This window comes from Saccoglossus kowalevskii, chromosome 13, assembly GCF_978046115.1.
Source record: "Saccoglossus kowalevskii chromosome 13, keSacKowa6.1, whole genome shotgun sequence".
NCBI classification, from domain to species: Eukaryota; Metazoa; Hemichordata; class Enteropneusta; family Harrimaniidae; genus Saccoglossus; species Saccoglossus kowalevskii.
In genome coordinates, this window is record NC_140653.1 from 26,311,059 (window position 1) to 26,554,851 (window position 243,793).

The 243,793-nt window shown below is 36.7% G+C and overlaps 4 protein-coding genes, 1 non-coding gene and 1 pseudogene across 12 annotated transcripts; 3 read left to right on the plus strand and 3 right to left on the minus strand.

The window, feature by feature from the left end:
* The first annotated feature begins 40,309 nt into the window (after positions 1-40,309).
* On the plus strand, positions 40,310-42,004 carry foxB1 (forkhead box B1). Its single transcript, NM_001164963.1, has one exon. The coding sequence runs from the start codon at positions 40,677-40,679 to the stop codon at positions 41,649-41,651; it is 975 nt and encodes a 324-aa protein (NP_001158435.1). The 5' UTR covers positions 40,310-40,676; the 3' UTR covers positions 41,652-42,004.
* A 31,889-nt stretch (positions 42,005-73,893) lies between these two features.
* LOC144362810 (small nucleolar RNA U3) lies at positions 73,894-74,026 on the minus strand (annotated as a pseudogene).
* Positions 74,027-105,332: 31,306 nt separating this feature from the next.
* LOC100374344 (small ribosomal subunit protein uS11m-like) lies at positions 105,333-122,692 on the minus strand. Its single transcript, XM_002740138.3, has 7 exons — positions 122,620-122,692; positions 121,759-121,948; positions 121,174-121,301; positions 120,160-120,185; positions 119,305-119,379; positions 106,876-106,941; positions 105,333-105,579 (listed from the first exon to the last, which is right to left on the minus strand). Exons 1-7 carry the CDS (start codon positions 122,633-122,635, stop codon positions 105,472-105,474), a joined length of 609 nt encoding a protein of 202 aa, XP_002740184.2. The 5' UTR covers positions 122,636-122,692; the 3' UTR covers positions 105,333-105,471.
* A 5,825-nt stretch (positions 122,693-128,517) lies between these two features.
* On the plus strand, positions 128,518-140,333 carry LOC100374196 (protein disulfide-isomerase A3-like). Its single transcript, XM_002740137.4, has 12 exons — positions 128,518-128,761; positions 130,212-130,299; positions 132,580-132,694; positions 133,400-133,631; positions 134,222-134,338; positions 135,282-135,382; positions 135,648-135,669; positions 136,940-137,116; positions 137,571-137,679; positions 138,773-138,901; positions 139,346-139,425; positions 139,716-140,333. The coding sequence occupies exons 1-12, from the start codon at positions 128,628-128,630 to the stop codon at positions 139,867-139,869; spliced, it is 1,458 nt and encodes a 485-aa protein (XP_002740183.1). The 5' UTR covers positions 128,518-128,627; the 3' UTR covers positions 139,870-140,333.
* A 6,249-nt stretch (positions 140,334-146,582) lies between these two features.
* On the plus strand, positions 146,583-235,854 carry LOC100374044 (repulsive guidance molecule A). Of its 8 annotated transcripts, XM_085507145.1 has the most exons (8): positions 146,583-146,619; positions 175,647-175,764; positions 188,402-188,511; positions 189,761-189,958; positions 221,680-221,796; positions 233,217-233,362; positions 233,592-234,070; positions 234,556-235,854. In XM_085507145.1, exons 5-8 carry the CDS (start codon positions 221,780-221,782, stop codon positions 235,243-235,245), a joined length of 1,332 nt encoding a protein of 443 aa, XP_085363271.1. In that variant the 5' UTR covers positions 146,583-146,619; positions 175,647-175,764; positions 188,402-188,511; positions 189,761-189,958; positions 221,680-221,779; the 3' UTR covers positions 235,246-235,854. The 8 variants fall into 8 exon arrangements, with proteins under 8 accessions (XP_085363271.1, XP_077869984.1, XP_085363277.1 ...); XM_078013858.2 differs by lacking the exon at positions 175,647-175,764 and having other exon boundaries at positions 146,595-146,619; XM_085507151.1 differs by lacking the exons at positions 146,583-146,619; positions 175,647-175,764; positions 188,402-188,511; positions 189,761-189,958 and adding an exon at positions 211,602-211,720.
* A 6,344-nt stretch (positions 235,855-242,198) lies between these two features.
* On the minus strand, positions 242,199-242,280 carry TRNAS-AGA (transfer RNA serine (anticodon AGA)). The gene has a single exon. It is a non-coding gene; the product is annotated as a tRNA-Ser (tRNA).
* Between the last annotated feature and the right edge of the window lie 1,513 nt (positions 242,281-243,793).

A 243,793-nucleotide genomic window follows, 5' to 3' on the forward strand; every position in this document is an offset into this window, starting at 1 on the left:
TTTTCTTGATGTATTTCTATGGGCTCTGCGCGCGCTGTTGTGGAACGCCGCCGGGCGAAGGGCTGGTAAAAATAGCTGAATTCGAAAAAAACAACACAAACTCAACTTTGAAGTAATCCTGAACAAGCAAATTTATATATGTTACATTATCATACGCAGGGGCAATCTTGTTACGCTGTTCAGGGGTGTCTCAACAACCACTTCGCAAGTTCTCATTTGTGTATTATGTACACACTCCACAAAAGTATTCTCAGGCGGACATCCGGGCATTTTCACCGCCTGGCAACCACCACTGTGAAAACAAAGGCCGAAAACTCACAGAAAATAGTACGTTAGGATAGTTGTTCAGACTCGCCTGAAAAGCGTAAAAAGATTACCCCTGCATGTGCAACATATTTAAATCTAGTTATTTGGGATTGCTTCAAAGTTGATTTTGCGTGGAACGTCTTGTGGCGTAGCTCCGCCCCCGATAATAACACGTTTAACATGCCCGCCCTCTAGCGGAGAACTTCTGTGACGTCAAAATGACGTATGGTATGAGTAATGTCCTTCAAACGACAACTATGTTTGGTTGTCATTTAGAATATAGCGACGAAAATGTTGTTTTTTACGAGCGACTACAGAAAACCAAATCTGTGCTATGAACGGTGCCGTGCGTTTTACATTCATTATGTCACGCACGCACTGTGACGCTAGAGGGCGTGACATATAGTTTCGGCTAGCATGATGAATACTTGCCGTAAAACCGAACAACTAAATAATAATTCGCTCTAAAATATTTACAGAAGCATCCAACTGGAAACACCCTCTTCCATCACTCCCAAGACGGTTGAGAAACGTTGGAAAAAAATTAAATTGGGGGACGTTTTGTCGTGATACCGATGACGCCCTCTATCAGCAATTACAGAACGATGGTGATGGTGGCCAAGTGAGAGGATTCGAGAACATAACCCTATCGTTGGCAACTTTGCATAAAGGTCTCATGCCAGGTCTCAATTTAAATGCCTTGCAAAAACCAATGAAATTTTTTAAATATTTTTTCCCAAGGTGCTCCCTGTTTGAGGGCGTGATCACCTGGGTCAAAGGTGAGACCAACATGTGGTCTTTTGTTTACTACTTAGCGGCTGTGTACCTGTGAATTTATTCTGTGTGTATTTGGATGTTCTAATCTTGGTGTTTTTCCAGTGATTTCTCTAGGTGCAATCCAAATACAGTAGGTGTGTCTTGTTTACCTGAGATTTGCAAGAGTTTGAGCTGACCAACATGTTAGTTTTTTTCAAGTGGTTGATTACTGGCATGTTGATTTCCCATTTTTGAACCATGTTCTCAACTTTGTTCACCATTTTCATATAGCAATCCCGTCATATGTTAACATTGTCGTCTATGGAAATTTAATTAGTGGTATGAGCCCTGAAGACGCATCTTTGTATACATCAAACCAAAGTACCGTTGTCGCCATATGTTAGCTGCGCCCTCATGCGACGATATATTATTTTGCCTTTGATGGGGGCGCTACATGAATACAGGGTTTTTTTGTTTTTTGAATAATGTTGAAGAAAATGGTGGATATTATGAACGGAGGTTCCGATCAAACCAGGGTCACTTCCCGGGGAAACATGTATATTCAAAGAGGCAATGTGGATAACTTTGAGTATTTTTTGAGCGTATTTAAATAATATTACTTGATATTTGTAGTACTTTCATATTTTATCTAGTGACAATATATGATTTATTTCAAATACAAAAACGCTGTTTTCGCTTCAAACATACCAGTAATCATTCAATACCAAATAAAAATAGTAAATGCACAGTATTAAACCCTTTTGGGCAATTGCCGGGGTATCATGACTAGCAAAGCTCTGATGTCGTGAGCAGTAGAACCCAAATGTGAAGAGCAGTGAAACCAAATGACGAGAGTAATAGATCCCAGAAAGTAGTAGGGCCCGGATGTCTGGAGTAGTTTGGCCTGGATGTCGAGAGCAGTGGGCCCGGATGTCGAGAGCACCAGAGGCGGGAGAACAGTAAAACCAAATAACGAAGGCAGTAGTGCCCTGATGTCGACAGCAGTAGAGCCCAGATGTCGAGAATACTCAATCTATTAGTGGGTCTAAGTCCAGTAACGTCATGATCTATTTGTGTCTGAATATAATGACAGTAGCAACAATCATATAAAGTTATCCCAAAACGATTTATTTAAGACATCAATTCAAATTTATGTAGTAGATGACTATTTTACCACTAATTGTGTTCGTCAGGTATCTTTAAAATCTCTTCCAGAAGACGTAATATAGAGAATAAATGTCGCTATGCCGTGAAACCAGCTTTAAATCTGAGCCTGAACATGATGCGGGTTCAAATAAAATAACGTTTTTTGCGCAGAAAAGAGTGTTTGAAATGCGCATACTAGTATTATATATTTATTTTAAGCTTGAAGGAACTTTCGTAACTCGTCACTTGAAGGGCACTGTACATATACTGTTACCCCGTTGATCCAATGTTGGAAAGTTATACTTCGTGTAAGCTGCCATGTCCACGGCATATTTATGTTGAGGCGACCTCGTAGTATCATGCGATGACACAGATTATCTCGTGACATCGCGATTATATTTTAATGCAACAGATTTGCTACGATTTGAAATGAAAAAGAATTCCATCTTATCATTGCATATAGTAATTTGAGATTGATAGGTTTTAAAAAAAAAGTAGTACCATCAATTTGTCTATGCGGCATATCAATTGGATTGTATCTTTATAAATAGACTCGGGAGTAGTTTGTTGTCGAATTTAAACTGATCTCTATTTTAGCTGGTAAATATTGTAACCTCCCGGGGACAATTTCGTGCGAGCTTTAGATCGTTTAAACATCAAAGTACTGTATAGGCGCCAATATTCCTCGCTATTCGTGTTCTATTTTAGTATTTGTTTGCGTGTAAATGTAATACAAACAATGCATTCGTAAAAAACACTGGTTTCCGATTTTAAACGTCAATATTGTGTGTCTCTCAGAGTTGCTGGGTGCTTTCCCGATAATCATTGCCCAGGTTGAAGGAAATGCGCCCTCGGTGTTTTCCGACGCCGACGTGGGTTCATTTTACTTATTGCTTATATATGCATCAAGTTATTCACAACGTCACATTTTCCCTATTTTCTCCGATAAGTAAAATACGTCAAATTGAATTCACATGTAAATGTCGAATTGCAATGGAACGCGATGTTTCTGAGACAAATTCGTAAACTTGAAACCCAGTGAATGTGCTCAAAATATAAAAAAATAGTGAAATTAAATGTCAATGAAAATGAACAAGTACATGAACAACACTTTTTATTATAATGTTGACAAATTCGTAAAAATTTATTTAAATTATTATTCGCGGTAAACAATAACGAACTTTGCGCTATACTGATTATAACTGGACACTGTATGTTTCGTTATTGTCAGTAGTACGCCCTCTATGTCTATTTCCTACCTGCCTTTTCATCGACCACTGTTGGATTTGTTGTGCCTTTACCAGGGGTCTAAAATAACACACAGCTAATGTTATTTCTTTCTGAATAGTCGATGTTTATAAATATATTCAGATTATAGTTAATGTCGCATGGTTTCCATGATGTTGTATTAATTACGTCTTTGCCTGACAATACTCTATCTTTAGAGTGATCTGAACCCCAGTGTTCATATTCGAGTCCCCTCCCCTTCCACGTTAAATTGGAGCTCCTCAATACAAATACGCGCTATCTCACAACCTTTAATTCCACCCGCACCTCTTCCAACACTTTTTTTGTGTTATTTTCGACACGATATTTTTTTACAATCGAGAAATTACTAATAACGTTCACTCACCGAGCAGTGTATAATAGCAGCTGCCGTCCAACCCATACCTAAGTGTGGGAGAAAGCATCGCACGAGAACTTGGAAGCACAGAATATTCATCACGCATTGAAAAGTGATATGACAATCAATAACACTAACTCGTAAGTAAACATTGATCAACACTTAGCCAGTAATTAAGAATTTAATTAATCTTCGGATCGAGCTGTGTTTACAAGTGAAATCAATTAAATGTGATCTGGCGACGGACATGCATCACACGCCGACAGCGAAGATGTTGTCAGCGGTAGATTGCTCCGATCGTTACCCGTGTACGCTAATATTTGACTTTTCAGCTCGGCAATCTATAAACAACATGTCATTAGCAGAGTGTATTTATCGAAGTATATTTTCTTCATAATTTGTGATAATTTCCCGTCAAAATTAAGCCGATCGGGAGAAACGGCAACTTTCGATGGACACTGACTACAACTTTGCAGCGATTGTATCTTCACAGTGAAATAGTTTCTTCCGTATCGTTACTTTATTTTCGCTTGACGATACACACTGATCAACTCCATATATATAAAAGATAACGTGTGAAATCTGATTATGCGGGCGATATTCTCTCTACTGAGCAGATTTTGCATTGGATTGATGTAACTAAAGTCGTGATAGGAACAACAACAACAACAATAACAACCCCCTATTTACGCGATTTTCGACTTTTTTTTCGTTTAAGTTTTAATCCCAATAATAAATAAAAGACACTTGCATTTCAGTCGATATAAAAGCTTGATAAAACTACGATAAATGTTCACTTTCAAACGTTGAGACCCGAAAACGAGGACAATTAACTAGAAAAAAAAATCATGTACTTAACTTTTAACTATTAAAGTTTCTGAACTTGGACAGACAATGACCCTTTATTCTGTAGAAGTATTGACTTAATTGACTTTCCTAGTTCTTTGATTGAAACATGCACATGAAGTTGTACATGGCTTGTAAGAGGATACCCCCCCGACAACCACTTGTTGAAATGCATTTATGTGTATATATAATCCCTCAGGCCAGTGGCGACAACACCGTGAAATAGCCAAAATAAGTTTTTTGAAACTTCCATTGAGAATGAATTGCACACTTGAAAAAGAGACATCACGACATGCCATGGTTAATGCGTGCTTCGGTGTAGTTTCCCACAATTGCATGTCTTAGGTGTGGTCTACGATTGATTCCGTTAAGCGGGACTGACGTTTAAACCGACTAAAAGGGAGGGGACGTAACATAAATAGAACCACACGGATAGTTGATTTTCGTCAGAACACACATTTGTTTTGACCATAATAAAAGTTATTACAAATGCAAATAGTGTAGTTTGACGGCGTGAAAGTGCCAATGGATTCTTTTATCCCACCGGTTCTTTCTAAACTGCGGCAAGGCTTATGTCATCACAGGCACTGTGGGTAGATAAACAATCGGGTCGTAGAGAGAGAAATCCGACATTAAGTTGCCCGGTCACGATCGGAAGATAATAGAGAAACCTGACAAGCTCAAATTGATTGGCTTGACACGCCCCCGGTGTATGAGTTCCGTTTCTGTCTTTTTTGAAAATACACATCCACGTGGTTGCCGCTTGCGTTTGGTTTATGCCGCTGCAGTCTTCTCACCTTTCACACATTCGAGCCCAATAATTCTCAAAACTAGAAACAATCTCGAATTACGCACTACGATTTGGTTAGCGTGTTTTTTTGTTTTTGTTTTTTGTTTTTTTTGAGATGCTGACTTTCATGAATTAAATAGTAGCCTTGCTCTGACCCTTTTTATAGGCGCTGAATGGCAGCTTTGATTCGACTGATAGAGTGGTGGGTAATAACAGCGCCCCCATTGTGGAATAGATCTATTAATGACAGGTGTATGCTTTGGGGATAATGGCAACAGTTGCAAGAATAACACGACTGCCGCGCGCAAATACCCCCCTCATTGTCAGTTTAACGACTTTATCTTTTTTTAAAAAAAAGTTCAATTTATTGCGCGTCTGACACGAAGTTTGGTCTTGGTGAAATTGAATTGCTGCTTGGGTGGTCCCCACGAAATCATGAGTGTAAAAATTAACACGTTTATGTGGGTAATGCTCGCAAAGATGTGAGTTTCCTTGGCTGAAAGGAATCCGCGGCTACGAATGTCAAACTAAAACCAGCTGCTCTATCTAAGTTTTTTTTATAAACTGGGGAAAAATCGTAGATTTAACGACATTTTATTATTAAATGTTCCCACGTCGTTAAAGTGCTTAGCAACTGCCTATGAGTCTTTGAAAGTTTGCTGTTCGCGTCCCGTCGTCACAGAAAGCCAGCTGTGTCAAAATGCAGCCAGCGTTGATAAAAAAAGGGACATTTTGAAAAAGAAAAAAATCCTGTGCTTTTTTCTCTCATTCTCTCGAATGAGAGACTGTCACAATGAGGCAAATTTCTCTCCTCAGTCGTGTTGTTGAAAAACTACGGGCGGAGCTGACATATGGTACGGACGCAATTGGAAAATGCTATCCATTCGATTGAAAGGCTCGCTTGTTGAACAGTATCATTATAATTGTGTTTTCCACTTTTCGAACCGAATCATTAACCAACCCGTTTTGGTGTGAAAATCGTCCTTTTGACGGGGAAAAATCAATCTGCGTTTCGAATACAAAATAAACCCAGTGGAAGAGAGTGTTCAATGTACAATCATATGAACTTTCTCTATAATATTTGTATGACCCCCCATTGTTGTCATCCGACTCATGATGCGATTATTTGGACGGTGCCAGAAGCCGATGATTCCGTCTCACGGGTGAATCATTCCATTGCTTACAGGCGTCAGAGCGACGAATTTCTGCCTCCGTCAGCACGCATTCCCCGTATGGGGGTGTCCACGTGTAAATGAAAGGTGATAGAGCAACAGCAATGGAGTTTCCGTTTGCACGAAATGTCTCACGCGACCCTTATGACAGAAATTGAATGAGTTGTGTTTTTTTTTTTTTCAATTAGTTTTTTTTTTATTTCATATGTATCGATATGGTTGCAAAGGGGTATCCAGAGAAACATCTGAAAAGTGAATCACTAAAGTTTCTGAAGAAAAACAGTGTTTCTCGCAGGTCGAACTTAGGATAAAGAATAATTACTGACAATACAGATTCTCAGGGGAACGACTTTGTCGCAAACTAACGTTTAATGCGTTTATCAATATACGGATTCTGTCAGCAGACAAACAAAAACGAATGTTCTAAGCCGCAAGATAGACGTCTGCACGTCGAAGGTTGATGGATACGTTGATATAGTCACTCTCAACGTTAATCAAAGAGCAGACCCGTGAGCTTTCGTTTTGAAAATCGGAAAAGTCTCATTCCGAATGACCTCGATCGGGGGGATAAAATCGGTTTCTGTTATTCCCAATCCCTCACTGAATCGTTCCGATTTATCACTTCCACGACGTAACACTTTTCTCCTCAGGATTTCGTGAATTCGAGTTGTCCTCGCTCCTTCGTCTCCACGGAGTCGTTGTGGGATCGTGCCTCGGCGAAGCGTGGTTGATTACTTTCTTAAGAAAAAACCAAAGGAAATCGTCCGTGATGGTCTATTTAATCCACCAAGCTAGGATTATCGCATCTGTGTTTTTATTAATCAGGAAGTTGAAATGAAGGTGTCGTCAATATCTTGTCCCCTAAATAGCACATACTGTCCAATCAACAAGTAATTTACCGTAATTAAAAACGCACGCTAATGTTAAACACTAATGTTAACCAAGAAACTAATATCTCGTGGAAAGGTGCTCATGAGGTCACGCGATATGCCGACAATTTGAGTAAAAATATAATTCTTTTGTTGACGTCTTTCTTCTCAGTTGTATGTATTTCGACCTCATCATTTTCTTTTTCAATTTTCTAGTAAGATGAGAATAGTAAGGAACTTTGTGTGTGTGAGTTTTTTTTAATATGGCGTGTGTGTCATCGCGCGATTGGATAATCTACGGCTGCTAATTTAATGTTTACCTGGCTCTATTGCCGGCCTTAGATGTAATTAATGAGATCACTTGATCATACATTTTGTCTGGTATAGTACTTTGGATAGAATGATGAACAGCAGTCCACCTTGACGACGAGTCGTTGTCACGAGGATCCACAACTGTAAGGGCAATCGTCACTGCTCCGCGTATCATTTTGGCTCGCTGTCCACGGTGGCGATCACTTCTCAGTGCCACGCTAGCACGTGTAATATAGGTTACGTAAACCTTGCCGATGACGCCCGCGCTAGACTGATTGTTGTCAATGTCGAACCATTTGCCCCACGCCGAGAATCTGTTGTCAGTATAAATATCGATTTTATTCACGTGTATATTTTCCCAAGTGTTTATTAATATACGTAAGAAAGTTTTGGAAGACTTTTGAAACTTTTCATCTATTTGTATTAAAACTTTCGTTTTTCATGTAAGTGTGTGTCCATGTGCTGTTAACTATAATTTAAGAGCAAGCACTAGGTCAGTTACCATGGTAACCCATATCATAGGCATCACTTAAAGCTAAATTCTAACTTTTCACCTACCCCGGAGTCACGATGGGGGAGCATGGTTCGGCACTGTATCAAAGGGAAAACAAGAAAGTTAACTGACTAATCGTGATTCTCTAAGCATAGAGATGTTGAAGAATTCATCCTATTGAACCGGCCCCCTAGTGACTTCCACTCCCATCCGACTATTTTCGATCCCCACCACTGATGGAAAATCGCTATGGGAAATTCGTCTCGTTGCGGGCTCATGTAATTCAGGTCACGCAGTCATCAGTCAATATGTCTAATCAGTGAAGACCAACAAAGTCATCATCGTCACCGCTAATTGCAGGCGGATGGCATTACCCAAACGCATAGCTAATGGGAAAAGAATTGTGCGGGGGGGGGGGGCGCAGCCTTTCTCGTTTTTTTTCTCTCTCAAAATTTAAAGACCTGTCGAGTCGCCGTAATCCACGTTGTTGTAATCAGGTAACATTAATGTCAAATCCGTGTTCCCAAGTTGTCCATTTTATTAGGGATTAGAGATTAACTTTGGCAGATATTCAACAATATTGATCATTCGACTAACATCAATCGGGACTCCTATGCTATACGAGTTTCTCGCCAAAGTTAACTGTAATGGACCCGCCCGTGAGCACCGACGCGTTCGAAAGTAAACGCGAGTCGCACCCAGCAACACTTCATTTCACCGGCATTTATATAAAGCACCGTTACACGGCCGGTGTTCGATTCACAATCGTCTGAAATTTACCAGTTTCAGCAAATGTAAAAAAAAAAAAAAAAAAAAAACGAGCTGCTAAAGTGTAATATATACATCGATCTCGGCACAAAAAGATGTATTCCCGCTTTATAATTACGCTTCGTAAAATTTGAATTGTGTCAATATGGTACCAGCTTTTTATTAACAACTAAAATTGGTATTCCGCTATCATACAGCACTCGGATCGAATGGGAGTACAATAAATCACACGCCAAGCGAAATCGTGCGAAACGTTCTGCCGGTCTTGCGTTCTGTTCAAAAATAACAATTTTTTTAAGGTTTATTTATTTTTACTTGAATAGAAATCAGCATATTGTCAGTCCATGTGGCATCAATTTTAAAATTTCGTTTTTTTCAGAAGGATAGAATAAATGTGTAACAATTTACGCATAAGCATCATCGTATTGAACCAAACGATAAAGAAAAAGAGACAACATTATTTTTTTAAATAATTTTCGTGTAGTTGTCCCAGTTGTCATGTAGTATGTTTATATACTAGTATTACGTTAACACAGAAAACGAATGTTATTCTGAGCTTACGGAACTTGTGGAATACCAACATGATTTTTTTTTTTTTAATTTGCAAAACAATGAATTTGTCCGTTTTGTTAGATTGTTCTTGTAAATTGAAAAGTGTTTTGTCTGCAATATTAGATGTCTACTATATCAGACCGGGACCCTGGATGTTCCCCCTAAAGCTATCAATGCATGGGCGACGTGATGATGGCGGTGTAGACGTCGCTGTTTCACCGCAGTTATTCTTTCAAGTCCGTACTTTGTTACCTGTTTTGTAGATGTACACCTTCCGGGGATCTTTTCCGCCAGAATACACGTCTTGGATTTATTGGGAGTGGAATGACAGCGTTCGGCTTTGCAACATGAGATAAATTACGCAAGTTCAACCAGCCCCCATACATTTCGGCGCTGTCATCTGCCCGGTCCTAATACATGCATACCTTTCCGTGTGAATCACTTAGCTAGAACGTTGCCACGGCATTGCAACATAATAAGACTGTTTATTAAGACAGACAGACATACAGACAGACGGACGGACGGACAGTAAATGGGTTGAGTAAACAACAATCCGATATGCCAAACATTGCATGCAAATAAACAGTCATCGATAACGACAAAGTGTGTAATATCTGGCATTTTTATTCCTTTAGCCTCGTTATCAAATTTATATCAACATTTTTTTTATCGAGACACGGCTACTAAGCGTTAGTAATTGGCGTGTGTTTGTATTTTACTAAGAACACCTCGGCGCATAATAGTAACTTTTAATAGTCTCGATCAATGCCAGACAATTAGACCCTTGTTTCGTTGGAATAGTTTGTCGTTAAATTTCCGATAAAAATTATACCCATATGTTTGGCACTGATCGAAACGATTTCTATTTTACCTGTTTTGACGTAATGAATATCCGTGTTCTCGGACCTCTGCCGGCGGCGATCACGAGACAGTACAATAGTAGAAATTACCTTCCACGGCCGGGTGTAATTATGTCTACTTTCTGAATATTCAACCAAGTATCGGTCAAAATTTCAAAATTTAAATTTACAGGACAATTCGGTTTAAAATAGGATTGTAACATGTCAAACGACGTTTCGTAATTTTATCTCGTTTCACTTTTCAAAAAGTAATGTATTATTTCATTTTATTTTTCCCTGGTACGTATCTCCATATTACATCTTTTTTATTAACGAAAATAATGTTGTATGCAGCTTACACGATGGACTTGTTTAGTGGGGAAACAGATGTCTGCTGACGTCATGGATCACACTGACAGGCTCGAACAAGGCCCCTTAAACGAAAGTAAATTTTCGAAAATTTTGGCGAAAGAGATATCAATTTTATTGTTTTATCGGTTCACCTGAGAGCTCTCTTGATGTGTAATATAGCGATTCATACTCGGCCATCGGTCGTCGTGACAAAAGTCAATTTAGTTACACAATTGCCGCAGATCGATTTGAAAGAAGCTCGGAAACTGATTAAGCGCTCAGGAAAAGAGTCTCGTTTGAACCGTAAACGTTATGCGCATTCTATTTCGCTGCACGTGGGTAATTTCATTTTTATTGCCCTCTCCTCAACTAATTTGAACTTAAAACAAAGTATTACATGTATACCGGTCATTATAGCAGAATTTCAATCAAGCGCACCTCTAATCACAAATTGAAAGGACGATAAAAGTAACGGCAACCAAATGAAGTATTGCCGGGTAAAAACCAAATAAACTAAGTGGGTCTTGAAGTGCATAAATTGAAGAAAGTTGCGGTGATTATACAGTCAGTATTCTGGCTAATGTCGCGGCGTTGGATTTTGCTTCTCTTCTATTTGCAGACTGAGTCGGCGAGCGGTTGCCGCTAAGCGGAGATGGTCAAAGGGCGGTGTGAAAACCAAACCAAGCCATTTATTGCGCGTATAGCATCAATGTCGACGGAGTGATGCATTTTTGTTCAGAGTTATGCATCGCTGAAATAGTGTGTGGTTGTATTTACTGTACACGAAGCGATTTTAATTGTATAAATATTACATGTTTCTAGTTATTCAAACAAGTCTTCTTTATACAGTATATTAGTGTATACTACACGAGCGTACAGCTATCACTAAAACATTTCCCATTTTGGGTTATATTCGCACTGCAATTTCCAATATGATATATGTTTGTAGAACTTGGAGGTAAATTAACTAATATTATAATGTATCATTGAAATGCTAGCAGTGCATGTGGCTAGTTACACACGGTAGTACAGAAAAACGGGAAAACATCGTGATGACAACGCGGCATGAGTCTGTGTGGAATTAAAAGTTTGCCAGATAAACTCAAAACCACACACTCTCGCTAACTGCCCAATTCCTAAATAGGAATGAGGACTTAGCACATGCAATCCACCGAGTCGTCCGTAAACTCTGTGTATCAATATTTCTTAATACCGATATATATTACTTCAAGACATGTTACTCAGCCTTCTTCCTGTTACCAAACTACGCCACCAGCTCCACGAAACCCTGTCTCTTTGTTTTCAAAGCGGGCATTTGTTTTGAAACATGAATTCTCTGAAGTTTTGTTTTTCTCCTGCAACAAAGTGCGACCCTTTTATTTGTATCTTCGGCTATTCAACTAAAATAGCTGTCAGTGTGAGATATCTCACACGATGAGAGAGAAATCTGTGCTTGCGTCATTATGGTTAAAACAAGCATGGGCACGCCCACATTTTCAAAATTAATAAATATATATCATGCAACTCTGAGCTCATCAGAACAGGTATAACACAAACACAGTAATCTCGTTAATTATTGTCTGTTCTATTTTAGTTAATAACGTCTATTATTCAACTCCGGTCGTTGTCGTAAAATGTTCGATCGATATTCTCCTTTGTGTAAACCAATGGCCGAGCCGGGATTCTACCAGCTAGCTTCATGGTTTGCCAAATTGAATCGATCGATGGTCGATATCAACTTCTTATTTATTCGTCACACAATAACCACATTCCATCAGTTCGGGGCTATTTGATTTATTTTATAAAGTGAATGATGTAGAAGCAACAATCTTTTCACAACTTAACCGCTCACAAACCAGGACAATGGAGTTTTGTTTATACGCCCTTTCGGAAAATTGATGTTTAGTTCACGTTAAACAAGAAATGCGATTTAATCACACCCACTTCTCGCGCGGTTTTGTGTACGCTTTTACATCAATCTCAAAGTCGTGTGCCCTCCAGGGTAGAGACACGTGCCTAAGCATTTCTAATTCTTAATTGGTTTGGAGTCTTGTAAGAGTTTTAGTCGATAACCATTGTGCTAAACACCATCAATTCAGTCTCCAATAATCTCTGTATAATTATTCGCTTGTTGGTTCTCGTGTGTGCAAATCTCAAACAAGAGTCGCTCACAGGCTGGGGAGACCTTTAGACGCAAAGTGGCCGACAAGATCTCGTTGAGAGCGAGAGAACCACGAGACTTGTATTTACCCCTCAAAAAAGTAATAATAACTTCATCACACTACTGAAACCTCTACGGATACGGTATGACGGTATGGTGAATACAAATACCATGGTTACATAGGTGATAGAAACAATGGACGCGATGATTGAATAGAATGGAACTCTATTTTAGGGGCAAAAACCAAGTCTCGCGACTCACTTGTTCTCAACGAGATCTCAACGACCATTTGCATATATATGTCCAACATGCAAGATACAACATGGTGAGGCTGCTCAGACCAGGCAGACACCTCGGTACACTTCGGAGCATAATTATTAGTTGATTTGCATAATTAAATCGCTTTCCGAACCGTGCATATGTATCTTCACACTGGTTGCTGAAATGTCGTTGGATGTCTCTTAGACCCTAAAAAATCTGCATATTAATTATCTAATTTGAATGTGTAATAATATTATCAAATTTAGAATCATAAAGTTGCATTCTCACTTTGACCAAAATATTACTGCGCACCAACGAATGTTGAGACTGTGAATAAAAAAAATAGCTGTCGAATTTGAATTTGAGCTGTCCTCCTTAATTAAGCTGGATTTGCAAACTCTCGTAACTCACTGGGTTCAAGTTAGGAGGCTGTGTTTGAACTTGAAAGTAGGTTACATCATTGTAGCTAGTCTGTCTAAGGGATAAGACGATGTAGTACTCTCCGAATAAAATGAAGGGAAAGTTAGGGTATTTTTTTATTTTTAATATATAAGATATATGATTTTTTTTAGCTAAAATAGCATCATTAGAACACATTTCATGTTGCTTGTTCTGGGAGTGTTGTTTCACATATTTTCAAAGTAGCAATGAACATTTCATCATGAATCATGTTACAAAAATGGTGAAATCATGTTTTGAGCTAGAAATGCCATATTTATTATCAATTGGTTTTTACTGCCAACGTACTAATTATTCATTTGGATTCTAATAAGTAAAATCCATCTGAACATGTAGAATTGTACTATAATTAATTGTTATACTGGAAAATTTAAAACGCGATGAATATGTTATCAATATCAATGTAGGGAAATTACATACTTAAAAGAAGTTCTTTTTTTACAGTATACTTTTATCTGTTTTATTGCTTGTTGTTGATATGTATAAGACAAATGATTCAATATATGATATTTATGTCCATATGTCCGTTCAACTGGCTCGTAACTCGATAATATTCAAGTTGTTACTGTGTTGTCAGATCAGCTTAATTTACATCATAATTTCAGATGACTTCTAATACAATACATTACTGGAAATTGCATACATAATATACAAAGCAATATGCAAACACTACTGCTGGCTCAGTGTGTTTTCATTCGTCACGGTCCATTCTATGAATTGTCCGGGTTTTTTGTCTGTTCCGTGTATGAGATTTAGACAGCCCAGAGAAAATGTGTTTTAACTCAGTTTATCATTTTCTAAAATCACTAAGTTTTCATTTTGCAGATGTTTAAATTTAAACGGATAAAATGAGATTCAAGTCATACTATCATATCAACTTGAATACCGCTTAATGAGTTTAAATATATGAAGCATGAACAGTCTCCAACATTACCCATAATTCTGTGTTCTTCTCAATCATTACATGCATATCTGTAGATATACTTGACATTTTTATAAAATGGCAAATTAAATTAGACCACGTTACACGCGCATTTTATTCGTTCGGCTACGGCGTTATGACCCTTGAATGACGGCCATGTTGTGAACAACTTGGTAAACTTCGAACTTTACTGGGATTCGTATATAAAATCAAAGCCGGTTACCCCTAATTTAGGTTTTTAGAAATATATTGGAATGAATGACTGTCAAAGGTCAAACCTCACATATGCATTCCACAAATATTTATTATTTAGCTTCGATATTGTATGTTTTGTAATTGCCCCCATATATACATATATTTATTTATATATTTCGAAAAAGTGATGCTGTTTTTCTTGTAAAATATCCACTGCACTATAAAGGTTAGGCTTTGAAAAAAACATACTGTAATTACAGGGACATATGTACTAGTGCATCGTCGTAAATTAAACTATCCCATGCCAATGTGAAACGAAATATATGTATTCAAAGCGAGTACCATATATTCCATTGCGCAGTCGCAGTGTAAGTTTGCCAACATTCATTAACTTCTATGACTGGCAATGTTATGCCTGTCATTTTTTTAAAAAAAAGTCTGAATTGTGGTAAGGAACTGATAGATATTGATGTTTTCGTTCTTCCTCGTAGTTTTCGAAATGCGCAAGAGATTATCCCCAAATAAGGAAATCTCCTGATTATTCAGCAATTTTCAAATACTCGATGCGAAAAATTCACCGCGCGGAACGTGTATTTTGCTCTCCCATGTAATGATACCATTATGCCCAGATGGACACGCCATTAATGCGCACTTCTCGTTAATAAAAAAAACATAACTCAATAGATATAATAAGGGATCTCGCAATAAGGTTGCATGGCTGACGATTATTTGAAAAACCTTTACAGATTCATTGCATTTTTATAGCGCTCTGACAAAAGACATAAAATACGGTACAATTTTATCTGTAGTTTTAATTTCAGATCTCTTCAATATGATATATTTACATGTATCATAAGTTATATTCCTCTCCTAAAACTCTTCGCAGAGAAAGACATGAGTTACTGTCCCCCTGAATACCTTTCTACATCTTCATCTTGCCATATTTGGAATGGATGGCATTTAATTGCTGTATTTGGTTATGTCTAGTCCTTTGAAGTCGTTAAGCGTCTCTAAACTTTAAAGCTTGTTTATAATGTCGTAACGTAACAATAGCGATTGAAATAAAATTTCATTTTTATGTAAAGTTCGGTCCTTTCTGACTATGTCTTGGAACAAAAGGTTTCCGAATACTAAAAAACATAAAATGGGGAGGCTTTCGCGGAGTTACCCTTGGAAACATATGGCAGAATAATCTTTCCTTTTACACACGTGTCATCGAAAATCCAGTTTAAATTTATGATTTAATGATGAGAGAATTTGTTTTCAGTGTTAGAGAAATCGTAATTTTTCAAAATCTTTTTATAAGGTAATGTATTCTTGTAAGTGATAGAGGAGTTTTTGTCACGACGTAGAACGCGTAGAAAAAGGGCAAGATGGTTACAGTTTCCCAACATAGAACTGAAAATAGTATTAATTAATTTTAATAATTAGTACAAATAATTGACACCCCATTTATTACACCTACATTTAATTAATTACATCCGGGTTGTTTGTGCTCTCTGGTTCGTGGGGCTATTTATAATCGGTGGCAAGTCCGGAGATTTTATTCAAGCAACCATTCGCGAAAAAGCGTCCCTTTGAGAAACGCGGAAACACAGGAAATTGAAACTTCAGCGGTAACGAATGGTGTAATATTTTCTAACGGTGTAAGTGGGTTAGTAAACTTCCACAGTGGGGTAACCCGATCAGATCCATAAATCTTTCGCGGGTTGGATTTTATCTTCATTGCAGGGCGTCCAGTTTGTTTTCTTCGGTGCTATCAATGTCGATATCCATGCACTGGAAAATGAGACGTGACGTAGACGATGACGTCAACGCTTTGGGGATGTCTGAGGAGTTTTAACCTTTGTAATAAGCAAATCAACGATCAGTGGCGAAAAAACAGATTAAATAAAATATAAAACGAAACAAAAGCAAAAAATTGCTTTGCAGTCGCACCGCTAAGTCTGAAATCACTCGTGTGTGTTTTACTAAATTATGTTGTGTATTCAACTCGAGCACATAATTTCTATACACCACTACTCCTCATGAGAGTTGCTAGGTTACCAGTGGGCGTGGAACAGTATTGTTGAAACTGAACTTGGTAGACTGATATTTTACGTGGATTTTTTCATCCATCTCGTGCCGTACATGTGGCCTTGCACGCAAATTGCATCCCCACCATTTCAAGTTTTACGACTTCGAGCAAACTGCTGAAGTACCCGAGGGTGAAACACATCAGAGCAATGAAATATAACAGTAAATCACCCTCATTTTAGAGGTGTGTTTGTGAATGCTGCTTTTATTGCTGGTGATTCGCATGCACAATTGTTTAACTTATTCGAGTTTTAGATGCCCTTAATGAGGGTGAGATGTCTACTTCGAAAAATACACAAAATAAAAAACAATCTACGCAATTAAGTTCCTTATTACTTGCACCCATGAATGTAGTGTATTTTTCAAGTTGTTTGCGGTAAAGTAGTCGATAGTTGAAGATTGAGAAGATGCATTGGAAACGCATTGAGTGTTGGGATATTCTTCAACACGCATTTGCAAGGGTCTTTAAAACGTTGAATAACATTGTAGTGAGTGTGTGTGAATACGTGGTCTGTTGGCCACCAGCGGTGATATTATGACCAGCCCGGCCTGTCGGGTACGAAGAAGGGTCATCGGGTGTTTGTTTTCATGTTTGTTGCGCTCTATTCACGGGCGGTGTTTTCGAATCGTAAATCAGAGGGGATAACCCTTTGATGGTCCACCATGCAGAACGCTGTCCTCACAACTTAGCCAAGCAATCACGTTTCAACACCTGCACAAAGGGTATAATATACGAGAAATTTGGGATTGATAAAGAATACGAATCGGTCTAAGTAACCTTTATTGTAAAGGTCTGACCCCATTAACTATTGTATATGCAAACCCAGCTTAACAAAGGAAATAAAGGCCAAATACGTCACGGTTTACTTTTAAATTTGGGAAAAAAAACACGTTTCGAATCAATTCATCAGTCACATAATGCAGTTCTATCGGAATGGAACGAAATGGATTGGTACGTCTGCGTCTTGGAAAGGGTGGGGCACCAGGGTGCTGGTCGAACGTTAACATGTACTGCCTTGTTCTAGTATTTTGCACAGTATTATAAGAACGCCATTAATATCACACAATTGCGACACAGTTTTTTTTTCTGGCTCTGAATGTCCAGCGTTGAAAGCTGAAGGTGCACGGTTATCAAAAATGTTAAGGGGTCCCCCAACATTGGAGGTATTTGCCAAGTGCTGGACTATATTTCTGTTACCACAATAATACATGCATAGTGTACGACGTAGCATGTGCCCATAAATTATCAACATTAATAATTCAGGACGAAACTCGAGTAAAATTCATCTGTTTCACCCCCATTCCGCCAAAATGCGTCATGAATAGTATAATGTGAGTCGTGAAGGAGATTAGCTGTATCCTGGGATATTTATCATGGAGCGAAAATGACGGAAATTTTGGCAATATCTATTTTTAAGCCATTGTTATTGGCAACTCCCAGCATCCGCACGATTTATGGGGATCTGATAATGGCGTCACACCTTGTGTTCCTGCCTCGTCCCAAAGTACTAAAAAGTCCGACGCTGGTAAATAGAGATAACACCCCTTTATAATTAGAAAACCTTCTAATTATTTGTATCAGAATGTATGCTACTTTTTTTTTGGTTTTATAATTTCGGTAATAGTGGGACAAACCACCATGCGTGTGGGCTGGAGTCACACGAAGTAAAAAATTGCAGTTAAAAGAGGGCGAGTGCTTTTAGCAATATATCACGTACAAAAGTGTTAATTTATGGTCATTGCTTCTCGTGGCAGCGCACAATCCATTTGTTGTGCTTACATTTTTACCAACAAGAACATAACTGGCACAATTCTTCTCTCATGCATTGTTTTTTTTTCAGTTAAAAATGTGTCAATGTTCAGAGCTCATCAAGCAGCATTCAATTACTGTGTTTAGTTGAAGTTCACGACCATAATAAAATAAAATACGCTAAAAGTAATCACTTAGAATTGAACGAACTTTGACCTCAAATAGTGACGGCGCCGTCTTCGTTAATATTTACTTTATTCAATATTCCTTTGTTCTATAACTTTTTTGCGTATTACTACGACAAATAATTAGTACTAAGTCTTGGCAAGCTCGGGAGTAAATCGTTGAGGAAAAATTCGCTCATCGCAACGCAGTTTGTGCAACATGAAACTAACGTGAGAAGAATGAATCACGGAATAACTTATATAAGCCTGCATTACAGCTGATTAGAAAACGAATAGCTTGGATGAAATAGTTGGGATTCCAAATGACTTGGTGATTAGTCGTGTTGATATATGATTAGATGGGATGAGAAATGAATTTGAAAAGAACAACCGTCGTACGTGGATAAATGAATGAAATATACAAGGGTTAAAGAACAGCAATTGATTTTCTCATCTTTCAGTTCTTCTTGACGTTAACTATTTTAACCACTAGTGTCGTCTGCGTCAGATTTCCCGCCAAAATTAACTCGATTTCGTCTTTTTTGTTTTTGTTGTTTGCAAGTATTTGTTTAATGATAAAAATATAAACAATTGATATTCTCATTTTTCAGTTCTTCTTGACATTAACTAGTTTAACTACCAGTGTCGTTTGCCTCGGATTCCCGCCAAAATTAACTTGTTTCCCTCTTCTTTGTTTTTGTTTTTGCAATTATGCTTTTTAATAAAAATATATATAAACAATTGATATTCTCAATTTCAGTTCTTCTTGACGTTAACCATTTTAACTACTAGTGTCGTCTGCGTCGGATTCCTGCAAAAATTAACTTGTTTCCTTCTTCTTTGTTTTTGTTGTTTGTAAATATGTTTTTTAATGATAAAAATATAAACTGATATTCTAATCGTTCGGTTCTTCCTGACGTTAATTGTCGTCGGCAGCGTCCTGTCTGACAAAATTGACGTGACTGCATTCGTCTTTGATTTCGTTGTTTGCGAGTTTGTGGTATTATATTCAAAATAATAATATAAACAATCGATTTCCTAATTTTTCTGTTGTCCCTGTGTCGTCTGCACCGTATTCCCGCCAAAAATAAAGTTCGTGCATTGTTTATACTTTTCTCGTCACCTTTTTCAAATACTAGTAAGCAATTCGTTTTTGTTTGTCATTATTTTTCTTCCTCCAAAAAATTAAATAGGAATGAGTATTTTTTTTAATATATTCATTTTGTTGAACCAGTATGAATACAAAATATATGAGAGCATTATGAAATAATCACAATATTCTATTTTTACTCATAGTTCTCCATATATCTTCCATCATAGATACGACTCATCATACTTATTAAATGGAATTTGCAATGTCGCGTTTTGTATTTTTTATTTGACAAAAAAATATATTATAAACACGCACATAAGACGTGAAAGAGCTCTGAACTAAACTAAAATGAGAATGGTTATTACAGAGTTAGCTAAATCGGGCTTTAATAAAATCTGGGTGTGAGACTTCCGTTACCTAAATATGATTCGATCGCAGGTGCGATAACGATTGGTATTAATATTTTATTCTTTTACATTAATATTAACAAATTAATATTTTTCTTTCACAAAATATAATAAGAGGGTTATAAACTACAACATGACGTGTTCCCAAACGTAATTTTTTTTTTGATAGCGGGGGTTGGGTATGTGAACGACTGACGTTCTGTGGTGGCTGGAAAAAAAACACGCAAATTAAAGGCACCTTGTGGAAATTTGATTTCGTGTCTACAGCTCGTTATAACCTAGGAAAAGGTTTTGCTTAGAAATTACTTCCTACTAGGTCTCCAGTGTACACTGGAAACAAAATCGATTTGTTTTGTAATAGAATACAGGACGCGTATTACGTTGGTGGCTTCTCACAAGGGGGCGAATACGAATTCACTTGCATAGTTTAAATTACTGATTTAGCTCTGCGTCTTCGTCGAAGTTTCTTAATGCTAGTTGACACATACATACCCAGCCGCCTGCGAAGAGGAAAATCACGCGTCGTTTTCCGGGTGAAATGTAAATCAAGTCCGCGAGCATTTGTTTTCTGTTTGATTCTCTTGTCCGATTTCATCGACTACACACTCGTCAAAAGCGACATTAAAATGCAAGTCAATTTTGTGATGACATTGAAACCAAAAACTAACGAATTCTTTGTAAGCCTGTAGTGTGTGTCTTTCGAATGTCAATGTCAATATTTTCGTGCTTCTGATGTTAACTATAGAAATCAGATGAGAATGTGTTTTCTTAAAGAATACTTGGCATGACTCAAATGCAAAAAAAAAAACATGATTCTCGGCCATCTTGACATCTCGATTCCGCTAGATTTAAGAAGCAGCGAAATACACTCATTCGTAGCGATTTTTCAGACATTAAAAAAGTAACTGGCATTGAATGATACCATTCAAACCGTGAATAAAAGACGTTTAATATTATGAACGTTATTGAATGAATACCTGTGTAAGAAGTCCCTGGTGCTGATGGTCATACGTTGTAAGTACATATAGGGTAATACTCCACGATGTGATGGGGCGTGAATGAGTTCAATATAAACGACATTATATAGGAGAATCATTCGCTTTTTATTCCACCGTTATCTGACTACGATGAGGTGTAACATTACCGATAAACACAAGAGCAATGCGATAAATTCACAAACAATGAACACAGAAATCACCGGGAGAGACAAATCCGACTCCGAGCTTATAATGGCCACGTCGTATTGTTTTAACAGTTGTAGCACATTAACTTAACCGTTATAGCTCCGTTTAACATGTATATGTGTCCGATGACGATTCTAGGGCTGGTGATAGCATTCCTTACAGATACATCTAGCGATGTACTCGCACGGTAGTGATAATGCCGACTCCATGCAGTACCGCGGCAATCACGATCGGCCGAGCCGCGTGATCGTTATTTTTGTTAGCTGACTTAATAATATACTGGACTAAATAAGCAAAATTGTGGACACAAATTGCGGACTGAACGCGTGTGTTATAATATAGTATAATTGCCATTGTATTTTATCTACTCTTTGTGTGTGGGCACCTTTTCTCCTCCCGGCGTGTCGTCAGCGCCAAGGCAAGTGGAAAAGCATCTAAGTCCGAGTCTATCAGACGAGACTGTGTGGCGATAGAGTGAACGACAAGTGGAAAATAAGTCAACCGAAACCAAATAATTTAATCTTAAAAATACTACTCGGTATACAGCGCTATAGTGATGCACAATAAGGCACGATATACACATTGTACGATTAAAAATAAACAGTTCCAATATGCTGCATAGTTTTTTGTTAGAACTCGCCAAAATGTCTGGCACGCAACAATGATAATACTTTTAAAAATAATATAATAATAACAACGTTCGCCATAAATATACCTCTAGTGTAATCAGTACAATGATGTGGTCACGGCTTTTCCCGCATCGACCCGCCTGTCTCTGTTATCCTTCTTCTGCCTCGGCGTCCTCCTACTATAATACGGCTTCTTAACTACTGGCGATGCGCGCAAAATTTAGATAAGCAGGAATAAAAGAGACAACGCTTTTAGTTTGTACTATGGTAATTGGGGAGGGCGGCGGAATCAACATTTGGGTCATAATACTTGGATAATGTAAAACCTATTTTGAAAGGTGTAAGAAAACAGAAAAATGATTCAGTATTTTTTATTGCTAGTTAACAGTCAAGGATAAATATATTTCCATATTCAGATTTGAAACCGCAAAGCAAATGGTATGGACAATAGTTTCGGGAAGTGTAGGGATTGATCTTGGGACACCATAATGTAACAGCAGTGTGGACAGCGTGGCTTCCCAGTCATTCTTCTTCGTGGTGTTATTCAAATGAACACTCGGCCCTTGGGGTGATCGTGTGTGTGTCCTCCTCATCTCCCGAGAAAGCTGTTTCCTTATGCAGCTACTCCAGCCCCTCCAGGCACCGGGAAACCCCAGCCCAACATGCACAACTTTATTCCGTACCCTGTGGTGAGATTTTGGAAGAAATTTAGCGATCAGAATGTAGAGTTTGACGAAACAGCTGCGCTTATTTTGGTATCTTGACCACCTTGGCGGCGGTAGCCATTCATGTGAATCGACTTAGTGATTCTACGCTGTCACTTGGGTACTTATGCCAGATATTAACTGATACTTAGAAACACCCTTCTTCTTGACTCGCTCAACTTGTAATAAACTTTTTACTGCATGCTTGTAATCCAATTTCAAGTTTGTGTGGCTGGAATGTGGATAGGGGTGAGACAGAGTTGGACTCAGAAAGCTAAAAAGTAACCACTCATAGCAAGCTGCTCTCAAGGACTTTTTTTTTGTTAAACGTTTCTGGTCGTTTTCATGTTGGGTCGAGACATAATAGCCCACTTAACCTTTTCAAGTGAAAAAAAAATGTAACCCCTTAAAAATGGACCCTAACAAGTAGGTGGTAAACTGGGCGAAGCGCGTGGAAATGCATTCTTAGACTGGAAACAGACGTCCAACTGCTGCGTACTATTTTTTCAAGAAGGAGCATCATCATACCATCGATTCTCAGGCGTCCTCTTTCTTCAAAGGTCGTATTTTTCAACTTTCCTTGTCGATCAGAATTTACATGTTCTTCGCTCAATTACATGCGCCTGGCAGCCAATTTGTCATGCTCTTTTGTTTAAAGTGTGAAAAGTGGTAATAGGCGAGGAATATGCGTCTCTCTTGTATAGCCCCCAGTTATACACGGCTTATGGAGCGAGCCACGGTCTTACAAAAGTTTCCAGAACTAACACACACACAAAAATGCCTGGAAGCTCGGTAAGACAAAGATCCTTGGGTGAGAAAAACGCTATTTTAAATTCCAGTTGAAGATAGTTTCATTATTTTACTCGCGGGTGGATTTTCCATTTTACAGACACGGCAAAGGACGTAATGGAAAAATGATGGGCGAAGACATCCGCGAGATCTGGTTATAGGCGCCTTTAAGTAGAAAACAACGGGTAATGAAACAATCCCGCTTAATATCCTACTTGCGAATTCCCTGTGTTCCCATGTGTATTGCATCCTACCGGGTCGATTTCCATCGTGTGTTTAAAAATCGATATAACACCCGCTCCTTTAAGAATCGGCGATTACGCCGTGCATCTCACCTCAAATTTACTTTGTTTAATGTATATCAACTTGTATTTCTATCTTTTATTACCCGAATCGCGAGGTTTGGGAAAGTGTGTTATTTGTTTTTATTTAATTAGAAAAATGGTGTGAATATTGCAAATTTGGCCAACACTGATACTACGGAAGAATGACACTAATATTTTGGAACTGAGCTCAACATTATTTGACAGTGAGAACGAATAAAATGTAATTTACTAGTATAAAATTACATTTTAATACAACATAGGGATGACTTATCGGCTCTGAGTATGTTACATATTTGTTTGCTTTCTGCATTTTTCAGTTCCGTGTTCACATGTACAGTCAAACATTAATTTCTCACAAATGTGAAAATTAATAATTACTTGTTCCAGACATTAATTAGCTATTTTGTCTGTTATTCTGGTATTATATATTATAATGTTTAACCAAGAGGAAATTAACTGACCTTACCGCGGAATTGGGCATCAAAATACAGGGAACTAAGTTGTTACAATGATTGTGTGCACAATTGTGAATCCATTGTTTACATTCACTGTGGCGTTGAACTTCTGTTGCATAAACCACTGCTAAATCGCGTGTTTTTCTTGAACGCACATGCTGATTTGACGCCAAATGTTTTATAGTAGTTTTCAAATCCGTTGCTCGGTCTTATTGAATGTGGCATTTTGGGGGTACTATTATTTACTTTGCTATTTAGCCGGCAACGTGGTGCAATGACAACTATATAGGCGCTGTCTCGTCCGTATACAACGGTGCTTTCGGTTAAAAGATGTTCTGGCAACAATACAATGCTGATTGATTGCTTTTCTTTTAGTTACTATTTTAAGAAACAAAAAATAAATAAACATGGTTTTCATTTATTTTTAATACAAGTCAGACTGGATTCGTATTAAAAATGGCGTACATGAAAACAATGCATTGAGCGAGCACCATGTGTGGTCGAAGTCAATGTTGTTGTACTATGTATCTCTCAAATGAAAAAAAATATATACCATATAATCCAAAACGGTACTTTTTTTCAAAATCAAGACACGGCTTGAACTTGACACTTTAGTGTGGCGAGTGTTTATGGGAATGAATCAGGACTGACTGGCAAACAAATGAAACAGTCAAATTGAAGTCGGTTTTCTACGTAGTTTTGATTATAGAAAAAGATCATCGGATTGTTTTTAAATTTTAATTAGACTTTTAATATAATTAATTGATCTTCTATTTCCACTTCAGACTACCCCTCCCCCCCCACTCTAACAGGAAATGTATCCTTTCACGAGAACGCAATGCATCATGGATGTCCGGTGAGCACGACATACCATTTTAGTAACCATGGTCTTTAGTTAGTTAGTTAGTTTGTTTGTTTTTTATTTGATGCAATGACAATGGCTTTGAACAGGCTATGAACCTCATGTGTACGCATTTACGAGAAAGAGTTCACGCCAACTATTACAAATTTATATATACAAATACATAGTAAAAAATACATTACTCGTAGATGTGTGTGTTCCTAACTCGGAACATCGCGGGGTACCACTGGAATACGTCTCGCACGTACAGCCATAATCGCTGCGTAGTTTTCAGAGTGCCGGCGATGAAATGGCTACGACATACTGTGATCTGTGTAAAAAATAATATATATCCAGTAGTTTCGTTTTAGAAGTCTTCACTAGTATACACATAGCGCGATATTGAATTCACCGGACAATTTGACAACCAAATAAAACATGCAATATAATTTCTTTGGCAACATCCACTATACGAGGTGCCATTGGCACTAACTCTTGCAATTCGCGCATACACAAAGTCGTGGGAGACAACAGTGACATTCAATGTCGAAAACTGTCGCCCAGCACAATAGAGTTATTAAAACACGTAGAAAATATGTTCCTATATGCATAGATGAAAAATACACACTTATTCATTCGTATAGTATCCACTGAGCGATAAAATTGCAAAAAAACAACAAGGAATATTACTTTCGCCATTTCTTTATGTAAATAGTAGACAATAGACGTTGTAAAAGTTCTTGGCAATTAAAACTAATTTAAGATAATACCGTATTATCAAAGATAATATGTGTAAATAAAATCAGGTGTTAATACTAGAACTTATTCTCACTAACTATCCGATGCTGAGGAGATTCTTCGTATTGATATTTTCTTGATGGTATTTAAATGTTTCCCAGTCATCACAGTTGATCATAATGTTCATGTTTAATCGTTACCAATATTGCATGTTGATACCATAAGGCAGAAACACATCTTTTGAATATTATGTTACAGTTTTTTTTTGCATTTTGTTTTGTATATAGCATTTACCATGCATTTGCCAAAACCATGGCAACAAATCTGTGTTTATCTAAAAAATACTTGCCGCCGTAAATCTGTATATCGAAGTATTTATCGGTGATCATAAGAGGAACGTGCGAGGAATCAAAGTCGTGTGTATTCCCCGGGCGTAGTGAATTGGTTCCTCGAAACGATTGTTAATATTGGTCTTTCTGCCTAATTTGACATTTTAAACAAATTTGAAAAGTAAACCCCTGGACCGAAATGCGTCAGCCACACCACGTGATTTAAATGACAATAACGCCAAATGTCGGAGACATCTCTTTATTTTATAAGACACGAAAACGCAAACAAAATGTAGACATAATCTGTTTTGCGAGTTTGGAAACAAACACAAATACGTCATATTGTAGCGCATCTTTTCTGGTTCGCCCATTATGACGTCATGATCGTGTAACTCTCGCGCAAGCCCAGGAGTGAATGACAACTTTTTGTTCGAAATCTTGATATTGTTTTCTAATAGTAATGTATTGAATGTTTATTTAGTATATTTATCAGTGTATATATATATATATATATATGATATATATTGTTGTAGTGTTGTGTTTGTGCCACGAGTGTTAACAGTAAAAAAACACAAAGCTTACCCACTACACTGAAGCATCCACCGCTGCATCCAATCGCATCACCATGACAACAAGAAGAAACGCAGTAAATATGTTTATAGAAATAGAGTGTTTATTTAATAAAAAAAAATATACCATCGATAAAATTTTCAAAATGGCACATCAATAAAACGCAAAACCTGTTCCGCAGAGTAAAGCAGGAGCGCTAGTATATGCGCACGTTCGTTTTGAAATCGTGTTCCGCAATGCCGGCTTAAGCTTAGGCAAAATACACTCTTTGTTTTGCCATCAAATCCGATCGTTCGAATGTTTTTCGAATATGCCCGGTGATTTTGTCTTATATTTTGCAAATGTTGATGACTGAATGCCATTCGACTAATTCTGTTTTGTTATCCAAGTCCAAAAATATGAAAATACATGAGCCGGTACCAGGAATCTACTAAATTCGCACGTCCGCTATTGAGAGCGATTACAAAGGAAGACAGGACAACATCTGGCCCGATATGAACTTACATGATTACGCCGAGGCATTATTCATAGCTTGATAACCCAGGCCATGTTCAACACCAGAAGTAGCGAGAAGAGTTAATGCTATCAGCGCAACACAAATTTAAATTCTAAATAAAATGTGAAAATTAGTAATTCTGTGTTGATTTTTGTTCTCGCTAAAGATGACAAGCACCGCTCGCGACGGCTGGACATTATTGGAATGGCTAGCCGTTACGCGGAGCTCTACAAAGCGGAAGGCTGACAACGGACACCAGTCGGGAGGGTGGGGTACACTTAGCATATCATATAGGCAGCCCGATTTGTGGGGTTAATTTTTGCGCAAAGTCCTGGTGGGTGGTCCACTTTAGTTTCAAACACGTTACGATTTTTAGGTGCAATCAACATTTCTCTTTTCAAGATTTTAGTATTTTTACAGATGTGATTGAATAGTAACCATAAGCCATGATACCCTTTTAAACTGAAGAAAGTGAGTGAACGAACATTAACCGAACCTCGTGCATGCTTACAGATATAATCATACGCTTATACAAAATCGTATGTCGGCAACGAATTATACTTTTTTATTTCATGTTTCGTTTTAACTGAACTCTCGGCGTGATGACACATTCCATCTACATTTTGAGTCATGGGACGTCGCTTGAACAAAATCGATCCCAGTCGCATAAATATCTTATGGAAAATGAGAAATGACTAGAAGTCGTAAATTCTTATATAATGGCGCTTATCTGCCTGTTTTTTTTTTTTGTTTTTTTTTTTTTGACTAGTGTTTTTCACTACTGTTCCAGTTAATTGGTAATAAATTATTCAATCCAGATATTGCTAAGAACGTGGATTTTAGAGACGGTGTATGTTTACATTAAAAATTTCTCTGTAAAGGCTGTGTAATAACTGTCACATTGGCTAGTGTTCGCGAGACATGTCAGGTAGCTCGTGGGGGTGACGGCGCTGACGCCATCTAGATGTTGTTGATGAATTAGGTACATTCGAGCGTGAGCTATCAGTATGGCCGCAATGTCAAAATGATTCCTACTATTCTTGTTTCTACTGTTACTGTCTAAAGCGACTCAATAAAGTTGAGAGATATTTAAATTATATAAATGATAAATATAAATAACAAAATCGAATTATACCAACAGTAAACGAATCTTGTTAAAAGACAATCCACCTCTTTGATCATTGAACATCACGAAAGATTTTAATTTAGCGGTTACATTAATCAAGACTAGTTTTGTTTTCGTACTAATATAGATGCTCTGTCGCATCACTACTCAGAAGCTGCCATGACTACGCTAATGATACCGGCTATTGCCGATCGGTTGTACTGATGTCCATCATGAATATTGCGCTTTCCCCCTGACAGGTGGTTCGTCTGAGAATGGGTCTGGCGATTGAGTACTTTGTTTCCGTTGCCACTTGCGACATAAGTGCATGTATAGTGTAAGATTACCGAAAAGAAGATATATACGATTATATGTAGAATTTGTTTCATATCGAAGCTACACATGGATATATCGAAAACATTATCCGGATTACGACATTTAATATATGAATATTCAATGGCTGTTGACGTTTTTGTTTTGTTTTTATCGTGTAGAAGACTGAACATACTGAGATTGTTTGAGACGGGCGCTTTATACATTCTTTGACGAAAGATTTTCAATTTCTGTTGAATAGACTCAAGTTGTTAATTGTCCGGCTACTTATGCGATTACTTTGTTAACCTTTCGCATACTACCGTAACTGTTTTCATTATATTATTAGGAACACTCAATCACGTAGACAAAAATCTATTATTTATCGAGCAACTTAGATTTTTTAAGGGAACATCATAATGAATGGAATTGTCACCTTTTCCAATAACCATGTTTATTTATTTTCCTCAATTCAGACAATTTTATTACAATCGTTGTCAGTTTTATTTTCCGCGTGGAAAAGCAATAAATTTTCTCAGTAAATTTACGTGAACACTCCATGGCGAACTTTCACTCGCCAGGTTACCATGATAACGCATTATCACGCCAAATTAAAATGGTTGGCTCTCTAATATTGTTTTATAGATATGTCCTTAGCTTTTGTAATCGAACCACGTGAAACATTCGTTTTCAATAGTACAAACCTGTGTGTACTGAACACGGAGAAGAAAACGGCACATCTCAGATTCGGTATAGTTGCTTAGTTCGAGGCGACTTGAGATTCGGAGTTAATAATATATTTCATGGTTTGTTCATTCGTCAAAGAAACTTCGGAATGTGTATGTTTCTGTCCTTACCAAGCGATGGCAACTGCAAATATACTAATAATTATCTAGTTTGAAGATATCTCTATAGTTTAATTAGACAATGTGTTGAGAGATAAAAGAAATTTCAGAAATGAAAGAGAGCCAAGAGCTTGTACTGCGTTGTAGAATGAAAATGGCGCCAAAGTAGAATGGCTTACCAATACATATGTAAATAATCGCTCGACCAATAATCTGACCAACGCTTCCGAAAATTTGGGTTATTTTAGTTTTTTTTTAAATCGTGGAAAACAAGCGCTTCAAAAAATGGCGACTGTTTCTTTGCACGATTTGGACTTGCCTGCGTAGCCAAAGCTTAGCAACCTCTGCGATCTGGCAGATGAACAGGAAAATTCGGAAAATCAGTCGACGAAAAATGAAAAATCATCATTACGAACGAATCTCACGATTTGTGTTCAAACGCTGCCTCGTCATTTAGTTAAACATAGAAATTTAAAACTGAATGCACCTGCCCAGGAGACAAGTCGCAAAGGCCCTAGGGAATGTCTTTACTTCTTGCGTTTCACCAACTTTGACGTGGTGAAAATTGCCGTTTCTGGTATACATATTACGTGTCACCGCGCTTGAATTGATGTCTTGTTTTTCGTAGAATAAATTAGACCCATATGATGAGAGGTGTGGCTAAATTATTATTTATGATTTTTTTTTACAAAAATTCTTCGCTCCGCATCTTTTTCTCCCTGTCATCAAATGAAAACGTTTTTCTCCTAGCTGGCTGGAGTTTCGTTGGAAACCAGAAAACGGGAGAATAAGAATGCCCTGTAGATGAAATCATCCACGGAAAAGGTCAACTTTTTTACTGGCTTTCTAATTGTATTTCTGATGGGGAAGGAAAAAAAGTTTGCGTTGAATCATGGCCGGGGCTGTGATCCTGCCATTCGGGTTCCCGTACTGATCAGCATACCAATCATGGTAATCACTCATGATCAGCCACCCAAGCCGACGACAGGGCTCCGATAGTACGGTAATGGGTGTTTTTTTTTCTTACATGCAGACACGATCGGAAAAGAGAAGAAAATGACAAGAAATCGAGCATAAACAGCAACAGTAATAACAATTGGTTGAAAAAACCGCAGTCACAGTGACAGAGGGATAACAACTGTATTCATCCACTTCTTCAGTTTCACGTGACCCACACAGACTCAGGCTCAATTCGGGTAAATGAGTAGCCCCAAGCAGAATGTTCAATTTAAACAGAACAGTACGTACAACTCTCATTAAACTTGTGAGTTGAGGGAATAATCACTCTGCGAACTGAACCATCAAAAATAATAATATCAATGTTTGCTGTATGAACTTTACGAGTATGATATTTGACCGTTGCCAATAATAACGGCCGCTATTTTGAAGACTCTCAAAGGATATCTTAACACATCAATATTCGCACGTTTCTCGTTCTAGTAAAGCGCTTTACACAATATTTACGGTTTATTGCCTGGACAAAATTATTGTTGTTAGAAATCATATAAAATTTAATGTTTGTTAGGCTACGCTCTCCATTCTTCCAGCATTGTAATCATCGCGACTCAACTTCTTTCCCTAACTTGCGGCTTTTATCGATGCGTTAAACCCGATACGCATTTAATGTTCCCTTATAATGCGCAGTATGAAATGAGTGTTCCTGATTAAATACTCATCATATCTAGCTTCCAGATGGTTACACGTTCTTACACGCGAAAGCAATTCACATAAAAATCAGTCATTTTGAAACAATAAAAATCTTTCAAAAAAAAAAAAAAAAAAAAAACAGAAAAAAAAAACAGAAATCAAACTGTCATTTGATTATTACGGCAGATTTATAAACAAATTATTTTTGGAAAGAATTACGAGTGCTATGTGTATTAACAGAAGCTTGATGGTGTAGAATGTTATTCCATACAAGTTAATAAGAGGGTTTGGTTACACCGTGAACTATTATTAAACTAATGTCTCTATATAAAACCATATATGGGGGAAATGCTCATTGCATTACCCCCCCCCCCCGACGATGATGATGATGCGGCCTCTCGTTACAGCCAATCGGCTGTTCTTATGAACATGCACTATGTGTAGCATTTCAATTTCAGAAAGATTCGACACAATAGTGTTTATTAAACATGCAGTCACCACCTACCCCACGTGTTATGGGTTCTTTTAATGTGAAACCGTCTTTACGGGTATATGCATATCATTTTGGACGTATCTCAAACAATGCCCTACCCAAGTTCGCTGGGTATCACGTGATTATAATTGGATCACAGCTTCCGAACCATTATCTTTCTTTTTGATTTATACAAAAGACGCGATGATATCATGATGTCATTCGACTCAAACTGACGCATGGTTGTGAACAGAATAAACCGACACAGTGAAATATTAAAGCGTGCAATATCTGATGTGGCAAAAAAACCGCAATAAATTCAAAATCCGGATGCCCCTCGTCAGGTGAAATGTACTGAAGTCGTAAAAAGCCGTGAAAACACAGTTTTTTACCGCCACCTGCGTACTTAACAAAGACTAGAGGTTCAACGAGATTCCGTTTCATGCCCAGCTAGTGTCAACATACAGAGAAAGAGAGAGAGAGAAAGAGAGAGAGAAAGCGAGATAGACACGGATAGAAAACATTCACAAAAATTCATGAGACAAGAACCAGTGTCTGGCAGAGATGAAAGCCGTGAAGTGCGAAAATACATCAAAGTTATAGAAAACCATCAGGCAATGCCTATGGTTGAGTGATGGATGTGTGGCAATACTGTGCCGAAGTGGCGTTTGCATGACGGATTAGAAAAAGAAAAAAAAGGTAGAGATAGCAAGCACGCACACGAATCATACAATCGGGGGCTTTTACACCTGTCATCCTCACAATAGATAGATACATGGAGTAACCTGAACATTCTCCTCACGCGCACGAAATCCGCTTTTCCTGCTTCCTCCCTTTTTTTTATCCCTCTACAGGTTCTATGATTCGATGTTGTAAAAGGCGGTCTCTGTGAACGTCTCTTGTGCTCAACCGCGCGCACGAAATGAAATTACTACGTCGGACTGCCCTTAGATTGCCAGTAACGACTTTGGCGTCAGAGAAACGGTTTCACAGTATTGAAATTTCCACTTCGAATGTCGACATACAGCTCTTTAATTAACGTAAATTGTTAGAAGATGAATTGGTTTAGGAGAGCAAACTGTATTTGCAGAGGTGGAATTATTTCGTTTTTCTTGGAATGTATAATGTATTGCTTAGGCTTTTTACACGCCGTCCCTGGTCACGTGATTTGCATAATGAGGTTTACGTCAAAGCGAGATTTAATAAAATAATTACCAAAAAAAATTTCAAAACTGATTATCTTCGAATTAAACGTATAAAAAGTCGTTGTGTGCCTATGGTATGTGAACAAGGCGAGTAAGCGCAGGCGTGCCTAGCTATGCGGCGGAGGAACAGCATGAGGGGTGTGGGTCTGTTCAACATTTCTCTGTCGACAGTTTATCGCATCGCTTTAAATAAGACAAAATATTAACATAGTGAAATTCATCCAGAGAGTGAAAGTCAATTTATGTACTTTAGGGGTACTATATATATAGCTCTTCAATTACACACAAGAGCGAATTGAGTACTGACTGGGCTGACGGTGTAGATATTTCAAGATCTATTTCCGACAGAAAATATTAAGTTCAAACACATTTGCAAGCCTCTTTACAGAACGTGTAAACAGTATTAATGGAAGACGAAAACATCCGTGTCAGCAAGCAGACTTCACACCTTGTCGAGTAGCGATGTGGCGTTTACACGTAGGAACGCCAGTCCCGGTGGGGGGACCTATCCATTTCGCTTTAATTGAGAGATTTACACAGGGCGTGCAATTATTTGTTGTAAGTGGTCGGCTCCTTTTAATAAGGGGATTAAGATATGGTATTCTGTCGAAAGACTTGGCAGTGGCATGTTGCTTCACGTATTTGTGTTGTCACCCCGAGCTCTTACAAGTGTGAAAACCCCTTTGCTGTAATCTACACATGTCAGTTTCACATGCTATGTGTATGCGTCTATACTCGTGTGTGTCGCGATTGTATAAGGCCTCTACTGTGTAGCTAAGATGAGATTTTTAAACAAAAAAATTAATATATCAAAATGCCACACTTTCGATTGCTAGAGTTCCCTCGTATAGGATGCCTGCCGGGCCGGGTGTGTCTTTACCAAGGCAATCACAGGGAAACGCCGCAGCGGAGTGGTCGGCTTCTGTTTGGGAACGAACATAATTCCACACTCGCAAGCTAGTGTAATCAATCAATCTGTCTATACAATCAATCACAAACGAGAACTCATGACAAACGACAAAGAAAACCAAACCCCAATTAGACCCATCCATCTATTTTATGAATTTATAATCAGCGTCATTCAAAGTCCAATTTTCCTCTTGTCATTTGTGCTTCCGTCACGACTTTCCTGACGTCACTCGGAGAAGGCGAGCTGTCACATAGGAGAAATTTAACAACGATTTTATCCCTGCTTCTTAGGGTGTTCCGTGGGGCGGACATTGTTATCGGTGTTGATCCAGGGTCGCATAAGACCGGGAACATGAATTGTCGTTTCACCTATTTAATAGAATATTACACTCCAGTAATTAGTTTCAACTGCTTATTTATTGCTCTCTGATAAATTGATATATATCCTTGTGCACCAAGGCTTTTCCACAACGGCGTTTAAAAACTCGCCCTGCAAGCCGCCAGTCCCCCAGGCTCCTCTCCCCTTCCTCCTCCCACCTCTCCGAAAATGCCGACCGTTTCATAAGATTTATACGCACTTTAGTTGGCACCATAATTCATATAATAACATACATTTTAATATTTCATTTTGTAAAACACAATAGAATTAATACACACGGGCTTGCACAAATAGCATAAATCGAATGATGGTGATCATGGCAACCGATAGTTGCAATATACCATTTTCCTCCTCCCGGGCTGTTTGATAATATACCCCCTTAGCAATCGCGAAGAATAACCTCTTACCTACCAACTATTTGTCGTCACTTTCGTAAAAGAATTGACGTCTAAATGCCCGTTTTATCCAGTCAATTTATTTCTGGATTGACAAATGTTCCTGTACTTTTATTCGACGTATATTTCATTGTTTACAGTGGGTAAATGTTAACACGCCGTCTATCAAAATGACTGTTCAATACATAGATGAATGTACCCCGAAAGGCATTTGCCTGGACCATCAATAGTCACGGGGAAACGCCATATTTATTAACATACATATAATTTATTCCATGATGAATAATCAATAACTTTTTATTTTTATTTTTGACTTGTTTGTTGTCAGGAACAAAACTTTCAAATGTAAAATGGGACATATTTTGCGTATTGGTTATTGAAGCGGGGAATACCTGTTTTGTTTATTTTTGTAAAAAATGAACTATAAAGTATTATTGGTTCCGTTGAATCAATTATATTCATATGTGTGTCGTCAGAATGAAAGATATATGTATATCGACCCCATTAATTCCTTTATTCAACCCCCTCCCCACACATGCACGAGACACGTCATCATTTTGATGTTTCAGGTTTCCAACCTTTTGCTCCTCAAATTACGAAACGATCGTTAATTAATTGGACAAAATGTCGTAAATTAACGACGATGTTCAGAATTACTTTCACTGGCCAATTATATCCCCTCCATATCTAATTACACGTGTCAAACTACTATTGCTTCATACTCTGAAATAACAGTATAACTGTTGTAGGGGTGAAAAATGCCACCGATTTATCTTACGCGTAATCAATCTTGTTGGCGTTATTTTCTAAATTGTCAGACGAATTGTGTCATGTTATTAAAGTCCCCCTCTCTCGGTTACGGTGCAGGAATGCAGCGGAACGTCGCTATTTGGAATTTGGCTACACCGGAGACCAAACGTTTTTTGCAGTTCATCTTTTCATAAACTTATATTCTAATTGGCGGTGACGCTTCAATAGATACATTAACTTGTTTAATTCGAGTTGTCGTAGATTTACCTCGCTGGATAAAATGGTTTTCTGTGAGATCTTAGAATACATGGATATGAGCAGGTCACCGATTCTTTACGCACTGCATAGACACGTACACGGAATATCACAACCTTCATTGGTTTATGCCTCGCAGCTCAAATTAATCCTTTTCTAGCGAGCCTGTTAAATCCAATATATCCCCGACTTTTAATAATATCGACCAAGCTAATTTATGTGTAGATTGTGAATCACATCTCATTGACACTTATGAGGAGAATTGTGACTGTTGTCACGATGTTGTTTTTTTTTTAAAAAAAACTATTTTTATTAAGTTTCCAATCTCGATGAACAGGCACGTATAACTTCACGCATGTTTCACTGCGTCTTGAGATTATTACCGTGACGTAGTCGGGGAAAATACACCTATACGTGTAGTTGGGTTTTTGGCATTTCTCAACTTTTTTTTTTTGGATCGGCGGCTCGTGATAAACTTCTGATGCACCAGGGCAAACAAACAGAAGGGCGCACAATGGGCCCCTCCTGATAATAAGAGGGTCGGTTCATTATCTGTCGACGCTCGGGAATAGCACGTATGATCTGGTTGCCTGGAGACCATTGGAATACCGGGGCAGGGTGTCAAGTGAGCTACACTGCTTCATCCACACCTGGTCGTGAAAGGAGTACTTCAGTTATGTTTACTATGTCAATGTATATACTGTACTGTGTATTCAGTGGACAGCGTTCGCACCTGATTGTCAAAAAGTCGTAGAGACTACAATCACCTAATGAAAATATTGACATGATCGGAGACGGACGTGTAACACAGAAGTCGTGTCAGAGTCCCCATGCTCTTGCTTGCCCCCTATTCAAAAAGAACACATCCCCCGAAAGGAAAATACTAATTTCAGGGACGGATTTATTAGTTGGAGCGGGGGTCTAATGATAGGGACGCGGGAAACGGGTGCATATATCCAAACTCACGGCAATTGAAAACGGAATAAGAGAACGGAATCAAAAGTTAGCGCCGTTTTGAAGTACTAATAAGCACAGTGGATCGATGCATTTTATTTGTGCGGCAAACATTGCACCATTCTTCCAAGCTATTACACAGGGGCATGTACGGAAGTAGACTTCCTAATGCCGCCGCTGTACTAAGTTGTGCATGCAGTAAAAACGCGGCCGGATAAATTGATTCCCTAATTTGCCTTAATGTAATGTCTATATAAGTCTTATTACTTATCTCTAGAAACAAATATTCACAGTCCATCAGTGCGTCTGCGTAAGCTTCCGAACTGCAAATAATGACTTCTTGAAATTGCAGTTGATAATACGGGCATGTTCGGGCACTTAGTCGATCTGGGGCACCTTGTTAGTCAATATAATGCGGGAACAGTGTGCTTTTATCGCCGTTGTGAAAGAAGGAGAATATGGTTATTGCTCTTTAGATTATATGAAAAAAAGCTGGGCAGCAATTTAGATTCCTATATCCCTTCTCGAAACTAGATTGTCATTTCATTACACGGATTTAAATCTGCAGTTTTCAGTATGTCACAAAACACGCGGAAGACACGGCATGGCCCCGATAGATGTATATTTATGCTACCTGAAATGCAATCTATAAAAAGTAATTTTACTATTCTTCCCGTTGACTTCCGCGATATGGCGAATATCATGCTTTCAGTAAATGAGCTTAACACGGTGCAATTGGCAAAGTGGAACGGCTGTTCATCATATCATTCCACAGGTGCATTATGGGACCTGTTGGCAGGAACTTATGGCGAAATCAAATCAATTATCCGACAAGAACAGCGGATAAAAGCGTCTCTCTGTATTTCAATTAGCGATTTTTCTTTCTTCTTTTTTTCATTGAATAAGAAACACATCCATATTTTCTTTCTTTTCACAATACCTGAAGATATTTCGCTTGCCGTAAACTGAAATATTGAGTGGATCTCGTGTAAATATTGAATTTAGATAACTCCTTGTGAATTGGCATGTATATTATTAAAAATCGGCTGTGTACACATAGGTTGTGTAAATTTACAGAGTCAGTGCTATGCAGGTGTACACAGTGTCGTTAAAGTGGAATGCTGTGCGACATTGGGGTCAAACGTGCGAAAGTTGGTCTCTAGCGTATGATTCTTGTTGCCTAAAAATCGATAGTTTTTTTTTTTTGTATATCTCCATTACGGAGGGAGTGACATGTTATTTAGCAAAGCCCGACTCGGTCCATTCATTCGCATACCGTCGGAATGATTCAACAGTAAACCAGTGCAGTAAGCTCGCAATAAAACTGTTTAACGTGCACATTATTATATCAAATAAACGTTCGTTTTATTTTTTTTATTTTTTTTTGCGCTGGCAAGAAACTATCAGAGGAGAGAAAGAAGATCTGCGTTCATGTTTTTTACATAAACAAGCTTAGACCCTCTTTTATTCAGTGATAATTCAATTTGTGGAACTCAAAACGAAGTCTGAAAACGTCGATTCATTCGGCTTTATCGAGCGACGATTCCGATATCATCGAGTCGGTGCACTTAAGAGGCTTCACACAAGTCCACATCGATCCTCTACCGGCGCTGGCGAGCTAACAGTTTCATTCTCAGTCACGTCTCCGTCAAATCTTTTGATGAAATGTTCAATAGTGAACGAATGGGTCTAGTTCTAACACGAAGCCTCGTTCTCAATTTCGACTAAATGATTGAGGATGAAAGTGATGGTGATAAAAACTTATTCAAAATTTGTGTGTCTAATCATGAATAAGAAATATCCTCCATCGCTTTTAATAAATTAATTAATATTGATATTGCAACATACCGATTAAAATACACGTTTTATTACATTAACGGCCCGTGTCACGGTGTCAAAGGTGGTATCATGGTTTCCAGCCAGGCTCATCATTTGACACCAATATAGTGAACGAATTCGTTAGGTCGTTAAGTTAGGTGACACAAATCACCGCAGAACTGACACGACGATTTGGTTACTGCCTTCGGGGTGCAAAATAAAACAACAACATAACTTTCAAGCAAGTTCGTCGACTGCCGACTCAACTCGGGTAGTTAGCATTCATAGGGTGGGTGCTCTGTGGTTCGGGCACCAGTAGCCAGTGGGCCGAACGTCTCTCGCACGCCCCTACACCCAGTGCCATATAGCTGTATATGCTATCCGTCTGCTTCATTTCATCAAATAACCCGAAGAGCAATTTAAAGAAAATCAGATGGTTTGTAATAATATTTGAGCGTAAGCGTTCACCCAGTCATTAACTTATTTGTGTTCGCAAAAGAGGGCCGTCCATTTCTCCGAGTAAATGCATGACTCTGCTTGTCATCTATTTCATGCTCAATTGAGGGTCGTAACAAGCGCCAATACAATGCGCATACCGAACGGTGTGCTCGTATCAGTCGTGTACTTAACCCCCTGTTCACCCTAAACATCCGGACAAAATCCCGGTCAATCAACACCTTCATTGGTGCTCGTATACATGAATTGTTTTTGTTAATCAGTTGTTATCATCGAAACGATACCGTTTTATTTACACGGACTGGCGGAGTGTACACGCCTGATTCTGACAAATCAGCTGACTACTGTGAAGGGAGCAGTAATAGTAGCAGCGCTGTTACTGCGGCCCTGGCGTACTTCAAGGAATGTATGTGGGGGTAATGATGCATATAAGCAACGCTAGCTGACATATATGTACACAAATATAAACCATCAGTTAAAGATCGGCTTGGAGTTGTAATAATCTGCATATCTAAAGAAACGGGAGGTGCCTATTACATTAGAAAACAGCAAGCAAGGGGGGGGGCTTTTAAAAATCTAAACTGTTCCTTGGAGGACGCTTCAGACAACGGGCATGTAGACGAAATCACCGGCATTTACACAAAGCGTACTAATACAAAGACTCCTCGCTTCGTCTCCTCTTCTGTGTAAAATGTCGTGCTTTATCATATAATCCACAGAAAGTACCGATCGATTGAAAGGGCCTTGTAAAGTCAACACCACTCAATGAAATTGTCACTTTTCTGCTGCGTACAAAAAAAAATCCGTCTTTATTCGACGTGGATACATTAAATAGTTGGTACACTCGGGCAAATAAAATTCAATAACGCCGGAGTTGTTCTGCGGCGTTTGCGAGCCACCATCTGAAAACGCGTACCGATTATAAAATGCAATTTGGCTTCAGAACAATGGGATAAAAAAACACACAAAGAAGGCGACTTTTTTATAAAAATATTTAAAAAAAATTGTCATTAGACTCCCCGACATGGGAAATACAAGAAGCCGGGACAATGTTGTGTAAAAAAAAAAAAAAAAAGCCTCGTTCCGTGTTACCATATTACAAGAGTGCGTCTAATACAGTTAGTATGCCTAACCCTCGGCAATGTAAATCGATAGAATAAGTTCGTGCGAGAAGAGACAGCCCCCTCCGTTCGTCCTCCCTCACCCAAGCCTGTGTCGGTCTCAATAAATATTCCCGTCTCATTTGTGTGCAAACTATTTGAATTGCATATCTTTTATTTATTTTTTACCTCGTCCAGTGAAAAGGTGCGAATCAACGCCGATTAACGCCTCCCCGCGTGATTGGCATTCGGTAATGAGGCCCATTCGCATTAATAAAACTCACTATAGGGGGCCGTACATATGTCAACACAACCAGTGTCTGTTTCCACACACAGAGTTCCCACTTTACCTAACAATAGCAAACGCGAACGGAGCCTCGCATTCAATCGAGCAGTTATCTCGATAGCCCCGACCTGAGCTGAAGTGGTCATAAACCAACAGTCCTGAGAACAGTCGTATTCGCCGCCTAACTACAGCGAAACGAAACGGCAGCTATTTGTGAATTGTGCAGCCCAAAAGAACCGACCGGTGCGTAATCGGACATACGGCTATCAGCAGCAGCAGCTATCAGCCTACAGTACGCGAGGCAGCACCAGCAGTAGGTATTTTACTATATCTAGTATACATATCGTGAACACATGACTGTACTACGTGATTTGAACTGAAGTAAGGAATCAATTGATAGCGAAAACAATTGACCATGCCGCGACCAGGACGTAATAGCTACAGCGAGGCAAAGCCACCGTATTCCTACATCGCGTTGACTGCCATGGCAATTCAGAGCTCGACGGAGAAAATGCTACCTCTGAGCGATATATACAAGTTTATAATGGACCGTTTTCCATTCTACCGTAAGAACACCCAGAGATGGCAGAACTCACTCAGACACAATTTGTCGTTCAATGACTGTTTCATTAAGATACCTCGACGGCCTGATCGACCTGGGAAAGGTAGCTATTGGGCACTGCATCCTTTTTGTGGTGACATGTTTGAGAACGGTAGCTTTCTGAGGCGACGGAAGCGATTCAAATCGCCCCACCTTGCACAGCAGTTTGCGCAGATACAGTCAGCTCTTGCTGCCGAACAGATACCGATGAAACCCGCCGACCCATCACTATTTTTCCAAGAACAAGCCAAAATACGATTGTCGGCGTTGGCGCCGGGATCCCACATACAGGGCTACCCAAATATTAACGCCACCGCGTTTAAGCAGCCGTTCACGATCGAGAATATTATGGCTCCAGATTATAAGGGACCTACGATGCTTTCGAACCAGCCGCTCGTGCCACCAATCACGATGGGCGGATTCCCAGCGCTTCCGAACGGCACATCGTGGCCCGGTTCTGCCTATAGTAACTGCAGCAACATCGATACATGCCAAATCAGTCACACCAACAGCGACTACCCTAGCCAGTTTAATTCTGCGTGTTCTGCACTGAAGCCACCATTCGGACAGACGCCGACGTTGTCATTACCCATGAAACCAACGCTTCAAAACGTGGGACCGCTACCTACGCAACACCCCGTCCCCGCGCACTCACACACTGGAACTCTAGTGCAAGCCGCACCACAAGCACACCACCACCATCACCATCACGCAGTGCACCACGGACACGTGAGTAGCCAAAATCGAACTCTTACCAGCACGTTGATGTCAACGCTGAATCATCATTGACGTTCCCCCAGTTAGCTAAAAAAAAACGTCAACGATCACCTGAGAATGGTATCTTTGTATACAGATATGTATATTTCTTTTTCGTGGTTGTTTATCTATACATACCACGTTAACAAATAAACATTTTATTATAATTACCGTCAAGTTAAACTATTATAAAACAAACATTTAGCATTGAGTTGCCTATTCGACTGTAACAAGTAAGTTACATGGGAAAAATCCTTTGCGTGGCGAAAGAGGACCGGTACTGAACGTATAGCGACGAAGTTTTAGCTAAACGTAGCTTTTAGCGGAGAAAAAAAACTGATCCAAAATACTGCGGGATAAATTAAAGACATTGTACATATTTCTCATTTGTAGTTTTAGTATGTTTCCTGAGAAGACGAATGGGTTTATTATGATTCGACTAGCACCCGGTCGAACTGAATCAGGAAGCGACTGGCACTATTAAATACAATGTTTAGTATTTGTTTACAAAGAAACGTACAAGCTGACGCAAACAAGTTAGTGCAGATAGTAGTTCGCAACTATACGGCTTGTCTGGTACTTTTACTGTTCTGGTATTCACACCTAAAACCGTTTTTTTTTTTGTCTTTTTTTTTTGTTTTAAAAAACGGGAACTAAAACGACGCAATATGTTGGTTGGTGCATGACGTTAGAGGGTGAGGTTTGGATGAATGAATGGCGGTTGTAGGAATTACGGAACATATCCACTCAGACTCTTGTGACATTATTAAACTTCAATTTACGTCCCACGGTACAACGCGTGGACTGAAGATATTCAGCAATAAGCCTACGTGAACTACTCCGTAAACTAAGTCATGTTTAATCTTGTTTTGTTTGTTTCGTTTTCTCTTCGAAAAAAAAGAAAGAAAAGTGTTTGATTTCCTTTCTTTTGAATTTGATGACGAGAATTTGGTCATAGACACATTTATGATATGTGAGCTATTATAGTGATGATAACAATATTAATTTCAATTTCAAATTTTGTTGTTATTCCGAAATCGTTGTTTGACACTGTCATCAATGTATACATACACACATCATGGACGTCTCACACACTAAACTGTCATTGATGAAACTTCACCAATAAAACATGCCATGATCATGCTATTGAAATTCGACATTATGCTGTTTTGAGTTAATTATTAGTATTATTTTATTTATTCCCGAAGACTACCGTCGTGCCATATGCCCCTGGGTTTATTCAGTTTTGCGGGATATCTCTGGTTCTTGAAGAGCCGGAGATATTGACATTTGGATTCATGGATAAATTAAGTTGTGGTTACTGCCTACCATTTCAAATCAACATAACACGAAAGGTTAACAAAAATAGTGATATGTCTGTATTTAGGAAAGAGATGGGTCGAAATAGTTGGTGTCATTATAAGCTCACAATTACACTACTAGTATCGCGATTACATTTCAAAATACACACGATTTCATCGGATTTTCATTTTAGGATTTTATAAACAATTATTTATTGACCCAAGTTTGTTTTCGCCATTTTTTTTCTGTAAAAAGATTTTCTGTAAGTAAATATAACAATTTTAATTTATTGTGGAGCCATCATACCAAGTTAAGCTGCGGAAATGTGACCCCGGTATTGGTTTGCGTGCATCGTTATTGGGGACTAAAAAATATATTTATTGAAGGTATTTGCTGGGAATTAAAAATCTGAGAAAGATTTTTTTTATAATTGTTCATTTAAAAACAAACGGGTATCATATAGCCACGATACATACGGCTTAACACTGTATGCACTACACGTGTTAGTAAGAATATTATTTGGAAAACACTGCAGTCAGAGGATTTGTATGACACGAACACGTATTAGAAAATCGATTCTATTAGATTCAGTTGTAGAAAATTCCACACCAATTACTAAACAGAGAACTGAAATTACGAATTATGCAACACCGTTTGAATAAACTAACTGGTTTCCTAGGTGATCTGATATTCCAATCATAAAAAAAAAAAACAAAAAAAAAACTAGTAGAGTAGTTATAGTAAAACAGGTGATGAAATCCGTACGTACGTATGCAAGGTCAGGTTCAATGTTCTGATATTTTGTATAAAATATCAACTACAGCAATCCTCTACACGGCTTTCAAAATCTAAAAAAAAATATTGCTATTGTTGTTGGTGTTTCCATAATTGTTGTGGGCTATCTCTTCTTCAAATCGATTATAAAGCATCTCAATCAAATTGCTATCTACTTGGCCCCCGGACTTGGTACCCACAAAACTCTCCAAACATGGCCCCATAATAGCAAGCCTGCTAAATCAGATAATGTTTAAAGAATTTTTAAACGAACTGCAAATTACGTTTTAGGGATTATTTAATTTTTTTAAACGGTCAGTAAGACAGGTGAATTTGGGACAGATTCCCACTACGAGTAATTGGCCGGTAATTTTTCTGTCATTACATTTTACGTGCGAATTCGCTCAATTACGCCCCGGTTTTTTTATCACTGCAATTAGAAAAGGACGTTGTGCTCACAGGTAAATCGTCAGAATTAAAAGAAAAGCTGTCTTTGCTACACTGCAATAAGTTGTTGGGGTTGCATTGGGGCATTTCTCGGCGACCCTTGCGCCAGTGGCGATTTCGTAATAGCGATCTAGTGTATCACGTTCATGCTGTAGTTCAATTTCCATTGAAAGGTAAACGCACAGCCATATTTGTTGTGACGTAGATCGGGCGATACCGAAACAAATTTGGACACTGCGGGAACCTCGACCAAAGAAAAAAAATCAATTGTATCTGTGGTTTTCTTGGTCGATATTGGCTAACAGTCAACTGTACAAATCGTTTTAAGGCGATCTATAGGCACGGAGCCGATGTAATGGTTTCTGGGTGTCCGGCTACGTCACAACGCAATGAACAGGGAACGTTAAAGACGACCGTTGTATTCGAATGTAAAACCAAGGCCGAGCGACAGCCCCCCGTTCATCTGTTCAATTTTCTGGCGAAACAGAGCCATAAAACCCGTTTCTGACACTGTCATAGTGGTCTATATGATGTGCCATATGACCGATTTCACAACTGTGCCGTTTGTTTGCAGCTCATGCGAGCGGGAGAGCCCGAAAAACGAGGATATCCCGTTTACCTGAGCTCCCAGACAGCTCGGCGCCAGTGCTTTGTCTGTTGTTTATATAGCGTATGGTATAGGCAGAGCCGCCGCCATAGCGCACAGTGTAGAGTCATTGCCAGCACTACTCTAATCCGGAAAACGCAAATTCTCGTTCTGTGTTTTGATTTTTTTCGTGACAGAGACAGTGTTACAATCGTATAAACCTAATATCGTGCTAGTTATGAGTCTCTGTTATGAAAATATAACGTATTTGTTCATTAAATTATGGTGAAAAAAATGTGTTTTTTTATATTGAAGAGAAATTGTACTCGACTCTTATTGTTTTTTTCTTTTTTTCCCCTTTTTAATCTGAAACTCTGTAGCCAGTAAATTGTATTTGTTTTGAGAACACGATTTTTTAACAGCATTGTTTTATTATTTCCATGTTTACCCGTACTTTGCATGATAACTAAGCACACCACGGAGAAGATGTTGTCATATTGAAAGCCGTAACACCGTACTAGTGTTTGACGGCTTAATTAAAAACACTCTATTATATTCATTCTAATTTTCACACCTAGCTTTTTGTTTCTCTAAAAACAATCAACATTCCGTTTCGGTGGGGTGTGAAACGAGTTGTATACACGCATAGAAAAAATGCCGATTTTCACACGTTTTTTATTCTGGTATCAAATCGTATTTAAAATGCAAATACACCGTACTTTAACGTGCTATAGCAAGGTTCGGCCCAATAGAAACGAAACCAATCTTGCAGTTAACAAGGTTCTGGCTAATTATCCTTTCGTGTTACACTTTTAATTAAATATATTTTGAGGGGGTTAAAATTAAAAACAATAGAATCTAAGTATTAATTAATTTATAAAACACACGTACACCTATGAAGCGCGAAGGGAACACTTCCGAAAAATGTGCCTAATAGTCAAACACAGCTATTTGACGATTCACCAAAAAAAAAAAAAAAATAATAATCGTGTAATCTTATTTGGATGGTTTTCACAAAAACTGTGAGGTATAATGGATGAGAAACCCCGTTCTCGTAAACCCGGGATTTATTAAAAATGAGGGGCATTTTGTTCATTTTTATCCCTAGTACGTGTCTCTCACAGCGACGATATAACAAAACTTGATTATTTTCGTGTCTCAATTTTTGCATGAAAATAAAACAAAATCCTCTTCAGTTTTCCAAGCTTAACGTCCTGTCTTAATGAAATTATACTCACCTATTGGTCAAATTTACCGTAAATGGCTGTTTTCCTTTCAATCTAAACGTAAGCTGCTATTTTGTTATTGTGGGGTCATTTTTTTTAAAATAGCAATGGCTGGTGTGCTTTGTTACATTGGCCTGTACACCTCTGCGTACGTGACAACATTTTTTATCGCAATGTCACTCGATACGAATTGTATACAAGTTTGTTTCCCATCTTTCTTTCTCGTTTTCTCTCTCGCTCGTTCTATCTCCTTAGGGTCCTAGTTGGATTTCTCTCCGTCATATTCATAACGACACGGGAATCGTACCCACATTAATCAAGCTTAAATGGAAGCCATGTCATCGCTTGGAACATTTCTCACACTAAAACGACTTCATCGCATTCTGTCACCACTTCCATCAGGATTGAAACTATATATATTCCTGTATACCCGGACTGTGAAAAAAGGTGTTTTTGCAGACTTTATTTCATTTTTCTATTAGCGCACAGAAAGAAAACGTGCGTCTTGGTTCTTTCAGTTGATTGGTTGAAATGTGTAGTTTGCTATAGGAAATGTCAAGTTCATCATGTAATTGTTAAGAAATACAATATGGTTGGTAACCATGGCCCTTCTAACGATAATTTGAAGTGGAACACATAAGAATCCATTGTAACGGGCAACAGTTGAACTTTATTGTTCCTTGCCCTGTGTCCATTTCGCCAGGTGTGGGGCGATTTTCGATTAGGAGGCTGTTTGTGTTCATTCTGCCGAGCACCCCAAATATTAGTTTTCCCTTCGCATTCGGCATACATAGTTCATTGCGGAGGGCAAGGGGCAATGTATGACGAATTCAGATATCGTAATTTAGAACTTTGGTGGTTTTTAATGAAAATAAATAATAAATAAATACCACACATTTTCGGTTTAGTGCATTCATTCGCCACTGAAAATTCCTACGCGGTTGCCCTGAGCGACAGCTCTCCCAGCTCTCTTACGTCGGCGCAGTTTATTGTATAAAAGAGTCGAGACTAAATTGTAGTAAACGTTATTAACAACTATACCTTCAATTCGCGATTCGTTGTCATCCGTTTGCTTCCTCGTGGAACGGCAAACATGTATTAGACCTTTAAACTGTTTGTGTGGTCATGGTCTCGCTCGTTTTTTATGAGTATGTGTTGCTCTAGAAGCGATCTGCACAATTTAAAACATCGGCGAGTATTGGTGCGTTGCATGCCTTCCACTTCAATAAGCTGGCACCTGTAATGAGGATCACACCTGACTATTTCTCACACATCATGTGAAATTAACTGTTCGTATTTTTTGTCGATATCGTCATCGTAATTGTTGTTGTTGTTGTGTAGTAGTAGTATTAGTAGCAGTATATAATGATTACTACAGTAAACAACTTGAAATCGGAAAATTACAAAGGCAATGTGAAGGGTTCAACTGCAATTTTGGATTGAATTCCCTTTTTTTTATGAAATTGTCATAGTCACCATCACGTGAGAAGGCGTTACCGATTTGGAATTTCGCACACACTCAGCTAGTATCCGAGTCGCTATGGTCCTAAGAAAGCATCATCGTGCAATGAACAACAAAAAAAAGTATATCATACTGTCGAGCTGCTACCACATTGACTCCCAGCTGTACCCCTCTCCTTCAAAATATGTTCCTTTCAGAGCCCAACCCCTTTTTTGTTGTTGATTGATGCAAGGTGATTTTTTTTGGAGGGGGGAGTAGGATCATGCGCAGTTAACGGCACCGTGACTGAAACGAACAATCTTGATAGATGATTTTGTTATCAGCTATATGCACCTAGTATACCGCACCATTTCCATCTTGTTGCGACTTCGCTCGGCGAAGATACCAAAATTAGAAAAGTTTACAATTCAAGTGGCGAATATCAATTACATATAAATGTATGAAAACAACAAATACTCTAAGCTAATTATGGATAATATGACGCCCATGATAGGAACTTGGTTTATTGGATTATTTTCACGCCACAAGACTGGGAATCACGATGCAGTGAAAAACAAAACTGAAACAAAATAAAACATTCAGTGACTTATTGGAGTAAACGTTTAACTATTTCACAAACAACTAAACGATTTTCAAAATATTTTAAATAGATTCGTGTCTGTAACGTTGTTGTGTGCATTTTTTGTTATTTTTGGAAATATGAAAGGGATTTAAAATGTGCGCCCAACACTGGAATCCAACGACGTATCGTGTGATTATTTGGGTGTGTCTCGCCAGTTCACGAGAACGGGACTGATATATCAAATGACACCGTGACAACCAGGGCTGGGGGTAAACTAAAAGACGTCTCAGTGTAGAGCTGTTAAAATAAATGAGGTGACAGAACCACCCTGTAATTCAATGATGCAAAACGAAGTGACACATTTTAAACAATAACCAACCGTTTTCATCGGATCTTGCAGTGGCAATTGTTAAAACGTGTGGTTCATAACCTAATCAAGCGATTCGTTTGACGGTCGCGTTCACGGTGATTTGTACACGACTTTGGCCCGATATTAGCATGGACGCCACAATTATTCCTATCGTAGTTACGTCTTCGAACAGTGTTGTCCGGGAGCGCATGAGCATTACGACACCACGCTATGTGAACCCACGGCCATGAACTGACTGGATTTTTTTGCCGCCTCATTGTTTCCGAGAGGAGCTTCCAAGCTGCCAAGCAATACCGAAAGAGGTTATGTCAACGCCGAGACTTTTGGTGGAATTTAGTTGACTTGTCCAATGTATACGGCGGTCAATAAAAACGCCATCAATGGTACTCGGAAATCGGCATTTGTCGACTACGCCCTCAGGCAAGTCCAATAATAATAGTCACAAACAAATCACGATCGTTCTACATGAATTGACAAGGCTTTATAAAGTCAATGTGTCGCTTCACACATCACATACCCCCTTCATTGGCAATTTATAACGCAAAGCCCCAGGTTTTATGAGCGTTTTTTTTATGACGGTGTCAAAAATTATTGAACTTCAAGTTCTCACCATCGTTAAATGTGAGCACCTGCATTCGTCCCGAATCCATTAATCATATCTCGAGGTTAACAAAAAAATTCAATTTCGTCCATTGAAGGCTTTGTGACGTGTTTTACACGAGATGTTCTTTTCGCATCACGTGAGTGGATACTATGTCGATTTCGGGTCGTGTCTGAGTGGAAATAAATGATGTCCCGATTTCAGCTCTAAGCTGGTTTAGGTTTGTTGCGAAGTTACCAAAGGGTGATAAAATTTTGCTAGTACGATATTTCGTTGGCGCGAATCCAGTTTTCGATGATTGACGTTTATTGTAAATGTCCCACTCCACACGTTATGACGTATGTTAACGAGATAAGGGCCCCGTCATATTAAGGCGTGTAATTATTGTTTGTCTGTGTAAAAGCCACATTCATTGGTTAATAGACTTTATAATAAATATGAAGCATTTAACAAGCGTGTGATGATAGGATTCGAAGCTGCCGCTACGTCACGCGTGTTTTGTACAGTTTCAACGTTATCGACGGAACGGCCGGTCGATCTTCACGCATTTATGGGATTTTTTTTTTGAATTCCGTAGACAGTTAAATCGACTCCTGTGTCAATGATGTTTTCATTTTTTATTGATTATTATACGTTTGTGTGTTATTTCAATTTGAAGTTCGAGTTATCGGATATGCAAATAATCGAAAACGTCCTACGTCGTCTGACGTTACCAACCGCGAACATGCTCGCATAGAAGCTTACTTCGAATAATACGGAAAGTGTCTAGTATTTCACCTATTGTGATTCCGATAGGTGGAATTCATTCATTCGTAAACATTTCTGGTTCGCGAGAGAACTATTTATAAACATTTTTATAGTTTACAATTGAATTGCGCAATGTGTTACTGTCATTGTTATTGTCGAAAAGTGTACGAGCCGCAGTGGGATAATTTTAACTTTAAAAAAGCAAGTAATCTAAACAATTGTTTCCTTGTGGATAGCGTCTTCGGTAATATAGCTAAATATACAATATACCTGCTTGCCCGAGGACTCCATTAAAAAGGAGAAACGAGATTATTTCGGATTGGTTTTGTGTAATACCCAAATGTTTGGAGTTAGGAAAACAAACAAGTCCGCTATTCTGACGCACTGGGGTGCCTCTGGTTCACATTGGAGTTCTGTCTAGCTTTCTTTTGTGCTCTCTTTTCATCTATGTTTGCATTACCGCTACTTCAGATGAAAGGAAACCTGTTTGTGTGTAGATTTTCTAAGAGTTATCAAAAGGGGTGTTCTCGCCATTGATAATCCACATTATTCCTATTACAAACACACCAAGTCAAGCAGAAGTCGACTTGGCCCAGCGTATCGAACATATCCGTTGATTCCCGCGATTTTGATGAGATCGACGGAGCTTTTCCACTAATGAGGCAAAACTTATCATCGCATTTCAGCATACGATTGGTTCAAATATAAAAAAAACATATCAGGAGATAAGATAGTCTCAATGAATTTCAAATATATGTGTACATTTGTATTACTTTGTCAGTGAAAATACATGGATCGTTGTTATTACCCACTCGCACCCCTCGCCCCATTTTTGTTTTACCGATTCGAGATAATTTTTGAAATACACATGTTGTCACGTGACCTCGCGGACAAACGCCACGCCCAATGTAATTTCAACGTGGGATTATGGTTGTCGTATGTTAATATAAGTTTTTTTTTTGGCATAACTTAAATGCTCAATTCCTTTGGTGGTGTGATGATGATGCCAATAGTAACTGGAAATACGATATAAAGTACACATTGCTGTAGAAGTGTGTTTATTCACAATCACAATGCCGTTATAAATGACGCAATATTGTCGGTTTCCGTAGCAACGGACGGCTAGCAACAAGGAGCAGCATTACATTCCGATCCCAACGCCGTGTATCATTTATTCATGGTACCGGTCCTCCTCCGGGCTGTGATGGGCGTTATGGCGATTTTGGCAATTAGAGCTACTTCGCTTGCTGCCTCGTCCGCGCTTCTTAACGCAACGAAATTTGTACTGACAACAAATTATTTAATCGCTATTGGTACGTTTTTTACGCATATAGCGTTAACGGGGATGACGAGGAAACGCCATAGCAATGGAACTGTGCTTAAGCGTTGACCTCTTTGGGGATGATGATGAATAGATCAAAATTGGCAGTTATGGGTATACATCTGTTCTCTCGTTTGGAGTCGCCTGGATCCCCACGGTGACCATTCCAACCCAATGACACGGTCCTGACTATTCCCACCGTCCGTGTTCAGTCAGATTGTAGGTAGACCGACGGACATACACGCGCGACGCCACAGAATCGCCAGTTACGAAAACAAATACACTGTAATTCTCACCATGCTTGTGACGACTATCACTTCCGCACTACAAACAAGGGCGCTTTTTCAGTTGCCGACACCTTGGAGAACAAGAGGGCAGAAGAAAAGAATGGACCGATTGGGTCGTAAAGTCTATTGACACCATAGTGTTAGTTTTTTCCATGATTTGTCGTGAATGGGCTAGAAAGTCAAAACCAGGGTGATAACGTTTGTCAGTAGTGGCAGTACCCTATGGCATTGTATTCCTGATTCGTTTGTAATAAAGGTGGGGGACTTTATCAGATCTGTTACTTAAACACATATTCGCATACTGTTTAACTAAACTGTGAGGCAGTTTTGATTAATGAGTGACCTGTCATCACAGCATGTTTAACAGATGATTGTGTCTACACATTCAGATTCTGTCATCACAGTAAACCATTTTTTATTCGCAATTGCCACCTTCGAGAGTGCTCGACATGCTTGCTTGAAAAAGTTGAATACAATTTGACATGCACTGGTCGCTTCACACTCACTATTGACTATGAGAATGCAATTCAATGTATTTTTTGCTGGAGGTCCCAGGTGTGGATATTTGTAGGAGAATTTTGTTGTTGTTGCCATTTCATTAGAATATGGGGGCGGTTTATGGAAATAGAAAACACGTTTTATTTTTTTAACTACCAGATCACATTTCGTATCAATTCAAAGTCGCACATCGTTGTGGTCATACTGATGCAATAGGCACACATTTCAAAAGTTGAGCTGGAAGCGGCAGACATTCTATTAAATCATATCAATTATACCCTAATTATCGGTAAGCCCAGTCACAATATTTCCTGCAGCACCAATTTTACTACGTGGGCGTATCTGGTAAGTAATAATAATATACCATATTTTTGAATAAACACACAACCAATAAAACAATTATTCCACCCCTCCCCTTCTCAACGATCACAAAAACACAATTTTAAGTTTCCATCAAACTCAGCGCCAACATATTTCCAATCCTTTTTATTTATGATTCGATTGGTTGCTATCTTTTTTTTTAATTATGGCCGGAATATGTTGTTGGCGATAGGTCACCTCTAAGCTACTTATACGTTGCCAAGTTGCCGAGTTACCGCCTCCCCCTAAAACTTTGTACACACAGCTGTGTATTAGCGCTCTACCGATCCATTGAATGCAACTTTTTCTCGAGCATCATCTGCGCTAAGTCCCCTGTCTGGATGCCACATGTGGACTGTGGAGCAACTAGCGCTTTTGATCCGTTAAATCTCTTAGTAAACACCGGAAGAAACCGTTGTTGACGCGACCGTGTCTGGAATATTATTCGAACAACGTTGGCGTCTCTAAAAAAATCTTCAGAATTGGAACGATCGCGTCATACTAACATATACATGACATTATATTAGACAACCCTACCGTCAACGAAAAAAAAAATAGGGCCGTTTAGTATATTTGCGTGAAATATTAAACAATTAGTACTAAAACCGCCAGATTAACAGTGGTTCTCAGTTATGTTTTTCGCGCCTCATTGAGATGTATTTGTATTGCGAACGCCGAAAGGTGCGAAAACTGGGCGGGGAGATTGATAAGTCAGCCGTGACCTTTGCACTCTGAATACAGCGTTGCGAACACGTTGAGTGATGGTGCTGACTACACTCCGACATACGCGTTGAATGGCGCAGAAAGAAGTGAACCATCACGCTGTAGGCAAACACCTGAAGATATTCCGTCTGGGTTCCTGTTACAGGATTCGGCGTTTTATTTTGTTTCTGAAAGTATTGTTTTAGAGGCCGACTCGTACATCCATCATCTATTGTCTATGTCCCGTCTCCCAATGTTCTCGTCTTTTCAACTTTCTAACTTAGACTTTCGGAGACTGAAAGCATTTGCCTATTTTTAAAACATGATTCAATAAAAAAAAAAAGACTATGTCGTTGTATAGTAGAATTGTCACTTAGTTAAAATACTAGTACGTCGACTGCATTGGCATTGGTGGCGGTTTAATCTTCCAAACGAAACTATTGTAGCATAAATCGTGTATCAAAACGAATTCGAATGTGAAAGCATGTTGTTGGATGTTTTTTGTACTTCATCATAACATTGTAGCCAATTCTACGGCTGTTACGGTATCAAAACTGACAACCATACGTAAAGAAGCAAGGTTACGCTGCGCAGCTGCAACAAGCAAATTTGAACTTCCACTGCGCCCGACCAGTCTTAAAGTACTCCCGGTATTCGCATTTAGTAACGAGAGAGAGAAAATTACACACTGGCACGAGAACGAGGCCGATGCACGTATCACCGACCCACTCCACTCCATTATATCAATATATGCAATTTATTACGGCAAATCCACACGTTTAAAAGTTTAACTAGAAATTGGGAATTGAAAAGTGTACACATAGAGATAGGAATCACACCTTATGGCGGAGAAACCAATTACGATATACCATCTAAGCAGCCTGGATCAGTATGATGCCCCACCTAATCAAAGATAGACCGAAGTCTGATTAAAATTGGTCGCGCTGCACGTCTGTTTCAAATGATTTCATCTTTCAAACTAATCTTCTAACGAGGTCCATTGATGCCATTCATTTATCCTACACCGTGTTGGACTAACGCGTAATCGCCGCGAATAATTTCAATATTAGTACTGTACGGTTGGGCAGTGCACATAGAAGATTTGATCTCCCATAAAGCCTCTTGAAGTTTTGATGTCGGGTCTTGTTTGTTGTTATTTATTACTTTGTGGCTATTGATTGAATCGATTTTTTCAGGATGCCGTGGATAAGATGTTTGCGGAATTTTATAAGTGGTTTTATCAGAGGACGATTTGCGCCATCGGCCGTGTTTTGTAGACATCGGGAAAGCGAGAGTGAGAGAGAAAGAGAGAGGTGAGGTGGTGTTTAGTAAAGTTTTAAAAGGAGTGATTTCGTTAATAGAGTTTCGACCTCGTCAGAAAGATGCAGTGCGGCAAATAGATGACGGGATATTACAATTGCCTCACAAGTACACAATGTAGTGATTTATGCTTCACTATAAAACACAACCGCAATTGTCCTAGGATGTTAAGATAAAGGAGATTTTTTTCTCTTTCCTAACACAAAAGTTTATTTAGTAGGTTGGAATAAAATCGATTTCCTATTTGCAATTAATATGCGTCGACTCATGGTCTTATGATTGCGTCACTGCGTTCACGTGACCTTGCTTCTATCCCTTTATCGCGACTTCAAAGATCATACACAAGCTACTAGTATTCTCATAGTTTTACCCTGAAGAGCTACGCGATGCCAATTCAGGCGCTAGATAGATATCCCATTTGCTTTTTGTCGAATAATTATGCCAGGTTTGGACGAACATAATAGTAGCAAGAACAGTTGTAAACCATGTCCCGGGCCGTCTTTCTTCATGGATAGCGTTCAAAAAAGTTCAAAAATCGTCGGCGATATTTTATTTTGTCACAGCTAATAAGATGTCATGTCATGTCGAAGCTTGCTGTCACGATCATGGAATCTACCGGTGAATCAGTGAAGAACGATTATTCTTGTATAGAATATGTTCACATATCAACATTGCTTGTTTACTATTTTTTATCTTGTTTGTTTTATTTTCTACTGAATTTATTTGTTTGGTTTACCTTGTTCCGGATTAAATGGGTATTGTCAACTGGCGTTCTAAATATGGAATGGAATTTGCAAAGCAGTTTGACGAAGAGCCCCTTCATGTGATACTGTCCGGATACCATGAATTTAAAAGACACTTTTTGTCTATATTCGCTAGTTATTTTTAGCAATTATCCCTGTTTTTTGTAGTACGCCAATCTGAATTGTTCGCTTTTGTCGCTTTTATTTTTTTTTCGATTCAGATTATCAATAGATTAGCTTGACCGCTGTTTTATGTTTATCGATGACTACCAATATAAGAAACAGCTACTAGTACTAGTGTGTACTACTAGTATATACGGCCGCGTGCTTCCCGTACTTGATTTGTTTTTTTTCTTTTGTTTTTATTACTTTTACGGATTCAAACAGTTGTGTACTTACTGGATGTGTTGATTTATGCAATTTCTTCTTTTTTTTTATTCGCAAATTGAAAAATAAATCGATTAGTTATTTAATAGTCTCGTCGTGAGGAGATGGGGGTCGATCTCCTCTTCATTGTCGCTGTGAAACCGAATCTTGCCAGTGGCTATGTGTGATCTCGTCTATATTAAGAGGCCGTAGTGTAAAGCGAGCTTCTGTGACATGTACAAACATCATACTAGTACACAATTATCCCGGCCATGCAAAACCATTATGATATACTGGTACGTCATGTTCACTTACAAGTAGATAAACAAACAAACACGCTCCTGTCAGCCAAATGAGCTGTTGTTCAACTACTCGCCAACCCAAACACGCAATGAACATGCTTAGCTGACTCCAGCAAAACAACCTATCAGAAGATGATGGTGACCCTACTGTTTCGCGGTGTATACAAATAAATGAAGGAGACATAACGTGTAAGTAATTCAATTAGCACTCTGGGTATATCTGTCAAGTCGCCAGAAACTTCTATATGCGGGGTGCGGGGATATACCCGTCAATGCTTTCCTTGCTAGAAATAGTGTGCCTTACAGCAGCCAATTACCATATCCACCACAAACTTACAGTACATTTATTAAATTTCAAAAACGACTTGAAATCGAAACCCTCCCCCCTCTCGGGTTGTAACCATGCAATTTATAGTCTCCCCATGGCGGTAATAAGCTTTCAACCCACAAACAACAGAACCCATCATATACTGATTATTCCGAGTGATGTTAAACATATTTTTACATTCATGCAGCATTTAAAAAAAAAACGTGCAGTGTAGAGTCCTCTGAACGCCTAGAATAAAAAGCTTTTGAAAAATGTAATTTCATTTGATCGGCACTACCAGAGATTGAAAGTGATATCACGATCACAAACCCTCTATTACGATTTCGCTGCGATCAATGGTTTGCAATTCAGGAACGTTATGCATTCATGACACGTATTGACGCAAAAGCCCAAACTCCTCAAAACGAGAAAACAATTTCCAACTTATCAATTTGGTCATGTAATCCCCTTTCGTCTCTAATTAGAAAAGGCAACACAATTCGAGAACGTAAAAAAAATAACTTCGCATTCTCGTGATGTAAAATCACATTTCTCCGATGTGTCCGGGCATTTATCATCATAATCTTCTTCATCTTCATTATCATTTCTATTACCTCCGACGCGAAAAGAACACACATTCCAGTGAAAGTGTTGTTTCGTTGCCGCTGCCATGTCCCCCAGGAAATGTGCTAAGTTAGAAGACTGATTGTTCCTTGTTAGTTTATTTTCGTGCTCGTGCAATGCGTTTACTGGACAGAGTATCTGAACTGGTACTGTTTACATGTTGATTCTCATTGTTGACCCAGTAGATTTGATGAAATAAATACATTGTGAAGACGTTCGTGTCGGAGTGAATACGACACACACGTTGTATGTATTTCTTCTATAGAAGCCGGCTAGGAGGTTACTGCTGGTAAATATGTACTTTTTAAAGAAATCAACAAAACAGCTGTGGTTGAGTACGTAAAAGTAGCCGGGGACACGGAGTTCCTACACACCTGAGACTGGGTCGGCGGCTCATCGTTGCTTGCGACTTTTGAAATACCGTGAAAATACGCCACAGGTCAATACTTTGGTCAAATTCCTCAACAAAATTGCGGTAACGTTAGAAATGGTAGTGTGAAGTGACGTGATGCGATCGATTCAGGCGGGGTGACTTTGTGAAATAGGCACTACTCACTGAACACAAAGATATTGACCCCAGTAGAGACATTTTCTTCAGTTTGTTTTTATTCTCCAGTGTTATCATGTCAACAAATCTTTCAGAGGTATAATTTAAATCACAGAATTGTAACCACGTGTTCTTAACCAGCATATCAGGACCGAGTGTCCATACTTACAGTTTAGTTAGAGCATTATATAAGTTATATACACGATAATGTCATATTAAACAACTTTGCTGGATTTAAACCTGAAAAAAAAACATATCGTGGAGTATTCTTTACAATGAATTCAATAATAAATATTTCTCCAACAGATTTTCACTGAAAATGGTCAACAGAGTATGGCTCGTTTCAAAATAGACTTTTGCAGTATGATACGAACGGGTGGAGCTGAACAGTGAACCGAAAAAAATGTTCTGTATACATATCTATATTTAATAAGACTTAATCTTAATTAATAAGTTTACTTAATCAAAATATACCATGGATTTCTTCAAGATATGTTTTTGAAATGCGGGCCGCAAATCTATAAAAAAAGGGGTCCAGGGTGAATGGTAACAATATCACAATAGAAAGAAGTCATGGACCATGGAAACAGACAAAAAAGACGAGACGCGAGAAATGTAACAAGCTGTAATTAATGTACAATTTCATATGAGTTGAGATATGTGTTGTAAAAGCCCAGCCCTGCAAAGTCACAGTGAAAATGAGTGGTGCATTAACAAATACAAATCCTCTCAGGGTTTTCATACCGTTATTCATACCGACACACTTATAATTGCATTTATTGTATCCTGTATTTTAATTAAAAACTTGGACAAACTTGAGAAGTACTTTTCTTGGATTCCTGAGACATACTCGAATATTGCTCTAGTGCCCAATTTACATTATAACAGTTTTTCTTAATTTCTGTTTTAGCGATGGCGGTATTATTTTCCTGAAAATACTGGTTCATAATTTTAGATGGAAGGGTGTATGACTTTTAATCTGTGCCCTTGTCTGGGGCTTTTTGACTACGTATTTTTTTGCTGGGACCTTCAAGAAAACACACATGCAGTCCGTTTATACGGCAGTCGGCGTGCAACAGGTTGCAAGTATACTTTCACTGCTTATGGCCAAATTAATAAACCATTTTAAGGTGAAGGTTGGGACATTTGTTATCTAACTCATTTGTCGGGAAACTACAAGTTGAAACGAGTTTTTACTTGCAGTGGAACAGACATATTGAATTGTAATACCGGGCACAGACATAACGTTTATGGCATATATGGCTATCGAATGAATGTTGAAATAATAGACTGGATGATGTTCCTCGGACTGGCAGACAAGAGCATGCATGTTGACGAAACACTCCTATGTACTATGTGGTGTACGCTTATACACCATCAGTGACCGATGCTGGCACGTAACGAATGCCATAATGCTAAATCTCCGAAAACAACAACAACAACATGTTTTTTTTTTAAAGTTGGCTTCACTTTCAACAAAGAATAACTGATATAAAAAAAATTGTATTTCATTTGAAAGCTTCGTAATTCTTTGCTCATCTACCGACTTTTAAATATTCAGACATTTTGCGGTTCATGGTGGTTGCAATAATAGCAACAAATTGATGAATTTAGAATTGACTGAAAAACTAGCATCTTTGGTAAAAAAAAAAAAAAAGTCAGTACTGCCATAGCATTGTCAGCACTGCTTCCAAGATGGCTGCACCCAAATCGGAATATTGGCATAAATAGGATACTAATGCTAAGACCATGTGATCCCAGTACATCGGTTGGCCTGTTCTCGTGTAATTCGTCTACTAGCAAAATATTGGGAAAGGATAAAAGATTTATTTTTGTAAATGTGGAGATTAGCCCCATCATTTATGCCTATAGCAAATCGCCCGAATCGGATCATGAGCACACCAAATAGATCCATCATTTGGTTGCTTGCAATCTTTGACGGGCGTCGCCATATTGGAACATACACCTAACAATGAACACTTGTATACGTTCGTCTGCTTTATTTTTTTTCTGTTCAAATTTTACCTTTCTGTCTGTGCTGGTGCTGGCCTCCATGATACAAGCAATATCCCTCATATTTCACCCGCATACGCATACGTATACACCTATAAATCACTGACACTGTTTTGTTTTTTTTTTGCAGGAAGAGGAAACTACCTGATTGTTTCTCATCTAAATGTGATCATGCAAGAAACATGTTCGGGCGATATAATTCCATGTTTTATTTTTTTTAAATGTGACAATTTTTGCGCGAGATAATCTGAACACTATAAGGATAAGCCCGAATGGTCGTGGGTGGAAAAATACTTTTTGCTGGGTGGTCAATGCTCTCGCGGGACTGTATGCTCCTTTTTTGCAAATTTCGTGTCAAACTACTTTAAATTAGCTGTATTTTGGATGGAAATGCTGTGTGGTAGATTATCTTTACCGTAACAACGAGAGAGAGAACCGGGTACGCATGCAAATATAACGTCACAAGCAGAAAGGACCAATTTAGGAGAACGCGTTATTTAAAACCGCTTCAGTGTTACATGTAGCAGCTCCGTAAAAGATAAAATAAAACGAAAACAACGTCCAAGACAAGATGTTGGATGCCGTTAGGTGTAAGCACTGCAATGTAATACGCCATGACTCTGCGATGATTGTGACTCACGTTTATGATGTGTGTTATTGATAATCACATTTTCTTTTCCAGTGCTGATATTTGTTTTCAAAAGCCACCACCCCGGGTCAACCCCTCAACTCAGCCATATGGCCTGCCTAGCCTACCCTTGAATCATGGTAACATAACTGCTTTCACGTCCCAGGCAACCAATCACATGCGGGCACACTGAGACTACGTGGCGCGGTTTTAAAGTTGTTTTCAGGACCCCGGATTTTACCAGAGTATTGAGAATTATAAATAAAGTTGGCACAGGATGTACCATTTTGTAGCGTTAAATAGACGATATTTCATCTGTGGTTTTTTTTTATCAACACGCCATGCCCATTGCATTAAATCATCCGTAATTATTATAATTAAAACGACTCGTTTTGTTTTCTACACGCGGTAGTACGCTCGTCTGAACACATGGATGATGAATACGCATATTTTAGTACAGCAACACGACTAAGTAGGAAAAATGCGGGCCATATCGTGTGTCCGAGCTTTCGATTTCCACCAAATCCTGGCCTAAGGGTTCTACGCGCAAGCAGTTTAGTGTACATTACCAAGTTGTACACGATGAACAAATAAATCCGCCATCTAGTCGTGTTAAAAAGCGGATACAACAGAGGTTTCCCGATTAGTAGCATGATATGATAACAATTACTAACATTGGGAAAAAAACATATGCTGAGGTTAAATCGTATTGTGTCTTTTTAAATTTCCTCTGGTGCAGGAACAAAATCAGTCGAACTCAGTACTGTCGATGTCAAAATAGCGCCATCTACAGCTCGTGTTTATTATGCCTCGAAGTAATGTTTGTCTATGCTTGTGTGTGTAGAGAAAACGGCAACGTTTAGTGAGAGGGTCCCGTTGTGCCGTTATATATATTTTGTTGGTGCACGATCACAAAAAAGAAAAGAAAAAAAAAACATAGAAAATTCTCTGCATGACAAACGAAATGTCACCGGGTATAAAACTCAAGAGGCAGAAAAAATCGGGACTTTGTCGTTCGTGCCTAATTATAGTGTACTACAGTGTTTTAGTGACGAGCCGTATGATGCGTTTGTATCTATGGTGAATACGAAGCTAGAAATAGCTTTTGTGCGTAATATGCTGGTCGCTCTCTCCGTGACGTATGTATGCTGGCCATACATGCACTATTGAATGATAAAGTGTGTCTGAGAGATGCTGAAATCAACTTGAACAGGTCCCGCTGCTGAGAATAAATTCCCGGAATACGGTGATATATCTGTGAAGTGAAATAAAGAACAGCGAGGCGATGAGAAATCAACAACTGATCGACCCGCGGACATTCGTGACCTGTAGTAGCCAAAGTACCCGGAACACGACGTATTTAAGCTGGTCCCTCTTACTGCTGTCAATTATTCTTCCCTTTATACTATAACGTTCATAATAAATATACTGTGTAATCTTTTTGTCAATTACACTAACAGAAAAAAAACGTACATCCACACGCGCGGATGCATAAAATCCGTTATATAAAATCACAATAATAATGTATATAAACTATCTTCTCTCGCTGACTGTACCACCCCCTCCACACCCACATATACCATCACCACCACCTCCATAAGACATATTACTGATGTACGTTATTTTTTGAACATCACAATTATTCTTTCCAAAAGAATCATTTGTTTACATCATCACGTGGGCACACCCAGAATACGATATCGAAGTTCCGCGAAATGTTGTTTTCATTTGCATAACTATCCCCCCCCCCGGCCAATACACATGTTTGAAGTCGATCATCGAAATATAGTCGCGTACGAGTTAAGTAAAAAAAATGACAGGTTGTTTTGGTGCATAATAGTATTGTCTCCATTTATAGGGTACTGAAAAGATCGCACAGAGGTTGAAACTGATATCACCCTGGCACAATATGCGATTTATGACGTTCGCTGAGCTGAACAATAATTGTAATTAATAAATTGATCTTAAAGAGAGATTAGTAAATTAGTTCCCTTTGCATTATCGGCTTTCTCGACCAAATTTACGACAATTGTAAAATGTCATGGTCCCGAGACGAGACTATAAGATATTACTGGAATCACATGACGTGAAGCAAAATGTCTTTGCTTGATTAGTTCATCTACGGGATATAAGCTCAATGACTGAATTGACATAATCTCATTGTTCGTTTGTTCGTTATTTATTTAGGGGTTACATTAGAGAACAGTGTAGAATTCATCTTGTCATTGTTAGTAGTACAACAATGTATTCAAATATATCCACACTATGGGTCTTGTTTGGTAATTTTTTAAGTACACTGGCCAGTTCGGCCTCCAACGACCTCTATTACAAAACCACTACCGACCTCGATAAAAAATTATTTAGTCGAGGCTGAGGTTCGAGAATCTGCATCACCAACCTGGTAAAGAACCCGTGTTCTGACAAAACCGTATCGTGAAACAGGAAACACGTGGAGCCAATGAAGTGAAGTGATGGTGATAGGACGGGTGTACTGCAGATAGAAGATACCATGTCAGTATTAACATGTCGTATATGATAGAAACCAGTAGAACACACATAGAAGCAGCCTCTAAATTCGTACGTGGATTTCGGCGCGGATACTAGCGTACATATTTTGTTAAACAGTGGAAATGTTACCTCTAATTTAGCGTGTATGGTCAAAATTATTTTCAAAATTAGTAAAATTGTAAATCTTGAAAAAATTCATTATTTCATCAACTCTTTTTTAAATTGGGTTTAACAAAATCCCGCTTTCAATTTCAATCTAAACATACTCGTTCACATCACATATAATGGCGTCCCACAATACCACGGTAGAATACCAGGTATACGTCTATAAAGTAATCTTTGGGCACAACACATAAAATGGCGTGAGGTAATCCCTTGAATTGATAGGTACCTTTTTGCACCACAATGCCATGGTACAACCCAGGGATTGACAAGTACCCATTTGAATCTCAATCTGGAAAGCAATCTTTTCCACAACACAGATAATGGTGTCCCACAATGCCATGGTGCAGTCCCAGGGATTGACAGGTACACCTTTGAATTGACGTAATCTTTTCATTTGTTTGTTCGTTATTTTTTTTAGGAGTTATACAAATTATATACATAATTCAAACCATAATTATTTTACATTAGAGAATTCATTGTAGAATTCATCTTGCCATTTTTTAGTGATATTCAAATATAATATCCAGACAATGGATTTCGGTTGTTATTTTTGTAATCGAGGTTGTTGTTTTTTTTGTTTGTTTATTTTTCCCCATGAAGTCACTGGTCAGTTCAATCCCCGACGACCCCTCTTTCAACAACACTACCAACCACAATAGAAATCGATTAGGCTGAGGTTGCGATTCCAAGAGCGTGCGTCTCTACGTACCAGCCTGGGACAGAGCACGTATTCTGACAACACGTGAAATATGACACGTGAAACGTGACGTGATGGTGGTAGGACGGGTGTACTACACATAAAAGCTGCCAGGCCAGTAATAAAATATCCGCCATAAAACTATGTATAGAATAAAAACCAGTAAAAAACATAGAAGCAGACTCTGAATTGGTACATAAACTTTGGCCCGGGCACTAGCGTACATTTTAAACAAAATTATTGGAAATTTATTGTCTTTCCAGAGAGACTTTGAAGGTTTACCTATAATTGAGCGTGTATGGTCTAAATTATTTTCAAAATTAGTAAAATTGTAAATCTTGAAATTCATCATAGAAAGTAGTTTCATCAACTCTTTTTTGTATTTGCTTTAATAAAATTCCGCTTCGAATTACAATCTTGAAACATCCTCGTTCACAACACATATAATAGCGTCCCACAATTCCACGGTAGAATACTAGGGATACGTCTATAAAGCAATCTTTGGGTACAACACATATAATCATTTTATGGCGATCAACAATGACGTGAGGTAATCCCTTGAATTTAGTATAGGTAGCAGTGTTTTTCACGACACATACAGTTGTGTCCCACAATGCCATGGTGCAATCTAATGGATTGATAGGCACCCATTTCAGTCACTGCACACAGATAGTTTTACCACAAAATGACACTGTACAATCACGGAAAGTTTTCTAGTTATACTGTTTTTGGTCGAACAATAGTAAGATCAATACCAAAACGTGGTCGATTTGTGTCAGATGTTTATGAATTAAGGACTGCATATATGAATACGTAATATCTATACTTGTTACAATAATGTGATTTTATTATTATTATAAGAGTGGCTGTTCAATATAGAGAATGTTGTCCTCCTTTGTAGTGCCTATATACCGCCACAAACGTCCACAGTTTACCACACTTTGAACTTAAGCAATGCTATTAATTCTCTGCATGACAAATATGTGATTGTCCCAGCTGATAAAGTGACCACTAATATTGTGTTGTTTGTATGAGATATTGTTATGAATGTTTAATAAAAGACCTGGTTCATCTGATCCATCTGGTAATTCTGTCTACAAGCACTCTACATTTAACAAGAACGAAATCCTTAGCTAACCACCAGTTATTTCTGACAACATTATACATTTCAATTTTTTTCCAAAACATGAAAGCAAGACCTTTTTCTAATATTTCTACTATCAACACTATTGACTTTATACTACCACACCACGGGACATATGATAAAAGATATCGTCCATCAAGTTTTTTAAAACAAATACAAGTATATTTTATCAAGGTACAATATAACCTATTTACAAACAAACCTTTTTCAGAAAATTAAATGTTTGTACAGCAAAAGAGCTAATTTAATTTCACCCCAAACTACTAATAACTCTAAGCTGTTTTGGTTAACTATTAGACGCAATAGTACAACCAATAATAGTATCCCGATATTTTTACAAAAAAAATCAAAATTATTATTTTAAAACCTTTTGCTTATGCAATAAATTTGCATATCAGAACTATTCGTTAATTTACTTGAACTCAGGAAATAAATTTTGGCAAATGAGATTGCCCGAGAGATACCAAATGGCATAATTACTGAAATGGAATTATTGACAACATTAAACGTTGATCCGGGTAGCTGTAGGGCAATTTCCTTACTTGACATTTTTTGGGAAATTTAATTTACGTTTAACTTTTTGAGCAGATGCTCTAGCAAAAAACATATAAAGAGCAGGATGGTTTTCGGCATGATTTACTAGGTAATTGTCCAAAAATATATCACCAAAGAAAGATGGACATTTTTTCTGCGGCTTTGTAGGTTTTTTCTAATGCATTTGATAATGTAGAAAGAGTGAATGAAAAGAATATTTTTCTGTTATTGATGCATTTCTTTAGACTTTTTAATGTCCATCTCTTATAAATGAATTATGCAATGAGCTAAGCATAATTCAGAGCAACATGGTTTTATTTGCCGATGTCATTGCAATATTCTCGGATTCAGTTATTGTGCTTCGCGGATGACTTGGTAAGCTTGAATTGCATTTTCCCGCTGGGTATATCTGTTAACCTGGATAAGACCAAAGTTATTGTTTTATAAGGAACATTTATCAATATGGATCCGTCTATAAAGCAATCTTTGTCATTAAACATATAATTGTGTCTCATAATGTCATGCTGCAACCCAGGGATTGACAGGTACGCCTATGAATCTCAATCTGGAATGCAATACTTTTTTTCAACACAGATAATGGTATCCCACAATGCCATGGTGCAGTCTCAAGAATTGACAGGTACGCCGTTGAATCTTAATCTGAAAAGCAATACTTTTCTCAACACAGATAATGGTGTCCCACAATGCCATGGTGCAGTCCCATGGATTTACAGGTATCCCTTTGAATCTCAATCTGGAAAGCGATCCTTTCCTCAACATAGATAATGGTGTCCCACAATGCTATGGTGCAGTCCCATGGATTGACATGTATCCCTTTGAATCTCAATCTGGAAAGCAATCTTCTTCTCAACACAGATAATGGTGTCCCACAATGCCATGGTGCAGTCCCAGGGATTGACAGGTACCCCTTTGAATCACAATTTGGAAAGCAATCTTTTTCTCAACACAGATAATGGTCTCCCACAATGCCATGGTGCAGTCCCAGGGATTGACAGGTACCCCCTTGAATTTCAATCTGGAAAGCAATCTTCTTCTCAACACAGATAATTGTCTCTCACAATGCCATGCTGCAACCCAGGGATTGACAGGTACGCCCATTTGAATCTTAATCTGCAATGCAATACTTTTTCCAACACAGATAATGGTCTCCCACAATGCCATGGTGCAGTCCCATGGATTTACAGGTATCCCTTTGAATCTCAATCTGGAAAGCGATCCTTTCCTCAACATAGATAATGGTCTCCCACAATGCCATGGTGCAGTCCCATGGATTGACAGGTACCCCCTTGAATTTCAATCTGGAAAGCAATCTTCTTCTCAACACATATAATTGTCTCTCACAATGCCATGCTGCAACCCAGGGATTGACAGGTACGCCCATTTGAATCTTAATCTGCAATGCAATACTTTTTCCAACACAGATACTAGAGTCCCACAATGCCATGGTGCAGTCTCAAGGATTGACAGGTACACCTTTGAATTTCAATCTGGAAAGCGATCCTTTTCTCAACACAGATAATGGTCTCCCACAATACCATTATACAGTCCCAGGGATTGACAGGTACCCCCTTGAATTTCAATCTGGAAAGCAATCTTCTTCTCAACACAGATAATGGTGTCCCACAATACCATTATACAGTCCCAGGGATTTACAGGTACCCCTTTGAATTTCAATCTGGAAAGCGATCCTTTTCTCAACACAGATAATGGTGTCCCACAATGCCATGGTGCAGTATCAGGGTTTGACAGGTACCCCTTTGAATTTTAATCTGGAAAGCACACTTGCGCACCCCTTATAATAAAAATTAAAATAGCGACTCAGATTTTCAAAATCGAGTTTTTTTAGTTTATTTTAGTTTGTTGCGGCAGTCGGGAGAGTGTGAAGTAATGTGATTGAATACTAATATCCGGGACTAATATCAACAGTTTTTCTTTGTTAGAAAGCGGTATAAAACACAATCCACGATGAATGGTTGGTTGAACACGTCCTCTCACTGCATTTGATTCACGCGCTGTATTACTATAATGATTACATAAACACGACTTCCATTGTTCGTATTCTGTCGATTCCGCTGAACCGTTGTGGTGTGCACATCCCGAGTACAAATGAAAGGCCATGAAGACCATATGGAAGGAAACTTAAAACTCTTGATCTAAATTACGTTCATGTTGTTTGAATCTACTTCGAAATGTGGTTGGCTCGAAATTTTATTTTGAAAGCAAAGCAAATAATTGCATGGTCATACGAATGTAACCATGTATTTGTAGTATTTGCATTGTCATAAAGTGTTCGGAAATTATCCGAAATTGTCTTTACATTTGATTTGGTTTTGTTATTTATTATGAAAACTAGCCTAGATAATCGTGAAACTAAAGTATGGATACAGTATGGAACAGTACATGTCTTTCCTTCATTTCGACGTACGTAATTTTTTTAAGTTATAAGAATATGGGAACTTGAATAAAAATATTGGGGTCACCGTATTCATGTCAAATATATTGGGGTGTTTTAGAGCTTTTTACCATGAAAGGGGGCTCAATAACTCAAAATTTTGCTCGGACTTTCATGAATAAAATGCTCTCAATACCCGACACAACATTACAAGAAGGTTGGAACTTTTATGTTTCCCGAGGTTGACACAAAACAACGCGAGAATGTAAAACAAATAAAATTGTAAATTTGCTCATGTCTCATTCGTACTCATTTTAGGACGCTTTAAAAATAAAAAGTGAATAATACCCCAAATAAATCAAAGTCAACACAATTGTTCACGTGGGAGTCCCTGGCTGTGAACTTTTGACCCTGAAATTTGACACAGATAACTATGGAAAGATGTATATAGTTGTCTGGAACTAAACTGACTTGTATACTGATATTATTTGTGTTGCCTTCAGTTCGATTATTAATGTTGGCCCGGGACTACGGAGTTCGATTCATCGACCGCGCGTAGATGCAATGTATGGTAGTGACCCAACCCTTATCACACCACTACCATCACCCCATACTCATCTGTATCTCATATATACTTATGCTTTCGTCTAAAGCAGAGTTGTTACCTCTTCGTCTGCCATACAACCGGGCAAAAGCTGCAACAGTAAGTCAAATTTAGTGGCAAAACATAAACGAACATGTCCACAACCACTGGTCACGGCAGCGAACAGATTCACAAATAATTGAATTTTTCATTTTAGAACATTAATATATGTAACATTTTGTATAAATAAATTTCAGTTCTGACGGGTAGCTATATTTGTTTCAAGGAAAATATTCGGACTTTAGTTTGTGTAAAATATGCTACTAAACGGCGGACATTTTGTTGAAAACTTTAGACTTTTTAAAAGTGATATCTAAATTCGACAAAATGCGCCTTGTTGTTAGTGTGGTATTTTTTGTCTACCCAAGCATCATAATCAAGGGATTACGGGGTGACCATACTCTATTTGTTAAAATATACGTATATATAATAAATTACATTTCTTATTTTTGTAAGAGATTCAGTAGATTCAGAAAGTTGCGTTGGCGAGTAAAATTGGAAACTTATTACAAAAACTAAAGTGAAGTGAACATGTCAAATGAATGACCCTGAATGTCCGTTTACCGTTAACGCGTGTTTATTTGCGAAAAATTAGAAATATAATTTCACGAAAGGGGGTTTCGATCTTACGCATCGAGTGTGATACAAGAGTCAATCAATTGTCCAACGAAAAACGTTAATTCACTTATCAGGTCATTGAATCCGTTCAAATATGTTACCGATGACCCGACGTTTCACCTTTCAAAATGGCGGCCATGCTACCTGAAGGTTTTATTAATCTTACGCACTTTCTCGTATTAACATATGCAAGGTTACGATCAAAGCATTATACCTAAAAGCAATAAAATAATTAGTATTATTACTGCCACACATCTGTAGTTGCGTTCATGCCGTGGGTAAATTAAAATGTTTTAGTGAAATCGTTTGGAGTCTAATGCATTTATGTACTTGCAAGGTGGTACCTGTGATCAAGTGAAAGTAACCAGACAATTCATACTGTCGAACATGAATTAAACTATCATTTGTACGCCACTCCTTTTATTTCCTTTATTTATCTTGCCACAGATGATTTCCACGTTTATTTATATGTAACAAAGAGAGAGTAAACTCAAAATATTCCATTGTAAGTCATGGCGACAGGTCATGAAATTATTATATTAAAAATGGGTGCGAAATCCCGCAAATGAATCAAGTTGTTACTGTACTAATAATATAGTGTCTTAGACTTATTTAACAAAATTATTCTAGATTATATAAATTTCGATAGACGGTAAATTAGAACCTGGAGCTTCAAAAGTTTCATTTTATAATTCAGTAGATATAAAGTGGCAATAAACCATAATGATAGCAAACGTCTTGCATGAAATTTGTCCTTTGACATAGTTTGAGCAGTCTCTAAATCCGATGTCAGATAACTCTTTAAGATAGAAGCCTACTCGTATATGTTGAATTATCATGTTTTGTCGTCCAGAATTATTTTTAAAAAATCCGGGTTTTAAGAGTGTCAAAAATGCCCTGTTTTCTTCTTCAATGTGTTCTATTGAATTGTTCTAAAAATATCGATTTTTGAGAAATATTAGGGCAAAATTCTCAAAATACATCACTGTAACAAACAAAAGACTGTTATTTCATTGTGTCATGGTATAATAGCTCAATGATTATACACAATAAACCAATGAACATTGCCATGCGCTTTATGTACAACTTTCTCAAAAATTATGGGTAGAGGCCCATACCGACATCAATTCTGAAGTGAATATGCGCATGCGCTAATTTCCATGCTCCACGTCACCATATGTTGCTATACAATGTATATGCAATTTCTTGATGGAGACATGTCACAGATACCTCACGTTGATATTGCCTAGAGAGGGAGCACGAGTAATCTTTTAGTCTCTTACGGTGAAAATGAGTTTCTATTAAACACACACTATTTTGAGAAGAAAATTCGTGACACTTTCTTTTTACTTTTTCCGGTAGGATAATTACATAGTTCGCCGATTGATTGATTACACTTTTTTTACGGTTGTATACCAAAGCTTTACTCGCGTGTCTTTCCCTCTCGGCGTGTGTGGGCTTGTTGTCTGCGCACGTGCGCATATTTAATGACTTACACTAATCGACGCTCCTGTCTCGCCTTTAAAGAAAGGATTAGTCAGGACTAGGAAAGGATTAGTCAGTGTTATCTTGGGAGGTAGAAGTGATGATATTTACACAAATGTTCAGAAAACAACGCAGTATCTTGATGCTCAATACACCTCCGAAACCAAACAACCCACAGTATCATATAAAATAATGGCTAAACCTAAATGCGCTCAAAACGCCATTGTACTCAATGTTCCTTTGGAAGATTTACTATTTTATTTATAACTATTCATTCCGGTATGCCATTTTGGACAACCAACGCGAGTACATCTAGGGACGTTTTCCACGAGAAAATAAAATGCACTGACAATGGGACTTACTTCTTGTTATTCTGCAATCTGCACTTTCTGTATTTGTTTTGGTATTGTTTTATAACCATAGAACTAACATTTACACTTTTCTGTTTACTGTACTGAGTGATCGTAGTTAAAAAAAAACTGCAGAAAGGTATTATTATGTGCGTGCATGTAACCATCTGCCACTCCCGTCCACTTTTACAAAGTATGATCAAAATAAACGGAATATCATATGAATATTAATGATATCAAACACGGCGTCTGTGTCTGACAAATCTACAACTAAAAGAAGCATTTACGAATATACCCGCAACTTTTTATGGTTACGTTATTGTTTGGGCGTTTTAATTAGTATTCATCTTGTGTAATTAAACAATTAATACATTGTTACGGACGTGCGCATACCAGCGTGTTGAATCGTTTGCAACACACATTAGCAGTCTATTGCCACATGTTCTTTGGCTTTATTTTTAACTATAAGATGTCTAATCGTCGAATGTACTACACAATAAATCGACAATTCTAGTAGGTCAACATGGCTGTCATTCTATACAATAGATAAATGGGAAAGGTGACATTCATATAAACACGGCGCCTGGGATATTAAGTAGCTGGTGTTAGAATGCATATTTGTAGACCTCTTTTTAGGGTCTGTGGTATATTGGAAATACCGTAACACGTCGGTTTAGACACGGTGTTGTGTATTTTTTAGAGTTGCATACAGTCTCTTGTTTATTTATTGGTGTTTTCTTCAATAAAATGAATTAGGGGAGTGTATAAATGGCGAATATGGGAGTGTATAAATGGCGAATATGGGAGTGTATAAATGGCGAATATGGGAGTGTATAAATGGCGAATATGGGAGTGTATAAATGGCGAATATGGGAGTGTATAAATGGCGAATATGGGAGTGTATAAATGGCGAATATGGGAGTGTATAAATGGCGAATATGGGAGTGTATAAATGGCGAATATGGGAGTGTATAAATGGCGAATATGGGAGTGTATAAATGGCGAATATGGGAGTGTATAAATGGCGAATATGGGAGTGTATAAATGGCGAATATGGGAGTGTATAAATGGCGAATATGGGAGTGTAAAAATGGCGAATATGGGAGTGTATAAATGGCGAATATGGGAGTGTATAAATGGCGAATATGGGAGTGTATAAATGGCGAATATGGGAGTGTATAAATGGCGAATATGGGAGTGTATAAATGGCGAAAGTCAGAATATCGCGATAACATATATATATAACATTTTATTTTATTGACAACAAAAACCAAACAAACAAACAAACAAAAAATAACATTGTGGCGGAAGACAGAAACTCTGCAAACGATTATTGACTCGTTCGCCACAGGACATCCACCTTTCAGTCTTTGCTGCCCCTTTGCATACAATCATAAAAAGTAGTTCAGGCTGTCAATTACCTGTCTAGGAATCATAAAAAAGTAGTTCAGGCTGTCAATTACCTGTCTAGGAATCATAAAAAAGTAGTTCAGGCTGTCAAGTACCTGTCTAGGAACCAAGTTAAATGCGCTATAACTAACGCACCAATATATAATCTGCCATACATTGAGTATTGACGCGAATATCATAAGGCGGTATTCGAATTTCGTTATAAACAATATATTCACACTCTTGGTATACTTTGCGTTATGGTGGGACCGAGATAGTGACGTGACGACCCCATCCTTTAAAGACAAACTATCCTCGGGGGCGGAGCTACGTCACAGACGTTCCACGTTGCTAAGACGCGCACCACTGTACCACGTATTTCTATGGGCTTTGTGCGCGCTGCTGTGGAACGCCGGTCGAGCCGGTGAAAATTCGAGAAAACAACACAAACTCAACTTTGAAGTAATCCCGAACAATCAAATTTATATATGTTACACACGTAGGGCTAATCTTGTTACACTGTTCAGAGGAGTTTCAACAATCATCCCAAAGTACCGTTTTCTGCGAGTTTTGGGCCTTTGTTTTCACCGCCGCTGGTTGCTAGGCGGTGAAAATACCCGGATGTCCGCCCCGAGGATAGCAATAGAATTACATTTGTAACACCATTTATTACAAAATGGGAGGCCGTTCGGTGATAGGTCGGCAAGAAGATATATAATAATATAATTCTAGGGATGATGGTGAATTTCGTAAAATTTTGCACAGAGAAAATTTTGAAAAAAAAATCACAAGAAAAATCACAGAGTAAAATATTAGATTTGCAAAAAAGAAAACAATTTCCACACATACCTGAAAGAGAGAGCAAAAAACAATGTACAGCGAAAGTATCGAGAAAAAAAGTGTATCTAAACTAAGTGAAGCGGGGAAACATAATTTGTATCTCCTGACTGCAATAAGGACTTTCCGTTTTCTACATTGTGAAATTCTTTTGTTTTTATGTAGAAAAATGTAGTATTTTTACCAAGTAAAATCATATTTAAAAAAATATTGTTCATTCATGAGTTGTTGAACACACTACTTAGTTTGTAATTTCATTCAGCTTCTTTCAAGGCAAATAAAATAAAAGGCAAAAATGTAAAGAATATAGCATATTATCTTTTTTCTGTATTATTCTTTTGTAATCGGTAATTATGAAAATTATTTATCGGTGCATAGGGAGCACATTTCGTTATCAGTTATTCATAATATAAATTTCTGAATTATCTTGTCAAAATCATTTTTTCAGGGTTTTTTCTCGCAAAAACCAAATGAATTTCACAATATCAAAAACGGAAAATCTTTATCGTAGTGTTCCCCGAGTATCGAGTGATCAACTACCTATATTCAATGGTATTAGTTCGCCATTGATGTATATACACAGTGCGACACAATCGATAAAAAAAGTAATGAAAAGCTCAAAATTTCGCAAGAAAAGGGGCCACGAACGACGAAGATTGCCACGAGCCTAGTAGGACTGTTGACCCAGAGCCCTGTGTGGTGCCGCATGGGAAATTGGCTTAGACTAAAAATGGTGACTACATGACTACCAAGCCGTTCTGTGTAGGAAACACTTATATTGTGGAAATGCTACGTAAATGACTGGCCATACTCACACCCTAGAACGACAAAGTTGGCAATCCAATTATGATGTATGTCAATTGCATTTCAAGTCGACACTTAAATTTCACAAAAATGTATACCCTACAGTCAGTTGGCGTAAAAGCGATAACGAAATAAATGTGACTAAATTACCGATATTTACTATATTGATACAACAAACTTGAATCCGTTCGGTTATCTGATAGGGTTTCTTGTTTTCACAATTCAAGTTTATTGAATATTAGGTATACAACATAGTCCTCTAAATATCATGCTTTCGTGAAATTCCGGAATGAACTCGCAAACAACGAATCGGACCGAATTCGCCCGTCTATAAGGCGATAATCCCTATAGATTTGACTCTTGTTTTACCGAAGGCGAGTATAGTATTTTAGTGCTGGTATCAATCAGAAGTCAGGTTTCCTTTTTCTTCTTTCCATTTAGAGTCTGCGGTGGCAACAATGACGGTGCCCTTAAAATGAACTCTGACTATAGGTATCACTTCACAATTATTTACTTTCCGTGTCATCACATTTAAGCGCAACAATAAGTCCATTTGAGTCCCGTTGCAGGGTGTAGACCTAGGGTATACTTTTTCCGAAATGAAAATATAAACACAAATAGGGTTATTTTTTCAATCTCCAAGTCTTAATTTCTTTTGTTTCTTTGACTTTTCAATGATGGAATCGTGATACATACTATAGCAATGGTCCCTAAAAGTATGATCTCTGCACAGAGACGATATTGTATATCGACTGAGTTCCAACTGAGGCGCGATTATTGCTAGTTGAAAACTTTTACCAATTTCTTTTGTGAATCTCCCGACGAACAAATAGGCGAATCTCCGGATTCCCAATTAATCTGTATTCCATCCTAAAAAATGTTTTTATGCATTTAGAAGCTTTTATCAAAAGCTCGAACATGGTTACCCATGATCCAATTCAAGTTCCCCTCCCCGGATATAAAGTGCAGTGGACAACAAGTTTTATCCGACATTTGTATTATTACATGCTGGTCGTCCAAAAATGTAAACATATGACGTCACAGTACGACGTTTATACAATGATTTCAAAAATAGTGCACAACGGATTGTGGTGCTTTAAAAACATGCACAGATTAATTACATTTTCAGAATCGCGAATATTGAGTACTGATTCCGTGTCGGCGTTGGGCAGTTCAGGTAAGATGGTGCTAAATCCCCGACGTCACGGTGGTTAATGTGCTAAACAATATCGCCGTCAAGATTAAGCGATTGAAAATAGCGCAAATACTTGTGTTCCCCTACACCGACAGAAAGCATGTCTAACCTTGTTTTAATGAGTTTCTAGAATCAACAAGTCCATTCAAAAACACACACCCGAGGGCAATATATTCCCCCATTTTTATATGTGCGTTGGACTTAGAGGAACAGAGAATACTAGAGGACAATAAAACTTGTTTTCGGGTGACAATAACAGTCTTGACCTACATGTCAAGAAAAGGAAATAATTAAAAGGAAACTCAAACATTTATAAATTATCCCACCTGGTGGAATAGAATATAAAAAAAATTACAGAGACAAGAAAACAAAATAACTTCTTTCATTGTTTGTGAGAAACCCGAAATAATAGGGAGACGTTCCACATATGAGCTCTATCCAATGTCAATTGTAGAATTTGAACGTAGAGAGGGGCTAGGGGATTTGTCCGAAGAAAACTGTTAACCAATCAGGAGGGAACTATAGTGACGATAAAAGATACGGTAGCACGATTTCTCCTCGATTATTGGTTCTACCTGTTTTACGTAAGCCACAACATTTTGGGAAAAAAGAGAGAGAAAAAGTCTAAATAGGATTGCAAAAATTAATTGAAATTTATTATTCATTTAACCCCAGATAAACCAAAGAATGTTTTCATTTTCATGCTCTGGGTTACGTTTTGATTGAGACAAATCTACAAGATTTCTACCTCGCTGGAACTATTTTGTTTTTACGCTATATGAAATAAGGTAACATGTGACTGTTATTTATTTACACGACCAGCACAATGATCGATCGTTTTCAAACTAACTTGACAACCACCCGTCGCGTGACGTACCCTGGGGCTATATTTGTCAAATGGATTGGTTGAAAATAAACAATCGTGTTTATCATGATTTTGAGGGTTGCTTTATGTCTCCTGGCCATATTTCCATGATTAATTTATTTTAAATGTGGCGCCGAGATGTTATTAATACGTCACTGACAGACGGTGTACTACCAGTCGTGCTGTCTACGATAACAGGCGGAGTTGTCGCTATCTAACAGCTTTTGCACCATGTCCCCCTCCCCGCATGTTGGATTTGCTTAATAATTTCCATTCAGATTTGTAACTCTCTACATATAAATTGCATGTATTAATAACAATAGCGGGCCACATGTTCGGCTGCCGGAAGCTTCACTCTTTGGATCTGTGATCGCCGTCCAGTGTACCGTTTTGTTGAGCACCTTCAAGATTTAGATGAGGTGCCCTCGATTTCATCTCCTTAAATGCATTGGGTAGACACACATGGCAAACATCGCTATCTCACACATGGATCCGATATGTGTTTATGCAGTAGTTATATTGAACAGCGTTGCTCTGTGTTCTCCTCGGGTGGAAGGGGCACTGTATGGGCGTATCACCGGGCATGTTGATTTCGTTTCAGACATGGTAACAGACTGTAAATATCTCGCATCATTAGCGTTTTGTAAAAAAAAGTATCATATGAACTATTATGATAAAACACACTTAATCATTGTCCACTTTAGTATACAATCAAAGATCTTTCACTAACAGCTGGAACATCATGTTCTGTCATTTTAAAGTTTGTTTTAATGTAATGCGCGAGTGGAGTGCAAACGTTCAGATATTGACCAAAACTTTTGAAATGCTTTTAAACAGTCATATTCTACTGGAAGTATCGGTTTCAACAAATTACTGTTTTCTACTTAATATTGGTACATTAGTCGAAATTATAATTCCAGGTATATATTATAAGATGTAAGGCTGGTTACTATTGGTACATCAATTTCAAGATATAATTCCAGGTGTACACAACAGGATATAAGGTTGGTTACTATTGGTACATAAATCCTAAATTATAATTCCAGGTGTACACTATAGGATGTAAGGTTGGTTACTATTGGTACATCAATTCCAAATTATAATTCCAGGTGTACACAACAGGATGTCAGGTTGGTTATTATTGGTACATAAATCCTAAATTATAATTCCAGGTGTACACTATAGGATGTAAGGTTGGTTACTATTGGTACATCAGTTGTAAATTATAATTCAAAATGAACACTATAGGAAACAAGGTTGGTTACTATTAGTTCATCAGTTCTAAATTATAATTCCAGGTGGACACTACAGGATGTAAGGTTGGTTATTGTTGGTACACCAGTCGTAAATTATAATTCCAGGTGTACCCTATAGGATGTAAGGTTGGTTACGATTGGAACATCAATTCCAAACTAAAATGCCAGGTTCATACTATAGGATGTAAGGTTGGTTACTGTTGTTACATCAGTTGTAAATTATAATTCCAGGTGTACACTATAGGATGTAAGGTTGGTTACTATTGGTTCATCAGTTGTAAATTATAATTCCAGGTGTACACTATAGGATGTAAGGTTGGTTACTGTTGTTACATCAGTTGTAAATTATAATTCCAGGTGCAAACTATAGAATGTAAGGTTGGTTACTATGGTACATCAGTTGTAAATTATAATTCCAGGTGCACACTATAGAATGTAAGGTTGGTTACTATTGGTACATCAGTTGTAAATTATAATTCCAGGTGTACACTATAGGATGTAAGGTTGGTTACTGTTGTTACATCAGTTGTAAATTATAATTCCAGGTGTACACTATAGGATGTAAGGTTGGTTACTGTTGTTACATCAGTTGTAAATTATAATTCCAGGTGTACACTATAGAATGTAAGGTTGGTTACTATGGTACATCAGTTGTAAATTATAATTCCAGGTGCACACTATAGAATGTAAGGTTGGTTACTATTGGTACATCAGTTGTAAATTATAATTCCAGGTGTACACTATAGGATGTAAGGTTGGTTACTGTTGTTACATCAGTTGTAAATTATAATTCCAGGTGTACACTATAGGATGTAAGGTTGGTTACTATGGTACATCAGTTGTAAATTATAATTCCAGGTGCACACTATAGAATGTAAGGTTGGTTACGATTGGTACATCAGTTGTAAATTATAATTCCAGGTGCACACTATAGAATGTAAGGTTGGTTACTATTGGTACATCAGTTGTAAATTATAATTCCAGGTGTACACTATAGGATGTAAGGTTGGTTACTGTTGTTACATCAGTTGTAAATTATAATTCCAGGTGTACACTATAGGATGTAAGGTTGGTTACTGTTGTTACATCAGTTGTAAATTATAATTCCAGGTGTACACTATAGGATGTAAGGTTGGTTACTGTTGTTACATCAGTTGTAAATTATAATTCCAGGTGTACACTATAGGATGTAAGGTTGGTTACTGTTGTTACATCAGTTGTAAATTATAATTCCAGGTGCACACTATAGAATGTAAGGTTGGTTACTGTTGTTACATCAGTTGTAAATTATAATTCCAGGTGCACACTATAGAATGTAAGGTTGGTTACTGTTGTTACATCAGTTGTAAATTATAATTCCAGGTGTACACTATAGGATGTAAGGTTGGTTACTATGGTACATCAGTTGTAAATTATAATTCCAGGTGTACACTATAGGATGTAAGGTTGGTTACTATTGGTTCATCAGTTGTAAATTATAATTCCAGGTGTACACTATAGGATGTAAGGTTGGTTACTGTTGTTACATCAGTTGTAAATTATAATTCCAGGTGCACACTATAGAATGTAAGGTTGGTTACTATGGTACATCAGTTGTAAATTATAATTCCAGGTGCACACTATAGAATGTAAGGTTGGTTACTATTGGTACATCAGTTGTAAATTATAATTCCAGGTGTACACTATAGGATGTAAGGTTGGTTACTGTTGTTACATCAGTTGTAAATTATAATTCCAGGTGTACACTATAGGATGTAAGGTTGGTTACTGTTGTTACATCAGTTGTAAATTATAATTCCAGGTGCACACTATAGAATGTAAGGTTGGTTACTGTTGTTACATCAGTTGTAAATTATAATTCCAGGTGCACACTATAGAATGTAAGGTTGGTTACTGTTGTTACATCAGTTGTAAATTATAATTCCAGGTGTACACTATAGGATGTAAGGTTGGTTACTGTTGTTACATCAGTTGTAAATTATAATTCCAGGTGTACACTATAGAATGTAAGGTTGGTTACTGTTGTTACATCAGTTGTAAATTATAATTCCAGGTGCACACTATAGAATGTAAGGTTGGTTACTATGGGTACATCAGTTGTAAATTATAATTCCAGGTGCACACTATAGAATGTAAGGTTGGTTACTATTGGTACATCAGTTGTAAATTATAATTCCAGGTGCACACTATAGGATGTAAGGTTGGTTACTATGGGTACATCACTTGTAAATTATAATTCCAGGTGCACACTATAGAATGTAAGGTTGGTTACTATTGGTGCATCAGTCGTAAATTATAATTCCAGGTGCACACTATAGGATGTAAGGTTGGTTACTATTGGTTCATCAGTTGTAAATTATAATTCCAGGTGTACACTATAGGATGTAAGGTTGGTTACTGTTGTTACATCAGTTGTAAATTATAATTCCAGGTGCACACTATAGAATGTAAGGTTGGTTACTATGGTACATCAGTTGTAAATTATAATTCCAGGTGCACACTATAGAATGTAAGGTTGGTTACTGTTGTTACATCAGTTGTAAATTATAATTCCAGGTGCACACTATAGAATGTAAGGTTGGTTACTATGGGTACATCAGTTGTAAATTATAATTCCAGGTGCACACTATAGAATGTAAGGTTGGTTACTATGGTACATCAGTTGTAAATTATAATTCCAGGTGCACACTATAGAATGTAAGGTTGGTTACTGTTGTTACATCAGTTGTAAATTATAATTCCAGGTGCACACCATAGAATGTAAGGTTGGTTACTATGGGTACATCAGTTGTAAATTATAATTCCAGGTGCACACTATAGGATGTAAGGTTGGTTACTATTGGTACATCAGTTGTAAATTATAATTCCAGGTGCACACTATAGAATGTAAGGTTGGTTACTATGGGTACATCAGTTGTAAATTATAATTCCAGGTGCACACTATAGAATGTAAGGTTGGTTACTATGGGTACATCAGTTGTAAATTATAATTCCAGGTGCACACTATAGGATGTAAGGTTGGTTACTATGGGTACATCAGTTGTAAATTATAATTCCAGGTGCACACTATAGAATGTAAGGTTGGTTACTATGGGTACATCAGTTGTAAATTATAATTCCAGGTGCACACTATAGAATGTAAGGTTGGTTACTATGGTACATCAGTTGTAAATTATAATTCCAGGTGCACACTATAGGATGTAAGGTTGGTTACTATGGGTACATCAGTTGTAAATTATAATTCCAGGTGCACACTATAGAATGTAAGGTTGGTTACTATTGGTACATCAGTTGTAAATTATAATTCCAGGTGCACACTATAGGATGTAAGGTTGGTTACTATTGTTACATCAGTTGTAAATTATAATTCCAGGTGCACACTATAGGATGTAAGGTTGGTTACTATGGGTACATCAGTTGTAAATTATAATTCCAGGTGCACACTATAGGGTGTAAGGTTGGTTACTATTGGTACATCAGTTGTAAATTATAATTCCAGGTGTACACTACAGGATGTAAGGTTGGTTACTATTGTTACATCAGTTGTAAATTATAATTCCAGGTGCACACTATAGGATGTAAGGTTGGTTACTATTGGTACATCAGTCGTAAATTATAATTCCAGGTGTACACTACAGGATGTAAGGTTGGTTACTATTGGTACATCAGTTGTAAATTATAATTCCAGGTGCACACTATAGAATGTAAGGTTGGTTACTATTGGTACATCAGTTGTAAATTATAATTCCAGGTGCACACTATAGGATGTAAGGTTGGTTACTATTGGTACATCAGTTATAATTTATAATTCCAGGTGTACACTACAGGATGTAAGGTTGGTTACTATTGTTACATCAGTTGTAAATTATAATTCCAGGTGCACACTATAGGATGTAAGGTTGGTTACTATTTGTACATCAGTCGTAAATTATAATTCCAGGTGTATACTACAGGATGTAAGGTTGGTTACTATTGGTACATCAGTTGTAAATTATAATTCCAGGTGTACACTACAGGATGTAAGGTTGGTTACTATTGGTACATCAGTTGTAAATTATAAGTCAAGGTGGACACTATAGAAAGTAAGGTTGGTTACTATTGGTACACCAGTTGTAAATTATAAGTCAAGGTGAACACTATAGAATGTAAGGTTGGTTACTATTGGTACATCAATTCCAAATTATAATTCCAGGGGTAAATTATAAGATGTAAGGTTGGTTAATATTGTTACATCAATCCGAAATTATAATTCCAGGTGTACACTATAGGAAGTATGGTTGGATGCTATTGCTACATCAGTTATAAATTATAATCAGAGATGTATACTACAGGATGTAATGTTGGTTACTATTAGTACATCAGTTCTAAATTATAATTCCAGGTGTACACTACAGGATGTATAGTTTCTTACGATTGGTACATCAGTACATGTTTTAATAATTTCACGTAGTATTTACCTTGCCGTTTATTCGATGTTATTTGCTTACTACACTATACGATGTAAGGTTGGTTACTATTGGTACATCAGTTTTATAGTATAATCACTTGTGTTTTAGAACATAAGGTTGGTTACTATTGGAACATCATTTCTTCCGAGGGAAAGACGTACGTGTAGTGGCGTGAAGCGAGGCGATTTGGTGCCGTACGCGAGCGCCGGTTCGAGTTATGCACGCAGTATATGTTTACTATAATTTGACGTAGTATTTACCTCCGAGGTGTACATTATAGGATGTCGGGTTGGTTACTATGGGTACATCAGTTCTAAATTATAATTCCAGCTCTACACTATAGGATGTAATGTTGGTTACTATCGGTTCATCAGTTCTAAATTATAATTCCAGGTGTACACTATAAGATGTATTGTTGGTTAATATTGGTACATCAGTTTTAAATTATAATTCCAGGTGTACACTACAGGATGTAAGGTTGGTTACTATTGGTACATCAGTTGCAAATTATAATTCCAGGTGTACACTATAGGATGTAAGGTTGGTTACTATTGGTACATTAGTTCTAAATTATAATTCCTGGTGTACACTATAGGATGTAAAGTTCCATTGACCCCTCCTGGTTAATAACGAATGCACTTATATCCTGAAGTTAAATTGCAGTACTTGTTGCTCAATTCACTCGGGCGCCGTTTGTAAAACTTATATCTGACTAGTTATTTTGTGTACGTTGTATGGCTAGAAAATACGTTTATAACCAGTTATAACTACAAAATAAGTTGTATCCTTGTTAGTGGGAGAATGTTCGCTGTTCGGTTAAATTTTATAAATTCGTATTGTATACTATGGCTCGTCTTTGGTCGTATACCATGTTAAGCATGTATGACCTGTTTACTCGTCGAAATCAGCGTTTTGTGAACTTGAACAACGATCTTTTGGTGATTTTCAATAGTTATTTTAGCAGTAAATTGCTGACCCACGCACTTTTCGTAAATATAGACTATCTATACACAAGCAAGATCAATTTTGGTAAGTTTACTTTTCCTTTTTTTGAATTTTATTTTTAGAAACGGTTGGTTTTATTCAATCAGATATTTCATCTCCATGCACCCCGTGCACTCGTTCCCGAAATCTGCGAGTAATTTATCATCGAACGCCAACTACAGCCGTGATAGTGATCCCTGAAATAAATCACCAGCCTAACCAAGTGAGGGTACCTCACGATTCATTGTTGAGTACTAAGACTTTGTATCTAGCGGTCATATGTGCGGGCATGTGACAAACGAGTGCAGTTCTGTCATTTCTTTGTAACCAAGGATCATACTCAATTAATCAACTATTCAGTATTTCTCAAAGCTAAACAACTTATTTGTATCGCAGGTTAGGTCATGGTGCCTTCATGTATTGAAATAATTCAAAAATGGCACATATATTGAAACTGTAGCTGTCAAAATCGATTCAAAAACACTAAAGCTTGGAAATAGTACGTGATATGTTTTTTTTAAAACTCAGGTGTCACTTAAACACAGTATATCACTTAAAGTATGTTACAGTTTTGACAGTATTGTCGTACCCATTGTAAAATGTAAAACATTTAAATCCAACTTATGTAGGCCATGTATTAAGATATGGTGTACTACTTTACTAATATAAAGTATTGTTAGTTTCTGCAGTTTGTTGTTGATACTAACATTTTTTTAAGTACATGGAAAAGGACTTTCTTTGTATTTTTTTCTGTACTCGAATATTAAACAAAATTTCACCCCCGAAAGTTTATTTCAAACGCCCCCCCCTCAGCAACTGAAATTAATTCCACGGTACCCCCCTGATTTCTTCAGACCCTTCTGAGTATTTTTAATGTAGGTGGTCTAAAGCCTAGCCGTGCTTTCAAAACACACAGAAAGCTAGATGACGGCTATCTCTAGTATGGCTAACTGCACGTGCGAATGTTTGTACACGAGACATCACATTTCCCCGTGGCACCTGCCCTAAGTAAAATGAAAGTCATGATTATTATTGGTGTCCAGGTAAGTCACGTGACTATACCAGGCACAAACTTTAAGCCAGCTGATCTGAAACTTTTGGTAAATTGTTGAGAGGGTGAAGCCATAAATCAGGCGTGGACCTGGCTTGCTTCTGAGTCGTTATTATCAACAGACGGAGGAAATAGAAAATAATGTGTGGATGAGAAAATACTGTTGATATTGTCTAGTACTTCAAATTAAATTAAAACAGCGTGTAAGTAGCTAACACCACAGGACATTGGGAGTTTTTCGGGTCACCCTCTCACAACACATGTTTGTCCCGTGGTGATTCCTACCCTCATTATACTACGCCATCTATAAATGTCCAAATGACTCTTGGGAGAGCTAATTTTGAATTTTTAATCTATTGCACCGTATTCTATATATAAATGAAGATGAAATTACTTAAGATTGGTGACGCCTTAAGCTTTTGTCCATTATATCAAAAATAGAAACCAGAAATCACCTAATTTATTTCTGAATCCACTCAAGAACCATTTTAACTAGTGGAGGTCGTTGGGGGGTCTTATAGAATTGCCTGATTTTTTAACATTTTTACTTACTGATTATTGGAAAACGTATCATTGTATGATGAAGACACACCTGCCTGTGTTTACAACTTGAATTTTACAAAAGAGATGGTATCAACAAGTAAACACGAAATGCATTTTTATAATTTAAAATGGGCCAAAATAATAATGTAATTCCAATGTGACGTAGTTGTAGTTTTAATTTTATGATAAATGTGTGTAAAACAACCTCAAATGACCTTTCCTTGTTTGTTATTGTTATTTTTTTCTTTTAGTTTGTATAAATTGTGTAATTTTTGTCTTTATTGTTATTTATTATTCATGTGATAAAAACTCAAAAAAGCAATATGAATATAAAAAAATCATTATAATTGGAATAACGTTTTTAAAATCCTAATTTTACTCTAAACCACCCTTTTAAATTGAAATAACGTTTTTAAAGTTCTATTTTTACTTCCAACTACCCATCCTTTTTCTTTGTTTCACCCTCAGTTTTATAACGTTGTTCGCAAAAAAACAATTTTGTTGAAAAGTACATGATCACTGAACTATTTGTTGTACAACACGTGACTTCCATGAAATAATAATTATTTAACCATTTACCATAATCGCTTTCCATGGGAAAAAGTTTTCGTCATATTTCAAAATTCCATTCGGGTCCATATAATGACAAAATCGTGAAATATTGAGGAATTCTAATAAATAAATTAAGGTCAATTTTGTGTTTTCTCCTTAAAGAAATATTGCGCACGGATGAAACAACCTTAAAACGTGTGTCTAAATTAAAGCGCGGTAGTAGTCGCGCTGCGCATGTGTGAGATATATGGGTCTCATATAAACAAAGATGGCGACTTTGACTATTGCGCAGATCAACGAATACGAACTGACACGTTTCCAAGGTTTAATTAGGTAATTTTCATGTGATTAGAAGGTATCGAAGGAGTCACCGGCAAGTCGCGCCCAGGTCAAACCTCATACTTGTGATTTTCATTTTAAGAGCGCATTGGATTGTGGGAAAATAAATGTTTATCAACACAAATGTCGAACATGCGCAGCGCAACGACTACCGCGCTTTAATAATTATGTAACACTTAATATGAAACAAAAACCTTATTGTTGTAATTTCGTGTATATATTTTGTAATTACCTGTTTAATTGGCGTTAGTCAACAAAAATTACTATGTTACGACAAACTTAAACAAGCAAATTCAGGGCAGTTTTCATGGAAAGCCATAACAGGTATTGCAACTGCCATGGCGTTTGCTATTTTTTCTATTCTGTGTCACCGCGCTCGAACATGAGATATAGGGGAGTGACTTTCCAATATAAACCAATGCTAGGTTCCAAACACTCGCAAGATGACCGCCAGTCTTGTATTTATAATAACAAAACTATTCTCGAAAAAGTATTTTCTGATCACGCATGACTATCTGGTAACTGCATGTGCAAGTCTGTTTCACTTCGAATTGTATTGGAGGCGGTGCTTAGCGTAGTGATATGCACGTCTACTTATAGTGATGAGGCGCTTTACCGTGGTTATGAATTTTATGTATTGTGTGTTGATATTGTGTGTTTCATATTATACCTGCAATATTATTCGTAATTTGAGTGTTGTCATTTTCAGTAGGCTCATGCCTTAAAGATGAGAAATTAAAGATGAAGATTATTTATATTACTGCCGTAAAATGTGCATTCCAAACACAAATTGGAAATATTACTTCCTAAGCTGTCTTGTGCCTTTTTTAGTGTATGCTATTAATAGTGAAATATATTTCCACGAAACGGCGCTCAGCTGTGCGCAGAAACATGCGCAAATGGCAAAACAGCATGCGGGTAACAACTTACACATATACACGTGTTTACTTTGACACGTATTACCAATATTTGCGATATCAAGTAATAAACCAAATTGCTAACGCAAATAAATGCTTATTTGCAATTGAAATCAAAAGTGTTGTATCCTTTTTAAACTCATCAATTGCCGATTATTCGTAACCAAGGAATAAACCATTATGTTTTTCACTTTGTCGCTTATCGGCAACTGACGACTGATAAAATAAAGAAGACTCAGCGTAATGCAATTACGATCTTAGAAACATGTTGTTTTTTTTTAATTAAAATCGCGAAATTAACACATATTTCAGCGCTGTCGCCATGGTATCGTTCTATGTTTATTAAATTCTAGAAATAGACGCGTTAAGCGATGTCAGAGGCTGTCATTGATTACTGGTCAGCACCCACACCGCCGCCATCACCGTCGACAACGATGACGACGCCCAATAAAATTTCCGCCACTGTGTCTGATTCCTGCAATGTTGAGCGCTCATCTTTAGTGAACTCAGTCAATTTGACGCATGGGGGTCTCTAATTATAACAGTATAATGGTTACGTGTGTTAATTGTAATCCCCGGAGCTCGAATATCATTACCAGCAATTGCAATGATATCGCATAATGCGGGTACTTATCAACATATATGGGTACTTAACAAAAACATTATCGCCACCGCCCCTCCCTATCCATCTACTTAGCTACAAAACATACTCGGGTAGCTGTTGCTATATGTTATTTCCACGTCTATATGATTTTTGCTCGGTCCCGTTAGAAAATGCGTGCATAATTTCCATTAGATAATAATACACGGTGTTTCACCGGGTTTAAAAGAGTGTGCATTAGGTCGCCTGTTGACCTTCCCCTGTCGATCGAGGAGCGCTGTTAAGAATGCTGGTTCGTTTGCTAATTTTACTGTCGGAATTGTCTGTAAAAGTGTCAAGTTTCAAGCATTACAATATTTATTTAAAGGACAATACCGAACAAAAAGCAATTGGCAACGTGTTATATCCATCAACGGCACTCCCTTTATGTTATCTGTCCGGTAGCTATTTTGGGGGCTATTAAATGCTGTTCGTGTCAACTAGGGGTATCCTTCCAATTAGCGTCACGGGCAGACATTAAACAAGCATACAGACAGGCCTATGCGTCATAGTACCATGTAAACACGTGAAGAATGACAAAAATACATCGTCCCAGTGTTGTCAACAATCTTCGATATTATACGTGACACGTCCATTACCGAATTGTGTTGTTGAGCGGTAGATTTAATGCGCACAGCTATTTTATTTTATTTTATTTGAAGATGAAATATGGAAGAAGAAATATATTTGTGTTATATTGTTGTTGTTCGATACTCCACACTGTAGACTAAATTAGAATATGTTATATCGTAAACTAGTAGGACACACAACAGTATTCGTTAAATGAAAAATCAAAACTAATACGCATGTGCAGTGATTGTCACTGTACGTACCAAAACAACCAGTGCGCATGTGCATTACAGAATTTCAGTATTTCATCAATCGAATCGAATATTTAATACACTGAAGTCAGCAAGGGCATATTTATTATTATAAATTAATTAGGCAGGCGCCTCCCTCCATTCCGGAAAACACTCGCGGATTAATCAGACCAAAATCAGAACACGCTTCGTCTCTGTACGTACTCATGCGACGACTACCACTGTTTGAATTTACAGATATTTAGGTTTATAAATTGTTGATAACGTACATGCCTTTGCTGATCTCACTGTATTATATATCACGCGACTAAAAACTGTTATAAACTTTATAAATGCATAATTTTAAATAGCTAATTTCAGGTTACGGTTAATTTATAAATTAGAAAACCAAAATGGCCGCTGAAATGCGTTTGAATTATATTGATCGTCATGCACTCAATAACTAGTTTCATACATAGAGGGCGGTATAAAATAGCATCCGGGCCAATAGCGAATCACAAACACCTTTTTATACTGTTCATGGAAGGGTTTATCATACAGTTTCGTAGTGACGTAGTTGTTGCTCTTGTTCGTCCGTTATCGTTCACTCGAGATGGCGTTTGTTCACTCCGTTTCACGTTTTTCGGTACAGTTGTTCTTGGTACTCGGAAATATTGCCGATGCGGTGCAAATAGTGGATTTTGTTATTAGTGCCCGTTGCAGGCACAGCGCAGCAGTATAGTTTCTTATTTCCGGTTCTATCTGTGACATCTCTAAAATTTTCTCAGTAATTCTTCAGCAGATATCGAAAAAACTTGGCAGGTTGATGAACAAGACATTGAATATGCACATTTTTGTTCAGATCTGAAAATTTTAAGTGAGTCTTTTTCACGATTTTCAACATAAATTATCTCTCTCAACAACACTGAGAGAACAACTGAGCATGCTCAGAATACATAATTAGGTTAGATGGTAATGCTAGGGTTTTCAGTGACGTAATGACCTGAATCTGATCTGAATCCATGACAGAAATGGACGACAGTCTGGTTTTTGTTTGGTTTTATACGAAAACAAAATCTTGAAAAAAAAGTGGTCAGAAATATTGTTGTGTATTATATTTTTAAACTGTAAAAATTGCATTCTATTGATAAGATCCATCACTGAAATATCCGGTCACAAACATTGAAGATCAGTGAAAACACTTTGCAGTTAGTGTTTATAAACCTTGGCCAGGCACATTGACACATGTGGTCTAAATATAACTTCAGTTGCCAGGGTAATAGATAAATGGGTTATACCATTACGAATCTCAGTGGGAACTGTAGAGGGATGGGGGCTACATTTTGATGGGAATTATAGTGGTGATACTGAAACAAACCCAGGTCCTGGTAATATATACAACGACCTGAATTAACAAAGAAGTCAAGTTGTTATAGATACATCATAGTTTGGTTGCACTTGTGTACTCTGAGATTTTGAACATGGGTTAATAGAAGTTTTCAGTTATCAGTACAATACTAGATTAAGGGTAACCACTTTATGATGAGTTGTACCCACATTAAGTACACATTCATTCGCCTGTTTATTTACAATCTGCATATGAATACAATCAGAATGGCCACAATCTGCATATGAATACAACAATAATGGTTCACTGTCTCTATATGAATACAACCATTCAGATTTACAATCTGCTTATGAATACGACCATAGTGGTTTACAATCTGCATGTGAAATACAGCCATATTAGTTCATAAACTGTTTATGAATACAACCATAGTGGTTGAGAATCTGCATATGAATACAACCGCAGTAGTTAATAATCTGCATCTGAATGCAACCATACAGACTTACAATCTGCATAAGAATACAACCATAGTGGTTTACAATCTGCATATGAATACAACCGCAGTGGTTCACAATCTGCATATGAATACAACCATACAGATTTACAATCTGCATATGAATACAAATATAGTGTTTTACAATCTGCATATGTGTCACACGCAATGTAATATTACCGTAATTGGTATAGTACAGGTGTGATGGTTCAAATACCAAAATGGCAACAATAGGAATACAACTGCAGTGGTTCACAATCTGCATATGAATACAACCATACAGATTTACAAGTTGCATATGAATACAACCATACTGATTTACAATCTGCATATGAATACAACCGTAGTAGTTGAGAATCTGCATATGAATACAACCATAGTGGTTGAGAATCTGCATATGAATACAACCATACAGTTTTACAATCTGCATATGAATATAACAGTGGTTTACGGTCTACATATGAATACAATCATAGTGGTTCACAACCTACATATGAATACAACCGCAGTGGTTCACAAACTGCATATGGATACAACCATACACATTTACAATCTGCATATGAATACAACCATACAGATTTACAATCTGCATATGAATACAACCATACAGATTTACAATTTGCATATGAATACAACCATGCAGATTTACAATCTACATATGAATACAATAATAGTGGTTCACAATCTGCATATGAATACAACCATACAGATTTACAATCTACATATGAATACAACCATACACATTTACAATCTACATATGAATACAACCATACACATTTACAATCTGCATATGAATACAACCATACAGATTTACAATTTGCATATGAATACAACCATGCAGATTTACAATTTGCATATGAATACAACCATGCAGATTTACAATCTACATGTGAATACAATAATAGTGGTTCACAAACTGCATATGGATACAACCATACACATTTACAATCTGCATATGAATACAACCATACAGATTTACAATTTGCATATGGATACAACCATACACATTTACAATCTGTAGTTCACAATCTGCATAGAATACAATCAGAATGGTTCACAACCTGCATATGAATACAACCATACTAATTTACAATCTGTATATGAATACAACTATAGTGGTTCACAATCTGCATATGAATACAACCATACTAATTTACAATCTGCAAGTGAATACAACCATAGTGGTTGACAATTTGCATATGAATATACCCACACTTATTTAAATTCTGCATATGAATACAACCGCAGTGGTTACCATTCTGCATATGAATACAGCCATAGTAGTTCACAATCTACATGAATACAATAATACTGATTTACAATCTGCATACGAATACAACCATAATGATTTATAATCTGCAAGTGAATACAACTGCAGTGGTTCAAAATCTGCATATGAATACAGTGATAGTAGTGTACAATCTGCATATGAATACAGTGATAGTAGTGTACAATCTGCATATGAATACAATCATACTGGCTTACAATCTACATACGAATACAATCATAGTAGTTTACAATCTGCATATGAATACAATCATAATGATTTACAATCTGCATATGAATACAACCATAGCAGTTTACAATCTGCATATGAATACAATCATACTGATTTACAATCTACATGTGAATACAACTGCAGTGGTTCACAATGAATACAGCCACAGTAGTTCACATTCTCCATATTAATACAACTATATTGATTCACGTTCTGCATATGGATACAACCATACTAATTTACAATCTGCATATGAATACAACCACGGTGGATGACAATCTGCACATGAATACAATCACGGTGGTTCACAACTTGCATATGAATGCAACCACGGTGGTTCACAATCTGCATATGAATACAACCACAGTGTTTACAGTCTGAATACGAATACAACTGCAGTGGATCAAAGTCTGCATATTAATACAACTGCAGTGGGTCACAGTCTGCATATGAATACAAATGCAGTGGGTCACAGTCTGCATATGAATACAAATGCAGTTGGTCACAGTCTGCATATGAATCCAACCATAGTGGTTCACAACCTGCATATGAATACAACCACAGTGGTTTACAGTCTGAATACGAATACAAATGCAGTGGATCAAAGTCTGCATATGAATACAAATGCAGTGGGTCACAGTCTGCATATGAATACAAATGCAGTTGGTCACAGTCTGCATATGAATCCAACCATAGTGGTTCACAACCTGCATATGAATACAACCACAGTGGTTTACAGTCTGAATACGAACACAACTGCAGTGGATCAAAGTCTGCATATAAATACAAATGCAGTGGTTCACAACCTGCATATGAATACAACCATGGTGGTTTACAGTCTGAATACGAATTCAACTGCAGTGGATCAATGTCTGCATATAAATACAAATGCAGTGGTTCACAACCTGCATATGAATACAACCATGGTGGTTTACAGTCTGAATACGAATTCAACTGCAGTGGATCAATGTCTGCATATAAATACAAATGCAGTGGGTCACAGTCTGCATATGAATACAACTGCAGTGGTTTACAGTCTGAATACGAATACAACTGCAGTGGATCAATGTCTGCATATGAATACAACTGCAGTGGGGCACAGTCTGCATATGAATATAAATGCAGTGGGTCACAGTCTGCATACGAATACAACTGCAGTGGATCAAAATCTGCATATGAATACAACCATAGTGGTTTACAGTCTGTATATGAATACAACTGCAGTGGGTCACAGTCTGCATACGAATACAACTGCAGTGGATCAAAATCTGCATATGAATACAACCATAGTGGTTTACAGTCTGAATACGAATACAACTACAGTGGATCAAAGTCTGCATATGAATACCACCATAGTGGTTTACAGTCTGCATATGAATACAACTGCAGTGGGTCACAGTCTGCATATAAATACAAATGCAGTGGATCAAAGTCTACATATAAATACAAATGCAGTGGATCAAAGTCTGCTTATGAATACAATCATAGTGGTTCACAACCTGCATATGAATACAACCACGGTGATTTACAATCTGCATATGAATACAACCATAGTGGTTTACAGTGTGAATACGAATACAACTGCAGTGGATCAAAGTCTGCATATGAATACAACCATAGTGGTTTACAGTCTGCATATGAATACAACTGCAGTGATCACAGTCTGCATATGAATCAAACTGCAGTGGATCACAGTCTGAATATGAATACAACTACAGTGGTTCACAATCTGCATATGAATACAACCACAATGGTTTACAGTCTGCATATGAATACAACTGCATTGGTTCACAGTCTGATAATTAATACAACCACAATGGTTTACAGTCTGCACATGAATACAACTGCATTGGTTCACAGTCTGCAAATAAATACAACCACAGTGATTTACAGTCTGCATATGAATACAACTGCAGTGGGTCACAGTCTGAATATGAATACAACTGCAGTGGGTCACAGTCTGCATATGAATACAACTGCAGTGGGTCACAATCTGAATATGAATACAACAGCAGTGGGTCACAGTCCGAATATGAATACAACTGCAGTGGGTCACAGTCTGCATATGAATACAACTGCAGTGGGTCACAGTCTGAATATGAATACAACTGCAGTGGATCACAGTCTGCATATGAATACAACTGCAGTGGGTCACAGTCTGCATATGAATACAACTGCAGTGGGTCACAGTCTGAATATGAATACAACTGCAGTGGGTCACAGTCTGCATATGAATACAACTGCAGTGGGTCACAGTCTGAATATGAATACAACTGCAGTGGGTCACAGTCTGCATATGAATACAACTGCAGTGGGTCACAGTCTGCATATGAATACAACTGCAGTGGGTCACAGTCTGAATATGAATACAACTGCAGTGGATCACAGTCTGCATATGAATACAACTGCAGTGGGTCACAGTCTGCATATGAATACAACTGCAGTGGGTCACAGTCTGAATATGAATACAACTGCAGTGGGTCACAGTCTGCATATGAATACAACTGCAGTGGGTCACAGTCTGAATATGAATACAACTGCAGTGGGTCACAGTCTGCATATGAATACAACTGCAGTGGGTCACAGTCTGCATATGAATACAACTGCAGTGGGTCACAGTCTACATATGAATACAACTGCAGTGGGTCACAGTCTGCATATGAATACAACTGCAGTGGGTCACAGTCTGCATATGAATACAACTGCAGTGGGTCAAAGTCTGCTTATGAATACAACTGCAGTGGGTCACAGTCTGCATATGAATACAACTGCAGTGGGTCACAGTCTGCATATGAATACAACAGCAGTGGGTCACAGCCTGAATATGAATACAACTGCAGTAGGTCACAGTATACATATGAATACAACTGCAGTGGGTCACAGTCTGAATATGAATACAACCATAGTGGTTTACAGTCTGCATGTGAATACGACTGCAGTGGATCAAAGTCTGAATATGATATTACATTATATACTTCCAGCTGAATAGTATAATACAACAAGATGGCACGATAATTTGAATAAAATTAGATAACATAATAAAATGAAACAATATGTATGACTAAATGTTACAAGATAATTCGATAATCGCACGTATAGAATTATAAAATGCGATAATTATGGCCAAATAAGATAACAATTTGAATAAGATTTTGTCGCAAGATAAAACGATAATTTCGGTTAAATAAGATAACACTAAATACTTTTGGCTAATTCAAGGCCGCATGATAATTGCGCCTAAATAATGTAATTACTGCTAATCCGCGGTAAAATTATTAGATAACTCCATAATAAAAAAACAACATAATAGATAAACAACAAAAATAGCTTTTATGTTCCGCAACAAATTTAAAGATTGTGGACGATCAAAAACTGAAAAGTAGCGATTTATACCACTACTATGACAACAGTCATACGACCTAACTCGCCGCGATAATCGTGTTTATATGTACAGGTCTTAGCCATGTGTCCACTTTTAGTGAAAATATAATAGAATCATTATTTCTAGCAAAATGACAAAATTAACTTGAAACACAAACAGTGGTTGACAAATTGTGTCAACAAGTGCGTATCAACCACGTGACTCGCTTTTGTTATGTTGAGCCATCGTCAACGAGATGTCCATTGTTGAGCAAAGCACAAAGTATTATAAAACATAGATCTTTGGAGTGTTCACCATTCATCAGTGTTACAACAAGATGTCACTATGATTTGTTGCCTGCGAAATTGTATTCGTCGAGCAAAGCCTAATCGAAAACATGTGTATATCTATTGTGTCCACCCTCTGTGTTGATTTCATAATAGACGTTATTAATCAACCTGCTAAAGCAAGGTGTTATTTTTGATTTGTCGCAGAGATCAGCAATACACCGTGACGTATATAATCTATTTTATTAAATGGTGATTTCACTGGAAAAAAAATCATTTTGTTACGCTACACGTGGAAACCATAAATCAGCACTTTCAGCCATTTAGTGTTTACAGTGCGTTTATGCACTCAACGACACTGTAACTGTGATAAAGATAAATCCTTCTTCAGGGCAGAGACGATATACGATTAAAAGTATTTTTATTCGCAGATGGAAACAAAATGTCTTCCTAATACAGGTTAGAATATAATTATCTGTGTATTTTTGATTCAGCATGATAGTGATAGACCCTCGTTTATAACTTCCACGACGTATGACAATTATCTCGATATTTCACATATTGACATGCAATAACATTGTGTTGTCCATAAGTTTTCATTCGGGCGCAACTTACAACGTTGGGCACACCTACGCCTCGATTTGAATGTATGTATTGACCAATTAAATTCTATGCTTTGTAGTATGTGATTTTATAAATCAACATGCAACAATGCCTTTCTTTCTTCGTGTATAGTTGTTTTGTGATTGGGGGTGAATTCAGCGTTGGCGTTATATTACATAAGGTTATATTCTATATCAACGTTATATTTTATCAAGTTATTAATCAGATAAAAATGACCTGAGCGTCGAAAAGTCGCAAAATAGATACAGTTTCATGGAAATTAACACGGATGTGTAGTGTAACATAGACGATAAATGACGATAAAATTTGACTTGAGAGGAAACTACAGGGCGTAACCGTTCGCGGCGTGGGCGAGGGTGAGTACGCGTAGATCAGAAAAAATGGATGTACGTACGTACGATTCAGGGTGAGCGTGTGCCTACAGAGCGGCGGTGAGTCTTGAATTCCTTCAACTAATCGTGCATTGACTTAGAGAAATAGTTGATGTGCCTCTCTTTGGTTTCACAGAAATTAGTTAGCGAGTAAATATTGAATGAACAACAGTTACTCTACACTGACGAGAGAAGAACTATCATCAGTTAATTCAGTCAGCTCGAAAAGTCAATGTTGATATTCTCGTTTCTACAGTCCAGGGAGTTACCGCCGATTTGAGTGGCGACAAATGGACAAGAACGGTGACGTCTGCCGGTGGCATATTTATTAAAGTAATTTTGATATATTCCCGGGGAGTGCAAAATGAAAATTTATGGGCGAGTGTGGTATAAGTTTACCTGGGAGTTGGTAATCCCAAAATGGGCGTGCACCAGACGGGATAAAAATGTGTCGAAATACGTAGGTTTACTTGATCACCTCAAAGGGTAGGTGCTATACTAGTGCGGTTTGTTGTTCTGCAGATACCCTTTGATTTTCTGCAGTTTCTAACTGAAGCTATGTAAGCTACTGCAGAGGGAATTTCGGCAACAGAAATTGAGGACGCGGTAATAATGTATAACTGTCTATACTTTGTGATACTACTTTTAAAATTCCACCTTCGCTCATCACAAAATTATTTTTTCTTACTGGTTGTACTACTTTGTATTAATGTGTTTACTAGCTGTAACCATAAACAGAAACCCAATGTTAGCGACAGTCAGATTTAGCCAATCAGAGTTAGCGATAGTCAGAGTTAGCCAATCAGAGTTAGCGACAGTCAGAGTTAGCCAATCAGAGCTTGTGAAAGTCAGAGTTAGCCAATCGGATTTAGCGACAGTCAGAAATAGCCAATCAGAGTTAGCGAAAGTCGGAGTTAGCCAATCTGAATTTGCAACAGTCAGAGTTAGCCAATCAGATTTAGCGACAGTCAGAAATAGCCAATCAGAGTTAGCGACAGTCAGAGTTAGCCAGTCTGAGTTTGCGGTATGTACCAGCATCAGCGTATGTTTTAACTGTTTTGTGAAAAAGTCGAAGTACACAACAACGAGCTCCAGGTGCTAAATTCGGCTTTACATGCGACAACGAGATTTTAGAGCAAACGTGAAAGATCCAGGTTACAACAAGACGAGTCGTGTCCCCGGGGAAACCGCTTGAACTCGACATTCGAGTAACAAATTAAGCCACTTGTTTGATATCATATTGACCCATGTGTGATGTATAATTATGGCCGTAAATAAAAGAAATATTACATTTATGTTGTAAAGAAGTGTAACAATACACTACCACCTAATTGTCATCATCGATTCCGAAACAAACAAATAATCCAACTAGACATCAAGTTCAATCTAAAAACGTGATACTGCCATTTTGAATTACATTGTGATATTTAATAATTTCAATTTAGATTTGAGATTGTATTTGCGTAAACAATCTGTTTTATTTGTTGGCCGTTATTACACCTTGGATGGAACCAGATTAATTAAGACATTTTTTAATTAGTAAACACTCTCCAATTTTATTTCCCACCGTTTATTTCTATTAGTATTAAGTATGACCACATAGGCATGGAATTATCAAACCATTATAAGATGTTTCTTGTACTTTTGCAAAATTCCAAACAATTGAATGGGATTTTATGCAATGTTTTGTAAAAATGTGATAGCGTAACTTGTGCTGTTTGCACCTAATATCCGTGAACCAAAGACTATGCTGGTGCAAGTTGTTCTTGGGGGGAGTGTCACTATTTGGGGGGGGTTAAGTTTTACCATATCCTTTCGGAAAGATAAAGTCTGTAGATTATGCAAATCTTTGTTAGACATGTCAACGTTGTAGCCTAATAGCGTTGCTATGGCAACCAATTTTCATCAGATTCGTTATTGTTTGGGGGTATCCCATACTAGAGGGAGAGTCATGAGCTTCACTAGTCTTCTCAAAAACACAAATCAATGATTTATTTGCTGTTATGGAAAAAACAATTATGATAACATTGAATAATGTGGGATATTCTGCCTCTAATTTGCATAATAGGCGAAATATTACATATTTTACACACATCTACTGAGCCGTCCATGAGTCAGAGAGGTTGTTGGCACCATTTTGAGGATGGGACAAGTACCACCAAACCTTTTTGAAATTCACGTAAAGTGAGCAAAAAGGAAGCTTTACCTGCTATGTACAGTTTGTGAAATGTTTATAGTTCATCGTTAGAACCATTACATGTATTACAGTACATTACACCTTTCCCATATATCGCACCATACAAGTGGTTTTATGACGTAAGGGGATCGACCATTTAAAACCATGAAGGTGGTGCCTTGAAGAGTATGGATTGTGTAACAGTTTTCGCGGTGTCTAATCTGTTCATTTGTATTTGTCCTTGAATGTGCCATCTTTTTGGTCCTGCATCACCTTGCATGTATTTGTTTTCTCAGTGTCTAGCCTGCAAATAAGTGCAGATTTCAACTAAACTTTATATGAAGATCAAACATGGTGGGTTGATGCTGAACGTTATTTTGTTTCACAATTAGACTGAATTTAATTAATGTTTGTGTATTTTAGTTAATAATTCAGTTGAAAGACAAAACAAAAAAGTGGTCATATATTTGGAACAGTGATTTCACTGACCTGGTTACTGTTACTGTAATAGATATAGACAACATTAACGAGGGGTGTTTAAATTTATGGATACACACACCTAACTGTTAGATATGTGTTCCCATAGTAACCATGATCACGCCCATAACAACCAATTCATTCGCCGTATTAAGTGCGTGTAAAATACGAAGTTTGTTTACATGAAATTTGAACGCACACGCTCTTCCCGGCATACTTAGTATGTCCATATTTTTTCTTCAAGTTGAATGCTTAATTATGTGTGTCCCTGGCAACCATGAACACACCCATAACATCCAGCTCAAGGCATACTAATTCCTTAATCTTTTGACTTATGTTTGCTCACATTTTGTTTGTTCACCCAAACACACAGAATATAACATTTCCACAGAGCATCAATTTGCTTGTTGATATATGCTAGCAATTATGCCTAGTGCAAATCACAGTGTTTCTTGAACCGCTTAGTAACCAATATAACTCATAGTTAGAGCGTGAGCCCATTTTCGGGTGAAGCCAACGAGTGATGTAGCTAGGATATTTTTACTTTAAATACTTGATGCATAACTAATAAGTTGGCCGGAGACAAATCATCTTGGGCTTGTGGTAATGTTGTTAATGGTTAACTAACGGAGGCTGTGTCATGCAATTAGTTGTTAAATTATTGTTAGCTGTTTTTCATAAAATATGACGCTTTAAGTATTTTGTGGTCTCAAATCAATATAATATGCGTCTTTTTTTCTATGTATATGTACGACTATTATAAGATTTGTTCACAATGACAAAAAAATAGAGTCACCTTCTACGATGACTGGCACTCCAGGCAACCACCCTGATTATGTCGGTCCGTCAAAGAAGTCATCCTATCTGCATAAATATCTCGTTATATTAATAATAATCCACTGGACCAGACGTTGTTATTGCTTTGAGGGCTTGTCCACGCTTCGATGAAACACATAGTAATATAAAATTAATAAATTGAAATAAAATAAAATAAAACTGCGAGACGTGAAATTAACGATTTCGCTACACGCCATTGTGGTGGTGTACAATCGCCTGTGGGCGTTTCACTCTAGAAAGCTTCTTGGGTACTAGTAAAACGGGTTCAGTTACCAGTAGCAACGTTGATTGTTATCTGTTAACTCTAATAATTATAATATAATAAGCAGCAAACACCTAATTAATCAATTATTTGTAGTCGAATGAACAAAGAGCACTGGCAAAGTACGTTTCCATTATTTCCGATGAAATCAGAATGAGAATGGAGCAGCCGATTATGTACTGCAGGGGTCATGGGTTTCCACGGATGGGATTTCGGGGTACGCAGCACGCGGAAAGTGCAACAATTGCGCTAAATGTCTATCGTATAAGTGTTAAGTATAAAATATAGGTACCCCCCTCCCCAAAAAAGTGTATTTCGCAAAATTTGTTCCGGTAATCGCGTCTGGTTAGTGTCAACACATGTGACGGGGTAGGGGGCACACCAAATGGTCCCTGAGTGTCGTAAATTATTTATGCGTGCATTAAAACACATGTAATTAAAATACTTTATCAATTTTATACCATTAGGTCATAAACATAGGCATTATAAAAACGTCATTAAAACTAAACATCGGATTTAAATCAACGAGCTGTATCAGATATTGAAAAGACATGTTTGTGTGTGTGTGTGTGTGTGGTTAAAAGGACAAATCAACTGTGATGACAAGTAATTAGGCTGACGATTAAACTCACTGAAGTAAAATACTGTGAATAGAAAAATAATGATATACACTTCAAAAATAAATCATGACAATCATTCAATAATTAACGCACTGTGGTCTTAATGGCTTTTGTGTATTCATCGGATACACAGTCGTCTGTCGAACGTCGCTCGTTGTTTTCTTTAAAATCGCAAACTAAGTGTGTCACTGGCAGGTGACACCGAATGTCCATGTGTCTCACTTCATTTGCTTCAACGGGCTACGGAGGCGCAGTATTTGGTTTCGGGGACTGGTCCATCTCATTTACCTTAGTCCCCGTCTTATGTAAAAGTGGCGAAAACCGTTTTTCTCGCCGTACATCACGCAACTTTTCCCCGTGTTTGGAATGAAGGAGTTTTTGTGACTTTCACTCGCATAAAAGTGATACCAAAGACATTATTGTCTTTGGTGATACTCACATGGTGGGCATGGTGGTTTTGAAGGGGGTACTCGAATCGGGTATTGTGTTCTGAAGGGTACGCACATCGGATATGAGGGTTCCGACGGGTGCACTCATCGGATATGCTGGTTCTGAGGGGTGCAAACGTCGGGTATGGTGGTTTCGAAGGGTGTACTCGAAATGGACATGAAGGTTCTGAAGGGTACGCACATCGGATATGGGGGTTCCGAGGGGTGCAAACGTCGGGTATGGTGGTTTCGAAAGGGTGCACTCATCGGATATGCTGGTTCTGAGGGGTACGCACATCGGAAATAGGGGTTCCGAGGGGTGCACTCATCGGATATGCTGGTTCTGAGGGGTGCAAACGTCTGGTATGGTGATTTCGAAGGGGATACTCGAAATGAACATGGAGGTTGTGAAGGGTACGCACATCGGATATGGGGTTCTGAGGGGTGCAAACGTCGGATATGGTGGTTTCGGGGTGTACTCATCGGATATGCTGGTTCTGAGGGGTACGCACATCGGATATGGGGGTTCCGAGGGGTGCACTCATCGGATATTCTGGTTCTGAGGGGTTCAAACGTCGGGTATGGTGGTTTTGAAGGGGGTACTCGAAATGAACATGGAGGTTGTGAAGGGTACGCACATCGGACATGGGGTTCTGAGGGGTGCAAACGTCGGATATGGTGGTTTCGGGGTGCACTCATCGGATATGCTGGTTCTGAGGGGTACGCACATCGGATATGGGGGTTCCGAGGGGTGCACTAATCGGATATTCTGGTTCTGAGGGGTGCAAACGTCGGGTATGGTGGTTTTGAAGGGGGTACTCGAAATGGACATGAAGGTTTTGAAGGGTACGCACATCGGACACTAGGGTTCCGAGAGGTACTCACATAAATGAGGTATCTGTGATACAGACACATATGTCGGACATTTTGTGAAATATATAGTTTGACCCTCGAATCGGATATTGTGTTCTGAAATTGACATGGAGGTTCTGAAGGGTACGCACAACGGATATGGGAGTTCCGATGGTGCACTCATCGGATATGCTGGTTCTGAGGAGTACGCACATCGGATACGGTGGTACTGAAGGGGGTACTCGAAATGAACATGGATGTTCTGGGGGAACGCAAATTGGGGGTTCCAAGGAGATAATCACATCCGGTATTGTGTTCTGAAGGGTACGCACATCGGATATGGGAGTTCCGAGGGGTGCACTCATCGGATATGCTGGTTCTGAGGGGTACGCACATCTGATACCGTGACGGTGGTACTGAAGGGGGTACTCGAAATGGAGATGGAGGTTCCGAAGGGTACGCACAACAGATATGGGGGTTCCGATGCTGCACTCATCGGATATACTGGTTCTGAGGAATATGCACATTGGATACGGTGGTACTGAAGGGGGTACTCGAAATGAACATGGAGGTTCTGAAGGGTACGCACATCGGATATGGGGGTTCTGGGGGAACGCAAATCGGATATGGGGGTTCCAAGGAGATAATCACATCGGATATTGTGTTCTGAAGGGTACGCACAACGGATATGGGGATTCCGAGGGGTGCACTCATCGGATATGCTGGTTCTGAGGAGTACGCACATCGGATACGGTGGTACTGAAGGGGGTACTCGAAATGGACATGGAAGTTGTGAAAGGTACGCACATCGGACATTAGGGTTCGGGGAGGTACTCACATAAAAGAGGTAAATAGTTAGGCTCTGTGGTACAGACACACATGTCGGACATTTTGTGAAATATATAGATTTGACCCTGTATTCTATTCACAATTTGTTTTATAATTAAGACCAAGGTTCTAACCAGAATGTAGAATTAGGACACACACACACCGTTTTAAACGAAATGTAAAAAGTAGAACTCTTATATTTTTGGGATACCCCACCCCATCTTGGGGAGTATTTTGGCACAGTCGCACACAAGCACACGGAAACGTTATCGCGTTTCTATCAACAGCGTTGAAAATCACGAGAAATACAGTGACACTCACTCGGTTTTCATAAAAGTATAAATAAAATGACATAACATAAAAATCGGGCAGTGGTGAATGAGTGTGAAAATAATTTTGTTTTTCCACCATAAATACATATGTAGGTCTGGGTGACACGCCCTCTATCATATATGGGGTAGTCTTGCACAGAGCGATAATATGCCGATGACGTCATGGTAACGGAAAAGGAGGGGGCGAAATCGACCGTGCAGGTGACTGGTATCTGGCGACTATATTATAAAACGAAATACTGCTAGAAAAACACATTCAGAGAACAAAGACAATTGTTTTTGCAGTTTCTTTTAAACATTTAATCATATTATAATAATTAACAATGTGAATCTGGTGGTTCACAGAGTGTGATGCGACCCGGGGATGCGACACGGCTTTGGGGTCGCTGCAATGCACGATAACGCTACCTTACACCACACACTATGATGACCAGAGGTTAAATTGGCTACTTGAATATGAACTACTTAACAACTCGCATTATGGGTGGGGTCTGGGAGCGAAAACAAAAATTACCAGGACTGTTGAGGGCGACAAGAACAATAAATACGACCCTTCAACAATCTCACCACTAGAGGGCGCTACGACGAGCTTCATAACTAGAGGGTCCGGTATGCCAGTATGCCATAGGAAGATCACACAAATGCACACGAGAAATAAATGTAGTCAATAATCACCCATTTGCAATCTGGTAGAGAAGTTTTAGAATTTTTGTTGATGTCCAGCTTTTTTTTATTTCACATACACCCCACCCCTCCAGACCAAGGACTTACTTGCCAACATTACATGTATGTAATAGTCAAAATACCAAGCTCAATGTGATCAAAAAAGCACAAACTTAGCAGCAGTAAACAAACTAATTTTGATTCACGGTTTCAACATTTTAGACTCATCTGTACATACAAACTGTTACTAGTTAAACATTAACTTTTATTTTCATTCCCAATCATTTGCATGGATTAGTCTTAGTTATTAAATTTCATCTAACTTTGAATGAATTCCATGATACCGTATTTGTTCCATTAAAAGCTCATCTCCAGTAGAAGCACATATAAACCTTGTTGTTGTATACTGAATCATAAAAATACTACTTATTTTGATTATAGAAATGCCTCTGCAATTTACGTAAGTATAGACGCTACTAAATGACAAATAGGATAATGGAAATTAAATAGAGTATGCTGTTATCCCATTCTGTAAGGGTGGTGGGGAAAGTTCAGAAAGATTATAAATATAGACAGAACACTTGTTCTTTTAGATAGACTCTAGAAGACATGAAAGTAAAACTGGAATGCTCGGTTTCAATAACCACGGGCATTATATAATCACTGTTATCTGCATCAGGTTCACTCTGGACTCGTCATTCGTTTTCCATAGAAATCTAAATGTTAAATGTAATTTGCATTTAACATGGGGAAATGATAATAATGGCCTTCACCACAATAGTAAGTTAGGGGTCAAACATTAGAAATCATGGGGGGGGGGGTACTTAAATTTTTTTTTCTCAGTCATGTCTGAACATTCTTATTTTTCCTGAATTTGCCAAAATGTTTACTCTGCAACACCTTGCAGCCAATTTTTTTTTCTCTCTTAGTGTCTAGCTTGTAAATTATTTTTTTTAGCAAATCTTTCTGCCAGCCATATGATTGCAAATGGTCAAGCCCTTATGAGGTTTTCCATTTTCTGTTTAGCCTCGGTCCATTTTCTAGAAAATGAACTTCAATGTTAATATCATTTCAAATTATTATCTATAACAAAACGTCTAATGTATACAACAATCCACGTCAACGTCAGAAACTGTTTTAGTGGATGAAAAGAAAGGCGCATTGGTTATATCAACAATTTGTGTGATGTACAATGATAGGTTTGAGATAAGCGTAGAGGAGTTCTCGCATGAAAATATGTTACAAAACCAAGAAATTAGCATACAGCAAATGATTACAAACATTTCCAAATATTTAATATGGATAAAAATGTATTTCCAATACACATTGTTTCATTTGAATCTTGAATTTAAAAAAAAAAATGTTTCATTATTCAAATGTTCTTTTTTCCTCAGAGTCCTGTTTATTAAATCCATAGGGAAAAATAAAAATAGTATTTCTCGTAAATTTGGGCTTGCTACACTATGTTTTTCATTAAACCTTCGTTATATTTTTTCAAATTATCTTTACAGTCTTTTGGTTCAAAATTAAAGAAAATATAGAAAAATACAGAAAAATCTGTGAACTATTTGCTCCAACAATTTGGCGGAAAAAATGATGATGTTCAAATTGAAGGAGTAAGGTTGGACATCCAAGACAATAGAATTTGTGGCTGATAGAAATCAATGTTTACGACTTCGTTTCATTATGAAGTTAGCAAAACAGAGAATAATGTGTAAGGTCTGAACACAAATTTTGTTTTTTTATTAGTGAATATTTGCAAAATTCTGTACATGAAATATTGAAATGAATAGTGGCAAGTGAGTATTGATCTAAAATCTACTTCAGATGCCACTGTGGATCAGGGCCCAGAAACATGTATATTATTCCTGACAGGACACAAACCAACCTAACATTCACAGAGTGATTAATCTTTTTACAGGGTAAGGTGGGGATTGGCACAAGAAAGTGCCATCCATTCTGAATGGGACATTTTAAAGTCAGTCATCCGTAGGCTACCGTCAAAGCAACAACATCCTGTTTATAAACACATGAAATCATTTTTCAGCAACTTCTGTACAAAATAATTTTCAACGAAACTTACATAGAAATTTACAGGCCCTAAATTATGTCTATCGCAAAACAATTCAACCGAAACTAGTTTGGTGCTACTAGTTTCTTGCAGCAATGAGTTCTATGAATGATGTTCCATTTCAAACTGCGTATGCACACACACAGCAATTTATTGAAATAAATACTAATTAAGTAACTTTTCACTGGTAAATGTTATTGAAAACATTATGCGCAATTTTGAGCAATAGTACTAAAGTGAAATATAAATGTGTGTCTGCATTCTCCATGAATCCATGTGATTACTTTCATCAGTTTGCTGGACTCTGATCAAAAACGTGTCTCAAAAAAACACTTTTACAACAGTTTTTCGATTATTTGTTCATATCGTAATGATAGAATCAGTCAATTTAGAGCTATCAGGTATGTATCAGAAAGCATTTTGGCAAAATTTTACTGAAAAGACAAGTTTTTTATTGCTCATGAATATTAATTTATGTAAATGAGACAAAACATGATGCAATTTAGATTGGCTCACTTGGTGAAATAATATCTTTGATACTGTACCATTTTTTGTCTTTAGTAAACGAACAATACCTTGGATGAACAAATGTTATTAATTAATCAACTTCCACGTTCTTCCACGGAGATTTTTTCTCCACCAGTTCCCCCTTTTCATCACAAATTCGCAAAATAGTCCTGTTTATAGTCAGCACTTTCCTTCAGAAGATTGGGACAAAAATAGCCAAATATTTTTGAGGAAAAACTAAGAATTGACTCAAATTTTGTTTGTTGGCTCCAAAATTAGGATTCATTTCCAGAAATATTGAAGAATTACAATAAAAAAGTGTAGAAAAATGTGTCCAAGGAGCTGATTACTAATAGTAGTGTATAGAGTGAAACATGCATGGCTATCAATGCATTAACTCACAAACGTTAAAAATGTAACTGCTTTAATAATTTTTCAGAATGATATTTTCAATATCAATGTTCTCTTGGAAAAGGTTTTCTCATCTCTCGCCATCTCGACTTTCATACAGCTACAGGATGCAAACAATTTTACTGCTGTGTACATCTATAGTCTTCTAGCTTTCCTGGGACGGCATCCATTGTTTGGTACCGGAGTGTTGTCTGTGATAGAGATTATGTCCAAGCCACCCATTTGCAGACCTTTAATAGACGACTGTAAATACAAAGAATTTAAAAATTAAATTTGAAAGAACAAAATGTGTGTGTTGAAGTAGAATTTGAAAAAAAAATGACAATCACATGGCCATTTAGGAGTGAAATACAAAACAAAATAGCAGCTAAAAGTTTAAGAATTTCTTGTTTTTTTGAAAAAAAACAAAAACATTTTAAACAAAATAGTATTATCCAAAACACAGTTACTAGTAAACATGGTCAAAAATAGGAAACTGAAACTAATGTCGAAGAAAATCCACACAAAACTATAAATATCAATTTAAATGCAATTTGAAAAGCAGTTTTTTAAAAAAAAGTTAAAAATAACATTTTTTAACAAAATGTTAAACTTGTGATATTGTTAAAAAGTGAACAAATTTAAATTTGGTCAGCATGCACCAGCATTCACTATTACAGTCATCTGAATATAGTTTTTCAAAATAAATAAAACTACTAGTATTTTCCAAAAATTACAGATGCAGAAAGTGTCCTTAAATAACAAATCAGAATATGGATACCCTAAGGAATATGTACACCAAATATTTGAATAGAAATTTTCAATCAGAATTTACTTTTACATGAATAAAAAGTTGATGGCAGGCATTTGCCATACTATAATGCTCAGAAAACCTTGAAAATTCAGACACCGTTGACGTATATGGGGAAGAAATAAAAAGCAACACTAGGTTATTAGACCACCGACAGATGAGCGAGATTGCTGGGAATGGTGAGTGTGATGACAGCAGTTCAATGATCAGTCAAAAGTACTTGTCAGCACCCGAGGACAAATACAGTATTTATGGAAGCCGCAAGACTTGCATTATGTTTGTCTGGATGGGCACAATTACGCGGGAAATGGGACAGGTGATCAATGGCTTGCTCCGCGGGCATCCTGCTTTTCAAGAGATAAGAGAAAGAATGATTCACAAGAAAGTCTTTTACTGGAGAGGGGCAACTGACCGCATGCATGCAAAATGCTCATGAAACTTGTGCGGCAAGTAACGTTTATTTCCATTAATTCTCACTAACTGTGAAAGTAATTAAAAATCTGATGGTTTATTCAGGGCTGCTCATAGGAAAGGTACTGAAAATTTTTAATCCTCTTGATTCACCCAAAAACCATGGCGGTACCCATATCTGGACAGATAATCCACTTTGTCATCTCAGCACCTTGGCGATGATAACACAAGTCTGCTTGAATTTACGCAACCGACGTACAGACCTACCGCCATTCCTCACATCCACAATGAGATCGTTAAGCACCGTTTTCAAAAGAAAAACACGTCGCTGCGATTACCTGTCGTCCGGGTCCAAGGCCTTTGATCACCACTCTGACATACTTCACACCTTTATCAATGGCTTTCTGGGAACAAAACGCAATAAAACAGTAAATAAAATGAGATTTATATAAGTGAATTGAGAAAAACAGAGCTGCCTTTGGGATATATACTGTTCTATGTTCAATCATAATTTCATACATTAATCAGGACAAAGTACACGTGTATGTAACACCATTTAGACGTGTTTATAGACATACAGAGGAAAAGTAATTAAGCTGACAATGAGCTGTGGGGGCTTACAAGAAATAATCATTTTAGAGGCAAAAATGCAATACTTCGGGGGCTGATTATAACGACCGTTCGTAAATATTTACTCGAAAGTCACTTTATGCTTTGTATAAAAATAAGTGAAGGAGCAGAAACATGATTACCATATTTTCTCTTTTAGTAGCGCATGAGCTTAAATAAATGACAGAGGTGTATATATGGGCAAAATGAGTCATACTTTAATGATACAGCTTATAATATAAGTTTTTAGTGAGTTGAAGATGTAGTTCTAATAAAGTTAATACAGTAGTCTTTTTTCTGCAATGAACTGAACAGGGTATGGAATGTACGTTGCATCAAGTAAAAAAAAAAGGTAAAAAGAAAAAGTTGGCAAATGGAATTGTGGGATACTGTAGTTAACAGTTGTTGTTGATAGTTTCGATATTGTTGATAAGGGTTAATAATTTGAAAAAATGGATGGATTTGATTAGGAATACAATATTCTGGATGATGCACACGAGTGAGAAATTAAGGTTTAAGTTAGAAGCAGGAACTGTAAGATAAGCTAGTTGGGTACAGAGATTGTAGGATGGGCTGGTTAGGTGCAGAGATTGTAAGATGGGCTGGTTGGGTACAGAGATTGTAAGATGGGCTAGTTGGGTGCAGAGATTGTAAGATGGGCTGGTTGGGTACAGAGATTGTATGGTGGGCTGGTTGGGTACAGAGATTGTATGGTGTGCTGGATGGGTACTGAGATTGTATGGTGGGCTGGTTGGGTACAGAGATTGTATGGTGGGCTGGTTGGGTACAGAGATTGTATGGTGGGCTGGTTGGGTGCAGAGATTGTAAGATGGGCTGATTAGATACAAGGATTTTAAGATGGGCTGGATGGGTTCAGAGATTGTTTGATGGGCTAATTGGGTGCAGAGATTGTAAGATGGGCTAGTTGGATACAAGAATTGTAAGATGGGCTGGTTGGATACAGAAATTGTAAGATGGGCTGGTTGGGTACGGAGATTGTAAGATAGGCTGGTTGGGCATAGAGATTGTATGGTGGGCTGGTTGGGTGCAGAAATTGTAAGATGGGCTGGTTGGATACAGAGATTATATGGTGGGCTGGTTGGGTGCAGAGATTGTAAGATGGGCTAGTTGGGTGCAGAGATTGTAAAATTGGCTAGTTGGGTGCAGAGATTGTAAGATGGGCTGGTTGGATACATGATTGTAAGATGGGCTGGTTGGGTGCAGAGATTGTAAGATGGGCTGATTGGGCATAAAGATTGTATGGTGGGTTGGTTGGGTGCAGAGATTGTAAGATGGGCTGGTTGGGTACAGAGATTGTATGGTGGGCTGATTGGGTGCAGAGATTGTAAGTTGGGCTAATTGGGTAAAGATTGTAAGATGGGCTGGTTGGATACAGAGTTTGTAAGATGGGCTGGTTGGGTACAGAGATTGTAAGATGGGCTGGTTGAGTGCAGAGATTGTAAGATGGGCTGGTTGGATACAGAAATTGCAAGATGGGCTGGTTGGGTACGGAGATTGTAAGATAGGCTGGTTGGGCATAGAGATTGTATGGTGGGCTGGTTGGGTGCAGAAATTGTAAGATAGGCTGGTTGGATACAGAGATTGTATGGTGGGCTGGTTGGGTGCAGAGATTGTAAGATGGGCTAATTGGGTATAAAGATTGTAAGATGGGCTGGTTGGATACAGAGTTTGTAAGATGGGCTGGTTGGGTACAGAGATTGTAAGATGGGCTGGTTGAGTGCAGAGATTGTAAGATGGGCTGGTTGGATACAGAAATTGCAAGATGGGCTGGTTGGGTACGGAGATTGTAAGATAGGCTGGTTGGGCATAGAGATTGTATGGTGGGCTGGTTGGGTGCAGAAATTGTAAGATAGGCTGGTTGGATACAGAGATTGTATGGTGGGCTGGTTGGGTGCAGAGATTGTAAGATGGGCTAGTTGGGTGCAGAGATTGTAAAATTGGCTAGTTGGGTGCAGAGATTGTAAGATGGGCTGGTTGGATACAGAGATTGTATGGTGGGCTGGTTGGGTGCAGAGATTGTAAGATGGGCTAGTTGGGTGCAGAGATTGTATGGTGGGCTGGTTGGGTGCAGAGATTGTAAGATGGGCTAGTTGGGTGCAGAGATTGTAAAATTGGCTAGTTGGGTGCAGAGATTGTAAGATGGGCTGGTTGGATACAGAGATTGTATGGTGGGCTGGTTGGGTGCAGAGATTGTATGGTGGGCTGGTTGGGTGCAGAGATTGTAAGATGGGCTGATTGGGCATAAAGATTGTATGGTGGGTTGGTTGGGTGCAGAGATTGTAAGATGGGCTGGTTGGGTACAGAGAGTGTATGGTGGGCTGGTTGGGTACAGAGTTTGTATGGTGGGCTGGTTGGGTGCAGAGATTATAAGATGGGCTAGTTGGGTGCAGAGATTGTAAGATGGGCTGGTTGGGCATAAAGATTGTATGGTGGGTTGGTTGGGTGCAGAGATTGTAAGATGGGCTGATTGGGCATAAAGATTGTATGGTGGGTTGGTTGGGTGCAGAGATTGTAAGATGGGCTGGTTGGGTACAGAGTGTATGGTGGGCTGGTTGGGTACAGAGTTTGTAAGATGGGCTGGTTGGGTGCAGAGATTATAAGATGGGCTAGTTGGGTGCAGAGATTGTATGGTGTTCTGGTTGGGTACAGAGATTATAAGATGGGCTAGTTGGGTGCAGAGATTGTATGGTGGGCTGGTTGGGTGCAAGGATTGTAAGATGGGCTGTCTGGTTTTATTTTAAAAATTATATTTTTAGGCATATATGCTTTTGTGTTTGAAATGCCTTTTGATCAGAAACAGCGCTGAATTCTGTCACAAGATGGCAGACAAAGCAGAGTGATTTATTTCTTGATTTTCCTTTCATCTTTTACGACAACAGCGGCAGAGATAAGATACCCGACTTGAATCATCAGAGTTCACAATGTATAATGAATCATTGCACACAGATATAACATATCCGCAGGTTATGTTAGAACCACACAAGGAGAAAGTAAACGTTTGTTGCAATAGTTCAATAGTCTCTTGTCATAATGATTCATTGCAGCGTTGTGGACCTTTTCACAATCAGAAATGCTCTCCTACACCAGTATTGTAGGGGAAACATTTTTTAATTACTCCTGTGAATTTTTATCAAATTCTCATCTAAATGGACAAAATTTTACATTCTAATTTTAATCAAAATGAACTAATAAATAATGAAACATATTTTATAGACAGAAGCGTTTCTTTAAAACTATAGTTGGGCAGCATTTGTTTCTATATTTTCTTGATTTTCTTTATCAATACTGGATCTAAATGACAAAAATGAATTTTGACCAAGTAAATAATAAAAACATTTTTCATTATTTTCATCAACAGAAGTGTTACTACTATATTGTGAAGCAATACTGTAAAACATGTTGAAAAAGCGACATACTATTTTAGCAAATTGTGGTAAAATGACATAATGGTGAAATCTTGATTTAGTGAATCTCACTTGTCTTTGTTGATTTCCTGTTTTCACAATACTGTCGCCCGCAAAAACAAATGTGCAGTTATCACCTCCATAAAAAGAAAGAAAAACTATCAAGTGTAATAAGGAAGTGCTCCAGATTATTACGTTTTCTGTGTTGTTTACAAAGTGTGTGTGTGGAGAAAAAGACGTTATTTGGCGGCCATTTTGAATTTATATTGAAGTCATTAGCGACATTTTAATTAACGAATTAGTTCTCTCACTAAATTCGCTAAAATAACATGCTCGCGAAAAACACATGTTTTTGAAGCTGTTATTATATGCTTTTCTCTAGTTTCTGTGTCAAGTCGGAACAAACCGAACAAAATTTTCTATTCCTGAAGAATTCTGACTAAAATTATGATACAAATATTCTGAAATGTAACAAAAAGGCAGTATTTTTGGAAATTAAATATATAAATTATTATTATGGAAGTTACACAATTTAAAATACACAATTTAAAAACAAAGAATCTTGTTTTACCCTTTGAGGGACAAAGTCGTTACTTTTAACAAAATAAGCCTACATATTTTGGGTCTGAATTTCTCAGAACAAACTAATAACTGAAGTTAATGGCTGACCACTGATTTGGATCAAACTTATTTACCATAACTCAGAATTCTACAGAAAATTCACAAAATCTTGACTGCAAAAAAATTTTGATAGAAAAAATAATTAATCATCATTTGATCAGACCCAGAAATAATGTTTCTTGGAATATGGTATTACATTTTGATAGTATGAAAGTATGTATTTCAATACAGGAAGTGAATACTAATTCATGAAAAGAAACAACGAACAAACAAATATATCATTCAATTTATTGTGTAATTTTCTGATCAGAAGCCGACATCAAAACTAAACGGTACAAGTGAGTAAATATATTCAACCAAATCAAAAATGAATTTAGAATTAAAGTTTACTCAAATGTGAAGCTGACTATCATCACAATGGTTTAGTGAAGATATACTGTAAAAAAAAATATTTTCGCTGGAATTTAATTTTACACTGAAAAGTCTTTTTTGAATGCTTTGTATGGAATTTATTTTCACTGATTTTTGATGAGTTGAATGTAAGATGTAGGGAAAAAAGGTATATTCGCTAGATTTTATTTTTATTGAATCATTCCTTCAGTGAAAATAGCAAGTTTTTTACAGTACTATAAACAATTCAATTTTCACTGATGGAAATTTTGGCGATTTAAACATTTTTTGCATTCATGAGAAACAATTTCGTGAAAGTCACTGTTGCTCCATGTCAAAGGACACCAGAAAAATGTTCGCATGTACAAAATTTCATGATTATCAATGATAATTTTTTTTTAATTTGGTTACAAATTATTATTAAAAATAAAATTTACATCATCATCATCATCATCATTGCTCAGTGTGTGAAATGGGTGAATGCTCAGACGAGAAAGATATTTTTAAACCATAACCACGCTAACTTTGTTGTATCCTTTCGACGATTTCTCGCAAATCTCAAGAAAGTGTACTACCAGAACAAAACATTAGTAAAATTACTTCAACACCATAACAGTTACAAATACAATTGTCTCTATTCTATTTTTTGTTTACTATTTATTATTTGTTTGAATCAAATAACATTATGATGATTTAAACACTAACCTAATATTAACGGCGTATTAAGTAACGTTATCATTTTAGCAATTACTGTAAAACCATTTATTTTCACTGACATTTAATTTCACTATTTTGATCTTTTGAGCATAATCACTGTGTTTTAATTTCACAAATTTGTAAAGGAAATAATGAGTTTTATTGTTATTTCACAAGTTCATGTTGATTTAATTTAGTGGATTTTACGTATCAGCAAAAATAGCCAAATTTAAGACCCAGTGAATAAATTAATATATTTACAATGTTTTTTTCTGTAATTGTTGTTTATTATTTGTGCATATCAAATGACGCCATGAATAAGTAAACACTTGCATAATGGTAATGAACTTTGTACTAGGCAACATTATAATTTTTGCGATTAAAACATTTTTTTCTGGAACAATGTTCAATATAGAATCAATGATATAATATTACCAATTTACACAAATATCAATATCGATGTCACACATGTTTCCAAAACTTGTCATTCACAGATGCCTTTGTAGACTGATAGCGTATCAATGACTGCACGGCATTGGACTGTCAGTTGGCGTTGTCGACAAGACTGGCAGGCATTTATTCAAATTAGCTTTGTTTAATGAAGGATCTGACAGAATCACGTACGGGGTGTCTCGAACACATGGCAGCACTCATCTATCGTGATTCCACGGGATAATGATGTTTGAGAATTTTGTCATGTGAATTTGCTACAACATGATGCAAAACACACACCACATGGTAAACTTACACTCAGTACAGTTAATTAAACTGAATTCTTCATCAAAAGCAATAACAGCACTGAATTTCACAGATGAATGATCAGTCAAGGTCAAGTAGAAATTGGAATACCCGGTAGTTACATTTTGATAGGAAAATAAAATCTGACTGAAGTGTCAAAATATTGTATTAAATTCCCCAATTCATAGTTTGATTTCGGGAAGGGGGGGAGGGGGTAAATGCAGCTACTTTTATGTTTAACACCAATATGTAACATAAAAAACAATTATACAAATTAATTTTTAAAATCATAAAACAAGATAGAACCATAAATATCCCTCAAATATTACTTTCATCGAACGAGTATTGCACTCCGGGGGCAACTAAAAGCCGATGTGAAAAATTATGAAAAAAACAATATTAGGATAAATACAAATTAGAAATTAATATCATGATGGTGAAATATACCAAGCTAAAATTAGTCAGGATGAAAAAATGCGATCTGACCTGAACTTTCAGCCTAGTTTTGACGACTGCACAGAACAATAGAGTTATTTGCATGCAGGTGGTGCAGACAGCATGGCGCCGTAATGGGACAACCATTAAAACAGCCTGACAATGGCGGTGATGAATAAGGAAAACCCAGTAAGGATGACAGGCCTGTATTTTAAGTTCCCTTGACAGTTTGACCTGGGGACTCTTTTTCTGTAGCTACTCATCAATCACACTGTGTACACAGAGAAAGACTATGGTTTATTTATCACTAGCCTATGAAGAATGGATGCCCTGGATGCACGAAATGGAAATGATTTACACCACGTTAACACTGTATAGTGAGATCACTTTGACAACATGTTATTAAACCGACCTGAATTATTCATTTGCTTAATACTGCTCTTCAGGTCAAATTTTTGAATGAAGGAGAATAAAAAAATAATTCATGAAATGTGCAACAGCACTTAGTGTGAAGAATATTTTTGCACTTTTTTTTCCAACTGAGAAGATAGATTGTTGATTATTGCGAGGCTTTTGAAAAAAATTGACCGATTATAGTACGGCGTAATGTGAAGCTATAGATATTTTGCCTTTAGTGGGGTTTTCACAGCGATATAACTTCATGGATGTACACCGATTACAACAGAGTTTTCACAGTTGAGCACTGACATGAGTGATGGCATGACTGCTGATATAAAAATGTTGACTGGGAGGTGGGATCTCATCAAAACCAATCGACGCTGGCACCGAGTACTATTAAGCGTGCGACATATGAAAATAGTAGGACGCCAAACTGTGGCATTCACTAGAAATTACAATTCATACTCTGGAAGTTTCCTTTGTGCTTCCCGGTTGGGGGCTGGATTATTCACAGTTTTTATGTTAGCTAGCTGAAATTGAATAAAGAAATACTTGATAACAATCTCTAATGTATCATAGAGAACAGAAAAATATCAAATTGGAGAATAATTACAAGATAAAACACAGTTCAAAAAAAAAAAATTGTTTAAAAGTATTTTCTATTGAACCACTAATTTTATATTAAAGTGACAAATATTTGTTGTTTGCTTTTGTTACTAAGCATAGCAGATATACAGTCACCAACCGCATATTGATGGTTTCAGTGCTGGCCCCGAGGGCAGTTCTTCAAACACATTATTAAAATCTCACTACTCATATATAAATAACCACTGCAAAGCACAAAAAAAACAAAAAATACAAACTAACAAAAATAAAAAAAAAGTCTAATTGATTGAGGGCAATGAAAATGTTTCGCTACCACACACGGAAAGTGTGTGGTTGGCAGTGTGCGGTTGAAATTGAGTGAAATTGAAATAGCGCCCCCACAGGCTGTATACAGGAAACCCAGTTTGGCTTTAAGGTCAGCAAACATGAGGTTTAACCCCATTGAAGTGCTATATGTATATGTGCCGCCAAATAGGGTCCAAAATTCACCACTGTCTGAAAAGGGATATGTTATTTTACTCTGTCTGTCTGAAAAGGGGTATTCTTTTTTTCATTATTTCTGTCTGAAAAGGTGTCGATATTTTCCAAAGACTGTCTCTAGAGTGATCAAACAATCAGGAGAATGAAGCTGATTTTTTCTTTCTGTAACTTCATTTCGATCGGCAAAGTCTATCATCGGAAGTGTCAAATATCCAAAGTTTGTCTGAAAAGGGGTAGGCAATTTGAGTATATATCTGTCTGATAAGTGATAAGGGTTTCAAACAACCAGCTACACACCCCTGTCAGTATTTTTTTGCAAGTACATGTTCATGTGTAGAATTATAAAATTGTATTCAAAGGGAAATCACACACATGTTTTTAGCTTCAAATGATTACTTAATATAGATCATGTAACATTGAAACACGTTGAAAATAACTTGAATCACCGCGCAAATGAACTGTTGTGTAGTGTACAATTCCACAGTGGACATGACAGTTATTGGCAGAAAATTATATTACGAATTAGACTCGAAACTCAGCCATGCAATAAAGTCACGAAATTGTACAACAATCACCAGCGTGCATTAAAATTTCGTGTGAAATGAACAACATATTTTACATGCAAAGAACTCATATCGAGCACCGTGTCGCACGACTGTGGTCCTTTAATTGTAAAACCAATTATCACCAAACAGCACGTAGAACTTTACTGTTGTTATTTATGCAACAACAACAATGTAAATGGAGTAAACAAATTTCATTTCTCAATAACTTGACAAAAAAAGTGTTGTTCATTTCAATTTATTTAAATTTATTTTTCAAACTCTAGGTGGCGCTATTTGTGAAACAACAATATCCAGTTTTAACTTAACAAAATTGTTCACAGGGATAGCTTTCACACCGATTAAACACAGGGAATTGTGTTACTTTAAGATAATTTGACAGCACTCATGGAGATGAAGATTCATGATACTGTATAACCATTTACTTTCACTGGAATTTAATTTCACTATTTTGATGTTTTGAGCAATTTCACAAGGTTTTAAGTTCACAAACATGGCATGAAAAAAATTGTTATATTGTTCTTTTACGTGTTTAAATATGGATTTAATGTAGCAGATTTTTCTTATCTTCAACAATCGCTAAATTAAAAACCAGTGAACAATGTGTTTACAGGTGTCACTGTAGTGTGACTTGCTGTCTTACACATTCCTATGAAAGTTGCCTCAAAATTTCATTGTTTCAAAATTCACGAAACTTAAAAAAAACAAGTCATTGAAAATGACACAGTCCCTGTTAAATTTTTGAAAGTTCTCTTTGTGCTCGCCACATTAAAGCGGAGGGGTTGTTGCGAGCGTGTCCTTTAAACTTGAGTCCCAAGTGGCGTATACGACAGATTGTTTATTTACATCAAAATACGTGTTCCGTGACGACCCCTCCGGTTTAAGACATAAAACATAGATCACAAGTGAAAGCATGTCCAAGTTATCACATTTTAAACAAACAAGATGGCAGCCAGTCAGCCATATTTGATCAAATTGCAAATTGAATTGACATGTTCATGTATCCATTTAAGACATGCTAAATATCAATGAAAATGATACATGGGTGTCAATCGGCCATCCTTGATCAGATTTTGAAACAAATTGTCATGGACATGTATCCTAACATGTATAAAGTATGTGCCAAATTTGAATGAAAACTGACAAAGCATGTCCAAGACACCGCATATAAAAAACAAAACAAGATGCCTGCCAGTCGGCCATCTTTGATCCAATTGCACAAGAAATCGTCATGGACATGTATCCTAACATGTATAATCTATGTACCAAGTTTGAATGAAAACTGACAAAGCATGTCCAAAATAAGACATTTTCAAAAAACAAGATGGCTGCCACTCGGCCATTTTGAATTGAATAGCTAAACCACTGCATGACTCCGGATGAATGGACTGACGGACGGATGCACAGAGACTGAATTATAAGTCCCCGTTTTCGGATTCCATTCGAACGGGGACTAATAAAGCAGCTCACAAATATTGTGTATACATAAGTTTTGGCAACTTGTTGGATGGTGTATAAAGTCATAAGTCAGAAGAAAATCTCATTAGACTTGACAAATCTAGCACACGACAATCAAATTTCCACTAAACCGGAATTATATAATCTTCTATATTTAATGGTTTGACATATGCAAGGTAAAATAATGAGAGTTGACATTGTACATGTATTGCTGGTGATAAAAACACAGTCAGCCTTTCAAGCTCCGACTTTTGAAAACAGCGCCCTCATTGACCAGCTCTTGTAAACTATTTGTTTTTGTGACTTTATCACAAAGTTATCGCACAACTTGAAGTAATGATGCATTTGTGCTATTACCAGTGCATGCACCATGAATAACATGCACACAATAAATCATATTTCAATAATTTAGAATATAATGAAATTTCTTTTTTTTCTAAAATGTCCAAAAAAACCTGATCTTAACACTGAACACATTACCACAATTTGTTTTGGGGAATTTGGTTCATAACTTCAATATTTATTCTTATAATTTATTATATCATTCATTAAAGTAAAGATTTCATGAATAGTCAGTATGAATGTGGTCATCTTCCAAAAGGTTAATGACCATATTATTGTTTCTCTGACACATGTCAGTTAAAATATGCGTGCCACAGCTCTTTTTCAGATTTTTATTAGGATTTCAGGAAAAATGAAAGAAACATCACATTTAAAAAAAAACAAGCCATGCATGGCACAGTCCCCGTTAGTTATCAAATTTAAGATATATAGTTTTGTTTATAGTAATATAGCTGGAATATAACCATGTCAGAAATATGATTTTTTAACATTAAAATGATTGACATTTGTATCTGTTCGTCAAACAAGTACTTGTCCATATTGAGAGATATTGCTCTGGAACAGCATTCAAAATCAACCATTTTGAATACATGTATATATACAACATGATTTATAACGAATATATAAAATTTGAACATAATCAGTCAAAGCATTTAAGAGACATGGCTCTAGAAGCCCAATCATTAAAACAAAATGGCCGCCAGTCAGCCATTTTGAATCCAATCTGACAAATAAAATGATGTGCATCAGGAACCAGTAATGTCTAATGTACCAAGTTTGACTGAAATCCATCCATAAATGCCAGAAATGCTTGATATTTGATGATTTTTTAGCACAAAAATGACCACCATTCGGCCATTTTGAATATGATCGTCGAACCTATATATCTGTTTATCTATGACATGATGTATAATGAATATTTAAAATTTGAACATAATCAGTCAAAACAAGTCAGAGATATGGCACAAGAACCACATTCATTAAAACAAAATGGCCTCCAGCCGGCCATTTTGAATCTTATCTGAAAAACAAAATTATTTGCATGAAGGGCCCATAATGTCTAATGTATATACAAAGTTTGAACAAAATCCATCTGTAAACAGCCGAGAAATGCTGGATTTTTAGGATTTTTCAGCACAAAAATGGACGCCATTCGGCCATCTTAAATCAGATCATAAAACAACATGTTGTTCATCAAGGTCCTATAATGTCCAACGTATATACAAGGTTTGAACAAAATCCATCTATAAACAGCTGAGAAATGCTTGATTTTGATGATTTTTAGCACAAAAATGGCCGCCATTCGGCAATCTTAAATCAGATCGTGAAACAAATTGACGTGCATCTGTATAATATCATGTGTGATGTATGTGTGAAGTTTGATTGTGATTGGTCCAGGCATTTCTAAGATACAGGGTCGGACGCACGCACAGACGCACGCACAAACGCACGAAGGTCAAAACATAAGTCCCTGTTTTCGGACTGCGTCCGAACGGGGACTAAAAAATTTCCTTGGCCTTCTGTCAGTAATTTGATGGCAAGCAGCAAATCACATAGAAGTAAAAAAGTATATTATACTGCAAATACTTTAATTTAAGCTGGAATTAATTTTTGCTGAAAATATTTTTTGGGGGTTTTGTATGTAGTTTATTTTCCCTGATTTTTGCTGAATGGAATGTAAAATATAGAAGAAAAAGTATATATGCTGGATTTTATTTCCACTGAACCATTCTTCCAGAGAAAATAAATCTCAAGTGAGAATAAAGAATTTTACAGTAAATCAAACATGTTTAGACGTTTTGGATGCAAACATACCCAAAACTAAGCACCTCTTAATGTTTATGAATAACAATATATAGTAAGTGACTGAAGAAAAAAAAACCTACAGAGGTTTTTATAAAACATGACATCAGTGTTGCCATGACAGCAGGAAGTGTCACATCCATGAGATAGCTACAAACATAAGAATTGACGCTGTGTCACGATTTGAGAATATTATACTCACAGCAGCTGCAGCAATACCGGCCGTTTGTGCTGCCACCCCCGTCGCTTTTCTGGCATTCTTAAAACCTTCAGTTCCCTGAAAAATGAAGCACTGTCAGAATAGAATGGTTCTGTAGATTATGGACACACTGCTTTAAAGGCATTCCTGATTGGTCCACTTGTTGGATTTCGACAAATTTCATTATAAAGTTTATTTGTTATGATTTTATAATTATATATAATCTCATGACGCAAGAGCATCAGCAATCATCACTTAATCGTTGAATTGATATAAATCTCTAGTGGTAATCACAAGTGTCTGCTTATGCCAAACTTTTTTCAAGTGAAAATATTGATGGATATTATATTTATCACATACATAATAGTAAAGTGTTGAAAGTCGATTGGCAATATACAGGTATGATGCTAAATTATATCAATCTGCATATGTAAAAGTATATAATAATTTATTTTTGTGTTTTTTAATGGTTTGGTGATTTCACAATATTTACCAGACAAAGTCTAAAATCAACTTGAGTAGTAATAATATTTCAATAGTTCAAAATAACTAATGCAAGAAATCAACGTTTAAAGTTTAACTATTAAAAAACATATTTTTTTTTCACAGACTTAACAGTGGGTTAACCACTGAAACTGACCATCTTGCTTTTCATGTGTACAAGCTTTCTTCGCAGGCACATACGAGATGCAGGATACTCAAAGCCAATAATGAACTAATTTCTTTCACGGCACACGGCACGCGACACGGCACTCTGACGAATCAGTAACTTAATTTCAACAATGAAGTGAAATAACAATAGAAACTGGCAAGTGTGAGTACAAGGTGAGCTGAAAATCAGAAATGAACAATACTTACACATGATGTCCTCACCAGACTTTTATCTGTTAAGTAAACATAAAAACTTAACATAAAAATAAACATCATTGAAGGGTGGTTGCGCAACACATGTTAACATTTCCTTTAAAAAAACAATGCATTTTACGGATGTTGTATTCATCGCTATGGAACCCACATCTTACACGACACATCACGACAACTCTTTAAAAGAAATGTAACACAAAGAGTGCAAGTGACTGGCATTGTGGTTTAGTACCAGCTACCACCATTGGTATAGGGAAAAACACATCACATTTCATTACTAGCATAGAGGATGAGTCCACCTCGCAGACAATATATATGAATGTACATCCTAAAATACAAATAATCAAAATAGATGCGTTCTAGGTTGGGGGAATTGTGAGTTCATGTATGCAAGATGCATTGAGCAAGAATCATAATATAATTGACAAATGACACAGTTCCCATCGAGCAAAAGTTTTAAAAAAACTGAAACAAGTTTTGAATCAGACTTGAAATAACATATGTGTAAAGTTTCATATGGTGGAAATGCTTGATTTTGGTGCATTTTTAGATATTTAATTGACTTCAAATATCCTGAATTGGATAACGAAACAAATGGTGAAGTTTGGAAGTGCCTGGTTAAGGCATGTCTTTGGAACAGCTTTCATTAAAAAAAAAGTGGCAGCCAGTCAGTCATTTTGAAACTAATGTACAAAACAAAATGATGTTCATCAAAGTCCCATAAAGTATGTATAAAATTTGGCCATCTTGAATCAGCTCACAAAACGACTGCATGTGCATACCGGTAGGTATCACAAGATGGATGGTGTGTGTGAAGTTTGAACACGAATTGTCAAGGTATAAGTAGCAACTGTCACATGTATTCCCACCAGTCATTGGCAGTGGACTTGTACTGTAAAACTAATGTTCACAGTCTTTCCACAGTACAACAATGCCACATTTCTATGCAAATAATACAAATAATATTCCCAGACAAGTTTGTTTTATAAGCAATTAACAGATACTTACAAGAGCAGTCAGTAACATGGAAGTGTGTGTTATTGTAAGTTGATTTGATATGGACAATAGGTAGGTCCTTAAACGCAATTCCACCGAATATTAAATTGTCAGTCGGTCTCTGGTATGTGTGGCTAATACTGCAAAAAGACAAAAAGGAAAAGTTATTATTGATTGGGAAGGTTGGTATAAGAAAGACAGAGAATGATGAATGAAGACACCAGTGTGGGGTCAAATCAATCTCATACTCTGTATACCTGAACATACATAAAACAGTTTTGTAAGATGGGCGGAGACACTTGAAATACTATCCAATGGTGCGATGCGTAACAAACAAACATGATCACGCACCTGCGTACGCTGAATGTTGTCAGCCGCTAGAGAAAACAAGTATTTGTTCATATTAGTTTGTAAGCAGTAAGGTTACAAATATATTGTTATCTGATTTCTTCAGAGGATGATATGAAGTACATTTTGTGATGCAGAATAATATATCCACTAATTTTCAAGTACTCTAAAAGCTTGCATCAAGCCTATTTTGTCTTTTTAATCACATATTTTGAGATGATGTAAGAAAAAGAAGTTAATTTCTCTCACCTTAAATCCTGTTCTGTTTCAGTTTCAGGAGAGGCCTCTTCTGTTTTTACAGATACATCCTCTTGAAATTGCCTACTTGACATACATAAAAATGCTGTTGTCTGAGGTTGGAGAGCAACGACGGGTATTCTCAGTTGATTGACAAGTATTTGTCTGCATAATATGTGACATCCTCTCCTGATTAAGGATACTAGAAATAAACACAATAAGATTTAGATGTGTGTATTTTGATCTTCATGTTTGTGTCTGTAGAAGTTACCAATGTTGAATTAGATCATGCACGTTACTTATAATTAAATGGGCCACATTTAAAGCATGTCTAAGAAAACCAATCAACGCTGTGGCCATCTACTGACTGTACAAGCAAAATTGAGGCAACGGTTCCAGACGAGTATGGGCAGGGTCGAAGGGCGCTCAAAATGTATTATATTTATATCACATCGCATGGGAAAAAAAATAGCGGTTTACTCAACAGAATCGGCAGGGTGCAAATATATATGAATATATATAGGATATGTTCTCCAATTCTTTGACAATTTGTCATCGAACAAATTATTCTTCATTTTTTTTTTTTATCATAGACCCACCAGTAGTAAGGTCTTTGGTTTGATTCTTCGTCACAAACCACGTATTTGTTGTGTGTGCTCTTAACCCCCACATTTTAAAAATGGTAATATAAACCCCTAAAAAGATTCACACGGGCGACGTACGTGTTGTTTTGCATTGGCAGTCGATCCATTCAAATTCATAGAGCCAAACTATCAACCTTTCTGACCTGATATAACAATACGACTGATTTGTAGATCAACAGACATGAGCCAGAGAAAAGTATTTGTCTCAAAGTGATTAAACAGTGCTTACCAGCGGAGGTCGCCATGTTGGATATTGATCACATGTGCAGCTGATCTTTGACCCGATACATTTGGTCACCTGATTTTACGGTAACGTGTTTTAAGTTTGTATGGATTTCGCCGTATTTGAATAGTCTGGTCGGGACCACGAGTACTAAATACAGAAAAGTGAAGGGGCCTTCAGGACTCCGTATCGGTAGTCTTCTTTGTGTGTTTTCTATGTTTGCTGCGACAAATCTGGCAAATCATAAATTTGTAATTAATGGACAACAACTGGAAAATACGTTTGATAATTTTAATTCTTTTTTGTATACTAGTATCACATTTAGCGCTATAGAAATAAAAGGCTTTGTTGTTGTTGTTGTTTGTGTTGTATCATTACAGCTCCCTGGTTGTATTCAGCAGTTCAGTTCAGTTAAGTTCAGACCATAGAGCTATGTTCCATGTTCAGACTAATCATGGAGCTCTTTTTTTTAGCTCCATGGACTAAAATAGATGTCTGAGGAAATATGGAATGAAAAAGCAATGCCTGTAAGAAATTCCGGTCCAAAACTTAATCAGAGTCAAGAAATCAAGTTTATAAATGTCTAGTTGTAAGAACGGTAAAGCGCTTCTAGCTCAGACTACTAGAACTATATAGTACCGGTAGTCTGAGTTTTCGTTGGGACCTTGTAAATATCCCTAAAACAGCCATGTCAAAATAAATACAATCTCAGACTAGTAATACAATTGTATTACTAGTCTGAGATACAACTGACGAACGTAGCAGAACTCAGCAAAATCTCGGCAATAGAATTGTGTACTAAAAAGAAATTTTTAATAGTGAGCTACCAATGGGAAAATTCCATTAAAAAAATTGCAAATGCCTATTACTGATTAATTGTATGGCCAGTAACTCGGCATTTATTTTTGAAATCGGGTAGAAAACCTATTTTACTTACCTGGGCTAGTATCATAGAGCTACAAAAAAAAAAAAGAAGAACTGACTGTAATTCTACTTGAGTCTTTTGTTATGAGCTAACTATTTTTCTGTATACACTAGCCTTTCATCCCGTTGACTTCTGCTGACTTTAATGTGTTGAGCGGAGGGGACTTGTGCTGGAAATGTTACGATTTGTATGTAGAGATCAGTGAGAGATGTTCATAAAGACGGGGAATACATCACATTGGCAGCTTTTTTTAAATTCAAGCTCGTATAAAACGAATGTTAAAATATTGTTTAAAAATAAAAACTGAGAGTGAAAACACACTACCGTAGTCCACGAAGCATTAATACTTGGGAATAGAGATGGACGGTAAAGGCATACTTACAATGTAAAGGATGGAGGTCGTCTCGCTGCGTCGTGTTCGATATCGGCCCACAGCGACGTATATAACGCGTGTTTGCTTGTTTGTTTGTTTACACAAAATTCGACCATTTGGGTACGACCACCGCCCTTTAATTGGATATCTGGTATTAATATTTTGCACTATTCAGAAATGGATAAGACTTGGGGAAAATGCTCCAAATTGCAAAGACATTTAATCAACATAATTTACAACAAAACAAATATTTGAAAACAACAGTCATCAAATGCATGATGATAATAAAAATACAAACCAAAAGAACAATCTACACATAGTAAGACAGATACCAGATTACCGGGTACAAAATTACCAGAATGAAATTATTTATCAACAGTACTGTTACAAAACACTGAGCAGCACACAATTTAGAAATAAGACTGCAGTGCACTGTTTACAACCGAAATGAAGTTGAAGATGAGAAGCACTCAGTACTCAAATTGAATCTCGGTTACGACTTGAAGTCCGGGTGGTGAAGTATGAAGCTTTTCTTTGATGTTTTAACTCATAGACTTTTACAAATTGTCGTTCGCTGCACTGGTATCATCAATATTATGGTCATGAACACCATCCCTTGGGCAGGCAACAAATCGTGATATTACCCTCACAAACATGTGTTATTATGTTATTATGAGAGGAAGCCATACCCATGGGTCGTACTTTTATATCACTGTGTCATTCAACATACTTTTAAACGATATACATTTTTTGATCGGCGTTTCTTTTTTTTGTCTATTTCATTATATTTTTGAGAGAGCGAATTTTTAGAAGTTGTTTTCACAACAAACATTTATGATGGTTAAACGTTGTGTTGTGGGCGGTTGCAGTAATGTGTATAGTCATAGTGCAAGTATTTACACGTTTCCAATCGATCCGAAGGTGCGAAATCAGTGGACGAAAGCCGTGAAAATAACGAGAAAAGGTTGGGGTGGACTTCCTCCTTACAGCGTCATATGTAGTGTCGACTTCACCTCAAATTCCTTTTTTCGAAAAACTATCCTTGTCCATGACAAAACAACTAGGTTTTAACATGGAACTATTATAGTTCCATGGTTTTAACGAGAAACGCCGACAACTTAAACCTGGCGCAATACAAAACGTTTTCGAAAAAATAGATTCTGGACCAGCCCATGATCACTGAGGCGGATTTCAGAAGGAAGAGAGACGTCGAGTAAGTGTTTCAAATGATTTGACTTTTTTGCGATCCTGATTATCGCTTTATAGAGATCAACCGTGTTATGTAAAAGGTAACAGTAATTTTGATAATGACGCGAAAACGAAGCGTCGGAGAAACAGGAAATCACGCGGCTCTTAGGTTATTTTCATTTTCGCGGGCTAAAAGTGTCTGAAGTGTTCGGTGTTTGGTGTTGAATGTCGAATTCACACCTTTGTTGCCTTTACTTGCAGCTTGATCTGCGTCATAATTTATGGAATAAGAATCCGGGCTTGGGCTGTCAATGTATTTTTTTAATATGATGTCATAATTATGAAAATCACGCTAAATCCACTCTGCATTTGTCTGTATGTGAGTCGCTCTCAATTATTTTTGTTATCCAACGCGTTCACCCATTACAAAAAATTTATTTCCACGCGGCAGTCATTTATTTAGTAACTGTGTTTTGTCGTTTTTTTTTAATCATTTCTCTATTTTAGTGATCACTATAATTTAATGTTTAGAATGTCAAAATATGTTGTTTTTTTAATTTTAATTTTGAATGTGTTTTTTTACTCAGACGATCGATGAAATAAAACAGTGTGGTGACATGCCTAGTAACCTGTTAAATAACAAGACGATTCAGGCATCAAATTCGATTTTGTCCAATGCCGGAGTCCAGCGACAGTGTACGCCGGTGACTGTGACGACCACGGTGACTAGCTACACCAGACCGGACATATTTCGCATCTGACTCAACCCGATGCAACAAACTTGATACTATGTGTTCATTATGGTCCATTCTTCCACGACGAACAAGTACATAAGTGGCAATTTAGTCAAAGACGAGAAAACAGCACAGAAAATTCGCCTTTTTATATGTATCGGCAATGCAAGATACACAGCAACTTCCCCTTCTGACGTCACAGGGGGAATTTCTGTATGCAAATGAGAAGCTAATGAGGAGCCTCGTTTTAAAATACACAAAAATAAAGTTGCCGTAGACTGAGTTTAAAACGCATTTTTTCACTTAAAAAAAATAATTTATGTTTAGAAACATAAAAATTAATAATATTTATGTATCAATGGATAATTTTAGGTGTGAAAATAGCAGCCATTTCACAGGCACTTTAACTAGTATTGCAGAGGGCACAGTCCTTCTGATTTATATTACAATCTATATCTGGTGAGTTGATAATACAGGCCGTGACGTTACATGTATCAACCAGTATTACGAATACTAATCTTACACATACCATCTCTGGAGGGAAATAAATCGTACATAATATTACAAAACATTCAAAATTGAGCAATATCACGAAAGAAATAAAATATATATTATGTTGTGCAATTAAAAAGGCTGGTTTGAAGTGAGTTTGAATGTGATCTTTGGAAAAGTAACAAGCAATGTCACCTCATTTTGCAAATTTGTTTTCAACCGGGGATCACTCAGCGGTAACATAGAAGTAGTTGCATCAGACTCATGATCGGTAGGCTCGAGTTAAAACTTTAGGCTGAACACCAAATGGGTCGACCCCACCCTGGATTAGTGTGCCGCAGACTCGATGGGAAGACCAATCCCACTGGCAGAGATTCATTCACGAACGAATGCGACTTCTGGAAAAAACCTTGGTCCGTATGTGCTTGTCTCACGCATGAATATGGCGTCTGCGACAAAATGCGTTCTTAGCACTAGCAATTGCATTTCAATTAAAAAAGGCAGGAGAGACAACAGTGGCATTAGTTCAATGTCCAGAACTGACACCTGGTACAACAACATTTAAAAACAAACAAAAAACAAGTAATAATCAGTATTTTACAACACTTAATAATATTTGTTTTCGCCAGGATTTCAGGTGGTCCCACCTTTATCCGAAATCTAACCTGAAGTGGGACATTCATTATTTAATTTCGGTGATGGTGCCGTAACGCTAAATTAGAACCCAGTGAATATCAAAAGTTTATAGAATCCTGTGTAAAAAAAAAAAAAAAAAAAGAAAAAAAAAAAAATATATCCCTGCAACATGAAATCAAGTAAAATTAAACATGTTCGTTTTCAATATATCTCGTTTCGGTCTCGGTACTTGTACTGAAAAAAAAACTAGGCCGTCTTTCAATATGGCATTATTTGAATTACTATATATATTTATATATTTACTATTATATATATTTCATTTTATTTTTTACAGGTATCGACTACGGGACGACTCAGTTTTCACGACTGGGGTGGGCTGCAAAATCTGAGGGGGGCACCTTAATTTCACCTGTACAAGGGGATGGGTTGTCGTCTTTTGTGAGTGTTTTTTGTTATTTAGCTATTTTCCTTAGCATAGCCTATTACATGTATTGGTTATTTTTACCAAACATCATCTAAGATATATACATACATGGGTCAGCGTAATTTGTACAATATATTCTTCATCATTGGAATGAGCATATGTTGTTGTAATAACACATGTCGACCAGAATTTAAATTTGGAGCAAAACTTTGCTCTTATAAATATTAACAATACACAACATAGTACCCATGTGGCATGATAGAGGCGGCCAGTGGATGGATCTCGAATAATTAATACAAACTATAAATTTAGTTACATAAAAACATTAAATCCCATTATGAAAACAATGAAAAATGCTCCATTGTGTATTTCGGATCATCGTAATTTCTTTGAAACTCACTCTAGATATTGTGAGTTGCGTTTCTTTGCATCCCGTTCGTTTTCTCTATCCCCCATTACTTTTATTTCTAACACCTGTTGCCATTGCCTCTTCTTCCCCATTATTTTTCTACAACCTTGTGGAAATATCCACTTGAAAGAATATAAAGTACATGTAGGTACTGTCTGTCAAAGCTACCATTGTGCATGTACAACACATCAGTTACCGTGAGACATATTATTAAATAATTAGTTTGTTTGTTTCGCCATTTATACATAATATTAAATCAATTTTGATCAAAAATGTCATACGAACACGAGTCATAAAAAAAGTCTTGTTGGTTAGTTGTTAGCTGATGTGATAGTTAGAAATAACCGATCTCGGATACCATTGATGTTTACTCTATCCAAGTTTAATACCACGATTCCCACATTGATATTATACACTGATTATATTATTATATATTTATGGCGTACCGTTTGACCCTGCATGCTTATTTCCGGTTTACCAGGAGGTAAAACTAGACATATAAATACAACATAATAACCAGAATTCGTCATTATTTAAAATATACAGTGGCTAATACATCATGTGTGCGTATAACACACCATGGGTGATAGGTGCTACGGAAGGCGGACGAAAACGTGTGGACAGACCCCAGAAAAGATCATCTGTGCCACTGCACATGTGTCTTGATCCCTGTTCCAGAATGGTTCAATCAGAGTTTCGACCAATCAGAGCCCGACAGCGATGCACGGGACACGCCGCCATTTTGGATTGGCTCATGCTGCACACATATAGCTACTAAAAGAACAAGAGTAATTTTCCATACGTCTTTTTGGTTGCAGGCACTACCAAATATCATGCAAAAATTTCTCTCATTTGCGCTCCTTGTGGGGCTGGCATTGGCGAGTGATGTCCTTGAGTTAACAGACGACGATTTTGAAGACACTGTCGCCGAACAAGATATAATATTGGTTGAATTCTTTGCACCATGGTAAGTCAAGTGCTAAGTCGTTATCCAATCTATTATACAATTATAATATTATTAATCTACCGCACGTGATTTCCATGTTTATTGATTGTAATTATTATTATTTTTTGTAAATATTCCAAACTACTCGATGGGCGCCTCAAATTAGAAATGTACATGAAATTGTCCGTAATTTAAACTGGTGTCATAATAGTTGTAATGAAGTTTTCAGTCTTTGCAGTTGGACTTGTTCTTGTCTGAAATGCTATTGGTAAACGTTTTTCAAATATAACAATTATGATGTTTGTAATAGAGGTCTGATGATTCCCGAGAATTTGCAACATGGTCCTTGTTCTAAGGAAATTTTGGTCTGACCGTAAAAGGACGTCATTTCCGGGTCTCAATCCAGTTGACTTGTATCTAGGGAATTTTTTGGCTACGGCAACATCGTGTATAACTTTCGTATTTGAGTGCCCCCGTGTTTCACAGAATTCTTGTGCTTTGCATGCATATGTATATTAATATTATTTAATTATAAATATTGTAAAACAGAAATGCACGCAACTTTTGAGAAGAAATATTATCTTAAAAATATAATTTTTAATGTTATCTGTAATTCTATTCTATTCCACTGAATAAATTGTCGATATATAGATCTTTAAATGCACATTTGTGTCAATAAATTATATCAATAATTCATATATACTCTTGCCCCCAACAAAGGCATTCCTTAATCTTATAAGTATCTATAAATTTAACAAGCACAGTATGCAACAAAGTTAGCGAAAATGTCCCAATGTTACTCAGTCAGCCAATGAAAACATCTCATTTCAGTTTGTTGCACAAAGAGTACTAGTAGTTTATTTTAAAAAAAATTATTTTTTTTAAAACTTGTATACTATATGAACAAAGGTTTCATTTTCTTCAATATGATTGTACATGTGTACATAACAAAGACGTAGATTCAATTCAATTTCATTGAATTTTGAAGCCTGCAGGTTCTTGTAATTAATTCATCATGAATGCCAAAGTCAGCTTGTGTCTCCTTTCATAATAACATTCAAAATTATTAAACAAAAATAAGAATCTGCAAAATGTTGCCAGAAAATAATTGCTCATCTTTTTTCTCAACAATTTTGTAGACATTTCTGGACATTGAAGTCACTGATGTCTTTTCTGAGATTTTTTGACGTGGATGTTAATTGTAAGTGCATGCGTGCAGTGCAACCCAGTCTTCTAAACCTTGTACCGTGTATTTGGAAGGCAGGGCAGACTGTATTCTGATTTATATAAGAGTGAAGTCGGCTCTGGGAATCAAACCCAAAACCTCCCTGATGTGAACACCCTAACCACCATACTATCACCCAGATTAACCTATAATTTCAATTAAGAAAGTGACAACAATATAAAAACTGTAACCTGATGAATAAAAACATTGCATTTCAGTGAATTTGTTCTTCATTTTTTTTCACAGGTGCGGTCACTGCAAAAAGTTGGCCCCAGAATATGAAAAAGCAGCAACTGACCTCAAATATAGTGATCCATCAGTACCACTGGCAAAAGTAAGATGCTTTATTTTATTTATTTGATCAAGATTATGGTTATGGATTATTAATAGGCCCACAAATCTAGATAGGTGCAGTTACTATGGTAACATTTCTGAACAGTTCAATATGGCTGCTTTAATTAAATATTTGGAGAAAAATAATTCCTTTTTTATTGGGTGCACAATAGTATGATATTAACTTGTAGTTAGAGCATTCAAGCATGTTTGTTTTGTATACCCATACTGAGTTCAGCATGTCTCAGATGACATTCACATGAATTCCTTTTATCATTTTGTGCTTACTAGACATTATGCTAGACGGGAACTGATAACAATATAATAAGTGTATAATATAACTAAATAATAATCAATTGAAATAGTATTGTATTATAAATGGTTACATAACATTCTTTGTTGACGAGATTTGTTTCTCTGAAATGATGCTTTCTAATTAATTTCAATTGTATACCCATTAAACAAAAAATCAAATTGACATAACCGTGCATGCGTACTGTTTTGAATAATTGCCCGCAAGATCCCGTAAAAATCGTTGTACAAATATTGTCAGAATTTGAAATTATTATGAGGTTCTTGTATTCCATAAACTTGAACCGTATTAATTTAAAAGGAAATAGTTTGTACCCTTGCCTCGGTGGTATAATTCTAAAAAGAAAACTGAATGGTATAAAAATTGGTAGCAGCTTGCTTTTAAGCTAACAAAAGAAAAATTTCACTGAAGCGGAAATGATATTTTTATAGCTGTTCTATGTGCCACAAACTAGCTTCCACTTAGCTGTCTGTGATTGGCCGAATTTCGAAACATATGGTATTAATCTGGGGTAAATTTTGTTCAGAGTATTGTACTGTTTATTTTATTGTAACAAGTGTAAATGAGGTATTGATGTATGTATTACAAAGCAACATTTAGAGGTTAAAACATATGTTGCCATCTATCAATCCTTGGATGTGGTACCTATGTTGGATTGTCACTATTAGGATTCTCGCGTCAGTGATTCAAAGCTAAATCTGGGATTAATGGAATCAATTTAAAGTTGAGTTTTTAAAAAGAGGTTCATGCAGAATGAATGAACGATAATAACATTGCTACAAAATTTTGTGATTTCTCTCGACACGTATGAAAATTAGTATGCGTTGAAGGTATGATTCCCTTTTGAAATTGGTATGGTATTTTATCACAGAATTATTTTTTCGGGCATAATACCCATACTTCTTTGTGATAGAAGAGTTTGGCTGAATGCAACCCTGTCTTCAAAGAACTATTGGCATTGATGTCTGCTGATATTTTCAACATTATCTCTACATTTCTGAAATAAAAATGCCTGTATTATTACTGGTAGCTGAGTTTTATTTTCACTTATTCTACTGATGACAAAATGCACTAAATTAAAACTCAAAGTTAACAAAACAAATCTCTGGTCTCCTTTACAAACAAGTATTTTTAAAACATATTACCGGTAAATATCCCTGTAACACCAAATTTGCTAAAATTAAATGCATCTCCCTGTACAATAATTAAAGTACCAGCTCATTTTCAGTGAAAAACAAAAGGGCTGCCAGCCAGCCTTATTGAATCTGATTTAAAAAAAAAAAATGCAAGTTGCACTTACAACTTGATAATTACTGTCATCATAATAATTTTTTGAAATTATCTTGGAGAACTGGTTATGAACAAATAAAATTGTTGGGTTTTAATGATGTTACAAATAAATTAAGGTGCCAGTCGCCCAAATAAGCAGTACATGAAATAAAATTAGGTGCAATGTATTATAAAACAGTTTCTGCATACCAACTTAAACAAATTTATTTTACCCATAATTCATGTTACGGTATTCCCTATTTTTCCCCCCAAGACAAAAATTGCTATATATAATTAAAACACTTGTGTAAATTATAGAAATTTCAATTGTACATGAATTGTACGTGAATCTAACAATGTTTTCTCACTAGTCCACTGGAACTGCTTTCTGGCCAGTATCAACTTTGATTCACATGTAATTTTGTTTCATGAATGTCACTACCTCAAAGACAGTTTATGATAAATAATTTAATGCAAACTTGCGAAACTGTTATATTTATGTTCTGTTGTGTTATTTTGCTTTTGCTTGAAATAAGTGATCTACACTCAAAATTCTGAAATGCACAAGGAAGCCTGCTTAAAGCAAACTTTGCAAAAAAATTGTTCAAAAGTGTGTCTGTTTGGTTTAATCCGGTTATACCTTAGTGTTAATGCACATCTTTCCATGTTATAATAAATTGATTTAATATTTTGCTACAGGTTGACTGCACAGCAGAAAAAGATACTTGTAGTAGGTATGGCGTCAGCGGCTATCCTACTCTAAAAGTATTCCGTGATGGTGAAGCGTCTGATTATAACGGACCAAGGTCAGCAGGTGAGGATGCTTTTTCTATGCAGTTAGTTGAGTATCCAATCAAAATGATATGGTAGTCGATTGTATACCGTACAGTGCAAGAATTAGTTAACCATACATTTTGTTAGACAATGGTTGGTTATTTTGAGCATGTACATCTGTCACTCAAAACTGGAAAGCTTGTGTAGCGCTATATTATAGAGTCTGTTGTACGGATAAAAAAAAAAAATTAATGGGCGGGCAATCAGTTCACTTAAGTCATTTGAAGTATGTTGCCATGGTTACAAAAATGGGCAACTGCTATAGATTGCTGAACAATTTGTCTTTTGGAAACTGCTGTAAAATATTATCCTGCAATTTCCCGCACATGATTGTGAATGTCATAGTCAATAACCGCCATTGTCTGTTGCTGCCGTAAATGTATAATTATAGGGTATTCTTTTTGGCCCGTAATGCTAGGGACACGATGACTTGGTTTCCATGGAAATGATATTAGTGACAATCTTTCATTGTGTCGTTTAAAATCAACTTGCTCCAAGTGACAAAATTAAGAAAAGTTGCTACCAAAAAATGTACAATTTCATAAATTCCCCATGCATCTTGCTTCCTCATTCCAATTAGCCTCAGGAATGTGACTGTTTTATTAGTAAAGTTAAGCCTGCTAGTGATTGATTAAAATTGAAACTTACTTGCCAACTTAATGAATGAAAACTTTTTTTTTCTCAGATGGTATTATCGACTATATGAAAAAGCAAGCTGGTCCAACATCCAGAGAAGCTAAAACAGTAGAGGATATTGATAAACTTCTCAGCGGCAAGGATCTTCTTGTTGTTGGTTGTTTTACCGATGATAGTGATGCCAAAAAAGAGTTTTTAAAATTTGCTGGTTCGGAAAGAGACAATTATAAATTTGTTCACACAGGGGAGCAGGCTGTCCTTGATAGACTAGGAACTGAAAAGTAAGAATCATTTAATATTATACTAACAAGACGATTATTGTGGGTTGATGACGCCATTAAAGACATTTTAGGTTCACAGGCTGAAAAAGTTGTTTAATTGCATTCCAAGATGTTATTCCTTCTTATTCATGGAATTTTCCCCATTAAATATTATACACATATTCGGTAACATACTCAGTAGCAGCAGTGTTCTCTCCACAATTCAGATATACAAGGCAGTATTGTCCCAACAGTTATGAAAGTATGAGATTATTATCCATCCATGTGATACTTGATACAGAGACTATTTTGTTCCCCTTATAGTGGAGATGGTGTCCTCAATGAATGTTCATAAACTATCTGTTATAAAATGACATATCAAATGTTTTATTTGAAAACAAGTTTGTTATAAATTGTTTTTTCTTGCATTTTTTGAGACAAAAAACGGGACATTGATATATAACCGATGAAGCAAATGCCTTGCGTCTGATGAAACAATAGATGTTAAACATAGCTCAAAGGAAAGAGAAAATGATGTTGTTGGACAAGCTCTTGGCTAAAACTGACCAATGATGAGTTTTTTCATTCATGTGTATTTTCTGTTTTCTCAGTGGTGACATTGTAATCTTCAGACCAACCCATTTACAAAGTAAATTTGAAGACTCAAAAATTAAATTTGATGGCACAGTTAAAAGTGGAAACTTAAAAAAGTTTGTTAAAGAAAACAGGTACAGTATTTTATTATTTTTATGTCAGAATGTGAGTTTGAATTGCGTGTCATATGCTATAATTTTTCTCCGCAAATTTCTAAGCAGGATAAATATTTTTTTTTATAAATTCTTTAATTTTGACTGAATAGCTACATATTGAGATCAAACTTGTTAAAAAAAACAAACATGCGAAATATTATGAGATTGTTTTGTGAATGGTGCCGAAAGTCGCTGGTCATTTACTAAAAGTTAAACTGTATTTGTTCTGTTAGAAGCGCATCTTCAATAGAAGCATGCATAAACAAAATATTTCATTTACTTATTTTGACTATAGAAAAATCTTCAGTTTAAATGAGCACTTGTATTACTTGTAAATCAAATGTGGCAAGTGTTATTTTTTTCCTTACGAATGTTAACCTGAAATTCTGTTGGAACTGTTGAGCATTATTTATTGTTTATAGAATTCATTGCCATAAATTGTACAAAAATCTGCACTGTATATGAAGTAACTTATTCTTCATTTTCATTATGAAGCTAAACATTACCATCAAAGAAATATGGTATTTCATCATGATTGATGGCTTCTCTAATTTCCCATCAACAGAATTGCATGGTTTCATAAACTCTATGGTAAACATAATGGGTCTTTCACATTATGTAGAGGCCTCCAGCATGTGTTGTTCCATGGGAATTACCTGTGGCAATTCTTTGCCTCAACAATCGTCGCTATACATCAAAGCAATTTCGTGCAAAGTGATGTCACTGAAAGACTTCTATAGTGATTTGCCGATGGTACCTCAGCTGGTGAAGTTTTGAACAACCTTAGCATTTTTCCCCATTGGGTACAATACATGTTATAGCTGTACAAAAATTAAGAATGGAATAATGTATATAATGTATGAAAAATATTCCATGCTGTCATGACACGGCATTAATTATTCTTTTATTCTATTTTTTTCAGCCTTGGCCTTTGTGGTCACATGACACCAGACAACCATTCACAATTCAAAAAGCCTCTTTGTGTAGTTTACTATGACGTGGATTACCGAAAGAACACTAAAGGTAAGGACCACCATGCACTACTGACATACTAAAATTTTTATTGTGCTGTATTAGTATTGCATTTGCTTATGTAAATTACCAAAGTTTGTATGGTCAACATTATTTTAATGATAGAGCAAATATGATATCAATTTTATAAGATAATCTATTTTGTGAACATCACATATGTTTGTGATCGTGATCGCTTATCACACCTTGCATACCCTTATCTTATAAGTCCTTGGAATACTTTTTTTTCATGATGTTTATATTCTGTTCATTTCAGGCACAAATTACTGGCGTAACAGGTGAGAATTTATTCAAATCAAACTCCAAAGCGTTAGTCATCATCGTCGCATAGGTTCCATGGGGCATGTAATGAATGTAAAACAACTCTCTTACCTAAATTATCATGCTTCAAATGAAAGGAAAGATTTCCTCACAATGAACGCAAACAAGATTCATACGCAAACGCCCGAGGAAAGTCACTATAAACCTTACAATATAGCGAGGGAGTTTTCGATTAGTATTATCAAATAATCTAAATGTTATGGAAACAATTTGCAACATTTTGTGACAAGCTCACTTCTCCTGGCACAATGAAATAGATAGGTCCACTCAGACTGGAGTCAATTTTATTTTGATTATTACGATTATTGCAACATTGTTGTGACTATGCAAAGAAAGTTGAAAATTATCTATACGAATCTCATTTGCGGTCATTTCAACCGTCTTGTAAAGTTGACTGGGTTATTGGAATTTTAGTAACGCTTTGCTAACTTGACTTGGCTCAGTGCTCATTGAGTTTTTGCTTGACCCAAAAACTGTTTTGTCTGTTGTATAAAGCTATAATGCTCTAATCACTCAGTTGTATGTTTACTCTATTGATGTAGGATAGGAGGTGTAGTAGGAATGGCATTTTGATTTCATAATTTATTTTTTCACAATCAAAAGTTTTCTCATTTAGAATAACATTCCTAGTTTGGTAGTATTTATGTCGTTTTCTGTTTTCTTTTTCACTTGCCAAATGATATAAAATTATGTATAGCTTTTTCTCTGCTTTACTGCCATGCTATTGGTCAGAATGCATTTTTTCTCTGCTTTACTTCCATGCTATTGGTCAGAATGCATTTTTTCTCTGCTTTACTGCCATGCTATTGGTCAGAATGCATTTTGAATGATGTGCCTGGAACTTTATTAAAAGGTGGATTGCAAACAATTTTTAGATGAAGTTAGAAGTAGAATAGGTGGTCAGTTGAGGTTTGACACATTTTAGGGCATTTGAAATTCACCAGTCAGATATATAAAATAGTTGTATATACAAAAACTATTCTACCTATTAAAGCATGTGCACATCCAAAAACTGTTTACATGATAAAATTTATCTGATCAATCTGCATTTTATTTGTCTGATGGGGGAAAGTAGGCGTTTATGTAATCAGATTTTTCTGATCAGATCTGCAAAATACATTAATTAATCTGCAGTACATCATTAAATCTGAAGCAGATAAATCTTATCATGTACAGTTTTGAAATCTGTACAGTTTTGAAATCATAAACTACTTTGTATATCTGCAGGATTATGAAGGTAGCAAAAAAACTTTCCGACAAGAAAATCTTTTTTGCCGTTGCCAACCGTGAAGAATTTTCGCACGAAGTTGAAGCTAACGGACTTACAGACAAATCTGTGGATCTTCCAGTTGTAGCCATAGTGACAGACGAAGGTCATAAATATCCTATGCAAGCAGACTTCACGTAAGTTTTTGTACTTCAATAGTGCAATTAATAGTGGTGCAGTTGTACATCAGATGCCAAAAACATTAGTTTTCATCAATCTGTATAATGCTGTACGGACGTGTTCGAAGGTGTTGCTGAAAATGAATGTCACTTTAACACCTTATTTGAAAACTCTCAGACACAGTAGCGCTATCATGCCCACTGGAAATATAACTGAACTCCTGTCAATGAACTTGATATTTATGAAATGTACTTGTGTTTGGTATATATAGTAGTTTATGTTGAAGATGCGATTGATTTGGATTTGTGGCTGCTCTACTGTGGTATATGCAGTGGCACAAGTGAGTCAGTAAATTTACCATACACTTGTACATGTGAAGTAATAGTTTTCGCAAGTCCAGAGGAAAAAAACCCAAACCTAATTGTTTAAGTAAACTGACCCAATATTGATCAAAACTGTTTCTTCCCACAGTCGTGATGGTAAAGCTTTAGAAGAGTTTGTTAATGATTACCTGGATGGTAAGATTGAGCCTTACCTCAAGAGTGAACCAATCCCAGAATCTGATGATGGACCAGTTAAGGTAAGAATTTCTTTAACCTCCTGGGTGTTTTATACAGAAATCATTTGGAATTGTTGTGCCCCATCCCTTTTCCAAATTTAAATATTAAGTTTTTCATTCAAATGTGCTTTAATTTCATTCGGATCTGATAAATAGATGATTTTCTATTCACTACAAGATCATGTATATTGCGAAATGTGCAGACCCAACGTCTGTTGCAAAAATCGAATGATTTGAATTTTTTTGCTGACCTTCATCAAAGTTGACAATCATGTATATAACGTTGAAATACACTGAAATTTACTTTTGTGTTTGTCAAATCCCATGTGATCTTTTGATGTAACTACATGTTTTGTTTGTCCTGATTTTACGTTCGATTTCACGCGCAACATGGAATCTCGCATTGAACTGAAAATGTTTTATTGTTTGACTTTACATTCAGAGTACATGAAACCGTAAATACTGTTGCAGGGTTTTTTTTAGAAAAAAACTACAAGAGGGAGCACTGCAATTCAACGGCGCCACCAAGTGGGGGAGATAGGATTCTCCCTACCAGGGTGTGGAGTTTTTGATAATTCTAAATTAAATTGGAGCATTCTATGGCTTCCTTGCGCCAGAATTACTATCGGACAGGTCACAGTTGAAGACTGTGTGGCCACGTGTGATCCCTGGTCATTCAGAATGTTATGGTTGGAAGAGGATCTGCTCCCCAGGGCAAGGGAGTGCATGGCCATGGCATGAGGGCGCTGCGCCCCTGTTCCCTTGTTTAAAAAAATCCCTGCTGTTATGAATGCCTTTCCCAGAAAATTATGTGTTTTATACATTGCATGTGATCAACATAGGGTGTTATAAACTGGTACCTCTTTCACTTAGTTGTACAAAACACTAAATCTAACTATTTGTTCAGTTTTATTTGGTTTTTTATTTCGCTATTTTGTCAACAAGCAAAATCTGGACTGAATAGAACTCGTTTCTCTGCCAAGTTTGTGAAATTGCTCAAAGCATTAAAATGGTAGAATTAAATGTCAGTGAAAATAAATGTTTTTACAGTATTTATTTTTTGGGCTATTTCTCAAATACAAGTGTATTAATTTTCTATTCTTTCAAATTTCAGGTTATTGTTGCCAAAAATTTCCAGGACATAGTGATGAGTGAGGAGAAAGATGTTTTAATTGAGTTTTATGCACCGTGGTGTGGCCATTGTAAGAGCCTCGCACCAAAATATGATGAACTTGCAGAAAAGGTAATAGTAATATGAATGACTTAATATAATTATAATTCTCTAGTGCGTTTAGGAGTCATTATGACTCTTTATCCCACAAATTCTGTTGTGAGAAGTGTTTGCATGCTGTTAATGAGCAAGTGTTACAAACTGTTGCCATATTATCAACTTTTGTCAGAATGTTGGCTACGTGATTCAAACTTGATTTAAAGCGGGAGAGCCGTCACCTGTGCACGAGTGGGAATGGAGTTCCAAGCGACGATAACAACACACACTAAAAATGCAAAGGCTCATGGGTAGACGCTTGTTTGTAAACAATGACAGGCTATGGCCATCTGACGCATGCACAGATGACGACTCCCCCGCTTCAAAAGTTGGCGTATTTTGTACGATCCAATTAAAATTTAAAAATAAACCTAGGAATAGACGTGTTGCTTATTGATAATTTTTACATTTCTCTTGTAGTTGTCAGCAGATGATAATATTGTGATAGCTAAAATGGATGCCACAGCTAATGATGTACCCCCACCTTTTGAAGTTAGAGGGTAAGAAGACGTAACAACCACCTCTCCCCCTCCAGTAATCTTGCATTAATTTCAGTAAAGCTGTCACCCCCTCCAGGAATGGTCCATCCCAGCCACATATTTCAGTCATGACAGAAAAAGTCCAGTAAAATGTTCATAATTTAAAAAAAAAAAATAGATATTTTCTCTGAAATTTGTTATGAAATCCCTAAGAATCCATCAATTCTTTCCCATACCATATTTATAACTTCACAGTGATGTATGAAACGTGGACTCTGTTATAAATAAGGTATTTTGATTTTCTCTTCCAGATTCCCTACTTTGTATTGGGTGCCAATGAACAACAAACCTAAAAAATATGAGGGCGGCAGAGAAGTGGATGATTTTATGAAATACATCAAGAGGGAAGCTACAAAGGGTTTGAATATCCCAAAGAAAGCTAAGAAAGATAAAGAAGAGCTCTAATTTAAATTAAAAAAAAAGACCTTTCCTTCTTTTTTATATCTACAAAGTTTAGACAAAAACTTCATTCCACGCTTTAATAAGTGCATCCTTCTTACTTGCCCAGTTTCTTGGATTTTGGTCAGTTTTATAATATTTCTTTTTCTCATTGGTATTTTATGGTGAAATACTTAAATTTATGGTGGGGTTGGAACCCATTTACGAACAGATTTGTACTTTATAGATGGTCTCAAATTTAGTAGAAATTCAAAAAATTTCATTTTTTTTCTTTGATATGGGATTCCTAATTTCCTCATAGACAAAGCTTGTATGTTGTAAAATTGAAAAATTGTATTTTCAAATTGTTAGTATTTATAACTGATCTCTGGATGTGTTGAGAAACTGTTGATCATGAAGCCAGTGGTGCTTACACATGCAGTAGTGGTGTACGGGATACCCTGGTGGCAAATTGATTGTTTGAATGTTTAGCATTTTGATGTATACTGTAAATTCGTTATTCACTGGTTTTTAATTTCGCTGATACCCTCCCTGGTAAGTAGAATTTGCTAAATTAAATGCACACTAACATGTAAAATAACGATAGAATTTTTTCTCTATCGATTCATGAATTTGAAAACCCAGTAAAATCAAAACATAAAAATAGTGAAATTAAATGCCAGTGAAAATAAATGGTTTTGCTGTATTTTATAATGCAGTATTGTATTGCATAGCTGAGATTCAGCAGTTGCACTTCTCTTCCCATATGAGGAAATTATGTAATTTGAACAGCTGATTTGAGACTGTCACTTGCTGTAGAGAAGCATTCTGGTCACCATACAAGGGAGTCGTATGTAGTGCATATTGACAAATTAATAATGAAAAAAAATGTGGTTTTAAAAAAAGATCATGAAAACTGTATCAACAAGACATAAAATACACATATTAACATTTTCATCTTGTGTTGGTTGGTTTATTATCCTGAGTAATCGACTGACCTTGCGTTTGAAAGAACATTGAAAGACCACCAAAACATCAGCGACTTGTGGCAATAACATTGCAATCAGAGTCTGCATATAATAGTCTGAAAAGTCATGCCAGAACCAATGTTGTCTTTATTAGTCCCCATTCACATGAAGTCGGAAAACGGGGACTTATAATTTGGTCAGCGTCCGTCCGGAGTCATATTTCAGAATCCTTTGGACCGATTCTGTTCATTCTTTGCATGTGCCTAGTACTTTATGTGGGACATATGCACATGCAGTGGTTTAGCGATTCGATTCAAAATGGCCGACTGGCAGCCATCTTGTTTTTTGAAAATGTTGCATTTTGGACATGCTTTGTCAGTTTTCATTCAAATTTGGTACATAGATTATACATGTTAGGATACATGTCCATGACAATTTCTTTAGCAATTGGATTAAAGATGGCCGACTGGCAGGCATCTTGTTGTTTAGCTCCGCTGTCGACTTTGTCGAGCAGAGCTTATCATATGAGTGATTGTCCGTCGTCGTCCGTGTCAATGTTTTACTTTTTCAACTTCTTCTTGAAAACTACAAGCCTGAATGCTTTGATACTTGGTGTACATGTACCTTGGGTAGACCTCTCCCAGATTTGTTCATTTCATGATCATATCTTCAATTCTCTAATTTTGGTGAATATTTTTGTAATTTTTGGTAAAAAGTGATATTTTAGACTTCTTCTTAAAAACCAATAGTTCAATTGCTTTGATATTACATATATAGGTACTACATGTGGACCTCTCTCAGATTTGTTCATTTTGTGATATCTTCAATTCTCTTATTTTGGTGAATATTTTTGTAATTTTTGGTAAAAAGTGATATTTTCGACTTGTTAAAAACCGCAAGTCCAATTGCTTTGATATTACATATATAGGTACTACATGTGGATCTCTCTCAGATTTGTTCATTTTGTAATGATATCTTTAGTTCTCTAATTTTGGTGAGTATTTTTGGTAAAAAGTGATATTTTCGACTTGTTAAAAATCGCAAGTCTAATTGCTTTGATATTACATATATAGGTACTACATGTGGATCTCTCTCAGATTTGTTCATTTTGTAATGATATCTTTTCCCTAATTCTCTAATTTTGGTGAATTTTTTGTAATTTTTGGTAAAAAGTGATATTTTCGACTTGTTAAAAACCAATAGTTCAATTGCTTTGATATTACATATATAGGTACTACATGTGGACCTCTCTCAGATTTGTTCATTTTGTGATGATATCTTCAATTCTCTAATTTTGGTGAATATTTTTGTAATTTTTGGTAAAAAGTGATATTTTTGACTTCTCGTTAAAAACTGCAAGTCTGATTGCTTTGATACTATACATATTGTTCATTTTCTATTGATGTCTTCAGTTCTTTAATTGAAATGTGCATTGCTAACAGCGGAGCTATATCAGCCGATGCTTTCACTTGTGGTCTATGTTTTTCTTTGCTATGTCTTAAACCAAAGGGGTCATCATGCAACACATGTTCGAATTTGATGTAAATAAACAATCTGTTGTATCCGCCACTTGGGACTCAAGTTTCAAGGACATGCTCGCGACAACCCCTTCACTTTAATATTACGAGCACAAAGAACTTTCAAAAATTTAACATGGACTGTCAAACTGTTACCACAGGCTAAGTAACACTCAAACTTGTTAAGAATATACAAATCTTCACTCTTAATTAACCAAGATTATTTGGTACAGTAACTGGGAAGATCAAAGAAAATAGAAGTTTCTATTGACATATCCCTTTCTGCTGAGGACCCACTTCTACCCCTCTATTTTTTCAGATCACTACTTTAATATCATTTTAGAGTTTGCAAGATGTCTTGTGGTTAGAACCTGGTGATTGCATGTTAATTGTGGAATTCATTGAATTTACTCCTAGGAGAAAGTGTCCAAATTGCACCCCCCCCCTCCAGCAGCAGCAGCAATTAAATGTTTTTGTTTTGTTTTAATCTCAATGTTTTTTCTATAACTTGCGCCCTCTAGCGACGAAGTGCTACTGTGATGTAAACTGGAATAGAAGACTCCGTTCACCAGGTCGATGCTGGTAATGATCTCTAGTCGCCCTTCGATAAAAGCTGTTTTGAGATTGAAGAACGACAGCAACCAATCAGTTGTTGAAAAAACATTGCTTTCATTCGTAGTACGTCATTTTAACGTCACATATCCTTACGTCGCCAACGCGTGTCAAGAATGCACATGCAAATACGGCTTTAACCCCCCCCCCCCCTCAAGAAGAAGGGCGTTTGGTAACGGACACTATTAAATGGTGTCCTCAACGCCCTGTTAGGTTTCTGGTACAAATGAAATGAACATATCGGCTGATACAAACATGCCACACTGCGCGTGACTGTCTCAACAGTATTTGTCCGCCCAAAGATTTCGAAATTCTTGTTTTGTGTAATTCACCATACATGTGTTTTTAATGGAACTTAACTATAATACAATACCATACATATTACATATTTTTCTGATTCAACTATCTAACACCAAGTTCAAGTTCCACCGCATGCACCGTGACAATTTCACAAGTTTCGCAAGCGAGGGAATAGCACGTAGAATTAATTACGGCATTCATTGTAACTTTACGCAACGCATATACATAATAAGGTTTATTGGCCATGCCATTTTCCCGCCAAGCTGAAAGGACTGGACATATCGTATAGCGGATTACTTTGGAGTTTGAAGGGCGGTGGTCGTCGCGCTGCGCATGTGCGACATTTGTGTTGATAAACATTGATTTTCCCATAATCCAATGCGCTTTTCTAATGAAATCGCGAGTACGATTTTTGTTTTTGGCACCACTTGAACTAATTCGATACCTTCCAAAAACCAAACAAAATACTTTAGTAAGCTCTCAGTTTGTACTAGTTGAGTGTCCGTGGTATACATGACAGGGAGTTGGACAAACTTATGTATTTTAATAAATTATTAAATAATAAAATGTTATATAACTTTTCTTTTACCCCCCCCCCCCTGGTCTTTTACCCCCTTGTTTATACCACTCTTTCCTTTATCACAACTTTGTTACGCGCTAAAAAATATGTTTTACTATAATAGGGTGTGTCTACATCGCGCGTTAAAATTTGCATATAACATTAGCGCGTAACAAAGTTGTGATGAAGGAAAGTATGGTATAAACAAAGATCAGTGATTACTTGAAATCGATACCAGGAAGGGGGGAGTAAAAGAAAAGTTATATAACATTTTATTATTTAATAATTTATTAAAATACATGAGTTTGTCCAACTCCCTGTGGTATACATTCAAAATCGCCGTCTTTGTTTATCCCCATATCTCGCTACTACCGCTCTTCAACTAACGGATAATAATATATCACTTTGCTATCCATGTTGTCTCAAAGTATGCATTAGATAATGATACATTTGTTTGAAAATCCATTGTAAAATGAAGCTATTTATGACGAAAACAACCAGAACAGTTTATTGTTTTGGGTGCATTTTCGTCGTCTTAAATTACTGCCGAGAATTCGAAGATTGGTCATGAATTCCATGAACCCTTGGCCATATTTCTTGTGTCGACATAATAAAATAGTTGTATATACAATTACATGAACAATTGAAGTAAAAGGGAATTCAATCCCATTGCCGCCATCATGTTGTTTGAGGTATATTGTGGGTACAAGTTGTGATGGGAAACTCGGCTATCTTTCAAACCAGTAAATGGCGCCCTCTATAATTAATCGAGCTGTTCTTTCGTTTTTATTAGCTGCAGATTGTGTTGTTTTTTTTAGATTGAGGATTCTGTTTAAAATTACGTTTGAAAACTATGATGATACAGAGTTACTGACATTTCGGTTTGTATAGTATATAGATATCATTGTATTATTTGTGAATTCAAACAAGAAAGCACATAATCGTAATAACAATTTCCATTCGTATTTAGCAACCATCACATCTAACGTGACGGACGCTCGCTTCGGAGGTGTATACTTGATGTGCCGCACAAATGGGATACCTTTCCCGAAAATTTCATAAACGTACTGTAACTTTTTCGGGAAGAATATCCCTAAAAAATCATCGCCTAGGTAATAATCAAAAAGGATCTTTTTCGTCCAAAATGTGTTTACAAGAACAGGGTCGATGTTTTGAGTTCTGTTGGCAGTCCCCCGAGTCTGTAGTAAGTATGTTTTAGTCGCCCTTCCCGTGACATCTTAGCCCGCCCGGGGGTTTCGGTAATTCAATATGCATGTATATTCATTTAAATTCAGAAGCTGTGACACAGGCAGTTCGACACCGTCGCTATATTTACAACGTACAACGCAGCTAAATCTATAAAACACAACAGCAGAGACGTAGTTATGCAAAATATTGAACAATGTTGCACAGTTTATACAGGTGTTCACGGGGTTCTGCTTTAACGTGTGTTCGGGCTCAAACTATTGGTCTGGGGCTAGGGGTTACCAAAAAAATGGTAAATCGGGAAAATTAGTTTTCTGCAAATAGTTTAGTCACATATGCCCGGTAATTGTTTTGCAAATTCGGTTACATTAGTATAGCCTTCAAGAAAATTTGTTTTTAATTTCTCTTCGCCCGAGAATTTTTATTTTTACTAGCCCACTCCGGTCTCAAATTATTGAATGGGGCAAAATATGACTAACATTTGAAAAAAGGAAACAGTAAAAAATATCCAAGAGATTTTACAGTGAAATCTAAAAACAATGTCAGTGTATTTTTTGTACAAATTCGGCTCAGCACTGCGAATAAAATACAATAGTATGTTGAACAGCTGCTCAGCTATAACCTCGGGCCCACTCAGAGTTTTAATGCCATCCCCTTATTTATAGTAAACTCTGATTTCCAATAGTAGTCGCACTATATACACATTGCCGCGTTTTGATATGTACCCCCTCCAGGACCAACCCAAGCTGCTCAGACCTTATTGATATATGATATAGCAATATTTACATTTGAAATATATTAATGAATTATCCAAGTTATACGTGTATTTATTCATTTATGTATGTATTTGTTGTTATTTATTTTCAGTTTAATTTATTTTTATTTATCATTTTATAGTAAGCAGTGGAAATCATATCGTACGAAATTTACCCGAGCTACAAAATAAAACGTAAAAATCTCATGCATAGAAGTGGAAAAAAAAATCACTTTTGATGATATACATATTTTATTTTGAATAATAGGACAGAATGGCAAGTATTATATAATGAATATGGTATTATTTGATTCATTGCAACGTGTTGTTACACCAATAATGATACATATTTTAATATCATTTACGTAATCACGACGGTGACAGGTTGTTAAATAGTATGATACGATGTTCACTTATATACTATATAGCTGGTGTCCGAAATTCAGATGAGACAAATTTCGGTGAAAATGATATGAGCTCACTTTTTTCGGGTTAAATTTACAAGTAACTAACGCAGACCATGGAGGTAAAATAGCTCCATGCGCAGAGTAAACAGGTCATGCAGATTGTCATACCTAATTAATTAACGCGATTAACATCACGATAACAATTCTCTATTATAACTGTTATACTGTTAACAGTTAGTTATTCACACCATAGAGGTAAATATTAACGCCACGCTGTCTGGAACAATTATCTATGAATCCATAAATTATTAGTTTTCGTGAATCGTGTCGCCGATCACTTCAAGTTGAGTAGGATTGAATGCAATGGATCATGGGACTGCTTGGGATTGCACCAATTATCGCGCATGAGCATATAGATTCAAAATGGCGTTAGTGTGTTTGGAGTGACTACGAGGTAGGTTTTATCACTTTCTCAATTTATTCGCTTCTTTATGTCGTGTGGTATCCCCTCCCGGAGGAGAAAAGTTGCCGTTTCACATGACCCCGGAGTTTCGTGCATATCATTGTTTATTTAACTGTTTTTGCTACAGGGTTGGTTTTTGCGACAAACTCATTGCTGTTTCCCAGCTGACAGCTCCGGTCTTTTGTTGTTTGTTTATAACTTTTAAACATAGCTGAAATGTACATGGTTCTTGTGAGCTGTAAGTCCTATAAGGAGGTTTCCTCGAAGAGTAAAATAAATCTCTGCTACCTTCTGTCCCACTTTATCAGTTTTGAGTTTTGATTATCAGATTTGTAAACGCGATAACCGCATGACAAAGGTCAAACGAGCCATTTTAGGGGCGGGAAAGCCTTCTTTCTAACACATTTACTACACCAATATAATATGTATTTATTCACAAACGGGGATACGAGGCGAACACAAAACGTGAAAGTGATTCCGAGCCGAGCCGGTGGAGACGCCGCAATTTGGTGTTTTACTCATAGTTGACTCAGTCGCTCGCATGACAGTACACACAATACGGCACATACATTCACAGTCCAGCTGGTGGTGACGGGGATTTTTAAACGTGTTTACAACTAACGAGACCCGTAGTGCGAATTCACACAAATGACTTCAATCAGTGCGTCTTGCACCTTTTGATGTGGGTTATTCTGTCGCGTAAAAGGAGGTTGAACTATTTAATTTTTTGTTCTCCCCGAAATGACCTAAAATAAATCTCCCCCATTGTGTTGACCCTAAAAAAAGTTAGCTGTACGGCAGTCTCGGTTGCCCGTAGCACGCATGATTACTTCGGCACTATTCCACCCTGCTGGATGCTTACAGCTTGCATTACACTATTAATTTAAATTCATTCAGTCAAAAGGCAGGTTTCATTTCAGCCCCTGCTGATTTTGTGTACGCTGGGACACTGAACTCTGTGTGAGTGTTTACTATTTTCACCAAGAGTCAGAATGCTCCAAACTAGGCAAGTTTCTGTGACCTTATCCACAGGAGCATGGCTGCCTGTACTCAAATTTCATTCATTCCTAAGCCCCAGTGTGCTTTGTTATGATTGTTCTATTTTTTGGTTGAATAACTATTCTCTTATAACTGTTGTATGGGCTCATTACTGTATTGAAATGCAAAGCTTTAGATCTCTAACCAAGATTTGTTAGGTTTCAATAATACTACGTTTAATTAAGACAGAACAAATCATTTTGTTCGTTTATCATCACTGTGTTTGTTCCTTTGATTAATCAGTGTATTTGTTATAGGAAATTGAAAATCAGTAATTTATTTATTTTGTGAAATTAATCAGTTTACTTATCGATTTGTTGGTCATATTAGAATTCCTTCAGTCCAATAGAAATCTTTCATATGCCTGATGTTTTTGTTGTAACTATAAATTTGGTATTTTTTTTATTTTGTTGTTGCTTTTTCTTTCTATTTTTTGTAAATTCATAATGAAATATTGATTTTTTTTGTTCGTTGGATTTGTTGTGGATTACTCTGTACATATAGATTAATTTGTGTTGTTGGGATTATTTTTTTTTTACTAAAACTGCAATTTGCTGTGAGGTGTAATCTCTTTTATACACACAAAGCAACTTTAATTTTTTTACTAGATGTAATTTGTAAAGATGTGTTTTCTGCCAACAAAATATCAGTTGAAAAGAAAATCAGTTAGTAGGGTGTTTTCAGTTTAAGCTTATATTTACTGATAAATTTGTTGAATATTTGAGTGAAGACTGGCGGCAGAAATCCTTACTACCACTCCTATCTTATCTAAACTGGGCATTTAATGTTAATTTGTATTAGCTTTCTGCTTGATTTTATACCAGTTACAATGTGGTCTTCTTCGTCAAGTGTTTGCTTTTGATCTTGGTTTTGATTTGAAATGACAGATAGCCAGGAATCTTGGCACCTGTTGTTGTTGATGATGACTCCTCTTTCAAAGTGTACATTGCTTTTATGTTAATTTCATTTCGTAGCAAATCTGCAAGCATTATGTATTTGTTATGAGTTTATTGTTATAACATTTTTTGAATGAATCATCTCTTCAAGTAAGACCACATGCATATAAACAAATAACGATAAACACAAAAAAATCAGATTTTTGGAAATATAAACTTTTTGTAGGCTGCTTTAATTTTTACAAAAGACAGTTTCACGAGTTGATGACAAAAATGATATTTTTTAGCTGTTGCCATTTATTTACCCGATAGTCGTGATGTTTAAATTATAGTGGGTTTTTAATTTCATGTGTTTATTTGGTGATTTGTTTATTTTTGCATTCACTAAGTTCGTCTATTGCTGACTATGTATGTTGTTTATTTTTACTGGAGGCCAACATCTGCCAGTTAAATTTTGTACTTGGTCAGACTTTCTGGTAGTTTTTTCAATATTTGTTATTCTTGATTTTATAGTTGAAAAAGTTTTATGTAGTTAGGAGAATTTTATTTTGTTTATCTATTCTATTTATGGTTCCCCAGCCATGGTAATTTGATTTTTGCAGTTTGTTTTTTTATGTCTGTCCAAATGTCTTGGCAACTGTACGACTAGTTAAGAGTGTGTTTTAACGAGTGTGCCACTAATCTAGGAGATCGGAATTATAACTTCTAGTGTGTCAATAGGAATGGCTGTAAAATGGTTTAATGAACTTTTAAAACTTTTTTTTTCAACTTTTGCTTGGTTAGCTTCTCATGTTGGTAAATTACAGTAAAGGTCAGTTGTGCTTGGATATCGGCCAATCAACTTCATGCTTATATTGATTTTAATCATTGACTGGTGGTCAGGCACTACTCGGTCTCCTGGAAGCCATTTTGTTTTATTATGGTCGATAGCTTCTTTATGATTTAATCAGAGAGTACTCTTGATGAACTCTTGGCGCTATGTAATAGCTTGTCATACTGTGTATATGTGTAATGATACACTGGTGTTTATTAAAGTTTTTTTTATGACTGGCCTTGCTGCTGCTTGAGTTCATAGTCACTAAATAATACAGGTTACCATGATATTCGTAATGGATTTTTTGTATTAGTTACAAAATTGGGGCCACGCTGGAGTCTGGAATCAAATGTTACTGAGTGGTGTTGACAAGTCTTCCGATTATTATTGCAGTGTGGTGACAGCTCCTGCTCATAAAATACTTGAGTTCGCACAGCAGCTTGGAGACTCCTGCCTGCTCTGTGGCAGTTAGAGAGAGTGCTGTTTGGATAAATCCTTGTCTTTGGAATGTTTCCAATACGTATCTCTGCTCTTAACTGGAGATTATTTCCCCGTTCAATTATCTCCCAGTGACTAATAGTCAAAGAGGCTTGCTACTTTTTCTGCAGCTGATTGCCAGCGACAGGCAGGCTTTTCTAAGGGAAACAATACACTAGTAACTTGTAAGTACACAGTCAACGTTTTGTTTTTGGTCCGCCTACACAGGGGCTGTTTTGTAATTGAAAACTTCTTTTGTACGTAGACAGTATTCAGACCAGCACAAAAGATTGTGTAAATGTCGGATGCACAAAATACCCTCTTCATAAGAAAGTGAGTTTTATCAATGGTAGGGGTCACCCACATGGCTTTTCCAGTATTCACACATGTGTGTTTGTGTTAGAAAGGGAGGAGGCTAATTGGGTGACTTTTCAGTCCTGGTTTTGATGTCAGTTGTGGCAGTGTATTGGGTGCCGTTATGGAGGTCGCTTCTGTCAACACTGTTAGTGGGATAGATATGTCACTGGAGTGAATGGTTATATTGTCGGTTGACCGAGTTTTAAAATCTGCAGCTAGAATAAGAATATAGCAGAAATTATAGATCAAAACGAAAAGTTTCTAAACTATTGTTTTTAAGTTATCCATGTCACACAAGCACAAACTTGAAATTGAAGTTATTTCTTCAGCTTAAACTTGTATTGTGAAATATTTTGCTTTTCTTTAGATACATCTTTGGACATTTTAATACTGTCTTGAAAAACATTATCGAACTGGGCTGAAGATTGTTGTCAGCGTCCCCTCTAAAACAACTTTAATCAAACTTTAACATTTAAAAAATTACTGTAGAGTACTTTATTTTCACTGAAGGGATGATTCTGTAAAAAATAAAATCCAGCGAATATACTTTTTTTCCTATATTTCACATTCAACTCATAAAAATTCAGTGAAAATAAATTCCATACAGAACTCCCAAAATGCCTTTTCAGCGAAAATTGATTCCAGCGAAAATAAAGTATTCCACAGTAATTTGTCTTTCTCAGAGAATATATATAGCAAAGTTTTGCTATGTCAGATTTACGGAGGAAGACTGTTGTCCATTTTCTTGTTCTGCTCATTTGATCGTTAACTCAGCCTCAATGTTTCCTAGTTTTCATGTCTGTGCTTAAGATACAAACCAATAATTACATAAACCTGTACAACTGTTTTACTTTCAAATGTCAGGCTGATAAACTTGTACAAACCAGGTCTGTGAATAAATGTTTGAGTGTTTTTATAATTTTACTTCACGCAGTCATGACCTGCATTTATTACCAATTTTTTTGATACATGTGATACTAAGCCAAAATAACCTTTTTGATAACAAATGAACAGTACACAAAACCAAATCATTTTCAACTATTCACAATTAATTATCATAAGTTTATGTCATGTGACATTATATATTGCCACAAATTTACCCATTCAATAATACATAGAAAAAGAATTGTAAACATGTCTTTACAATTCCCACCAATCAGATTGATATGATGCTATGATCAACGTTTAGTTGGAAATGTTGTTATTCGGAATGGATGCTAGAACATATGAAACTTTAATTTTTTGTTCTTTTCTCGAAAGCTTGCCAGTCCTCGTAAGAACTGAGGCTTTCAGATCAGTAATTTGGCTAATCGGAATAATAATTAAATGAAATAAAGTACTAAAATCTATCATAATTTGTTATTATAATATGTCTCTATTATGTTTGTTACTACCAGATTATACATATATTTATTCTGTCCAAACACTGTTGGCTGGTGCACATGTGTGAGAAATGTTACTGATAGTTGCTACTAATGCAACGCCTTCTGATGCTGTTTACTCCTTGTTATTCATTTTGACTGTCTTTGAAGGCTTTCTGCAGACAATGTGGTAATGTGCATCTCAGATTAATCTTTAATGATGAAAAATGTTTCCCGTCGAATACTGATTTTGTAATATAGTCCATCAGTCAGAAACTACAGCGTGCAAATCGATGATGCCCTAGGATGCTGTTAACTCTATAACAACCAAATCTGTGTATCCACTCTGCAAAAAATGGTGTATTCTCACAATGATGACAGTTCTCATGTAATCCTTGCAAAAGCTTCTAGATCTAGGGTAATCAGAATAATAAATAAAATAAAGTAATAAATAAAGTAATAAATAACGAATAAAAATCATAATTCGTTATTATAATAATATATCTCCATTTATTATGTTCATTATTATCAGATTAAGCATGGTCTTTATTAGTTATGCAGTAAAAACTGTAAACACACTGTCAGCTGGTGCACAAGTAAAAACAAATTTAATGACAGTTACCCTCTGATAGGAAACCATCTGGAATCTAAAAAAAAGGTTATGAAACTCAGTTTTAAACTTCTTGCATAATATTGAACAAATCACTTTTTTTTACCATTCAACTGAAAAAATGTTGTTCATGTGAAAATAATTTTTTTCTCTCTAAATTTCTAATTCAAATTGTAAATTTTTAAGATAGATTACTGCGTAAATAAGACTGTAAATGTGTGTTTTTAAAGTGACGCAAGGTGACAGTGCTGATGAAAGGGTTGAATTCCTTGCAGTATTTACATTGCTTTTAACCATAACACAAATAAACGTGACCCAAAGCATCACAATCCTTTCAGGGACCCAAGTACCTTCTATGCATATTGGTCAAAGATGCTACTTAAAAGCAATTTTATTTCCTTTTTTCATGACAATCGTGCAAAACGTGGAATACATACAAGTGCCAACGCTTCGTGAGAGGAAAGTTTTTTTAAAAGTGAGGATAGTTAAAATGCCCCTTGGTGAAACTTTCTCTCTGTAAACGTACGTCTCTTCCAATCAGGATTATTCCTTTCTAGTGGCAAAAATTTAATTCTGTTGCTTGATTTTCAAAATATGCGAGAATGATCCCTTGAAATACACAGTTCACATATGAATTCATGTATTTGCTGAGAAAGTGAATTCTAAAAAAATAACAAGTGTTATAAATTTCCACAAATAATGTGGTAGATAGCAGGGATACCAACTCTTAAAATTAAGTGGCCCAGATGAAAAGTTGGTGGACCAACTTGCCAGTGCTATTAAAATCAGTATAAGCAACGTACAGTTTATGTACTTATTAAAATGCAGCACTAAATAATGCTGTTTTTTTTTGAAGCTAATACATAAGATAGAAAACGTTTGTAATTCCATGGTATTACTTTCTAGGCAATGTTTAATTGGGTAATTGTTAATAACATAAATGTATATTAAAAATAAATATTAAAAATTATCATAAATTAACCTTTGTAACAGTAACTTTAATCGCTACTTACTGTAAACTGCTTAATTTTGTTGGTCATTCAAGAGGATGAAATTTCATGAAAAATCAACTTGGTGTCTTAAAGATCCAAAATGAAATGTTCACTGGTACAGAATTTAGTGGTTTCTCTTACTAGTGTAATTCACAAAATACTAGTCTGTGATCTATAAGCTGTTTACAATACTTCTATAAATGCTTAACTTAAGACAGATTTTTGTTTCATGTGAATTATATGACTAGTAAAAAAAAATTGGGGATTAATTAGAAGAATTAGAATGTAATTTGGTGTAAGCTATATTTTTTAGAAATTTGTAAATTGGAGGGGGGGGGCAAGAAATTTTGTAAAATTTGGTTTATTAGTGTATATCTAGACTGTCAACAATCGACGTACCTAATATTAATCTATTATTATTAATAAATATTGTGTATAAACATAATAGGCGTGAATAAATTGCGAACGCCGGGAGGGGAAGTATGAAGTGCCATTCGGCACGACCAACTGTCCGGGGCTCAAATTAACTGGCAAGATTTCTTATGAGATCTGGGTACTTTCATATGCAAATTAGTCATGAAGATGTCTATCATTTTATCGTGGCAACCGTGAAAAGAGTCAGTGGTAGCTATAGTAGGGTCGCCCACGACTTATGCAAAGTTTACTGTATGATATGTGATCGCGACACTTTCGACAGCAGACAGATTTATAGTCAATCGTAATATCAGTTTTCTTGACGAATGCATTATAAAGTGCTGGAACGTTTAGACTACCATGATATTTTTTGCAAATACGAGCGAGACACTATCGCAAACTACATAGAGGGGAGAGATGTGATCTATGAAGTTGGATCTTTTTGTCTAGATTTTCAATGTTTCGGAAAGTTTGGCCTGCACCCCAAGTCGTTCGCGATGATTGTTGCACCATTTAAAGCTCTGAGGAAGGAACAAGTAAATAATTTCACAAAGGAACTGGCTGCCGTTTATATCGGGAATATAGAATAAATTTGCATACATTATTTTAATACATGTTTAATTTATTTTGTGATGTCAGCATCAACTATGAATTATTCATATCAAGTAGAAAGCTGCAGACGGTGACAGTCTCTCAAGACTAAAGTCCCTCGCTTGAAATGCATTGCATTTCTAATCAAACGCCTTCGGTGTTTGAATTTCTAGAATACGCAATAATATTAGGCCCGAGAACTGTCAACAGTCTAGTGTACGGTATATCCAATAGAAGTACATGTACCATATTTGCTCTATTACAAGCAAATCTCTAATAGAGGTGCATGTACCATATTTGCTCTATTACAAGCATATATCCAATAGAGGTGCATGTGTACCATATTTGCTCTATTACAAGCACATCTCCAATAGAGGTACATGTACCATATTTGCTTTATTATAAGCACATATCCAATAGAGGTACATGTACCATATTTGCTCTATTACAAGCCCATCTCCAGTAGAGGTACATGTACCATATTTGCTCTATTAGAATCACATATCCAATAGAGGTACATGTACCATATTTGCTCTATTACAAGCACATCTCTAATGGAGGTACATGTACCATATTTGCTTTATTACAAGCACATCTTGTTGAAGGAATCACCTTGAGGTATAGAGTAATAAAATATAAGCTATAAGTAATAAAAGTCAGCAGTGTTTACTTTATAACTTTGAAGATACAACACACTCAATGCCAAGTATCGTGTATTTTATGTTCGAGGTGTTATTTATCGTATCAATGTTATGAAAAAAAGTTTCTTTCAGTAAACTGATTATTTCACAGACTTACTCACCTTGTCTATCGTTTGCTCAAATCAAGACCCAGAAGAGCAAATTATCACTCTCCTAATCAATGTAATTTTGTTGATGCCGACGAACAGTTTGTGTACCAGAAACATGTGGCTACCGCAACTCTCATGCCTAAAGTGTGTGTACGAGAAATGTGACCCTTCCAGAAATGTGTGTACCAAAAAATGTATGTTCACGAACAATGTTTGTACCAGATACAGGTGCCAACCAGAAACATTTGTGTACGTAATAACCAGAAACTTGTGTGGGCCAGAAACTTGTGTGGGCCAGAAACTTGTGTGGGCCAGAAACTTGTGTGGGCCAGAAACTTGTGTGGGCCAGAAACTTGTGTGGGCCAGAAACTTATGTGGGCCAGAAACTTGTGTGATCCAGAAACTTGTGTGATCCAGAAACTTGTGTGATCCAGAAACATGTGTGAACCAGCCTTATGAACCAGAAATGTGTGTGAACCAGAAACTGGTGTGAATCAGAATGTGTATGAACCAGAAACCTATGCAAACCAAAAATGTGTATGAACTCGAAACCTGTGTGAACCAGAAATGTGTATGAACCAGAAACTTCTGTACCAGAAATGTGTATGTGCCAGAAATGTGTGTGTAGCAGAAGCATGTACCAACCATTGTGCCACACAGACAAAATTTGTTTATTACAAAATGTGATTTAATGATTTTCCTTGTAGTGTACTGAAATTTAGACTTCAGTAATTAAAATAATGTTTAGAGAAATTAGAGTAAAATTTTCATTGGCTTTGAATTTTAAAGCTCACTTTAAGAAGTGCCCAAGTATATCTAGATGTTAAAAATTTGTGGTAATTTGGCTTTTTGCTAAATTGTAGATGGCTAACCAAGCAGAAACACTTGGACAATATGAACTCATAGTAAATGATTTAGGTCATGACCTTTGATTTGATTTAAGGATGTCTGGCTTTGACAGATCAAGGAGGTGAAACTGTTAGATTTACAACATTAATGATGAGGTCGTTGACACAGGTTGTTTCTTGTAAAGTTGCAGTAAATTTGATTTGTAATTAAAGTTCTAGAAGTACATGTACCGTAGTTAAAGTTTATAATTGAGCTCTTCCTTCTGACAATCCCTTTGATGTTCGGATTTTAAAGTGTGAGTACATGTACTGACAGTGCATTTTGCAACAAAACCTGTTCTTCATTTTCCATGTTTCATTTTCTTGTCATAAGCACCTGCAGGTCTTAACCAAGCCCCTTCCCACGAGTTGCCTATGTTATTGGATGAATCTCGACCAGTGGTTTTGGTGTCCCTATTGAGTCTGATTAATCTTAACATTGTAATGAAACTTAGTACATGTATATGCCCCAGGACAATGTGCAGACCTGATAAGTTTTGGTTTGAAATCTATGCATAATAATTGCTTAATTTGCATAATAATCTATGTCTCAAAAAAACAATTATTCCATGTCAATAAGACTTGATATACAAGTGCCTGGGAAAATGCCTAAGACATGATTTGTTTTGGATTGAAAGTTGAGCATACTAATTGCCTAATTTGCATAATATGCATAATCATAACATTTTCTTTCCTTGAAATTTGGTACATAGATGCTCCACAGACATGAAAACCATGCATACTGATTATCTAATTATTATTAGCCTATTATAGATATCTTGTTGAAAACCACTGATGTAAAATTAAATCAATACTGTGGATAACATTTTCTTGTTGTGCATCTCAAAAAGCAGACAAATATTAGTTGATAAGCTTGTTTGAAAGGCTGATCTTAAGTGTTGAATAAATTTGAACTACTGTAAAAGGATTAATTATTCACTGGGTTTTAATTTTTGTTATTTTGCTGACTGGAAATTGCGCTAAATTAAAACCCAGTGAATATGTAAAATTTAGCATAGAACACATTATCTAAATGATAAAACCATGAATTTAAAACCCACTGAATATGCCTGAAATGGTAATCAGCGAAATTTAAACCTAGTGAAAATTAGTCATTTTACAGTATGCCCTCCAGTACATGAGTTCTTTCTAAGCTTTGATTATATACATGTACGCTGTTGATCAAGAATTGTTTACTCTGTCTCAGTGTGATTTTTAAAAAAAAGTAGCAATTGACTCAAGTTCACAACATGAGACTTGAGAGTAGTTCTCTCAATGTTTTGAATTGTATTGTACAATCAAAACAGGTTGGTCACCCTGTGTATTTATGAGAATTATTGGTTGACATTGCCCGACTTTGCTGGACTAAATGAACAGGTAGTCATCTAGGTCATTGTCAAGGGCCATCTAGGGGTGAAATAATCCACCCACCTTTACTCCCTTGACGCCCTTAAAAATAGACAGATATTTCATCAGAATTTCATTTTTCAGATCTCCGCTGTGACTTTTGTATAATTAAAAATTAAGAAAAATGCATGCAGGTCTTCAAAATTCATGAAACATTTCACCAACTGTGTACTTATGACATTTGTCGGACTCTTGTTTTTTTGTCTGTATCAAGACATTTAGTCCACTTGTATCATCCACTATTATATGTAATAAGAATGAACTACAAACATTTCTCAATATTAATAGTTACAAATGTCATGAACAGAAAAGATTAACTTTTGAATGCTTTCCCTAAATGCTTCTTTCTGAAAACATTTCTTGAGGATGTTGTTTCAGTCCATTTTCTCACTAAGACTCAATCTCAACCACAAATACAAATCAAAATGTTCAAATCTGTCAGGTTCCAGTATACACACTATAAAATGTTTTTGATTGTAGATGGATAATTACCTGCAGAATATGAATTCTAGAGGTCCTTTTAACCTTTCTATCTCCCAGTTCCCTCTTTTCATTACAAATTCACAAAATACCCGTAGTCCTGTTCATATCACCAGACTTTCTCACCTAAATTTTTCTGCACTTTTTTTTCATATATTCTTCAATATTTCTGGAAATGAACCCTAATTTTGGAGCCAACAGACACAATTTAAGTCAATTTTCACTTCAAAAATTTGGCTATTTTAGTCCTAATTTTCTGAAGGGGAAGGTGCAGACTATAAACTATTTTGTGGATTTATGATGAAATGAGGTAACTGGTGGTGAACAGATTAAAGGTCAGTTTAACATTGTAGGTATGTTTGTCTACTGGACATGAACCTTCAATACATTGAAAATAAAAGGTGTGGAAATCTATTTTTAATATTTTATATTTTTAGGGAAAACAACGCAAATTTCAGTCAGTTAGTGTGTTTTCAAAGTGTGCTTGCAACTTTAAAGTTGTTGAATCTACTAGAACACGTACCCATAACCTGACACACAATCCATTCATTTCCAAAACAATCAAGCCATTGTAACAGTCGCTTATGTGTACACAATACAAACAATTGATTAATGATAAGTATGTCAGATAGAGTCCAAAAAGGTGTAATATTGAGAGAGAAAAATCCCAACGTGGCATACTACAGTGACTCAACAAATCAATCAATGTCAGAATTTCGTTTCATTATTCACGTAAACAATTAATTAGCAACAAATGAAATCAGAATTTCCAATCTTCGTGCATTGAAAAAACTTGCCTTGGGTACTATTCATGAGGACTCGAAAAGTTTTCAAGCATGAAAATATACTACTGTGAAAAGGTATTAATTTTCACTGTTTTAATTTTGCTATTTCACTAAATTAAATCTGTGAATATGTAAAATTGCAATAGAACTCATTGTTTGATTGGGAAATCTGTGAATTTAATACCCAATGAATATGCTCAAAATGTCTAAACGGTAAAAATTAAATAGAAGTTAAAAATTATCTAAATTTGAATTTTTAAGTGGAGAAAATAATATATTTTTATAGCCAACGTTTCCCCCATTTTTATGCTGCTTTCTTTGGTGAATTCATGCAGGATTTATAATCGAAATACAATTCCGTAATGGAAAGATTTACTTTTGTAATCGATATCTATATTATGGATAGTCATATGGCCACTTCGATGGTGTATCACAAATTAGTTGATTGTGTCACAGTGAGTGTATGTCAGCAACGTATTATGATGTCCTAGAGGGTACGTGTTGACATTAGAAAATAAGTTTACTTCATTTAAACACTACAGGACACGATGCTAGGTTTTTTCACTGAGAGGCTGTGGTATGTGCAACTGTGATGCACTGATTGAATACCTGTAGTTGTAGCTCTGTGGCTTGATAATGGCACAACAGGTGTTTCATTCTGTCTTTCAGTGTTATTTTTAATAATCACTACCCCAGAGAGTTTTCCATTACTGTATAAATTAATACCATATTTCACAAAGCACTATTGTGTTGTGGCGCTAGATAAAAAAAATTAAATATTATGGTGTAGACCGCAATCATCGCTTGTTTTCATTATTCAAGTGTTTTTGTTAATAATGTTCCTCTGCATGGTTACGTCGATGAATGATTAAAGCAATATTTTGTCCACTATTTTATTCACCGGCCGACTCATTTATCTGTGTTAACAGATTTATTTTGTTAGCCATGATGTATGAGCATGATGAAGTGATGCAGAATTGAAAATTAGCGGAGTTATTATTTTCCTGATTGTTAACCAAAAACTAATCTTCTTTGCGCTTTTTGTTAGGATGCCTGAGGCCAGAAAGCACTAGGTATTCTCTCGCGGTCTACTTACTGCTTACGGGCAATGTAAACACCTGTGATCACTAAGACGTGGAAAATTAGTTGTCTTTCGGGAACTGTTACGGCGTCTTGTGGGAGCTGAAAATATATAGTGTTTTATGGTATGTCTTCAGAGTTGTACTGCAGGTGAGGTAGATCGTTGTTCTGTCAACATAACTCGATATCGTCTCGCCCATTTTAGAAATGATACGGCTCAAGGTATAGGCAGGCACAGAAAGGCAAGCAGCAAGCAGGTAGTCTTGTTGTTGTTGTTGTTGTTGTTGTTGTTGTTTTTAATTTTTGTTGCAGTTTTTTTTTTTTTGTGCTTTCAAAAATTTGACTCAAAGTAAGTTTTATCTCTTGAAATCACTGTGTGAATACAGTCACAATAATTTTATCTGTTGCTAAGAGATGTTGTATTAAATAAGGACAGCTGATGATACCAGACACAAATTCTGGGTCGTTAAATATTAGCTCAATTTAATAGACCATCTCTAAATACTTAGGTAATCATATACCGATGAATGATGAATGTTTTCTGACTCAAACCAGTATATTAGCCTGAATGCCACTAAATGCTGTTGTGAATTGTTATAAAAAGGATAAGTTTTCTACGCACAGTATTGTTTTTAAGTGTTTCCAAGCTGTGATTTCTTTTATTCATATTTATCCTCTTTTTAGATAGTGGAACTCACCTAGTTGCTTGAGAACTCTAAATTAGTATATATTTTTTTTTAGTTTGGATGGTCAAAGGGGGATTATCTCTGGATTAATGTCAGAAATACTTACTACAATTTTGTAGCAAGTTAGCAACAAGCAATGCGTTAAAAATGCATGGGATGGAGCCCCTATTGTGATTGTTCAGCTAAACCTATATACCTATCATAGATAGGATATAAACATCAAATAACCGTCAATATACTCTGATTGAAAATTGTATGATGCCCAAGCATGTATTCTTGTATTTTTATTTTTATTCCATTAATTCTGCACCAGATGGACTCGATACAATTCTCTACTCTTAATTGATTATTAATCAGTTCAGAGAATCATGATGAAATTATGCGTACCTAGTTAATGAAAATTGTTAATCCTTACACAAGATTATCCATCAGATTAATAATTTCTATGGAAAACTAAGGCATACATAAATGTTGTATTGTCTGGATTAACGGATTTCACTTAAAAATGATAGTCTTGTTATAGAATTTATATCATATGTTGAACAAGCTTGAATTCTGATTTATACTCAATTTACGCTTCAAATAATTTTGTATTGCACATTTTTTTGTCAGATAGCAAGTGTAAGTACTGGTAGTACATAATGGGTATTTTGCCATAGAAACCATATTTCATATTCATCCACTGACCATCTCCCATCGGCCCTGTCAAACGTTAGTACCTGTACATCCTAACTACGGTCCTCCAGGGGCCTATCTGTTTAGTTAATGATTCTCGGCCAGTGGCTTAACTCAATCCCAATTAAGTATAGTGTATACTCACCCAGGATGTATGGGTCAACCTCTTTTTGCTGTTCAACCTTGTGTAGGATTTGAACCGAGGCCTATCCATCATGGGTCTGACGCCACGACCACTACTGGTAATTGACATGCTGATTCATGACCAGTGCATGTGTGTGTCTAGTCCAGTATGTACAAGTGGAATTTAAAATATGTTTGCTATAGTCCAATTGCATGAATGCATGCTTGAATTATCAGATATTTACAAAAAAATCGATACATTGTTTTCCAAAATGAATACACCAGTTATGGAAGCCTTACATTAAATATTGATGTTTATACCAGATGGTTTACTTTGTATCAACCATTCAAAATGGTAGTCACGTTCCAAGAAAATGTGTTTAAGCCCTTGAGCTAGAAAGTCTGGTGGTGAACATGTAAGAATGGGGGGGGGGGGGGGGTACACATTTTCTTTGTACCCACGCCTATGTTACCAAAGCTGCTTGAAATGGGAACGCTTCCAAGGCTGTAGAAATTTCATGTGGATTTGTAAAATGGCACCCAGCTCGTCATTTTGAATGAAATCACCAGATTACATGTGCGTAAATCATTGTCAACTGTCTGTCAATTAAGTATGTAGGTGTGTTCAAGAAATAATTTTGGTGGTTACAGACAGACTTCAGAACTCTGATCTGTCTGCAAACTTGATTTAGAATTTTTACAAATGAAAAATCAAGATGAAGCCTGAAATATATGAAATTTCGCAGCTACTGTATCGTGTAGAGTTGATTAGAATTTAGTATAAATCCTTGCATACTAATTGTGCTGTTTGCATAATGGTCAATTTAGCTGTGTTCTTTGTGTATCTTTGCATCAGATGAAACTTAGTAAATGCATTCATGCATATTAATTAGCTAATTTGCATGTTCATTTATATCCTACCAGTTTACTCGTATAGATTGAATCACAGAACATTTATACTGCTTGTGCAGTTGCATGATGGGTAATTCAAAATCAATCTGTGCAGTTTAATTGGCTAAATTTACTGTTTTTTTCACGTTCTCTGTTAGCTTGAATGTATTGAAACTTTTTGACTCCCGTGTGCGAAGCACAAAAGGGAGTCTTTGCAGTTACCCTGTCTGTATGTCTGTATGTCACTTTTTTTGTTCCACCGTTATCTCAAAAACCACTACCGGGGTAATCAAATTTTGGTGAAACTTGGTACATAGATGCTCTGGGATAATGCGCAGAGTTGATTAGGTTTTGGTAAAAATTCATAAATATTAATTACCTAATTTGCATGATAATTAGCTGATTTTTAGCTGTTTCATGACTGTTCCACTGATATCTGAAGAACCATTCATTGGATTTTGATGAAACTTGGCACATAGATGCTCTGAACTACTGCGCAGATTTGATTAGTTTTGGGTAAAAATCTATGAATATTAATTACCTAATTTGCATAATAATTAACTGATTTTAAGCTGTTCCATGACTGTTCCACTGATATTTGAAGAACCACTCATTGGATTTCGATGAAACTTGGCACATGGATACTCTGAACTAATGCGCAGATTTGATTAGTTTTGGGTAAAATCTATGAATATTAATTACCTAATTTGCATAACAACTAACTGATTTTAAGCAGTTCCATGACTGTTCCACTGATATTTGAAGAACCACTCATTGGATTTCGATGAAACTTGGCACATGGATACTCTGAACTAATGCGCAGATTTGATTAGTTTTGGGTAAAAACCTGTTTATTAATATTAATTACCTAATTTGCATAATGATTAATCAATTTCCGGCTTTGAATTCCACTGATATCTCAAGTACTAATCATCACATTTCAATTAAACTTACATAGATGTCATATGACACTGCACTGACCTGATAGTTTTTAGGGTAATGTCAGTACACATTAATTACCTAATTTGCATAATTAATTAATTTTCATCCTTTGATATTTCGAGTAGTAATGATCACGTTTCAATGAAACTTGGTACATAGTTACTTGATGACTGACTGTGCAGACCCCTAATCAGTTTTTGGGTAAATATTTGTGCATATTAATCACCTTATTAGCATAATTAGTTAATTTTCACCTGATACAATCTAATCATCACATTTCAATGAGACTTGCGACATAGATCTTCTAGGACTATGCAGAGACCTGATTAATTTTGGGATAAATAATTGTGCATATTAATTACCTTATTTTGCATAATTACCGGTAGTTAATTTTTTCGCTGTTTTATGGCTGTTGCACTGTCTAAAAAAACACTCATTGGATTTTAATGAAACTTTTAAAGGGTACCCATCTCATTTCAATGAACCTAGGACTATACACCATGATAGTTTTTGGTAAATATTTATGCTTCTTAATCACCTAATTAACATAATTAATTAATACTGATATCTCAAGTATTGATCATCACATTTGAATAAAACTTGGTACATAAATGCTCTAGGACAATAGACAGCCTGATTAATTTTGAGTTAAAATCTGTTTATATTAATTCTCTAATTAGCATAATAATTAATAATTTTTTGGTTCTAATCACGTTTCAATGAAACTTGGTACATTGTGCAGACCTTATTAGTTTTACACTTAAATCAGTTCATATTAGTTACCTTATTTGCATAATTAGTTTTCTGCGTTTCCATCAATATATCAAGTTCAAGTAATTTTGAATTAATTTTTAATGCGTCTCCAATACTCTCAGCACACGGGAGTTCTTTCTAAGCTTTCTTTGATTACAAGCTTGCTGTTTGTCTGGATACGTAATATGAGTTTCTAATAGTCTGCATTCTAATTTGCATTCAAATTAAATGTTCAGTTTAATAATCTGTAATTACCATGACAATTTACTGTTTTTAGCTCATTTATTTTAAATTATAATCTATAGGATGCATATTTATTAATCATCTAACTGGAGCCCACGTTAAGTTCATGTCTGGTATGTCAAGTACAAACATTTCCGAGTTGTCATGTTAACAAACCATATTTACAACTTTATCACCGGAACATGTTTGTGCATACGTGCCGAATTAAGCATGTTTCACAGATTTTACAATGAACAGTTCAATCTCCTCCATCTTGCTACTAATGTAGCGTGAATTGACTAATTACATAAAATCTCAGCTAATTACAGTCACCAGATGATTAAGTGGCAAAAAAATATATAAATGAATAAATAAATAAATAAATTAGTGCTAATAAAGTGGTATATAGTCATTATGTAATTACTGTGTATTTAAAGTGAAATGATAATGGATTGTTCAGCCTGATGCAGTTGTCAATGTGTGGATTTGTGATGAATGTGCAAATTTATAAAAACGCTAATGTACTCGCTATGTGTTGAGATTATTATCTTTTACATTGTCCAGTTGCTTACATAATGGTGTCAACTCTTTTCATGAGTTTAAATTGACTTTACGACCCCCCCCCAACTATCGAACAGTGTAATATACTGTTATCCTTGTTAACCATCAAGGAAACAAATAGGCAGTGAAGTATATCCTTTTATCATTCATTCATAATTATTCGGTATTATGTGTGGGAGGGTTCCCCCCCCCTCTATTTCACAATGCAAATGTGAAAATGTGGGTACGTTATTATTTCACTGCTATTCAAATGTATGTGTACACAAACACGTTGATTACAGTATTACAATATTGGCAGAATGTTTAGGATATGATATTGTCAGGGCGTACCAAGGTCAATGCATTCCAGTACTTTCCAAATTACATAAATTCAGGTATTATTATCAAACGTCTTTTCTAGCCCTGCTGTCATTGCAGCTGTTGATATTGGTGATTTTCTTAAAAACTCTCAGTTCATGGTATGGAGATAACTTCGGTGGATCTTTTTCAGATTTGTACATTTCATGACAATATTTTCAATTCTCAATATTTTTGTCATATGGATACATATTCGAATGCTTTCATTATGTGTACACTTTTGATCTAATCTTGTATTGAGGTATTTTTCCTATTGTTTTAATTCAACCAGTTCAATCATACTTCATTCTTTGATGTGCAACTGGGTTCTCAGTCTTACTCAGCTAATTTCTGAAAAGTAAATGACTATTACTATGCCCCAACCCCACTCCCACTCCAATTAAAATTATGGTGATACTTGAGTGTTTATTAAAGATGATATTCTTTGCTTGGTAGTTAATGTAAACAACAGCTCACATAGGCTTTCTCACTAAAGGTATGTTGTTTACTCTGTTCTTTTACTTTGTTTGTGGAGGACTGTAGGCCTGAAGGTGTACTGCCTTGATATTAATTATGTACACATCTTGATGACTTAGTAAAATTTGCATATAGGCAGAGCTCATCTGCATGGAAAGGTCAAATCGCTGGATTTTAACTGTCTTGCATGTGTTTGTTTATTCGATCGTCTTGTGCCAACTTTTCCATCTCCAGAACTACAAATTGGTCAAGTTCCATTTTTAGCTCCGCTGTCGACTTTGTCGAGCGGAGCTTATCATATGAGTGATTGTCCGTCGTCGTCGTCGTCCGTGTCAATGTTTTACTTTTTCGACTTCTTCTTGAAGACTACAAGCCTGAATGCTTTGATACTTGGTGTATATGTACATTGGGTAGACCTCTCTTAGGTTTGTTCATTTCATGTTGATATCTTCAATTCTCTAATTTTGGTGAATATTTTTGTAATTTTTGGTAAAAAGTGATATTTTCGACTTCTTGTTAAAAACCACAAGTCCGATTGCTTTGATATTACATATATAGGTACTACATGTGGACCTCTCTCAGATTTGTTCATTTTGTGATGATGTCTTCAATTCTCTAATTTTGGTGAATATTTTTGTAATTTTTGGTAAAAAGTGATATTTTCGACTTCTTGTTAAAAACCAATAGTTCAATTGCTTTGATATTACATATTTAGATACTACATGTAGACCTTTCTCAGATTTGTTCATTTCGTGATGATATCTTGGATTCTATAATTTTGATGAATATTTTTGTCATATTTGGTAAAAAGTGATATTTTCGACTTCTTGTTAAAAACCAAAAGTTCAATTGCTTTGATATTACATATATAGATACTACATGTAGACCTTTCTCAGATTTGTTCATTTCGTGATGATATCTTCAATTCTCTAATTTTGGTGAATATTTTGGTCATTTTTGGTAGAAAGTGATATTTTCGACTTCTTGTTAAAAACTGTAAGTCCGACTGCTTTGATACTATACATATTGTTCATTTTCTGATGATGTCTTCAGTTCTTTAATTGAAATGCTTGTTTAACCTTGAGGACAGTGAAAGTACGACAAAATCTGGTAAAAGGCTCAGCAAAACTTTGATGAAAGTTGTGACTAGATATTGCATTTCCCCAGTGAGTTGCAATTGGTTATTCATTTCATGATGTCATTCCATCTGTCAATCACATAGATACACTGCAGAAGAATTTCTCTACATTGGCAAGTAGTGGCGTATCGGACCATAACAGTCCCTCGGGCATTATGACCCTTGCAAACGTATTGTGACATTTGATTAAATCATTTCAGTTAAAAAAAACAAAAAAAAACATTAGGCCAGACGGACTGTCGTCAGTCTATGTGACCAATTCAACCTTGTAAAAAGAGGCAGATTTGGAACATAGGAATCTTTGGTAAAGCATTATTTTACAAATATCGAATGTTATTATTAAATCTTCACAAATGTTAATGATTAACCATCTTGCCCACTATGTACAAACTGTTTCCACCATATGTTCCATACATACATTTTGAGATGGGGCCAATAAAGCTCAAATTGCTTAAAAATTTGCATTTTTGTGAATGTTTGATCAGTGTCTCTGCTAAATTTGAATGTAATGATTGTTTTTATCTGGATTTCATGAACAATTGAGTGGAATAAAAGTGAATGGCAATACCAAGGAGATTTCAACTGATCTTTTTGATTGTTGCTGACTGTTGACAAAATGTAACATAAATATCGTATTCTCAGGGACGGGCATTTTAACCGCTTGACAGCCAATCACGTTGAAAACAAAAGCCAAAAACTCTCAGAAAACTGTACTTTTGGGTAGTTGTTGAGACTCTCTAGAACAGTGTAACTAGATTACCCCTACATGTGCAATATATATAAATTTGGTTGCTCAGTTTCCTCGACTTTAGCTGTTTTCATCGACTCTCCGACTGGTGTTCCACAGCAGCTTGCACAGAGCCCATAGAAATACATGGTACAGTGGTGTGCGTCTTAGCAATGTATAACGTTCTGCGACTTAGCTTCGCCCCAAGACTAGGAGTCATTGTTGAGTTTAGGGTCTGACAAAGTATAGAGTTTGAAACATAAAATAAAAATGTATTCCCCCACTTTGTTTTGTTATTATAGTTACGTGACTCGCATCATAGATTTTGTTGCGGTTAAGTCTTGAAATAAACTGGGGAATAACCATAGTAGAAATATGTGCTGAAACTGTAATTTATGCTTGATAATATATGGTAAACGCATGTTTGCTGGTGCCTGTAGGCTGCCCTCATTTCTAAAGGTGTTTAAAAATGGGATTGTCTGCTGAATCAGTGTGGAATGCTTTGACAGTGAAACTGACGACATCGACAATAGTCTGGCAGGGCGGATAGGCATTTGCCAGAATTGTTCTTACTTTGGTAAATAAGTCTTTTTATCATTATTTTTCAATAGCATTGGGTCTGAATATTAACGGAGTGAGATCTTGATTGCGTTAGTGTATATTATTTCTCAGTGGATTTAAGTTTGTGAAAAATCACCATATGAAGTGACGTGACTTGTGGATGCGTATCTTAGAATTGTTCGCCTTATTAAGTTAATAACAGTAGGCCAATTTCACACTGGAAGTTAAGAGGAATGTCCACATCCGCTTAAAAAAAATACACCGTTCAATAATGCCTACCTGCTGTCTATTCTTGCAATACGGCACTATAGTCGAATTTTAGGAATATTAGAAAAGATTTTTCTCTGCAAAACAACTAAGCATACGTAGGAGTACTTCAATACAGTTAAGTGGTATGAATGTTTCTCGCCACATGGTGCATCTGTATATGCGAGTAATCTTTCATGTTTCTTCCATTTATTTTATTATTTTTTCATGATTAAGCACTTAATAGGTTCGGTTGGTCAAAAGATTTTTTTGATGGGATGCTGCACTATGAATTTTAATATTCAAGTTGCAATTTCGAAAAAATACCCTGTGATTTTGCACAGATGGACGGTATGCCTGCGTAAGTGAATGAGTGAGCAAGACTGGTTTTATATGTCGATATAGCTTGCGTACATGCCAGGTCAAGTGTTTGTTTTATTGCTTTTATATATCATGTATATTACATCGTTAAATTTGTATTTGCGTTTTTTTAAATACTACATATTTGATCATGTTTATCCTCCGTATTGACATTTGTATGTTCCGATTAAGTAGGGTGAGGGTAAATATAAAAATGGTTTACTGAATCTGTCAGTTGTCACATTTTAGGTCAGGATGAAAAACAGGGGTATTTTTTTTTTGAGGGTCAAAGTTCAATTGCAAGGTTGTTTCGCATCTTCATCAATTTGTGTTGCTCACAAAATCAGATTGACTAAATATTGTAAAAAAAAAAAAGAATGTTACTAATTCCTTTATTTTACATGTACTTTGCATTAAATAATTTGTTCTTTATTATAACTTGATATGTACCCTTACAACACAGTGTTGCAATTAAGTGTGTTTAACAATACACAATAAAATAAATATTAACATACTGTAAAATGACTGATTTACCATTTCAGGCATATTTAGTGGGTTTTAAATTAACGGTTTTATCATTTAGATAATGTGTTCTATGCTAAATTTTACATATTCACTGGGTTTTAATTTGATATATTTTCCAGTCAGCGAAATAAGCAAAATAAAAACCCAATGAATAATTAACCCCTTTACAATATTTTCTTTATCAGGAGCATATTCATTTATGTAAATGACATACACACGTGTGTCTATGGTCAAATTAATCAATGTTTTGTTTATTTGAGCTTTTAATAGAGCAAATACGGTAAGGTTTTCCATAAATGATAATTCAATTTGCAATGATCTATTGTTTGTCACCTTCCAGAATGTTTTCAAATAAAGTGATTAGAGCCATGTCATAACAAAAAAATATGATGTAATCGCTGACGTAGAACAGTATTTTGAAGATTAATTAAACTACAAATTTGTTTACTACATTTTCATAATTTTGCAATTTAGATGCACAGTAGGTAGTGATTCGCATATTGTCATCATTTGTCAGTGCCTATAACACTGATATACTCCCCATGTTCTTTTGCCGTCCATTATCCATTGTCGTTCATAAAGTAGTCAATATCGTCTGCTCACATTCATTTTCAATCTGACTCTTCCCGCTAAAATTTTGGTACAGCTTTTTGTCCATTTTTATGTATTTTTCTATAATTTTCTTGATAATTTTGCACTAAATAATTATAATTTGGGTTATTTTTAGTGGATGGTGACAAAAGTTGACTTTACCACTCAGGGTTTAATCAGATTGTGTCTTGTTATGTTATTGAAGTTGGGAAGACAAATTGAGAAAATTTTGGGCTAATTTTAATGTGGGTGACAATGGCTGTGAAAATAAAAAGTTTGTTAGGTAAATTTTCATTTGGGCATTTGTATCTTCAAATTCAGTCACGTTAGATGCCTGCTTCATCTGGATTTGTTGACCAACAAAGTACAGTATGCAGCAGACATTACCAAATTGTTGCTCATCAAGCATTTAATATTATCCGAATTGTTTTTCTTGTACACTCCTCTTTCCTGAAGTTGTTATTCCTTGTAAAGTAGGCAATTTAAGTTGTTTTGTTGTTTTGGGGTCATGTAATCAGTGTTGTATGACTTCGCTGTTCTAGCTTGCTGCAAATATCCTAAATATAAGCACCATTTCAATCATTGAGTCTCTGTGTACTTTGCACATTTTTTATTGACCCATAAATTTCTCTTCTACTTGAAATTCTCTTTCATGGGTCATTAATAGAACAAAGGTCATGATCAAGGCATTTCCAACAGTTTTAACTAATTTGATTTACAGCATTTGTGCACCATGTCGTATAATTAATGTGATAGCTATTTTTTTTATGTCTGTATTGCCAGAGGATTCAGGACAGACGTTGTTCTTATAGATTGAATTTTTGGAAAAACTTGTTTTTTAATTGCAATGCATAAAATAATATGGTACATCAAATATATTTGGAACCACGATTTTATTCATCCCATGACTCACACAATGAAATGTCGTTTTCTTCTCTCTTACTTAATGTGTCATATTTGCTGTGCTATATTAGAAATCATTATAAGTGCACAAAAAACTAAAAGTTGTATTTATTGTTTGCTGAATATGACTTACTTTGACCACGGAAAGATTTCTGTAATTGACTAGAAGCACATGTGCTTTATTTAGAGCAAATCCTGTATAATTAATTATTTGTTGATTTGTATTTTCACTCGTATCACTGAGAGCTGATTGGGCTAAATCAAAACGCAGTGAATGTGCAAGTTAAACAAAAGAATATATAGTTTTCTACACAAACCTGTGAATTTTGAAATCCAGTGAATATCCCTGCAACATAAAATCTGCTAAAATTGAATCCATGCAAATATTTCCCCCTTTACAATATTGTATTCCCATTTTCCTAAAGATTTATTCCTGCCTAGATTGTAGCTTATTTTTTTTTCATTAATTTTCTTGAAACACCAGGATAAGTTTGTAGTATCATTTGGAATCAAACCAAAACAACTTGACACTGCTTGTAGCTTATTTTCAAATGGCAATCAGAATTTTTGTGCGAACGATTAGAATAACTTGGCTGGAAGGAGTTGAGACAAATTGGCATTGGTTGTGAATAAGTTGGCTGAGAATCTTGCTATCACTTCAGCTACTTCACAATGCTGGTTCCAGTTAATGATTAATGTACCTCTGGTATCACTGTCTCCTCCTTTGTAGGGGAGAAAACTGGCATATGTGAACAGACAATTTCTACTAATTGGGGCTGTCAGTCTGGGGCAAAATAAATAGCAACATTCAGGGTCAAAACAGAAATCAACTTTTTGTAGTAAAGAACCAGTGTTTGTTACAGTAAATGTATATACATGGAAATAAAATGAATCATGCCCTTTCTCTACTTAGTCTTTTTGTGATGATCAGAACCCTTGTTTAGATTACTTCCTGATAGAATGGTTAAGTAGTTGCTTACCATAACAGTATTCCATTTCATACCACCAGAGGGCATCAGTCCATTAACAACAACTCTGGTACTCCAATATATGTATGTAAGTTAGTAACAGTTTACTTTTCTGGGATCAACTGGCATGTGTAGTTTGTGAATTGCTTGGATTCAACTTAAATTGAGTAATTTGTTATTGTTAATAAACAATACCATACCAGTATACAGATTATGCTTATGTTTTGTTCAGATTTGCTTGTTAACAGTTCTTTCTATTTGATGTTATATACTGTGTATAATCCAATGTATTTGCAATTAGGATTTGATGTTTTTATTTCAATTATTCACATTCACCTCTTTGGTAAGCTTTATTGGCATCTGCAGTAGACCTGACTTCCACTTATTCATTGCTAATTTTGTGATGCCATCCACAGAAACTATGCTTTGTTTTTTTGATTCTTTAAACATGTCTAATGTAAAATTTAAATTCAGAGAAAATTTAAAAAAATAATTTGTGGGGAATCTATTTGATTAAAAATAAAATAATCTGTTGTTGTATGCAGTGCTTGGACTCCGTGCTTTCAGGTCACCCAATTGCAAGGCCAAAATTTTGAATGCCTTAGACGGTTATTGAACTATTTTAAAAAACATCAAAACATTCAGGTGAGGTAGATTAAGCATATGGCTTCTGAATTTTCAGCCCATTGTACAGAGGTATCCGGGAGCACTTGCGTACAACAACCCTTGTTAAAAAAATTAGTTTATACATAGCATGGGTAGTTTTTAGGACAAGAAAAGTACCCATTTACCTAATTTATTGTAAAATGTATTTGGAAAAAGTATGTAGTCCAACACTGATGTTTCTTAATAGTTGACTTCTTTTAAAATAGGCTGGTGACAAATCATTGCACAGCCATTTAGATAAATGGGCAACATGTGCTTTTCATTGAAATCTTTAAAAATAATAATAACCTTATGAAATGGACAGAAGCTCGCCCCCCCCCCCCCAAAAAAAAAAAGGATTGAAAAGGCCATCTGTTGTGTGTGGAGTGGGACCAATGTTGTGTCATTAAGAAATGAGGAAAATTGCCGCCTCGTCACTGTCGACAAATTAGATTACGTCAGGTGGATATGTTGGGTGTGTCACGACTGCTGTTGATATGTTTTTTGTATGTTCAGTCGTAACTTGATGTAAGTTCCAACAAACTGCATTTTAAAAACGTCGCACTCCATACCATGTCATTTTCAAAATTTAGTCCTGTGTAGCTCATCTAATAGGTGTTAAATAGATATTGCTGTGTGTCTGCTGTGGTGCTTTGACCATATTTTGATTGTCGGCTACAATTGTTTCAAGGTCCAAAAACAAAATTGTTATGAAGATCATGAAGAAAACTTCAACATGTTTTGTTTCTGTGGGAAAAGTGTGTCAGTATGGGGAATCTGAGGGTGTACAGAGAATAAATTAACCATTCTTGGTTATTTTAATAGGCTGTCTTGTTCGAGTCATCTGAAAACCCCTAACCTCACTAATATATGTTTCACTTTATGTTGTTTATTTAGAAGACCACTTGTATGGAAATGAGGCTGTATTTATGAAACCAAATCTGAAGCTGTACAGTAAATAATCCCTGCTTTGGGCCATATTTTAATCAACAGGCTTGTTCAAGTTCATCTAGTATACTAGAGGGTTGCTACTTTACTAATATGGGGTTTCACTTTATGTCGTCAATATAGAGGTATACGCACATATGCAAATAAGTCTGTATATTTATGAAACCAAATCTGAAACTGTACAGTAAATAATCCCTACTTTGGGCCATATTTTAATCAACAGGCTTGTTCAAGTTCATCTAGTATACTAGAGGGTTGCTACTTTAAAAATATGGGGTTTCACTTTATGTCGTCAATTTATAGGTATAAGCACATATGCAAATAAGTCTGTATATTTATGAAACCAAATCTGAAACTGTACAGTAAATAATCCCTACTTTGGGCCATATTTTAATCAACAGGCTTGTTCAAGTTCATCTAGTATACTAGAGGGCTACTAGCTCACTAATATGGGGTTTCACATTATGTCGTCAATATAGAGGTATACCAAACTTGAGGGTGTTCAGTGAATAATCCTTTGGCCCATATTTGAATCTGCGGTTTTGTTAAAGTTCATCTAGTAGCCAGTGCTTGTAGAGTCTGTGTAGTTTATCACCGTTATTGAACAAAAACATATCATAAACAGTTTTTTTTTTCTCTCGCAAGAGAAAATATTTTACGAATTTTTCAAGTCAGAGACTTTTGTGAATTGTTTTCTTCACCTAAATGCCATAAAATCATGAAATCGTGAAAATTCATATTAAAATTGAATGGTTTTCTGTAATTGAATACATCAATAGAACTTTAATACAATACTTTAAAGAAAAGATATGGATGAGCACATGTGAGGAAGTATTTGCACATTATCTTGTGAACAACTTTTCTGAACATATTACCATTACAGGTAACTTACATTACTGGAGATTGTGTCAGTTGCAATTCTTATTGCTGAATAGTGATTGAAATGTCTTGCTTTTTTTCTTCGTTGTTTATTATTAGCTGAAAGAGAGGTCCCTGTAGTCATGTTGAGATGTCAAAACAAGTTTTTTTTTGTATACAGTATACCACTGGCATGATGTAAGTTGTTATGATAATTAAAAACTCTGTTTATGTTTCTCTTTTCAAGAGCAATCTTCAAACCTATCAATAGTAGGCTAAAATAAAAAAAAAATTGTTTTTGATCTGGAGATGTTCTTTCATTTTTGCAGTATTTTTACAGAAACTTCCCAAAACAGTCATGAGCATCTCTTTTTGAACTGATGTGCTTGCTGACCAAAAACAAATGATTCAGGTTTTTTGAAGGGCCTAAACCACCCGTTCGAGGTGACAATCACTTTGCCCTTCCCTTCTACCTTTTCTGCATAGAAACCCCCCACCGTTACTAGTAGTAGAACAGCTATGCTTTTGTCTTCAGGGTAGTGACCTACTGATGTAATAGGGGGTACTACAGAAGCCAAGAATGTTCCTGTGGCTGGTCAAGTACTTATGGAGACAGAAGTCTCTTTATAATAGGGTAAAAGGAAGGGTGTCCATTGTTTAAATTAGCCCCACCAAACAAAAGATTAGCATATGCCCTGGCGGGTGACCGTGGAGTTTCTTTTGTCGGTTTTATGCTACATCTTTGGTTACAGTCAGACTGGCAGTGTAGTGATTAATATCACAATGAAGACATCATAGACTTACTTTCAATGGGAAAAAAAACCCAATAGACATGCTTCGATAATGAGGTTTTATGAAGTGCAACCTGTCCTCCTGTATTCAACCTTGCTTTTATATTTTGAACCTTCTAAAGCAGTTAAACCAGTTACTGTGGCTCTCGTCAGTCAAAATTATCTTTTGACCAGTCACAGCATGCAATAAGGAGCTGGTCAGTGTGTGATGTTTTTATTACTTTGGTGCTGGTATTGTAGAAGGTGTGGTCTTCTATTAAAGAGGGAAACCCATTAGCCATTCAGACATTCAAATTCTGATTGATTGGATAGTAAATGAGTAGTACTGAGTTGGATTGGATTTTTTAAGTTTCTCTTCTTTTCATTTCATGACGTGTAGTTGATATGTGTCTTTTTAGCTAGCATATTATTTTAGCTAATTTACATGTAAAATTCAAGATGTTGCTAATTTAAAATAAAGTGTATTCTCACAATAAGATTGTTGGCACTTTATCTAAATTAAGGTTCTTGCATCCATTCAAATTCACTAAAATGGCACATTTTGACTTGTTTTACACGTGTATTGCATCACTGCTGCCTGGTAGCAATATACAGCATTGAAGTAACATTCTCTTTTAACTGTTCGAATGTCAGAATTAACTTTTGTCTTCTTTTCACAAAATAATCTTTTGCTGCATTTTTTTTCAACAATTTTGATTAAGTGTAAATGTTATCCATTTTCATCAAGAGTTATCAAAGAATTAATAGAAATATGTACAAAATGTTGTTCCATGATTACCATGGTTATAACAACAATTTGGCAAGAAGAATTCAATTCAAATCAAAAGTTAAATGATACGCGATGATTACCTTTGTCAATCTATTAATTTATAAAAAAAAAATGTAGACATTGTATTTGCTCTAGCATGTCTTCTTGGGTCTGTTCTGATAAGTAAAGCCCCACCCACCCATCATTGTTTTCATCCAGTAGGAGTCACTGTGCTGTCTATGTAAACACAAGTAGCTGTACTCCAGTGCATCACAGTTTTTAGTAACCGTGAGTGCATATAGAGTTGATACAATGTGATGTTAGTAATCTTTAAGACTTAGCATAATATATATTGGCTTTACAGATTACACTCATCTGTTCTTGGTTATCTCTCAGTCCTTGAAATTATCAAGATCCTGTTGAGCAATCTGCTGTTCTTTGAGATTACCAGTATGCTTGATTTCTCTTCCTTTGCATATCAGGTAGGTAGGGTACTGTACTTTGTTGTTGATGAAATTGCGTTGTCAGGCATGGCATATAAAAACTAAATGACATCGTGTGCGAATCTGTATTTTCATAGTAGTGCGTACACGTCACATTAAACTTCTATTCTATCTCATAAAGTTGACATGATGAAGACAAAGTTGAAATTAATGAAAAGCGGTTACTTTTTCTGCGTAATCTTTCACTTTAATATCACAAGTTTTGGTCATATTGTTGTCATGGTTTCCATTCATTTGGTAATTACTTCTCTAATATATGTCTAGAACATAGATTTATAGACCCTTATAGTTGTCACCAAATTGGGTAATAATATTTTGTTATGTAATTTCAGAAAAGAAATTAATAACCGTAACTATTTTGTTTATTTTTGTGACCCACCAGGAAAAGTGATTTATACAAAAAACATTTTGTGTACATGCAAGCATAAAAGTCGTTGTCAGACTGTGTTGCAAAGAAAGCTTATATTTTGCTTCTATGTATTTCCGTGATTCAATAATTTAACCATTTGAGCATTAAAGTCAATTTCACTCTGTTTATACAAAATAAAATGTAACATTTTCCATAGATTTTTTTCAAAATATTGATCAAGACGTGCAGCTCCAAAATGTTGATAGCTGTTTAAGAAAAATTTTGGATGTGAAAATTATGCACTCAAAAGGTCACCATGATTCAGATATATGAGGACCCCAGTGAAAATGTTGCGGTTTTCACCAACTTGCGAAATTAGAGCTGTTTGAACCTTAGGTTTCGTTCATGTTTATTTGTTTTGCAACGTAGCATTTTGAGGAGAAAAAAAGTGTGTGCAATTTTGTTGATGATAGATATTAGTGTTTCAAGATTTGACTTCTTAGTTTTTGTTCTCCAACAATAGAGCCATATGGTGGTAGATTGAAATCTACATATGGTAGATGGCCTTGTGTAACACACTGATGACTGACATGTCATGCTTGTATTCTATCATCACCAGGGTCTTCAGAGTATCAATTTCTCTTATTACATAAGAGATTTAAAACAAGTCGTTTTCATCCAAGTTTTATTCTGTCTCTATTATTTTTCACATGCTGCTTTTGACAAAATCAGCAGGGGCCTAATTTTCTTCTCAAAAATGTTTGTTTCCAACACATATTTGTTGAACTTATCACACAAAGGAGAGAATATTGGTCACATAATCACATCATTTTTTACCGCATAATTTTCCTTCATGATGGCTCACTGGCCTTTTCTTTTTAAAGTGGGTTAGCGTCTGTTCTAGTTTGTGAAGTTGAACACATCTTACATAAATTTTATTAAGTTTCAAATTTAATCTCACTATAAAAATACACAATAACGAACTATTGTTGCTGATATTCAGGGCAATATCAGTCACAATATTGCCCTTATTAAAAGTTTTTTTTACTGTATTTATTCATACAAAATTCCTAAGAGTCTTTCCAAGGATTAGCTGAAGATTTGTAAATGAGAAAACGATACTGAATGTGAATCTAATGCATTCTGATTTGTTAGAGCGCCCTCTTGTGTCAGTCAAGTGTTTTTTCTATTGAGGAAAATTATTATGTTCATACATGGCAGATGTGTGTGTACTTCTATTCCAGTTTACCTCAAACTAAAATCTCTGCTTTTACATGTACTTCTATTACAGGGTGTTTAAAATGTTGTCACCTTTTCTGCAATAACCTGCATAATTGTTTTTTTTCGGTTGATAGTCCAAAATTAAGAAATTTTAGAAAAATACCGGTACATACAAATTTCCAAAATCATGCATCAAAGTTTTGGCGAAAAGAATTTGGGCATTTAAAAGCTTACAGTTACATTCCCAATTTGTATTTTATATAAAACACCTAACGGTACCACTGTTTATTGTGACAACCATGAAAAATTATTAAATCAGTTGCTATGGCAACAAATCCTGAAATACTAGTACACCCAAGCTAGCCTGCACTGAAGGTTTTGGTGTCTAATCATCAAATGTAACATAATTCTCAAGTCAACTTTTCTTAGTGTTAGGAGGGGCTTCTAAATTTAATTTCTATGTTTGGTTGGATAAGATTTCTCATAAACTGGACAAAATCCACAGCCTGTACAATGTACAATCAGGGAGAGAGGTTTTCTGCAGATTATAAGAAGTAAGAATGCAACTTTAATACTGTGTATGCTCAATAGAGTAAAATGTTTGTGTACACTGTGGAAGTATCTGAAACTAAAAATGGAAACAAAAAGGAAATATTTAGCAAGTCTTAGCAAAGCACAAAATTCTGAACACCCTAAAGTGACTGCATTATATTAAATTTTGAAATTGACAGCATATCGTGCAGGTATTTTGCCGTATTGGTAATTTTTCTTATAAAGTAGATTCAACGTTCAATTTTGATTTATTGATTCGTTTCTGAAATACTGATTGGATTCCACGCTAACTATAAACGATTGTGGTAAATGCACATGATGTAAAGACACTTGTACGAATTCAGATTGAAATATGTTTTAACTTGAACATTATTTAAAATGTAGGGGTGAGCAGTAAATTTTTTTACGATGCATTTAAGATGTCTGTAATAAATAGTAATTTTAATATGGCTTTTGTAAATGAGTTTGGTTCCCTTGGTAAGATAAAGATATATTTCTTACATCGTGATTATTTTTAGCGACAGGCTTTCTGTTCCAGAAAATATATGCATCAGTATATCAGAACGAAGATAACTGTTTTGATATATGTATGAGCTGTATTCATTATGTAATTTGGACTCTTGTTAAATTGCATGGCATGTTTTACCAGTGCCGATAGTTGACGCCATTTTCTCATTCATTTTAGCTATTTGAGAATTTAATTACATGTAAGAGAGCAATTTTTCTCGAAATTAAAAAAACACATCCAGGTTGAGTGTGAACATTAGCATTATTCTAGCATCACAAATCGTCATGGAGATATGCTGTGTAAAAATGTTGTAAATCACTTTACAATGATTTTTCATAATAATATAAACATAAAATAAAACAATGATGGCTGTGCGTGTCACTTGAAGCCTGGGGCTAATAGAAGACATCGTTGTAATTAAGTTATGCAGATTAGTAGTAATTTTGCGAACACATGAATTTGATGGTAAGGTTATGCATAAAGGAAGTGACCTGCGTGTACTCACTAACTGGATGAACTACTCTGATTAAGTAACTAAATTCTGGAGTAGCTAAATGGAATTTTTGTCTCGGAAATCGAACTAAGGTGACATCACCGTATTAGTCACCTCACTTTATTCACTTTTCTCATTTCCACCTTGTCAGTAGGTGTTAGTTTCCGTGGCGACTGTTTCTGACAGAAGCTGTCACTGTCGAATCTCATTAGATCTTTTAAGGAGGAGATTGAGTGAGCGAGCGAGAGCAAGTGATGGATTGTGGGATTGCATGCCATCATGGTTACATTGTTACGAGTATGTGTACGTAAGCACTGCTATTTGATCACGGCAGGGTAGTATCGATGTTAAACCAAACCTGTCATGGAGTGTCGTTCTCGGTAACTGACGCATGTATTATCATGCAGTGTTGGTGACTTAGGTACACTTGTGTTAATCACCATATTTTTTTATGCCGAAATGTTGGTATGTTTTGCCCATTTTAGTGTGAAATGTTGGTACATTTTGCCCATTTTTGTATGAAATATTGGTACATTTTGCTCATTTTTGTGAAATATTGGTAAATTTATCCATTTTGGTATAAAATATTAGTACATTTTATCCATTTTTGTGTGAAATTTTGGTACGTGTTGCCCAATTTTGCGTGAAATGTTGGTACGTTTGGCCCATTTTTGTGAGAGAAGTTAGTACATTTTGCTAATTTTTGTGTATTTTCATGTTGGCTACTGTTCTTGAGCAAATTTTACATTACTGTTATGAAAGATTCATGCATGTTTAAATCTCTGCTCCTGAGGCAAATCCTGCAGGTATCTGTATGTAAAGCTCAAAGCTGTAGGGAAGGGAAAATTAATGTTTGCACTAAAATTGGCATCAACTGAATACAAAACATGAATTGTTCTAATTACCGGTAATATAGCAATTACCCTTGTGACAGCGCCCTCACTGGTCTATTACATTTTTTACATTGAATTCATGTTTAAACTGACCTTAAAATGTGACCTGGTCACACACAGGTCATTTATAGAGGGTGCTGTCCACCATGGTGAATTATTGGTCTGATGGTCGATTTCAAATAAGAAAATGATAACGGTTTTAACTGCCAGTTTGAATATTCAATTCAGAGATAAAACAAAATTGTCATATGTGATCTCAAAATGTTAATAATTGAATCTATTTTAGTAAAATGTTGTTGCTGTATCAATCCTTCACTTGTGAATATTAGAATAATTATTCATAGTAATGTACACAAATTTCAAGGAAGATTTGATGTATTTCCTCATGTACATTTATTATGACCAAAACATCCTTCATGAAATACTGCTTAATTCATGGAGAGACACTGCTGTTTTGCATATTAACAAACATCAACAGTAGCTTTTTGGTTGTTAAATGATGATATGTAGTCTCAAGTTCAAATCTTATCTGAGGCTGAACACCAAGCAAGGGGTCAATCCCTAACCTTTGGCGAGTGGGTCTCAGACTTGATGCATGGACGATGCCAAGATTAACTACTAGATGCGACTCTGCCTTGTTGACAGCACAATTAGTGCTTTCAATTTGCGATGATACCATTAATATATAATAAGAAAATGGCCATTCACACAGCCCTGTCACAAATATTGTTTCTGTGATCAAATGTGTTACATGTATATATCTATACTGTCATCACTTGCAGTGTGTACTTAAATTAAAAGTCAGGAGAGCCGAAAGTGAAATTCAATAGCACAAAAATATTTCATAATGAAAAAAAAATCTGTTTACAGAAACACATACTCTGCTGTTCAGGCTGATGTTCATTACCATGTTTTGTGCCATGACTGTGTTTTGTTAGTTGTGTAAAAGATGTACATTTTGGCATTGGGTAGTACTATTAGTAAAAGTTGTTTAGGCATCTGCATTTTTATGAGGCAGTTTCCTTTGAGCGGTGTTAATAGGCCATTTACAGGTTGCAGGTGCGCGTGATGTTCTTTTCAATTACAACAACACTTTTCATGCTCGTATCTACCCACAAATTGCCCCAATCGTACGTTTTCACACAGAGCTATGGCATCATTTAATGGAGGACTATTTATTTATTTTTTGCTGCAAAGTAGGATGAAAAAAAGATGGCAGATATATCTGACATTTTTAATGACACAATCGGATCATGTGACACAAAAAGCTGTATTTGCTCTATTGATTTAAATATGTTGAATAGGGAAAATGCATTTATATTTTGATCAGTGCTCGGCATAAATTCTTAGTATTTTGGAATAGGTCAAATGCTCTTTGACTTTGCAATGTTTTTATCGCATATTTTGTGTGCAAATGTTTTATATATTTTATATATTTTATATTTACATTCGTGCGTGTAGGGGGGGGGGGGGCTACAAATCAAATTTGTTTGCTACCTTCATATTGTTTTGATCAATGTCATTTTTTCTTTTAACTTTACTGGAAAAATGTGAAGTAGGGTATTGTGGATATTAAATACTTAAGAACGGTGGAAGATGATTGTATTTGGTAAATGAAAATTGTATTTTTTGTGGATCCACTGTGTTGTGTGATTTTCTACATTTTGTTTTGATTTGGGTTTGAAAACTCCTAGATTCCATAGAGCACAATGTTAAAGATAAATTGTATTTTTGTTTTGATTTTGATTTGAAAACTCCTAGAATCCAAGTATGTCTGACGTTTTCAGTATAGTCCCTCACTGTTGCAACCGGATCTAAGTCAAGTCTAAGGTATTAGCCTTAAAATTTGATTTCTTCAGATTACAGAGTTTAATCTCAGAAAAATATAGGTACAATGTAGAACTATTTCTTGTGTTTCACTTACAAATATTTAACCCTTCTGAATGCCAAAAAGTTAAAATTTTAAGGTAGAAGCCTATTCATAATTTTTGAGAAAGTTGGTCATCATTGCATGACAATGTTCATTGGTTTATTGTGTAAATTTTTGAAATAATTGAGAACAACAATATGTACCCTATCATTCACAATATATAATTATTTCAGCCTATGTCACCAGCCTGTGCCATAGAAATCTATGGTAAAAACATTATAATAATAGCCACACTAGCCACTAAAATACAAGCATCATTTTCTCGAAACATTTGAGATCATGAGTAGGCTTCTACCATAAATCTTATTAATGCATTGGATATAACACGGCTTAAATACATTTTTTTTGTTTACACAGGATTTGACCATGCTTTCAATTTCACTTTAGGTTTTTGTTGCTTTTGATAAACATTCAACCGATCTTTCTTTTCCTAAACATAGTGCTGTATTTGTTCCATTTGAAGCACATCTCTTACAGAACACTCGTACAGTATTTGCAATATTGGAAGTTCATCTCAAATAGAAGACACATATGAACCAAAAATCTCATTTGTTATATTAAAATATTACTTATTTTTACCATAGAAACATCTGTGTAATTTACATATTAAGCACATGCTTTACCAATTGAACAGTTCTCGACTGTGGGGCATTTGGGTATTGTACAGCGAATAAGAAATATTATTATTAGTAATATAATATAATTATTATTATTAGTAAAATAATACATGTATTAGTGATGATATTCTTGCCGAAATTAAGTTAATTTTTAGATCACAACTTTCATAAGCATTATGAACAAATATTGATGTCTTTATTCTGAAATTTGAATGTACAATTTTACAGCAGACTAAATTGGCCATTTGTGTTTCACCAATGAGTTTCCACAACGCTTTTCTCAATGTGTAAAAGCCCCATAGATTTACACATCAAAATTAAATAGTGTAAAGTCAGTCCACAGTCGAGAACTGCATTGCATCTTTAAAAGAATAGCACATAAACCAAAAATTGCATCTATTTTCTACTGGATCATTTAAATCATTGACGACCTCTGCCAATTACATGAATGTATGCGTTACTATGGTAACACTAACAGTAAAGCAATAACAGAGTTTTTCTGATCCTTTTCTTCTCTCTCTTCATCAGATGTAACGATTGATGGGAGAATGTCTTGAAATTAAATCCATTTTAAACATTTGTTTTCTGTGTCCCACAATTCTGTGTTCACTACCTTGTGAAAAGTCGTAGTACCCTCACACACCACCCCCGTAACCTCCTCGCAAAAATTGTTGTTTTCAAATATTGATTGTACTGTATGTCATTTGAACCTTCCAGCTAGTCTACTCACTTCATTTTCATTCTCTGTCGATATTAAATGTCTTATGCATGAAGTTATTATTAATTTATTTGAAAGCACACGAATATTATTACATCAGACGCTCCATCCTTTGTCTCATGCTAGAATATTGTTATTATTTCATTAAATGTCAGATGGAAAAGAGAGTCAATTGTCTCGCATACATTTACTATTCATAAGTCACTGTATTTTAGTTTCTAAAGTAAAATACTCCCCTGTGTGAAAGTGGGGTTGTGGGTACTTGTGTTCTGACATCTGTCTAACTCCATGTATCTTATTTATTACATGCGCTCATCTATGTATGTTAATTTACTTCCTGTTAAACATTTAGTTTCGTGACACTTGTCAAAATATTTAGAATTTTTAATAACGGCAGATAAATCGGCATCCCGTGCATGTCGCATCAAATATAACTGTCATCTCAATTCAATTACCGACATAATTGTGCGTCGTTTTTCCATGTGAATGCTTGTGATCCGCCGATTATTGAGACCTTCTTCTGTGACTTCATTAATATTATTCTTTTTTCAGTGTTTGGAAATTGGCTGGTAGTTTTCGCTGGCAATTGTATTCTCTCTCGCGCTAAATTTGATCAATTTTCTCCACTGCCTCGGCTCAGCTGTGGGCATTGAGATAATTTACCCTTGCATTCTGTAGATTGGCAGTGCAAGTAATAGCAAGGGAGGAAAAAAACAGCGTTTACTTAATCAGGTTTTCTGTATGCTTAGATTCTCGATTCTAATTTTGCAGTCAAATAGTGATCTGAGGAGCTTCCAATTAAGATGATTTTTTTTTAATATATCCTTTTGTTTCTCTTTAGACAACTTGTTTAATTTGCCATGGTTTCATCAAATTTGGTGAGATGTATATAATTTGTTTCAAGTTACGGTCAATTTGAGGGTTACATCTGCTGTTGTTTTTTTTAAATCCACTCCATTTTTGCAGAATATCCCTGTTTGTGTACAACATGGCTTTATCGTGACGATAGCATTAACAGCGATCACTTTAAGCTGTACAATTCCAAGTACCTTTTGTCAACTGCACAAACGATTACTGGGAAAAAGTGGATTTGCACCAGATTAGGAATTTCATTTTCAGCAATTACCGACTTCGTAGAAAATGCCTCATTCAATAAACTCTGGGAAAAGGGGATGTGCACTGATGTGGCAAAACCGAGAGGTTTTCCCAATATTGAATTTTCATTTAGTTGGGAATCGGCTCGTGGAGGTTTATTAATTCACTCCACAATTAAATTGAGGGGTTTCTTTAGTATATCGAGTGTTATGAGTATTGAGAGCTCTTAGGCTAAATTTAATTTTCTCACCATTGGAAAAGTGATTTACTAACAGTTTGTTAAGAGTATGGATGATACCACTTCAGTTAATCTGGTAATGATAAAGGAAGCTCAACAGAAATCCCGTTTTAAGGAGATGGTGAGGGGGGTGCGACAAAATAGACATGATGAAAAATTGCATGATCAGTTAATGTTTACGGCTTTTGTAGTTCTTGTAAATTTTCAGACAGGCATATTTAGTCTTATCAGCTTAATTTCATGTTATTTTACTCAACCTAGTCAGATTATGGCAACCTACTTGGGATAGACTCCCTAATGTGATAAAACTATATATTGTCAACTGTGTTTATATTTATTCACATAAATCATCCTTAAGTTTTCTATATTTTTAGTTTTACTTTGGGTTTTCACGGTATGTTACCTTGTTGCCCAAACTGGAATTTGACAACAAAAAATTATGTTAAATTTTTAAACTGATGCTGAAAAATTTTACTTTAAAAGAATGTACAGTGATGTGGATAATTACCCTAATTGGTGGTTACCGGTACTCTTTAAAAAAATAGTCTGTTTCAATACATGGATTAATATATTGGCAAATTTTGTATGTGGACACATTACATATAGGTAGAGTGTAAAGCTGGGTTGCTCAGAGTTACCATGTACCAGCTTTTATCTACATGGCCGAAACAACAAAATGTTTGACCAGTACTTTATAATTATCAAATTACCCCATGATATTTAGCCAAATCAGTATTAACTTACTTATTCATGGTTTGAAAAAGACATGATTGCTTTGGGTAAATGGCCCAACTGAATGAATAGATCTCTTCAAAATTGTCAAGTGTTTCTTTCACAAGGCATTTTTGGAGTTAAAATTGGGTAAAAAAAAACATTTGAAATTTTTTTTCAAACTTGGCAAGTAGCATCGTGGATATTAAGTGTCAAATCTGTTTTGCATTCAGATTTTCAAAGTCATCACAGTTGAGCAGAGCAAATTCAAATTTCGAGTTAACAGTATATTTTGTATATTAAAATACACTTGCATATGTCACATGGGACTTGTAACGAACATGATGCAATACTTTTGTCAAAATAAAGAAAGCCAAGTGAAAAAAAACTGTTTAGAATAATCTAGTATATTAGCAGTAACTATAGACGTATCAGTCACCTCGGTTTAATTGATCAGATTGCCTCTATCAATCCTATTTCCAACATTTAATTTAACACATGCATGTACACTTGTAGATAAAGTAATTAGGATCTTATTATGACACGCTCTAGTTGTATGTCTAATCAAGATAGTATAGTAGTGATTAATTTATAGTCTTCTCATTATTTGTATCACCGTACACTGCATGGTTTTCCAAATGGGTTATTACTTGTTTCATTTTTAGAGGCTTGGGAATATGTTTTCAGACACAATTTGTTGCTGCACTCGGCTTGACCAGTTACCCAAATGTTACTGCACCTGGTTTTACCTGTGATACAAGTATTATATTTAACACTATTTGAACTATGACATAAGAATTATTGCTATCAGTTTGACCTGTGACCCAGGTGTTATTGCACTTGGTTTGACCTGTGACCCAGGTGTTATTGTACTTGGTTTGACCTGTGACCCAGGTGTTATAGTACTTGGTTTGACCTGTGACCCGGGTGTTATTGTACTTGGTTTGACCTGTGACCCAGGTGTTATTGTACTTGGTTTGACCTGTGACTCGGGTGTTATTGCACTTGGTTTGACCTGTGACCCAGGTGTTATTGTACTTGGTTTGACCTGTGCCCCAGGTGTTATTGTACTTGGTTTGACCTGTGCCCCAGGTGTTATTGTACTTGTTGGTTAGGGAAACAGAAACAATATTGAATGTAGTCTGAATTTCCAGGGGAAAACAGCAGTAGTGCTAGATGTATGTAATGCATGTATCATGAACTTCTTTCAAACCATGGGAACAGTGTTTCCTCTCAGAAAAATTGGCACTAAACAATCATGCTGTTGAACAAAAGATGAAATTTTATTGGGTAACTCTGTTTTAAGTTCACTGAGCATGCTGCATACCAATACGACTCAGAGGGTCCCCTGAATTTTATTTTTGTTTATTTACCTATTCAGTAAATAAAAAAATAAAGTTTTGAATGAATATATTTTTGCAATCATTGAAATGTATGTACTAGTAGGATGTTACCACAATTTCTATTAACCCACACAGCTGTTGTCCCAATTCCCAAATTTCATTGCATTTCACCGATAATTATTTCATTTGAAAACACATTTACAGACTGACAATAGATTCACTTTAATTGTAATCTCTCACAGATGTTGTTCTATATTCACATTTCGTTTCGGAATTAACTTCTACATAAATGACTTTTACATAATGCAATAGTAAACTTGTGTATGTTGGTGGTATGATTTACTGATGGGGGTTTGTTGCCAGGTCAGTGGTAATCCACAATCTCTGATACTAAATCCACCATAGACAACGCAGAGCTAGCACATGCTGAGCATCTTGAGCATAAGTTGCACACATTTAAATATACTCAATTAGTTGCATGTATGTGAGCTAGCTCATATTAAGGGCTCTAGTGTAAATGCAACTATCCTGCTGACCTTTGAACTCAAAAGTACAATTATGGGAATATTTATGACACCTGAGTTCTGAAGACTATGTCTGGTTACATTTTAGTTTTTTTCCAATTACTGTAGGCTATTTCAAGTTATGTTTTTTATTCTTTGGAATTGAATAGACTTTTTTTGTGTGTGTGTGTGTGTGTGTATATATGTGTGTGTGTCACACGTCACTGTGCTTTTGTTTGACGTTTCTGCCATCATTGATTGTAGCTTTTTAGCACCTCGACTGAATTAAATTTTCTCAAGTTAATCCCCATGGCTCCTGATCCAAGTGGATCTATTGTAGTAATCGTCTTTAGAGGATATGTTGCATTGAAAGTGCTGGGGGAAAAAAAATTGTACAGATATATAAACGTGCTGCAATTGGAATGTTTTAGTCATGTTTGCATTCTATGCAATCAATTGCAATGGGCTTCAGAGTCTAGCAATAGTGTCTGTTCAAAGCATGATATAGTGGTGGCACTCAAAGCCTGGTGATTATGCTTTGAAAAGGCAGTTGTTCGGGGGGAGTGCACACACAACAAAGTGATGTCGGTTTTTATAAGGTATAAAAAAATGTATACCTCAAAATATATATTTATTGTACTGCCATGCATGCTGTGCATGCATACCCAACAATTTGAAGTTGTGATTTTTCTCTTGGTTTTTGGGAAATTGCCGTTAAATGGTCTTGGGAGAGTGACACAAGTTATGTCATTCATCTTGTTTTCCCGCAGGATTTGGAATTATTTCACAGTAAAATAATGATACATAGGTTAAAGTTGATTTCACTTTGCTGCATTGTTTAATATTCCACCCACGTTTTAACAATTTAAATCTTCCAGTTCTTACTTAATTGGATAGCAACTTTAGCTGGGGGCAGCATTTACGTTTTCCAAAACTGTTTACTGTTTTCCTGCCCTCTCTCAATTGTCTGTCATTTAACTAGCTACGTTTGAAGTCACTGTTTTTTTTTCTCTCTCTCTCCACTCTCTCTCTCTCCACTCTCTCTATCTCCAATGTTGAAAAATGTGATTACAAATCTTGCGGCGTTTTTCAGAAATAAATATTGCACATGTACTGGCATTATGTGAAATTGAAAATGAAATTGAATAAATTGGTCTTTAAAAGAGACACGCCATCTATTGGCTGCCAGAGGCTGGTTTTGATAGGGGCTTTGAACGGGTAGCTAGGTTATCAGTGTTGCTAACTTGTAGCCTTGGGGCAATTTCCCTTTCCGTGACACGAACTAAAACTGTAAAATCTAACACTTTCAAATTTTAATTTCTTTTTTGTACTAAACTAATATAATTGATCGGCATTGAGCAAGCCTGTCAGAATCAACGACGAGAGCTAATCATTATTCGTTATACACTGATTATCTTTTTTTTTGTTATCTCTATCACATACAGAAATGAATGTTCAAGCAGTATAATGAAAATTACTTAGTTATGGCTTACCTGACAAGAACCGATGATCTGGTAGAAGACACATAAATTATTTTTTTTTTTTTTTATCTCAGGTAGGTGGTTTTCACTACTCTGCACTTTTGGAAATTTTGTGACGATAAACCCACAAGTCAAAACTTTGAGCTCAATAATAATATGTACATAAAGCTATTAAGAATTGGTATTAAATGACATCTACTTTTGTTTCAGTGAAATGCCCATATGTAGTCGAGTAATATTTGAAACCTAAATAATGATAATTATAAAAATTATATAAAATTTTCCTCGTATGTTTAATTTGAAAATTTAAAATAAATATTGATTACAATATTATAATTTCATTCTTTCATAAGTTTTATTAGAATTGTACTATTGATTAAACCTTTGATGAATTTTAAATTTAAACAAATATCTTTTAGGTTTCAAATATTTTCTTTCAAGTTTTTTATTATTTAAATCGTATACTTTATTTTCAAATATTAGGAGTTTTAACCCTTTGAGCCTCAAATTTGTGTTCTTGCTCAAATTGGGATATATTTGTTCACATTTTCTTTAATTTTTGCTGAATTCAATCCAAATTTTCCACCAAACAGACAAAATGTGACATTGCTTCTAGTGTTTGATCAAAAAATATGAAAATTTTTGCAACATTTTGTTTGGAAAAGAGCAAACTATCAATGGAACTATTTTGTGGATGGTGCCTGAAATTGGCTTTGATGCTCCAAAGGGTTAATGATTTTTATGCCTGTCTCACAACATAGATATATTAATATGACTGAATCATTGGAAAGTTATAAGTTTGATAACCTCTTAATCTCTTACTGTTTAAAATTATCGTAATTGCAGCATTTAGGAATAATTATCTACGGACTGTATGATTGTGTAATCTAAAACCAGCTGGATAGTTCATATATATATGATATGATATGCCTTTATAAAAAAATCAAATTTTGACAGAAAATATCTATTTCATATAGCGAAGTAGAAAAATTACTTGCTAAGAAATTTGATATTTTGTACTGTATCACGCAATTTATACGCAAGGTGCGTTTACGTAGTATATTCTCTGGTCTTCGATCGCTGCAAATCTACACAGGAAGTGCGTTTTTTTCTCTCTCTCTTCCTGAGTAATTGATTGGTTGCATGCAAATTGGATTGGGGATGGGGGGTGTTACAAACAAAATGTTAAGATTTATTCAACCTTGCTACGTCATTACTGACAATTTATCTGAAGATTTGTTATAAATTTACCAATCATATTCCGTGCCTCGTCTGTCGCAGGTTAGGTAATTATGATGATCGTCTTTGCTTGATTTCCCACAGATTTCCTGTGTTTTCTAATCTCTTCACCTCCATACGTATGTATTGGACGAGACCAAAAAGCCCAGGATTCCTACTATTTTTGGTTTTTCATATGTGTTGTTGGTATTCAACGTAGAATATTTAAGAAGGTTTTTCCATATTATCCAGGAATTTTTTTCTTGCATTTATTTTGTGCCAAGTTCTTGTTCCCAAAGTGAGGTAAGTTTGCTTTTATTTATTCGTATGCGTGTGTAAGTACATATAGTATACTGATGGCTGGCTGGTACATACAAAAAAATTTTGGATGCTAATAGTCCAGTGAAATAATACAAATGTGTTTTTTTCGGCCTTAGATTGCTTTCGTGTGGAAGAGACGAGAACAAGATGATGAAAACAAAGTATTCATTTTCTTTTTAATGTGTATTTTCCGCAAACGTGCATTCGCATACGATTTATTTGCAGAGGACAATGTTGCACAATGTAAACACATATGCAGCTTCCATATGGTATTTCGAGTGAATTTACTCTTTGCCAATTACCTGACAAGTATTTGTGCATGGAGAGGTGTGTTGTGAGATTTGAAGTGAGTCCTGATGAAATGAGAAGAAATAGCGAGCTTTGAGATCAGACTGCCATGTACTTTGATTGTATGCATGTGTGTGTGTGTCGGTCAGTCGGTCAGTCTGTCAGTGTGTTAGTCTGTCTGCGTTAATTTTTAGTCCTCGTTCGAACGCAGTCCAAAAACGGGGACTCATGTTATGACCTCAGTGTGTCCGTGCGTGCAACCAGACCTGTATCTTAGAAATGCCTGGACCAATCACAATCAAACTTCACACATACATAATACATTACATTATACTTATGCACACAATTTGTTTCCTGATCTGATTCAAGATGGCCGAATGGCAGCCATTTTTGTACTGAAAATCATCAAAATTAAGCATTTCTAGGCTGTTTACAGATGGATTTTGTTCAAACTTGGTATATACATTGGACATTGTAGGAGCTTGATGCAGATCATTTTGTTTTTCAGATAAGATTCAAAATGGCCGACTGGCGGCCATTTTGTTTTAAGAATGTGGTTCTAATGCCATATCTCTGACTTGCTTTGACTGATTATGTTCAAATTTTAAATATTCATTATACATCATGTCATAGATATACAGATTTATTGGTTCGACGATCCTATTCAAAATGACTGAATGGTGGCCATTTTTGTGCTAAAAAAATCATAAAATATCAAGCATTTATGGATGGGTTTTGTTCAAACTTGGTACATACGTTAGACATTACGGGTTCCTGATTCATGTCATTTATTTTTCAGATAAGATTCAAAATGGTTGACTGGCGGCCATTTTGTTTTAATGAATGGGCTTCTAGAGCCATATCTCTGACATGCTTTGACTGACTATGTTCAAATTTTGAATATTCATTATACATCATGTCATTTATTGTCATGATATTCAGATTTATTGGTTTGACAATCCTATTCAAAGTGGCTGAATGGTGGCCATTTTTGTGCTAAAAAAATCATCAAATATCAAGCATTTATGGCATTTATGGATGGATTTCAATCAGACTTTTAACATACATTAGACATTACGAAGACAAATCATAGTTGGTTATAGTAGAATCTGTATTGTATGTAGATTTGAAGCAAGGTGACCAACTTGATGTCGTTTAGGTGGCAGAATTGTTTGACATGTGCCAGGGCCTGTTTTAAAGAAATTTAGCAGGCAACAACATAAACAAACATTTTTTTTGACAATTACTGTAGATCTAAAATGGCCATTGTTTTTGTCTAAAGTATGTAATTTTATCTATATTCAAGACGTATGTCAATTGATGTTGAAAATTGTTACATTGATAAATCAAGTACAGCACACCACATCTTATTTTATGAACTGATCACAGACGGGGTACCTGTTGTAAAATCTTTATTCAAGCTCTGGTTGTTGAATTATATGCATCACTTTGTTTAATGAATAAATTCAAGATGGCTGACATGATTTTTAATGATCTTATCTTCAGATTTGCTAATACATGTGTTGCAGCGTTGGTTGAAGGACTATTAAAGCATCACAGAACTTGTATTATCTCATGTCCAATAAGGGGCAGACAATTATTATCCTTGGGGGTGGGCTATAAAAGAATGATCCAGCAGATAAATAAAATTTCAAACAGATCACTAGAAAGGATTTCTATTTATTAAAAGAAACAAAATAATTGGGGAACAAAAATAACCTGGTACACCACCACTCTTTCCTCCCCGCAGAAATGGTTCATCCGAAATTTTTTTTTCTTCATTTTTTAGTATCACACCCCAATTTTCAAAGACTTCTCCACCCTAACTCTCAATGGGATGGTCTAATTAATGGGATTTTGAGCTGAAATTGGAATAGTCATAAATGTTATTATATTTGATTTCTAGACACCATTTCCAAATATGAAAGAAGTTTGTGTTTAGTGAATAGGTTTGTCAGATGTCTAATTCTGTTTCAAGTACAACTCGTAAAATGTGATTTTCACCTTTCAGAGTTCACCTTCATGCCCCCCTGAATTCTTCCCTTTGGGGCTATAAACTCCACTTGATCATCGTATAAAAGACCCGCTGGCTGTATAATTTGTCTGAAGAAAGCGAAATTGGTTCATTAAAAGTTATTATAAGAATTGTTCATTGGTTTAGATGTATTGCAAAAACAAAAAAAGGCACATTGAAAAAAAATCAAAATGAACAATGCTGTTTTTACTAGTATTGGGGAATGACAAACTTTTACTTTGTTTGCCCCTTCTCGTAAATAGTTGTGTTCCAGTACTTGAGTATGTCTTTGCTGCCGGGTCATCACATTAAATTTAATAGTTTTCCAGTTTTGTGATTCAGAAGTCTATATTCATGTGGTGTTTTATGAGGGGTCGCCTAATTCCAGTGATGCACACTTTAAATCAAGCTTCTCGATATCGACCATATGTAGTTCATGCCGTAGTGGTCCTGTCTTGTGTTCAGGTAGGGAAATAACTTGCTGCATAGTATCAAGCTGGAGTGCTTTTTTTTTAGGGGGAGGGGGCTGTGATATGCTTGCGTTACATTGTTGTATTTCTTGGTTGTTTGTAATTGATGGTTTCTTGTACAGTGACTTTGCCACTGTCACAATATTCATTACAGAAATTCTCAAATCCAAGTCATTTTCTGTATATAAATGCATTATTATATATTATTTTTAGTATTTGGGAAATTGGGGTGTGCGTAAATTGAGTTGTTTGAGTTTTTTTTTTTTTTTTTTGAGACTCTGTTGTGACAAAAAGCTTGAGATGAAATTCTTGTATTTATAAAGCCTTATCTGTTTTTTTCTGTTGTAAGAGGAAAAGTAAGCCAAACCGGAGATGATATGTCACCTCCCATTCTTCAAAGATTAAGTGATCAATTGTATGGTTGTGATAGGTGATTGGTCGCCATTCATGGTTCCTCGTATGTAGTGCCACCACTACTCAGAGTGCTTGCACGTTTATTCATGCTATTTTTTTGGGTTGATATAATTTTTATGATTTCTGTGCTGCCACTGACTTGGGACAATCCTAATAAGAACAAACTATTAAATACTGTACATTATTATACATTTTACTTTTTATCTTGCTTGTCTACTTTTCCAGCTTGTTTTGTTAGATGATTTTATGTCAAAAAAGGTTTATTTTAAAAATCTCAATACAAGGGCTGAACCAGTGTGAAGTCATTAATGACCTTATAATGACCCCTTGTTTTTTTTCTCTTTTCATGGGTTTGTTCAATGTATTTCAGGTTTGCATATTTGAAATGCTGTTTATGTATAGTGCACACTTTGAAACAACCCCCCCCCCTCTCTCCGGTCTGCATGGAAACATGTTTTTAATTAAAACGTGTGTGTTCTGTGTGGGTGCAAGGGAAAATAAACTGGAATGTAGACCTGATATTATGGGCTCACAATGCGCTGTGTGTGTCAGCTTGCCTGTATGTGGCTTCTCATTGTATCCATTTAATTGTACAGAGGCACAGCCTTGGGTGAGACCAAGTTCAAAGTAATATACTTAATTTTTGTAGGGAATACTGTCATACTTTTATTGACACATCATTGCCATTAGGTTTTCAGAAGTTGAGGCAGTGTTTTTTTTTATAATTTACAACTAACACTTTATTATTTGTAGTAGCTAGTTTGACTGGGTCATACTACTACAATGTAGCCACCATTTATATACATCTATTACCTACATATGTGCAGCTTTATCGCCCAGTTGAAACGCATGCATGTTTTTCTGCGTGCTTCCCTCCCTGTGCAATGCTAAGCATACCTGCTTTCTACCTTGAATGCTGGGCATGGTGGGAATTCAAAGCCAAGTTTTAAGCGCTTCTATCACCATTGCGAGCCATGGCCAACATATGTTCGTTGAGTGTTTACGAGCAGGGAAATCTTTTGTGTGTTCATCTGCAAGGACCAATGCACATTGTGAATGGATTATTTTTTCTACACTACAGTGTTACCCTAATAAATATCAAGACTGGACAGTTTGTTCTCTGATCTACTCTACTGCTGCAAGAACAGATCAACCTGATTTAAGTCAAGTTGTCCATGTTCCAGCTGATAGTTCGTGCCTAATTATGTGTTTTGGCTTCATCTATCAAGTCCATAATAAACTTGTTGAAGTCTTTCTCATAAGCTCGGATTCAGATAAATAGTTAAAAATATTTTCTTTTCAGTTCAAAATGTGAATTAATAAATAATAAATAATAAATAAAAATTAATAAGTAGCATTAAATACCGGTACATATATTATCCAAAATGAAATAAAGATATGGTCAAGGTCATAATGTTTTTTTTTAATAATTTTTTTTTTTGTTCTTGAAAGAATTCAATGATGTGAACTGAAGTGGTAAACTATTAGAATATCGTTTTTGTTCTCTGATGTTTTCTGTCATTTTGACGTACATCCCAATTAAAATAAGAATGCTACTGTTTTTCACTAAAAACCAGGCAGTGAGTATCCCTGACATATTGTGTCCTCTTGGTAGTAGGGTGCACATCCATGTCACTGGATTCTGCTTTCATGGCGCCACTGTTTGGGGATTAGAGTCCATCCATGTGTTAAAATTCAAATTCAATCTACTAACCAAACACCGTTAGATTTTATTTTTCAAACACACGCTGCATGCTCCAGATTCATAGTAATATATTATGATAGTTGTTATTATTTGAACAGTATTTGTTCACGGACTGTGATTCGCCAAGGGGATTCTAGAGGAGGAAATCGGTTTCCTGGTTGGATTCTACCTCTCAACACTGCTTGTTCTGATTGATGTTTACCCATGCGTTACCAGTCAAATTTAATCTGATGAACAGACCAGAATGGATGTTAGAAGTAGTAGTGTAGATTCAACAAGTTGTGGAATATATTTTCTTCTATATGTACTATGTATTTTATACTCTGATGTACCCTCAAGTCTTTGTCCATTTTAACATCCATCTAAACGTTTCTGAACGTTACTATGTATAACGTCTATCAACCGTATACAACGACGATCTTCGATGTAATTTACCACATGGGATTTTGATTGAGCCTGGTAAGTTAGCTTTTGTGTTTGATTTCTTTCGTGTAATTTCCCTCATTTTAGATTTTTTTTTTTAACGATTGTAAATGCTTCTCAATCTCGATTAGAGGTACAGGATAATTAATTAGATATTCAGAAAACCACGGTTGTGACTTTTCATTTTAAGTGGTGTGTTTTGTTACTTTGCTCATCAGTCAGTTGGCTCAGAACGTACGGGGGTAATCCTCTCTTCCACTGGGTATTTGTTGAAGAAATAAATAATTGAACAGCCGCCCAATTATGAGCTGCGTTCTTCAATTTGTCTGAATATTGTATTTCATATTATGGATCAAGCTACTCTTTGATACACATCATACTTTTTATTGTGTACCTATTTGTTACAACTGATGAATTCTGTCAACTACTTCGATTTTGCATAGAAAAAATTGCAGCAATTTATTGCGAAGATTTTTCTTCATCTTAATATCACAGTAATACATGTAGCAGTGATTACTGGTATTTCTAAAAAGTATTGGTTTACCAAGATTGGATAAATAAAAGTGCTCCCAGATGTGTAACATCTGATGATGATTACCTTGATATTCAGGACACATGAGGTCATGAATGATTTCTATATTATACAAATAATTAATAAAAATGGTTAAATGATTCCAAGACATCCATGTCCATCTGTCCAGATCTGTTTCAAAGAATTACGTTGATTGATTCTGTGATCTGATCACAGCCATTTTAACTAAAACTTGATGTGATAACCATTCATATTATCATGTTATCATGTTATTTTCTTTTTCTGATGCTATCCAAAATGGCAGATGACTCGGGGAATCAAATTGAATCTTAATCATGGATCATATACCAGTCTTTCTCAAAGACTAATAGCAATTTCTAACAATTATCGAATATCAAATTATTGCACACTTTCATAAATATGGCTGACTGGTGGCCATTTTTTGGGGGTTATGTCTATATCACTGTGCTACATGAAAAGATTTGGTCACATGTACTTTAGATAGCGTGTGAAGCCATTATCAGCTTTAAATTAACAGCAAATCGCTGTAAAATGGTGAAAAATGTAAAATACCATATCTTTTGAGTAAAAACTGAAAATTGACTCAAATTTTGTTTTGGGGGTTAATTTCCAGAAATATTGAAGAATTTAAGAATAAAGTACAGAAAAATTTAGACAAGAAAGTCAATGAACAAAATGATTATGTATAATGGTAAGCAGAATTCGGGGTATTAGACTTGTTATGCACTGTATCTATGTATATAAGTTCTGTATTATCTAAAATAAATTTAATTTGGCCAACAAAAATGGCCACTAATTAGTGTGAACAAATTTAAAATTTTTATTTGACTGATTGTGAATTGATATGCACTGATAAAATACTTATTTTGCATAACTACTACTGTAAAATCTGTATTAGAAGCTGCGGCTTCTATTAAAATGGTACAATACAACAGAGGGGATGCGGCTTCTATTAGAACATCTACACATATAAGAAATGGTGAATTTTTGGCTCTCAATTGTTAAAAATGAATGGGTGCGACTTCTATTAGGGATGTGGCATCTCGTACAGATTTTACAGTACTGGGGGGTAGTGCTTTTTACGGTGATTGTAAAATGGTTTTGTTTTTTGTTTTGATTCCAAATCTTCTTAAATTATATCTTACAACTCTCATTGTCGTTGATTTATATTATATCAAAGGGTGGGTTTATATCTTGTTTCTTCAGTTTACTGACGTATTACTACTTCTCTATGATGCACGAGACAGGACAGTAATGGGAATATCAAATTGCGTCACAGACATGACCAAATTTTAATCAGACAATTTATATTTATCTGCAACGTTAAATGATACCCTCAGAATCATTAAATTTACTGTATTTTTTCTATTTGTGGCACATTCGTGTACGTGAGTTGCAGAGGTGTGTATGGTCAAAATAAGCTATATTTTTAATAATCTAGTATACACTACATGTAACTGTTTACTGTGCTTCTAGTAGAGCAAATTTGGATAAAAAAAACTGGAAAAATGAAAAATGAGACAGTTGTCAGAATGTGTGAACATAAAGCTGAAACTTTGTCTTGAAAATTGATATAAAAGATTTTTGGAAAGTGTGAAAAAAGGAGTATGAGTTTTGCATGTAAAAATTGATATTTCTGTCTCAAGTATGGAACTTAATCCTACATTTTTAGTGTTGTTCAAACAATGTAAAAATATGGCAGGTTATTGGATACAATCCAAATAAAGCCTTATGCATTTACGACAGCACTGATCGTTGAACGCTTGTGAGAGCTGCCAAAGGGAACAATTTAATCCGGAAAAATAGTGATGAGGCATGTTCCTGGGATGTTCCCATGACAACACCATGATTTCTGAACAAAAGGAGAAAATTGAAAACAAAAATGTGATGTTGCATGTTATTTCAAGATGGTGTTGTCTGTTCTGTTACCAGTATTTGTTGTTCAGCTTTGCTCATTGATTTTGAGTCTCATGTATGACTGCTCGCCATGTCAGTAAGTGTGGAAAGTTTTTTATTTATTTATTTTTAAATCAGTTTGTTGCTATCTCAACTCTGATCTTTAATACAGGTATGTTATCTTATCCAGGGTTATTTTATCTATTGAAAGCTTGTTCGTTCTGACTGAAAATATTAAATGTGTGATTGTCAGCTCAAGTCATGCACATAGTACATGATACAATTAATTATAGTATTTCTGTTCCTCGTTTTCCAGTGTTATTTCAATTTTTTTCATTTTTCCTTCACATGAGTCTTTTATTAAATTATTCAGGCAAGTTTAAAATCAAGTTCAATTTTCCATTGTACATGTACACAAGTTGAGTCTAACCAATCATAATTTCTGTGTCACATAACACACTTGGTAGATGATCCAGGAGTGGCACTATTATAGAGGTCTGTCACCTATGTTGTTTTGAACATCAATTCTCAGATACGGTAGCAGCCATTGTGAAGGCCAAGATTCCCCAATTTTATGTTGAACATCACCTGCTGGCAGCTGTAATATAACATGATTTCTTGAAAACATACTGCATATTGTCTGTTTTTGTCTCAGGAAAATAAAAAAGGCATTTAGTTAAAATATGGTTCTTTTTTTGATCTTGTATTGATGACTAGTTTATGGAGGCAAAAAATGTAATATTAAAAAAAAACAATAGTCTAACAATATCGGTAGATAAAATGAAGAGAGAAAAATATCAGTTCTCATTTGAAATGTTTGCCAAAACCAAAGTTTCCAAAAAATAGTTAAATTCAATTGATGAATGTAAAATGTAAATTAGAGATATTAATCATTAATTGTAGAACCTGCCATTTTTTGATTGTTGGTTGTAAAAAAAACTAATAAAATAATCTGTTTAAATACTGCAGATAATTAAAATTTGGAAGTATGTTGGGTTCAATGACCTTTCAAATGTAAGTGCAAGTATCTAGACTTGAAATGCCAGCTGAAATGCATGTGTCGTACCAGGGTATCTATACACTTGTGCATTCTTCTGATGGAACCACTGCAGGACATGTGTTGGCTTCTTTGTGTCTGTGTCAGCATTTGAATCGAGGAATTTATGCTTGGTGCTAAAATCAGGTACCACCCGATGTGGAGGTGAAAAAAACAAACAAACTAAAACTGGTAATAAGCACGAACGTTCAATATGTTCAGCAGATTGCGTGTTCATACATGGCTGACTGTTGATCTTAGTATAAGGTCAAACTTGGGATGATGACTGATTTTTTATTTTATTTGATAATGATGGATGAAATGTATGAGATAAAAATATAGCCTTGGCTTGTTATTATCAGTGGATATGGATATGTTTATTAAAATAGATTACCATTCATCAAATTAGCCCTACTTATGTAGGTGTGACTTTTCATGTTGCTGTCAGTTGCACTCATGATATGGCTGTTTCTGAATGGCAAGGCTTTCTGAAGTCGCGAGTTGAAACCGGTTCATTTAAATGCACTGCATCATATTCGGACTTATTTCTATGAGAGGTTATACACCACAAATTAAAAAATTCATCGTTTGTTTACATGAAATTTTAACTCGCCAATGATTGTAGCGCTTTCAGACAATATATTTGATAATGAAATTGATTTAATACGATGAACTGTAACATCAAAGATGGAAGGGAAAAGTATATTAAGGGAGAAATTTCTGTCCGGCGTTGGCGTTGTCGTTGTCGTCGTCGTTAATAATTGTCATTGTGTGCACAATAACTTTACTAATTCTATTCCAAACTTTATCAAACTTGGTCACCTTATTCATCAGTATAAAGTCTTTCCTGGGTATAAGCGACAGATGTCCTGTATGAAAATATCATGCAAAAATTAAGAAAATCTGATTAAATATTTTGACTGTTTCTACTTGACTGATCACTGGTGATACACATTCAAAGGTCTATGATCTCAGTGGAAATATGCATTATTGTCTGTGTTCAATGAAGCAAATCATTTATCTTGTAATAATATTCTTGGTAATGTATCTCCCAAATCCCATGGGAATACTAGACTGGGTTTCAAAACCAACTCATGGAGAGAGTTGTTGCACGGTCTGATACACATTTGCAAATCTAAAATCTTCACAGAAAACAAGATGTCAGAAAATCAATATAAGCACTTCTATGAATTAGGTGCTAAACTTTGATAAAGATCTGAAGCCAATAGAAAATCTCTTTAGTCCAATGCTATCAAATCAAAAACAATGCATAAATACATAAAAAACAAAACATTTCATCCACATTGAAAATTGTACTCAAAAAATAGGTATTCTGTATTTGGCAAACAGTTCATTTCACAAATGAAAATTCACAGGAATTTGTTTCAGCTATTAGAACAGAATGATAGAGCTTTCATAATAGTAAATTAAAAACGCACTTTAAAAACAAAGATTGCAGTGTTTGTAGATGTAGATTCTCAGGAGGCAAAGTACTGTTGACTTCTCTCTCTACTGGACACCAACTAACTATTTAGGTTGATTTGCATTACAAAGCAGAGCTTGCAACATGATAGCTATTCATAGAAGGCGTTTTTTTAACTTTTCAAATATTACAGTAGTCACAATGAATATAATAAAGCAGTTCATATTTGTCCCAGTGAATCATTAATTTTTGACATACACCTGTACAAAATACTTGGACAAAAGCCAGCTAAGATTTTCTGTTATCTTGCATGGTTGGTTTATGAATCTATTCACGTCTAAATGCAGCACTTTTTTTCTGAGATATGAGGCATTTGTTTTTATACTAAAAAATTTGAATCACTTTGAATAAAGCTGGAAATATGTCCCTTAAAAATAATTAAACAAATTAGGCACCATTGTTTTTGGAAGATATTTACATCTATCAAGGACAATCGGTAGACTGCTTTCCCTCTGTTGTTTCAACCCTAAAACTTGTTTGTATTCAAAATTATTTATGACAATGCATATTCATGTTGAAACAAACTATGATAATGAAAATAATATTATATAACAAAGGGCAAGGTCACCAGAGTTCAACTATGTTTTTTTATCTTATATTATATTAAAAGTGCTATTAAATTTGCTATGCTGCAGTTTTAAAATACTTAGGAGTATGCTGTAAACTGATGATAATTACTAATAATTTTATTTTGAAATGAGTTTGTTGCAATATTGATGGTAGCCATCAGCTGTAAAATGAGACACCTGATACCAACTGAACCTTGATTATACTGACATCTCCGATCAGCTCGTTCATCTTAATTATAGAACCAAAAGGAATAATATTCTGTATGAAAATTACATGTCGTAAAAGATCCATTTTGCACTGTGTCTAAATCACGCAGCATTTAAAAGTTATTACTTGGACTGTTTCCTAAATGCAGTGACAGTCAGGAAGCATGCTTCACAATTTTGTCTGAATGCCGGGTGTTCTTCATTTTCCTGATAGGCAGGAAAGGTTTAATCAAGTCTATTCTTGTCACTATGCTGTTTGCACATGGTCGTTTGTTAAACAATTCATCAAGTTTTAGTAAATAGCGACTGCTCGTGTAAAGATCAGTTTCTGATTCAGGGAAGCTTTGGTGTTTTCCTATGTAAGGGTTAGTCCATTTAATATGTGGGAGAGGGGTGTTTTTAGTTTGATACCCAATGAGTTGTAGGCTGTAGTGTGTAGTGTGTAGGAAGGTCTACCTCAGTAAATTAAAAATATTGTGGTTCTAAGATCCACATCAAAAGGGCCGACTAAATGGCAAATTTCGTTGTACAGTTATGTGTACTCATCACATATGTTCCTATTGACGGGGTTTAATCGAGCACACGCATGGGCAATGAGAAAGATGTTTTGGTTTGTGGTGAGAATCTACATTATTTGAATACATAGTTCTTGCCATTTGTAAAGACAGTAATTTTGTCTTTTCTGTTCTCCGCGACAATATCTAAAAATTTTGTTCATATACAACTTGTTCTGTTTGATCGTAACCCATCTTTGTTTTCTTTGTGTCCAATTTCTGTCTGAGTTGTGCCTTTTTTTGGTATCCTACTGAACACAATTGTGTTTAATCAGACATCTTCCTCCATATGGTGATGTCTAACAAGTAATTTTCATTCCCGAAAAAAAAAATTGCCTGATTTCATGCACAGTTTCTCTATTCATTTGCATATTCGTTTTGTACACAATGCAGCTTGAGTCTGCTTGTCGCATTTGTTATGACGATAATATGATGAGGCAGTCGGGTGTATGTGATGTTATTTTTACTGTATGCAAAATGTGGAATGAAATAAAAAAATAAAAACAGATGCAAATCAAAAATGAAACTGATCCCATGGCAACCAAACAGTTGGTCGAAATATTCCTTTATTTGCTTAAATTTTCAATTATTCTTCATATTCGTCTGCATACACATCTTAAAATGCTGTTTTTGTGCTCAGTAACATTTATAAATAAAAAAAGGCGTACAGTTGACTGTATGTTCATTGCTTCACTAGTATTATAATTTTTTGTGTGTGGGTTTTTACCAATATTTCTAACATTTATGAATAGATTTTGCCCAAGTAAACTTACATTACACACATCAGACATGGAGTCTGTTGTATTGTTACTCCAACCACAATCCCTCAACACCTTTTTGAGGGATTGTGCTCCAACCTAGTTTGTATTCGTCTCTAACTGTACCTTCTCACTGCCATTGTCAACTTTGGTCATCTTCCACAATTAATGCATGCTCTGTGTGCATATTAATTAGTTAATTTGCATATTCATAAATCTTTTCTTTGCCATGGTCAACTTTTGTTGCCTTCCTATAAAGGTAGTTCTGTTCTGTGTGTGCATATTAATTGGGTAATTTGAATATCATTAAACAATTCACTAACATTGTCAACTTTTGTTAACTTGAAGCATAAAACGTTTTTCAGTTTTTGTCTTCCCCAAAACTAAAACCTTTTTGCCCTTCAACATTCTGAGCACCATTATTGTGCATATGTTTATGTATTTTCCGTATTAATAATACTTTATTACCATAATAGGAATAATAAATATAATGATAATAAATATATAACAATATAAAATGAATACATAAATAATAAGCAGGTAGATAATTGGAGTTGAAAAATAGTATGTCAGAGAGTCAGACTCAAGTCCACTTTACATGGGATTTGAAAATGTATCATCTTGTTGGGGGCATATAATGCTTTGGATAATTTTGAAAGGAATGGACGTAATTTTCTATTGGCTATCTGATCAATATTTTAGAGAAAAAAATCGGAAACAAATTATATCGTTTTTATTTTGTGAAAGGTGACAATTTTGATCTTGTTGCTCAAAATGGTTAAAAAAAAAATGATTGAATTTGCTGAAAGCACGTTTATCAGTTCTCACTAGTATCTAGTTATGTCATATTAATCATGTAAATAAGAATGATAGTGACCCTAACCTGTTATGCTACTTAATGGAAACCATAGTCATCAAAGGGGCCTATTCATTGGTGTATTCTCCTCCTATAAAATCTTTAATTAGGAACATACATTGGCAGGGGTGGGGTCCCAATCACATATCATCCCTGGACTTTTAGGCTTGGGGATTTTTTTTATATTAAATAACTGAGGTTTCTCTTCTCTACCAACCTGTGATAGATTGTACACTTGCTGACCATATTGCCTCGTTGGTTTGTAGTGCTGTCCAAGGGTAGCGTACTGTACGTATTGTATTTCAAGAGTATTTGTAAGCTAAATATCATGCTAGTCGTGTTAGTAAGGGCTAAATATCATGAAAGTTGTTTCGAAGAGCTAAGTGTCATAAGTCGTAATCGTAAGAGCCAAATGACATAGTCATGTTCGTAAGAGCCAAATGACATAGTCATGTTCGTAAGAGCCAAATGACAGTCATGTTCGTAAGAGCTAAATGACAGTCATGTTCGTAAGAGCTAAATGACAGTCATGTTCGTAAGAGCCAATTGACAGTCATGTTCGTAAGAGCCAATTGACAGTCATGTTCGTAAGAGCCGATTGACAGTCATGTTCGTAAGAGCCAAGTGATAGTCATGTTCGTAAGAGCCAAATGACAGTCATGTTCGTAAGAGCCAAATGACAGTCATGTTCGTAAGAGCCAAATGACAGTCATGTTCCTAAGAGCCAAATGACAGTCGTGTTCGTAAGAGCCAAATGACAGTCGTGTTCGTAAGAGCCAAATGACAGTCATGTTCCTAAGAGCCAAATGACAGTCGTGTTCGTAAGAGCCAAATGACAGTCGTGTTCGTAAGAGCCAAATGACAGTCGTGTTCGTAAGAGCCAAATGACAGTCGTGTTCGTAAGAGCCAAGTGACAGTCGTGTTTGTAAGAGCCAAGTGACAGTCGTGTTCGTAAGAGCCAAGTGACAGTCGTGTTCGTAAGAGCCAAGTGACAGTCATGTTCGTAAGAGCCAATTGACAGTCATGTTCGTAAGAGCCAAGTGACAGTCATGTTCGTAAGAGCTAAATGACAGTCATGTTCGTAAGAGCTAAATGACAGTCATGTTCGTAAGAGCTAAATGACAGTCATGTTCGTAAGAGCCAATTGACAGTCATATTCGTAAGAGCCAATTGACAGTCATGTTCGTAAGAGCCAATTGACAGTCATGTTCGTAAGAGCCAAATGACAGTCATGTTCGTAAGGGCCAAGTGACAGTCATGTTCGTAAGAGCCAATTGACAGTCATGTTCGTAAGAGCCAATTGACAGTCATGTTCGTAAGAGCCAATTGACAGTCATGTTCGTAAGAGCTAAATGACAGTCATGTTCGTAAGAGCCAATTGACAGTCATGTTCGTAAGAGCCAATTGACAGTCATGTTCGTAAGAGCCAATTGACAGTCATGTTCGTAAGAGCCAAATGACAGTCATGTTCGTAAGGGCCAAGTGACAGTCATGTTCGTAAGAGCCAATTGACAGTCATGTTCGTAAGAGCCAATTGACAGTCATGTTCGTAAGAGCCAATTGACAGTCATGTTCGTAAGAGCCAATTGACAGTCATGTTCGTAAGAGCCAATTGACAGTCATGTTCGTAAGAGCCAAGTGACAGTCATGTTCGTAAGAGCCAAATGACAGTCGTGTTCGTAAGAGCCAAATGACAGTCGTGTTCGTAAGAGCCAAATGACAGTCGTGTTCGTAAGAGCCAAATGACAGTCGTGTTCGTAAGAGCCAAATGACAGTCGTGTTCGTAAGAGCCAAATGACAGTCGTGTTCGTAAGAGCCAAATGACAGTCGTGTTCGTAAGAGCCAAATGACAGTCGTGTTCGTAAGAGCCAAATGACAGTCGTGTTCGTAAGAGCCAAATGACAGTCGTGTTCGTAAGAGCCAAATGACAGTCGTGTTCGTAAGAGCCAAATGACAGTCGTGTTCGTAAGAGCCAAATGACAGTCGTGTTCGTAAGAGCCAAGTGACAGTCGTGTTCGTAAGAGCCAAGTGACAGTCGTGTTCGTAAGAGCCAAGTGACAGTCGTGTTCGTAAGAGCCAAGTGACAGTCGTGTTCGTAAGAGCCAAATGACAGTCGTGTTCGTAAGAGCCAAATGACAGTCATGTTCGTAAGAGCCAAATGACAGTCATGTTCGTAAGAGCCAAATGACAGTCATGTTCGTAAGAGCCAAATGACAGTCATGTTCGTAAGAGCCAAATGACAGTCATGTTCGTAAGAGCCAAATGACAGTCATGTTCGTAAGAGCCAAATGACAGTCATGTTCGTAAGAGCCAAATGACATGCTGATAGTCATATTTTAGTGATTCTATTCCGATTAGCAAAATTTTTGAAAATTGGCTTCTCAAAAATTACAGCAGATTTTTCAGTTTTGTGTTGAGCTACTGAAATATGCGTGATGTTTTTATTGTGTTAGTGGGGAAATTTTACAAATTTATTTAGAGGAAAAAAAATAATATGGGATAAATGATTTCTGCACGTCAGTTAACCCTTTGTACGACAAAAAAAACTTTTCATAAAATATACCCTCAAAATGTCATTTGAATCGTATCTTTTCAACGATTTTCATCAAGACATGTCAATGGAAGAATGTTTTCATTTGGTCCAAAATTAACAAATAGAAAAATACACAAGTTTAAAAAGATAGTACCAACAATTTGGTGGTAAAAATTGTGGGTTAAAAGTTTCAGGGTGATTTAGTCCTGTACATTGCTAATGGCTACATTATATTTTGTCATGCAAGTCAGAATATCACATCCATACTTTGTATTAAATGGATATCCCCTTACAAATAGGTTGTGCTAAATTTATTGATAATGTAGCCTGCAGTGAAGAGTGTGATGAACGTAATATCTATGTAAATCAGTTGTCAGTCAGAACTGTCGGGCATTAACATTACTGTCAGCTAAAGGTGACGTAAAGATCACTATTTATAGTATGTATAAGTTCTTTTTTCAGATTCGTAGCTCGTTTATTTACTGCAAAATTTCACGTTTGATAACACAACCCATTGCATTGGTTGCGGTTGTAGAAGTAGATTATCAGAGCGGTTTTAGAGCACAACTAAATTATCATGTAGGAACCAAAGTCGTAAGAATTAATTTGCTGCACAACTGCTCTATTGCGAGTTGTTGCAATTTGTTGAATTATATAGGGTTGGAGGCATTTGTTTTACTCTAATAAAAAATATATATATATTAAGGCTTGCTTCAGAGCTTTATTAGTCCCTGTTTTCGACAAAGTTTGAAATCAGTGACTACTATTTGGAGTTTTGTCTGCCTGCCTGTGTGCATGTGTCTGTCCGTGGGTCCAGTGTTCCTGTTTCTGGAAGACAGACAATGATTCATAGATGCAGGGGTCACAAATTAGCTGGATAATAGCATCTTTACTGGTACACTAGCACCCCTCTCATTACTAATGGAATGTCCCTATTTCTGGAAGACAGACAATGATTCATAGATGCAGGGGTCACAAATTAGCTGGATAATAGCATCTTTACTGGTACACTAGCACCCCTCTCATCACTAATGGAATGTCCCTATTTCTGGAAGACAGACAATGATTCATAGATGCAGGGGTCACAAATTAGCTGGATAATAGCATCTTTACTGGTACACTAGCACCCCTCTCATCACTAATGGAATGTCCCTATTTCTGGAAGACAGACAATGATTCATAGATGCAGGGGTCACAAATTAGCTGGATAATAGCATCTTTACTGGTACACTAGCACCCCTCTCATCACTAATGGAATGTCCCTATTTCTGGAAGACAGACATTGATTCATAGATGCAGGGGTCACAAATTAGCTGGATAATAGCATCTTTACTGGTACACTAGCACCCCTCTCATCACTAATAGAATGTCCCTATTTCTGGAAGATGGTCAATGATTTATAGATTCAGGTGTCACAAATTGTATATGATTGCCTCCCCTCTCTCTGCTTCTTAACTCTATGCTCTGCAATTGTTATCTGATTCAGTGAGAAATCCACAGATTTGTAGCCCCTGTACTTACGACATAACAATTCCTTGTATTTTTATAAGTACCAATAACATTACCCCCCCCCCCCACACACACACACACACACACACACTCATATACATTATTAGACAGGTAAATACCTTTCATTCTAGACGGGTTTGCACTGTTCCTTCTAGACGGGTTTGCACTGTTCCTTCTAGACGGGTTTGCACTGTTCCTTCTAGACGGGTTTGCACTGTTCCTTCGAGACGGGTTTGCACTGTTCCTTCGAGACGGGTTTGCACTGTTCCTTCGAGACGGGTTTGCACTGTTCCTTCGAGACGGGTTTGCACTGTTCATTCTAGACTCGACCCCTCATCCCACTCGACTCGACCCCTCATCCCACTCGACTCGACCCCTCATCCCACTCGACTCGACTCGACCCCTCATCCCACTCGACTCGACTCGACCCCTCATCCCACTCGACTCGACCCCTCATCCCACTCGACTCGACCCCTCATCCCACTCGACTCGACCCCTCATCCCACTCGACTCGACCCCTCATCCCACTCGACTCGACCCCTCATCCCACTCGACTCGACCCCTCATCCCACTCGACTCGACCCCTCATCCCACTCGACTCGACCCCTCATCCCACTCGACTCGACCCCTCATCCCACTCGACTCGACCCCTCATCCCACTCGACTCGACCCCTCATCCCACTCGACTCGACCCCTCATCCCACTCGACTCGACCCCTCATCCCACTCGACTCGACCCCTCATCCCACTCGACTCGACCCCTCATCCCACTCGACTCGACCCCTCATCCCACTCGACTCGACCCCTCATCCCACTCGACTCGACCCCTCATCCCACTCGACTCGACCCCTCATCCCACTCGACTCGACCCCTCACTCGACTCGACTCGACCCGACCCCTCACTCGACTCGACTCGACCCGACCCCTCACTCGACTCGACTCGACCCGACCCCTCACTCGACTCGACTCGACCCGACCCCTCACTCGACTCGACTCGACCCGACCCCTCACTCCACTCGACTCGACTCGACCCCTCATTCCACTCGACTCGACCCTTCATCCCACTCGACTCGATCCCTCATCCCACTCGACTCGACCCCTCATCCCACTCGACTCGACCCCTCATCCCACTCGACTCCCCCTCCCCACTCGACTCCCCCTCCCCACTCGACTCCTTCCTCCCCCCACCGACTCTCCTTTCAACTCAACCCCTTGCCATCCCCGACTCAACCCCTTGCCATCCCCGACTCAACCCCTTGCCATCCCCGGCTCAACCCCTTGCCATCCCCGGCTCAACCCCTTGCCACCCCCGGCTCAACCCCTTGCCACCCCCAGCTCAACCCCTTGCCACCCCCGGCTCAACCCCTTGCCACCCCCGGCTCAACCCCTTGCCACCGTCCGTGCTACGCCCCCCCCCCCCACTGAACTTTACTCTGTCTCAACGCAACCTCCTACCCCACATTCTGAAATGATCTTGTCATCGATCACTGCACTTTCTGTGATGTGTTTGGAACAGGGATTTTGTATAGGTGTTCTAGACATATCCACACATCATTGGAAATTATGTATGTGATCACTCCCATCAACCTAATTACAGCTGTCAGTGCAGAGATAATGTTATGTATTCTTTATCCTCAATTATGAAACACATCTCTAGTAGAAGTGCATGTCAACTGGCAGAGTTCATATAATTATGAAGCATGTGGCACATATGTCACTACTCACTCAGTGTACGGGTACTAACATAACTATTAAAAGAATGTATACTCATGAAAAAATACCTTGCATTTAACGACACCTTCTCTTCTAGTAGCCAAAATATGGTTACATATTGCCTCTTCTATAACTGTATGAGTGTACAGTACACTGAATGACAATGTTGTAAATCTAAACATTTCGTGGCATGTACCAGAACCATGGGACAGTTATCATCTTTAGTAGATTTTCTGATAAGAAAAAAAAACAGAAAGTTTAATTATCATTTAAAAAATAAAATGTAATCACCATAACCTCAGAAATTTGATCCAAAAATGAGTCAAAATGAAATTAAATGACAACCACAGGAAGATATTGGCCTACATAATTCCATAATCACTGTTATTCAGTGGGATAACCGTGAACAGCCGATACAGTAATCGTCAATGCATGAAATTATTGACATTCAACAGAACGTGCAAGACGAAAGTACTGTATGATAATAATGTCAACATTGATTGCGTATCATACTACATTTGACTAATGGACAATTTAACATTCTGCGCCATCCTCTGGATTTAGCTATCAATCCATCGGTTCTTGTCAGCCATTTCCTTTTCTTGTTCCAAAAAAAAAGGGAGGGGGTGTATACACAATCTGTATGAGCAGTATTAATTTCACAGTTTTAGCGCAGAATCTGTTTTCAATTTTTACAGTGAATTGGCGGTATGAAATAGAAGGTATTTGTGGATGGTAGCCTGCTGTGGGGGAGACTTTGTTTTGCATCAGTCTTGCTTGCTGTGGTAAATACATTATAATTCTAGTCTATGAGGCTTCAGTGTGTCGGCGCTTCCCGTCATTTGTCATCGCAATGTGTTAGCTTCACAAATCTCCACTTCTGTCGTGTCACTCTGTCAGGTTATCCGGTCATCTGTCTTTTGAATCGAATAGGTTCTTCTTTTGTGTGTGAGTATCACGCCTGTAATTTGCCATCTTTCTTATTTCATCCCCTGATCTCTTTGTGTGGGGTTACTGAAAAGGTGTTAGCTAGATAAAAGAGAGTTCACTTTCTTGCAATTCTGAGTCAAAGTAGGAAGATCGGATGCTGTGAAATGAATGGTAGTTCTGGTTTGTTACTGTGACAAGCAGCGTGCTAAACTCGATATTATCATTTCATTTTATCTGGGTGTTATTTATTGACATGCAGTGTTTTCAATTGATTGATTTATAGTTGGTTGAAAGAATTCACATCTAAACTACTTTGTTATTATGAATGCAAAATAGCCACTAATGTCCTAACCATTTTATTTTCTTTGAGAGGGTGGGGAATACCAGTGCGTCACAGGCCTCGCCAGTCTACAAGACAGAAACATATTACTGAGGCATATGATTTAAAGCATCATATTAAGTAACAGTATCACAATATTGTGGGTTTGATTCATGTCAAGATAAGAAACGATATTATGGTTGGCATCCCCAGCCATCTCTGCAGCTTAGCTGGCCTGGTGTGTTTAGGTATTGACTTGATATTTGATGCTGCATTGCTTGCAAACATTTCAATGTATGAGTTATGCTGACGGTGAAATGTCAGCTATAAACAAGACATACTTGTAACTCTGTGATCATCACACTCCCACATAGCTGCCCTAAGTGCTATCCCAGCTTGGGGCTGTGAGATCATGCTGGCTCCACTCCCTATTTCTTGGTGGCGAAAATGCTGGCTACCAGTCAGAGAAATTACAGCCGTTTACTAATGAGGTAGCAAATTCTGCTGTCTTGCTTTACACAGATACTGTTACCCATCAGTAAATGGAGTAATGAGAACCATATTGAGTTTAGTCAAGCTTTAGAATCTTTTCCACTGCCCTGGCTCTTCCATGCTGAGTTTTATGCGAACTTGTTTTCCTTAACTTAAGCTGACATGTCTGTACTCTGATCCCTGTTTAGTAATTGTGTTTTTCCATGTGTCATGCAAATAGATAACGCCCCACTTGAAAGAGAACGATTCTCGGGTTCCCCTCTAGAGGTGAATTCCAGCACTTCAATTGGTGTTTATATTTCAGAAACACTGTGAACTGTGTCCCAATTAGTCAAAACATCGTCAGAAACATGCAGATTATTAGTATTGAAACATATCAGTTCCTAAGAGATGGTCAGCACCTTTGCACAGTTTTAAGGGCTGTGTCGATCAGGGTCTCAAGGGGGCTTCTTTTTTCAAAAATGTTTTTGTAAAATTTTCATCCATTATTACTGACATCTGATAATACTAACTCGTATACATAATTGTAAAGAAATAATGAATTGCAACATTTTCAAAGATCAACTCTGCCTTTTCAAATTTTCGGCAAGTGAGATTTACTAATATACGTGTTAGATGGCTTTAGGTTTCGATGACAGCATCTAAAAAGAGGGCCTCAATGTCATCAATATTTATTTCATTTGCGGGTGTTAATTTCTCTGCCATATCATCATGCAGGCGTGAGCTGGCTAGCATTGTGTGACCATACTGGAATCATTGTCTTTGCTGAATCTCTGTGATCTGGCATTCCCTGCCTGTTTTTTCTGACTATTTAGACCGCTGTCCTGCTAGGAGTCTGTAACAGCTTAAGAGTTGACTTGAAGATTTATTGCTGAACAGGCTGCTTTAAGATGTTGTGGAAAATATTGCCCTCATAAAGAAATTTACTGTTTGTAGCTGATTGTCGTTGCTGAATGTTTTGTTCGTTATGTTGCTGTGTTTTTCAGTTGTTATCTTTTAATTGAAAGACTCAGTATCATTAAGGTATGTTTATATGTTTGTCTTGGGAGGGGGAGTGGGGATTTACCCAAATAATAGAACAGAACTGGCAAATACGTCAGATTTAGTGCTTAAAACTGTGCATGCAGTGGTGTTGAAAGTTAAAGTTATTTATGAGGCTAGTCATGGAAGTTGACGACTTTTTGGCGACTTGTGATCACCCTCCCAGCTTCATGTTTACCATTGACGAGTGGGTAGTTATCATTATCTTAACTGATGTTGTATGGTAATTTTTTTTCCAAACTGGAATTGCTACCAGGGTGGCAAACGTCAACACAGCAATATGGTCGTAATTATTGGCATATTTTACGTGATTACTACAGATCCTGGTTGGAAAACAAATCTGTGTTGATGATTGACCCGATAGGATACTTAGATATCTCACACCCTGAGGCAAGTTTGCGCTGTTACTGTTAGTAATCACAGAGTCTGTCACAGATTATAAAGTTCTTAATTTGGGGATTTTTTATGTATAGAGCATGGTGTCAGTATGAATGTGTGGTGGGGTAGGAGAAAAATTGTAGTGGTGATGCAGATCATGGCCATCGAACTATATTCTTTTACCCTGATACACAACAGTAACTTGCTCATACTGTATAAAGTTTTTTATTTTTTTTTTCATCAACTTATTAATGCCCCTCCCTCCCTCTCAAAGCAGCTTGTCTGGTCACTTCATAGCAGATCCATCGCATCCCTTGGGGCCCCCCTAATAAGTGTGGTTTTATTGCTTCATCTCATCACATTAGCTACCAGAATAGATGAATACAAAACTCACAAATTAAACTCACCAACCCTCCAACCCTTGTATACAAAACAAAGCCTCTCTATAGCAATATTGGGCTTAGTATAAAGGTTATCAATGTTGTTTGTGAAAAGATAAATGGAAAATAATGCTTCAACTAACCAAATTCGAATGCATTTGTTTCCCATCATTTTGCATATTTATCTCTAATTTCTGTGTTAATTTGATGGATGTTATTTCTCATTACCCTACATTACCAACATTTTTTAACATTATTAATACCTTCAAGATTCAAGATAAAAAACAACATATCTTTCTCAATCAACTGTTTAACTTACTGCGCAAAAAAGAAATGTGGCTGCCATCAGTGTACTGTTTTTATTTGACACTGCTAAATATTGAAATATCAGTGTCATTCAAGTAAGAACTGTTTATAAAAGTCTTGTATATGCAGCTGTAAGAACAAGCCTTAATGATTGGAAAACAAGTGCAGCGTGTGATATTTTCATCACCGTAGCCCACAACAAACGCTTGAGTGGCACACATGTATAGACCAGATCGTGAAAACTACCTTGCCTTAAATGGGGATAGACACGGTTCTATCATTTAACCTCTTGGCTATAAGTATTGACAAGTTTTCTACCAAGTAGCTTTAGCGTTATACTCTTTTATAAACCCCTCCACCCCCATCCCATTCTTTATTAAACAACGTCCAATTACTAAAATATACAGCAAATACAATTCTAAAATGGAATGTTTTCTGCTCGGTATTGATCTCGCAAGGATCAAATAAAATTGCCATCATTTAAATCAACACCAGTAATGCAAACAGTGTTTATGTCTTTCATAAATTTACCATTAGGTCGATTTTAACGTGTTAATTAAAGCCGCAAGTACGTAAAAGGCTTTTATAATTCTCCCAGTCTTTGTTCTGTATAGGTCTCTACAAAGAACCTATTAGGAGTTGATTCAGTGGATATGAAATATTTTGTGACATTTGTTTGACCATTTGAGGATTGTATTTCACTATGTTATAAGGCGGCTACCAGTTTTGACATTTCACTTACTTTCCCCAAGAGTGTCAGATTACCTGGCTTCACAATGAACCACGGCAGCCTTGTTGGGAGCTGCCGAATTAATTAAGCCTCATACAGGGGGTATTCAAATACAGCCTTATGGACCCTTTAAATCTCAAAATTGGTAACCATTATTTGAGTGGAATTTTTGTCCTTCTATGGTCGAGAGTGTGGAGACAAAGAACGACAATCGGTAATGTCACGAGCTTAGGACTGAAGAATTTTGGGGGAAATCTGATAAATGTGGTTGAGTTTTGTTTCAACGATTAAGATAAATGTGATTGCTTGGTGGAAAAGAAATATGACTTGTTGTTGGTTAGTGGTGGTTGACCATAGTGAATTTTGAAGCAGAGAAATGTTTGAAAAAAACAAAATTACAAACAGACAACCCCATTGTAAGTCAAAACTAAGTAAAAGAAAAAAAATATAGTTTGTAGTTTTTCCATTTCCTCTCCTAGAGTTTCTGATGTTCAACCCATTTACTAGTAGGAGATGTGGGCAAGCTATTTGCTTGTATTGACTGCGTTTAAGTTGTAGTCATAGAAAAAAAAAATAATTTTTCAATTAAACATTATCTCATTATTTGAAAAGTAGGGCTAATTGCATTTACTCTAATAATGATTCAACAATTTCAATTTTATTCAATTCTCGAGTGATTTAAGTTGTTCAGTTTATTTTGGTCTGTGCAGGACATAATGCAAAGTGATTGACACATGTGATGAATGCATTTTGCATATTTTTTGGAAATCTGCAAATTGTCATATTATCTTTGCACAGATCTGGGCATGGCACAAAAAACAAATGTTATTTTTGCAGGAATTATTTTAATATGGATTTGTTTTGATAATCTTTATTGTCAATACTTGTTCCCGTACCATGCCATGGATTTGTCAAATGGTCACCTTCAATAGATCCATATATTTTGGGATTTATTTCTTCCAAAAATGAAGATTATTGTTTAATGTAAGCCATCCGCGAAAATTAACATTAAATAAAAAAAAGTAATGTTGAAATTTTGTGAACTTATTTGAGAAATTAATTGAAATGTTCAAGTTTGGTGTGAATTATTTTAGGCGGGAACTTGTCTTTTAATTTACTTGCCGCTATCAGCAGGCAACAGGCTGGCAGCTATACAGCGGACTGATAAGGAGTTATTGACTAAACTCGCAAGAAGCACGTACGGCCACCCTGACATGAATAATCAGGAGAGGTGTGAACTGCCTTGTAAAATACACAATATCTAACACCAATAGAAGTACTTGGGCGACTATACGTTGAACTTTGCTTGAGTGCTCAAATCTTTTCATAAGTTATTTTTGGTATTTATTCAGCTCTCGGAGGCATACCAAACAGGGATACTGAAATCATATTTGTGAAGTTAGGGTGTTTGATCATAAATTGTACTAATCCCCAGTTTGACAGTGTGCTTAATCCATTGGATGGTCACCTGACAACCTCAATGAGTGGGCACGCACAAGAGATTGTGGTTTCTAGCAGATGTCTAATCTCGCTGCTCATGCATGTATGTATGTATGTAGGTGTGTCATTCTGTAGCCCGTGTACGTATGCTGAACGTACTGGATTAGTGAGAGCTCCCTGCTCAAGCTGACTTATTCAACATTCTGTCTGATCAAAATTCAGTAAGTTTGCATAAAAAAAATGTTTCTGCTTATTTATTAATTATAATCATAATGCAGGCTCTATTTCGATTTTTTTTGTCATAGTTTCACAAGATTTGTCGAACACCTGTGTTTATATTTACGCATAGCTTTGTGGTGATGTAGTCCACCCATATTGCCAAAATGGCATTCTTCGTTTTATGCGACACACAATAACTCGATTGTTGACATCACTGTACTTAGAACACTGATCAGCAACACGCTGGTGGCGGTAGGAACACGTAATATGAATTATTTATCTATCACTCGGCTCACCCTGCTGGTGGGACTTTTTATTTTCTTCTGGTTTTTTCTCCTTATTTTGGTAGACAACACATGTTGGCTTTGGTAACATTTAGCACCTCATTAAGCCCCTGATAGCTGTTGAAAATAGAGCAGAGCAACAGATTAATCATTGTGTTTTATCCAAAGTGTCATGTCATTGAACACAGGTGCAAACCCATCACAGTCCACTCCATTGCTTGACTGCACACCATTGTGATGCCAGCAAATCTCACCAAAGGACCACATTTCTCATATCTTAGTCGGCTCAAATCAACCCTGCACAAGAAACTTTACGAAAATTCTGCATCTGGTGTGTTGTCCCCCTCTTTCTCGCCTTCTCTTTCGCGGCCTTTTCATCTGAGACTATAGCAGCGGAAGCTCAGTCCAAGGATTAGACATGTGCAAAGTCTGACAGGGACACAAAGTGAATAAATCAGTGCCAATGTATAATCCTTCTGATTTGCAGCTTTCCAATGGCGTTTGTAGTTGACATATTTGCCGTGTGCCTCACCTGTGCGGCTTTTATGGTTTTGTCTGCACTGTAAACAATCTGAGTCCTTTTCAACTAACTTCCCTTGACACTATCCAATCTGTTTCATTGCGCCCTTTCTCTTCCAACTGAAAAGGTCTACAGTGCGCTTTCTCTAACGTGGTAAGTTTTTTTTTCTTCCTCTCACTTGTAGATTTTCCACCATGCTTTTGTGCCTAATCTCTATTCTCTTTCTCTATAGTGTGTAATGTTTTTTTTTCTCTGTTTTTCCCTTTTTTGTGCACTACATCAGGGTGCATTCCTATATACTATTATAGGTGTGACTCGATTAGTGACCCCGTTCCAAAGCATTGGGATATAATAGCATTGCGGTAACTGATCCTCTAGTCCTGATAGTTAATAGGTCAGGATGCTTTCAATTGAATAATTTTAATTATAATGCCCAGGTAATATGTCACTCAAAAGAGATTGGGTCAGACATATGTAGTTGCACATTAGTTGGTAGCAATCGGTCTCACTGATTTGTTTGTCATATTTACTTGTTACTGAGTTCACTGGGCGAAAACTCCAGGGAGCATTGCCACTGCTATGATTTCATGTTTCTCTCACAGGTTAAAGGAAGTAACGTAACCTTGAGTTATTTTCTGCTTTTTTGATGAAAGATGACTTCCTCTGCGATTGGACATTTTTTTTTATTAAAGTTCGCATTCTGAAATGGAGCTAACATATACAGTAGTAATTTCCTCAGGTGTTAGCAGAAGACTTTTTTTTCATTGTTAAAGTCACGATTTTTGTACAATTCGCGCTGTTAATTTCCAGGTTTCAGTTAATGAAGTGTTACAATTATGATGAAATAAAACTCATCATTGTTATCATCTTCAGTGGCACATGCTAGAGCTCCAAGCTCCATGCACTGGGAGGAAATGCTGTGTTTGATTACTTGAAATTACAATGGGTACCCGGATATTATTTGTAGCTATAATTTAACAGAGTACTAAACTTTCTACCTCAGTCAAAAATAGTTTTAAGATAAGAAATACTGGTACCATCGTATTTCATTCTACCATGTTGGTTATTTCTTTCCTCCAGTTACATCAGATGGCACACTGCTTGTCCTATTGCTGAAACACTGAAATAACAACTAAAAGTATGTGATAAATTCCAGTAAAAATATCAGACCTTAATAGCTGCTAATGTATATGATTTTAAATTTTTTTTATTATATTAGTCAACCCCCCCCCCTCCCGCTATTAAAAAAATAATGGCCTCCTGATAAGCATGAAGATGTTTGGTGTTGAGATTGCGCCATTAACAATATAATCTAAGTCCCACACAGATTGTAATGTGTATGTGATGAAAACAACAAGTTTGTTGTTTTGATTAGTAAAGTTTGTTGTTTCAATGGGTAACCTGTTGAATCAGTTTGTCCATTCACCTGACAATTCAAGCCTCATCGTTGAGTTAAAAAAAAAGTGCATGAAAAAATACTTCAGTGCTGTTTTCAATGATTTCTTTCAATAAGGTTTGAATTTTTTTTTTTTTTAAGTTTGCTTTACAACTCTGGTATGTCATACAACTGCTATGTGGACTTTAGTACATTACCAGGACAATTGATACACTTGTGTTAATGTCCTTCGCCAACATCATACAGCAGGATTGCTTCCCCAAATCACTTCACCTTGTGCAGCCATTTTACTGAGCGTATGCAAGTATACGAGTTTCGTGCTTGTTTTTCTACTGATCGGCTTGAATTCACGGTATGTGGTATGTGTTAAAAGCTGTTTTTCTTTTCAACTAGAGTGTGTGATCGAGGTCTGTACTCTGTGTCAGTACTGCGTCTTAGTATCACAGGTATGCTGTGTACATACGTCTTAAACACTCCAGATTACCTTTCCTGTTTGACTGTGTTTGAGATCTCTGCGCCACTAACTTGTTTGTTGCTTCGCTTTATCTCCGTTAGTTGTCTCGGCAGTCATCGGCAAGCGACAACTATTGTTTTATGTCAAATTATTCTGAAGCGTACTTTTAAAATAAGACAAAAAGTTTCAATGTTACGTATATTTATGTTTTGTTTTATTCTTTTGGCTTAGCTAGATCAACTATAATCTTCTCAGGAAATAAATGCGTAACAAAGTTGTTTTGTGTTTTTACGTTGGCCTGTTTTCAACTTCCTGAGCCCCCCTGATAAATAGGGTTCTAAGTGTATGTATGATAGCCGACCACATCTGGTATTGATATACTGTCATGTTCCGTCAATACTTGAATTGCACCTATATTTAGATTGTCCAGAAGATTGGCACAGGTGGGCTGCTGTGTATATAGATAATAGATTCTGCGTGGCAAATAACCCAATCGTTAGGCAAATACACGATTCTTTACGTTTAGTAATCGCCATCAGGTGGTTGCCAGATTTCAGCCTTCCAGTGATCAATATCCATCTAGGTCTCACTCTGTCAATATAAAGTTGATACCGCAGTGTGTAAGGGCAAACAATACAGGTGGACCATTCAAGGGTATGGAAGTCAGGAGCAAAGTTGGAGAGCTGGTAGAGCCAACAGTACCACCACCGTGTTGATGCTCAATTACCTTACGGTAGCGACTACGTCCTTATCAGGTGATTTATCATTATTCTTCACAAAGGTCTGTAGTATTGGCGAGCATTTTCTTGTTGCTGCGGAATTCCTACCAAAAGTGTTTCACCTATGAACTTTTCTTGTCACCTTGGTAAATGCAACATCAGGGGTGAACAATACAAGGAGGGCGGGTGGGTGTTTGTAGCTTACATTTATATTTATAAGTTTGATAAGATCATGCGAACATTTAAATGGTGTCAGAAATGCTGACATCTTTAATTGTTCGCTTTGGTGGCTGTTTTTTTTTTAAACTTGATTAGCGGAGAAAAAAAGGAGGGATGAGAGAGAATAAGAGATTGATAAGCAGGTGTTAACGCTGTAAATAGGCAGGCTAAATAGAATACTAGCCAGCTTGGGATGAATGAAAATAATTCACTCATAGTAAGGTACACAAGTATTGGCTTTTGTACAGGAGTTACTACTGTTTGTCTGCAAGACAAAAGCTGCGATATGCAGGAGAGACGGTGAAAGCATGGCCTCATTTGCATGAGGCTCGGCCTTTGTGTTCGTGTTGAGAAAATACAGAAATGCTACAAAGTATTTATAGTGTTTGGCACACAGCTAAAAGTGTCAGGACAAATTGTTGGAAAAATATTTGCCCATTGGGCTTGTTGTTTCTCGTCCGCAGAACACAGCTGTAGAGGAGCACACTCTGGTCACTCGGTGATTAACTTTGCTTGGGAAAAGTGTTATGGTAATTGTTACTGTACGTGACAGAACCACACTCGGGGAAATTTAGTATTGTGTGCAGGGTGACAAAGAGTGAATGAAGTATTTCTCCTGGAAACCTTTATGCCGAGAGTGCGGGAGAATTTTCATTGAAATGTGTTCATATTGGGATTTTGTTTTGTCGTGGTTTGTTCACATATCCAGGGAGTAGCCAATGAGACAGTTTAAGTCATCTTCCAGCATTGCTGTCAGTTACACTGCATATTGCAGTGGTTGCAAAGCCCGACTTGGGTGGGTGAATACATTTTAATTATTTATGCTAATAATAGTGTTCCAAATAGCAATGGTAAAAATCACCATGCAATCTGTATTAGCTCATTGCTTGGCAGCCCGACAGCTCTCTGCTACTCGATGTCAAAAGGTATTTTTGCTATAGCTACCCATTTTCACTCACTCTTACCTGCATTTTTGACCCAGTGCTTTACATCCAGTGTCCTTTATATTTTTTTAACAGTAGGTTTTTTTATATGCCATACTGTTTTTTTCTTCCCTTTTTACCGAACTTCAAATGCGTCAGCTCAAATTTCTATACAATTGTAGGATTCTGGACTCATTCCAAGCAATTAATTGGGTCGTGTAACTTTTTTTTTTTTTTTTATATTTTAGACAGCCAAGTAAATGAATGTAATTATCTCTTAATATGCTTGATATTTTTGTAACTTTTATTTTGCCACCACCATATTAGTTTATATTTCCACAAAGTATTCACCGTGAAATTGAAGCAATAGATATTTGAGGAAGATAGTTTCATCTTTTCCCGCAGGTCTCTTGGTATTTACCAATTTATGTGGCAAATCCTCAAAGGAGGAAAAACAATTTAGTGGAAATTTTCTCTGATTGTTGTATTTTGAAATTATGCTTGATTTGTTATTCCTGTGAGGTTTTCTCAAGTGGACAGATCCGCCCAGTGTCTACTCCAAACATTTTTTTTTTTTAGCTCAAACTGGCTAATGATGTTTCAATGCCCAGTTTCCCTGCTGTAGTTAATATTATTCCTGAGAAATTACATTTTTGTTCTCTAATAGATTTTCAAACACTTGTGTATAATACATGCTAGGTAGAATTCGTTTTTAAAATGTGAATTTTTTCTTTGGTGTATTTCATTATAATGCAATACATGGAGTACATGTAAATGTATGTATGGCATGTGAGAGTTTGGTTTTGCAGGTAATACCATATACATGTACAAATGTTTTCTGAGTTACTCTGGAAATTTAAATGTGTGATGCAGCGATGGGAATGTATTCAATATTTCAACGCCTGCTGTATGAGTGTGAAAAATGGGTTGGCTATATTGACGATGTTTTTGGATTGCCTCTCAAATCAGTTATTAGTGTGGGGGTGCCCCGGAGAGCTCCGGAAGGTGACAGAAGACGAACATTGAAACATCAGCTAATTGAACAATGGCTGGTCTGTCTTACCCCAGTACACAACAAATTGCTTCTATCAATTTCAGATATTACTGGTTATAGATGAATAAACCCTCTAGCTGATCATCTAATTAGTGCCTATTTTTCTGCCAGCCTCGCATGTACCCGCTGCCACCCCATGGGGTCATTAGGTTGAATAAAGCCTTCCACCGCAAAAAAATAGTGATTTGCTGCAGTCTGCCGCAGTTGAAGCGTCTATGAAACCAGAAAATCACAGCGACTTCAATCAAATATTTCCAAAATAGTGATTTCTGGATAAATTAATAATTTTCAGGCCATTGAGAACAATAACCCAATCAGTGCAATCTTTTACCTCAAAACGCTCCCCCCCCCCACATCCCATTGAACATTGCCATCCGTTAAACTTAATAAGTGTTGCTGAAGAACCAATTCAATCAATTCAGTTAGATAAGGTGGCAAAACAATGGCTATAGTTTGTTATGAATAGCCAGCTTTGACTCGAATTGCATGTACTCTGCGATAACTTATCAGTGATCATTATTTATGACATAAGAATATATTGGTTCTTGTCACCGTCATGCATGAGCTAATTCTTGATGTATTTAAGGTTTTGAACACCGTAACTTTGCACATTTTAATGGATTTTTCTGTACCTTGTTTGTTAATTTTGGACCGAATAGAGATAATTCACACTGATTACAGTTTTGCTCAAATATTTCTTTTAATTCTGGAAAAGTATGTGAATTTTTTTTTTTTTTATGTGATCCATTTTTTTTTTTTAAGTACTAATACAGGTTATGCAGACTGTCATTGATAATTGTACGATTTAATGATCAAGTCATTGTAAGTCATGTCAGCAATGGCTGTTATCAGCTTTCAATATAAAAGTGTGAATTTTGAAGCATTTAGGTTTTAATCATCTTTATTCTTTTCATTTCAGATAATAAACAGTATTGTTGAAGACTGGGGGTTTTGAGTGCCTCTCCAATATATAGGTGCCATAGTTGCCTAGCAACCTAAATGGATTGCCAGGACCAAGGATGACCATGATAACAAGGTTTGTGAAAAGTTATGGTGATGAAGAGGCTCCTTTCCTAAATCTCAGTCTAAGTCTCATTCTTCAGACTTCACTCTCTCCCTCCGCCCGAACATTTTGCCTAATTGCTTTCAAGTAGCTTTTGAAGGTGATAAAAATCCCGCAACAGAGGCCTCTCAAAAGAACAGAATTCATTTATAAATTTACAAGTTTTTTTCATTCACCACCTGTTCTGTTGGGCTATCATTTGGTACACATTTTTGAGTGTGATTCGGCCAACTGTGGTCTAATTGAACACTTCTAGAGAGGCGGGGAATCCTCAGGTGTGCTAAATAGTCATCTTAATCATGTCCCCAAGTGTTTTGTGCAAATGCTCTCTTGGAAAGTCTGAATACGAGTGCCTGCAGAGAAAGGAGTCCTCGCCAAATCAGTTGTGATATTGTGTCAAAATGTTTCCAATGTGTTTGAAGACCTCAGTGCTTGGCTTAACTTGAAGTGGTAGGGAATTAGATTGCACATTTTCCTACCACACCTGTTGGCTTTGTATGTAATTGGTCACTGATTTTATATAACTATTTTAAAACTGTGCAATTTCTTTGTTATGCTGCTGTTGCCAAACTATCTGCTCATGGGAAGTCCGCACAGATTGAATGCAGGAGAGACCTATAACAAAAATCGAGTGAAGGGAAGGCCTAGGTTAGTAGGGTATGGAAAAAAGTTTGACAAGAGGGAAGGTCTAGGTTAAAAAAGGCATACAACAGGTTGACTTGAGGGAAGGCTTAAGGTAGGGACTATGGAACAGAATTTCACTGGAGGGAAGGGCTAGGATGGGCATGGAACAGAGTTTGTCTGGAGGTAATGCCTGAGCTAGGATGGGCAAGATACAGAGATTGTCTGGAAGGAAGGCCTAGGCTAGAATGGGCGTGAAACAGAGATTGACTGGAAGGAAGGCCTAGGCTAGAATGGTCATGGAACAGAGATTGACTGGAGGGAAGGCTTAGGCTAGAATGGTCATGGAATAGAGATTGACTGGAGGGAAGGCTTAGGCTAGGATGGTCATGGAACAGAGATTGACTGGAGGGAAGGCCTAGGCTAGAATGGTCATGGAACAGAGATTTAATGAAGAGAAGGTGTAGATTAAGGAGAAGATGAAACAGAGATTGAGAGGAAAGAAGTCCAATGAATTTGATTTGTTAGGAAACATTTCAACATTCTATCCCAGCAAACATAGCTCCCCTATCTCAGTCTGAACAATCAAGCATGTCCATTTAGCCATGATCTGCCAGAACAATTATATACACATTGTACCTTGAATGAACTACAAATCTGAGCCCATTTTGGTATGCAGTGTAGAATCTAGTTATAAATAGAAGATGAGGAAAAAAAATGAAATGGGAATAATTTCTTCTGTAAATAGGGATCATTTTACCAGATCATATGTACCACTATCAATTCTTTAAATATTCCAACACTGTTCCATTTTTATGGCTACAAATTCCAATATTTATTGATGAGATGTGCCAACTCTTGAACTTTGAGTTGTCTCCAGCAAACTAGAGGAACTTGTGCTAAACAGTCACCGTCAGGTAATTTGCAAAATGTTACTAATGCGACCATGTGCTTGGTCTTGATCTTTATCTTTATGTCAGATGATTTTTCCCGTAATTTGGAAAAACCCAGTAAAATGTTTACTTCAACAAAATGTTATTGCCCTTGACTTATGATTATGATATTCTATACATTTCCTTATTTCCGATATTACCGGTACCTATTTGAATGACAGTCATCTTTTGTCATCAGTCACAAAACAATTCATCAAAAATGTTGATTAACACCTGCAGCCAATAAGAAATTGTGTCCATTTGGTTTTAAATTAAAGTGTAGCGTCAGAAGTTTGGCGAGAGTTACAATAAAATAGTTTATAGTGAAGCCATGTGTATATCTACCCTGCCATATAAATATAAAAATCCACTGTCCATGGTCAGAGACTTGTTAGTTGATGGAAGTTGCGACCTCCACCACGTATCTTGAATACACAAACTAGGATGTTAAAGCTCTGCATTATAAACTTAAATCTGCATGCATTTCCACTGTGTGACGCCCGGCTATCTAAGCGTAATTTGATGGGATATAATATTCCTGGGAGGCAGGGAGGGATGGGTGTCTCCATACTGCCAGCGAAAAAAAAGCTCCTATTAATACTGTCTCATTCTCTTTTGTGATGGAGATTATTCTTTTGAGCATCAACAAAAAAATTGTCTTTAAACACTTTTGAAAGTTTAGTTACAAATTTGTTTGTTCTACGCATTATTACTTGTAATTGTCAATGTGATTTATTTATCTGTTATAAGGAGCAAGCGAAATGTTTTTAATTCTTTTCACACTTGCATGTTAGTTGGCCAGTTGCTTCTCATGGTTTAAGTAAAATGCAAGCGTAGCATTCTGTATTATTGCATTAGGTAATCAGATTCTGGTTCCTCTTATCCACTTGTAGGTGTCAGCCATCTTGATTCTAATGCGTGTCCTGTCAGTTAAAACCATACTCCTTTGCAGCACTATTTTATGTTCTGTCCATCACTTACGGCATACAGAACCGAAATTCAGCAATAAAAGCGTTCCTGTGTACTCACTCCAGACTTGATTTGTAAATGCCTGTAGCCTAAATTTGGCACAATGTACCACCATGTCATGTCAGAAGGGTGACACAAGTATCATATGACACAACTCGCATTGCGTTCTATCTTGCATTGTGGGTGCAGAGGACAATTGGATTTTTGAAATTTACAATATTTTCAGGAAATATTTAATGGCAAAATGGGCAGTTTTATAAAACTGCTTGTGTTTCACGTTATACACCCATTCACTTACATTCATTAAAATTGTATTACTATTGAAAAAACATATGGTGAAAGCTCTTGGTGAAATAATAATTCTGTTATTAATTATTATCGTCATTGTATACTATAAAGTGCAATTCATTAATGGAACATTGTCTGAGGTGTCCGGCTAAATTATATATTTTAATAAGTTCATTAAAGTTGCCATATGGAGAGTCCTCAGCCATGACAAACCTAAGACAGTACTACCCATAGTACATAGCAAACAGTCTTTGTTTTGCTCAGCCATGCTACAGATTTGATAGATTTCGATCCCCACCGCAAAAGACTAATTCGAAATGACAATTGATCCATTTCTCGTCCCTCTCAAATGAATTAGCACGACGAGTGGGCACGATGATATACCGATACTATAATGTAATGTAATGTTATTTAAAAACTACTGCAGCTGTGGGATCTTGGCAGGATATAGGATATTTTAAAATCCGTCCTCTCAACAGGACTCGTAAAGTGTCCTACATGCTCAGGCTCTGTCATAGTTTCAGTGACATGCTGAGTCACACTGAAAATGGTGGGGTTTTTGAGTGCTAGGTAACGGATGGTCGTAGTACCTATTAATGATCCCCTTGTTGGCACCAAAGGTGTGATCATACAGGCTGTTTGTGTACCATACCTTGTTTAGTATTAACATATAAAACAGTAGTCAAACACAGCCTTGTTTTGATAGCGCTGAAAACTGATGATTTATTGTGCTGTTAATTTAACCATTCTATTCAGAGTGTCCAGCCAAATCTGGCAATTAGAACTCTCTGAACAATACCCTGACCCCTCTCCCACTTTACAAAGTCTGGTTGGGTGAATAAGCTAGGTATGTCTACACTGGAATGGTGAGAAGAGAGAGAAAAAAAAAAAAGATGAAGTGGTTTTTGGAGGGAATTCTTATCACCACACCAACACCTTTTTTGCCTGGAAACGGAACATGGTTTTTATTTGGTAGCTATGCAGGTAGAGATTTCCCACTACTAATGAGATCTGTCTCTTGATGTGCAACTGATTTTCACTAAGATGGGGGAGCGTCATTTTGCCACTTAAGCTATGTGATTGGGCTGTGAATTGAGGTCAACCTGTTTGCCACCAATACATCACCATGAAATTTATTTCACACCATTCAAGCATAAATACAAGGGGGCTTCTGACAGCCACTGCCGTTGTTAGAACACATCAAACACTCTAAGCTCACTCTAGATCCATTTATTTCATTACTTTGCTACATGTTTCTAGATCGTAGCGCACACATGCTGTCAAAATTTGGGGTCGTAATGGGTGCCCAGTGAAGTCTTTCAGTTGAAACTTGCGGGTTGATAATTTCGGGTGTCAGTGACTCAATCTTTTAACTGTAAAGCGAGGGGAAAAGCAATCATGCAAAACTTGCGCCATAGGCGATCGGAGGTGTTGGACTCTGACAAATGTAATTAAAGTAGACAATGGCTGGTTCCCCTGGAGGTAGTTGCTTAAATACCACCTTCATTGTTGTCACTGGCTTAGGTAGCCTGTGAGGCATACAGGGCCCCCCTCTTTTGCATACTCTCTCATGAGCAACATTGTCTACAGCCAGGCGACACCGTGTGATGGTCTTGGTCAACAAATCAGCTGAGTTCCCCAGACTACACTACCAGTAAGTGATTACAGACAAGTCTGTGTTCGCTGCTGTTTTAATTACGTGTTTATTAGGATGCCTACGGAGTAAGGATCTCAAGGAATTGGAAAACATGCCGTACTTGCTTACTTTAACTCGTCTTGTTTTTGCAATTTTTACCTCAACCAGCGCATATGGAGACCATTTAGTCAGTGTTTTTTGGAGAATCTATGTATATGTGTGCATTCCATTTATTTTCATTCCTCCCTTGGTGATGGTTGATTACCGAATCTCCATGTCATCAATATACATAAATCAGTACCTGGTGTATAGGAAACTGAGTGATTTATTAGGTGGTCGTTACACCCCTCTGTTGGACCAATCCACTATATACTTGCATAAATCACAAACTATTGAAGCACAACAACCTTTACAGGATATCACTCCTAAGGCTCATTTTTTTTTTTTTTTTTTTGGCTTCTGATGTTTTATGCCTTTTTTTGTGTGTGTTGTATCCATGGCTATTCAAATGCAAATTCTTTTTAAGAGTTACTCAATTTGTATAAAAAAAGTGGTCAATAATTTCAAGCTGATTTGCTAGTTCCGAATTGCTTGTTTAATTTTTATGGACATTTTCGATTCCATCAGTTTTTAATTTCATCTAAATTTGTTGTTGTTGTTTTTAGTTCTCTTAACTGATCATGGTTACGGTCACTGAAGCGTCCATCATGATTTCTTTTGAAAATTAGAACATGACTTTTTTTCACACTCAGGGCGTCGTTTTTTGTTGCAGCCATGGTTCACACCTTTTAATGATGTATTTTGGCGCTGCAAAGGAATTTCTCGTGTCAGTGCATGTGAATAGGCAGTAGCTGCAGAGTATCACAATTAATGTCAGGACTTGATTGTGCTTTCCTGTTGCCGGGTTGCCTTTTATTTAGATTGTTTTCTGCTGTGTTGAACCCACCTGGGGACGTTGCCGTGAAAAGTGTGAAAGAACGATACACTTGGCACAAATGCTGTTCATCAAATCACGGAGACCCACCCATTAAAACCACCAATAAAGATTTACGACTGTCGAGCAAAAAGATGTGAAAACACACACACCAACACACTGTTTTATTTCCACTGATTTTACTGAATCCCTGTGCGTCTAAAAACCCAATTTTGATGTTTATCACCTTGTTTTCTGTGCTTTAACTGGATCTTCTCTATATTTAGTTGTACAAGCCAACATAGTTCCGATGTGTGTCCGGTTTGAGTTATTCCCAGTGCATGCTTTTGTATGGCTGCATGAAATATGCGGTCTTTAGAACCCTTTGTTGCGTCTCCTCTTGGTTTCACCTTGAATAGTGAACCAGTTAAGCCAGCTCCAGCTAATTGCTATATCCGCTGACAAATCAGCTTGTTAAAATACATCGGTTATCTATCCTGTTGTTTATCTCTCTTTTGTCTGGCTGGTTGAGATGTGCCAATATTATCGCCTTCCCTTGTCACTCATATAGAGCTGCTCACATGATCACTGTATCATCGTGTTCCACTAAAGCAATCATTAAAGTCATGCCACTAATTTTTTCAGCAGCATTCCCCCTCCCCAAGATACTGGTTGTTCTCGTAGATAGAGGAGTAACTTTCATTACTATTTTTAGCTGCTTTTCTAGAGTTGAGGGCAAGTATCAGCAGAAACGTATAATATGATGACGGTGTTTACCCATTATTTATGATATATTAGCACCCTGGTCTTCCACTGCTCTCTGCTTGTGTTTTTGATCAGTGTCCAACTAATAATACATAGGTAAACTGTTTGGTTGTCATCACTTGCGTTGAAAAGGTTGGTTGGTCAGACCAACTTGCATCTTTTTTTTTTCACTGAATTTAAAATTTATAATCACATTTGTGACTGCACAAGGTGTGTTGAGTGTAAGAATATTCATTGTTGGACTCTGTACTCCCTTGCTAAATGGAAGAATCTCCTGAGGAGGCATAGAAGCAATAGCACATGCCACCCTCTGTGCCTGCCAAACAATGCAGGAGGACTGAGTACACGAAATATAGCCAAGCTCAAATGACTGTTTGCCAGAATTAATAGGCAGGAACAAACCCCAACCATCTACAAAGCACCACTGTGCGGAAGATAGACAGCTCTATATAAGGCCCCTTTTAGGTATACATTACTCACGACCAAAATTAGAAGTTTGGATGACATTAGTACTGCACTTAGTTGTAGCAACTTCCTGAATCCATGCTTTTCTTAATGTTGAAGAACCTCAGGTAAGCTAGAATTAAAACAGTTTCCATTCGCCTGTGAGATTCTACCACCTTGTCATCGTTTGTCAGTATTCAACAAATGTTTGTGTCAGTGTTGAATGACACTAAATGACCAGTAGTGTTGAGGGGAGTGGTGGCCTCAGAGGATTCAACTTGACTGGGGGTGTGTTGATGTGGTGCAGTGTTGTGGTTTTCTCTAAAACTGAGTTAGTCAGCTGTTTTGATTACATTATGGCTGCTATACAGTGTGGCCGTGGGTCGTTGAAAGCTGATAGGGTGGAAACCTGAGGTTTGTTGTGAATGTGCAGTGTAGTACTATGTGTTTGCGTGGCAAGACTTCTATTGGTTTGTCATGTCTTGGAAGTGTGAAGTCATTGGTCGGATTACTACACTGAATGGGGTATCGGTTTTAGCAGGGAGCCAGATTTTAACCCAATTGTTTAATTGGTACTGACAGACTTGACAACTGCCAACATGGGTTGTCCATCACTTCACTGTGGCCACATACGTGGAGAATTCTAGTCGTTCATTTCACACACAGCTGTTTCTAGCCTCTGGGCAACGGACCTCAGAATGCTCCGGCGTTTCTTTCTCGCTTTCACCACCAACCTGTTCCAACATTTATTTTGTTGGCCAATTCAACAGAGAGGCACTGTTGTCAACTGAGAAAAGCGGGGGTAAACAATAGCAAGGTGAAAGCAGTCGCTTGAATGAGCTTCACTAATATAAACCACTGGTCCATTGAATCCTTATAATTTTTCGCACTTCTCTTGTGTGGGTTTTCCTATGTAGAAGAATGCTGAACTGACTCTGCTATAGATTCTAACTGCCAGGAGGAAAACAACCATCAAAATGAAAGGACAGTGATACCCCTAAAATTTGGCCGAGGATGTGTTTGTTTATTTCTGTTGGTAGTTCTCGTCGTAGAAATGGAACTCGATATGTTGATGGTGACCGATTGTTTATTCCAATCGTCTTTTAACTAACATATTATTAGCGATGTTTTCCCGACACTTCCAAAGTCACCCCCCCCCCCCATAGTCACTTTAAAATCCCAGCAAAATGTCGACTCAAACATCTGGCTGAATCGTAATACTGTCCACTTGACCCTTTCTACAGAATGTCACAACGGTTCGACTACTTCGGTCATAAAAACCCCGCCGACATTCGTACATGCGTATCTGTAAGCCAAGACGGCACCGAAGAAATCCACAACGCCTGTTGTCTTTAATGGTCTAAACACGTGCCGTGGTGACGAAAATAGCACGCGGTGACGTTGAAGCCTCGCAGCAGTAACAGTCGATGTTCATTTCCCCCAACGTTTTGGATGCGTTCTCGGCCGAGTCAAAATCTTCCGCGGATGATGCGAGCATGCACGTGTGCTTTGTGTTCCTACCAACTGAAAATCAATTAGGCGCGAAGAGACTCTCCGTGATTTCAACAAACTCACTCATACCGCTCTCAAAACAAACTCCCAATGGTTGGTTGGTTGGTTGGGCTTTCTATGGTCTCACTTTTAAGTGATACTATAATTTCCAGTTTGTGTAAAGTGGCTCTGAATTGTGTTGCTTTCAATATTGTCTGGTCACATTTGCGAGTTTTATATATCTTTGGATTCTTCGCCGAGATAAATAGACCCCTTGTTCTGGGTATTATCATTCCCGAGAAATAAATGTATGGCTGGTCACATAGCGTATTCAACTTAGTGGCTATGCATGGGTGTAGAAAGTTTACCGAGTAAACGGCTACAACAACAAAAAGGCTACCAGCGATTGAGGGGCTACCAGATCCAAACTATTGCTGTCTACGTGGCTAATCCCCCACATAGGTGATTTCTACGTCGGTTCCATCGTCTGAGGTTTCCAATAACACCCCCCCCCCCCGTACTAAACGTGCGCGTTTAATAACACGCAGGTATTTACCGGGCAACTCAGTACAATCTCTTTCTAGGGTATATGGTGCAATTCACTTCAGCGCACAAAAGAGAAAGAAACTCTTTACTCGACGACCCCCCACCCCCCCCCCACCCCACCCCGTGAGCAAGAAAGTTCACCGTATCCTTATAAGACATCTCCAGTCAGAAAATACACCAATGACACTGTTTTAGTGGGCCGTCAATGATATGAAATCATTCGACAGCTGTCTGCATTAATACGTGCGTTGTTAGTAAGACCGACAAACGAGACTGGACAGTTCCGTTTAAAGATATGAAATGCTGTCATGCTGTAAATATATTGCATGGGTGTTGAGTAACCCCAAGCTACTACAGTGTTTCACCCAATAAATATAATCATATCAAACTTGCCCGTGGCCATTTTAACTGCGTGCTATAATTACGTCGTTCGTGCCTACATTATTGTGCATTTGTATACCGTCTTACAATGTAATATCCTAGTCTGGTCGAAGTTATAACACCAGCGAAATTAACTCGAGATCGATCCCAATGGGAGGGCGGTCCTTTGGGAATTGAGATGGCTGAGAAAAGTGTGAATATGACCGGGGTATTAACGATAAAAAGCAGCCATTGGAAGCAATCGTGTATAAACATAACACCGCTGGCAATCGGGATTGAAGGGGGCATTTCGCGCCATTCTGATAAACGCCATGTGCGTTTGTATTCCTTTTGCTGTTTCAGCTTTTCGGTGAAAAATCTAAATATTGTGATTTTAGAGCGGGCAATTGTTAGGTAGAGTAGCTTGTTGGATGGCACTCTGGGAAAACAAAACAATAAACGGCGATTAATCTGTTGTTTTATTGGCTTTTCACACCTTAAAATCCGTGAAAATGTGATTAATACCGAGGTGCTAAGATGCGTTCCTACGTAGCTGACCGTTATTCTCTCCGGCGTGACCAACAGTGTGCGAAAATAAACCGACTTGCTTGTCAAAATTTGTTCCTCATTGTGTTATATCTGCCGAGCCTTTTGAAATAAATGGACCCCCACCTCCAAAGGAAGTGCTTTCAAGCAGTCGTTTTCTCTCTCTGTGAACTTCAAAACACGGCTTGTGTGTGTGAATGCTGGGCCATTGTTGAGGTGTTCCAAAGAGACCGTAAAGGAATGGTTTTCAGAAGTACGGCTAGTGCCCACTTGAAGTAGTGTGGGGGTATACGAGACTTAGAAGCAGAATGACCAATATGCCAGCTTTTCAAATGCTTTCTATGACAGGGCTTAGTTCAACGTTTTAATGTGGAGTTTTTGTGCGTGTGTGTGTGTTTCGCTGTGATTTACTGTTCGGTACCGTTTACCGCGCTTTGGTTTGAGATTTCACCCCGGGTGGTATCATTGTCAGAAGCGTTGCGACATCTTTAATGTACGTCTTTTCTGGTGTGTTAGTAATACTTCCCACGGCCTCAAAAATATGGCAGATTTTGTGTTATTGCTTTGAGTTTAGTGTTCTTCAAATCGTCCATTTCCGCACGTTTCGACTAATAAACGAGCGCACTGTGTGTGAAATCAATTTGTAGTTAGCTGTGTGGAATTTCCCCGATGTGTCACGTTTTGTGCAGATGTTACTCGTTGACTCGTACACTCGCTATGTAAAGCATTGCCCCGTGTTATATACCGTATGTATTACGCACGGTGAGAACAGCTATTCACAACAAATAAATATAATCAGATACTGCAATTTCGATGTCAGTCTCTGGGCTGTGCCAATCCTAATATTATCTGACAGCGGCTTTTTGCCCCGAAATTTGCATTTTAAACAGCGTGTCAATAGAAGGCGGGGTTAAAGTCCAATTCAACGCGATGTGTTGTGCTGCTCACGCTACTAATCGATCATGTCAAACAAATCTGAATTCGGCTGTCTGGATTCAAGCAGTGCGTGCTGTATCAGTGGGTTTGGGATATAATTAAAATCGTATGTGTCGGTGTAACCGCACTTACGGAGTACTGTATTTGATGTGAACTGATGTTTTGGAATGTTGCGTACCTTCACTATCAGAAACTCACCCATAGCTATAATGTGTGCCCAGCCGCTTTACTTAGTTGTGTCTTAGCAGTTGCACCATAGATCTCTTTCTAAGGTCTATGGTTGCACAAATAGTTTATTTGTAACCGTTATCAGTAATTTCTTCACATGACCCCCCCCCCCCGCCCCACTCCCGTAGCTACACCATGTACACGCACGGAGACAAACGTGGCTTGTTGGTTCATTGAATGTATGTCATCCGCGAGACAGTGAAACCCGACTTGATCCGTGCTAAAGCTTGTGACTGGCAACTGAATGGCTTTCAAGTGTTGGCGAGCTAACGCTTTCTTCGCTATCGGGCTTTTACAAAGGGTTTTTACGAGATGATTGTTGTGTCACGGTATCGGCCAATAGAGAACAAGCAAACGATGTTTATTCGCAATTACATTTGACAGCTGGCTCTTGATAGGTGATACGCACATAGGCGATCGGGTCACAACGGGAGGCGGGGAGAATTCGACCGAGGGTGTCAAATAGCAGCGGTAAGCCCTGCCCAGTTTGTCGATTGACCTTTACCAGCTCGCATTTGCCGGAGAATTGGCGAGTTGTTTTGCTGGCGGGTCCCGAAGGTGTTAAACTAAGGTCCCACGTTGGACCTTCTATTCGCGTATTGGGATGTCCTGGGCGTGGCTTAAGGAGGCAGATAGTTTGGCATTCAGCGTCCCGTTGACCGCGGTCTCCTTTGATTGATGGCTAGCTGACTGGTTATTTCTATTTTCATGTCCACAGAGCATATCGTGCAGCTACATCGAATCAGTTACCGTCAGCCCGTACTGCATGGAAGGGTATGGGGAGAAGGCGTTTTTGCAGCTTGGCTGTTCGCCCTTCACCCATATTTCTACAGATTGTGATCCTAGTTACACTGGCGTCTTCAGGTAATGTAAACATACAATGAGTTTTCCGTTCCGTTTTCAACGCTTATAACAATGTCCGTCCGGTTTAGTAGCAGCAGCAGCGCCCTTTGCTAATGGTGTTTTAAAACAACGCACACATAGTGGTGGCCACCATGTTGAACGATCAAACTCTACTCAAACTTGCTAATTCGTGTCAGCGTATTCTCGCCTGAAATGACGATAACACTGTTTTCTCTGATTTCCTTTACAGTTAACTCAGCGTGCAAGATACTCAAGTGCTCAAAGGAATATGCCGATAATACGGATCATTTGTCGCCCACGTCGGACGCTGAATATTGTGATGCGTTACGTTTGTACCGTAGTTGTGTAGATGCTACAGCCCGTACTTGTCGCGGGGATCTTCATTATCATACTACAGTGACTCTTATTCCGGATCTAATGCAAACCTATAACTGTTCCAACACCCCCCCGGCTCACGGCGGGGGCTCGCATCATTCGAGACCGACTCCAAAACCATCGGAAGTTGAAACGCGGTGTAGCAGCCACCATGGACCCCGTACCTTCAAACACTGTGGTCTTTTTGGAGACCCGCATTTGAGAACGTTTGACGATGTGTTTGAAACGTGTAAAGTTGCTGGAGCGTGGCCGCTCATAGACAATCGTCATTTAGCTGTACAAGTTACTAATGTGCCTTTAGTGGACGGTTCTAGTGCGACAGCAACTGACCAGGTTTGTGCCTAATTTAAATATTGCCTGGCTTTCTTTTATGCCACATACGGCGAAGTATGTTTACTCGACTGTGTATGTTTCCCAACTAGAATAACTCGTGATTCAAGTAATCCTGTTTAAAAGTAGTGTAAGTGTCCTACGCTGGCGTGCTTCGACAATATTTGGGATGGTTTCCGTCACTGGCTGGTCTAAGTTCAAAATAACAAAGCAATGTTTTTGTCCCCCATTCATGTCGTTGAAACCACAATCTGACATTGTCAGTTAGTTCCCTATTTTATTTGTCGTTATATTCTCAGTTTAATCAAATGTATACAAGTGTTTTTTCCATGCCGAATTTAAACAGTTCAGTATTTATTCGGTCAGCCACTGGGTTCGAAGAAAATGCTTTAATGTTTACGTTTTTTGTCAAAACTGTAGTTTATCTGTTGTACAGTCTTCTTAATGTTTCAATTGTTCACCCGTCTTTCTTATTTTGTCTTTCACAGTTGACGGTCATTATCAAAGGGCATTCAGAGTGCTCAGAACAAAAACTTTACCAGGCCCAGACGGGTAATTTACCGGCGTCGTTTGTTGACGGCACCTATAGCAGTGGACCCGGCAGGAGTCTTGTCATTGTGGAGATTTTGCCTGGAAAACATGTGGAAATCCACGCCAAATTTATCGCCACCACGATTGTTGTGCGGCAAGTCGGAAGCTACCTTACTTTTGCTATTCGCATGCCAGGAGATCTGGTCGACACTGGTGTCAAAGACGGACTCGAACTTTGTGTTAAGGGATGTCCGCACCAAGAAAAAATAGATTTCAACGAACTGTTGTCATCGCCAAATCAAATAAAAGATACCAGCGGACTTGTCATGTCCAAGGAAACCGCGATTGCCAAGTGCTTAGAGGCCAATGTCACGGACTTCTACTTTGACTCCTGTGTGTTTGACCTTATTACGACGGGAGACGTCAATTTTACAATGGCTGCCAAAAAAGCACTAAAAGACTACCAAGAGCTTCTTCCAAATGCTAACGTGCACCGTAACAGGACTACGGACGTGCCGTTACAGAATAAAACCTCACTGGAGGTGGCTTACAATCGTGCCCCCTCAAGGACTACAAACTGTTGGACGCTAGGGGCCTGTATTGTCTTACTTGTTTTATTATCAATGATGGGAGAAAGCAGACATTAGCGTAACTAATATAATAATATATATTACAAAAATATCTTCTATACAATATTACATGAGAACACAGAAGTGCTGTATATATGTTGAGTCAAAAAAACATTTTGATGGTTATGTGCTTTTTATTTTTTTTAGAAAGGCACTTGTAGGGATAGCTAAAATCCTCTACAGATCTGCAGAACATGTACATAAGATGTGAACAAAAACTGTTTAGATCAGTAATAATTTATATAAAAAAGATAAACCCTATCACGGGTCACAATACAGGAGTTGTTTTTTTTTACATAAAAAATGTTTCCGAAAAGCCTGTTCCCTGCCAGACTCTTCAGTGACCTCAATATTAAATTAAGCATAGCCTTCGTGTAGGCACTTTGTAAGCTAAATAACCCCCTCTTTGTTAATAAGTAGGCCATCGGTTTCAACCAGATCAACTAAAGGAGAAAAAAAAACAAAGGCGAAAAGTTCAACAAGAGTTGTACATTTTAAAGTGATTTTTTTCTAGTAAAAAAATGAATACAAAGTGTTTTGCCGAACGAAAATATATCAAATTTATACTATCACACCACCCAATGTCAAATAAAAAGTCCGGATAGGGCTGTTTTTGTTGCCCTGTAATGTGATGACCGTTCTGCTTGTGTGTGTTTGGGTTCCTGCCCTACGAATATCCGATATATATGTATATACTGTTCCCCCCCCCCATGTCTGGCGTTTTATTAAGGGTTTCAATTCTCATTCCGTGTAACAACAAAGTGTTGTTCTATTGCCCACTTGAGCAAGTCATTGCGTCTCCCCCAATGGACTCGGCTGGTCTGATAACCGTGGAAGATCAGAGACTTGTGTTAGGTGTTGACAGCTGAGGGAAATAATTCGCCCCATAATCAGTATCCACGTTGGAATTATCAGTGTTGGCAGTGCTGTAACCTGACACGATAGACGGAGACCTTTGACGGGTGGACCACACCATTATTGTTGGAATATAACTACAAATAGTCGGACGTGGCCCGTCCTGTTAGTTAACACTTAAACCTCGAACGCCATTACATCTCTGCACTTGGTCTTTCACGCTTTTTGTATGCAAATTGCGAGGGGCCATAGGGTGGCCAAAGAATGTAAGATCGCGCTTGTTGGGCTTCGCTTTGACATGTTGGCTCCCCGTCGCTTCGGAGAACTCCATGGGGGCAAAGGTTGGTTACAAGAAAGGCGCGATATGGGATATTATGCACGAACGGCGCCTAATACTTCAAAAAAAGTTCAACTCTTTTTATACGGAGGTAACCTTGTCTCGAGAGCGGCTTTGAAATCCCTACACAGCCTCCATCTATATATTCTTTTGAAATGTAAGTCGCCGTAGGGAGCAGCGAAAAACTGTTTTAGCCGAGACAACATCCAAGTAAAGCACCCGTGGAGCGCTTGCATTAATTAGGCAAATAAAAACAACAAAAGCGCTTCGGATGGCGCGAAATCTACACGGTAACGCTTTAGCTGTTCAATTGGGTTAAGAATGTGTAGCGGTGTATGGATTGTGCCGGACATGGCGTAGTCTTACAAGTAAACCCAAATCCAAACACTCGAGTGTACGTGCGCTTAGAGACTGGGGTCAACTGAAGTAGTTGGGATATTTTGAGAGGTGTTAAACTATTGCCAGGTGCGATGCAGGTGTGAATCGAATACACACGTGTGTACACAAATAGATGCTCATATTTATTGACATTCGCCCCCTGACTATGATTGAATGTCAACAGTATCGTGGCAACGGCCAGCAATGCTATTGCAGTTTTCTCGTAATTAGCATTGGGGTCTGTCTCGGTGTTTTGAACCGCCCACAATGGTGGCTCGCAATAGGTACTTTGTGCGGAAAAAGTTTAATTAAAAAGGCGGGGACTTCTAACACCTATTTCTGTAGCCTCGTGTGGGAACTAGCGCCGTCCGGATCTGTTTACAGAAAAGACTTTGAAGTGCTTTGTACGTTTCACACATCAGAAACTAAAACGCGAGGCCAAGGTTCAGTTCTGAGTTTGAGCGGCCTATTGTATTTCGCAGACGCTGGTGTTTAATAATCTTGTCACGACCCGATCATACAGTTATACAGGCATTTCACTTTTTTCCACAAAAAATGTTTAGGGGGTCACAATTAAACGTACGTGGTGCAACAGGCAGACTCGTCAAAAATGCCACGCGGCATAACCAATGAGAAAAAGAGGATACTGCACGGAGCTGCAAATTACTAACAATTATCTGTTTTGGTGATTTCACAACATTCCCTCAATAGAGGAACTGTGATTTGACTTTGACTTTGACTTCGATGAAACTTTTTATTGGCATAATATTGAATTTCTATTTGTTTTGTTTTGTTACGGTTTGCAATTTGTGATCAGAATGGCAAGTTTAACTCAAATTATGGTGCAAGACAATTCAAAGAAGTACAAAACGTGCTGTCAATCTTTGAGAAACCAACCTAAGTAAAAATGTACTTGTCCTTATCAAATGGATGTTAAGATTTCTTTGTGCCATCCATATATATTACATATCGTTCCTTAGAGTTCATATATACATATTTTGTATGGCTGTAAATCAAATTAAGTCCAATAATGACTATTGCGCTCATAAAGTCTAGCAAAACACCATTCAGCAATAGAAGAGAGAAAAAAAAAATCTGTGTTCTCGAAATACATGAAGCATATCCACGTTATCTGTTAGTGCAGACTACTCATGATTGCCACGGTGGATAATCACCGGTGCCGTAAGCTGCAGAGTGTTTCCATATACCACGGTATATGCCAAACGGTGCCCCCGTTGCACTTCAAAGGAAGTGCATATAAAATGACTACAGTCATAGACAGTATAGTAGTCCTGCTACATTGTCTATGATGCAACAATCGTATGTGGGGGAACTGTGTCCGACATCGGTAGTATATATTTTGTTGTGTGGAGAGATTTCTAGTCCCAAACGTGTTTTATCGAACGATCAAACTGCGATGTGTGCGACAAGAACGGCGTGTTTATGTCATGATAGTTCAGTCTAATTCATAAACATAAAGTATCAAACAAATATTTAAAAAAAAAATCTTTTCTCGTCCATATTGCATTTTTTAACAAACCAACATAAAGAAACAAAAAAATATTCTTTCTAGAAAACGCTGTTGTCCACACCGAATCTATGGAATCATTTTTCGCGGGAAAATGTGTGCCATTCAAAGCTATTACCAGAGTATGCGTTTGACCTGGTCTTCGGGTCACAAACTTTGAAACGAGTACAAAGTAACACAGAATGCTATCTTGTTGATATGTTTTCCCCTGCCCTTTGACCCCGACACTGTTCATATGATATCTTTCAATTATTAACGTTACTCATAAGAACCTGGGTTCCCTATTTAAAACAGAAAATCTGGGACGGGCTAGAGGATTTTATAAAAAATAAAATAAAAAAAAAGGTAAGAATAGAAGTTTGAAGATGTGAATAAACAATTGTGCAAATTTGAATAACATATTGGATATTTGGAAAATCCTAATTCTCCTTCCTCGGTCAAATGGCTAACCCCTGGGCGACGTATTTACGCGCGGCACAATATCTAGCGATGAACAATTAGGGTGGTTCCGTCATTAGCGGAACGAAGCCGTCTCTGTTATAGCGTTACAGTTTCAACGTTCATCTCAGCCGCGAGATTGGTGCCATTGTCACTTGAGCAGGCACGTTAGACTCTAATATGAATACTCAATGATATTACATCTGGCGCCGGAAAAAGGTGATCACGGAAACAATTCATATTGGGTTCCACTGCATTACTGAAATATGCCTGGAACATAGTTCAACGAGTCCAACCCTTCTAGTTGCCTTTCACAAAATAGTCGTCCAAATATTTGTTTTTCAAATATTTTGACTAAGATCTGTAGCCAATAGAAATTGGTCCATAATTAACAAAGAAATTATCGAAAAATACATTCAAGTGTTGTACAACTTTTGACTGGATAAATTGTTGGCGTTCATGGCAAAATATTACCATGCAGATAGGATTTTTTTTAATCAAATTTGCGTTGCCTTTCATTCAAAATTCATAAAAAAAACATACTAACATATAACAGCCGTGTATGGTTAGTTTTTCTGTGTTATAATGGATTAGTCGGTTTGGTGGCGGGTGAATTAAAGGACATTCATCCATACCGTTTCTGTGAGAATCCCTGCTGGTCGTACTATTTTGTCCTCAATTTAAACGAACGTTTAAGAGAATTTGATGCGTGAGGGCGGTATAAATGCGCATTGTGCCCAAGCAACGCAACAAGTTCGCTGGTTCCCGGCGTCCTTTGCGAATGGCAGGTAGGATGTGGCTTCGTACGCCATGACACTTGAGGCGGGAACCAGCCAACGCAACAAGCGATTGATAGAAATATCTGTGTGATATGAAAATTGTGGTACTTTTCCCAATACTTTTATAGGATTTATTTTATTTTTTTCAGAGACATTACTGCTCTGCCATTCCTTGGTGTGATTGCAAAATCCCCCCAAAAATAACCACATTTCGCTTTAGGTTACTGATACAGTATTTATATTTCAGAGAGGGCGTAAATATGGTACATCGCCCTCTTTGTCAATTTTGAGAGAAAAAAATATAAAACTATTCTATGATACAGTTTTCTCGTACAGTAAGTTTATGGCACCCCCCTATTACTACCACTATTTTGGTTAAAGATTAGGAATACTGGTAAACATTGAAGGCATTGTTTACTTGTCTCTGTCGTCTTCAAGCTAGTAGCCAGGAAACATCCCCTGAAAATATCTTACTTGTACAACCTACGCACACATAAATATCCGTATTAAGTGGGGAATATATTCATGTCCAGCAGTGCCCAGTAACCGAGCCTGGTTTCATCACAAAAATGTTTCTAGTAGAAAAAGATCTAGGCAGGCTAAAACTGGTCGTAAATTTGTTGACTTAAAGTTGACTTAAAGTCGTTCAAGATAGTTACTAAAATCTCTGTACCTCACTGATAATTTTGTGGTCTTTCAGGTTGACTCACCTTATGAACCACATCTTTAGAGCAAAGAACCAAAGACGTGAGGAACTGGCCTTCCATATTTTCATGTGCTTCAGCTTGGAAAAGTGGAGCGAAACTAGAGATTCTACAGGTAATACCCATAATCCCTTGAGGTGCCATTCACCTGGTGGGTGAAGTGGCTGGCAGTAGTAAGACCCACTTTGTCTAACTTAGACAAATATCTAATTTAAACAAATAGTGTAAGTAATTGGACTGACTAATAAACGGGGGGGGGGGGCTAACTGGAGCAGTCCCTCTAATTTAAGTGATGGCATGAATGCTCTTTTATGAAAATTTATAAAATGTTTATTAAGTATTCACCTCGAAAAACCTCGCTTCTTTTAAAGAATATTCATATACAGTTGCCTGTGGACATGTTTGGTTTAAACTTGGTACAAACATTGAACAAAATGAGACCTTCAAAATCGAGTATATGTATATGGATTCATATATCCGACATGTCTGAACCGACCCTGTTCAAACTTCACATATATCAGACATCATATTGGACAAACGCACATGCATTTTTTCACCATCAAATCCAAAATGGCTGATTGGCGGTCATCTTGTTTAAACAAATGCAGTTTCACAGGGTCCATATCTCCTACATTCAATCAAGTTTTATGCGGGAGGGTAGTCACCTGCGCACGCGTGGGAATTGAGTCCCAAGCGACGATAACAACACATGCTTAAAAAAAAAAAGGCTCATGGATAGACGCTTGTGTGTAAACAATGACACGCTGTGACCATCTGACGCATGCGTAGGTGACGACTCCCGCCGCTTTAAACTACTAGTACATTGTGTGTATTGCGTCTATAATATAACCGGAGGGTATGATTTGTTCGCGTTGTACGTGACAAAGCCGCCAGGTTACTCATAATATTTCCACAGTAACCCAAACCCAAAATTTTAAAATAATTTAAGATGGCATATCTCCACTTGCCTTACAAAATAATATTCTTTAAAAGTGGGTCTCGGAATTGTTTCTTTTAGTTCTGGAGCGACAGATATTTGATATTTGAACCATTGGGACTGTTATTCTGTGAAAAAAAACTGTCACCAAGAAAGTTACAAAGATGGTCAATTTCAGCGATTTGAAAATAAATTCGATGGCGTATTTGCTAATTTTTCAAAAACTCTTGTTATGTGAAACAGCTCCAATGAGTATGCATGTATAAACGCCGTACTGTGAAATTATTAGGGGTCTACCATCTGAAAGCACAGGGGTGTTTAAACAAGATTTGTAAGCTAGACACCAAGTGAAAAAAATACATGCAAGTTTTTGCAGGGAAAACATGTTGGCACATTCAAGATAAAAAGAATGCTCAGACAAGACACCGCGAAAAAAATGCACTAGTCTTCCAGCCATCCCCACGATTTCAAATGTATGACCCCTAACCCACAACTGAGTTTTGGAAAATAAACTGAAATTACACACCACACACACTTCGAGCACTGTGTATTTCATAAAACATTGTAGTTAAAAAGTTTACAAGATATAAGTAGATACACGGTTACTAGAAAAATTCTTGTAACCGTTGTAGATACAACTACATACTGGACAACGGTTACTAAAAAAAATATAATTTGATCTGTAGAGGGCGACATCCAACATTGAATATCGTAGCGCCCATGTCGTCGACCCCCCCCCCCCCGAGTATAAAATAGTTATAAAATGTGCTTGCAAACAAGAATGGAAAATGATATGCTTTTTGCAGAGTACAATATGATTTCTATCTATTCGTTATGTAAATGAATACATGTCGTTAGTCAATTATGTTGTTGATGTGCATTCTATATTTGTGTCATATCTCCATTGTCGAATGAAAAGAAAAAGTTAACAAGTGATAATATTTAATTGTTTATGTCAGATACTAATAATACCAAATATTGCCGCAAATGACTGAGAAAAAAAAATTGTAACTGTCGTAGTCGGCAGGATTCGAACCTGCGCGGGGAGACCCCAATGGATTTCTAGTCCATCGCCTTAACCGCTCGGCCACGACTACTTAGCTGAAAGAGGGCGCTTCCATTTCACATATGAATAAAAAGGCCCACAATGAGATTTTACCTGATAACAAGTCGTTGAACTTTTAACCAAAAATTGAAACCCGAGCCCTGTTGTGGGCAGGAATTACGCCGTCCCGATTTACGAGTTTATTTCCGATATGCACGGGCATCGCTGAAGGGCTCATACCACTAATTGAATTTCCATAGACGACAATGTTAACATATGACGAGATTGCTATATGAAAATGACGAAGAAAGTTGAAAATATGGCTCAAAAATGGGAAATCAACATGCCAGTAATCAACCATATGAAAAAAACTAACATGTTGGCCAGCTCAAACTCTTGCAAATCTCAGGTAAACAAGACACACCTACTGTATTTGGATTGCACCAAGAGAAATCACTGGAAAAACACCAAGATTAGAACATCCATTAACACACAGAATAAACCCACAGGTACACAGCCGCTAACTAGTAAACAAAAGACCACATGTTGGTCGCACCTCTGACCCAGGTGATTACGCCCTCAAACAGGGAGCACCTGAGAAAAATAATATTTAAAAAATTTCATTGGTTCTTGCTGGGCATTTAAATTGAGGGCTACGAGCAGCCATTGGTTAATTAGTGGCATGAGACCTGAAATGTACACGGGACCGTTTAATTATTTTGAAGAATTGTCTCGGGCCTAAAAAGTATCAGTCCTTTTCTGGAATCTGATACGTTTTTTTTTGTTTTAGGCATTATAAAAAAAAATGAACTGCAATTTATACATTTATAGTTTTACTTAAATTTAAAAATATGTAACATTTGCAATCTTACTTTTTTTGAAAATGGATTTACATTTTAAAACTTACTTTTATTTTTGAAAAAAAGATTTGATTTCACTTCACTTCAGTTTCGTTTATGACTTTCACCTCGATTTTTAAATGGTTTTAATTTTGTCGCCTTTTACTCCTTGACATTTAACCCTTGACAAGTTGTCATAATAATATTTTAAGGATGTTAACAAAATTGGTATTTATTGAAATTTCTTTGCAGTACACATTCATTTGAATCTTCAATTAATGATTAATTTGCTTTGCAGTCACATGACCACATCAAAGGTAATGTAACATCGATTTTTAATTAGTGTGGATTATGAGTTTTCATAAAATGTATAGTTTGATATGGTTTAAAACAATTTTTCTATGAGAACAATTAGTGAGCATTTTACTTCCTGAAAACTTCTACTACATCCTTAAATTCGTTTATAAGCTTTTACAGAAGGTATGCAAAATCGATTGTTAGCCAAATCTGCTTTAGTTGTCAGCAAATTAGTGGCCAGTTTGCAAAATTTCTGCCCCAGACATGTATACAAAATATATATTGATATTTCTGTCACATGTCATATGACAAGTACAGTTATGCATATTAATGAGGTAATATGACCATATATAGTCAGTCTTATCTCTTGCCTGATGCCTTCATTACATCATTGGTTGCATGTTAAATATTGAAGTTATACATATTAAT

Excerpts from the sequence above, each read along its gene's own strand:
- LOC100374044 (XM_085507145.1), top strand. Across the intron at positions 233,363-233,591 it reads AGTTACACTGGCGTCTTCAG|TTAACTCAGCGTGCAAGATA; the intron begins GTAATGTAAACA and ends TTTCCTTTACAG. Across the intron at positions 234,071-234,555 it reads GTGCGACAGCAACTGACCAG|TTGACGGTCATTATCAAAGG; the intron begins GTTTGTGCCTAA and ends TGTCTTTCACAG.
- LOC100374196 (XM_002740137.4), top strand. The coding sequence starts at position 128,628 with ATGCAAAAATTTCTCTCATTTGCGCTCCTTGTGGGGCTGGCATTGGCG. Across the intron at positions 135,383-135,647 it reads TTACCGAAAGAACACTAAAG|GCACAAATTACTGGCGTAAC; the intron begins GTAAGGACCACC and ends TGTTCATTTCAG. Across the intron at positions 135,670-136,939 it reads ACAAATTACTGGCGTAACAG|GATTATGAAGGTAGCAAAAA; the intron begins GTGAGAATTTAT and ends GTATATCTGCAG.
- LOC100374344 (XM_002740138.3), bottom strand. Across the intron at positions 106,942-119,304 it reads CCGGTATTGCTGCAGCTGCT|AAAGCCATTGATAAAGGTGT; the intron begins GTGAGTATAATA and ends TTTTGTTCCCAG. Across the intron at positions 105,580-106,875 it reads GCCTTGGACCCGGACGACAG|TCGTCTATTAAAGGTCTGCA; the intron begins GTAATCGCAGCG and ends TTGTATTTACAG.
- foxB1 (NM_001164963.1), top strand. The coding sequence starts at position 40,677 with ATGCCGCGACCAGGACGTAATAGCTACAGCGAGGCAAAGCCACCGTAT.